This window comes from Carassius gibelio, chromosome B21, assembly GCF_023724105.1.
Source record: "Carassius gibelio isolate Cgi1373 ecotype wild population from Czech Republic chromosome B21, carGib1.2-hapl.c, whole genome shotgun sequence".
Taxonomy (NCBI): domain Eukaryota; kingdom Metazoa; phylum Chordata; class Actinopteri; order Cypriniformes; family Cyprinidae; genus Carassius; species Carassius gibelio.
Genome location: NC_068416.1, coordinates 7,561,109 through 7,849,466, shown reverse-complemented (window position 1 = coordinate 7,849,466; position 288,358 = coordinate 7,561,109). Strand labels below are relative to the sequence as shown.

General features: G+C 37.0%; 4 protein-coding genes across 7 annotated transcripts; 3 read left to right on the top strand and 1 right to left on the bottom strand.

Moving 5' to 3' along the window:
- Nucleotides 1–18,853: 18,853 nt before the first annotated feature.
- Nucleotides 18,854–30,820, top strand: yipf5 (Yip1 domain family, member 5). Its single transcript, XM_052587788.1, has 6 exons — nucleotides 18,854–19,000; nucleotides 19,574–19,693; nucleotides 20,679–20,854; nucleotides 27,596–27,741; nucleotides 27,866–28,047; nucleotides 29,555–30,820. The coding sequence occupies exons 2-6, from the start codon at nucleotides 19,584–19,586 to the stop codon at nucleotides 29,715–29,717; spliced, it is 777 nt and encodes a 258-aa protein (XP_052443748.1). The 5' UTR covers nucleotides 18,854–19,000; nucleotides 19,574–19,583; the 3' UTR covers nucleotides 29,718–30,820.
- Nucleotides 30,821–74,476: 43,656 nt separating this feature from the next.
- Nucleotides 74,477–150,572, top strand: LOC127985711 (glucocorticoid receptor). Of its 2 annotated transcripts, XM_052587779.1 has the most exons (10): nucleotides 74,516–75,352; nucleotides 76,362–77,407; nucleotides 122,844–123,010; nucleotides 131,869–131,895; nucleotides 134,790–134,906; nucleotides 137,916–138,194; nucleotides 140,555–140,699; nucleotides 142,593–142,723; nucleotides 146,408–146,565; nucleotides 147,848–150,572. In XM_052587779.1, exons 2-10 carry the CDS (start codon nucleotides 76,371–76,373, stop codon nucleotides 147,998–148,000), a joined length of 2,214 nt encoding a protein of 737 aa, XP_052443739.1. In that variant the 5' UTR covers nucleotides 74,516–75,352; nucleotides 76,362–76,370; the 3' UTR covers nucleotides 148,001–150,572. The 2 variants fall into 2 exon arrangements, with proteins under 2 accessions (XP_052443740.1, XP_052443739.1); XM_052587780.1 differs by lacking the exon at nucleotides 131,869–131,895 and having other exon boundaries at nucleotides 74,477–75,352.
- A 218-nt stretch (nucleotides 150,573–150,790) lies between these two features.
- LOC127985709 (rho GTPase-activating protein 26) lies at nucleotides 150,791–254,679 on the bottom strand. Of its 3 annotated transcripts, none has more exons than XM_052587776.1 (24): nucleotides 254,526–254,679; nucleotides 203,331–203,426; nucleotides 201,318–201,379; nucleotides 200,034–200,105; nucleotides 198,876–198,977; nucleotides 197,920–198,030; nucleotides 197,664–197,768; nucleotides 196,636–196,765; nucleotides 193,203–193,303; nucleotides 190,138–190,232; nucleotides 185,120–185,198; nucleotides 184,027–184,063; nucleotides 183,793–183,858; nucleotides 183,626–183,700; nucleotides 181,446–181,530; nucleotides 180,213–180,271; nucleotides 177,511–177,616; nucleotides 175,774–175,933; nucleotides 171,030–171,180; nucleotides 169,122–169,281; nucleotides 155,913–155,948; nucleotides 155,293–155,403; nucleotides 153,880–153,971; nucleotides 150,791–151,735 (listed from the first exon to the last, which is right to left on the bottom strand). In XM_052587776.1, the coding sequence occupies exons 1-24, from the start codon at nucleotides 254,677–254,679 to the stop codon at nucleotides 151,647–151,649; spliced, it is 2,334 nt and encodes a 777-aa protein (XP_052443736.1). In that variant the 3' UTR covers nucleotides 150,791–151,646. The 3 variants fall into 3 exon arrangements, with proteins under 3 accessions (XP_052443736.1, XP_052443737.1, XP_052443738.1); XM_052587777.1 differs by having other exon boundaries at nucleotides 169,122–169,278; XM_052587778.1 differs by lacking the exon at nucleotides 155,293–155,403.
- Nucleotides 254,680–258,225: 3,546 nt separating this feature from the next.
- fgf1b (fibroblast growth factor 1b) lies at nucleotides 258,226–260,689 on the top strand. Its single transcript, XM_052587790.1, has 4 exons — nucleotides 258,226–258,434; nucleotides 259,528–259,820; nucleotides 260,052–260,155; nucleotides 260,380–260,689. Exons 2-4 carry the CDS (start codon nucleotides 259,652–259,654, stop codon nucleotides 260,581–260,583), a joined length of 477 nt encoding a protein of 158 aa, XP_052443750.1. The 5' UTR covers nucleotides 258,226–258,434; nucleotides 259,528–259,651; the 3' UTR covers nucleotides 260,584–260,689.
- The last annotated feature ends 27,669 nt before the right edge of the window (nucleotides 260,690–288,358 follow it).

The following is a 288,358-nucleotide window of genomic DNA, read 5'->3' as shown; positions in this document are numbered from 1 at the left end:
ATCTCTGCTGGTAACAAAGCTGTCTTGGTTACCAGTGACTTCCACTGTATGAACAAAAAAATACTGAGATGTTTCTCAAATTATCTTCTTTTATGTTCCATAGTTTATGTAAGGCCATTGTAGCCTAAATGTGAATGTGTAATACATTTTATTTTGAATCAAATAAAATATTTTAAAAAAGCTAAAAATGTGAAATGTCTACGCAATACTTTCTCATTTAACATGAAAATAGCTTTAAATAATCTTTTGTGGCTAGTCAAATTTATTTAGAAAAACATTGTATAATTAATTAGATTAAAAAAATTATCATCGACTGGCAGTCCTAATTTATTTATTTGCATATCTGTCAGTTATATATTTGAAAATTTGTATCTTATTTATTTATTAAAAATGTATTTTAATCGTCTTACCATTTGAAAGTAAAGGTTATATCAGTAAATGAAACACTTTCAAGAGCTTTGTTTTTTCCAGATGTCTTTTGTCCACAGAAATGCATTGATCAGTGCTTAATCCAAATTTCTTTTCCCACTTTGCACACGTGATTAATTGATCATCAAATTTGTACTTGATTGTTTTTAATCATCAGTAATTATTTGTTTTATTGATTAGTTGTTGCAGCCCTATACTTGAAATCACGTGTAGATTGGAAAGCTACAGTTATTACATGCATGAGCCAACATAAAGAAAAGATGTTGCATAAAGTCTGCAATCTAGAGCTGCGTGATATTTTCAGAACATAGCTGAAAATGCTTTCCTCTTTGTTTGTGAGTTGCCCTTTTGATTCACTATAATAAAAGCTATTTGTTTTAATGCTGAAAATCCGAAATGGAAAAGTGTGTTGTTTTAGCAGCACTCAGAATAACAGAAAAACGACATCATTACAGGATGCTAATTTGTTCCCTTTTTAAATATCAAGCACAAAAAAAAGAAGAAGAAATCTAAAGGAGAGGTGGTCTGTTCTATGTCTTGAGGGAATTGGTTGTTTGAACTCTCAATCACTCCTTATTCACTGACCTGCACTCAGGAGGGTCAGGGCCACACAAACAACATCTTTTAAGAAACATGAACAGTGCAGTGTTATATTGTCATGTCAAACAAGTACAGAGAGACTATGATTTGCATAATGATATCTTTTGTCTCAGTAGTAAAACAAATTAAAATCTCTGATGGGGATTTAAAGACTGTGCTGTCTTGTGATAATTATTATCTTCTATTTTTTTTGTTATATTTGATTTCATATTCATCACAAAGAAATATTGAGGAAAATGTGTGCATTGCTATTTTATTATATTTCTGTGAGATTTAAACAAAACTTGCTCTCTTTAATTTTCTCTGTATGTGCATCAAGAGGATTGTGCGAGAGTGCGACTATGTTATGCAATATTATACATATTTTACGATATCTTACTGAAGAAGACAGGACAGAGAAAATGAAATGTAAGCAAAGGGAATCTTCAGTTAAGTGCTGATCAGATACAGTTTAAGTCTTGTTAAATCTTATAGCAATTTGCTTTTGTGCTCTAAGGTTTTATTGGCACTGCCCAACAACTGTTGAAAGCATGTATGCACACCGTCTCACACACACACACACACACACAGCTAAACTAGGTCTGCCAGATTCTCAAGAGACAGGCTGCTGCCTCACTGAACATTAAGAGCACTAGCTAGTTTGCCCCAGCTCATAAACCACCGTCTAACGGAGGGTAAAACATTTGGCTTCAGTCTCTCTCTCTCTCTCAGCATCTATTTTATGGTGCATAAATGTGGTAATTATTTATTTATTTATTCATTCAGTCAGTGGATATACAGCATGTAGTTCATAGAGGATTAGTTATCTCAAAAATTTAAATTTGTTGAAACTTTACACATCCTCAGGCTATCCAAGATGTATGGATTGATTTTTTTTTTTCAACAGAAAAGAGTTGAAAAAATATAGCATGCCATCACTTGCTCACCAACAGCTGATGAAAACCCACAATAATCTACTGATAATCCATACGACAGTCCATTAATTAACAGCTTCTGAAGTGACAATCTGAGCGTTTGTGAGAAACAAACCCATCATTGAAGCATTTTAACTTTAAACCTTTGTTTGTCACCAAAATGTAACTCCATAATGCATAATAAATAGATAAATAAAATGTTAAAAAATCCATCCCGTCCTCTCACAACAAAATCCATGTGAGAATCTTTAAAAGAAATGATGAATCCTTCAGAGAAAAATAACAGCATGTAGATTTGGAATGACATGAAGTTTCTGTCTTTATTTCCTAACCTAACCATGCTTTTAATATCAATTTAACAAACATTCCCTCCAAATCAGCACAGGAAATCTTAAAACAACTGAAAGATAAATATGAGCTTATCTGTAATACAAGATTATAGGTTCCTGTGGCATGAAAGCACAAGAGCAGGTGCGAGAGAGAACGTACAATACATCTATTTGTTATTATTATTATCATTATTATTGTTGTTGTAAAGGAATGCTCAGATTATGTGCTTATTTAATGCAATTTCAATAGTATAGCATTTGAGACAACATCAAATGCACTGAGTTCAACAGCCACTAAATTTGTATTACATACAATATAACTTTCTTCAAATCTGAGAAATAACCTTTGGATGTTCATTGTGTTTTGTCCGAATGATGTTAAGCTTAATTTGTAGGTGGTTCCCTTGGATGAAATGTTGCTAAGCAACAGCTTGGCCTGGGAGAGGGGCGGCACCATGTTCCCACTAAGCACCAGAGGGATTTCCAGTAATCAGCATGACTCAAGTTTTTATCTTCCTCCATGTGCTTAGTGTTTTTTTTTCTTCTTCTTCTTCAGCAGTCAAGGTTAAAGTTTTATTTATTTATTTTCTTCAACTCAAAGGAAAGTTTTATTATTTACAGATTCTGTCACCACTTACTTACCCTGATGCCGTTTCAAACCCCCCTCTATAGGAAACTGACATTACATTTAGCAGACGCTTAAGCAACTTTCAGTGCATTCAGAATATATATATATATCAGTATGCGTGTTCCCTGGGAACTGAACCCACAACATTTTAGGCTGCTAATACAAGACTCTACCACTGAGCAAAGGTAAGGTAAATCCACTCAATGAAATCAGTGAATGCGCTTCAAAAAATGTTTGCGTTCTGCAGAAGAAAGAAAGTAACAGAGCTTTGGAACAACATGACAGAGAGTAAATGATGACAGAATTCTATGTTAAGGTCTGGTCAAATTGGCAAACGTTTACAGGACAATAAAGATCCATTGTCAATAATCATCACACTGACAGTTACAAATTACATTACATGAATCATGTAAATTATATTATACATCATACCTATTTCAAGCTTTAGAGGTTCTTCCAATGAGCTGATGAGTTGAATTAGTGAGACATAAATCAAGGGTACAGGTAAAGAGTTTTCCATTAAAATAGCAAGCAAAAGTAAAAACAATGTCATATATTTTGTTCCATGGTCCGTGAAATTGTGTTGCCTGTCAATGGCATCATACCCCCCCCCCCATCCCTCCATCCACACTAAGTTTCTTGTCTGCATTGAAATGTCAGAAAACACTATTTTACTATTAATAACTGTGGAAACGCGTTCTCACAGTCGTTTTATCTCTGTTTAATCCGAAGCAATCTCACAGCAATTTGAAACGATTTTACATTTTGCTTTATTACTTTTTTTTTATAGGTGTCAATGGAAGAAAAGCTTCATTTTGCTAAATAAAAAGCTTTTGTGAGGAAATAGCTTATCATCTAATGTATCAACAGCCTTCAAAATGTTTTACACTAAACAATACTTTTATTGGGAACTATATGTAGATTTTACCTTGAAATTACAATAATTAAGAGAAGGCGGAGTAGGGAATGTTGTGCAGGTAAAGTAGGAGGACCCATTTACAGAATACTACCAACAAATCAGTCACATTACTTTTTAATAATAGATGTAATATTGTTCATTGTCTAAAAATACAGATGTTTTCTTTTGGTTTAAGGTTTCACCTGAAATTAGAGTTATGACTATTATGACTGCCACCTTGTGTTAATGTAATGCATTATAATGAATAAAGGACAGGAATGATTTCAAATATTGTTGTAACAGACGAGCGTAACAATGGAGTGGGGATCCAAACACAGGTTTTATTTCTTAGAGCGTGGTCAGAACAGACAGGGTCAAACACCAGCAAACACAACAGTAGAGGCAAAGCAAGACATAATCCAAAAACAGGCAGAAGGTCAGGGCAGGCAGCAAACCATCATACAACATGAGCAATCAGTGCATGGTCAAAATTCAGGCATGGAGAACAGGGAAGAATGCTCAGAAATGTCTGCAAAAGCTAAACCAGACTTTTGATGAGGTAAAGCTGGCCGCACACTAGATAATTTTAAGGCCAATTTGCAGCTTGACGCAAGTTTGTCCTTTTTTGTCCAAAAATATTCTATTGTGTGGTGTTATGTGGAGCGTCACTGAACTCAAAACTCTGGATTGGGCTGCCTCTGACGTGATACAGATAGCCAATGAGAGCGAGCAAGCGGTCACCTACCAGATGTTGTGGGCTTCTAGCTGAAACAGGCAGCCACAAACATACCATGAATGCAGAGAACATCACCCATAGTCTTTGTTTTCCACTGTGAAACAGAACACACACCAGGAGGGCCAGCTGACAATGTGTATTGTCCTCTATTTGCTTTTCTTCTCTAGTCATGTTTGATCTCGCGAGTGTCTGTGAGATCACGTGTAACTGTGAAATCATCAAGTGTGTGGTCTCGTGGTCTGTTCAAATCTGGTTGAACTGTTTTCTTGTCTGTGGTCTCCCATTTTTTAAAAATCAGTTCAGATTTGAAAATTGTCTGGTGTGCAGCCAGCTTAAGGAGATACAGGTGCATGCAATCGTTGATAAGTCCAAACAAAAGCAGCATCCGAAAGCCTAGGCAGCTGACTTGCTGCCTCGCTGCCGTATGGGGCAATGACTTTGCAGGGAGTGTTTTTGCACAAAGGTACCTTATGAAAGTGATTTCGGACAGACTTCTGAGGCAGCGTAACGGTTTTATGATCTACAACAAAATAAAATTAATTTTGGTGATAACTAAACGAATATTTCATTACTATTATACTGATTTCTCACTAGAAATAACATGAAAAGTGCAAAGTTAGTTAGAAATATACATTTACACACAAAGTTTAGAGCTGTCGGCCACAGTAAAAGGATTATGGGGAATGTAGTCTGTGAGAGACAACAGTCTGGGGTGGATTGCCCTCTAGTGGAACTCCGGCTGGTGATTTTAACATTGTATTAGATTGGATGTTGTTTCATGAATTGAAATGGGGTGGTGGTGCAGTGGATAAGACACATGCCTTTGGTGTGAGAGACCTGGGTTCGAATCGACTGTGAGACACCAATGTGTCCCTGAGCAAGACACTTAACCCCTAGTTGCTCCAGAGGCGTGCGACCTTTGACATATATATATATATATATATATATATATATATATATATATAACAATTGTAAGTTGCTTTTGATAAAAGTGTCAGCTAAATGAATAAATAAATATTTTCTAGGGCTTCCAAGTTTCAATAAATATACTTGAAATGCAATGACTTGTGGCTGCTGCATATGATTATGGGATAACACTTTTTACTATTGTTTTGTTTTGTTTAAATAAACAGAATAAACCCTAAATTGTGCCTTAATGTCACTGCATTGAAGAGTAAGTGACTAGCAATTCAAAGCTTCATGCTAGCATACTTCTAAACTTAAAACTAAAATTTTAATATGAATCACATCATAACACCACCTCATAAAGAAGTTACATTTTCACATGGGATCAGGTCGGTTTAAGACATCTAAGAGAAAGAGATATCAAAGATCCACAGAAAATAAACTTTGCATGAAATGCATATTGGAAAAGACAATGAAAACTCAATGATAAATGAACTGCTAAACATAGAGTGATGCATTGCAGCTTATTTTTCCCTTTAATAAATGTGTATTGGTTATTTTAAACACTGATCGATTCAAATCATTAAAACTGAAATGCCACTTTGCTTGCACCTTTGGCTTATTGTGGTATCATATCCTCAGTATCTCATTAGGCCCAGGCATAGTTTGCCATTCCTGGCTTCTTCTATTTTTGGAGTCTTGGAGGGAATTGCATGATTCACTCTCTGGATCTTAAACTAACTTTTGTCAAGCTGCAGGTCTCCAGCAAGGAGCAGCTGATGATGAATTATTTGTTCGAGGAGGGTTTTAAGGAGGCCTGGTTGCCGCATGGGGTTAGACTATAATTGAGACAGAGCCTCAACCACGGAGGGACTCTGCTGCTGCTAGCTGTGATTCCATTAGACGCTGCCTTGCCCCTTTGCTACCCTGTCCTCGCGTTGCGCTGTTTTTCCCGTCACACTTCTCAACCCTGAAAGGCACAGCTGACGCGCAATTTTCAGCGTAACAACAGATCTTGCTGCATGGCTTTTACTGTCGAACTTGAAGGGGTGTTGATGTGTTATGCCCTCGGCTACTGGATTTTTGGCATCTGGTTTAATGTGGGAGATAATTGCTTAGGGTAGCAAGGGAGCATGCTCAGATGCATGCACTAACAAACACATACCATACGCACACAGTCGAACAGCTTCCGCATGGAGACTAATGACTTATTTATTGCCTTTAACCCACACATCAAAAAGGTTTAAAATATAAATGAAGACGAAGCAAAATATTCAAGTCTTCATTTCCTCTGTTCAATGCTTAAACTTATAAGCATTTCCAAAATACAGACCTTAAAGGAAATGCGTGTTTGCAACAAACATGCACTATCTCCAAAGGTATCTGATACATTCATTCAGAGCATGGAATCAGAGTGAAGGGTGTGCGTGTGTGCATGTCTTTTTACTTGCTGAAAAAAAGCAGGTTGTTGTAATCTGCACGTACAGCCAGGCAATAACGCAGGATTAAAGCACAACACACTCGCAGAAGGTAATTATGCCAGAATGGCGGTTCACTGACCTAGATTTGTGTGCACACTGATGCTTTTCAATTTTCTTTCATTAAACGAGTAGTTCACCCAAAAATAAACATTCTGTCATCATTTCCTCACTCTTGTGTCTTTCCAAACCCATATGAATTTCTTCTGTGCATGGAACAAAAAGGAGATGTTTTGATGAACATTCACACTGCTCTTTTCCATATAGTCAAAGTGGATGAAGACCAATGTCTGTCCAGCTCTAGAAAGCGCCATAAAAGCAATATAAACGTTACCTTTCGTAGTAGCTTTTTCTTCTTCTTCATATTATGGAATTCAAATGGCAAGCAACTGTTTAGCCTGACTACGTCAGACTTCCTACTTCCGCTCAATTTCATTTTGCTTCTGTACTCAGTCTGATACAGAGTCAGAGCTTTCTGTTTGCCACCGGTCTGGAAACAGCCGGGCCAATCAACTAACAGAGGGCGGGCTGAGAGCCGTGACGTAGATGCGTAGATTAAAGGGGGGGTGAAATGCTCGTTTTCACTCAATATCCTGTTAAACTTGAGTACATATAGAGTAGTACTGCATCCTTCATAAATCCAAAAAGTCTTTAGTTTTATTATATTCATAAGAGAAAGATAGTCTGTACCGATTTTTCCCGGAAAAACACGACCGGCTGGAGGCGTGACGTGTGGGCGGGGCTAAAGAATCACGAGCGCCAGTAAGGTTTTGCTTTGAGAGCATGTGGAAACTGTGATATTACCGTGAGAGAAAACCCATCATCCAAAACAAACATTGGCTTCCATTAGATTCAGCCATTTATTTATGATCCAGAATCAGATCCCGAGGCTGAAACTGAACGAGAGCAGCAGCAGCAACGACTCGCTCCGAGCGGGGCTCAAACCCGGGTCTCTGGCATGGGAGGCGGACGCACTAACAAGGAGGCAGAGATATTTGAAGCAGTTTTACTCACCGCCTGCGGTTCCAACACACGATCGTGACCCTTTTTCGTTGGGATTGCATTATCCTTAAGAAATAAACGATACGCAAATCCGTCGTCAAACTGGGCCTTGTTTGTAAAACAAGCATCTTCGAAATGCAGGGAACAAACAAAAACACTTGCACAACTGCGTTGATGCTCTATTAAAAAAAAATAAACTCTATCCACTGGTCCCTTAATGCTGTTTTTTTGGGGGTTTTTGGTAATCTGTGCAGGGTTGTCTTGCCCTGGCAACGAAAAACACACTTCTTTTGTGACTTTTCGCGACGCTCTCGCTCTGATCAGTGAATCGCTTTGATCAGTGAAATGTCTGTGCTGCTCAGCCTCGCTATACAGGAGCGCGCGCTCTTCCGGGAGAAGTGCCTTAGGACCCAAATAAGGAAATTCCGCTCCATCTAACGTCACACAGAGCCATACTCGAAAAAAACTTTCCGAAACTTGTGACAAACCGGAAGGAGTATTTTGGGAACAAAAATACTCCTTCAAACGTACAACTTAATTTTTGAAACTTTGTCCATGTTTAGCATGGGAATCCAACTCTTTAACAGTGTAAAAAAACTCAGTATGCATGAAATAGCATTTCACCCCCCCTTTAACTTTGCATAAACTGCAAAAGTCGTTTACAGCCATGTTCACTCCGGTATTTCGCTCGCATCATCATGTGTTTACAACAGGTTTACAGTGGAAGTTCAGTCATAGATTTGAGTTCGATGCATGATGTCTGTGCTTCGATGCGGCTTTACAGGCGCATAACATACGTCATAACTAAACGTATCTGATTGGCTACGGGTAACCAATGATTTTAAATTTCAGACAAGCGCCCCCTAGCGAGAGAGAAAACACTTCTCTATTGTGCCATTCCAGACTCTGTCTACGAAGCAAAGTGAAGTAGCAGAGTCTGGTATTACCAGGCTAATAACTGTTACCCATGTTCTTCAAAATAAACGATGACAGAGTTTCCATTTTGGGTGAACTATCCCTTTAATGCCAGAACCATAACATGATAAGTGCTCTGTGAGCCAATTTCTCCCGTGCTTGATTAAGTTCATGTCATCCAGATCTGTCTTGTATTTACCCTCAATACCCCATGTATTTAAGTCCCAGTATGTGCTTTCTGTTTTTGTCTGGTCTACTAACGCCATGGCCATGTCTCAGTTATTCCTAGTGTGGATTACCCTTTGTTTTAGTTTTATTAAAGCCTTAAAGTTTTTCTCATCCCCATCACTGTCATTCTCTCCAACACAGTGTGTGACATTTGGGCACAAAGTTGCTCTTTGAGAATACTCCAAATGTATTAAAATTAGAGTTTTTAGTTGACATTTTCTGGTCACCAAGATCATCACTGCAAGAACAATGGCAGGAGATATATCAGCACCTTGTGGTGTGTCAGTGTGCACATTGTTTATTATTGTTCTTGTGGAATTTTTGAACCTCAGAATTACATTTTCTGCAGTGCTGTTAGTGCCTTTGACTTCTCTGCCTCCACTTTCTGAATATTTACTCTACATCCCACATGCTCCTGGCTTCCGCGTGCAGAGTGTGATGAAAGAATCAGGAGAATCTGAGAAGGGGCTCACAGAGTCATGTTCAAACAACCCCCTGGCTTTTGTTTATTGAGCTATATCTTGTTACATTTTGATTTCCTGCTGCTAACACAGTGTCCAAAGCAGTTTCCAGCAACTTACATGGAGCCAGTGTGCAGCAATAGACAATCACTGTGTACCAAAACATGTTAAAAATCTTACGAATTAAAGCAATATCACGCGATAAATTTGTGTGTCATCATTTGATCGTAGGTATTTAAAGTTGTGCTGCTAAAGCAAACAATACTGTGAAAGACAATAACTGTATGTAAATAGGTAAGAAAAAAAGGGCGCCAAAGAAACTCTTTTTGTTGAACAACTTTTTACATCGTGGATTCAGTAATTTTAGGTGTTAAGTGACAAGGAAGCTGCATGATTTCATGTTATTACTTTAAAGAAAGAGTTGAAATTTCAAGATGTAGATGATTTTGTAGAAATTTAGCATTTAGCATTACTTCTCTTGCTCACCAATGGATGTTATGCAGTGAATGGGTGCCATCATAATGAGAGTCAAACAGCTGCTAAAAACATCACAATAATCCACAAGTAATCCACACCCCACCAGTCTACCAATTAATCAGAAAATCCATCAAAACCATCACTTCTGGCCAAAATAGGATTGCATAATTCATAAAAATGCTTCTTCCTGTGGAAAAAGTAAATCTGCTGTTGTCTTCTCACATCTGTTTTTTTTTTTCTAGGACTGTTTGCTTGTAAACAGTGCTTGAGCTGCACATTTCTCTCCTGATTTAGACAAGATGAAGCAATATCAATCTATCTATCCTGATCTTTCTGTCTGACAGTATTTGTCTATTCTTCTGATTAACTGTATGGCTTGTAAATCTTTTATTTTATTTTTATTTTATATTTATTTTAAACTCTTAAATGAACCTTTGCCTATCCAACGTCAAAGTTTTTCTTGACTGAATTTATCTAGCTGTATATTATATTGGTCAGAAATCAGTTGTTTATGAATGCAGGTCTAAATGTAGAAGTGCTGATTTCACTGTTATTTCTCTGTTTTATGCTTTCTTTTCTTTTTAGTACATGCTTTCTCCCCCTGGAGTTACTTAAGATGTGTTTAGGGGCATAATGTGACTGTGGGTTTCCGTAATGACTCCCACCATAACTATGATAGGACTTTTGTGTTACCAGTCTCGACCACAACATTATCACTTTTTTCCACCTGCACCATTACTCTGCTTTATGTCTGTTATGTGAACTTTCTAGTGGGTCGAGCCTTTCCTAATCTCTCCCTGTATATTAAAACAATCAGTCCTCACATATAACCTCTATTATTCCTGCACAATAATAATAATGATTTCCCAGCGGAGATTTATTTTTAGTTCCTCTTGACACAAAAACATCCGTGTCTGCTTTGTGTAACTGCCATCACATTTTATGCTGGAGCAGATGATTAATGATTCATACATGCAACACGCTTTAGACCAGGAGCACATTCATATTTTGACAGACTAATGAGAAGTCAGGGCAGACTGGAGGTTTTTTTATTTATTTTACATATTTACGTTATGTGTGAAGTTTCCCAAATAATTATCACTAAGTTCAAGTAAGTTATTATTAACTTCACATGTGTGTGAAGCTTCATGCATATATTACTTTTTATTTATTTTCTTTAATACATGTATTCATTTATTAAAGGTACATAGCAACACTGAAACACAATTTTCAACAAATACCAACAAAATAAGGAAAAAAGTAAAATAATACATTTACTGAGTTAAACATGATTGTTTGTATACATTATTGATAAAACTGAATGGTATATATATATATATATATATATATATATAATTTAAATAGTATTTTTGTTTCTCATAATGTTCACTACCAGACAAATGTTAATAAATAAATAAATAGAATAAAATAAAAAAATCATGGACCTGCATTACTTAATATATTAGTGTCAGTACATTGCTAATGTTTTAACTAATGTTTGTTATTATTATTATTATTATTATTAAAATTACTACTATTAATAGTAGTGCTATAATATATAAACCCCATTCCAAAAAATGTTGGGAGACTGTACAAATTGTAAATGGAAATGGAATAATTTACAAATCTCATAAACTGATATTTTATTCAAAATAGAATATAGATAACATATCATTTGTTGAAAGTGAGACATTTTGAAATGTCATGCAAAATATTGGCTCAATTTGGATTTCATGAGAGCTAAACATTACAAAAACGTTGGGACAGGTAGCAACAAGAGGCCGGAAAAGTTAAATGTACATATAATGAACAGCGGAGGACCAATTTGCAACTTATTAGGTCAATTGGCAACAAGATTGTGTATAAAAAGAGCCTCTCAGATTGTCAGTTTCTCTCAGAAGTCAAGATGGGCAGAGGATCACTAATTCCCTCAATGTTGCAGCAAAAAATAGTGGAGCAATATCAGAAAGGAGTTTCTCAGACACAAATGACAAAGAGTTTGAATTTATCAACATCTACTGTGCATAATATCATCCAAAGATTCAGAGGAAATGCATAAACTCAGAGTATGTTCCTGGTTAAGACTTGAGACATTCTCAACAGAGCGACAAATCGACGACTCACTATGGAAACCGACGCTAAGAAAAAGCGTGCCATGCTGTTTCTTTCTTCTTCTTTTATTCTGTGGTCGTTTAATGCTTAGTGCATATCGCCACCTAAATGATGGTTGTGCAATATTTATAATTTTTTTCTCCGTTTAATCTTCAATCATTGAGAATATGAATTATATTGTTTGTTTGATGCAAATCTTATAGTAAGACATATCAGTTATGTATTTTGATTTTGAATTTAGACATTATTAAAAAAATGCCGATCCATGTGTGAGATGATAATATAAAATGTAAAAAAATAAATATATATATATAATATAATAAATTAAACATTACCTTTTCATAGTGTTTTATAATTTATACAGAACACTGTTATATATTCAAATAAACTAAATAATAACCACATTAGAATAATATATTACCTCATTTATTACTTATATTAGCACTTCATCATTAACATATCATACACATATATTAGGCTATATTACATATTGTAATATTATATAATGATGTGCACTACTCTGTCATGCCCACTGAAGACTCGTCAGCAGATCATATGTGTGCTGCTTACGCTGAAGTGAACTGACAGTGGAACATTACCTGCTCCAGAGCAGAGGTTATCTTCAGAGAGCAAGTTACTATGATTACTTACATACCCTGAAAGTAACCTATTTTAAAACCAAAAACGTACTCGGTTACTAACGTAACCTCGGTTCCCTGAAATACGGGAACGAGTACTGCGTCGAAGACGCATATGGGAAAAACCCCCTTTTTCTCCTGAACTGAAGCCTTATTCAATCACGCAGTGAAACTGCACAGCCATTGGATCGTGCAGTGCTATTAAAACAAACCAATGGCTTGGCAGCGGTGCTGCACGAACCTATGGCAGCGAAGCCCGCCAAAGCCCGCCAATATGGGCGGGGAATCTGGCTATATATTGGCCGCTTCGCCACAGGAATTCAGGTTACTTCGACTGAAGCGACGACTGAGTTGTGCAGCCTTTTTAGCATGGCAAGGAACGCAGTACTCGTTCCCGTATTTCAGGGAACCGAGGTTACGTTAGTAACCGAGTACGTTCCCTTTCAATACTTCACTCGTACTGCGTCGAAGACGCATATGGGAACCCAGTTCAATCACGCCATGCTAAGAAGGGAGGACGACCAACGCAATCAAACTTGATTTGTTAAACCAAGATATGATAATAGCGACTAGGGGCAGAATAAGCTCAATGAGGTTACGTCTGGCCTAGCCTGATCATCCCGTGTTCGTATCACCTCAGTAGCCAAGGGACCGAGTGCATACGAGTAGAGTTTGAGCCTTGGGCAAGAATGGCCAAGAGCATGCAAATGAGGAACAAGAAGGTGACCTTCACACAGAAAGTACCCTAGCATGAAGCGCTGGGACGTCTAGATTGTAAAATCTAGCAAATGTGGACGGCGAGCTCCAGCCAGCCGCCTCACAAATTTCTGCGATAGTCACACCATTAGACCATGCCCAAGACAAAGACACTGCTCTCGTCGAATGGGCTCTTACTCCAATTGGGCTTTGCAGGCCCAAAGAAGAGTAGGCTAGCTGGATTGCATCCACAATCCACCTTGAAAGTCTTTGCTTAGAGACCGGTAACCCTCTGGTGCGGTTTCCAAAGCATATGAAGAGCTGTTCTGATCGTCTTATTGGTGCAGAACGCTCTATGTAGACTTTTAGAGCCCTCACTGGGCAAAGTAGATTCAGCCCTGGATCCTCCTCTGTGTTTTGTAACGCAGAGAGGGTGACCACTTGTGCTCTAAAAGGTGTGGAGAGCACCTTTGGCACATAGCCATGCCTCGGTTTCAGGACGACCCTCGAGTCGTTAGGCCCGAATTCTAGGCAATTAGGGCTCATCGAAAGTGCTTGCAAATCACCCACACGCTTAACAGACGCTAGTGCCAATAGCAGAGCGGTCTTTAGCGACAGGGCTTTAAGGCCTATGGACTGTAGCGGTTCAAAGGGGGCCCCCTTCAGGGCTCTCAGCACCGTGGGCAGGTCCCAAGAAGGGACGGTGGGAGGGCAAGGCGGATGAAGCCGTCTGGCACCTCTCATAAATCGGACGACTAAGTCGTTTCTGCCCACCGACTGGCCTGCTATAAGGGCGTGTGATGCCGCTATAGTTGCTACATAGACCTTGAGCGTGGAGGGGGATCGTCCCTTCTCCAAGAGCTCTTGCAAAAATGACAGTATCACTGATACGTCACAAGAGGTCGGGCTCTCACCATGGTCTGAACACCATGTGGAGAACACAGACCATTTGGAGGCATAGAGGCGTCGTGTAGACGGAGCTCTAGCCTGTGAAATTGTGTCTAGCACACGCTCAGGGAGTCCCGCGGGCTCCCGTCGAGCGACCAAATGTGCAGAGACCACTTCAAGCAGAACCCTGCATCTCTGGTCCCTGAACCGCCTGATTACTTGGGGAATCAGAGGGACCGGAGGAAAAGCATAAAGAAGACGGTTGGGCCAGTCCTGGGACAACGCGTCCTTGATCTTGGAAAAATATATTGGGCAATGAGAGTTGTCTTTTGAGGCAAAGAGGTCTATTTCCGCTCTGCCAAAGACCTCCCATATCTTCTGAACCGTCTGCGGGTGGAGTCTCCACTCTTCTGAGGAGACTCCGCTTCCCTTGTTCAGCTTGCCCGGAAGATGCACTGCTCTCAGGGACCCCAAATTGCTTTGGGTCCATTCCAGCAGTCGCGACGTCAGTCTGAAGAGACGCGTCGACGACAGCCCACCTTGGTGATTTATATAAGAGACCACCGTCATGCTGTCCGATCTGACCAGCACGTGGTGGCTCTTTAGGTCTGACAGGAAGCTCTGGCAGGCTCGTTGAACTGCAATCATCTCGAGGCAGTTGATGTGAAGCCTGCTCTCCTCTTTCGACCATTGGCCGAAAGCGGGTTTCCCTTCGCACAGCGCGCCCCAACCCTTGTTGGACGCGTCTGTGGAGATCACTTTCCTTCTGCAAACCATACCAAGTGGAGCACCCCGTTCCATCCATTGCATGTCCCTCCAAGGGGTCAGGGCCGAAATACAGTCCTGACTCACCTTGATATTCAAGCGTCCGTGACGCCATGCATGAGGTGGAACACGTGGTTTCAGCCAATATTGGAGGGGGCGCATACGAAGCAGCCCGAGCTCCAGCACCGGCGATGCCGCCGCCATAAGACCCAGCAGCTTCTGGAATGTCTTTAGGGGTCGAGAAGCACCTATTTTGAAAGAGGCCGCAAGTCGCTGTAGAGCCGCAGCGCGCTCCTTCACCATTGTTGCCCTCATCGTCACTGAGTCTAACACTGTTCCCAGAAACGATATCCGCCGGCTGGGGGACAGTGAGCTCTTGACAAAGTTCACCCTGAGCCCCAGGCATTCCAGATGGCTGAGGAGCACAGTTCTGTAACCCAATGCCTCCCCCTCTGACTGAGCTAGAACTAGCCAGTCGTCGAGGTAATTGAGAATGCGGATGCCCTTCTGCCTGAGAGGGGAGAGAGCCGCATCCATGCACTTTGTGAACGTGCGAGGCGCCAGAGACAGCCCAAAGGGGAGGACCTTGTATTGGTAAGCCACGCCCTCGAAGGCAAATCTCAAGAACGGCCTGTGACGGGGGGCTATCTGGATGTGAAAGTAAGCGTCTTTCAGATCCAGCGAAAAGAACCAATCCCCTGAGCGTATTTGTGAGAGGATTTGTTTCAATGTGATCATTCTGAAGCGCCGTCTCATGAGGGCACGGTTCAGATGTCTTAAATCGAGGATGGGGCGCAGCCCACCATCCTTCTTGGGAACCAGGAAGTAACGGCTGTAAAACCCTGAGTCGCGGTGTGCTGGGGGAACGATTTCTATAGCTCCCTTCACCAGCAGATTTTTCACTTCGGCACGAAGAACGTGAGCGTTCTCGTTGTGCACTGAAGTGGTGACCGCCCCGCGAAAGCGTGGTGGCCGTCGTGCGAACTGAAGGGAATAGCCGTGTTTTATTACTCCCATGACCCAATCTGATACCCCGGGAATGGCTTGCCATTGTGAGGCCCGGATGGACAGAGGTTGTATTAACTCGAGTGATTGACCGCCGTGGGGGGACATAGCACTCGTGAGTGTTGTGTGAGGAGAACTGCTCTTTTTGTGAAGGAGTGTGTTTTTTTTTTTATTTTTTGCACTATAACAGCGCTTTGCTGTCTGGGCGCTAACAAGGGCCCATTGTTTGCAGCAGGAACAACTTCGTCGACATCTGGAGATGGACGGCAGAACACACGGGGCAGTTTGGGGGGTGGTCCGGCTGTGGCGAGACTTAGCCCCCTCCTCTTTCTTTCCTGTCGATCAGGATGACGGTGGCGGCGCAGGGTCCAGCACTATCTTGGGCCGGGGTCCCATGCGCTTGGGATACTGATACCGTCTGGTGGCCGAGCGAGAACGGTGTCGAGGCTCGGGTTTCACCGGCTGGGCTGCGGTGGTAGCAGCTGGCGCTTGCTTAGGAGGCTGACGAATCGGCACCTGTCTGGGGCGACTGGCAGCAGATGAAGCGCGCTTCGGCAGGAAGTGTCGCATTGCCTGGGACGACTTCTGCGCCTCTGTGAAACGCTCGGCGAATCCCTCTATCGCCGGGCCAAAGAGGCCGCTGGGGGAGATCGGTGCGTCTAGGAACTGGGCTCTGTCAGCATCCTTGATCTCCGTAAGGTTGAGCCATAAGTGGCGCTCCAAGACGACCAGGTTAGCCATCGAGCGCCCAATGGCCTGGGCGGTGCTCTTGGTAGCACGCAGCGCCAAGTCTGTTGCACTTCTCAGCTCCCTGAGTGTGGCGACATCTGGGCCAGACTCGTCGGTGGCGGCGAGAAGTTTGGCCTGGAAGACTTGAAGCACCGCCATAGAGTGGAGCGCCGCGGCTGCTTGCCCTGCCGATGAGTAGGCACGCCCGGCGAGCGCCGACGTCGTACGGCAGGGTTTGGACGGATGGTTGGCCTTGGCTTTCCATCCAATAGCTGCTGGCGGGCAGAGATGCACGGCCACAGACTCGTCCAGCGGCGGCAGCCGTTCGTATCCTCTTTCATCAGCGCCGTCAATTGAGGTGAGGGCGGATGAAGATGAAGTACGCAGGCGCGCTGAGTAGGGGGCGCGCCACGATTTAGTGAGCTCGTCGTGGACCTCCGGGAAGAACGGAGCAGTTCGCTGACGAGGGGCTTGCTGGCGCCCCGGCAGAAACCATTCATCCAGACGGCTACGGGCTGGTTCCTCTGGAGGAGACCAATCCAGACCCAGCTCATCCACTGCCCTGGAGAGAACGCGGATAAGCTCGGCGTCCATCCCGAGTTTCGAGCGGTTTGGTTCAGATGACATCGAGGGGGCGGGGTCCGGCGAGCCCGACAGCTCCTCAGCATCTGAAGCGGCTAGAGACATGCTGTCCTCTAGCAGTTCCTCCTCAGTCCCTCCAAACAAAACCAGATCACTCGCGGCAGCAGAGGGACACTGGTCTGGCTGTACAAAGAGGACTGGGGAATCCCCTCTGGGCGGAGAAAACGAGGCACGCGGGGGCTGAGCCGGCGTGAGCTCGCTTTCATCCTGCTGCTTTAATCCTCTGCCCCGCCTTTTCTTCCTCGCCGGCTCGCGGGAGGAAGAAAAAGGGAGGGCGCGAGGAGCGAGATCGCTCTCTGAAAAGAAAGCGATTCGCGAGCGCAGAGAGGCGATATTCATGTTCTCGCAATGAGAACATGAATTCCCCGCGAGTGCTGTGTCAGCGTGGGGTTTCCCCAAGCACGCGACACACTCGCTGTGCCCGTCATCAGCGTGCAGAGGGGCTCTGCACGAGCTGCAATGACGAGACGGCATTTGCAACAACGCCGTAGAAAAAGGCTCTTTTAGAGAAATTTGCTCTTTCAATATATCTCACCGGATGGCCGCAGGGAAGCGATGAATCTGCGGTGGGGACCGGCAGTCGCGTTCCAGTGCGAGGCGTGTCAACGGCGAGCAGTTCAGCGGAGATCAGCGAAGCGATGTGACGTCGTCGCTGAAGGAGAAATAATCTGAATTCCTGTGGCGAAGCGGCCAATATATAGCCAGATTCCCCGCCCATATTGGCGGGCTTTGGCGGGCTTCGCTGCCATAGGTTCGTGCAGCACCGCTGCCAAGCCATTGGTTTGTTTTAATAGCACTGCACGATCCAATGGCTGTGCAGTTTCACTGCGTGATTGAATAAGGCTTCAGTTCAGGAGAAAAAGGGGGTTTTTCCCATATGCGTCTTCGACGCAGTACGAGTGAAGTATTGAAAGGGAACTGAGATTATCCATTTGCTTATCCTCAAACATAACCGGGTATGTCACATAACCTGCTATATTGAACTATATTGGCTTAAGAATTGAGGAATTACTCATTCTAATTATTATATTAGCAATACTGTTAAATGCATTCACGAAAAGCATTTTGAATAGATCTGGCTTTAGAACAAATGAACACGTTATTTCCCCCCACAATTGTTCTCCGTATTGTTTTATAATTATACGATTTGATACTATTATTTTTAATATAGGCCTAGCCTATTAAAACAATCAAACTCTAAAACCAACTTAGAGTAGAATCACAGGAACATAGTTCTTGAAATTTCTGGAATTAGGCTGCACAATAAAACATGCTTAAATATTTTAAGCAGAAATTACAGCAGAAAGACACTAGTTTATATACTGTGGTGTGGTGTTGGACAAAATGGTTGAGAATATAATAAACTGTATGTAGTGAGCGCATCCTCCCGTAGAGGACGCACGTCAGTTTTCTGCAGCCTAAACTAGCGGAGTGACGTCATCCTCCCCATGACCCGGAAGTTCTGCTGCTGTTTCTTTCTTGACACGTAGCTAGCGGCGTTGGCGGAGTCCTGGGCGATTAACGGTGTGAGTAAATCTTCAGAATCGATTTTATTAGATGTTCATATTTGAGCTGTGTCGTGTATTTGAAGATGTGTGTACGGCAGTGCTTGAATGATGCTGACAGTGACGGAATGCGTCGTTGCAGTGTTTTAGTGGAGCTGTGCAAACTGAACACAAACAAAACAAACATTACTGCTAAAACCACTTCAAACATGTGTGACTTCTGCAAATATGGCAAAGACAAAATGAGTGCGGCGTTGCTTTTAGCTAACATACAACTTTATCTTTAATATATAACGCTAGTGTTCCTTATCATGTTTCTTTGTACATACACTGTTGTAATATCTTTGTTTTAATATGGCAGTATTATTGTACATTGATGCAGTGCCATAGCAGGTCCCTTTTTGTACATGTAAGCCTCCAGTGTCATGGTCTCTTTACCATGGTACACTTTTGTCTAAATAACATAGCTGGCTTTAATATCTCCAGCAGATTTTCACTCATTGGTCACTTGGCTTTCATACTGTTATACGAGTCAGTTTTAGTAATATTGAATGTCCACTGCTGACTGATTTCTCTGCTGAATGTCTTCCAGGCTGCTTGCAATGTCAGGGTTTGACAACTTCAACACAGACTTTTATCAGTCTAGTTACAGTGTGGATGATCAGAACCAAGGAGGACATGGATACAGCAACACAGATGACCCGTACAGCAAGTAGGCCTGAGCCTTGCACAAACACCTAATGTTATTAATACATGGCACTAAGACAGTTTTATATGTATAGCATTTTTCACAATGCATGTTGTTTCAGAGCTTCTTTACAGACAAGCCATGATGTTAAAGTTTATAATATCTTATTATCTTCATGCATTCATAAGTATATAAGCTGGAAATACTTGTCCATCTTTATACAGAGCTGTGCAACAATATAGATTCATTTTGTGACTATATAAACAATCACTCAGCCAGCCATGATTTGCTATAAAGTACAGTACATATTGCTTTTTACATGAGTGTACTCTAATGATGTTCTGTATATCCATCTTTAAATATATTTTGGGCTGATAATATATTATACAGCATTCTAGAAGGTAATCAGCAGAGCATATAATGCATGCAAATTTATGTTATTCACAAAGTAATGGTGTTCTCATTAGGGCTGTGCAAAAAATCGAAAACGATTTTCAGGCGCATCTTGTCAGTAAAGGCACTCCTGTGATTAGTAGTACATCTCCAACGCGTGCGTTCAGATCAGGATTGTCAATTACTTCTCAAAACTAGCCCAAGTCTGCGGTTGTTTTTCATGTCCGCGGGTTGAATCGACCCCAATACCAGTAACTTGATGTTTAGCCACTAAAATGTGAATTTTACCAAAGCAAACCTGCCAAAAAATTTGTATTTTAACCCCGGGACACAATTTTTTATCGAGGAACCACCTGGAAACGCGATTAGGCTAGTTTTGAGAAGCTAGTGGGCAGGATTCGTTTTGAAAACCTGGCAACCCTGATCTGGAGATGTACCTCTAATTACAGGAGCGCCTTTCCTGACGAGAAGCGCATGAAAATCGCATTCGATTTTTTGCACAGCCCTAGTTCTCATTTCACATTTGTAGTAAATTGACAAGACTTATTTGGGTCTTTAGATTTTGTAATCATGTCTGTCATCTAAACATGACTCTATCTATTGTTGCATCTGATAGACCGTATGGACAGTACGACTACTCGCAGCCAATGGGCTACTCGGCGGCTCCGGGAATGATACCGCCCCAGCAGCCGTACACAGGGCAGATCTTCCAGCCCACGCCAGCCTTTACGCCAGCCTCCACCCAGTCCATGTACAGTAGCAGCTTTGAGGATGAGCCCCCGTTGCTGGAGGGTAAGTGAGAGACTAAGCTTGAAGGCGTCGAGTCCCCTTTATTCATATAGTGCTTTATACAGTTATGTGCCTTGTGTGTGCTGATACGGTGACCTGTCTGCCATTCTTTAAAAAAAAAAAAGTTACAGAACTTGTATCTTTACATTCTTAAATTTAATGCAGGCTTTAGATTGGTTAATATTAGCTGTCAATCACTCAGTCACCGCTTTCAGGTGTCAGGTGACAGGGAGCTAACTACGGGGAATGCAAAGGGCTGAAGAAGAGAGAAAATGAAAAATAGGGATGCACAATCGTGATTTTTTCATGGCCGATACCGATTTTTTTTACAAGCAACCTGGCCGATTATGATACTGATTTCCGATTTATTATTTTTTTAATCTTTAAGCAAAAAGAAAGAAAAATGCGCATAAACAAGATGTTTATTTGGTATTTAATAGGCCAAACTGGCTTTTGGCTATTGAAAACAATAACCATACCAATCTGAAATAAACAGCAGTAACTGGACAATAAGGAGCCTACATTCAGTACAAACCTAGATGGTACAGACATCAGCCTTAAGCTTTTGTTGTTGAATTGGGTTGAAACTACAGAGAACTGGCCTTAAATTTAAAGATGAACTGTGACCATGTGAAATTAAAGGCAATAACTGCATAGTTCTACAATCAACACGCATTCAATAAGATGTTTATTAATCAGCATTCAGTATTTTAGTTTTTAAATTTGGTTTTAAATTTAAAAAAAGGTCTTTACCAGTGAGACCAAATAAAAGTATGCTATATAAATATTATTCCAAAATGTTAAAATCAAATAATGTTGGTGCGAATAAAACAATATTCAAAAGGCAATGTATTTCTGTATTTTTTTTTTTTTTTTCCATTGCCCATATGAGCAAGGTTTGGTGCAAAAGGAAAATGAAATTATAACTTACATTTGCCATATCTGTAGTCTTAATATGTAAATTGCATACTAATTTTAACGCTTTATAAATTGCAAAATTAAAATGACACTGTATAACCCAAATTGATTTGATATGTGCAACATGCCCAAGCACACATTGTAGCAAAATGATAATTTAAATGCTATTTTTCCTAAATGCATTTAGAGTAACAATTAGGACATTTTAGATTGGATTTTCATCATGACGCCGTGGGATGTTTGTAGCAAATTTCAGTGTGGCATTGAAAATGCATTCTGAACTGACCACGCCCACCCTCCATCAATCATTGCTTCTAGACGGGGATTGGTGGAAGCGTGTTATGTTTGGAAACATGCCGAATGGAGATCTGGGGCCTGTACCATGAAGCTGGATTAGGTGGCTAGCCAGCTATGTTTCAGATTAGTTTCCGCCAACCCTGGGTTTTAGGTACTATGAAAGTAGCTCGGCTTTAATCGGTATTCGTTGCCATGGTATCTTACGCTGCACGGCTAATCTGCTCCGGGGCAGGTTATGTTCTGGGTTAGAGATCTCAAACTGAAGGTGAACCATTCAGATATGAGAGAAGTGACACATGTCGACACAAAGTCACTCCAGTTTATCTTGCTCCAAATTAAAGGTCACTTATGCTTAAAAAAAAAAAAAAATAGAAGTCTGGCTTTAATGATAATAACGGAGTCATTTTATGATTTATATAATTATTGTGATTCATATTATTATTTATCTCGTACACACAAGCAATTTTAGTTTAACAGTTATTATAAATTATTTTAAATAAATATTAATGTATACAGATCATGTAATATAAATAAGCTGTAGTATCAAAAGATTGAACTATTTTAAAAATTACAAATTATCTTTATAGTCTCTATCACTATATATTTTCAGATGTATAAACTAAGTTAACAAGTTCCACTTGTGACTACACTGATGGAGCAAGATCATTTATTTTATTAGTCCTCCTTCATTTTTCATATGACATTTACATTTGTCATATTCTTCAATCTCTTAACCTTTAGCAAAACCTTTAAACTTTAGTTTTGAATCTTGCTGGATCTCTCGTGAGAAGTAAATCAAACTTGCTATGTATTCCAAGGCTCGTGATTGGCTGTTCGCCAGTGATGTCACACATTCATGTGCACGCGCTCCACAAACTCAGCCTGAATTGGATCGGATCGGATCAAAGCCTGAATTGACAAAGAAAGTTGATGAACAGCATCATGGTACCAACAAAGCCGGATTGGAGAGGTTTGGTTTTGTCAACTCAAAACTAATCCTGTAACTCTGAATTTGTTCAGCTACCATCATGGTACAGGCCCCTGATAAGAACATTGAATTCACTGGCAGATGAAGTGGAGTGTAAACAGAGAAATATAAGACGTTTACTTTCTACTAAAATCAAACAATCAAACCGAACGTTTTGAGCTTTTCTTACACTGCTGGTTACCTACATGATGATCAGATGTGATGTCAGCTTCCTGAAATTAGCTGGTTTTTAAATATTTAAGGGGCCAAGCTGCTGTGTAAAGACTATAAAATGCACATTGCAAACATTAAAATAAAGAGATTTTATACCTAATTTTATTAAAATTAAATTCTGCTTAAAGCAAACAGTGAACAGTTGATTCCGTTTAGTTGAATAATCTGTGAAGTAGCTCATCCAGCTCAGTTCAGCTCTCATCCAAAAGTGTCTGTACAATTAAGTCAATAATATTGCCAAATATTAATTTGGCATGAAATTGATTTTTTATTTGTTTTTACTTTTTACAAAATGAAAAAAAAAAAAAAAAAAATCTAAATGTTTTATTATAAATGATCCCAATCCATCCATGCACTTTTGAAAAAAAATATTAAAATGTAAACTTTTTTTTTCTTCTTTACAAATTAGCGCTGTCGATCAGTTTAAAACATTTAATTGCGATTTAATCGCACATTTTTATCTGTTCTAAATGTACCTTTAAATTAATATTTTAAAACTCTAATCAACATGGGCATGTACAAATATGGACGCTTTATGCATATGTATGTTTATTATTAGTGAAACCACAGTTAATGCATGAAGACTAGACATGTTTCAAAGGTCATAGATGTTTTTCTTGTTCATTTCTATTAGATGCATGAAAAAAAAACATAAATAGCAGTTTCCCATTACTTCTCTTTCTTTGCACTGAGCAATTAATTTACACAAGTCTGTTTACATTATTTGCAGGACAGGGCAGCTCACTTCTGAACATGCAAAATGCACATTTATTATTTATTATTACATTTGTTTGCTTCTCTGTGCTCACATACTGTAATTTGATGAAGCCAAATTCTCAAATTTTAATTTTCATTCTTATGTTACTGTTTTTTTTGTCAGACAACCAAAATTATATGAAATAGTGACTGAAACGCGACCCGTTAAGACAACATAAGCAACATACTATCTGGTTTAACTAAAAGCTCTGCTCCTCTCAGCCGCTTGCAGAACAGAGCAGACACAAAACCTCATGTGGCAGTACTGGCGAGTCTCAGGAACTATTGGGTTTGTCTAATTATGTGTTATGTAGTCTCGCGTAGTCATGGCAGCTTTCATTGGTCAAGTCCCGGCCATGAGACCGTTTGACTGACATGTCAAACAACCGATCAAATTTAGTTTAGTTTCAGGGCGTGGAAATGTCACCACAATAACAATCCAGTGTAAAACGCTGATGTATTTTAAAGATTCTATGCCGTGAAATTTAAATATTTCACATACTTTTTAAACTCCAGTGTTTAGTTGATCCTGATAAGCACTTGTTGTCACAGTTGTAAACACTATGGCTTTCTTCTTTCTTTGGGGGGGTTTGGCACCACGGCATCTTTGTTTCTAAAAACACACACGTTTCCTGGAAATCTGATGACGACTTCAACACTCCTGAAGTGTTTCCACTTTTTTTGTCCCATTTGCAATAGACGTTTAGCCAACGGTCCGTGGGCATGATGTCTGAGGCTGAGACTGTTATGTATTGTTTCTAGGCACTTTTTGAAAAAGTAATTGAATCTAGTGACTACATCGCTCAGTTTTCATCACTGTTAGCATCTACATTTCTCCACCCATGGGCTAAGCAATGGGTCAAACAGAAAATGCGCACTGTTAATCACGCATTAATAAAATTAGTGATGTTAAATTTGACACTCAGCCCTATAAATAATGTATAAAATAATTTTCGGAGATTTCCTTCTCTTAGTCAGACTGTTGTGATTCCCAGGGGTGAATTTATTTGTGTTTACCGAGAAATCAATAATGCATTGTCTTTTAAATCCCAAAGCCAAAACTTTGAGAATGACTCATTGCTTTAAATATTAAAAGTGACACTCGGGGCTGTGTTCACTACAAACCACATCTGTGTCCTTGCATACTAAAGTTAAGTAGTCCTTGTGAAACTGCCTTGCCCTAGTTCTTTAGAGCTGTGCTTAAAATGGACCAGCAGTCATCAGTCAGAGAGACACAGAGAAAGCCACTTAACCGATTACTGCTGGCCGCTGTTGTCATCCAGTATCGAACGAGCATTTATCATGCTGTGCATTAGACTTCAACTTCAATTCTGCCCTATTATTCCAATCTTCTGCCTTATAAGTGGTGCTCACACTGTTATCACTATTAACATCACTTATTATCATAAAATGTAGTGAAGCATGTAGTGGGAAAAGAATAAAACAAAAACTCATATATATTTTTATTAGATGTGAGACGATTTGTTTCAGATAAACCGATTACCATGCACAATTCACAAATAAATAAAATGAGAGTCACAGATATATGTTTGGAGTTTAAAAAAGTAATTAAATTAGCAAATAAATAAAATGAGTTTTGCAAGCGTCACACACTGCTCTGGCTGGCTTTATTTTGTACATCGCTGTATGCATTTGCAAATTGCTTCTGTTAAAATATTAAAAGAAGCTGACTCACGCCCTGAAGCCTTCTTTACAAGAACTGAACCTCTTTCCTTGAAGTTCTTGATGATCCTATAAATTGTTGATTTAGGTGCAATCTTAGTAGCCACAATATCCTTGCCTGTGAAGCCATTTTTATGCAACGCAATGATGGCTGCATGCGTTTCTTTGCAGGTCACCATGGTTAACAATGGAAGAACAATGATTTCAAGCATCACCCTCCTACTACTGCTAACCACTGATCTATAATATAGAAGCGGCTTCACTGTCTGTTGGCAGCTTAGAACGCGATGAGCGATCCATAACAGAAATATAAAGTGGTGTTTATCTAGCATTTTCAGAGTTGTAGCATTTTTGGGGCACTGATGCCGATATCAATATTAGGGAGTAATAAAGGCTGATATCAATATATCGGCCAATATTCTTTGTGTAGCTACAGAATATTATTGTACAGTACCAGTCAAAAGTTTGGACACTTTCCCATTTGTGTGTCCAAACATTTGACTTGAACTATATATAGAATGCTGTATATACATAAACAGAATATATACACAAACACATTTCTTGCAACGATCAGTCAAATTTGGCGATCAAACACTTATAATGACGTGACATAGATATGTAATTGAGGCAGGGCATTTAACAATTTAACAAACTTTATTATCCGAAATGAGTCTGACATCAATGCACTGAACCGTAAAGTTGAAGTTTATTTAACTTTAATTAAATTCCATTCAACTTTATTCCAATTAAGTTTTTTACTTCGGGACCGTTATTAACGGATTTATGGATTTGTCTTCACACACAGACGAAACTTACTAGAGAAGTATAAACTGTGACATAATATACGTCTGTAAATACAATACAATACAAATTCACATCAAGCGCACTTTAATGCCCTTTGAAATGTAACGTGTACATTCTCTTGGCACTGGTATCATGGCAGAATTTCATGTAAAGTCAGTCCACTTCGAAGGGCACTTAGAGTCGAATAAGACAACAGTTGAATACTGCAGCCTGAACAAGAGACCGCCTTACTGAAGTGAAAGAGTGGTGTCACTATCTCCCGAAAGCGATGGCGGATCTCCACCAAATTTTGGGGTTCCCTTCAGCTTGAGGAGCCCCCTCGTATGCCACCGTCTGCTGGGATCGGTCGGCACCGGACCGTAAATTTAACTCCCAAAACAGCTTTAAAGCATTTCATCCAGTTCGCCAGAAGGAGCACAATGGAGCGTGCTCTGTTGGACAAACTTAAGTAATTACATCATTTCAAGCATTGTATCTGCATTATGTTATGTAAAAAAAATATATATATATCTGCGGCATATACTCTGATACCGATATGTCAGTGACAGGCTCATATCAGCTCATAAAATTGGCAAAACGGTATATCGGTCAGGCCCAATAGTAATATTAATAATATAATACTGCTTACTTGGCTTAATGTACTTTAAAATACTCTACTTTTTTTTCTGGATCTGTATTCCATTATTTAACCAATTCAGATGACCAAGCAAATTTATTCAGGTCAGGACTTGTAATTGTTTGGTGTAGGAACAGTGCAGTGTTATCTGACTGGCTTGAATAAATGGTGAGTGGAAACTGTGGTCTATGTGGGTCCTATATAAATTAACACCGTGCCACTCTTCACTCCGACATGTGCAACGTACCACATTAAATCAACCTTTGGCGATTTAAATAATGACCGTAAGCCATATTGCAGTTTGAGATTTATTTGCGATTGAAGCTCAGTTTATTTTAATTTTACATTTAATGTGTGGCTGTCCATCAGCTCATAAACCCCATTTGGGAAGTCCTGCACCGTGTTTAGTTGTGCAGGGCATCCACTACTTATTCTTCAGAAAAAGTGACAATGTATTTTCCATTTCCAGAGCTGGGGATCAATTTTGACCACATCTGGCAGAAGACTCTGACTGTGCTGCACCCGCTGAAGGCAGCAGATGGCAGTATAATGAACGAAACTGACCTGGCTGGGCCCATGGTTTTCTGTCTGGCCTTTGGGGCAACGTTACTCTTGGTAAGACATGTCTGTTTTGTCACGGATCAACTTTTCCATAGATTTTAAATTCTAGTTGAATGGTAAATGATAGAACACGGACAGTTAAATGGGTTAAACAGATGTTTTTCTCTCTCGTTTTTAGACTGGGAAGATCCAGTTCGGTTACGTGTATGGTATCAGTGCCATCGGGTGCCTCGGCATGTACTGCCTGCTCAACCTCATGAGCATGACGGGGGTCTCGTTCGGCTGTGTGGCTAGTGTCCTCGGTTACTGCCTGCTGCCCATGATCATCCTGTCCAGTTTCGGGGTCCTCTTTTCCTTGCAGTAAGTCAACAGTTACAACCTAATTCTTTTAATTAATACATTTAATATTTAAATACCTAATCTTTCTGTTAAAGATCACCATAACATCAAATTCAGATAGAATGTGTAAAACTAGTTATTTGTTGTTGTTTTTAAATATTCAGTCCTTCCAGAAAAACGCGATTATGCGATCGCCTGATTTAATGCATAATCAGCCAAAGGCCCTAATCAGCAAACCCTGCGGTGAAACCAGGGTGAAACTTGAAACACGCAAATCATTCTTATTTGCCAACAAATATAAGCGCAAAAAAAAAAAAAAACGAAAGAACTTGCGAAAACTGCGGTTTGATGAAATAGAGAAAAAAAGGTGATTTCCTCAACACCCCCTTCTCACTAGACTACTAACACTGTTGTTGTTTCATTCAGAAGTTGATGCAACTTTACAGTTGTAAGATTGCACTTTTTTGTTACAGAACAGTACAAAAAACTTACAGTTGTAATTATATTAGTAGTATGTAAAATAATTTGCGTTGCAGTAAGAGATTGCAACTTAAATATTCTGTGATTTAGTATGCTCGCTTATCATAGGAAGTAATACGAAATTACTCTTTACATTAAGGTAGTAGCCTAGTGAGAAAAAGGTGTTGGGGGAATCACCTTTTTTTCTCTTTTTCATCAAACCGCAGAATCAAGGATTTTTGCCCGCAACAATCACAAAAAAAATCTGTGTTTTTCTGGAGGGACTGAATATTGTTTTTATATGTAAAAATATGATAGTATAACTAATTTACAACTACACTACTAATCACAAGTTTGGAATAATTCTGATTTATTTTGAATGGTTTTGAAAGAAGTATCTTTCAATATCTAATCATTTAATCAAAGATACAGCAAAAACAGTAATATTGTAAGATTTTATTAACAAAGAAAGGAACAGTTTTCACTTTTATTATGTTTTAAAATGTAATGTATTCCTGTGATGGCAAAGCTGAATTTTCAGCAGCAATTAGAAATCACTCCAGTATGTTGTTTTGGTGCCCAGTTATCATAGATTAATATTGGTGCACAGTTATTAATAATATTTCTTATTGTTGATGTTGAATCCGTAATATTGATTATCATCAATGTTCCTCTTTTCAATATTATCAATGGTTGTGTTTCTTTGCTGAATAAAAGGTGTCTTTTTTACTCATACAGCTAACTTCTGTATTTTACTGAATGGCTTCATTAAAAATATTAAGAAGCTAAAACTGTTTTCAGCATTTTAGAATGATTTAAATATTATTGAAATATTACTGTTTTATAGTTTTTTTTGCTTAAATGCAGCCTTGAGTACTTCTTTCAGAAACATTCAAAGTCTTAATTCCATACTTTTGACTGGTGGTGTGTTTTAATGCATAAAATGTATTTAATATGAGTTAATAATCCTATAATATATATGAATATATATTGCAGTTCCATCATTTTAAAGCTTGAGCTAGTTGATCAAATACACCTTGCTAAACCAGTGTTTCCCGGTGTCTTTCAGGGGCATGTTGGGTATCATTTTAACAGCTGCCATCATTGGTTGGTGCAGTTTTTCGGCATCTAAGATCTTCATCTCTGCTCTGGCCATGGAGGGGCAGCAGCTGCTGGTGGCGTACCCCTGCGCCCTGCTGTACGGAGTCTTCGCCCTCATCTCTGTTTTTTGAACTCTCAACCTCTTTTAATGGACAAAATGACACAACAATACACAACACGCACTCGTGTCCTTTTATTTGAGAACTGCTTTTGTGACCGCCACCACACCACACTCCCTCTTGCTGAGTGTTTCCAGTGTTTATCATGTTCTGAGAGAATGTGCCATTAATTTATCCTGCTATCTTTTTTTTCTATTTTTACCTGCCCACCTACTCTGAGAAATGCTTTTGCTTACATAATGCAGGTTAAAACTCGTTCTTGTTGTTTAATGCGTTCACCGCATTCTATTGTTCTTTTCCGAAATAGTATTCTCTAGCAGAGCCAGAAAATGAAGTGTGTTTATTGAAGAGAAGAATGTGTAATCATTGCAAAAAGTACACCTCTCCTACACAACATCTTTAAAGCTTTTGTGTTCCAAGCATCTCACTCCAGAACGTTCTTTGCAAAGTTCGCTAGAAAGAGTTTTTCTGTACATTCCTGAATTGCTGTTGATTTGTTCGGTCTGTATTCATTCATACACTTGGGGTCAGTAAGAGTGCCTACATGTTCACACTATTCCCATCATGTACTAGGCGAATTAAATGAAATGATACAAAACTCACACTTTTGTGCATCTTTTGCAAGCCGCTTTAGAGTATTTTAGACCAAACGAAAAATGCTTTCATTTATTCACTCACTCTCATTTAGTTTCAAACCTGTATAACCTCTAACGTTAATGAAAAAGCGATTAAAAGTTATACGTCATGACTGAATTTTTTTTTTTAATTTTATTTCTGATATTTTAGGTTTCACACATGTATCCTGAAATGCATGAGGCAGAGCCAAGCTTTATTTAAAACCGTTCTAAAAACAGTAAACTTTCCAGAATAAATCTTTCTGACCTGTGTGGACTGTATGTATGGGCTTTTTGTTCATTTAAGGAGCCATGACTGTCCTCTCAGATAGATGGGCATATTTATATACAATGTAACTGTTTTGTATATCCAGAAGAGTGCAAAAGTTTATATCAATGCTGTCTTGTGGAAAATCTGTGACCAACTGATCGGGTGTTACACTTGTGCTGTTTCACAGACTGTTTGAATTCAATAAAAATGCAAGTTTTGTTTCAAAATTATGTAGATGTACACTCATCATCCTTTATGTAAGAAGACGTTGTATAAATATGGATATTGCGCGATAGAGTCTATTTACACTAAGAGAAAAGAGAATATTTTCTTAGCGATACATGCTATTTACACTAAGTCCAAATAGCTGGAAGGAAATTCCAGCTGATGTCACAGACGTCTTCCTGCCAGTCTGACGAATCGTTTCCTCTTGAAACAAGCATAGGTCTCTGCAGGAAAGTAATGGGAGTTACCAGATCAGGGTGTTTCTACACCATGATACCTGATTGGTTGAAGTTTAGGGGTGGGGTTCGGTAAGGGGGGTCATTTAGATTGCATGGTTTAGAAACACCCAGCAGTTTGAAAACACCAACAAGGTGATAAACGCCCACTTTTGCTCTGGAGAGACCGAAGTCTCTCTTGAAAAACCAGCTCAGTCCATCTGTTAGACAGCTGGTGGCAGTGTTGAGTCGTTCTTCTGTATTTTGGCAGGGTATCACAGCTTAAATCGATTCTATCGCCAGCCGAGGTTGCACAAGGTAAGCCCATCTAGTTCGAGAGGAAAATATATCTCAAAGGCAGATACTGCAGTGACATGTAGGAATGTTTTCAGTTTTGTTTTTATCCAAATCAACAGATTTTTTATTTTATTTTTCTGCGGGGCACAATAGTGATACACAACTTTCAGTGAGCAGTCCAGATTTATAAACCGCCCCACCTCTGTGAATATCCACAGTGAGATGCAGAAAAACCTCACAGACGAGCCTTTAGTCATTCAGCTTTGACGTGATCCAGTCTCTTAATCAAGATATGTGCCAAATGCTAGTATTATCTGTTCAGCATTCATAAGAGAAATCAGGGATCTTGACGTCTGTCAATCATAATGATAATCACCGATTTTGAAAGAAAGTGAAAGTATGATACTCTTGGTGCTCTGCATTTAACCCATCAAAGAGCACACACACACACACACACACACACACACACAGCAGTAAGAAGTGAACACACACCCGGAGCAGTGTTTAATCATGTCTAAATATGAATTCAAATGCAAAACTTAAAAAGAAGGTTTGAGCTGCAATAGTCTTTTGAGAAATCGATACATGAAAGCCATACAGGTACCTAGAACATGGCATTCCAAATTATTATTATTATTTTTTGGCCACAAAATGACTCAAATTTGCCTCATTGCATTGACATTTAAAACGATTTATTCTATTTTAATCTTATTAAACCCAACACAAATTACAATATAAGTGATAGAAATATTAGAAAATGTATATATTTTAAGTGGTCATTAATAGACCATAATTATTGCACAAATAGTATTTAGTACCAAAAGATTTCCTAAAAAATATTAAATAAATATTAATGAACTAAATAAAAAAAAAAAAAAATAGGGTATATGGTCACATTATACCTAAGTAAGGAATTCCTGAAAGGTTAAATAGCTACAAGAAAAATATATTAAAGTTTCCAGCTCCATCACACCAGAATAAAATTATATAGTAAATGTCATCGAAGAAACAATCAGTGCATGATAATATGCTGTAATGTTTCCCAAAAGTTGCTGCAAAGAGCTGTGTAGTGAAGCTGTTGTTGTCTCTCCTATTATTGACAGCGCTGGTTTGTGTGGAACCATTGATATTGAACCACGTGACCGGGTGGCAGCGACAACGGTGAGATCAAAGAGGCATGTCGCGCTACTCTGTTTTTCAATGGCTCTGGCTTTAACACATGCGCAACACATGCGCCGCATTAAATGCTCCAAAACTGCATTTGTTGTTTGAATTTCGTCACAAAATAACCTGACACTTTGCTTCATATCACAAAAAAAGTTCCAATTTGGCGTGGACTGACTCTAAAATCGTGTGTCTCAAGCCAAATGTGTTCGAGTTGACAACCCTTTTAACAGTCATCCATGGCTACTTCTCATGACCGATTAGCATACTAGCTTGTTTAAAGCTACTTAATCCTACTTTCTAGTAATGCTAACTCCGTAATATAACGAAGAGTTTGACTACTTATTTAACAGTTTTAAATTTAAAGTCATTAATGTTTTACTTAAGTTAAAGGATGGTTTGTTACATTAGGCCTGAGAGTATGTGTATGTCATGTCAGCACACATGCAAGCTAACAACAAGCTAACGTTTAAAAAGGCGTTGTTGTGCTACATTTAGACTTACATATTCCAGTGAAATGCCTTTTTATAGCGTGTGGTTTAATTAACTACACAAGAAAATTAAATTTCTGTAATCTGTCAGTTGTTTTTCCTTGATACTAATGAAATAAAATGTGAGCCAGTAGAGGCTTCCTACTGTTATTATCATGCTTCTGAGAAGAAGACCTTGAACATAAACTCCTTTGAGGATCTCAATAATCTCTATTACTGCACTCAAATTTATACTTTTATTTAGATCACCATATCCCCAGTCTTTGGCATGAAAAAGTTTGAAAACACTGATTTAAGCAATTATCATTTTCTCTGAATAGATATTGGTTATGTGACTTGTTTTAGAAAAAGATATGTCTTGCTTTGTGCCTTTCATCAAGGCAGATGTTATGTATGTGTGAAAAGCGAACCAAAAATAATGAACTCAATGAGCACGATTAGCATGTGAGCGTGCACAGGCAGAGATTGTGTTTGGCGGGAAATGCAGCTATTGGTATTCAGTGTTGCAAGGCATTATGAATCTGTGAGTGAATATTCAATATTCATGAATATTCAAGGCATCAGTGTTACTTGAGCATTAAGTGTGACTTCCTAATGCATCCGCTCTTCATTAAGTTAATTATCACACTTGATGCATGGACTCCAAGTCGATTCAGAACTCGATGAGCTGCCGCTTTAGTGAGATTGCCATCCATTGTGTTCATGTCAGCCAACTAAGGTGTTATGTGAATAATAAAGATGATTCCTAATATGAAAATAAACCAGATAGATGTTAGAGTCAAATGACATATAAGTGTTTCCATGATAAAGAAAAAAAAACTCTTTTGAATAGTTTCTAGAGAATGTAGACTACTCTTTGTATTAAAGTTTCATGGTTTTTCATGGTTTTGAAAACTACTTATGGATTATTGTGATGTTTTTGTCAGCTGTTTGGACTCTCATTCCAACGGCACCTATTCACTGCAGGGAATCCATTACTTAGAAAGGATGCAATGCAGAACTTCCCCATGTAGAAACAAACTCATCAACATCTCTGATGGCCTGGGGGTGAGTACATTTTTTGTAAATGTTCATTTTTAGGTGAATTATTCCTTTAACCAGTGTTAGCAAATTGAACCTTGCTTTTGTCATTTATTCACGCCCTGTCATCATTGAGCTATAAGCAAGGCACTTAACCAACCAATGTTGCTGCAGAGGAACTTTCTTTGCAGTGAATATGCTGTAATTGGCCTTGCATGACAGCCACTTGTTAATTATCGAATAACAAATAACTGGAAATTTGAATTGGCGTCAGGGGCTACACCCCATAAGGAATTTTAGAGGCCCTAACCTATTACCCGTCTCTTTTTTTCTTTTCTTTATGCAAACACATTAAAGGATCATATCAATTTAGCTAAATTATGGCTAATTTGATTGAAAAATACGATAAGCTTTAAATGTTTTAATATGGTGATTTTTCCTGCCTGTTTATTTATACATTGTTAGAAGGGTGTAACATTTTAATGTGTTTTTCAATCCGTTTACCAGTTCAGCGTGTTTGATTTCGGTTGAATTATGCTTTCATTAGGATTTAACCAAATATTCCATTTAAAATCAAAGGGGGGCCAAATGTAAGAAGCTAAGAAAGTTTTACATCCATTGAAAAACTAAACTAATGTTGTTCAGCCACTAACCATAATATTGAGAAGTTAAGCAGGCATGGAGAAAATTAAAAAGTTTATGCTTTTAAGAGCACTTAAAAAGCACATTTGTGACTAGTAAAGCATTAGCCATAATATAGTAAAATATTAGAGATAAATATGTTGCTTGTATTTTTTTATTTTGTCTGAATAAACGGGTACTTTTGAATGGTTCTCAGTGGTGAAAGTCATTGTCTTCAGGCAGATGGTGTAATTATGACATCAGCAGGGTCTAATGGGGTAATAGTAACCAGCAAAACTTACCTCCTGGCAGTGCCTCGCTATTTCTATTTCTAATTTAACAATTTCTTGGAAATCCTTGAATATGATGCAAGTCGGGAAGCAAATAAGAGATTTCCAGACTTGTAAAAGTTTTTTTTCTTTTTTTTTTTTCTTTACCTCAAATTAAATCATTTGTTCAGTGCAGCATTGGTGATTTCAACATGAAATTAAAAGTACTTCATGTGTTTTATTACGCTATGAATAGATGCGAGTGTACACATCTTAAATACTAATTAAAACAATAAAAAATAAATCCATCTTTACCAACTGTCGACAAGGATTGATCTAAACTTGCCTTGTCATAAAGTCAAATTATTAGCTTTTTTGCGAGACTTGTTGACTTGTCAAGATGCTCTGCAAGAGTCCTTACTATGATATTATTCCTTGTTTTATATTTTTCATGTTAATTGTATCATTTTATTTCTTGCTCAGCATGACCCTTTTTTGCAAATATTAACATGTAGTGTTTTTTCTTGTATTAAACATTAATAAAAGTCTTTTAGAATTAAAGAGCTTTTTTCTCTCCATCATGATATAAGGACAGTTGTATCAGGCTGGCATATTTCTGTATGACCCTCAGAAAATATTACAATTAAAGAACACTATGTGCAGATTCAACAGATTGTCAGATTTTCATTATATGAATGAAAACATCATAATTGACCCAGAATAATTTAATTGTGCATTGCTTTTCCCCATGTCATACTGATTGAGAGAACATGCAATATTTGTATGTTTGTAAAGGCGGGCATACACGGTGCGATTTTTGCTGTCGTACGAGTTCGCATGCGATTTTTTTCAATCGTGTGGAAATCGCGTATTCTCGTATGGTCGCGGCTCATATCATTTGCGATGAATTACCAGCCGAGCAGAGTGGCTTACGAGCACTTCCCGACCTCCCGATCATTTTTAAACATGTCTAAAAAGTTCGTGAGCTATCGGTTTGAATTCGTGCCATTTGTGCGGTTGAACGAGCCGATTTGTTGATTTATCTGAAGTTGACCAATCACGAACTACGAAAACCACAGAAGAAGAAAGACGAAGACGGCAGCTGAAGTCTGTCAGCAACAGCGAGCGCTGTATGATGTTTCTAGCAACGTATTCCAATGCCTTCTCTCTCTCTCCCTCTCTCTCTCACACACGCATATGTAGTTTACAGGGACTCTCCATAAACGTAACGGTATTCTATACTGTATATCCCCATACACTACCTCTATCCATCATGGAAAATGCATGTTTAAATTTTCTACTAAACACCGTATAGTATTTTTTAAAGCCATTTGGTTTACGAGGGCACAGTAATTGTCCTTATAAACCATGTTTACATTTTAATACCCATTTCAGATATTTATAAACCATATACAAGAACACACACACAGGGTAACCAAATGTCCCGGTTTCCTATTGCTGAAAAATAACCTGTACGTGTAGGAAACAGTCACGGCTCGTATCAATATTTTATATGCAGTTATGAGAGAGGGAGAGCAGTTATATTAGGTGCGTTCAACTTGAAGCAGCGCTACACAGAATGATCACCTGTATGGCATCAAAGTACCGCGAGAGCGATTTGAATGCATTGGATATGGGTGCTCTCTTATCGCTCTCGCGGTACTTTAATGTCATACAGTGATCCTTCTGTGCGTGCAGCAGTGCTTCAAGTCGAACGCGTCTATCAACTTCGTGCGATTGCTTCTGGAATTCGCAGGTTGTAAAATCATGTCGTATATCATCTCGTCCGTACGATTTTCAGATAAACTCACTCGTGCCGTGTGCGTGGACATACGATCTTCCGACCATCCGAATTCGCACCGTGTACGCCCTCCCTAAGACCACTGAAGGCAAAAAGTTGATAAAAAGTCATTAATCGCCATGACACTTGTCCTTCTGGTCTCATTTATTTCACTGGAGCTGTTAAAAACTACTGTGGCATTACGGAATATGCACTCCTTTCCTTATTTCTGACTCTTAAATACAAAAATGATAGGGGTATACAAAATAAAATAGAGGTAGAGATTATAGAAGTACAAAACATTCTAAGAGCACACAATGAAATGTTACAGGACAGCCCCAAGAATGGTTAACTTCCAGGCTGATGTTCTTACTCCACTACTAAACCAAGAAGAGGAGATGCAACCATAGACTTGTTTTTGGAAGAAGATTTGGTTAGCTGTTTGGTCACTTTATGCAATTTGGGTGAACTGTTCCTTTAACTGAGTGAATGGGGCATGATAGATATTGATTATATAAAAATTGAAAAAGTTCAAAGTCAGATAAATGATAAAGTTTTAGCAGATGTGAGAGTTATACCAGGGGCATGTGCTAGTGTAATGATGAGACAGAGAGGTTCGGATCCATGTGCAGAACTTTTAATGAGAATGGTCAGACAGGCAATGATCAGCAATGGCGTCAGGTATATAGGGATAACCAGAATCGAAAACAGGAATAAGCAGATGTCGGGGGCAGGCAGCAGAGAATCAGAGTCGGTATAAACAATCCAAAGGTCAGGTACAGAGAGATCAAACACAAGGAAACCGCTCGGAAATGACAGACACAGCAAATCAAGACTTCGCAGAGAGTGAGAGTGAGTGTGCTGCTTATATGTGTGTGTAAATGAGGTGCAGGTGTGGCAAGGAGATTGACTGAGGGATGATGTGCAGGTGTGGCAGGGTGATTGTGATGCAGAGACTCATGGGAAATGTAGTTAGGGTGTGGTGCAACAGATAAGAGGTGCTACACTGTTAAATGTCGCTGTAGATTTAGCAGCACATTACTGTAAAAACCTACAGTACAATACTTCATTTTTATATTACAGTAAAATACTGTAATTTGCATTGCATTCTGAGTAATATTGTTTGAGCGGGAACATTTTACAGAATATTTTAGTGTTGCTGTAACCTAACTGTAACTTGGCTGTAATATGCCAGGCAATAATAGAGAATTGCTGTAAACAGCGCGTCACCTGACAGACGACATCACAACACAACTGCTGCAGCTCACTTACAGATGTTTGAACGTCTCTCTCTGTGGAAATCTGGAAGTTTGGTAAGTTAATTTTAAACTTTATAATTAGGTTTAAGGAGTACATAGCTTTTAGTGTGAAATGAAAGTGGAAGTTTAACCGTTAGAGAGTTAACTTTAGATGTCTAACATTACTTGCTGTTTCCCGCTTGTCCCGTCATTTTCATCTAACGTTAACTCTGTGAATTATAACTGATTTATTTCGACCAAACCAGACCTAGTGATTGTTGAAACAATAAAAAGACAAATCAAGATGGTTAATGTGAGTTTTATTTTGTTTATGTCGAATTTGAATGTAGTGTGTTTTACGATGGTCTGTGAGGTAAAATTACTATATTTGCTTATGGAGTCTGGTAGGATTAATAACTAATATGTCTCTGTAGGGATCCTTTCCATAATGTTCGATCCGAGCCTGTCACCAAGAAATTATAGTATTATAATAGACACTGTGCTCCAACTGCTAAAAAGATTTGCAGTCTGTTACTGTTTCCCAGATGATGTGCTGCAGCGCGTCGCGGTCTATTTGAATAAGTCGTTTAGAAACAAAAAAAATAATCTAAAAAAGGCTTAAAAAATACGTTATTTTCATCTGCAACGTAAATATGTGATTTGGGCTTTAGGGATTTCATTTAATTTAGGCGGGAGACCCAGTTCTGTAGCATTTCGATTGCAATGACATATAATGATTAATTAAAAATATGAATAAAGGTATAAATTGCCTTTATCGAAGTTAATAATGATCTATTAGTCAACAAAGACCCATGCATGCCAAAAAAAAAGTGTAAAAAAATGTAAAAAAAAATGTTTACTATATGTTAGATGTAACGTTACTGTTGGAATGAATGAAATACAGTGATGTGTTAACTTATACATCCACGGCAAGTAACGCATAATTGAATAAAATGTATTTTGATTTCTTACAGCTCTACAGTGTGGGCCACTTATTTTTGCAGCCTGAGAATGAGTTTTCTGTAAGTATTAGCCATTTTAATACAATGTTTAAAAGGGTTACTTCACCCAAAAATGAAAATTCCTTCATTAATTACTCACCCTCACGTTTCTCCAAACCCCTAAGACCTTGGTTCATCTTCTACACAGATTGAGATATTTTTGATCCAAGAGGTATATGACTCGTCCATAGACAGCAATAGTTTTCATGGAATTTTACAAAATAAATACATTTATTGATTGATTTATTTAATTATTTGATTAATCAAATGAATTATTTAATAATTAATTATTTCATAATAAACTGGTACATTAAAATAGTTTTATTGAATTCATTATTTAATTATTTCATTTTGCATACAAGGAAATTTTTTTGTACAATGACAATATTTTAAATATTTTTTATTAAGATAGGAAATAATAAATAAGCAGTGGAAAAGTATTTTAAGAGAGAAAAATATCACTGACAATATTTGACAAGTTGTACTCCTTATACTCATGTTTTATGTATAGTAGCTACTTCATATTCTGTACTTTGATTCATGTTGTTTTAATATGTTTAGGTCACGGCAACCCAGGCAGACATTGAGGCACAGCAGGTGATACCAGACACACCCAGGCTCATTATGCTTGGTAAGTATGTGGTTTTTCACTACAATTTATTATTTATGTACACACACACACAGACACACACACACACGTTTGTTTTTGTGAAAAGTGGGGACATCCCATAGGCGTAATGGTTTTTATAATGTAGAAACTGTATATTCTATCGCCCTTCACCAACCCTACCCCTAAACCTAACCAGGAAACCAGGAAACTTTGTGCATTTTTACTTTCTCAAAAAAACTAATGCTATAAACATATAGCATTACACTAGCGAGCATAAAAATTTGGCTCGCAATGGCATTTCAAAAGGTCGCAGTTTAGTTCCCTGTGTAAACAACTTAACTGTTATGAAAACGTCCTCGAAACTGTGCGAATTTCTGCAAACTCATCTTTGTTCTCTTTTCTGTGTAACTGCTGCTGCGTTTGTTTAGCTGTTGCGTTTGCATTTGCCGCGGCTTTTTAAAATGGCTCGGCTGCTTCTGCATAGATCAACCTACCCTCAAAGATTCGCTCCGATTGGATCTCTTCTCCATTCGTCCCTTCCATATATTTTAGTTTCATTTTTAATCGTTGACTAAAGTGTCAGTTATATTTCGTCACGTTTTTTGTCATCATATCTGACTTTTTATTTAGTTTTTATTTAGTTTTCGTCCGTGAAAAAGGTTAGTTGACGAATATTTTTCGTCATAGTCTTCGTCAACGAAATTAACACTGGTGCAAACTTAAAGGGATAGTTGACCCAAAAATGGAAATTCTGTCATTGTTTACACACCCTCAAGTTGTTCCAAACCTGTATGAATTTCATCCTTTTGTTGGAAACAAAAGAAGATATTTTAAAGAATACTGGTAACCAGACAGCTGACGGCACCCACTGACTTCTATAGTTTTTTTTTTCCTAGTATAGCAATCAAAGGCTACCATCAACTGTCTGGTTACCAACATTCTTGAAAATATCATCTTTTGTGTTCAACAGAAGGAATAAATTCATACAGGTTTGGAACAACATGAGGGTGAGTAAATGATGACAGAATGTTTATTTTTGTGTCAGCTATCCCTTTAAAAGCCATTAATACCTGTGAATTGCTGATGCACTGAACATTCAATGGTTTTAAATGAAATGGTTGTAATAGTTTAATTGATTGAATAAAATAATTTTTGACAAGAACATTGTTTGGGTTGTCTTTTGATTTGCACAAGTATTCTGAAGTATAATTATAATATTACTTCCTATATATTTATATACTGTAATAACTACATATTATAATTATAATATTAACATTATTAGTAATTATTTTGAAAATTATAGTAATATTTAGCAGTAATGAATCAATATAGATATTGCAGTACAATACCGTATTAATTACAGCAGAAGCAGACTAAAATTAGAAAATGTTGTAAAAATACAGTAAAATACTGTTTTGTACAATTACAGTACTGGCCTTGTGTACTGTAAATTGAATTACAGTATAATTACTGTAAATCATAATACAGTAACTTGCTGGCAACCTTGCTGCCAGTAATGTACTGGAAAAATACAAGAAAATAGTTAACAGTGTAGAGTCCGGGTGACATCTGGTGGTTAATGTGGAATTGTCCTGATTGGAGTGCCCTCTACAAAAGTTCATGGGCACTCCATGTAATGATCGTGACAGCTAGCTTGTGAAAGGCTAATTCTAACCCCACAACAAAACCATATAGATAATTACCTACAGACCTGATTTCTGCGTGAGTTGCAGATCAACCGCCCCTACATTAATCATAGCATCATTATCATTAAATGCTTGCTCTGACAACTCAAAAGAGGCATTTCTCAAGAACCTGCTTTAAATCCTTTATTGTCTCATGCCATATTTAATTTCACTTTTGTCATTTCAGTGAAAAACAACTCATGCTCTGCTTCTTTAGTCAAGTTTGCCTCTATTATACTTTTTACAGACTCATGACTGACACATTAAAAATCGGTTATTAATTCCACTTAGCTATAAACAGGTCAGTTTTAGTAACTTTAGGCCAACCTGCTCAGCAGGACTCTCTTCCAACTATTGCTCCACCTCGACAGTGAAATGAGAAAACTATAGTCAGTATAGACAGTAGCACACGCTATAGCGCCCCCTGAGGCAGTGCTGGGAATGCATTGTGCATGGGGCCGTTAGCAATAACAACTATGAGCTTCATTTCTTTTCACAGAAGGATTTTGGCATCATCCTGGTGTTTTACATTTCAGAAGCATTGAAAGGCAAACTTCAGTATACCCTAAATTATGAATCTACACATTCAAAGTTGACAAATTATTTATACCCAGTTACACTGAAAGCATGAATAAATGATGAGCATTATCTGTGTGGAATGTATATTTTATAGAAATATAAAAGCATAATTGTGTTTAAGTATGTGCTTTGATACTTGCCTTATGACAGAATATTAAAATGTTGCTTAATGGTTAGCAAATATACATTTGACTTGCAATAAAAATGCTGTCTCTTCCCAGTAAAATTAAGAAATTCTAAATGATGTTCATTTAAAAATTCAACTCTTCAAAACAGTACATAATGACTCTTTTAGTGAGATAATGTGTGGATCCCCCATCCCCAAAAAAGCAAATAGATAAAATCAATATAATACAATTTTTATGAATGAAAAGCAATGCAACAAACTCATACCCTGATGCAGACATACATAGAATAAAAAAAAAATAAAGGATTATTCTTTCACATAACATTAATGAAAATTAGACTGATTTGGAAGTAGCATGTTCTATAGGTTTTTTCTTTTTTTCTGAACCAATGTGGAAGTAATTGGTGCTCTGTTGGCATGGGGGAATGTGGTATGGGAGCAGTATAGTACACAGAGCACTCATCTATGTAACGCGCTATGACAGGGCCTTGAACTCTCCATGCTACATTATTTAATGAGTGGCCCTCTGTCACACATGATTGCCCCTGGCTGCCCAGGCGAGGAGACTATCCTGTATGATGCAGGGCCAACACAATCCCTGCTGAGAAAGAAAGAGAAGAGAAAAATGTATGAATGCAGAGGGATCCCTTATGCATGTAAGCTCATTGTTTTGTCAAGCTTAAATCCAGATTTTAGTGTTTCACCAAAATGCTTGATGCACATGTATATGAGCATTGCACCTGCTGACTAAAGTATAATTATGGCATCGTATAAGCAAACTTACCCTTTATCAGAATTATTCATGCATTATGTTTGTAAGCAACTTTTGAATTACAATCATTACATGATTTGAATTGGATTGGTAACATCCCAGTATAGCCGCTGTCATCTTGCACCAATGATGTCATTTGGAGCTTGAGTCTGGGCAATAGTTATTCATTTGGAGCCCAAGTCTGTGCATTAGCAAAGACTATGGAAATAAAAATATGTTTCACTCCTAATCTTATGAATGTGAGAAATTGCTACGTGCAATATGGCGGAATAGTCTAAATGAAATGAAATGAAACAGCCAATAGCTGATTGGTAAAGTCATTGCATCACTGCAGCGGGCGTTAGAAACTCCAGTTCCCATAGAAACATGAGGCTAGACCAACCAATGCACATGCACAGTCATAAGCGCTTTAAAAAAATTGTTTTTAATGCTTTTTGAGAAAAGAAAACAACATTCATGGGACAATTCATTTCAGATTTTATTGCTGATTAGAAATATGTAATTTAATTGCAACTTCAGAGAAGTTTTTGAGATTTAAAGATTCCCCCATTCATTTTGATTGGACTTGGTCTTGTTTGAGCTGCCTGGAGGCATTGCAAATATGGCTGCCGAGTGAACAGACTCATGCCAAAACTATCAAAGCCCCGCCAAAACTCCCACAGTTCAAGCATATCACAATGTTACTTTAAATGTTTAACCTAGATGTTGTGTGGAGAGTTGAAGCTGAAGCACGCTCTGCAGGACATGGAGGCCACGTTGCGATCATTTGTATCATATTTTTTTTCTAACAGTGGAAACAACTTAATACGCAGTAATTTTGCTCATAAAGGTAAGAGTAATACCTCATTCTAAACTGTAAATATCAAAGACACGTGCTTTTATCAAATAAAGAAGAACACTTTCTGCCATCTGGGGTTTGAACAGGAGCAGTTCACTGGAGAACATTAACTGTCAAATTACTATCATGCATCACATGATTTAATCCGTGTTGCATTACCCCCAGTTCTATGGCCCGTGCCAGAGAAGAAAAACCTGTTTGTGTCTCTGACAGATGGAGTAGAAGAGCTACAGTATTTAAAACACACCACCGTGTTTCTGTCCATCTGCTATTTGTGGCATAAGTGCCATGCAAGAGTTAAACATCTCAATTGTTTCTCCTAAAAAGTATTGATATTAAGTCATGCGACTTCCCAGAAAATGATTAGAATGGATGTTCATGTTTTTGTTTCTTTTTTCATCATACATTTTCATCTTCTTTCTTTTTATGTATACAGGTATTTCCACATTACTATCCTGTTGGTTTCACATCTGTCTTTCCGAGATAGAGCAGAATTTTTACCAGAAGTGTTCTCCATTTTTGTGAATTGCATTTTGTCAATATGGTGGAACACTTCTGTAATAACTTAAACCCAAGAGATAATTTTCCATATTTTTATTTCCAGGCCTAATTTTTGGACAACATTCACCCCTACTTACGGGTTGCAATCTTTAATGAAGGTTTAATGCACCCTACCCCCTTGTTTTCACATCTGTTAATATTGGTTATCTTGCTGCCATGGTCTTAACATGTGTCCAGCCATGTTAACAGCACTGTTTAAATAAGAGAAAATTGTTGATATGAACATGGCATTGTGAACAGCTGTGTCTGTGGATAAGGGAACATCGGCCACAGTGCATTCTAATAGTTAATTAAAATGGCCTCTTCCTAATAGTCTATAATGACAGCATCAAATTGCCTCAACGAATAAAAACAAATTCTATTAGGAGACCAAGAACAAAGGTAATGAAATGCCTGCATATTATACATAAAATACACAGTTAATATGGTTCATGATTGTCAAATTCAAGTGTTGCATAAGTCTCCGTAAAGCCTCTATAAATGCAGTTAAATCCTTATTTAATTCTTAAAAGCATACATTGTAAGCTCTAGAATTTTTGCAATTAATATTTAAAAATACTTATACCAACTGTGCCATTCACGTGAGTTTCGATAACTATTTACTATTAATCATATAATCTGTGTAGCATTTGGACCAATCTGACACACAACTATATGTTATATTTAACAAATCCTTCAGATCATTGTGTATATTACTGCTTTTCTTGTATATTGTCTGATGAATTTGACTGTTTTATGCATGCTTATGATAGATCACTAGTTAATATCACCTCACTTATACCATGTTTGGTCTCTATCAAATAGTTTTCTGATTATCTAAACAAGAGTGTATATTATATGTTGATACCTATGCAACATATTAGTGTTCTAAGAATCTTTACTACAGTAGTTTGTATATCAGCTTCTGATCCAGTTACATTAGCATACTGCCATGCTCTCAGAACAAGCGACGTAAAACTCCCCAGTATTTCCAACCTCCCGCTTGGAATTTCATCCTTTCTCATTGGACTAGTCCATCCTGAGAGGCCTGAACCGTCTCAGACTTAAAAAGGCTCAGCCAACAGTTCCGTTCATGTTTCTTTTCTTCTTCTGCTATGTCTTCTGTGTCCGTGTGGAGAGCCTGAGCTGGTGCAGGCGTGCGCAGTGGGTCCCAACACATCGCTCAGGCAGTCTGCAGTTCTGTTAGATCCGGTGGATAAGGATGGAAAGAAAATGAGAATGTGAGCGAGAATCCTTCTAAGGACACCCTAAGTTCATGCCTTTACTTTCCATTCATCAAGATCCTCTGACTTAGAATAGGTCCTTCTCATCACCTAACTTCAGCCAACCCACTGGAGCTCCAAAATGCATCAGGACTCTTTTTCAAACTGACGAGACGTGCAAATATCAAACTTAGTCTCATGAAGTGATACATTAAGTATCATTTGCACCTTTAACAGAGGTGTGTTTGATCTGAGGAAATGATGTTTCCTTTAGGCTGTAGATCTGCTGAATATCAAATTTTACCATAGCTTCATGTTTTGTTTTGTTTTTCTCTTCGCTTCAGCTTTAACCCTTTTTCCTTTGCCCACTGTGTGTGTGTGTATGTTAGACTAGTTTACGTGTTTATGTAGTTAATAAAGTCTTACTTGTATCACACTTGAGGTTGTTCATTGTTTGCTCATAACTGGAGTCCCTAATCATGCAGATTTTTGCTACAAGCTCTGAGTAATACAGTAAGAAAGTTATTTTAACCAGGAAATTAACATTCTTAGAATTGACAGACAGTTGACACTGAGATGTCTAGTAAATACTTTCAGCAGATCTTCTAAATATTTATAATTATAACTACGGTATTTATGATTAATTATTCATATTCCCTTTTTGAGCTGATTCGCTACATTTGTTTTGTGCAGTAATTTAATTTAAATGTTATGTTTTGACCTAACGGCCTTTGTAGATGCATATAAATATTTAATTACATCTTAAATTCCATTTATTCTTCATAAATATTTTCTAAATATATACTGTATGTGTATGTCTTTATATATACATAATAAATATACACATTACACACACACACACACACACACACACACACACACACACATTATGTAAACAAAAACTTTTTATTTTGGATGCGATTAATCATGATTAACTGTTGCCCAGCATTAATACACACACACACACACACACACACACACACACACATAGGGACATCAACTTTACATTTTCATGGCCTTAAACGTGAAGTGAAACAAAACAATCTGTGATTGGTTGCCTCGTGGACGGTCCTTGGCCAATGAAAGCTGTTATGGAGGCCAGACCTCCTGACATCAGTGTAAAGGTCACCTATCTTCACTCTCAGCATGACCGCATCTTTCCATATCGTCATTTGTCAGGTTCTGACTTTGTTTACTAGAAATAACTACTGCTGTCAGCCATTATGGTTGACACACATGTCAGAGGTAAAAAATTATATAATTAAAACCATAGGTCTGACTCTAGCTTCACAGTCCGTCAGACGGCAGAATATTTGGTCATAAATTCTCATACTAAATGATTTATGCTTTATTACAATTAAAAGTAATTAAATTCAAGGATTAAATTTTTGTAATATTATTTAATAGGATTCCTTGCAGAATACAATATAATTTAAAGGTTAAGACAATTTGCCATATTTTTTTTATTATTTTTCTTCATAATATCAATTCCGCTCCAATTATGTTGTGCATTATAAACAAATAAAATCTTGGTATTCTCAAATTTTTTTTGCTTTGGGTGCATTCAGCTTTATTCTTCTGTATATTTCAGTTTAATTTGCACAGACTGTAAGGACTGTGTTGAGTGAACCGAAACTTGCATGGCATATTTGGATCATGGTGGTTTTACAGAAAAAGCTGTCACATATTGTGTTATATTGGGTAGAAATGCAAGATCTTATGCACTGAAGCTGCCAGAAAACCTCATACAAATACTTAGTATGTTTCACAAGAGAGAATGGTCATGGTCAGAATATGCATTGTGGTTTAAAAATAAATACCAGGCATTTCTAGTCTAAAACAATAACTGGTCAAAAATATACAAATACACTAAATATATCCTTTTCTGTTTTGCTTTATGTCTACAAGCTGACCTGGATTCCATGAAATAAAAATGCATTCTCATCTATGTGTTCATCAGCTGGTCACTGGGGTTCCTTATGGATCAGTTCTTGGACCCCTCCTCTTCTCTTTATACACTACATAACTGGGACCCATCATACAGGCACATGGCTTCTCCTACCATTGCTATGCTGATGATATACAGCTCTATATCTCGTTTCAACCAGATGATCCAACAGTAGCTGCATGGATTTAAGGATGCCTGGCAAACATCTAGGCATGGATGAAAGAATATCACCTACAGTTCAACCTGGTAAAGACTGAGCTTCTTGTCTTCCCCGCCACTCCAAATCTACAACATGATTTCACCATCCAGCTAGTTTCTTGAACAATTACCCCAGTGTGGGCAGTACTTGATGTCTTGGTGTAATCTTTTATGACAAGCTGACCTTCAAAGACCACTTTGCAAAGACTGCTCGATTTTGCAGGTTTGGATTGCACAACATCAGAAAGATCTGGCCTTTTCAAATGGAGCATGCTGCACAACTTCTTGTCCAGGACCTTGTCATTTCTAGGCTAGACAAATGCAATGCTCTTCTGGCTGGACTTCCATCAAGCACAATCAAACTTCTAAAAATTATTCAGAATGCAGCAGCATGACTAGTCTTCAACAAGCCCAAAAGAGTCTATGTTACAACTCTCTTTATCCCCTTGCACTGGCTTCCAGTTGCGGCTCGCATCAAGTTCAAGACATTGATGCTTGCAAATAGAACAGTCACGGGCTCAGCACCCACCTACTTCCATTCACTATTATGAATTTACATTCCTTCCCAGAGTCTGACATCCACTAGTGAGCAAAGCCTCATCGTAGTATCAAAGAGAAGCTCAAAATCACTTTCTTAAACATTTTCGTCCACCGTTCCTGGCTGGTGGAATGATTTTCCCAGTCATATCTAGAATGCCAGTTCCCTGACAATTTTCAAGCAACAGCTAAAAACTCATCTCTTTTGACACTATTTGACTTCATCCCAAATGAATGAAAAAAAAAGGTCTTCTCTTCATTTATTCCTTTGCATTCTAGCATGTACTTATTTGAATAATGCCTGAAACTTGGTATTACGAGCACTTCCTGTGTCTGTTTGCCTCTTTAAGTTGAATCACTTGATGTATTCCCCGATTGTAAGTTACTTTGGATAAAAGCATCTGCAGAATTAATAAATAAAAAATGTAAATGTGTAGAGACCTCTGTATGCCTAAAAAAAACAAAAGCTGGCAAACAGCAAATATATATAATACATTTGGATAATAAAATATTGATCCTCCCAGTCTATACAAATTTTGTCTACAGAAATGCTTTCTTGAAAATAAATTCTAAAATGAAATTATTAATACAACTTCCCTAGCTGTGACCTTAAAAAGTATATTTGTATATGAAAAAAAAGAAAATATGTCAACATACAAAGTAGGAAACAAAATATTCATTAATTTATTTCAAAAAGCAGATTCCAGTCTTCCAATTCCACTGAAAGCAGTCCATTCACCAGTCTTTTAGATGAAAAAAAAGATGAATGAATATATAAATCAATAAAGGATGAATGAGACTTGTGGCAGACAAGCACATTAAACTAAATAAGGATGTCTGCGTGAAAGAGTAAAAATTACCATGGCAATATCAAAGGATGTCATTCTGGCTAAGAATTTTATGTCAAAAAAACATTATTTAGAAGTAATAGGCTATTTTCTGTCTTGTTTTTAAACCCCCTCATCAGAACTCATTGTTGAATAGGTGTAGCTGATTGTAGACCCTGAAGTAAATACCCAGTGCTGTGTTTAGCTAATAGTTGTGCATGTATGACAGTATACATTCTTCATACTTGGACACTGCTGTGATTTAGGTCAAAAACGGATAAATACTCAGTACATATCAAACAATCTGTAAGAAGAGACAAAGTGTGTGATTTATGCATGGTTTACATTTTAATTTCTCCCAACATTTTCTATTCATTTTTAGTTTGATACACACACATTTTATATATTGTAACACTTGCTTTTAACAACACCTTTAATGCTACATATAGAAATTAAGGGACCAGAGACCTTCACTTTTCAATGAGCCATGTGTATTACACCACAAATCACCATACAGTCAGTAATACTACAATGTGCATAGTTATTCATTTGGAAGGGAGACATTGAATAGTCCATACAATCATAGTGGCGTCTTTTGCTACCACAAAGCAAGATGAAACAGTATTAAGTGCATTGTTGATGAGGACACATCTGCCTGAAACCATACGGACTGTAGCTTGTAAAATGTACAATAGATGGCAAAGATGTTGTTGGCAAATTAAAGACAATTAATCCACTTTATGATCAAGGTCATAGTTTCAATTGAGCTCCCTCCATATGCCTGCACGTTGAACCCTATTTGAGTAAAAGAACATCAGGTTCCTCAAACCAGGGCCAAAAATACAAGAAAGCATTGTTGAGAAAGTTTCGCCATGAGGTTAACACATCCTTCCTCCCCCATACTTGTTCTCTTATCCTTTTTATGTCACCAGGTATCTCAGTGGCTAGAGTGCCCCAAGTGACAGTATTAAATATTGCATGTATAGAAAGCTAATGGGACCAATGTAACTGTAAATCTGTTATAATATATTTAGAAATATGACAACAGTCACATATGCCACAGAGAGATTGCACTGTCTCAGTGTTTGGGAATATCCACACAATATTTAAACACATAATCACATGATATCAGATATAAAACTAAAAAGATACAAAACAGAAGAATATGAAGGAGTGATGGTTGATAGCCATGCATTTTGTCTTGTTGCAGATCTATAACTCCACCCCCTAAACTTTTCCTGGCCCTGTGTTGTGCTCTATAATTGGCCGTAGGTCCTCACCAATGTCATTTTGAGTCAAAACACAATTCACACCACAGCTGCTTCTCTCGCACACACTATGGAGCAATATGAATGAGCACCAGTGGCAAAGCCACCTAAAATAGATGCAGAATTATTTTTTATAGTCTCAAAAAATGTTTACTCAACTTTGGGCTATTGTTGTTTACTTAGAAACAAAATATGTATTTTTAAATTAACCCTTAACGCGTAAATTGCAAATATTTTAACTGACCCCTTGTTTCCATGGCGACGCATCATGATTGTCACGTGACACACCGCGGCCACTAACAGATGTATCGGTATTCGTTTTATTTCGTTTTTCATTTTTTATTAAAATATATACACAAACTTGCTTACCATGTCAACTATCTGATATTCCGATTCTTCGTTTAAAAACCTTTATAAATTATCTTGACCTATAACGAGATAAGTGCTGCAGTTAAGAGTCCTGTCATCCGGATTTAACATACAGCACTTAAATTCCCCATTTTCTCCCGAAATACATGAAAGTAAGTGGCTGTTGAACTGGACGAAGAATAGAGTAAACTTTATTGTTCTGCTATGTGTGTCTGATATATGAATAAAACACGTCAGCAAATTACATTTGATTAGATAGTTTTTGCTGCTTCCATAGACATCAGTGCGTATTTTACAAACTACCAATGTATTTTTTACTAGTGATTATGTATATTTAAATGTATGAAACCTAAAATAAACATTATGTGGTTGAAAACACTGCATATTAATAGTGATATATGACAAGCGCTGAGCGCGTCCGTCTCCGGCTCAGTGCCAGCCAACGCGCGAAAGCAGTTTGAATCCTTTCTTTTACGGTCTATGTTTGAATCTGGCAGTTCTGTGACGCCACTGAACATTCTAAATCATACTCTCAGGGGCACAGAAATAAGAATCCAATATGTGGTGCAATAATGCTAAAAATGTTAAAATGTAATTTCATTTTAAATTATTTTTGTTAAAATATATCTGCCGACATTTGGACTGCCAACCAATCAGCAAACAGCAGCTGACTGTGACCCCAGCAGTCTGTGATATAAACAGATCATTTTTGATTGCACATCGCTAGCTAGCAATATGTCGCAGAGCTCCTTTCTTAATTTTATTTTTTTTTTTAGCAAAAAACCTTGGCTTGATGGACATCCGGACACAATGCCTTAACGTTACACTTGATGAGGATGTTTCTCCCTCCCAGGGCCCAACATCAACAGTCAGTGTTGCCAGATTGGAAATGTCCAAGTATCGTACCAGAAGTTTTAAAATTATCGTATTTGGAAGAAAATTATTACATTTAACAATTAACTACATGTTGACACGACCTGCAAATTACCACTAGGAGTATGTTTGAATGGAAGCAGTGCGACAAAAATACTATCCCATAATTTTGCACAGTAATCTGACAATAAATGTGGCACACCCAGATTTTCATATGCACACCCAAAATGTATTTTCTGGCTACGCTACTGTTGAGCACGTATTTCCTCCAATTTCCAATTTTGATTTCAACTTTCCGCAAAACTGGCGGCGATTTAATATCAGGGCTAAATCGTGTAATGTGTGCTTGGCATAAGGTTTCTCAGTCCAGATACAGCTCTGGCCCTGTTAAGGCTCCAGAGAGTGCATTTTCTAAATTTCCTTGGCTGATAATAAGCACAGTCATAATAATTGGTGGTTAGGCATTGGGTCTATCCACCAATTAACCACTAAGACTGGGTTTGACGTTAAACGTAGAAAGGTGAAAGAGTTATTGCAGAGGGAGCAAAATAATTTAGTAGTAATTCTATTCTAATTGATTTAGTCCTTTCTTTCTGTTACATGTTCTTACAACATTTCAGCCGAATATAATACCATGCATTTCACATGACTGAGCAGTTTGTGTATCAGTTACAACTGGAAAATAAATTAAATTAAGTAGATTTAATAAAATTTAATAAAATTCAAAGAACTTGTAGTCCATAGATGTTGCCATAATAAAAAGTACATTATGGATGTTACAGTTTTTTTTTTTTTTTTTTTTTTTGTATAGTCAAATAGCAACCATTTTAAAATGCTTTGTATGTCTACTGCATAGAAAGCACAAATTGTATTAAAATCCATCAGTGGTGCTTAACCCCTTTAAAGTACATTATAAATATTTAAAATAGCATGTATCTAATTTTAACACACATACTCTAATTATCCCAAAGTTTATTCTTACAATGTGTTGTCATTAAATGTTTATATTTTTAATTGTTTTATTTATATATTATTTATTTTCTATTAATTCATTATTATTCTACTTATTATTCTACTTAGTGAATCAAACATTTAAAGAGCACTTTCAAATTACATTTTGATATGTTTTAGCTCACCTCAAGGGCATCCAAAATGTAGGTGTCTTTGTTTCTGCAGTAGTTCCCATTTTGATATTTTTAGGTCAAACCATTCTTGTCTGTGACTCATATAATGGAGGTCTATAGTCACCTCCTCAAAGAGCATGCACAGAGGAGTCCAAATTAAACAGTTCCCCATCGTAAGTACACATTGATGAGCTAAGACACGAAACGAGAGGTTTGTGTAAGAAAACGAACAGTATTTATATAGTATTTACCTCCTGTACACAACCACATCCAACTGATCTGAGGGCGCGCGTGCTTCCTGTTGTGTGACGTGTGCACGTTCTGGCTTAGTCTGCGCAAGCACGGAAAGCGCCGGAGGTGAATTCCCGCGCGTGTATGTCACTCATTGTTTACACTTACTGTCTATGGTTTACACAGAGATTTCGGAAGTGTTACCTTTCACTGTGAAGATCTAAACATATTTAGACGTACAGGAAATTGCAATGGAAGATGATTTCAATATATCAACAGACAATGTTGCATTTTTTTCACAACCATATTTATTTGAACCAGAATACACAGATCAAGTATTCAGAGCGATGGAGGAAGCATCCACTGCAGCAACACGTCTTCAAGCCTCATAGAGACAGAGGTCTTTTCAAAATTGGCTGTGTTTTAGTAGCAAGTGTTGTGAGATGCCAACAGAAGTGGAGAGCATATGTTGTCACGAATGGAACATAGCAATGCCACGACTACAACCACGAGGACATTGACAGTATCGCATCACACACCTGCCTGACTGAAGATCCTGAGTTTTCTCTGCTGTTGAGTCGCAGCGTTTTGCACGTTGTGTTTTGTTTGCCAGGTATAAACTGGAGGTGACGTCCAAAGCCAGAGGAACCCAATGGCACGCTGTGAATAGAGTGGGTAATGTGTTGTGTTTAATATAATCGCAACGGTAATAGGGTGCATTATAAACAAATTAATTAATTACAGTTACTGCATTATATTTCAGACTGCGCAGATTGGTGGCGTATCGTGTGGTAAACAATGAGTGACGTTCATGCATGAGAGATTACTTCCGGCATTTTCCGCGCTTGCACAGACTAAGCCAGAGCGTGCACATGTCACCTCAGGAAGCACGCGCGCCCTCAGATCAGTTGGACGTGGTTGTGTACAGGAGGTAAATACTATATAAATACTGTTCGTTTTATTACACAAACTGCTCATTTCGTGTCTTAGGTCATCAATGTGTACTTACGATGCGGAATTGTTTAATTTGGACTCCTCTGTGCATGCTCTTTGAGGTGGTGACCTTAGACCTCCATTATATGAGTCACAGACAAGAATGGTTTGACCTAAAAATATCAAAACGGAAACTACTGCAGAAACAAAGACACCTACATCTTGGATGTCCTTGAGGTGAGCTAAAACATACCAACATTTAATTTGAAAGTGAACTATCTTTTTAAATAAAAGGTTATTTTCATGATGTAAAAAACAGAAACTGCTCTTTGTTAATAGTTGGAGCAGAACTCCTGTCGGACAACATCTCCAGGACGCTACACTCCATATGACTATTAAGCCAATTCTCAAATAACTGCTAAGATGGCTTTTGTTCTACCTACTTAAATGACAGAAGTACTTGCACTGTCCAATCTATTAAGACTGTGTCTGTTCCCCGAATAGTGAGGTCAAAATATAAATTGAATGCAGGATCTAGAAAAAATCTGTTCGTGATTAAACCAGAAAAATAAATGAATAAAAACTATTTTTTAAGTTTGGGCTCATAAAAATTAGCTCATTCACACCCAAAGCAGTTATTGTAAATGAAATGTTCACAGATAATAGTTTTGATGTACTCTGCTTGACTGAAACCTGGCTAAAACCAAATTATTATATTGGTCTAAATGAGTCTACTTCACCAAACTGCTGTTACAAGCATGAGCCCTGTCAGACTGGTCGTGGAGGAGGTGTTGCAACAATATATAGGGATATTCTCAATGTCACCCAGAAAACAGGATACAGGTTTAAATCATTCAAAATACTAATGCTTAATGTGACACTGTGAGATATACAAAATAAATCTATTGTATCTCTTGCTCTGGCTACTGATCATAGACCACCGGGGTTATAAAGAATTCCACCTATTGGTTACCATTAATAATGTGTTAATTGTCAGAGATTTTAATATTCACATTTCTAATACAAATTATGTATTAGGGCTTGCGTTTATTAACCTAATAAACTCTTTTTGGAGTCAAGCAAAATGTCACCGGGCCCACTCATCGTTTTAATCATACACTAGATTTAATTATATCATATGGAAACGATCTTACTGATATAGATATTGTATCTCAAAGTGATGATGTTACAGACCATTTCCTTGTATCGTGCATGCTGCGTATTATTTATATTAACTACATGGCTGTGTGTTATCATCTGGGCAGAACTATTGTTCCAGCCACCAAAGACAGATTCACAAATAACCTGCCTGATTTATCTCAATTTCTCTGTGTACCTATAAACACATGATAAAATGACTAGCGACATGGGCACTATCTTCTCTAATACATTAGAAGCTGTTGCCCCCATCAAATTAAAAATCGGTAGAGAAAATGTACTGTGTCATGGTACAACAGTAAACCCCACTCAAGAAAAGAAAGAAACTCGTAGTCTTGAGCGCAAATGGAGAAAAACTAACTTGGAGGTTTTTAGAACTGTGTGGAAAAACAGTAAATCCAGCTATAGATAGGCTCTAAAAACTGCCAGGGCCAAGCATATCCACAAACTCATTAACAAATAACCAGACATCACCCGATCTAAATATTCCCTCACAGTTTAATTGTAAAGACTGTATTAATTTGTTCTTTATTAATCAGAAATACAATAACAAATATAGTTTCTACAGCGTCTAATACTTTAGCTTCATTCATCGCACCCAAAGATAAACTGCAGGACAGGAAGAGCTAAATAAACTTTTCACTTCATCTAAACCAACATGTTTATTAGATCCAGTACCCACTCAATTACCGAAAGAGTTGTTACCTGTAGCAGAAGAACCACTTCTAATATTATTAACTCGTCGTTATATTTAGGTCACGTCAAAACCATTCAAGCTGGCGGTGATTAGACCTCTTATTAAGAAACCACAACTAGATCCTAGTAAACTGGCAAATAACAGACCCATTGAAAATCTTCCATTTATGTCTAAAATATTAGAAAAAGTTGTGTCTGCTCAACTGTGCTCCTCCCTGCAAAATAAATAAATAAATATCTCTATGAAGAATTTCAGCTTCTTGTCTCAGACCAAGACTGCATCTCATTACTAGTTTTACTTGTTCTTAGTGCTGCGTTCAGCACTATACTGTAGATCATGACATACTTAAAGATCGATTACAAAACTATACAGATATTCAAGGGCAGGCTCTAAGATGGTTTAGATCCTACCTGTTACATCACTACCACTTTGTTTATTTAAATAGGAAGTCATCTCATTTATCACCAGTAAAATATGCAGTGCCATATGTTGCCCCTTCGAAATATTATTAAAAATGGAAATAGTTTCCACTGTCATGCTAACGATACTCGACTATATCTCTCAATGACACCAGTTTAAACTTTTAAATGATCTAAGCTAACAGAGTGTTTTAAAAATGTAAAAGATTGGAAGACCGATAATTTTCTCCTATTAAATTTGGATATTACAGAGATATTATTTATTGGAACAAAACAAAAACAGTACACAGAATCTGGTAGATTACCATTTGCAACTACAGTTGCAATCAAAATTATTCAACCCCCTTGACCTGCAAGACATTTTGTTGTGGAGAACGACATTTTATTAATTCAGTTCAACAAAGGCATCAGTAAAGTATTAGAGAAAGTTTGTTAATACACTTTTGAGTGATTCTGAGAATGGAACATTGATGAATCATGATGAAATTCAAATTGGCTCTAAACATTCATGTTCAAAATTATTCAACCCCCCTTTTGCAGAATCTTTTATTCTTTAAAATCACCAATAAACGCTGTCTGTAAGTGCTTAGATGCTTCTGTCACCTCTCTAATAGAGTCTTGGACCATTCCTTGCCTGAAAGAGCTTCCAGATCAGTGATAGTCTTTGGTTTTCACATTGCCACTGCTTTCTTCAAATTCAACCAGATATTTGAAATGAGAATTAAGCCTGGAGACTGAACAGGTCACTCAAGAACATTCTATGACTGATCCCTGAACCAAGCAGAAGTAGATTTGGATGTGTACTTTGGGATGACTATCCTGCAGGAAAGTCCATTGATCATCAGCTTCAGTCTTTGCACCAAAGGCATCACAATTCTTGTCAAAATGGCCTGATACTTCAAAGAATCCATGATGTCCTTCATACAGTCATGATTTCCACTTCCTTCCACAGTAAAGAAACCCCATAACAGCACTGATCCACCACCAAGTTTGACGATGGATATGGTGTTCTTCTGCTTATGAGCTTTGCCTTTTTTTGCAGCAGACATACCGCTGATCCATGGGTCCAAAAAGTTCCAGTTTGGTCACATCACTCCATATAACATTCCTCCAGAGCTCCACAGGTCCACACAAATGAATTGTATCAAGTTCAAGTTGTCCTTTGTTCTTCTTGATCAAGAGTGATATTCTACAAGATGTCTCAACATAAAGGCCATACTTGTCTAGTGTTCTTCTTACACACTGCATTGAAATGGTTTTCCTCCTTTCATCGGGCCATCTTGCAAGTCTTTGGCTGTACATTGCAGATTTTTCTTAGTTGCTGTGATTAAACATTTTATGATATTGTGCTTTTTCTTCCACAACCTCATTGGAGATTTTCTGGTAAAACGCACTTTAAGCTAAGAAATAAGGCTGAGAGCTGTGTCTCTAGGAACTTTCAATGTCTTGGAAATCATCATATAGCTTTAGCCTTTCTAAAGTAATACAGTATTTCTTCTCTTTTGCTTTTGTGAGATCTCTGTTGACATTTTTGCTACTCAACTTCAATACATGCATGAGCCAAACTGTATGTGTAACAGCTCAAGCTAATTCTGTTTTTAATAGAGTTTCTAAAGGCTTAATTGTGTTTTGAGTCTGTTTTATTCCCCACCATGCAAATAAGTGGTTTAAAAACAGCAATGTTGAATAGGGGTTGAATAATTATGACATAGCAGTATTATTAAAAAATTTTATAACTCAAAAGTATTACATTACATATTAACAATATCACTTTTAATATGCCAGTGAACTGTTATAGATGCACGTTTTATTATATCCTGGATCTTCAGAAAAGCTTGTATTTGTAAAGTAATGCAGTCTCTGAGGGGTTGAGTAATTTTGATTGCAACTGTAGATAGATGTGCTGTTACTTCCTCTACAGTCAAAAATCTGGATGTTATATGAGACAGCAACTAGTCTTTTGAAAATCATATTTCCATTGTTACAAAAACAGCATTCTAGCATCATAGAAACATTGCCAAGCTACGAAACATGTTATCTGTTTCTGATGCACAAAAGCTAGTACATGCATTCATGACCTCTAGACTGGACTATTGTAACACACTTCTAGGTGGTTGTCCTGCTTCTTCAATAAACAAGCTACAGGTAGTCCAAAATGCAGCAGCTAGAGTCCTTACCAGGTCAAGAAAATATGATCATATTACCCCTATTTTACAGTCTCTGCACTGGCTACAAATTAAGTTCCATATCAGTTACAAAATATTATCACTTACCTATAATGCCCTTAATGGTTTAGCTCCTGTGTACCTAACTAATCTTCTACCATGCTACAATCCATCATGCTCCTTAAGGTCACAAATCTCTGGACTTTTAGTAGTACCTATCTTTGCAAAGTCCACTTAAGGAGGTAGAGCTTTTTCGCATTTGGCTCCCAAACTCTGGAATAGCCTTCCTGATAATGTTCGGGGTTCAGACACACTCTCTGTTTGAATCTAGATTAAAAACACACCTTTTTGGCCAAGCATTCAAATAATGCATCTCATAATCTTGAACTGCAGTTATATCTGATCAAATGCAAATTATTATTCTTAAGCTTGGGTTAAACAAATTAAATTTACTTGGATGGAAGAGCAGCTATGCTAATTAGTCTCTATTTGTTTCTCTGTTTTTGCCATATGTAGGATTTACAAAAGCTTCAGTCTGGATCCGGAACACCTGAGAAGAGATCATGCAAATCCCTCAGACGACCTTAAATGATTCCAGCGTTGAAAAAACATACAGAACTACCAAATTTTGCTATAAGTTTGATTGCATCATATAATAATTGTTGATAATAGTGTTCATAATCTGTTTGATTACGTTTTTGATAGATTTTTCTGTACATTTTTGCAATGTGTACATAAAATCACAGTCACCACTGATAAGCTATCACTAAATATTGTAGAAACTAAATTTTCTGTAAAGTTGAATTGCAACGATTTGTATCGGAAAAAACGATATACAGATAAACTTTAATTTAATTTAATTCGAGCAGATCTAACTATAACAAAAAGCATACAGAGATTGGTCTCTGCTGCTGTTAAAATTAAGGCAGAGAGTTCATGACAGAACAGTCAAAGAGTTCACAGACAGATTCTGTGGCCGGGTCGAGACAGGCCACAAGTTAATGGACATCCTCTGTGGTCGATTCTGGACAGGACGAGAGTTCAGGGGCAGCCCTTTTGGATGTGATAGGACAAGCTGAAAGTTCAATGACAGTTTCCTTGACTGTGACAGGACAAAATAAGGGTTCAGAAATGACCTTCCTAGCTGTAAAGGGACAAGCAAAGAGCTCAGAAACTGCCTCCTTGGACATGACAGGATAATCAGAGAGCTCGGGTTCGGCCTTATTGGCCATAGCATGGAAAACAGAGAGTTCAGGAAAGGCATCACTGGTAAGGACTGACTGAGAGTTCATGATTGGCTTCTAGGGCGAGATGGGTAGGATAGGGGATTCACTGATGGTCTCAATGACCTCGTCAGGTCAGACAAAGTGTTCATAATTGGACAGCCCTGATTTGAGAGGAGTTGATGCAAACACCCCCACCACCTCTGGAGGTCCTGCAATGGATGCTTCCACTTCTGGAGGTTCTGCAGTGGATGCAGTCATCTCTAGAGGTTCTGCAGCAGTAGCAACAGGAGCTTCAAAAGACACCAACACTTCGGAGATGGCACTAGAGGCATCAGGCAACAGAGTTCGAAAATAGTGTATGTTAGGATAGTGAATCGGCACTGGTTTCACGATTCAATTAGATTAGATTTCAATTCGATATCATAATGCACTATGATTAAATCAAATTTATTTTGTGCATTTTTATAAAATGCATTGTATGTATTGTACTGTAGAGGTATGTATTATGACGTAACAGATCTATTTTGACATATCAGATGTTCTGTCCAGTTCTGAAAACATAACTGACTGTGTTTACATAAATTTCATAAAAGCATTCGGAGATATAACTGCATTTAAACGCAGCTGCGAGCTTCAGGACAGCAAACACAAAGCGTTGTGATAGTCTGTCAGTATGTGAGTTTCGTTTTCATTTTTAAAATCCTCGTGACAAGCACGTATGCAAATGACGTCAGTAGGCTATAATAGTGCTGGGCGGTTTGACCAAAAATGTATACCACATTTCATTTTTTTTTTTATTATTATGCCGGTTTTCCGGTTTATGGCGGGTTTTTTTTTTCCATGCATAATCAGGTGTACAACGCATTTTCTGCTGGTTGATATTCCAAGACGTGCTTGCGGCTAAGGTTTTGGAGCAAATTGCTCGTGTTGCTGCCTTTGGCAATAATTTTAGCCTGACAGCACTTGCATAAAATGAATGTTTGGTCAACTTCAGATTTTTGGAAACCAATAAACCTCCAAACAACACAACACAATGGACCAACACCAGCAGATGACATGACACCTCAATCAACACTGACTGTGGAAACATTACACTGGACCTCAAGCAACGTGGATTGTGTGTCTTTCCTCTCTTCCTGCAGACTCTGGGACCCTGATTTCCAAAGGAAATGCAAAATTGACTTTCATCAGAGAACATACCTTTGGACAACTCAGCAGCAGTCCAGTCCTTTTCGTCTTTAGCCCAGGCAAGATGCTTCAGACGCTATTGTCCAATAGTGGCTTGACACAAGGAATGCAACAGCTGAAACCCATCTTTTGCATACGTCTTTGTGCAGTGGTTCTTGAAGCACTGACTCCAGCTGCAGTCCACTCTTTGTGAATCTCCCTCACATTTTTGCATGGGTTTTGTTTCACAATCCTCTCCATGGTGCGGTTATCCCTATTGCTTGTGCACTTTTTCTACCCTTCGCCTCTCTACTAATGTGCTTGGACACAGAGCTATGTGAACAGCCAGCCTCTTTTGCAATGACCTTTTGTGTCTTGCCCTCCTTGTGCAAGGTGTCAATGGTCATCTTTTGGACAACTGTCAAGTCAGCAGTCTTCCCCATGATTGTGTAACCTACAGAACTAGACTGAGAGACCATTTAAAGGCTTTGCAGGAGTTTTGAGTTAATTAGCTGATTAGAGTGTGACACCAGGTGTCTTCAATATTGAACCTTTTCACAATATTCAAATTTTCTGAGATACTGAATTTAGGATTTTCCTTAGCTGTCAGGTATAATCATCAAAATTAAAAGAAATTAACATTTGAAATATATCAGTTTGTGTGTAATGAATGAATATAATATACAAGTTTCACTTTTTGAATGGAATTAATGAAATAAATCAACTTTTTGATGATATTCTAATTAAATGACCAGCACCTGTTTTTTTCTGTGTACATGAATTATTTTGGTTATGTATGTGTGAATTATGTCTTTTGCGTGAATTATTATTGAGACCATTCTGGCTCCATAGTAACACAAACTTTTGCCATCAAAAGAAGGATGCCAAATGATAATCCAAAAGGAGAATATTTTAATGATCAGAAGGGTGACGAACAAACACATACACAACTTAACTATACTTTACGCTATGTTACTTCAAGAACCGACAAACATGAACTAAAGAGACCAGGTTTATAAAGGTAAGGGAAGTAACCAGGAGAACAGAAACAGGTGGGGAGTAATCAATTAACTAAACAAGAAAAGGAAAATGACCAAATAAGGAAAACTCAAAAGGAACAGGATGATAGGAGTCCATGACTGTGACAGTAAAAGGATGTGCTTATTTTTTTTTTTTTTTTTTTTTTTTTTTTTTTACGATGGGGATAGATTTTATTTTGTTATAAGTTTGTCATCATTTATTCATATTTCCTGACATTGGCTATGACTGTAATAGTTGATAAAGTAGTAATAGTAGTAGTAGTATTTATTTATGTATTTATTAATTATTATTCTCATAAGCCAGGACTTGTATTTTTCAGTATTGTAACATTAGCCAGTTTCATTCACACAGGAATGTTTTTGTATGACAGCTTACCAGATTCTTACACATTCTTGCAAAACTCCAGATATTCTTAAGACAGAAGTTAATTTTGTGAATTTTTGTAAATTTTAGTATTTTGAAATTGACTTGTATGAATGTATGAACAACTGTGTGTCACCACTGTTCTCTGGCTTCATGGAGAGGCGTCAGGGCTCTTTTAGACCTTCCACCAGAGCCTCAGTTAGTGGGGATTGTGTGCTCCCGAAGTTTAGAACATCTTTTGGACAGTCTAGCTTCTCCTTCAGAGGGGCTACGCTATGGAACTCTCTTCCCACTGGATTCAAATTGCAGAACAATATTAACATCTTCACCAGAGAGCTCAAACAGTGGCTTAAATTGGGCCAAAGTTGTTCCCATGTGTAAATTGTGCCGTGTTTTGTTTAAAAATTGTGTTTTTTTCTGTTGTAAAAGCCCCTATGGACAGGTGTTGAAAATTAGCACATGTGCTATAACACTTTAAACAATGCATCTGGTTTGTCCAATGTTATTGCTATGTCCATATGAAACAAATAAATAAATAAATAAATTTTCAAACTCAAGAGCAAAAACTAAGCCAGGAGGCACTTGCAAGGCACTGTATATGCTGTAAATTTGTTGTTGACATTACATTTTAGCAGCAGCAGTAGCTCTCTGCATTGAAACGTCTTTTATGATCTTTATTTAAAAGTACATTAAATATTTTCACTAATACATTTAATAAATGTTAAATATACAAATTAACTTAAATGGTTTGTTTCACTGTTGGATTTTTTAAGTGAACTGCAAAGAAAATGTGATTGGCCTAATGCCTCAAGCTTATGACAGAAATGTTATGCCCCTTCCCATATTTGGAAACACACAGCATCTCCATGACATGTCGACATAGATATGTGGGGGCATGTTTGAATGAGGCGATTTAGGAAGGTGTGAATGAGTCTTAAATTTTAGAAAGAATATATCTTTGGGTTTGAGACTAGTCTTTGCAACTTTAAGGATCTTATATGCACGAACAGCTTGTAACACTGCAAAGATAAAGGAAAATTTAAAATTGCATCATATTACGCCTTTAACTTCGCATATTTAGTAATTCCTGACAGTAGCCTATTATTTTAACGCCAAAAAAACAGTTGGCACTGGTGTAAGTTGTTAGTTAATCTGACCCTTGATGTCCAATATAAAATATACATCCTGATGCCAAAAATTTTACTAATGGCTTCAAATACACATTTTCTCTTAAGTGTTTTAACCACATTTGTTCTGCAGTCCTGAGTTATTTTGTTCATGTATTGATTTGCTCATCAAAGTGTGTTGTTTAACACCACTACTGTGCTTGCAAAATAGGTTTGTTGAGCCGAGTTCAGACTGCACGATTTTCAAAGTAGTTGGGTCACTGTTCTTTTCACACTGCATGACTATTTTGGCCAGCATTTAGTCACTGCTGTGTTCACACTGCACGATGGATCGGTGACAGAAGGTTTCACACTGCATGACTTTACAATAGGAAGAATCACAGACAACTCTGTCTGGCACAAAAACTACTTTTCACAACCAAACACACACGAGCGTGACAAGGAAACAACGCCATATCACGCATTCAAGACCGGAGTTCTCACGTGAGACTGGGATTATTATTCATTGATTTGCAGCGTAAACAAGAAAAAGAAAAGAAGCCATTCTTGCTGATATTATTGTCTATAACTCCTCCCCAAACTCCCCGCTGCTCTGTATATCTTGCTCTCTCATTGGCTGTCAGTATTCACAGATGTAGTTTTCAGTCAGAACACTTTTCACACAGCATGATTTTGAATTGCCAACAGCTCCAGATATGTAGCATGCCAAATATCTCAGGAGTGTCGTTGACTCGTCTGCAATTCTCTCAGATCGCGTCTTTGCTCATTCACACTGCGTGACTGTCACTCGCGTGAACAAGCACCGATTTGCCTGTGATTTCAGGCATTTGTCTGCAATTTCTCAAAATCTGTCGGTGAGCCAAAAACTGGGCTAAAATCGTGCAGTCTGAACACGGCTTGAGTCAACCTGTTCATTTATCTGAAGAACTAAACACTGCCCAGGGGCTTTGCATCATCACTCTACATGCATGAACACATCCATTTTAATTGGACGATTACAAAGTAAAAACACGGCCAAGTATGTCTTGGTGTAGTGTTAATCTTGCTAAGCAATCTGTCTGAGATCCTTTCAACTGGTCTACTCTCTCACAGGTACTCTCGCTTGAGTTTTTCTTGTCAAAATACAGCAACACTGCAGATGACAGGACATGCAGCATGTTGCATTTAATGACAGGTTCTCAACAGAGGCTAGTAACTACCCAGGCGGGTAGCTTGATTATTTGGGTCGTTGGAGTGCTTGGCATTCTTTGGAAACGCTTCCCTGTCAAGTAGATCATATTCATACTTAACAGCTGCCGCTGGAGAGAGCCTGCTAGATGAGCCAAAGCAAAAAGCCCCACATGGTTCCAAATAGTGATGCATTTTTAACACCCTCTATCTGGTGTTTTTATAAGGCAGTGGTGGAAAGCAAACAACTGTGGGCCTACATCTCCTTCAGGGCTCTGGAAAAAATAGCAACCACCTCATTATTATAAAAGCTGAGAAAACAATTGCACTAGAGCTTCATGAGCAAGTCTGCAATGCACGGTGGTCAGAATGACTGTGAGGTTAAGGAAATCATGGCTCATTCGCTAAAATAAGACAGACTTGTTGCTCCAGTGAAATGAGCAAAGGAGAGCTTTTAAAGCAAGCATTTTGAACATTTGAAGAGATTCCGACATCCAAAACATTGGCCAATGGTGTGTCTAAATTAAGCTGACAAGATATCAAAAATGAACGCAGAGATATTTTTAGTTCAGCAGTCAGAAAACATATCAAGTGCACCATAGTTGTGACCCATGTTTTAATGAATTTATAGTCCCCTCATTTTAGTACATCATGGTAATGTTGTACTAATCATTTTGCTTGTCATCATAATTAATTAGTTGTTCCCTCATTTTGATTTAATTAAAATAAGGGAATGAAGGAGTTAACAAACAGTGGAATTTAATCTTTGTTTATATCCGCGATTTTACGAAAACAAAGGAATTAATTAATAAATCAATAAAACTTTACTACTAATAGCTGCTACTACTAAAAGCTGATGCTCGCATATAATTCAAGGCATAATGTTTGCCTAAAACCACCACTGGCCCTGCACCCCTTTTTCTAAATTCATTACTTCAGGCTTATGTACCTTCTATAGAAGCTTGCATTCTGCAAGTGAACGGTGCATTATTTTGCCACCCCAAAGAAGCACAAAATCACTTTCACTGACTTTTACATTAACTATTCGCTCCTGGTGGAATGACCTGCCCTCCTCAATCCAATCCGAATGCGAATGTCTGTGATTGCCCGCGATATTTTATTTCACAACGCGTTTCCTTGTGTGTTTTGGCCAATGTGAATTACCGTAGATGCTCTTACCGCACGCATGTTTGATATATTTGCTTCCCGGCAAAAAAAAAAAAAAAAAATACAAATAATAAAATCAAGAGCCAGATCACATACACTGTTAATATTACTGGCTATTGTAATATCAGCATAAGGTAAGATTAATCACGTTCAATTATGCACTCAATTACATAATGTTTTAATTACAGATGTACCTTTATAAATATTAAACATTGGTTTAACCTAATACAAAAAAAAAAGGAAAAAAGGAAAACAAGTTTAACTAAAGAAACCACACACGTGGTTTTGCTATACTAGCCATTTAGTATAGTATTTATTGTTTAATAATACTAATGGTAATCAATCCGAATGACTATTTGCAATGCAAGCATACAGAGCGCGTGATCTCTGTGACACCCAGATGCTTAAAACAGACCCTCCCATCTGTAGTAAACATGGAGATGCTAGTCTTGTTCGAGTTGGTACATGAAAATCACAGACGTCAGGTGGTAAGAATCGAAACTCAAACGTAGTGTAGAAAACTAGTCCCGTCCGGGAATAGGGTTTTTGTTGTGTTTTCCCTCCCCATGATCCATGATCCATGATCCAGTTTCTCCCTTGTCTAATTAGTCATTCTGTTCACCTGTGTTCCTCTCAATTCCCTCGTTAGCCTGTGTATGCCCAGTCTGTTCAGTCTGTGTTGGTTGGGTCTACCAGTTGTGTACTTGTGGCTTCCTTCCCTTCCAAGTGTGGAGTTACCCTTTGTGTTGGATCTAAGAAATTAGTTTATCCATGGCTCCATTGTTCCTTCCGGCAGCGTATCGTGACAGAAGACCAGACCAAAACCGTTAATTCAGCGCATTTTCCCCTCCGCTTGTTTTCCGTCTTCCATTCAGTGTTTTTGTGTAGATCGTGTTTTCATCCCCATGGATTCCCTTACCGCAAAGTTCACCTCCCTTGCCCTCAAAGACCTTTCCCTATTGGAGTATGTGCTTGAGCTCAGCCAGCTCACCAATTTAAAGCCATTCAACAATGCTATACTGAACTCACTGTTCTGGATCAGGGCACATTACTACTATCCCATCGTATTGGCAGACACGTCTGGACTGAGTTGGAGGGAAGCTATTATCTGGAGTCTGGAGAGCGTCTATTCCCTATTCCCTATCCAGAGCATAACCAGACCCAGAGCCCAGTCCACCATATTCCCAACTGGGCAACTCCGAAGAAGGGAGGGATCCATCCAGCTCAGAGAAAGTTCCTGTTCCCATGTCTATCCCACAGAAGGCTCCTGTTGCCACGTCCAGCCCTGAGAGGGCTCCTGATCCCAAGTTAAGCCCTGAGGCTCACAAATGCCTGCCCACTCACCCTCTCCTGCATCCTCCAGCACTGTCGTCTGGCAGCCATCAATATGGTGCGAGCTCTGCATGTTTGCCATCCTCCATCAATCCACTGGGATCCCTCATCCCTCTGGCTCCACCTTGATCATCCTGACCATCCTGTGCCTGGCTTCTTCTGTTTCCTCCTAGGGAGGGGGGAGTAATGTCATGCCCCTGGACTATCTTTGTTGTGTTTTCCCTCGCCATGTGCTCCATGATCCAGTTTCTCCCCTGTCCTAGTCATTCTGTTTACCTGTGTTCCTTCCAATTACCTCATTATCAAGCCCCAATCTCTTCAATTTGTGTTGGTCGGGTCTCCCAGTTGTGTACATGTGTCCAGTAGCATACCGTGAGGTTTCAGTCAGGGCCTTCAGTAAGCAACTGTAAACTACATACCCTTACACATCTCTGTAACAGTTAATGCATCCATATGCATATAATTTGCATATAATGCCACTCACAGGCTCTCAACGACAAAGAGTCAACAACTTCAACAGTAGACTAGATGGGGGTGGATTAAATTCAGAGTCAATTTCCCTACATGGATCAGTAAAAGTAATCCACCAATACATGATTCACTATGAACATTCACGTCACTCTAAAATGACGACGCGCCCACAGCAGCAGAACTCTACAAATAATGGACATCCATTCACCATGCCACAGTATTATCAACCACACGTACACCTCCATAACAATGTGCATGATTCAATACTCGTCAAATATTAAAGCGCTCACCTGTCACTTGTAAACAAAGTCAGTGCGTCTGTCATTCCATGTATCTTTACTCGTATAAAAAAAATAAACATGGCTCGGTGCTAGCTGTTAGCCACTCATAGATGCAATCTTTGAAATGGCGCACAAAACCGCTGTTGGCAAATTCAGTTTAAGTAGTTTATTGTTCAGTTATTCCTCTTTTCTTTGCAAAAGAGCACCTTGAAAAGGCAGATCAGCAACAAGATCTGGTGTAGAGGGACTGGTGACAGCGGCTTGGAAATTCCCAACTAAACACTGGGTGCAGTGTTGCCAGTGTTGCCGCGGGTTGTTTTTCATTTCTGTTTGTTGAAGTGACCTCAGTGACAAGAAGTTTAGCCCCTGTTAACTCGTTAACTCATTAAACTACACATGTTCAGTTGTCAAAAACCACCAAATGTGGTTTTGTAGCGAAAATATGATGTGTGTGTATATATATATATATATATATATATATATATATATATATATATATATATACACACACACACACTGACACACACATGCACACACTTACATTTGTTTTTGTGAAAAGTGGGTTCATCCCACAGGCGTAATGGTTTTTATACTGTACAAACTTTATATTCTATGGCTCTACATCTAACCCTAACAGGAAACTTTGTGCATTTTTACTTTCTCAAACTCTGAATGATTAATACGCATTTAGAAAAATGGGTACATGGGTTATGTCATTACATGTCACATGTCATTATACAGAGATGTGTCCTGAAATGTCACAAATGTGAATTTTACCAGAAGAACCCTATCAAAAATGTGTATTTAACTCCTGGAGCACAATTTTTAATGGTGGACACCTCGAAACGCGGTTGGGTGGGTTTTGTCTAGAAAACCTGGCAACCCTAGCTGGGGGAAGCAATGGCCCTGTTATTACAGTCTATGTGCTGGCCGCGGACTTTTTTTTTTTTTTTATGTAGGATATTCCAGTTCAACCTTAACGAAACTAATCATATGCCATTTTGTGGAAATTACACAAATGAAAATGATCCCTAAATAATAATAATAAAATAAAATAAATAAAACATTTTTTTTACACAATTTTATTTTTTATAGGGTAAGCAGAGAAGGCCCTGCTGGCCCAACATGGCGTATGTCTTCCTAGCCTTCCAAGTGTGGATTTACTGTGTGTTGGATTTAATAAATGTTTCGTTTATCCATGGTTCCTTCATTCCTTCCGGCAGTGTATCATGACAGTATGTTAGTGTAAATGTCAGCAGAATCATATATTCCTGAAGGATTGAAGGTTGTTGGGTAAAAGAAGAGCATATTGTCTGCTATTTTACTCCAACCGTTACTACTGACCAGATGCTTCTGGAAATATTTAGTTTAGAATTTTGGTTACACTTTATTTTGATAGTCCACTTTAGACATTCTACTGACTATAAGTAACTTTGTAGCTACTTGTCAACTACATATCAACTAAATCTCAGAAATCTGGAACTAAATGTCTACTAGCACTCAGAGTAGACTGTTAGGGTAGGTTTAGGGTTAGTGTTAGGGGTAGGTTTAGGCTTAGTATAAGTTGACAGTTAGTTGACAAAGAAAGTGTTAGAAGATATTAAGCAGACAGTCTGCTAATACTCTACTAACTGCTAGTTGACATGTAGTTGCAAAGTTACTTACTGCTAGTAGAATGTCTAAAGTGGACTATCAAAATAAAGTGTTACCAGAATTTTTTTTAATTTAGAGTTAGACTTCTGCAACCGGCCCCAGATGCAGTGGTTCAAATAGCCAAAACCTTTATCACTTATCGACTTCAACTGCCACCTAATTATAAAATTGAAGTCTAGTTAGTTTGGTGATCCCCCTCTGCCTCTGCTTGAGAATAGCCCAATGAAGGCAATGCAGGACATCCTGGGATTTTCATAGGGACCTCAAAAACTGAGGGGGGTGTATGGCACAGAAGAGAGATCTTGGGTGGCTTGAGACAACATACTGGACCCAACCCTACTTTCATTCCGCGTTGCAACAGGTTTAGTCTGTCTAGTGTCTACACAGGACATCTGAACTCTGTGTCAGTACCTCATAGACCGGAAGGGGAATTTATCATATCGTGTCAAGCTGCTTCCAGTGTAGCATCCCTGATTTTATATATATAATAGATTACACGCATGCAGTTTAAGTCCCCATTAATCACCATTTTGGTAATTCTACGACTTAACTGACCACGACACTGCATGCACATAGTTTGGGCACAGGATCGCTTGCTTAACTTGCACCTGGCGCTAAAGTGAAGTGGAGTGCATGTCTGAAACTTTTCCCTGTTCTCAGTTATTCTGCAACTGAATAAATTCACTTCTTGTCATGAGAAAAAGTGACAGAAGCAGCAGTTGTGAGTGGGGTGGCCAACCCTAGCCCCGCCCCTACGTTAAATATTTTAGCGGTTGTTGGTCCATGACCACCTTGGTGGTAAAAATCAGCCACTGTCACAGCCCTTTTGTCCATGGTGTTAGATGTCACTCCACCAGAAATTCCCTGTACATCCACTTTCCTTGCAGTCTCACTCTAACTGTTCTAACAAAGAACTACCACTGACCTCTACTGCAGGGTACTCACCTGAGGCTCTTGTCCTTACAGACATTTTAACACCTCATTCAGGCTGTCATTCCATCATGTTTTAAGACTGCTATTATAATACCATTGCCCAAAAAATCCACAATAACATGCCTCAACGATTATCGTCCGGCTTCGAGAGGCTTGTGAAGGACCACATCATTTCAAGACTCCCTCCTAAGTTTGATCCTTTCCAGTTTGCTTACCGACCCAACCGCTCGACAGAGGACACTATATCCTCTGTACTCCATCTGAGCCTGGCCCATCTGCAGGAGAAGAACACTCACAGGTGAATGCTATTTGTGGATTTTAGTTCAGCATTCAATACGATTATCCTCCAGTATTTGGTAAGCAAACTGGGACCTTTGGGCCTCGGTACCCCTTTTGTAACTTGCTACTGGACTTTTTAACAGATAGACCTCAGTTTGTGAGGGTTGGACATCACACCCTCCAGTACCATCTCTCTGACCACTGGCTCCCCCCAGGGCTGCATCCTGAGCCCATTACTATTTACCATGATGACCCATGACTGCCGTGCCAGGTTCAGTACAAACCATGTTGTAAAGTATGCGGATGACAGTGGTGGGCCTCATTCAGGATGATGACGAACAGGCTTACAGGGAGGAGGTGAGACAGCTTGTGGACTGGTGCAATAGTAAGTAGTAAATAGTATCAAGTTTTGGGGGATGGAGATCACAGATAGTTTGACATGGTCTGTTAATTCAGCCTCTCTAGTGAAGAGACCACATCAGCGTCTTTTTTGTCTGCGTCAGATGAGAAGAGCACACCTTCCTTCTCCCATTCTCAGTACTGTCTCCAAAGGCATTATAGAGAGCATACTGACCAGCTAGCTGCATCTCTGTATGGTTTGGGGACTGTAAAGCCTCTGACTGCAGGTCCGTGCGGAGAGCGGTGAGGACAGCGGAAAAGATTATTGGCTCTTCACTGCTTTCCATCCAAGACCTTGCGCACAAACGCTGTCTGACTCGTGCTCAAAACATTACAAAAGACCCCACACATCCTCATTACAGACCGTTTATGCTGCTGCCCTCTGGAAAAAGTTTTCGCAGCATTCGGTGCAGAACAACAAGGTTTTTTTCCACAAGCTATTAGACTTAACTTGAAAATAACCTTTTAACCATTTTATTTCACTGAATCTTTTTTTAGTGAGTCTTATGTGTGCTAGATGTGTACATTGAAAAAAAAACCTGTATTTTTTACGATGTGCAATAATTGTACTATATACTGCTGCCTAATAAGTGCAATAATTTTATTTTAGATGCTGCTGTCATTCATTTTAGGGTTATATTCATTTAAATGAACACTGCTGCAATTTTTATTATATCTTTTATTATATTATATTATTTTTTCTGATTTAATGGTATGTGTTTAGTTTAGTGCAGTATTGATGAGACAGTGGAATGGAATTACAGTCATATGTGCACTCTGTATGTACAGTTGAATGACAATAAAAGCTACTTACCTTACTTTATATGGATGATTACACTTTGTCTTCCTTCCATTGTGGATTATTTCAGACATCATCGTCTTCCTTCCATTGTGGATTACTCACCATTTGCTACCATTATCCCAGGCACCATATGGCTATAATCTACTTTCCGGTGTGTGTGTTTTTTTTTTGATACAGCTTGTATCCCCCTCCCCCAATACATTTGATTTTTCTAAGAAATGATTATAAAAAGGCAATGTATGGCAAGCAGTTTAAAGTTTTCCATGATGACACTTTAGTATAGGGACCAATTCTCACTATTAACTGTATTAACTATAAATCATGCCTATTATTAACATTTTGGCTGTTTATTAGTGATTATAAAGCACATATTCTCAAATCAAACTTTATCTACTGAAATCGAACTTTATTTATAAAACACTTTAAAACGACCGAAGTAGACCAAAGTGCTGTACAAAATAAAACACAGCAACACAACTCATACAACCTAAAATACAATGTGAAATAGATTAAAAACAAAAATCTATGAAACACAGCCAAACCATAAAACAATCAAATAAACTTGTCAACTAAAAAAAATGTCAATTCCTGGTGTTAAAGGGTTAAAAAAGGGTTTTTAAAAGAGATTTAAAATGAGTGATCCACGTGGCCACTTTTAGCGGCTGAGGCAGATGATTCCACAATTTCGATTCGAGTTTACGATTAGTTTTTTGGGCACATGTAGGAGTAGCTGATCAGCTGACCTAAGAGAACGAGTAGGTGTGTAAAGATGTAATAGCTCAGAGATGTAAAGTGGGGCAAGACCATTTAGTGATTTAAAAACAAATAAAAGAATTTTAAAATTAATCCTGAACTGTAGGCAGTCAGTGAAGCAAGGCTAAAATTGGGGAAATGTGCTCATATTTACGCGTTCCTGTTAAAAGACATGCTGCCGCGTTTTGTACCATTTGGAGACGAGCTAGACGAGAAGATCCACTAACCCCCACATACAGTGCATTACAGTAATTCAGCAAGCTGGTAATAAAGGCATGAATTACTGTCTCAAATTGTTGTCTTTGTAAAAAAAAGGCTTTATATTGGCCAGCAGCCTCATATTCTGCATGACCATATATTCTACATGCCTAATTTTACCAAATACCAATTACTAACTATTAATAAGCAGTAAATTCGGAGTTTATTGAGGCAAAAGTCTAATGGTTTGTTAATAGTGAGAACTGGACCTTATATAAAGTGTGACCTTTTCCTTCTAAGAATTTCATTGTTTTAATTAAGTTTTTAAAATTCATTTATTATGATATCACCTTCACATTTTTACTTTATGCTTGAGATAAAGTTATATGTGTGAAGGTGTGTAAAAAAAAAAAAATATTGTTTTGGGTGAACTATTCCTTAGACATCTGGAAAATATCTTTCTTTCTACAGTTCACCATCAATCCTCTGAAGACCAGTTTACAATTACTGAATTGATGCCTGCCCAAACCTAACAAATCTGCCAAATTTTTAAAGTGGCTGTGTGTTTTTTAATCTTGACCCATGACTGCAGTTAGAGGCTGGAGGCTCTGTGTTCCCTGTTGCTACTTTACAGACTCAAAGAACAGTGTGATTTCTTCTGGTTGGCCCCTGGAGATGGTTTGTATGCTTTTTCTCTCCACTGGCATAATTAAACATCCACATGCCCACGCCACACCTGTCACCCCATAATGAACTTGTTTGGATGGTGGAGTGAGTCTGCCTCGTCTCCTCACCCCTAACAGTTTAGAACCCCATCCCATCTTCTCTACCTCAGACTCTGCCATCTTTACCCCAGCATTACACCTCTCACATCTCTCAGTGCTGGCAGATGTCAGGAAAGAGATGTACACGTTGAAAGTGGGCTGCTTACATAGCAAATGAATAAATAAAACATGGCATTCTATGGTAACCTGTACCTCCGGCTCAGCAGAAGATACAGTAAATATATGAAATAATAGGAGGACATATTATTAAAGTGACATACGATGAAGTAAATGAAACATAATGAATAAATCTACATGTTGGGAAAGTAATTCTAGCTTACTAACTGATTTGTCTGCAGTAGCCTATGTATTCTGGATATTTTTGGAATATTAACACACTGTTCTTACTCTTGCTGCAATATATTTTAGGAATTTTATGCACAATATGCTACACTGTATTCATTAAAAACACACAGCACAGAAAACTGTTATATATCACAATGCAATGCTCCCGACTTGACCCTCCATTTCCTGTGACATGGGAAGTAGTTAGCTTATTGACAATAAAATGGAGAAAATGCTTTTATTTTAATTTTGTTGTTGACATCAAAGGCTATGCATCAGTGATTCGTACAAAAATTATACACAAATTTATCTGCCACTTAATAATATGTCTGATAGGCTATTTTATAAAAAAAAAAATGTTAAGTGGGCTTAGTAGGCTAGTAAATAACTCTGCTTCTGTAAAATTGATTAATTTATTTCAGTTCATCAGTTTCATGTTATTTTGCATTGTCCAGTATTTCATTTTTAGGACACATAGTAGCTTATGTTAAACAATTTTGGGTGGCTGTCACAAGATGTTTTGAACCACTAATGTTTGTTAGCAACTTTTATTTGCTAAAACCGAAATATAGCCTACATCAGCAATCTGGATACTTTAGGCTACATAAGCTGTAGATTGGTAAATTGTATCTGTATTTATACACAAATTATAGCTATTTCTAACTTTCATAGTCTCACATGAATTAACCGTTTATTATAATAGACTTAAATGCAATATATTCAGTATCCTATGCACCGTGTTAACAGTTTTAAAAGCTAATGTAAATACGAATATTGAAATTAAACAGACTTTACTCAAAGTCTATCATTTTTAATTGATCTTTATTAAGCAGATGGGGGCTAACTAGGCCTACATGGTGCAATACTTGACAGATGTTACTCGTTTTATCCGAAACTAGAGACAATAATAACCATTTTCTTTCTCCACTGGCTTCTATTAAGGTTTATTCATGTGAAGGTGCCCTTTGCCCTCCTTATTTACAGACTGAACTGCGCCATTCTGAATGCATTTTTCTTACAGCCTTCAGCCTTCAGTCGTGTTTCCCCCGCACATATCTGCCTAGAGATACTTACAGTGTTTCTTCAGGCGCATGCAAAAGTTGCGTTATGATGTAAGAAAGTTGCAGCGGTCACGCAGCTCGCGCGACTGCTAATGTGCATTAGCTAGCGTGCTCGTCGCAAACAAGCCGTCTTACTCTAAAGTACAAAAGCGGGTTTTATTCGCTGTTGACAGTCTGTATACGATGTCGTCGATTTGAAGTGACACCGAGGGAATGGCACAAGCGATCATACACACGAAGTGACCGTTTTTGTATCGACCGCATCCGTCGGATTCGGCGGTATCTGTAGGTTCGGTGACACTTTTGACATTAGCGTCACTGTCAGCTCGTTTGTCGATTTCGCGCGGGTTTTATTCTTCTTTTCTTGTGTTTTGCATTCGCATGGCTGAGGGGTAACTTGCACTGGAGGTTTTTGTTTCTGTTGGAGGGGCGTTTACCGTGTTGAAGCTAGCAGAAGCTTTTTGACGGGTAGATCACAGGCTGTCGGGAGTTTGACAAGCAGCTTGCGCTTATGTAATGCTGGCGATTCCCCGCTTGACCTCAAAAGACGAATAAACAGCGCGTATTCAGAGTGCGGCGAAGTTTATTTCATGACACGACTCGTGTGCGTCGTCGTTACGGCGCATTTTTTTCCTGAGTTGTTTTTGCGCGTGTCGAAGCTGCAGCGCGTCTTTGTAAAATCTATTGACCATGCGGGAAGTTCAACAAAAAACTATTGCGGACACCATCTAAACGTTTAAACAGCTTGGACTTGAATAGAAATGGATTTCTCGTCATAAATCTTTTTAAAGGTAAGTCTGCCTCGTGTACTTGGAGTCATTTAATGTCCATGCGTTGTGAATGCAAAGTGCATTTTTGCAATTGCATGCCATCTGCACGTTTTTCTTGTTTTAACGAGTAGCCTATAAACCTTGCAGTTTCTAATTGTTAACCCACATAGCTGCTGCTGTAGCTTTACATTAGGTTTTAAAGCTTCTGCTGCCTTAAAATGTTTGCGTCATTTGGACACTCCATGCATTTTAAGGTTTAAACCATGTCCTTAGACTTGTTTTCGATTCTCTTTGAGACATTTAGTTTATATTCACTTTCCGTTTGACATTTTTGTTGGTTTAACAAGCTTTAATGCACATTAAGCGGTTTGTCAGACTAAAGTTCATTGTGGACGCAGTCGCTGATCTAAACCGACAGGTGGCAGCACTGGGGTCCACCGACTAATCTAATGCATTTGGAGGATTTGTTTGAGTTCTACGCGCCTCAAGCCTTCATTATCTGAGCAAACAATGAAGCTGATCAAGCTCCATTTTGTGCGATAAATATGAATGCGTTGCAGTAGTTTTGATAAAGTTAGCTAGATAATTTATTAGTTCGTAATGCAGATTGTCGATTCAAATAATTTTAAATGAGAAAAAAAAAAACTTGTGCACAGTTAGCTGGAAAGTCTTAGAAATCTGCCAAAGCCATTCATTATATCACCCCGAGAGAGCTTTTGTGTGGGCATCTGGACAAAAATGTAGTTCAATATATTATTTAATTCCATTAGCAGCTGAGAGGAACTCCTGGTGGATGTTCTGTCCAGATAAACAACATTCACAGTCTGAATCTTTAATATTTTCACTAGTAAATAATGTTGGAGGCCTTGGTGCAAAACGTTATTTTTCAAAAAAAAAAAAAAAAAAAAAGGTTTACATCTGTCTTATTCAAACATAAGTGCAATGTCAATATTTTTACTACGTTTATGTTAAACAAAATGTAATTTCTTATCTAAATTTTATATCATACATGTTTCTGTCTATACAACAGGTTTGAGATATGGATCGTGGACTAAAACGCAGCAGTAACAATGCTGAGAATCTAACTTTTGGGGATTGTATTGAGAGAGGCCTTTTGCCTGATATCGGTGTCAATGCGTCCGCTTTAAATACATCAAAAGATTTCTCGAATGGACTGAGAGGTAGTGACGCTCAAAGAAACCCCTCTATGGCAGATCCATCCTTAATGGGATGTAACATGCAAGAACCAGATGTTAAGGCATTCAAACCTTTCAGAATGCAGCACCAGCAAAAGGTAAAAGAGCCTCTCAACATTGGGGAGAACTTTTTGCTCTTGGACGAGAGCATTGCGGACTTAAATCGTGGTTCTGGCATCCAGGCCCCTGACGCTTTTACAATGAAAATGGAGGAGCTTTCCCCCATGGAGAAAGATAGGCTGGACTTTCCACCCTATGACTATCCAGATAAGGAAGCGGATGGTAATGAGAGAGTGACTGGAGACAACACCATTGATATCCTAAAGGATCTGGACTTTCCTGACTCCCTGTCTGACCTGAATGAGTTCTACGTTAATGATGAGGCTGCCTTTCTGTCCTCATTGGCAGTGGATGATGGCTTGCTGGGAGAGAGCCACTTGCTAAAGGATACCAGCCCTGTTGTCACTGGCAACAGTGCAGCCTGTGCGAATGTGAACGGCATGGGGAAACGGCAGCAGATGGCGGATGCCAGTGTCAACATGCCGATTATAAAGACAGAGAAAGACCCAGACTTTATCCAACTGTGTACACCGGGTGTCATCAAACAGGAGAATGAGAGGCGGAGCTACTGTCAGATGTCTGGGATGGGTGGGCCTCACGGTGGGCCCGCCGCTTTGGGAGATATGGGTGGACAGGAATACCACTACGGAGCCAACAGCGCCTCAGCTGTGAGTTTACCAGATCAGAAACCTCTTTTTGGTCTGTTTCCTCCCCTGCCTACTTTAAGTGATGGCTGGGTTCGAGGAAATGGATATGGAGATCCGTCTGGGATGCAGAGAGCCAATGAGACAATACTTCCGTCCACCTATCCGTACAGCAGGTAGGAATGACTTTCAAAGGCTGTTGAATGAGCAGCTTTATTTATATGATGATGATGGTAAACAGCGGATAATTTGTCGTTTTCCGACAGAACGTCTAAGAATTTTAAAATCGTGATTTCCTGGCCCGAAACAGGAAAGGAAATGAATGCAATCTTTTCTGAAGTAAATATACATTTTGTAATTTTTCTGAGCTGTATATGTTTCATCATCTGGTGAGATTGTGTGAAAATGTGGCTATTATTGGAAATCTTTCCCCGTAAAGGGCATATCGGCAAAATGCAATTGTGTAAAACGTTACAACTCAAGGGGTTTTAGAAGTTTTAAAACAATGACTTGCAGGCTTGAAAAGATAAAATGATATAATTTTAAACATGTTTGAAGGTTTTATAATGAATGCACATTTTGTAGTTATTCTCGGCTCTAAAATATTTCACAGGATGGAATTTTTGTGAGTGTAAACTCCGTCTTCAATCCAGTCAAGTGTCAGTCGGGAAATCCTGATGACAGTGTGGAGTGGATTCTGTATTCTAGACACATTTGCTCCGTAGCATAAAAAAAAAAAAAAAACTGACCACGAAACTTCTCATAACTACATGAAATTTGATGAAGCTGTTGTTTGCAGCTTTAATTAGTTTTAACAGAGTGTGTGCTGGTCCTCTTCTTCTCCCAGTGCCTGTCCAAAGCAAACACATGGGCCTGATGGAGCTCCCTTCGGCCCAGAACGACAAACATGTGCTCCTCTCAGAGTCTGGTTTCAGGAGACTCTAAACATCAATGTTTCTGTTGCTGATGTGATATTGTTTTTCGGTGAGTGTGGAAAGGACTAGAAGCTTTGAGTCATTATGGCACAAAATTCCCTGAGTACTGGAAATAATATAAAGTGTGTCCATGGTCTTGACTTTTGATCAGTATTACTTTGCTACTTGGGTTTGGGCTTTCTGATGAAATTTAGTGTTTTATGGCCAAACTTCTAGACTGAGATATGGATTGATATGCTCTGGGAGACACTGAAAGATACAGACTTTCAGTGACCTGGCAGTTACGCTTTTGTTCATGCTTCTGATTTGAATGTGTCTTGGTAAAGAGTGAAATTGTGACACTTGTTATTTGATAATGTTTTGTTGTTATTTTTCTATCCAACTTGATCCGCCATGCCAGGCTCATTTGCACAAGAGAAACCTTTAAACCTTTTCCCGATGGCTGAATGTTAATCTGGCAGTCTACTTAGAAAGCCAAGTTAGAGATATTTAGGTCAGCATGTTTCTCCAGCTAAACACACTTGGACAGTTTAGTGTTAGTTACCTGAAATTTCACCTGTTATTCTTTACACTGTTTACATGGCAGCACTGTATTAATATTTCTTAAACATTGTGGTTATAATTTTTTACACCTCGTACACTGTAGTCAGTTCAGGTTAACCTGTCAGACTACAGTCAGGCTGTGTTATATATGGCATTTTTTCTTGTTTTTCATGGTCTTTCTTCTTATGAGCACATATTAATTTATAGTTAGAAAGTTTCCCTGACACACACTGATAATATGCATTCAAAATTAGTGTTGTAGTCGTAGTTGCTGATGGCCTTGAGGGCAGTGCTGCGACACATACAGTGCCATTGCCCTACAGGCGTCCCAAGTTCAAATCCTGGACCTTTCCTGAATCCCGATCCCATCCCCTCTCTCTCACACTTCGTTTCCTGTCAGATATGATCTGTCCTAACACAATAAAGGAAAAAAAGGCCAAAAATAAATCTTACATAAAAAAAAAAAAATTGTTGTCTAAAGTAGGCTACTGACTTTGGTACCAGTCGGTACTGAAATTTAAAAACATGTAATGATACCAGCATTTCCTGCTAGTATTTTGAGTGCTGTTGAGCGGATTCTCAAACGCCTCCAAATAACCGTAGTGTTCACGCACTCAACAGATATCTCTCTGTGATTAGTTACAATAATCATCGCTTCACACTCTTCACCAAACACTTACACAGATACACACTGGAGCATTTGAAAGTGGCATCTATCAGCGGTATAATATGGGTAACACTTTATTTTAAGGTGTCCTTATTACACAGGTTACATAATATTATAATAGCAATAAATTTACGCATTATTACATGCAAGTAACCCTTAGGCAAACCCTAATCATAACCCTATCCTCATAGTAAGTATATGTAGTTAATTATTATTACTCAGTACCTAAATGTATATTTACACTGTATCAAAGACACCTGAAAATATAGTGTAACCTATATGCTCATAGACGAATCTTCTGATAGACATGGCTTTCTCTTTGAAGAGCGTGAAGCGACGATCATTGTAGCCAATCACAGACATATCTGTTGAGCGCTTGAACAATATGGCCAATCAGAGGTGAATCCACTCAACAGTTATTAAAATGCTTGGGGGGAAATGCTGGTATGGTTATATGTATTACATTTCAGTACCAATGTGTTATTTCATTTACAATATATTTAGAGATAAAACATGCCAACTAATATGTATAAAGTAAGCCATACTATTATTTTAATGCATTGTAAGCTCTAATTATTAATAATCATAAAAAAAAAAAAAACACCAGGACACTTTTTGATTTAATGAACTTTATTAAGTTAAGAGTCCTAATTTGTAGGTCCTGTTAAAATGTATGATATCTTTTTGTCCAGTTTGCTTCAAAGGATATACCAGTCGTGCAAGCACAGGAATGTGACCTCCTGCAGAATCCTGATCATAAATCAAACATTCCATAAATTCTCATTCACACGTAACAGGTCAGATAAGAAACGTGTAGTAGTGATGTGTGTGTTTGTGTGTGTGTGTGTGTCAACTTAACAATAATAGTTTTTCACAAAAATTCTTCTGTTTATTTTTCAGTATATGTATGTACAGAACTTGAAGGCCTGCATTGCTTGTGCACCCTCCCCCACCCCCCATTTTGATACAACAAGCAATGTTAGTGCTAGATAAATCATCAGTACTTTTAGTTTTTACTTTGATTTCTGGATCACTGAAGAAGGAATTGGTGACAGTTTTCATGTTTACATAACAGTCTATTGAAGAGTTTTTTTTCTCATACTGATATGACTTGATATAAACTTCAACTGGCTTGAAAGCTTTCGTGCACTTTTTGTGATCAGTCAGTTGTTGTTTTTTTTCAATACGCTGTGCATATGAACTGTTTTGTTTAGAATTGTTTAAAATGTGCACTTTTCTGAATAGACTCTCATGCAATGTCAATGCTTTGAATACACAATTTATTTTAAGTCTAGCACTCTCTATTCTTATTCTATTCTTAAAATAACTTGCCCCTTTTAGACTTGCATTCTGTTCATTTACGGCATGTTAGTAAAAAATATATTTTATATACTATAAAATATATATATACATATTTTTAAAAGATAATTCTTTTTTCTATTCTGTTTTCTTTTAATTTAATAATACAAATTTAATATAATAAAAAAAAAACTTGCTATGAGTACTACGTTAAGCTAAATGAGATTTGTTATAGCACTTGCGTATCATTGGTCTTTTGTTGATTTTGATTGCTTCCATTGTTCCCATTTGTAAGGCACTTTGGATAAAAGCCTATGCTAATTGACTAAGTGTAAATTTAAGGTCATACTTTATTTTAGGATCCAATTCTTGCTATTAACAAACCATTCTATGGCTTTTACCTCAATAAACTCCTAATTTGACACTTATTAATAGTTAGGTAGTGTTTAAATTCAGGTATTGGGAAGGATTAGGTTTGTAGAATATGGTCATGCAGAATATGGGCTTTGTATGTATTAATGAACAGCCAGTATGTTATTAATAGGCATGCTGATAAGCAACTACACTTAAATCAAACACAGAATTAAATTGGGTAACACTTATTTATATTTGCTGATAGTGTTTTCTTATGGGTTTATGAGACAAATCAGTTGCATTTTCTGCTAAATTTAAATATAATTACAAAAAAAAATCAGTCATATTTAAAGCTGTGGTCTGTAACTTTTTTGTGTTCAGAATTTACAAAAAAGTGTTTTTGGCTTGTCCTGAATCACTATGGTACACCCATAATAAGTGTTTATATTCAGACTATTTTAGACTCGTTCAGGTAGGTACCAGTTCCTGCGTGATTCACATATCATCATAGACATAAACAGAGAGCAGTAGCTCCAGCTACAATGTTCTCCCGCAAGACACACGCAGATCTGTTTATTAACCACTAAAGCGGCAAAGGTTGCGGACTGCAGCTTTAAATACAACATTTTTATTTAGTTTACCAACCCTTTTGACATGCCTAGTTATCTTGGGTTAATTTATTAAACGGCTTAGAATTTAACAAAAGTCTCTAATAATAGTACTCCAAAAACAGTAATATTAATATTTATTTAAACATCTCAGTATTAGAAGTTAATGTAGCAGATCTTTAATGTGCACAATGTATTACAGGTAGAAAACAAGTCAAATTTTGAAAAATAAGTGCCAGTGAGTAATGTTTGACTTAGACTTAGATTTGTTGACTCAAGCAGTTCCTTAAATCACACCTTTGATATTTTTCTTTTAATGCTAATGTCCCATTTCTCAGGCTTGTTTCTACTTCTCTTGTGATTTAAGAATCAATGGATTTTCCAGTTTTCCAGTTGCATCGGTATGTAAGTGGCATTTTACTATTATTTTTTTTTTAGAAGTTATGTAAATACTGACATTTACTTGTTTTTTTTTTGTGACTTTTTAAAAGTAGTGCATTCTGTTTTTATGTTGCTAGGTAACCACCAAATCATCTGTCCTGTCAGTCTAATCAAAGGATTATAGCTTGAGCACTCTAAAATCGTAGTTTTTCCTTGTTAAGGCTGGTTCACACGGCAGGATAATTGGGCCGATTTTAGCCCCGATTCAGCCCTTCCGACAATCTTAGGATGCTCCGATTATCGTAAAATAATCTGAACAAATATTCCTGCCGTGTGTGGTGTGTTAAGACTAATCTCCTCTGCTCGGAAGAATGTCGGGACCGCTCCGATCTCAAATCGGGGATATCCAACATGTTGGATTTATTTTGCCCGATTTCTTCTCGTGTGTGGTGTCCCCCGAGGACATACAATCACGCAGCCTGTGGACTGTGGCGTGTAGCCAATCAGAAAGCGAGGTGACGAGGCAGTGATAGTACCGGGAAACAAAATCAAAACAGCCGGCGTATATAATATAACAAATACAAATAAAGTCGATGGGCATAACTACATCCACAACTGCAGTCCACCAGAGTACATGGAAACTAATATATGAACGTTTATTTCAACGGTTATTAATCTGTGTAGTACGTAACAACATTTCTATGAGATAAAACAACAACTTATCTCCATATCATGATATAGCAAGTATAGTCCATGCTCGCGTCGTCTCCACCTCTTTGACCATCGCCTTTTCTTATTTTTCTTATGTTTTTTTCCCCGTTAAAAACAAAGCACAAACTATGGCCACTGCATCCTCTTTGTCCGCCATGATTGTTTACTCTAAAGTCACGTTTGATCTCGAGGGATTTTGCGAGATTTCCCGTCTGACCTGGGAATGCTCGGGAGTCAAATCGGTTCGTGTGTGATGTGTTGATATTGCCGTGTGGCTGCACACCACACACGGAGCGACCAAAACTGTTAGACCCGTGATTTTTTATCGCCGTGTGTGGGGTCTCTCAGGTTTGGAAAATCTGCCGACAATTTTAAAATCGTCCCGTGTGAACCAGGCCTTACGTAAACTGTCATATTCGCAGAAACATTAAAAATACAGCTCCGGGGTAAATCGTGACAGACACCAAATGTTCTCCTCCATCATTGCAGTCTGCAGACTTTCTAAGCAATGGTAAACTTTCGTCAACATAACAGAACTCCCACCTCTCCATTTAATTTGATTGTACAATAAAAAAACAAAATGCAAATTATGTTGGGCGCTTTTCCACTCAGAGGTTTTTTTTCCATTAAAAACAATATTTATTTTAAATGTTAAGTCTATAAAAAAAAAAAAAAAAACGTATTTAAAACTAAACCTCATGGTAGGATCAAATACCTCTCATTCGGCATGAATCGTTTCCATGAGTGATAAGTTACACGTGGTGTGACATCTGATTGCTAAATTATTATTTTTTTATGTAAAGAAAGTTTTGTATTTATATAGTTTCTGAATATTTAATTAAAACGGCATCCTTCAAATATGCAAAAAATCGGTTTGGAAAAACACCACAGCATGGTAATGCTTACATTATCTGGGAAAACCTACATATTGTACAATAGAGATGTTAAATTAAGTCACCAAATATCTTTTGTAGTATGTTTTTGTTGGCTCCATTAGTTTTATGCTGAAGAGGTTGCGATGTCAATTTTGCAGTGTTTGGAATAACGGCGTTTAAAAGAACGGCGTTAGGTAACAACGTTATTTTTTCAGTAACTGTGTAATCTAACTAATTACTTTTCCCGTCGTTACAACGCCGTTAATGTTACTGAACGTTAAATGTGGTGCGTTACTATGCATTGATTTAATAAACTATGCAATCCGAACGCACCCCTGGCTCACACAGCGAGTGAGGAGGTGGGTTAATAACAAGATAAGCGATTATGATTGGCTAAGGCAGAGTCATGTGTTTCATGGTAGCCAATCAGAGCCAGTGTTTTTACACACATGCCGGCACACGCGGCAGCTCCAACGCGGCGCCAAACACACACACACACACGCAACATCTACACAGAGATTCGCAGCAACAGCAGAAATGGCGAGTCAGGAGCAATCCGATGAAAAGTTGGCATTTTCAAGGTGGAGATATAAGCACTACTTCAAATTCATTGTGGTCAAAGGCAAGAACATGCATGTAATGTGTGACACTATCTACAAAGCTAGTGGCCAAAAACACTTTTCTTACAAAGATAATACTTGAAGTGCAGGATAAAACTCTTGCTGTCTGTTGACGTGCATAAATATCGAAAGTTATGTACGAACACCTGTCTGTTTTTTTTTTGTTTTTTTTACAGTAACGCAAATAGTTACTTTCCCTGGTAACGAGTTACTTTTATTATAGAGTAATTCAGTTACTAACTTTTTGGAACAAGTAGTGAGTAGCTATAACTAATTACTTTTTTAAAGTAACGTTCCCAACAGTGCAAGTTTGCAATGCTAGAACATATATTTGGTGTGCGCGTGGTGCTAAAATGCCAGAGTGAACACTTGGATTTCTTGTATCAGTGGAGGGATGTGATTTCCGTCAGAGAAGAGCAAGACATCATTCAAAACCATCTGTTTTTATTTGTTTTTACCTCCAAAATAACAGTTAATCATTGTACTTTTGTAAAATAAAGAAATCATTCAAATTGATTTGCTGAAATCAAAACCTGGCAGTTCTTAAAAGCTGAAAAATTCTAAATGAACTTGTTGTGACAGGAAAATATAATGACGAATATTATTTACATGTAGCACGTGAATTCTGCATGGTATGTTAGACTCTCTCACTCTGTTTCTTTCTGTGTGTGAGACAAAGTGACAGCGAGTTGTGCATCTTCACACTAGAGTTTACAATACGTATGTATTTGTACGTACAAATAAAAGTATGGTGCGCATCCATTGAGAGGAATTGAAAAATAGCACAGATCACTTGATGGAAGGTAAAACTCTGAAAAGCACAGTCAGAGTGTTTGGCGAGTCAGAATATATCTGTGATAAACTTGTACTCAGCCTCCAACTCACACACTGGTAAAATTTGAGAATTTATTAAGCATTGGTTAATATTAAACATTTCTCAGAGTGAAGATTTAGTCACATATGCGAGTGATTTACTCGTATTGTAGAGGGTTGAATAAAATCTACACATAATAATGACGTGTGCAGCTTGTTTCTGCTGTTTATTGAGTGCCAGTTGTAAGTGTTGGGCTCTGTTAAATGTAATCATGTGACACAACAAAGCCCCTGCTGATTGGTTTAATTTCACTTCTAGAGGGTATGGTCGCACTCTAGAACCCTCCAGTCCAGTGCCACATAGCCAGTGTGTTCAATGTGCTGATATTTGATAGTTCCAAAAGTTTTATTATAAATATGTAAGCCTCTAGTTTCATTTGCTTTATTCATGGCTTATATTTATAGAATCTTTTGTAGTGTATTTTGAATCTGCCTTTTTAGATATTCTGTTTTTTTATGCATGCCACTTGATCATTTTGTAAATATAATGTGAAATTAGTTTTCATTATTTTCTGTCTCTCATTTCATTATTTATCACAGCTCAAAGGATTATAATGATACAATCTACTAGTTTAATCCACTTTATGCAATAGAATGACATAAGAGGTTTTCATGTGTGGAAAGCAGATGTCTCAAAAAAAAAAAAAAATTCTGATTGAAAATAAGACTTGTTTCAGCCATAGTGTAGAATGCTTGAGTCAGGCGGTTGAATACAATTTTATAATTGGCGTTTCTTATTAAGTTTCATGGTTGAACTAATCATAACATGCCATTTTTGGTATTATTTTGCCCCGCAAGTGAAAGTAAAGAACTGTTTATTTAATGGTTATTTTTAAGCAATATCCTCTGTTGACAGTAGTGCTTTGTTTGTTGATTATTATTAATTATTTTGAAAAAAAAAATGTTGGCCTTTTTTTTTATTGCTGTTGCATAGAAACTGTATGGAGAGAATGAAAATTGGATTTTTCAAGCCATATTCAAGCTTGCAGGTCTGCATGAGCACCACAATTCAATTCAATTCAAGTTTATTTGTATAGCGCTCTTTACGATACCAATCATTGCAAAGTAACTGTACAGAAAATTAAGTTTCGAAGATGTTTAGTAGTAGCTTAGCTTTAGTAAAAACGTCGGAAACGGGTAGCATGTTTTGTTGTAGCTTGGCAATGTTTCTAAGATGGTAGGATTCTGTTTTTGTAACAAGGGAAATATGATTTTCAAACTTAAGATTTGAAATGGGTATGTAATTTGCCAGCTCACTAGGATCTAGTTGTGGTTTCTTAATTAGAGGCTTAATAACCGCCAGCTTGAATGGTTTTGGGACGTGATCTAAAGGTAATGAAAAGTTAATAATATTGAGGTAACAACTCTTTCAGTAAAATAGTGGGTACAGCATCTAACAGGCATGTTAGGCCTGTACTGTAGCCTAACTGTTCAGGGATTTTTTTATTTTTTGTTTATTCTATATTCATTACCCATAAATTTCCACCTCTGACACATTTTACAGCCTGAAAAAAGTAGGGATGCACCGATGATGATTTTTCATGGCCGATTCCGACACCGATTTTTTACAAGCAAACTGGCCGATTCCAATACCGATTTCTGATTTTTTGAAAATCTTTTAAGCAACAAACAAGAAAGAAGGAAAGTGGGCATAAACAAGATATTTGGTATTTAGTAGGCCAAACTTGCTTTTGGCTATTGAAAACAATAACCGTAACCATCTGAAATTAACAGCAGTAACTGGACAATAAGGAGCCTACATTCAGTACAACCATAGATGGTACACACATCAGCATTTAGCTTTTGTTGTTGAATTGGGTTGAAACTACATTGAACTGGCCTTAAATTAAAAGATTAACTGTAACCATGTGAAATTAAAGGCAACAACTGCATAGTTCTACAATCCAAACAACACAATCAACACACATTCAATAAGATGTTTCTTAATCAGCATTCAGTATTTTAGTTTTTAAATTTGGTTAAAAAAAAAAAAAAAAAAAAAAAAAAAAAGGTCTTTACCAGTGATACTAAATAAAGGTATGCTATATAAATAAATTTACCAAAATGTTAAAATCAAATAATGTTGGTGCGAATTAGGGCTGTCACTTTTAGTTCGAAAATCGATTGCACAATCGATCGGACCAACCAAAAAAAGTTTCGAAAATGAAAATAGGGAATCGATTTTAACCAAATTTGTACACTATTAATTTTAAAACAATAAAAAAATAGATGCAGAAAAAGAAAATAAATAATTCAGAAAGTGCAGTATGCCCAGCAAAATACCAGCAATTTTAGACCTCTTATGATGCGTTAACATCAAGCGAGAATGATTTCAATGTTAAGTCAATGTAAAGACGCGTTTACGTGCGTCTGGAGGTCTCGCGGCGCGGTAGACGCGAATTCACCTCATTCGCGCATCGAGTTACAGGAGATTCTGAGTTATGAAAAGGACCGTTGCAAGCTGACAGTGACCGGCTTTTGTGATGGAAAATTGGCAGTGTCCCTGAGACATCAGTGCGGTCGGAGCGCGTCTTCTCAACAACTGGACCGTGTCGGTTACGTTCAATAAAAAAACACACATGGCCTGTTCTCAAGTCCATTTAAAGTTTCATTTTTTTGAACAGTTGTTTCAAATGGATTGAATCATTATTTAAAGTAACCTTGGAGATTTTTGAATTGCCTAAATCATAAATGCAGCCGTGTTTAAGCATGCAGTGTTGTTTTTCTTTTATGGCAGCCGTCCCCTCTGCATATATATAGCCTATTTTTCGAGAATGTTGCACTCCTGTTGCTGTTTGTTATTCTGCCAAAAACTTCATGCCAATAAATAAGAAATATTGCTGACTTGTGTGTTTTCAGCACTCTCTTTACGTTCGTCCGTTATTTGAAAAAGGAAACGTCTTTTTTTTTCTTTTTTTTAGACATGGAAAAACGATTTTACAATCGATTCAATGAACACTTAAAAATCGAAAAAGATTTTTTCACAAAAGTGACAGCCCTAGTGTGAATAAAACAAAGATGCAAAGTGTTTCATTCATCCAATTAAAAAAAAAAAAGGTTAATGATTCACATCTATATATTTTACTTGAGCCAATGAAAAATACATTTATTTTAACTTAGTCTCAAGTAAAAAAAATATAGATACCCTAAATTTTTTTAATTGGATGAATGAAACACTTTTTTTCAGTGTGCTGCAGCAGGTGATTTTTCAAATCAAATTAAGTCTGTAATTTTAAGTTAAAATAAAAATAATCATCCTAATGCAGAACTGACGTTTATTTCTGGCTTTTCGAATGTGTATTCAAGTTCTACTTAAAAAAAAAAAAAAAAACACGTGAGAAGTTGAGAAGAACATCTCTTCACGGTCAACACTTGTTCAGGGTTCGGACAGGTGCAGTATATGCTCGCGCTGCTTCAGTGAGCAGAAAAGGGACTCTTATTTGTGCACCAGTTCACCAACGGCTGTTCGCTTCCTGCTATCTGTGCCTTAGACATGAAACTCTGCATTTCCAGTACTGATCAGCTGCCTGTGTCTTGCGCACAGATTTCGAAATACTCTTCCACACAAATGACATAGCGAACGATTACAATGTAGTCTGTGCACGCGAAAAATCGGCCAACAAAAGACCTAGAAAAAAGTACACAGTAAATTCTGGTGCTTAAAAGAAACAAATAAATGATATAGGGCCTATATCAATAAATTATTATTTATTTTTTTACATATAATGATACATGTTCAATAGAGGTTGACCAATATTGATTTTTTGACAGCCGATGCCAATATCTTGGAAAGCAGGCGGGCCGATACATAAAACCATGATCATGCTGTATACAAATTCACACTTCATAAGATCTCACAGCTGGATTCGACTAAGTTTGCAATGTTAGTGAAATGAAATGTTCATCAGTCATTCAAAATTTTGTTTACACTGTATTAATGAGTATTTGCTTAATGCTGACAGCAAACGAGAAAGTATTATAATGTTTGCCTTTCTATTACTAATAATATAAAAGCAATCAATCTTATACTTTTTGTATACATTAATTCCTTTTTTTAACCATTCTATCTGATTATTAGACTGACTTCTATTCATATTAGACAGATCTGTTAACGATGACAGCGAACAAGAGGGAGATTGAATGTGAACAGTCAAAATAAAAGTCACGCCTCAAACACATTGGCCAAGCAGAAAAACCTATTGGCCGATGCTGATATTTGAAAAATGCCAAATATCAGTCTATATATCGGTCGACCAGTAATGCTCAACATATTATTCTAATTTATACAGAGTTGAATAGCCTATTGTTTTAAAATATTGTTGTGAGTCTAATTTCTGTCAGCTGTTCTTGATCTGACACTGGGTGTCTGTCCTAATCATTTTTAATCTGGCATTGATTCTTAGATTCTTAGGAATTACTGGCCATCTGGATAAAATAGCTAAAAAAAATTAGTGAAAAAAATAAAGGTTTAAAGGAAGAAACATTAGTTTCAGTATTTATGTCATAATGATGCATGTCCTGTTTGAAGCTAAATAGTGCTGCAAATTTGAACACTCCCTTGTGGTAATATGGGTTAAAATGCAACAGATGTGGGGTAAAGGTTTTCTGCAAAGTGTACTGCTAGGAATGGATTGTTTGATGCACAGCACTTTTCGGAGAAGACTATTGTACAGTAGTACATGCCATAGGTAAATAGTACAGTTTTCGGAAGAGTGGAATGTGGGTCACATTGGTGCCACCAACAAACACGCATCTGTTTTGACTGCCTGTCTCACTTTATGCAATGCAGTATTTATTCAGTAAGAACACGGACATCAGTGATGCCATGTGTACTGTTTGCACGTAAACTTATGCAATTGCAATTGTGTAGTCTTTGAGCCATCTAAAACAATTCGAACAAAGGCCTTTACACCCAAATTATAATGAAGTTAAACGGGACTGTGTCTGTGGAGCTAAAAAAAAAAAAAATTGCCAAAGGAATTCATAAAAGTAGTGCATACACTACAGTACATTCTAGTGTTGTCAAAAGACCTGGTACTAAAAATACATAACTTATTAATATTAAGTTAAATTGTGTTTTGTTGGTATAATAATAATAATAATAATAAAATAAAATCTGTGTGAAGTAGATATTTTTTTTTTATTTTTTTGTAATAGATTTTTTTATTAAAAAGCAGGATAAAACAAGTAAAAGCACATTTTGGCAATTTCATTAATGCAATGGTGAAAAAAAAGCCAAAATTGGCCGACATGGGGGAAAAAAAAAAAAAAAAAACATGTTCAGTATTTGGCCTTCAGCCCATATTAGTTTTTATCAGTGTAACATATTGCTTTATAAAAAATATACATTTATATAAAAAAAAAAAATAAGAAAAAAATACTGTCTATTGATACAAAATATTACAATTTTTTATAAAAGTCTGACCTTTGAAACTTTTTAAAATTGTTTTAAAACAAGGGCCTATTTAATTTTTATCGTATGCAAAAAATAGCCAGGATTGAAGAAGAGTGCAAATGGTGAATTCTCATTTTGTGGGTGAACTGTTAATTTAAGACCTCTGTTTTTGCTTCGCTCATCAAGAGGGAGTCCTTGGCCTGATTTCCTGGCTCCAGCAGAAGCATCTGCCCTCCCCTCAATATCACTGTAGGAGGAGTCGAGCTGTACTTTAAGTGGGCCTGGAGCCAGCTGGACTAATGTTGCAACTTTGCCCTCAAGCTTGGTGAACTCTTCCCCGCTCACTAAAGTTTTGAGTTTTCTAGGAGCTTGAGTTAGATTTGCTTTTGGGTGCTTATAGTCTGATTACAGTCTGCAGAAGGCAGTACCTGAGTCCTCTGGAAATCTCATCGGCTCCTAAGCACTTTTCGCTGCAAATTCATTATGTATTTTTTCAGCTGTTAATACATTGGATTGTGGGTGATTGCTATATACACAAAAGCTGAATTTGTTTTACCAGATTTAAACTCAATCTAAAGATTAGTGCTTAGACAGATGTTCACTGCTCTTAGTAAGGAAATGTACACCAGGATGTGGCTGGACTAGAAAAAAAAAAAAATTGCAGAGAAAAGGAATAGTATTATTTGGACTGGATTACCTCACAAAGATCAAACTCTTAAGGCCGGGTTCACACCGCAAGTTTCAGCAGAGCAGAAGCAGCGCGTTAGCAGCAGGTAGGCAGAGCAGAAGCAGCGCGCGCCTATTTTGCTTTCACACCGGCAGCGGAGGCAGCGCGCAACTGAACAGCAGATTTTGGTCAGAGTGCTCTATAATGGGTACGTTCGCATTGCTTTATTTCCCATTTAAAATACATTTAAATAAAAAGACTAGGCAAGAAGCTTTTTTAATTAATAATTTAATTGTTACTTTTGTTGGATCTTTGTTTTGCTGTCTTTGTTTTCCGTGCAGTACGTGTTGTTGATAGAAGAAAGGCCATCGCGCTATATTTGTTATTAAGGAGACTAAAAAGACCCAGACTTTGGGTTCATCCCATTAACCGACATAGGAGAGAACATGGTACATATTACCATCTTGTCACTGGGTTTGTTTGCAATCAAATTTACCAAAAAACACCCTGAAAACCAATTTAATAAACGGTTTTAAATTATGTGTATTGTAAATGGTTCACAGCCTTGACTTCCTGCTCATCTTGAAATCAGCATTTACTTGTTTATTATATATGCATGTATCACCTGCTTTTGTTATTTGTGTGCTTATGTGTAATTTAGAAATTGTAAACAAATGGTTCCAATTGAATCAGTTTTGAATTAAATATTGAGTTGTTTGCTCGTGTGCCAGCGAAAGCGTCAAAAACACTATAAAATTAATTACCATCTGCAATAAGAGCCGCTGCAACTTCATCCCATGCTTTTTCCTTCTGCAAGTCTTTATAAAGTACATTGTGTGGATCATAAAGAACTTGATATTTCTCAACTTCCACAATGAGACGAGTGTCGTCCATTATTGTCTTTCCAGGTGCACTCTGAAGACCACCGCCTGTGACACCACGTGCTGTTGTTTATGATTGTTAGCACGACCTCCGTTCTTCTGCCAATACATAGGCCTAGTTAAAAGAATAGGACAACTATTAATAATAAATAAATCTCCAAGGCTAAGCTAGCAATATAAATTATTTAAAGTTGTTTTTGTATTTCGGCAAAAAAGTCTATTTTTGGATAGAACTGTAAGTACTTTAACAGATTTTGTAAAAAAATATATATATATAAAAAATAAAATTATAATAAAAAATAGAAAAATATGTGGTTTTAAATATCATACATTTTTTATGTAATTTGCTAAGAACACAGTAGACATCATTAATGCAAATTTTGGGCAAATTTTCGTTTAAGTACATGTGTATTTTGGCCATGATCATGATCATTTTGGCCATTAGGGGTGCTCCGATCACGATCGGCCGATCGTTATGCGCATCTCGTCAGTAAAGCCGGTTCTCTAATCAGCGGTTAATTCCATCAGGTGCGTGATTTCACATAGAGCAGCTGTTACTACACAGAGCCATTGTTGATAGAGAAGATGCGCAAATCCACTTCATTTTCAGCGTTTTTTGGCCCATCTTCTCAGTTAACAACGGCTCTGTGTAGTAACAGCTGCTCTATGTGAAATCACGCACCTGATGGAATTTAACGCTGATTAGAGAACCGGCTTTACTGACGAGATGCGCATTAACGATCGGCCGATCGTGATCGGAGCACCCCTATTGGCCATGGTCACTTTACCTTCTATACATATTTTTTTATATTAATTTCCTTTTCGTAACATACTCTAGTTCTTTAACAAGAACTAGAGTATGTTACGAAAAGGAAATTAATATAAAAAAATATGTATAGAAGATAAAGTGACCATGGCCAAAATGATCATGATCATGGCCAAAATACACATGTACTTAAACGAAAATTTGCCCAAAATTTGCATTAATGATATCTACTGTGTTCTTAGCAAATTACATAAAAAATGTATGATATTTAAACCCACCTATTTTTCTATTTTTTCTTATAATTTTATTTTTAATATATATATTTTTTTTTTACAAAATCTGTTAAAGTACTTACAGTTCTATCCAAAAATAGATTTTTTTATACAAAAACAACTTTAAATAATTTATATTGCTAGCTTAGCCTTGGAGATTTATTTATTATTAGTAGTTGTCCTATTCTTTTAACTAGGCCTATGTATTGGCAGAAGAACGGATGTCGTGCTAACAATCATAAACAACAGCACGTGGTGTCACAGGCGGTGGTCTTCAGAGTGCACCTGGAAAGACAATAATGGACGACATTCGTCTCATTGTGGAAGTTGAGAAATATCAAGTTCTTTATGATCCACACAATGTACTTTATAAAGACTTGCAGGAGAAGGAAAAAGCATGGGATGAAGTTGCAGCGGCTCTTATTGCAGATGGTAATTAATTTTATAGTGTTTTTGACGCTTTCGCTGGCACACGAGCAAACAACTCAATATTTGATTCAAAATTGATTCAATTGGAACCATTTATTTACAATTTCTAAATTACACATAAGCACACAAATAACAAAAGCAGGTGATACATGCATATATAATAAACAAGTAAATGCTGATTTCAAGATGAGCAGGAAGTCAAGGCTGTGAACCATTTACAATACACATAATTTAAAACCGTTTATTAAATTGGTTTTCAGGGTGTTTTTTGGTAAATTTGATTGCAAACAAACCCAGTGACAAGATGGTAATATGCACCATGTTCTCTCATACGTCGGTTAATGGGATGAACCCAAAGTCTGGGTCTTTTTAGTCTCCTTAATAACAAATATAGCGCGATGGCCTTTCTTCTATCAACAACACGTACTGCACGGAAAACAAAGACAGCAAAACAAAGATCCAACAAAAGTAACAATTAAATTATTAATTAAAAAAGCTTCTTGCCTAGTCTTTTTATTTAAATGTATTTTAAATGGGAAATAAAGCAATGCGAACGTACCCATTATAGAGCACTCTGACCAAAATCTGCTGTTCAGTTGCGCGCTGCCTCCGCTGCCGGTGTGAAAGCAAAATAGGCGCGCGCTGCTTCTGCTCTGCCTACCTGCTGCTAACGCGCTGCTTCTGCTCTGCTGAAACTTGCGGTGTGAACCCGGCCTAAGAGGTTAACTTGACAAAAGAATCTTTATAAAATGGTTCAGTAAACCATACAAATGTACAGTAATAATACAAAATGTTTCCTTATATAATATCATTCTAACAGACTTGATATTTGAGGCATAGCATACTAAGCTCACGTTTTATAAAAATTTAGTTCTTCATTAATATTTATTGAAGCATATGTCACTATATAGATTGCAGTTTGGCTGATGGTCAGTAGGGCTGTCATGGTGGCAGATTTTTTAACACCACAGCGGTAATCGTACAACTACAATCAGTGTCGTGGTGTTATAATTAATTATATAGCCTTTATATAATTTCTATATAAGTAAATATATACATAAATTATATAATTATTTTTTACTTAAATTATATATAGATATATATATAAATTATATATTATATGTGATTCTGGTCATAAAGGTACATTTCTTGAAATTAATACAGTAACTCCAAGCTGAATAGATGAGTTTCCATTGATGTATTGTTTGTTAGGATAGGACAATATTTGGCAGAGATACATCTGTTTGAATATCTGGAATCCGAATAGTGCAAAAAATTTAAATACTGTGAAAATCACCTTTAAACTTTCCCAAATTAAGTTCTTAGCAGAGCATATTACTAATCAAAAATTAGGTTTTGATTTATTTATGGTAGGAAATGTACAAAATATCTTCATGGAACATGACCTTTACTTAATATCTTAATGATTTTTGGCATAAAAGAAAAATCGATACTTTTGACCCATACGATGTTTTTTTGTTTATTGCTAAAAATAAACCGCAGCGACTTAAGACTGGCTTTGTGGTCCAGGATCAAATATTATTAATAACTAACTACTAATGTTGACATTGAATGGTTTAAGGGAGGACCTCACTGGTGTTACATTGTCCTCATTTGTAGGTCGCTTTGGATGAAAGCTAATTATATGATGGGATGCACTAGTCACTTTGTGCAGCATTGGTCTGCTCACTACCTCATTCGGCATGGAACTGACATCATTCCACTACCTCATCAGTCAGTTAAATAAAATAACTGCTCTTGATCCCTTTGTCAATTGTCAGTTTAATCAGACTTAATAATCCCTTTTGAAAAGGGATTGTTTTGCACTAAAAAAATTTTATCTGCACTGTTGTTCACTTCATTGATTTGCACTATATCTGTCATTTGCATTGCGCTGCTTTATTTAACTTTATTTTTAATTTAATTATATGCCTTTTTATATTCCCTTATAGTATAGTTGTATTTACATTTTATAATTGATCTAAATTTTTTTAGGCTTTAATGTTAATGTTATCTGTATGCACCGGGGTCTGAGAGTAACGCAATTTCTATTCTCTTTATGTATGTGTACATGTGGAAATTGACAATAAAGCAGACTTGAACTTGACTTGAACTTGAACTTTAACTTGAAAGCTGCTAAATGACTAAGTAAATGTTATGTTTCCAGCTGCACTGCATGCTTTCAGATGGTGTGCTTGTTGCACAAAAGCCGACATATGGCTATATCCAAATGTATTTGTTCACCTCTCTTGTTTGCCTCAAATCATACATTTTCACAGATATGTGATTTGGTTTCCCAACTAGGTAGATTGTTCAAAATTAAATACATTTTCTGAATTCAGAATAAACTAGATTTTGCCGGGCTCAAACCCACTTTGTCTACACTGGACGCGAAAGTGGTCGTGACAATTAAAATCAATTGAAATTTCTGTCAGTACGTCATAAATGGAGTGAGGCATCAGTTTACTGTCGGGGGTTTGCCATGCCGCGCCACTCTTGTCCAGTGTAGACATAGAATAAAGAAAACGCTGTGTATGGCATTTGAGGTAATTTGTTAATTAAAATAGCCTTAAAGTTGAAATACTTTTTTTTTACAGCTACATGCTATATGCTATAAATACCAAATTCTATTGCAACTGTTACTTTCATTACACTTATACAATAAAAATACAGTATAAAAAACGTCTCCTGGTTATACCTTCAGTGTGACCATACTCTGAATCACATGTGTAATCAGTCCAATAGATGGCGAGATGACACAGAAACCAGGAAGCTTAAAAGCATGTGTGGTGTAAATAGCAGCAGCTTCTAGTAGAATGAAGGAAGCACTCGCATCTCGTTACCTCGGGGAACCGTGGTTACATGCATAAGCTTGAGGTGTTCCACTTCAGGAACTTGAGCTACTTCGAATGCTTTGGGAATGAGTATGCCTATACTGACAGAATTACAAATCCCTGCCTAATGTGGAAGAACACAACTAAGGCAAGAGAATAGAGGAGTGGGGAGTGGCACGAATAACGAGTTCATAGAATCTCATAAAGGTGAGCGGCGTGAACCAGCCCCCGGTGTTGCAGATGTCCTGAATGGAAAAACCTGAGAAGAAGGCCTTGGAGACCAACACACTTTGGGTGGAGTGAGCCTTGAGGGCTTGTAGGCTATGCAGATAGCATCCACGATCCACCGACTGAGGGTCTGTTTAGAGACAGGAAGACCCTTCTTAAGGGTACCATTGCTCATTAGCAGTTAGTCCACCTTGTCCACAGGGCAACTCTATGAACATATACAATTTAGCTCCTGTTGGTCAAGCTCCCGAAAAGGGATGAGCACAGAAGGCCAGCAGTACGATGGGAAGTTCTGACAGTAATCTCCCATGGAGAGCCGTCGAGAAGGGAAATCAGGTCCAAGAACCATACTCAATACAGCCTGAACGGGGCGATTAGCAGCAGACAGACCATGTCCCGGCGCACTCTCTCTACAGAACTCCCGGGAGCCGAGCAATCTAGGGAAAAGCATACAAACGAAGCCTCGGCCATGTATGTACCATGGCATCCAGTCCGAGAGGAGCTGGATGAGTCAGAGAGAAAGAGTGGCGACAGTGCAATTTCTTCTGTGTCAAACAGATCCACCTGAGCCTGTCCACACACCCTCCAAATCAGACCCACCACATCTGGGTCGAGTCGCCATTCCTCGGGCCTCGACCCCTGCCTTGACAGGATGTCTGCTCCCTGATTAAGATACCCAGGGATGTGTACTGTGTGTACACTGACTGTGGGCTGGGCGGCCACTCATGACCATTCTCCATCCAGTGAGAGGGACACATCCATCGTTAGCATTACGCTATGACAAGGAGCTTCCAGCACTGGGCCCAGTGACAAGAACCAATCTTGCGATCATGTGAAGAAGGGAAAACCCCTCGGTCCTGAGCCACTACTGTAGGGGTCTCATGTACAGCAGGCCAAAAAATATCACATTGGACGCAGCTGCCATCAGACCCAGAAGTGTTTGAAAACGCTTGACAGTGAGGGATTAGCCTTCTCTCACTCTCATGACTGCCGTAAGGATATGGGAGACAGATGTGCCTGCATCGGTGTCGAATCCCACACCATGCCTAGATAAGTGGAAGTCTCGATTGATCTAAAAAATACATACTTCCATGTCTCCGGATGCTGTTCTGGCTCCACACCGACTCCAGGGCATCCACATTGTGTGAATCGGCCTTAAGGGAAATACACTGGTATTGCAGTACCGTATTTTCCGGACTATAAGTTGCACTCTTGTTCATAGTTTGGCTGGTCCTGTGAAAAAATTTATTTGACATGAACCGAGAGAAATAAACCAAGAGAAAACATTACCGTCTACAGTCGCGAGAGGGCGCTCTATGCTTCCAGAGATGCTGCTCAGTGATCCTGTAGCCTACACTAAGCAGCATAGAGCACCCTATCGAGGCTGTAGACTGCGACGTATATGTTTTTTTCCTCGTCATGACATATTTTTGGACTGATGTGACTTATACTTGAAAAATATGGTATATTAAAATTTATATCATAAAAAAAATAAACAGGTATTCTGTATGAACTGGTATACCATCCAGCACTAACTATTTGGAACCATAAAGAATTTGTGCAGATTTGTACACATAAGAATGTCTTTGAATTATAATTAAATATCAAAGTGGAAATAATTTTTAGGAAAGCACTCTTAACCTTGTTACATTAAAAAAAAAAAAAATAATAAAAAAAAAATATATATATATAAAGAATGCACTGGGGGAAAAAATAAGATAATGAAATGTGCATTGAAAAAAGTAATCTAAATGGCAACATATGAAACCACAACAATAATAATATGTTTATCTTTACCAAAATACATTTCCCCAATTTCACATCTTGGATTTGATCTTCCAAGGCATACTGTGAGCTCTTTTGGTGTTTGTATACAGTACTGTATATATTTACTAGATAATACTGCAATGTTACTAAAGCTGAGGCAATAAGCTAATCTGCCGACTCAATGCTTTCCTGATACTTGTGTGCCGATTCAGTATACAGTAGTCAACATTTGAAGTGGATCAAAAAAGTTCATTAAAGTTGTCCTAATACAAGAAAGCATTTTGGTTTTAGATTTTAGGACAACTTTGATGAAAGGTTTTGATCTCCTTGAAATGTTGACTAGTTTATACTGTGATAATTGAGTATTGCAATTATATAACACTTGTGATTCGATATTACAATTTATTGTAATTTTTGTTTGCTGATTAAAGACTAGAAAACGGAAAATACTTGATCATACCCTTAAAGAGACTGTATATGAGGAGTCCTTTAAACAATCAATGCACAATCAATGCATAACATCTTTCTGCTTTTTGAGTGTGCAGTTAAAAACTAACCTCAGAATCGATTCGAGAGAGAATCATACTTCATTCCATAAATCTCAAGAATTGATCCACGAATCGCGATGCATCAATTTATTGTCCCAGCCCTAACACCTATACATTTTGCCTTCTGTTGGAATAAAAGCTGTAACATCTCCCCAACACCTTTTGGGAAAATTCTAATAATTAAATATAAATCGATTCTGAGGTAAACCAATAAATGTTGTAATTGTTTTAAAAATAATTATGATCATTGAATCATTTTTTTTACCTCAACCCCTAATTGTTACTGATATTTAATAATTGCTTGGATAATTTACAGAGCCTGATTCTTTCAATACATATTTGGTAGAACAAAAAGCGAGTGGAAAATGACTGAAATTGTAACTACAGTGGGCTTGGCTAAGCATTGGCAGACATTGTTTTTCTTCATTTAATTTTTTATGTTCTTCATTTTCTCTTTAGTAGGGATTTGATAAGCAATTGGAACATTTTGTACAGTCTTAATAGAAATGTTAGACACCAATCTAAACAGTCTGACCAATTTTTTTTTTTATATAATGGTTAGGGACACTCCATATGAAGTGAAATGGCAGAATTATTGGATGCATAAAGAAAAAGCTGTTAGTAGGGCAGGCTCCACTGCAGGCTGTTATACCTCTTATTGCTTTTTAATGTACAACCATTTAAAGTAAAAGCTCTCAGGGACTGTAATGTACATTTGATATGTTTTGATGTATTTTTGATATCTTAATTCAGAGCTCGCTTGTCCTTGCACGTAGTACACAGGCAGCCACTTAAAAAGGTTAAAAACATCTGTTAATAAGCAACTAACTAAATCGGTCTCCATCACACAGAATGTTATTTTTCTTTCTCTCCACCAATCTGTCTTTCAGGCCTCTGCTTATTTGGTGTTTTTTGTCACGTTCTGTTCTGTTCTGTTAAAGGTGAATTTCAGGACTTTTGCACTGCTTTAGTTATTTTAGTTTTTGTCATGTACTTGACATCTGAATGCAAAGAGTGAGATTCAGTCCCTAATTACACAGTTTTTTGACTGCTGAATGAGAGTTGTTTTCTCTGCAAAATTAGTTTCGCTCTATTTGCATCAAAAGTAGAAACTAAATTGCACCTGCACTGTAAATACCACATCTTTGACTGAACAGAAAAGTAATTTGAAATATTTTTTTCTTTGTTAAAATATACACATATACATGCAAACACACAATTGAATAGCTGAATTAGCTGGACACAGCTGTAGACTTACAGGTGTAGGAGCCCCAGTTATTGATTTTAATGCAGGTCTTCACTGGTGCATCAGTTGCCATGGTGAACCTCAGGGTCTTGTGAACGTTCATGTTTACCTCTAAAAGCTTCCTGTCTGTTCTCGGCTTTTATGTGGTCATCACTTTAGCTGGTGTGAAACTCCCGTGAATGCCACACTACCACCTCAATCTGTTTCACACCATGATACGTATCGACCGGACGTGGGACTGTTCTTTTTCATAATGGAGTCACTGCAGTTTATTTATCTTGTTTTTGATGCACAATTGATTTTTCTACTCATATTTCAGACTGGGTTTTTAAACCACACAGACATGCTGTATTCAGATGGCAAGACAGTGAACTAAAATTCACATTATCATTAGTGTAGGTTTGCGATTCTTGGTTTTAATCTTTTCATGTAAAATTGCTTTTCCTTGGGTTGGTTTATTTATCTACAGTTCCAACTTTTCTTAGAGTCCTCAAATTTATTCCATCTGACATTGGCTTGACAAACAATGAGAGGAAAAAAAACATTAGCTGAAATTAGTGTTGTCACGGTACCAAAATTTCAGTATTCGGTACCGATACCAGTGAAAATCCACGGTTCTTGGTAACAATTTCAGTACCAAAGCAAAACACAATATGCTAATAAAAAAAACACTTTTTATCACTAAAAAAACCATGCCATTCTTTATACTTATTTAAAATTGGGATTAAAGTTTTTTTTTTTTTTACAATTAAGTTACAAAAAAAGTTTTTTTTTTTTTTACAATTAAGTAATACAATTATACAAAAAACAGTAAACAAGTTTCACCCAAATTTTATTTGTCTTTTAATTAATGAAATTTGAACACATTCTTGTTTTTGATAAATAAAGGATTTGCTATTAAAATTAAAACATGGAAGAAATATTGTGTGATTTATTTATTTAAAAAGTTTTATTAATTTTTTCAACAGTAGTAGCAGTATAACATAAGTTCTACTAAATAACAGTAATATTTCTAGCACAATGCCTTCTTGTAAAAATGAACTTATTTTGACGGGTTGCTGTGAATACCTTTAAACTGACATTGGTTTTACTCAAATGAAATGGTAAAATGCTTGTGAAGTGACTCAGAACAGTTCTGGTGATCTTGTTTATGTATTTATGTCCTCATTGAGACGGCAGATGCTGAAATTACTGTAAATGTCACGCGCTTCAGTCTATGCAACCCTCTACGGACACCTCTGCAATTGAATCACCATTGCCATTAAATATTTTAGTTTACTCGCCAGATTGATATATAATTAGAACTTTAGTAATTAGAAGTAAACTTGATAACCATGTTTAAATGCATATTAGTCAATTTAACTGAACATTTTAACTGGAATGGTGGTGGTGCTTTTTTTTTGTAATTCAGTGATTCTGTAAAAAAAAAAAAAAAAAAAAAGGAGGTGAGAAAACTAACAAGAATACTGTTAAGATAATACTGATACAAAATTCTAATAAGAAGAACTATAAAAAAACACTAAAGATTACTAAGGATTAATTAGCTGCTGGATTCATGAATATTAATCAGGTTTTGTGCATTCGCTCGAAATGATTTGCTGAAACCAAAACGAAAGATAAGATGAGATTGCCATTTGCGCATTACCTCCACACACTAACATTATCGGAAAACCCAGCTATTCTTAAAAGCTGAAGAATTCCATAGATATGCCACTATTTTGATAGGAAAATACAACCAAGAATAGTTTAAATGTAGTGCGTGAATTCTCTCTCTTGGTCTCTGCGTGTGTGTGAGAGAAAGCGACAGCGATATGTGAGTCTTCACACTAGAGGTACATTAAATACAGGTGCGCTGTGCATCCATTGAAATGAACTGGATCACACAGATTGCCTGACTGAGAGTGAAACTTTAAAGTGCTCAGTCAGAGAGTGTTCGGCGAGTGAACATATAATATAGCCTCCAATTCACACAATTGCGAGTAAAATCTGAGAATTTATTAGCCATTGGCTAATATTAGACATCATTTAGTCGCCAGAAGGAAGATTTAGTAGCATATGCGAGTGGTGTACTCGCAATGTAGAGGGTTGCTATGAAGTAAACAAAGTAAACAAACACGTCTCTGCCATTCATTCATTCACATAGAGACACGCTGAACATGCAGGATTCAGATTTCAACCAACTTTTGCGGCTTAACATTTAAAAATACTGGTCCATATGGAGATTTGATTTGATTAATTTATGCTAACTTTGACAAATTCTTTGACTGTCCATATTAAAATGTAAGTTTCATTTTCATGACTGGATTTTGAGATTCCGTCCGTGTCTTCTACTTCGCGGCAATCATATCGCTGTATGCATCAAGAACCGGTTTTGAACGGGACCTCGGTACCACCGGTACATAAAGAAACCTGGTACTGTCACATTTTAATTTTTTTAGTACCGAATTGGTACCGAAGTACCGGTTCTTTTGACAACACTAGCTGAAATTGTGAAATAAAAATTTAGCTGAATTTTGTATTGATTAAATGAATGAATACCGTTAAATGAAAGATAAACTTTCCACACATAGCAGTCTTAAGGCAAGATCCACAGAGTTCTTGTATCTCATATGTACAAATGATTTGTAAATTCTGTCAGTAGCTTTCCGTCATGCTTATTTAAATTTTTTCTTCCACGTCTACAGAGCCCTCAGTGAGAAAAAAAAAAACCACACACGTTTGTCATTGTTATCTAAGGCTCTTTCCACCTCTTCACTGATTCTTAGAAACAATTGCAGAGAGATCAGTTAATCGAGTTTTCCTCAGCTGGACGCTTTACCCAGCAGTCTGCAAAACTCAGTCGCCCCATATATCAGAAATCATAAATAATTCAGTTGGAACGAGGCTGCTGTGAATGTACCACACAAGACCGCAAACCAGACAACATATAATTTACAAACATGCAGATTGCACTCAGTTTTGAAGTTTCTCACCTGCTTCATCTGTGTTTTTGAGGTTTTATAAGATAAGAGATTTGAATTCCGAATGTGCAAACAATTTTTTTGATAGGTCAGTTGAACTGACTCTTCATTCCCCACATATACATATCAATATTATGACATGACTACTACATCCTGTTAAATGTGATGCAATGACAAACAATATTACATTACATCTTCTGAAACCCAGTTGCGTGCAAGCTGGAAAGTACTGCACTATTCTGAAGCGTTTCAACCATGAAAGAGTTTATTTCATATTGCTTCCTCGTCCTGTTCATGCTTTCATTGATCTTTTTTTTTTTTTTTAATCTGAAAACAAGGCTACAAACACAAAAATGATATGAATAGCGTTAAGCATAGTGTGATCGTTGATTTAACTTTTAAATCCCTTTCTCTAACTCCTGCTTGCAAAGAATGTGATGAAAGACATTCAGTGAATTAAGTGATGGTACTGCCTATAATACTGTCATAACACATAGAGATTTCTGCCATTTATATTGTTTTATTTTATTGTATTTTATATTACTTTTTAGCTGGATTAAAACCTGGATTAAAGGCCCCGGTATACTTCAAACTAATTTTTTTTCATTCTTCGTTTGGAGGAAAAAATAAGTTTGAAAAGGCTTAGCAACAGTATACTGTTTAAATGTCTCATAGTCTGAAAACTTTAACATGATGTGGTTTATTTTTTTAGTGTTCATGTATATTTTATGCAGTTTCATGATTTGCTTTTGTAAAAAAACAAAGGTTTATAATAGTAATAATAATAATAATAATAATAATAATACATTTTATTTGAAGCGCCATTCACAAAACTCAAGGTCACTTTTACAACAAGTATGAAATAATAAAAAAAACTTTGACCGATAAGGAGGGGCAAGGTTATGGTTAGCCTTGAATGCAAAAAGAAACAGATCCTGTAAAACTGGAGTAATGTGGTGAAAGAAGGGGGTATTGGTGATGATGTAAGTGGCAGAATTCTGGACCAATTGAAGCTAATGGGTGGATTTGTGAGGGAGGCCTTAGAGAAGAGAATTACAGTAATCAATACGGGAAGTGATCAGACTATGAATAAGGATAGAGGTGGAACGGGAAGTGAGAAAGGGACGAAGACGATTAATGTAATGAAGATAAAAATAAGCAGACCGTGTTATATTATTAATATGTGGTTGAAATGATAATAAACTGTCGAGGATGACATCCAAACTCTTAACCTGAGGGGAGGGGGAAACCAAGGAGTCATCGATTATGAGGGAAAAACTTTAGAAAGTGTAGATTCGGTGCAAACAAGAAGGATTTCTGTTTTGTCACAATTAAGTTTTAAGAAGTTTAAAGTGAACCAAGATTGTATTTCAGATAAACCGTTGATAAGAGTGGAGAGGGGAAGTGTGGAATTGGGTCTGCTGGAAAGGTAGAGTTGGGTGTCATCCTCTATGGAAATGGATATTGAATTTTTGAAAAATATTACCAAGTGGAAGGAGATAAATAATGAACAGGACAGAGCCCTGGGGAACACCTGTGGTGACTGTAGAGGATTGAGATCTGAAAGTTTTGAGCTGAATAAATTGAGTGTGGCCTGAAAGATATGAGTGAAACCAGCAGAGAGGGGTGTGACTGATGCCAATGGCAGATAATCTGTTGAGAAAGTCGGCAGCCATAAGGAGATCATTGGTGATTTTAATAAGAGCAGTTTCTGTACTATGGCGGTGACAGAAGCCAGATTGGAATTGTTTGTAGAGGTTATTTAGAGATAGATGTGAGTGAAGTTGAGTGGCAACTATTTTTATGAGAATTTTGGAAATGAAGGAAAGATTAGAGATGGGGCGGAGGTTATTATAATTGTTGGGATCTAGACAGATATTTTTTTAAATTGGGGTGACCACTGCAGTTTTGAAATGTAAAGAAACTATTCCAGTAGTGAGTGAAGAGTGGATGATAGCAGATATAAGGGACAGTAGAGAGGAGAAGCAGGATTTGACTAAAACTTTGGGGAGGGGATCGAGCTGGCATGTGGAGGGCTTGGATTTCTGAATAAGGTCTGAGATAGCTGAAGCATCTGGTAGTTGAAAGCCGGAGAAAGGAAAAGAGTGTATGGGTGGTTGAGAGTGAGAGAGTGGTGAAGAAACAGAGTTTAGGTGCTGGTGGATATTGTGAATTTTCTTCTTGAAGAACAGAACTAGGAAATTACAATTATCAGCAGAGTACAGGTAGGGGCTGAAGAAGTTTGTTGGATGGATAGTGAGAACAGAGCTTTGGAATTTCCTTCATTCAAACTGAATAAACCAGAGGGAAAGGTTGATTTAGTTTGAAGGATTGAATCCTTGTAAAGCAATAAGTGGGATTTGTACATTTCTTTATGAATAATGATCCCTGATTTACAATAGTCACTCAAGTTGCCAACCTTTGAATTTCAGCTCCAGGGTATACCAAGGGGCAGATTTACAGAATGTGACTGACCGAGTTTTTTTAAGGATATTGCTTTAACCATTATTATGCCGAGAAAAAAAAAGTAATCTGGGGTGGAGACATTGTCCGGGATCAAAATATTAACAGAGTAGGAAATGAGAGTATCAATATTAATGACCTTAATATTCTGAAATGAGATGAGACAGGGTGGCTTGGTTATAGAAAGACAGAGTGTGGCAGTAAATAAAAGAAGATGATGATCTGACAGAGTAGCAATAATAAACCGTAGCAATGATCATGGGAATAGGTCCATGCAGTTTACACACTGAAACCTTGAATTAGCTGGAAGTAGGCACAGACAATATGGCAGGACTTTCCACTTCTCAAGGTAAATTATCGTGAGACCTCCAACCGCAACCAGAGCCACAGTGTTGTCAGATGTAAACACACCCAGGTGGAGTAGAATCCTTAAGCTGTGAAAAGTTGCAGGGCTGTTGCTAAGTTTCTGTTAAACACACAAAGTCAAACTTACGGATGTTAAGGAGATTATGGATGAGATGACCCTTGCTCGTAAGTGAGCGAATGTTAAGTAGACTGAATTTGACGGAGATGGAGTTGTGTGCAGGACAAATATTAGCGAATCTAGCTAGATTGGGTAGCACACTATGGTCAATAGTCCATCGGGTGGTGCTTGGGGGGTGACGAAATGTAGACCACAACAAGCTGATTGCCTTGGAGGTGTCGTGGAGGGAGTTATGGCGAGACCCGCAATGGATATATCCCAAGTGAGGTAGGAGAGCAATGTCCAGGTGGAGGTGAATCGCTGCCATCGGCAGAGTATTGTGCAGGTAGCAGCGGAGTCGGAGGAGCTTGGCAGCCTTGTATTGTAGTAGGCCTGCCACGGGTTGATGGACAAATGCCAGGAAAGTCCAAGCAAGTGCAGACCAGAGATGAAGGTTGTTGTCCCACATCATAGGCTGCGGCGGTCAGATGAAGTGGCGAAGCCGGGTGGTGGAACAGGCAGGTGAGTTACAGAAGACTAGCGTAGGCTAGTGTACACCCAAACATAGACGGCTGAGATGGTGGTAAACCAAATAGATGGATAAAATCTTGCTTAAGAGCAACTGCACAGTCATTAGGGTCATAGACCCTTAAAACACATAGAATGTTACAAGTTACTGGTAAGTAGCGGCTGCAAGCGTGCCAGCGTCCACTCACACAGGAATTTAATATATGGTCATTTGGTATTTCATTTATTGTATACCCTTTAAATTTGCTTATTGAAAGAACAACAGCAGCAGCAGTGTGTTGTAGTGCTGTGCGATATGGGGGAAAAATCTATTGTGATTTTTTTTTTTTTTTTTTTTTTTTGACAGATATTGCGGTTGCGATTTGATTTGCGATTTTTACATTTGCAAAGTCAAGCTTCAGCTTAATATTGTCAATAATGTGCAGCACAGTATGATTACACGGTATGATTATCATTACCCTGCTGAAAAAAAATGTAATAAAATAAATAAATAAATTCTTATAGTTTCCATGAAACCATTACAAAATTAGGAATCCAATAGGAATTACTATTGATCTATCCAATACAATATATTATTGAAACTGACTGCGTGAGTGCGGCGAGTGTGAACGGCTCGTCCGTGAAACGAGATTCGCGCCACGTAGGGAAGAGAGGGGCGAGTATGAGAAGCATTCAGAGACACAGGCTGTGTGTGCGGTCTTCTGAATGGGGAATAGCGAACATGCTATAAGCAATGCTCTTGATATGCATTGTGACGCTCTTGTAAATTATATTTTTTGTTCGTTGTCTGTCTTTTCAAAGCTAAAGTTAAATAACGTTTTTTTTTTTGCCTATTGACCTGACCCTGTAGACGCCATAATCCCACTCTGTCTCTCTCCTGCTTTTCGTTTTTTTCCCGTTTACACAGCTTTTTAGAGCAGAGCTGATTGGGGAGAATGGAGGTGTGCGCACTCTATTGGTTAGGAAGACTGAAGGCTGACAGTCATGCATATGCTGGAACAGAGTAATATCACATCCATATCACAGGCTTTTGCGATTAGCAAATCGCAACGTCTCAAACTGCGATTTCGATTTGATTTCGATTAATCGCACAGCCCTAGTATGTTATAACATATATTTGAAACACATGTGCTATTGCTACATATCTTTATTCTTTCCTTTCATTCTTTTCATAGCTTTGGAAAACTTGTCTCAGATGTTTCTCTGTGTCACTTTTTGCATAACTTCGGGTCATCGACACCAAGATTTGTTTCAATTTCTTTCCAGGAATTAAATACTTTCTCTAAATCTTACAAATCTATCAGCGAGCGATAGGGATGGGCATTCGATTAAATTTTCTTAGTCGATCGTCGGGAGAATTAACGATCGACTATCGATTAATCATTAATATTTTTATAATATAATTAATTATTTAATTTTTATAATAAAAAAATGCAATGAATACAAAAATACAGCGTGTTTTTCCTCGGTGAGACCTTTATTACAAGATCAACTTGTGGCAGACAGTTAAACTACGTTCAGGCCAACCGAACATATATCCGCGTGCATATGCAGTGCTCTAAAGCAGCGGAACCTGCAGCTGCTAGCAGGCGTTCTTAACCCTTTCGAGTCGATTAACGCATATATGCGTTTTGAGTCTGAATAAAGTGCTTCATTCTTTTTTCTGAGGAAATCCATTTCTCAAATCATCAACCACATCACATCTTTTTGGGGTGAATTATGTCTTAGTCCTCTCATCGCGAAGCAAACAGTAAAAAAAAAAAAAAAAAACTTGAAGAACAGTCTCGCTGCCTTTTCTTCTGTGTGGGCGTATTCAAGCCGCACGCTTCAGTTTGAATCTGAATAGCGCGTTCAGCGCGGGGGCGTGGTCACATTAAATATAATGAAGGAAGATATGAAAAACAGACATTGCGTTGTTTTCATATGGATTACTTTATCTCAGAATATTTGTTTTTCGGAAGCACTTGTTTAGTTTAAAAGTAGACATTCCAGGCTGTCTATAGATATCTCTCTCATGTCTCTTCGTTGAGTATTCACGGAGTTACAGTTCATTTTAATGAAATGTTTGTACATGACGATCAGCGGAGACAAAGACTGTAGACAGCGCACCTTGTTTGTTATCTTTATTTTATAAGTGCACAAAGGTTTTTTGTTATTATGTCTGTATCCAAAAAAAACTAGACCCTTTACAGATTCGATTGTATTGCTCTCGATTGTATTGATGTATTGCTCTTATCTGTACGATTTAGGTACATCATTTGAGTCGTGGCCGTGTTGTACTTAAACACGGCATCGCAATGTTTGCAGTTAACTAGTTCGCTTTTTAAATCAAAATGGTCCCACGCCACACTTCGCCGTGACATCTTCATGATTATTCTTTGAAATCAAAACGGAAGATCACAGATAACCGAGTAGGGTGTCAAATATTGCCCCATGGTGGTAAAATATTTAATTGCTGCCACACAGTGAAATTCATTTAATTGCTTGAAGACTCGCACTACGCAACGCAACCTGCATTAGATTAAAAAAAATGCTTTAGATTAATCGATAACAAATTAACATGATCGAGGAAAATCTTAACGATCAATTATCGATCGTCGATTAATCATGCCCATCCCTAGCGAGCGATCTTACAGGTACAGGTTTATTTGTGCCAGCTCAGCTATTTGACACTCCATTTTATTCATGTTGCAAGTGACTAGGCCGAAGATATGGTTCTCTTGCCTGACCTTTGTTGAATGAGAAACAAACCAGGGGAAAAAAAATGCACGTCAAAGAAGTTTCAGAGCACACCCACCGACTGTAACCAGCATGGGGCAATGAAACCTCAAAGGTGTTTAGGAGCTGCTGTTTCAAACTGCTGAAACAAACTCAAAATGAACTTTGTTTTGGCCAGATTTTGTACAAAATTACGTCATATCAGTTCATTCTTAAATTTCATTTGAATCTTTAAGAAATGAAATGCAGCTGTTCTGCTTTATCTTTATATTTTCATTGGCAAAATTGAGCAAAACAGCATTGTGTCTAAAATAACAGTATTAACCTATTTAATGAACTGTTGTATAAGGCCAGTATCACATTTGCACTTGTGTGATATTGCACTTACTGCTCGTGATATTGCTTAAATACCGTATTTTCCGGACTATAAGTCACACTTTTTTTCATAGGTTGGCTGGTCCTGCATATTATAGTCAGGTGCGACTTATTTATCAAAATTAATTTGACATGAACCAAGAGAAATTAACTAAGAGACATGAACCAAGAGAAAACATTACCGTCTCCAGCCGTGAGAGGGCGCTCTATGCTGCTCAGTGCTCCTGTAATCTACACTGAAAACATAGAGCGACCTCTCGCGGCTTTAGACGGTAATGTTTTCTCTTGGTTCTTGGTTCTAAATAAATGTGACTTATAGTCCAGTGCGACTTATATATGTTGTTTTCCTCATCATGATGTATTTTTGGACTGATGCGACTTATACTCATGTGCGACTTGATAAAAATACGGTATATGTAAATGAGACAAAAACTGAAACAGGCATTTTTGCACCATATCTTGAATATTAGGTACATTCTAACTACGTTCTCTAGGCTCCATCACAGGTGTGTATATATACCGACTGGACTGGGTGTGTGAGAGGAGGGGCGTTGGACGAGTCAGGGCTGTATGTATGTATGTATAGTCAGGTCCATGTTTTTTTGGACATTGACAAAATGTTTATAATTTCGGCTCTATATGCCACCAAAATAGAATTAAAATGAAACTATCAATTTGAAATTAAAGTGAAATTGAAGTGCTGACTTTAAGCTTTAATTCAAGGGTTTGAATAAAAATATAACATAAAATGCTTAGGAATTACAAAAATTGTATACACCGGCTCAAATGTAATCGGACAAATAAATATAAATATTAATAAAATGTTAATTGTTTATTTTTTAATGAGAATTCTTTGTCTTTGACTGCCTTAGGTCTGGAACTCATGGACACCACTAGAGTCTGGGTTTCCTCCTATGTGATTTGTGTCTTTCTGCCTTTAGTTTAGTCAACAGCAAGTGAAAATCATGCTGTTGTGTTTGATGCATGTTTTGGGTCATCATCCATTGGTAATATCAAGCACCGCCCAATCAAGTTTGCTCCACTTGACTGAATCTGGGCAGACAGTATGGGCCCTATTTTAAAGATCTAAATGCAAAGTGTAAAGCACATGGCGCAGGTACACTCAGGGCGTGTCCAAATCCACTTTTGCTATTTTAACGATGGAAAAATGGTTCGTGCACCGGGGCACGTTTTTGGAATGGATTATCCCTATTCTCTTAATGAGTGATGGACTTAACGTTCAATACACCAATCAGAGTGTCATCTCCCATTCCCATTAAGAGCGAGATGCGTTTGCGCCATAGCAGATCACTATTTACCCGGTGGCACTGGAAGCCATGCACACTCACGCCATCACACTGCTCCATGTTTCAAAGATAATGTTGTTTGCTTTGGATCATGAGCTGTTTCAAGCCTTCTCCATACTTTTTTCTTCCAGTCATTCTGGTACAGGTTGATCTTAATTTCAGCTGTCCAAAGAATGCTTTTCCAAAAGTGCTCTGGCTTAATTTTTTGGCTGAGTCTAAGTGTATTGAACACTCTGTATTTGCTTTCGTTGAGTTTTATCTTGATTGTCGACTTTGACAGTGACACGTCTGCCTCCTCAAGAGTGTTCTTCTCTTGGCTGGATGTTGTGAAAGGGTTTTTCTTTACAATGGAAAGGATAATCTGATCATCCACCACTTTTGTCCTCCATAAATCTCCATGCCTTTTTATGTTTTTATGCAGTGCATTCTTTTTTTCTCATATTGTGCCAAACTATTGATTTGGCCACTCCTAATGTTCCTGCTATCTCTCTGATGGATTTGTTTAGATTTTTAAGCTTAACACTTGTTTCACTTTAATGGTGAGATCCTTTGACTGAATGATGTGGATTCAGAGTAACAGTTTCCAGATAAAAATGGCACCCTTAGAATCAACTCCAGACCTTTTACCTTTGTAATTGATGTAGAAAAAATGAAGGAATAGACCACAACAAAATATGAAAAAGCCATATTAACTGTTGGGACTTTTTTTTTTTTTTGGTTGTAACCAATGTCATCCATATTCATTTTAAACTAAATTTCATCTCTCATTAGCCATTAGCTAACACATTTTTGGATTTTAGCCATTAGCTTATACATTTTTGAACTTTTGAACTTTTTGGAGGAAAATATAGTTGAGAAACAAAATTAATCACAAATGGCTATATTCCCCTACACCAGATTACATTGAACTGTAACAGTGTACATTTACAGTAACTGTTCTTATTTTAGGAGAAGTGTGACTTATTTTTTCTTTCCTTTTGGTTTTCATTTGAGCATCTGTACCTCATGGGTGAGATGGTGGGTGGATGCGAAGCATGCCATGCACACATGAAGAAAGGTGCAGCTTGTAGTTTTAGTGGCATCCTCCATTGAGGTGACCTCTTTTCCATTTCCTCTCAGCACTGACCTCACCTGTCACTTGAAGATCAAAGGAAGACTCAAAATTCAGAAAGGCATTTTTATGTTTATTAGCCTGTTGAAAACCACATGTTGGTTTGTAAATGGTTTCAGCCTCAATCAGGGCAGCTGAGAACATAGACTTCCTGCGTTTTACTGCCCTTCTTGAGGGTAGGAAGAGGTGGGCTGCTTGGGATTGCTGATGCTCGGGTTGTTTTTACAGATGGCCAATGCTAACCAAAAAAAAAAAAAGTCAAGAAAATACTCTGCAAATTGTGGTAAAAAAAAAAAAAGATAAGCAAAGCATGCTGAGTAGATTGAGCATGCGGCGGCGCATGTGTGAACTTAGATAATATCCCCTTCTCACGAACATCACTTGAAAGTTTGGTTGGATATGTCAAAAACAATTAAAGAGATACTTCACCCAAAAATTAAAATCATGTCAATAATGACTCACCCTCATGTCATTCCAAACCAGTAAGACATCAATTCATCTTCGGAACACAGTTTAAGATATTTTAGATTTAGTCCGAGAGCTTTCTGTCCCTCCATTGAAACTATGTGTACGGTATAATGTCCATGTCCTATACTGTCAAAGTAGTTTATTTGACATCAGAGGGTCAGTTAGAATTTGTTGAAGCATCGAAAATACATTTTGGTCCAAAAATAACAAAAAAGACGACTTTATTCAGCATTGTTTTCTCTTCTGGGTCTGTTGTGAGCGGGTTCAAGTGTAGTGATATCTGGTTCGCGAACTAATCATTCGATTTAACTGGTTCTTCTGGAACCAGTTCACCAAATTGAACTCAATCATTTGAAATGGTTCGCATCTCCAATAAGCATTAATCCACAAATGACTTAAGCGGTGAACTTTTTTAACATGGCTGACACTCCCTCTGGTTTCATGACGCAAAGAAGGAGCGTGGAATGATGGGACTTGTTGTCTTGTACCCAACCACGCTTTATTTTTGTCAGGTAGGGCTTACAGTAGTGTGCAAGTGTGCACACTAACTGAAGTCCTTAGTTTAAAATAACTTTAATATTTAAAGTGGCAAGTCCTAAAATTGCATGCAGCACCTGCCTGATTATCTTGAGATAGTTCAACGTAGTTGATTTCAATTTTTGCATTTCCCAAAAACATAGTTCCAAGAACAGTATAGTGTAGTTGTGTGGTTGGAAATGTGGAAATGAGCTCCCGAAATGTGATTAGAAGTATGATTTCTTAGTATGGCATGTGGACTGACATCATGCTTTTAAGCAACCAAGCTAACATGCAGTACATTTTGTATCTTGCTTTCCATTTAGTGCACATGTGCCTAAAAAAGTGGAGTATGACATACAGTAGGTGAGAATTTGCAATGAATCAGTCATCACATTTAAACTTGCCTTTAGCCATAGCAACTTACAGATGAGGACAATGGAAGTGATCAGAATCAACAAAAGAGCAATAATAAGCAAGTGATATGACAAGTCTTAGTTAGCCTAACACAGTAGATAATATAATAGATAATAGATAAAAAGAAAACCAACTGAATAGAAAAATAATAGAGAAATGTAGTGTTAGAGGTCTTTTTATAGAAAATAAACCGTTAGAAAACAGAGTGCAAGTCTTAAAGGGTCATGGTTTTTTATAATAAAATAAAGCTGACAGCAGCATCTCAAAGAACTTTGGAGAAAACCTATGACTGACTGAACCCCATTTATTCTGGAGTAGTTTCATCAGTTGGAGAGAAAAAGATAACTAAATTTGTTCATGCATTTTCGAAATTGCTTACTTTTCTGTAATTGTTTTTTTTTCCACACAAATTACACAAATTTTTCTCTTTGCAGTTTGCTGTTCGGATCAGAATTTAGCTTGAATTGTTTACTTCATCTCACATGACTGTTCTCTCCACAGTTTTCCTTTTTTGTTTACATAACCTAGATTGAAATCGCTGAATATTGATTCGATCTTTAGCAAGGATCTGAAGGGCACCACAGAGCATTTACTTTCTTCATTTTTCTAAGCAAGAAACCAACAGCTAAGGAAATCTCCAAAATGTGTTGGAATAAAAGCACACAGAAGTCTGAGTCTGGCTAGTTTAATCTATTAGATGTGTACAAACAATGTGTTCCCATTAGCTTCGCTGCAGTTGTAATGTTCTAAATGAAGGCTAATCACATAAAATGGACAAGGAAATGGCAGTGTCCACAGAATACTTAACCATTCGTCTGCTTTAACAGTGAGGATGTGTCAGGTGTTAATTGAATTGGCTTCTCTGCACCCAATCCATGAATTCCTTTATTGCTGCCCTGTGGTAGAGAAAAGCAGCATCATTTGAACATTCACCCTGCTTTTCTGCAAGCTGGAACCTTTAGAAGTGTCACCACAACCTATAAAAACGTCCTTGAAAATGTCACAGCTTGAATTTTTATTGGAAATGTGAGGAAACGCTTTTGTTTGGGTGTTCTGCCTCACTAGGATTCAGCCTTGAAGTTTCAGAAAGGTGTTATGGAGGTAAAATTTTGACGTCTGAGTCACGACTCTCTGTCGGCTGGCCCACCTCGCTGCCTTTGGCCTGCCTCATGCAGTACTGCAGATATTTGTCTCTGTGTCAAGACTGTAAAATGGAAGCCGAAGCCATTTTGCAAAGAAGCCAATGCTGTCTCTGCCTTTTGTTTATTTCTTACTGTGTTCATTCATTTTATCGTTCTGACGTGATTCTACAGACGTGCTAAAAGATTGATGACTTACGTGGAACTGTGGACTTTCAGTTGCAGTGCAATGATAGGCTGCTGATGACTTAAGCACAGAGCGCTGCTGTATTTAACATGCTACTTTGCAATAGAGTAAGTTTTTGCTGTTTTGTAACATGCAAAGCATAAGTATTTTAACCTACCAATGACAAGAATTTTCAGATAAATTAATTGAGCATAAATTTTGGCACAATATTTTCAATGAAAATGCATGTTTGTTGTTGTTTTTTTTTTTTTTTTTTGAATATATATTTTACATGTAAAGATTCAAATACAGCACTGAGCAATGGCAACATGAACTAACCTTCATTAAAAGAAATCTGGCGTACAGATAGACAACCTTGATAAATGCTTTTGACAATTTTCAGTTAAAGTAGGGTAGGGGATTTCGGGAAAGGCTAGCAACAACAAGCTAGCTTTGAAAGCATAAGATCCCACCCTCCCTGTAAATCACTCTCCAAAGCCACGCTTCCTCGAAAACACATGAACGCGCACAGGCAGACCAGAGGCTAACCAGTGACCAGTTGAGAGATGCCGTTGGTGGAGGATTGAATGCAACACTGTCAGATTCCCTTGTGTCTCATTACAGTACAAATTGCAAAATATTACAGAAATAATGCCTTCCATTCTTGCTAGGTCTTACTTTGAAAAGCCCAGTGTGAATGGAGCATACCTGAATGTATGTGGCGTCATACAGTATATTGATATCTGCATGTATATGATAATACGATATTTCTTCAAAAGCAGATCGTGGAGACATTTTTCCTGTCCACGATCAAAAAACATATCACACATCCCTAAGCCTATATCAGTTATACAGTGCTATTGTGGCTGCTGTGTCACATAACAAGCATGACAAGACCACCGCCACCCCCCACCCCCCACTCATGCCCCCTCAAAAATCATGAGTGCATGACGTCCCTGGAAGGACACCACGTTGGTGAATGTCATTGCTTAAAGAGATTAATGCATCCAGAGAGTGCCTAAAATAGTTTAGCAAGTGCAAGGTCAGATGGTACTCAGTGATGAGTCCAAATTATATTCCTGAACATAAAGACTGTGAAGAAAACAGAAGGCTCATTCTTCAGCGTTCCAAACACAAATTGGATGCACAAAAGGGACACTGTGGGTTCTGTCACGCCCTGTGCATTTAAATTCTCCTTCAAGGGATGTTGAGGTTTAATAGATGGATTTATTAAACTTTACAAAACAGATAGAGAGTCACTGAAGGTAATGCACAATCATTTTAGGTCACACGCTTCAGTAATGAATGACAAATTGTTTCATATTTAGCTGCAATAGCAGCATGCAAACTCCGTGTTCTGTCGGCTTCATCTCTGGAAATGAGTGGTAATGAGAAACATGGCAAGTTTGGCCAATCACACTCTATTGACTAAAGAGAATGAACATAAACTTGCAAACATCAACATGAGTGGAAGTAGACGTTCTTTTCTCTTGAGAGTTTTGTATTGGCTACTATTAATTAGAATTTGTTCAGCTAGCTACAGTATTAAAGCATGCCATATTGTTACCATACCCAGCATTCTTGTAGCTCAGACAGTAGAGCATGGTGCTTGCAATGGCAAGGGGTTCAAGGTCATGTATACCTTGAATGCAATGCAAGTTGCTTTGGATAAAAGCATCTGCCAAATGCATGTGAATGCACTGTAAATATAGATTATCAGACAAAATTAGAGTTATTAATGTATTGTATCAGTCAATACTGGATTTATAGCCTATCAAACAGTATATTTGTATACTGTTTGATATACTGTATACAGTATATATTGTATACAGTATATTGTATATTTATTTGTGCATGCTATTGTCTAGTGTTTTTAGATATAAAATACATTTGCCATTATGAACACTAACTTTTAAAGTTAGTCTTTAAAAACACAAATAATTTAATTATACAACTAATTGTAATGTTTAGCAGATCTCTAAATTAATATGACATTTTTCATATTGTACATTAAGGCTGTCAAAATAGCAGAAAAACTAAATTAGAATTTTTTTATTATATTCAAATTTAAAATGAATATAATAATTCTTCACCCCCAATTTCAGTTGGGGGTGAAGAAAAGCTTTTGGCTTCTCTCCTGAGGCCACAAGAGGGGCATCGAGCAAAATATTACTAATGCACGTTTATTCAAAGCATTAGAATACATGACTGTGAAACAAACAAACAAAAAACTGAATATTTAAAATAATGTTTATTACCAATTATAATAAATTAAGTTGCTTAACTGTAAACAAAACAGTGTCGTGTATGCATGCATTGTTAAAATAAAAAGGGAGCGGAAAGCCAGTCACACAGAATACATTTTTTCATTTAAAAGCATGGTATGGGGAACAAGACGCGAGTCCAACGGTGTCCCTCTAGAAAATGTGCGAAATATGCGTTCTGTGCGAGCGGCTTGGTTTCAGTTTGATGTAAACAAGATCTTCTCCACGTTGATGTTCTCTCTCTTTTTTTTTTTTTTTTTTTTTACTGGATAGGCCAACATAAACCTTATAATGCAATGACAATTACATCGTCATCGTCATCGCATCTCGTGCGCCACTGATAAAGTAAAGGTCAAGTTTACTTTGGTAGTCCGTGCACATTATGTCATTTTTGTCATCCGCGTGACACTATTTATGACACTATATGATCCTTTACCAAAAGAAAAAAGGGGGGTACATAAGAGTGCAAAGGGTGTTATTTCTGATGCGTGTATTTGACTTTCCTGGGATTGATGAATCGGATAATCCCATGATTTGTGCGACCTCCTTTCAATTTTTCATGTTTAGCGGGATTGGGTGAGCTCAAGCTTTGTAAGTGCAGCTGTAATGGCAGTTTAGATGTTATATAAGCACCTCAGAGCTGTAGTGAAAGTGAAGTGAGGAAGAGAGGGCAGGGCTCTGCAGCTGAAGGAAACCGCCTCCGATACACTCTTTCAGTGACACCCGTGAGAACTCTTTTCTCTCAAAGGGCCAAAGAACTTAAGTCTTCTCCTCAGGGGAAGTCAAACGTTAGGCCCTTCCCTTTATCAGTCCAACACGTGTGATATGTATGTGACATTGGTTAGACTCCAACTTTTTCTTTCATAATTTACTTTGATGCATTTGACAAAATGACACACTGTTGAAATGCATATACTATTGCATTCAAACGAGTGAGAATGATGTCCACCAGAAAAAATTCGCAAAAACTGTAAGCATTTTTGTTGCATCTTTTAAAGGCCGAAAACTTAAGTGGTTTCTTTAGTGCATGATGACCAATCCAAAAGAATCAAGTTAATGTACATGTAAGCGTTCATAAAATATGTTCGACATGGATCCTAATATGACCAATCTTGTGATTTTTGGACAGACTAAAGAAAGCACAAAGAAAAGAAAAAGCACACCTCAGACCAGCGCGCGAATGAAACATTTAAAAGCACATGCAAATCAGTTAGCACAGACCTGGGTTATGATCGTTTAACCTGCTGAGGTCATTGAATTGCATTCTCATTATGTGGAGCTGTGTGTGCTCGCACTAAGAAGATCTCAGATTCTCAAAGGACTGTTGTTCAGGCCAAGAGTAAAAGGAAATATTTCAAGAAGAGGACAGACAGACAGCCACACACACCACCTGTTGGATGGAGCTCAAATTGACATTCCAAAAATTCTGTGTGGAAAAATCAACAAACCCTGCAGACACGTCCCCGGTTTGGCAGTGTCTGATTATGATTCTCAGTATTAGAGTCATTTCTAGATTGTTGCATAGTGCAATATCACCATGCACGAACCAGGAAAAATATGTTACACAATGTGGACTATGACAGATCTGTTGCAAACATGTCACTTATAAATGATGTACTAACAAGGCTTGTCACGATAGTCTAATCACAGACCTGCTCAAGTATCTCAACACCATTCAATCAGCTTGTTTCTTAGACTGAATGGAATATAATGTGCTGTTAAATTAATTCTTTACAGTTTACTCAGAATATTAATCTTAATAAAATGTACATGCATACAGTTAAGTAAGAAAATAACATTTTATATCATGCTCACTGCGTTTATAATACTAATAATAATACTAATAATAATAATCTAGTGAATTGTATCACTTTTCATTTGAAAATTTCTCTTTTTATTTGAAACTTGATGGATGCAAACCAAAAGATATGATTTTCTAATAATACGTCTAGAATCAGTGCAAACTATGCTGTTTGTCTTGTGCAGTTTTATTAACCATTGCAGACCTTGTTTGTTTGTTTGTTATTTTAAGTTACTGCTGGCATAACTTTGTTGAAAATATGAGCAAATAATATTATTTCTGTACATAAAGTGGCAGCTATGCTAGTGCTGTTTTCATAATACTGCTGTATCTTTTGAAAATGGCTCTTCCTCTGGTTAGTTTAACTATTTTTGACTATTTAAGTCTTATTAGAATTTAATATTTTTGTTTTCACCAGCTTGGAAATGTACACTATGTATTTCTAAAAATGCACTTTGTATAGGTCAGTACCTAACCATTTGCATCACAGGATTGTCCTGATCATTGCCAGGAAAGAGTTCTAGCGACTCTATGAACACTAATTGAATACTGCTGGTTTATGAAAACAGATGCTTTCACAATATTCCCAAAAACCTTGAACACAGTCTTTGTATTGATAAGCATTTGTAAGTCACAGGGAGAAACAAATGTTTAAATGACACAATTTCTCATCTTACTGCTTGTTTTACCTGAATTGCAGTCACAGAGTAAGTGATTTCGGCTGACATCATTGTCGGTTTATAACCGGTGTCATCTTTCTAGTGACCCTTCTAGTCGAACCACAGACCTAACTTTAGGTCAGACTTGTTGGCCTTGAGAATACAAGCATTCTTAAAAGCTAAATGTGGGGCCTGGTGTCAGAGTATTCGGAAACCTGAAACCCATTATTGCAATCTGTGTAGTTCTTTACATTGGTGGGAAGGTATTACTCATTTGTAACTGCGTATGTCTTCGCTTTGAATAACTTATCAATCAGCTGACAAATGACTTAATGTGTTCATGCAGATGGGAGCTAAATATAGCAGTGTGTGGCATGTTGGCTAACCTGCAATACAGTTATGGTTGGGTCAGGGATTTGTAATACCAAAAGCAGATCATCAAAGGGGTTAACCAGCACAAATGAAGCTGGATCGGGAGAGTGAAATCACTGCAACAGTTGTTGATGACCAGTGGCTTCATGGCACTATGCCACCAATGATTATTAGCTGTTCTGAGCATCTCCTGCCAGCTAATTGGTAGTGTTAACCTCAGATAGCATTATGTTGAACACTAAAGGCTGGGTGAATCTACATGCATTTTTAAGCCTAAAGAGAGTTTAAAGTCCCCCTATGGTGAAATATTGTACATTTTTAACCTTGATTACATGTCTGTCTGGTGTTTTTTAAATGCATTACCACAAACGACTGTGTTAATTCATCAGTCAACATCACTGTTGAGCATTTTCTCATTAACACTGTGGTGTACCAAAGACAGCCTCAAAAATATGTTTTGAAACAAACTGCTTGTCAAAGACATGCAACCATTTCTGTCAACCTGTGAGACGAGACACTTTACCCACTGCTTTTTTAAAGATCATTATTTTGTGTATTTGGTGTAATAGATTGTTGATATGCTTTAATGTTCAAAAACACATTAAAAAAAAAAACGATATATTATTGTAGGTCCTCTATGCCCTGTCTCTTTCAAACCTATTTATTTTTATTATTTTTTTTTTTTTACAAAGTCCCTCCTTCTGACAATTGCAGTCTGCTCTGATTGGCCAACTGACCCATTGCATTGTGATTGGCCGAACACCACAAGCACTCGTTGGAGATATACAGAATGCACAAAACTCCACATTTGAACAGTCAATAGCAAATGCTTAAACTAATAACAAAACATACAGAAGCTGATTTGGAAGTGCCAGATTATCATAGCAAAGTCAGAATTACCTCCTCTCCTAGGTCCATGAAACAGTCGTCCTTAAAATGTGTTGCTGTTCTGTTGTAAGTAATGATTACTTAAAGATTCCTTAATGCATCTACTTTTGGACAAAAAATTAGCTTTTGCTTTCACCTAGATACACACAGCATCTCCCTGACATGACTGCTTCAGCACTAACTGTGGTTACAGAGTCTTAACTTTAAAGTTAAGAATATACTCAAAGAATATATTCTTAATAAAGATAAAGAATATTTCTTTGGATTTGAGACTTAATTCTTTGCAACTTTACAGATCTTCATTATGTACCAAGAGTTTGCAGAGAAATGAAAAACTTAAAATGAAGTATATAATTCATATAACATGGAAATCAGTGTCAGCTAAACAAAATCAGTCAGACATACCTACTTTTCTTTTCCATCAAAACACTAAGGGCCAGATTTGCTAAACAGCTAAGTGAAAAGTTCTGCATGTGATCTACTGACAAACAATAAAGAACACATACACATCTAGTGTATGTCCATAATGACCAATACAATCTACCAAGAGCAGCAGAAAGTAGCACAGGGATCTAAACAACCATGATAATCAAGTGCATGCAATCTCCAGCAACTCAGATCTAGATTTAGGACTTGAACCATGCTCCTGTGGACCCACTGTCCTGCAAATTATGTTGCCAACTTGTTTCAGTACACATGACCTGTGTTTTTTCAAGGGATCCTGAATCCTTTGATAAGGGTTGTAGCTAAATTTGGCAGGACAGTAGGGCAGCAGCAGGGTGTTATATAATGTTGCATTTACTAGTAAATTGACTACCACAAACCTTGGTGAATCACTTTGCATGATTGATTTTTTTGATGGGTTTTTTATTTTATATTATTTTTTTGATTGTCAAAATGACCCCCTTTCACACTGATCCACAAAAACAACAAAAATACACTGTATTATTCATGCCAAGTCAGTAGTTGGAGAGTCACCTTTCATGATTGATTTAAATACGTCTGAAATGCATCTGAAAGAGAAACTTTACGCAACAAAAATGTATTAAAAATGGAAAGTATTTGTATTTCTTGGTTCTTTTTTTTTCACAACTATTCAGAGCTATTATAGAACTAACAGAAAGATTTAAAGGCACTTAAATGCCCTGTCACTCAAACGATATATGTCTTGAAGAGGTTTGGATGGAAAAGAGGGAGCCTTAAGAGGAGTCTCACCCAAAGAGAGATAGCAAGCCAGCGTCTCTACAATAAGGGACATTTTCTCATAACCGTTCTCATACATCTGGAGGGTTATGGTGAGAAAGATAACGCTCATCGAGGTGACACTTTCTTGGCCCGCTTCCAAGGCAAGTCAAGTCTTGCTGTGGGACGTTTCATAACCTCAAGCAGCTCAACGTATGCAGGGCAGGAGGAAAGAGAGGACTCACTTTCAGCTTCTTCGTCCTCATCTGACATCTGCTGCTCATCCAGCAGGGAAAGACCCTTTTTTAACTCATCCCCATGAGTTTATTTTACTGTGTCGCAGTGGTGGGTCCTAATCGCGGTGAGCTGATGGTTGTCCCTTTTTCCTCGAGAAGAGAGACAAAGGAGAGCAGAGCTTCTTCATCGGAAAACGCTCACAATGCACGCAGATTTCCCCCTCGAGGACATTGCACACATGCTCTTCACCAAAACGAAAGATGCAAAGATCATGTGTGTCCTCAGGTGTCAAATAACGAGAACACAGATCCACACACTTCTTAAACACCTTACTGGTGCTCCCCATAGTAAAGAAGAAAAATCATTCTTACTATAATGCGCGCGTCAAAAACAGTCCTAAAGACAAAAAGAGGATGGCGTGGTCTGTAATGATGACGTATGTAGTCGGCCAATGTTATTGTCATGTTTAGATGTATGCTTCGAACACTGGTCATGCTGAAGGCTTTCCCAATAGCGACCGCTAGAGGACACAGTTCGATGTTCCCTCGATGTTCCCTGGTGTTTCTATCTAAACTCCAGAATTTTATAAGTAGCCTATATATGTCAGTGTTTGGACAGAAGTTATCTATACTGTTTTCATTTGAAATGTCTAAAACCTCTTTTTGTTTTTGTGTTCTAGCTCTTTGGCCAGGCCTGAAGGGAGCAGCTCCAGTCCATCAGGATCAGTCAAGCCCGGTGGAAACACCCATAAGATATGCCTGGTGTGCTCTGATGAGGCCTCTGGATGTCATTATGGGGTGCTCACCTGTGGCAGCTGCAAGGTTTTCTTCAAAAGAGCCGTGGAGGGTGAGCCTGCAGGACACACACATACTCCTTCATGCTCCTGTTTTGACAGTAGGGCAGACTCAGTGGAAAGCACTCGGCTGATAAATGCTTTGAATCTCATTTTATTAAGCAGTGAACAACAAAGGAATCACATTTACTGTCAAGGTTGTCTTTGATGGCAGATAAAATGCTGGGATATAGCTACCTAGCTTTACTTTAGGCCATGTCTGTTAGGTCACATTAAAAGTGTGATCTATTTTTGCAACATCTCTTTAAATTTACAGATAAGCGCTTACTATGTTCTATAAATTTTATATACTATGTATGCCTCAACCTCCTATTTCAACAGGAAATATATCAAAGAGGCAGGAAAACTAATAAAGGGGGGGTGAAATGCTATTTCATGCACACTGAGTTTTTTTACACTGTAAAAGAGTTGGATTCCCATGCTAAACATGGACAAAGTTTCAAAAATTAAGTTGTACGTTTGAAGGAGTATTTTTGTTCCCAAAATACTCCTTCCGGTTTGTCACAAGTTTCGGAAAGTTTTTTTCGAGTATGGCTCTGTGTGACGTTAGATGGAGCGGAATTTCCTTATATGGGTCCTGAGGGCGCGTCTGCCGGAAGAGCGCGTGCTCCCGTATAGCGAGGCTGAGCAGCACAGACATTTCACTGATCAGAGCGATTCACTGATCAGAGAGAGAGCGTTGTGAAAAGTCACAAAAGAAGTGTGTTTTTGGTTGCCAGGGCAAGACAACCCTGCACAGATTACCAAAAAAAAAAAAACTGCATTAAGGGACCAGTGGATGGAGTTTATTTTTACAGAGCATCAACGGAGTTGTGCAAGTGTTTTTGTTTGTTCCCTGCATTTCGAAGATGCTTGTTTTACAAACAAGGCCCAGTTTGACGACGGATTTGCGTATCGTTTATTTCTTAAGGAGCAATTGCAGGCGGTGAGTAAAACTGCTTAAAATATCTCTGCCTCCTTGTTAGTGCGTCCCCTCCCATGCCGGAGATCCGGGTTCGAGCCCCGCTCGGAGCGAGTCGTTGCTGCTGCTGCTCTCGTTCAGTTTCAGCCTCGGGATCTGATTCTGGATCATAAATAAACAGCTGAATCTGACTGTAAGCCATGGTTTGTTTTGGATGATGTTTTTTCCCTCACGGTAATGTCAAAGTTTCCACATGCTCTCAACGCAAAAGCCTACTGGCGCTCGTGATTCTTTAGCTCCGCCCACACGCCACGCCTCCAGCCGGTCGTGTTTTTCCGGGAAAAATCGGTACAGACTATCTTTCTCTTATGAATATAATAAAACTAAAGACTTTTTGGAGTTATGAAGGATGCAGTACTACTCTATAGGTACTCAAGATTAACAGGAGATTGAGTGAAAACGAGCATTTCACTCCCCCTTTAATAGTAATTGTATGGTAGCAAATGAGTTTTGGAGAAAAATGCTGAAAAAAAAACCCTTTCATGCAGCATTTCATAACAGAAATGTACACTGAAGAGTTTCAAATGAATAATTCAGATAGCCAATAATTGTAAAATTTCTATATTTAATCATATTTACATTATATATTGTTGTAATTATATATATATGTGTGTGTGTGTGTTCACAAAACACTGTTACAGAAAAGCAAGCAGGTGAGCATGATTTGGCATGGCAGCCAATACAAATAATAACCGTTCCTTACCTAAATTCTGCGTTTGTACCAGATCGGTTGCAGAATCATGTGCTTCTGAAATTATTATCTTTTTGTGTATAGTGTAGTAGTTGGCTTTCTCTGTGTCATACGTGGCTGCTTGTCAAGCATGACGTTTTATTTAAATTCTGAATAAAACATTGTAGGCTTTAGAGCATGCAAATTCTGCTTCCTTTAAATTTATTAAAAACTCATCGTCACTCATTCATCACGATCTAAAAAAGTTCAAAAGTAAAAATAAATTAAATAAAAATACAATGAACCAGGGATGGAAATTAACTTTTTTGTCCACCGGCCACTATGGACACCAGCCACTTTCTTGTTTTTAACCTACAATGTGTAACTGCATGTGAAAATTAATACTACAAGATCTACACTACTTAAGCAGTTTATTTAATCTCAAGTCTCAATGAAATACTGACATTTTCTCTTTCAGTGATGCTCAAAAATGGTGCCTATCTAGGCGGCTTACTAGGTTTTGAAACAGCCGACTCTTGCTGAAGTAGCTCATTCTCTCAACTCCATAGCCCAACTGGATGATACACTGCACTCAACTTTTTTTAATGCACAGAAACATTTTTATAACATTCTAAACCGTTTTTGTATGCATTAATAATGTTGTATTTAATTCCAAAGGAAAGGATTCACCAGTATTTGTATGTGTAAGTGTATTTTTATTTATTTTTTTATTTTTTGGTGGTTGAGGGAACACGTGGGGAAAAGTCCCCTGTTCAACACTGTATCACTGAAAAAAATCTTGGCTTGCAAACTTTTACGCCGTCGACAAACACAGCGTTTTTAATACATCATTTTTATGAGTCTCGTCGCACAAGAGCTGTCAAACATGTTTAGTGATACAATGTTGTTTCTACATAACAACTTACAACCCTGAATCGCCATTGGCTAGTAATTATTTTAGTTTACTTGCCAGTCAGTCAAGCTTTATAATAATCAAGTATCATTTAAGAATATAACTTTAGTAATTAGAAGTAAACTTGATAACCATGTTGGAATGCTTATTAGTCGTTTTAACTGAACATTTTAACTGGACTGGTGGTGGTGCTTTTTTGGTCATCCACTGTTTCAAAAAATGTACAAAAATACTGATAAGATAATAATAATACGATTCCTAATAATACAAACTATAAAACTCACTAAGGATTACTAAGGATTAATGAGCTGCTGGATTCATGAATATTAATCAGGTTTTGTGTGTGCGCTCGAACTGATTTGCTGAAATCAAAACATGGACGATAATAGGTGAGCGCCAGCCAATGAGATTGCCGTTCGCGCATTAACCCCACCCACTACCGGAAAACCCAGCTGTTCTTAAAAGCTGAAGTCTTCCATAGGAACGCCGTTATTTTTAAAGGAAAATTCAACAAATAACATTGTTTAAATGTAGCACGTCAGTCCCTCTCTCTCTCTCTCTCTCTCTCTCTCTCTCTCTCTCTCTTTCTCTATGTGAGTGTGAGAGAAAGCGACGGCGATTTGTGTGCCTTAACACTAGAGCTTACGGTACATTATACAGATGCGTTGTGGATCCACTGAGGGAAAAAAAAAACACAAATTGTCTGATGAGTGTTTGTGAGTGAAAATATCTGTGCTAAAGTTAGCCTCCAGCTAACACACTGGTGAGTAAAATCAGATCATTTATTAGCCATTGGCTAATATTAGCCATCATTTAGCAGCCAGAAGGAAGATTTAGTCGCATATGAAAGTGATTTACTCGTAATGTAGAGGGTTGACTTTCTAGCCACAGTGCTAACTTCTGAGAAAATACTTGAAGACTGGAAATAAAATGCAAATTTCAATCCCTGCAATGAACGTGACTACACAATGAAACTTTTAAATATCTTTGTTAGAAAAAAGTTACGAGCATGATAGAACCCAGCACTGGACAAAAAACGGTGACTGGATTTTGTGGATTCCAACTTAAATACCATTGGCCTTTGCATTTAAGAAGTCAACAAACATGTCTGTGATTGGCTATATAGGGCTTAAGTCACAAATCACTGACCTAGAAAATAGAGCAGAATCTGAAATATTTTTGATAAGTTTTTTTCCAAGAAGAACAGCTTTGTTTAAATTATATTTTGAATATGATTTTTGAATAACTATCATTATATATTTTTTATATCAAATATATATTTTTTGTGATCTACTCGATCAATCACAGTTTTTTGAAACCTTAGCAGACAGATGATTAGTTTTGCCTTAATTATTCACAGAGAAAAATACATTGTCAGAGTGTGGTTTCCTGCAGAGGTGTGACTTTGAGATTAGAAATTTCATAATGTTTGGAGCACAGAATATGTTTAGAAAAAGAGCACGCAGCAGTACAGCTCATGTGCTTGGCTTCTCGACAGAATGCCCTCCTGTTTTAACACATGCTCCATCTGAATACTGAAATCAAGTCCACCTGCATAATATTGCTACATTATCCACTCCTTTGGCATTAGTTCTCTGTTGAGCAAAACATTGGCATTCAAAAAGTAAAAATCTAATTCATTTTCGCCACAGTAGTAAGATTATATATAAATCTTTCAGAACATACTATATGTGCTCTGAGGTTAAAGAGATGCTGTTTCTGTAGAAGCCACGTACACAATTCAGAGTCAGAGCAATTGCATTAATAGGAAGCCATGGACTATTACAAAAGTCCTGATGAAGAAATACTGATTCATAACAAATTAGAATAACTGTGATTCTAAGTCAGTAGTTCCCTTTCAGTCGGTCAAGCTCTACGTTGCGTCAGAAAGAGACTCACGAATGGGGTCTCGCGTGAGTGGTAACCTTCGAGTGGTAACAAAACGAGCCAATCATACACAGTTAACCTTGGTCTGTGGGATTTGCATCACGAGCTCCGCCCTGCTGTGTGGGCATCACAAGGCAGGCTTGAGTCCTCGGGAGATGAGGATTTGGCTCCCTCGGGAGTGCCAGGTTGCCTCCCTCGGGAGTGCCAGGGTTGCCTAAATCTGATCCCAAGCTGAAAGCCATTCCCAGGCAGCTAAGAGCATCGGGCTTGAGTGGAATCCTCCACCCTGTCCCGAGTGCTCGAGGCTGGAAGATTGGTTCTTGGGGACTGCTCGTGCGGACCGCCAACACCCCCTGCTCGTACCTTTCTTTCTGGAGGTGCACCAGAAAGTAACCAGTTCATGGAAGGCACCTTTAACTGCCCAAAACCGTTCTGGTGCTTCCTCCACCTTCACTGTCCTCGATGGCAGAGCGTCCAAGGGGTATGCTGGGATTCCCCCAGTGGAGCATTCTGTTGCGATGCAACTGTGTCCTCAGAGCAACTCCGCATGGCGTGGTGGTCCCAAGCTTCCCTCCAAGGCCTGTAGGTTCTCATCCACAGAACTGTAGGTCAAGGCCGCTTCTACTCTCCACACCATGGCCACCCTTCAGGTCTACCAGGCCAAGGTGCTCAAAGAACTGCATGGGGGCAGTGCCGACTCAGGGGTTTTGCAGGAGGCACACACTGCTACTGACCTTGCTCTCGAGGCGACGAAGGTTACTGCACGCTCCTTGGGTCAGGTGACATACGGCTAAACCTGGCAGAGATGAGGGAGCAGGGCCGGGGGAGAATCCTTTTGTTCTCGAGACCGCTTCAGCACTGGCTTCACGACCGAGTCCTGAGACGGGCATGGCAACTGCCTCTGAACTTTCACCCCATGGTTGGACCTCTCGTTTCTACCTGCCGCTCCCCTAGAACCTGGGCAGGACCCCGACTTCAGTAGCATGTCATTTGCCTTGAGTTGCTAGCAGTACAGCTTTCTCTGCACCGCTTTAGGGTCCTGCTGAAGGACAAGCACGTTCTGGTCCGTATGCACAACACTGCGACCGTAGTGTACATCAACCGTCAGGGTGGTCTACGCTCCCGCCGCATGTCGCAACTCGCTCGCCATCTCCTCTTGTGGAGTCAGAAGCATCTGAGGTCGCTTCATACCATTCGCATCCCGGGCAGGTTCAGTCATGCAGCTGACAATCTCCACCCCCAGTCGTTCAGCTGATTTGGGAATGCTTCAAAGATGCTCAGGTAGACCTCTTTGCCACTGCAACTGAAAATTACCACTGCTAGTTATTTTACCGAGGGCACTTGATGCTCTGACGCACAGCTGGCCGATGGGCCTGCTTAAGTATGCGTTTCCCCCAGTGAGCCATCTTGCACAGACATTGTGCAATATCAGGGAGGACGAGGAGCAGGTCCTCATGGTTGCGCCTTTTTGGCCCTGCCGGACTTGGTTCCCCGAACTTGTACTCCTCATGACAGCCCCTCCTTGGCCAATTCCTCTGAGAAAAGACCTTCTTTCTCAGAGACGGGGCACCCTCTGGCACCCACGCCCCGGTATTTGGAACCTACATATGTGGGTTCTGGATGGGTCACGGAAGGTTTAGGTACCTTGCCACATCAGGTGGTAGCTACCATCACTTCAGCCAGAGCCTTGTCTACCAGACATGTCTATGCTTTGAAGTGGAACCTCTGTGTCACTTGGTGTTCTTCACATCGTGAAGAGCCCTGGAGATGCCAGATCGGGTTAGTGATTTCCTTTCTTCAGGAAGGGTTGGAATGAAGACTGTCTCCTTCCACACTGAAGGTCTATGTGGCGGCCATTTCGGCTCACCATGACCCTGTTGATGGTAAGTGTCTTGGGGAGCATGATCTGGTCATCAGGTTCCTGAGAGGGGCCAGGAGGCTCAATCTGCCTCGCCCTCATCAAATTCTCTCTTGGGACCTCGCAATGGTTCTATCAGCACTGCAGAGGGCTCCCTTCGAACTAGGGCTGCACAATATTGGGAAAAAATGACATTCTGATATTTTATTTTTCTGCGATATATATTGCGATATAAAATCTAATAAAATTTTTTCTTACAAACAAAAATGGGATGAGCACACTTACATTCTCATTTTAAATGATTTAAACATCGAAACCATTGTGTCAATTGATTAATATGCACTCTCTCTCTCTCTTGCGCGCACGCTCTCTCTGCCCTGTCAAAACTTTAATTCTATGATGGTTAAGCTGTGCAATTAATCCGCGAATCACATTCGTCAAGGGCCGGGGAGCAGCTGGCCCCTACAGTTAATGAATAATGGATCAACTACGACAACCTACATCGCACATCCTGCGATGTGACTATTGTGGATTTGTACATCGCGATATCGATGCTTAAACAAAACATCATGCAGCCCTATTTTGAACGCTTGCTCTCAATTAAAGCTAAAGTTATTATCATTGAAGACTGCGCTCCTGATGGCTTTGGCTCTGGTTAAGAGGGTATTTTAGCGTGCCTGGAATTTGGGCTGGGCTGGAATACCACCTCTTGGTTGATACGTGCCTTTGTAAGTCCTCCTATGAGCAGGCAGCCTGCTAGCATACGTCCAGCTGGAATATGCTACCCAGTGCATTCTGTGTCAGATATAGGCCCTCACTCGTGCTGGCCTTACGACAAGGTGCTATCACTCACACAGGTCACTGGAAGACAGCCATGTGGCATTTTGTAAGAGACCCATTCGTCAGTCTCTTTCTGATGTAATGTAGAATGTGACCGACTGAAAGGAAACGTCTAGGCTACATATGTAACCCTCGTTCCCTGAAGGAGGGAATGGAGACGTTATGTCTCTTTGCCACATCGCTGTTCCACAGAACGGTCAGGTCACTGGGCTTGGCTCCTCAGCAAAGACTTGAATGCGAGTTGCTTGCGGTGCTCCTTATATACCCTCACAGCGGGTGGAGCTTGTGATGCAAATCCCGCAGACCAAGGTACATTGTGTACCATTGGCTCGTTTTGTTACCACTCAAAGGGGATTGGCCTCTCAGGCGAGACCCCATTCGTCAGTCTCTTTCTGACGTAACGTCTCCGTTCCCTCCTTCAGGGAACGAGGGTTACATACGTAACCTAGACGTTTCATATTATACTCTCATTTGATTGTTTTAATCAAAGCAGTGCTTTATGGGATGCATAGTTAATTGCTTCATAAAAGAAGTAAAGTCTTGTCTTTTTTTCTTCAAATCAAAGTTTATGGTGATGTGATTCATTTTGGAGCTGATTGATTGATTCAGTCATTCAAGTCTTTTAACTTCAGATCAGTCTTTTAAATGAAGTTGAATACTTCAGAAGCAAGGCTGCTAAAAGTGGACTGCTGCACTTTAGGGTGCCAAGAAAATGTGTTAAATAACAATCCTGATTTAATAAAAATGTAGCTTTATGTTGGTATAGATTTGTAATAGTTAAAATGTCTGTCTATGTCAGAATTTAAGTTACATTAGTTATATGCTCATGATCAATAAGTAATTTGCATAATGATTTGCATTATCTCTATTTAAGATCGGTTTTATAAAAAGTTAAATAAAAAGGTACAGTAGTACAGTGTTAAAAGTGACTCAATAAAGTGACACCTAATCAAAAGTTGTCTTGTCTTTGTAAATCTTTTTAACCAACAAGAATTTGGTAAATATTGGCTAAAATTGAAAAATCATTTGTGTTATATTTCTGATGTTAAACATCTGATATGATTTGTTGCATTGCACATTATTTTAGCGTTTAATTTGGAGAGACTTGTTAGCCTGGTTAGAGCCTGGTTAGGGCACTGTTTAAAGCTCAGAGCGAGGACTTTTAAAACGGCTGTTTTTGTGGTAAAGAAGCTTTGAATTTCAGGGGAAAATGTCTCCTTTATGCAAAAATAACAGATATGAATGTGTCTTGTAATAGAGGATTTGGTCACACTTTAGTTTGGGGACCAGTTCTTATGATTAACTATCAACTACGAATTTGCCTCAGTCAATTCCTAATTTGCTGTTCATTAATAGTTAGTATGGTAGTTGTTAATTCAGGTGTGCGGTTGAATTATGGAATCTATAATATGGTTATGCAAACTAAGGCATTAATGTATTCTTTGTAAGTAATAATAAACAGCCAATATGTTAGTGATATGCATGATAATAGGCAACTTGTTAATAGTTGAGAGTTTGCCCCTAAATTAAAGTGTTATCAAGGACTTTTTATATCTTAAAATTCAAAGTTGCAACCAAATGGATGAAATGAATAGCTTCTGCCAACCAGCTTCACATTTTGTGTCAGCATTAACAGAGCTGTGTTTTAGCACTTGAAACATTTATATCTGTTATTTTTGTTTTTCTTCCCTGATTTCTTCGGTTGCTCTGGCAATGGCGAAGGATGGAGAGCACGACAAAACACAGATGGTAAATAAATTCACCTTCAATAATGCTTTTGCTTCCAGTTTTATTCGCCCCACAATGCACTTGAGTTAAAATGCTTTTTTCTCTTTAGAAATAATTCACAGCAGTAACACAGATTCCATAAAGTTCAATTATAAAAGCAGGATCATAAATTATCAACGTATCATAGCCACAATAATTTCTGCTAAAATGTGAAATAATTGACAGGTCGATGTATTACATTATAACAATAGCCTATAACTAACCATATGTCTTTTTCAGAGCGTTTTGTTTATTTATTTATTTATTTATTACCATATAAACCCAATTGCAACAGCACTTCTTCTTTCCTCTGAACTAGTAAATAGTCACTTTAGTTTGGGGACCAATTCTCTAACTAACTAATCACTATGACTTTTGCCTCAATAAACATCTAATTTGCTGCTTATTAATAATAGTAAGGTAGTTGTTAAGTTAAGGTATGGGGTGGATTAAGAGATCTTAAATATGGTCATGCAGAATAATTTAATATCCAGTGATATTGTCGACTTGATTGCACAGAAATGATTTAAGCTGAACTGAGCTGGATGATGACATCACTGAATTCGATGATAAACTGCCTTTAACTGAAAAATTAGTTTACTATTGTCATTTTGCATTATTGACACATTATTTTCCTATTTAATACTGTAAAGTACATTGACACAATCTGTATTGTTAGAAGCACTATATAAATAAAGGTGACTTTATAAGTACTATTAAACAGCCAATATGTTAGTAATATGCATACTAAAAACAACTAGCTAATAGCTAGAACTGGTCCCTAAGCTAAAGTGCTTCCAATCATTTATATACACTCATCTAAATGATTATTAGGAATTCCTGTTCAATTTCTCATTAATGCAATTATCTAATCACAATGTCTGTGCAAGATGGCTCACTGGGGGAAACGCATACTTGAACAGGCCCATCGGCCAAACACAGTATTAGTATGGTGTTCCTAATAATCCTTTAGGTGAGTGTATATGTAGGATATTTTGTCACTCATGGAGTCATTTTTCACTCAAAGTTGATTTCTGACCCTCTCCACAAGCATGTTAACTGCATTAATTATTAGTCACTACTAGTTTGCATTCTGATAATCATCATAGTTGCACTTTGCTTGATTTTGCTTGTGCCACAGTTAGTTCCTCTGAGTTGCTGTATGAATGCATTGGCATTGATGGCTTTTGATGATGCGTCTTTACCATGACTAATGGGAAGACACATGAGTCACCGTGTGTCAAGCCAGCTTAACATGTTTGAGCATGACATTATTATATTGTTAAAAGCTCTAATGTAAAGAAATGACTTAGAATGCTGGTCTGCAGGATGAAGCTAAGGATAAATAGTCTTTTGAACTTCTCCTCGACTTTGCTTCACCACAGAAAGATCAATTTAGGCAAATTGGCAGACAGAAATGGATTTCAAAGCTCTGTTTTTAAGGGATCCCGCTATTTTAGCGATTGAATATAAAGTAAAATAAAGTCAGGTTAGTTGATGTATAAACCAATTACAGTACACTGTCAAAGCAGCATCAGACAGGAAGTCCGATTGACAGTATTCTCATATAAAGTATAAGATCACGCTGTTCTCACAGCAAGTAATTTTTCTGATATTGCAAGGTGGTGATAGCCAGAGCAAAAGTTTAATTTAACCATCTGAAATTTTCTTCAGCTTCTCTGTGTACGTTTGATGTAAATGCAATTGTCATTTCCTGAATGCAGTTTCACATTATCAGTTTTTGTTTCTGGGAATATTAGTTGCGTTAGTAAAGTACATTTATTATTATTATTATTATTATTGTCATAATTATTATTATTATTATTATTATTTAATGAAATATAAAATAACAATTAGAGAAGATTCTGTATAGCTTTTTTTATAAGATGGTCAAACAAAAACCTCCTGGCAGTGTTTTTGGTTACTGAAAAACAGAACAAAGAAAATCTGCTTTTTTTTTTGGCTATCAGAAGCAAAATGAACAATTCTGCAAGTTGAGTCTCTACAGACTGTTGGATGTCATGTTCTCCACACCAAATGGAGAAATCCTCAAAGGTCTTTAGCTGAGCGGTCAGGAGTTGACTGGTTGAGGTGGCGTTTGATTATTCATCGGATTTGGCTTATCATTCTGTACAAATTCCAAACATTTCTGGCTTGGAAGGGCTTCAAAGCTCTTTGAAGTTTTGGATTCTCTTGACTTGACTTAGTTCACCCAAAAATAAAATTATTACATAAAACACACACACACACACACACACACACAAATATATATATATATATATATATATATATATATATATATATATATATATATATATATATATATATATATATATATATATTTATTTATTTATTTATTTTTTTTTTTTATAAAACGTCTACTTTCAAGTAAACCAATGATGAAACATGATGAGTCAGTGTCGCTTACTTCATCTCTTAGACTGAAAACAAAAAATCACTAGTTTATCAGTGAATTATTAAAATGTTTATGCAGCCTCCTTAATCTTTTTCCCTGACACATTCATAATCATTACTTCTGCCTGTGTGCCGTGACAAGCTTTATGTGTGTGCTTAAGCACTCATTAGGCAATGTAGGCAATTAAAGGTGCATTATTGTGATTTAAATGATTTATTAATAACCCTGTAATTAGTCGACTAATGCTTCTAATGAACGACTACTTGTCAACCAGAAAAATCTTTAATCGAGGGCAACCCTACAGTTAAATAACAAAGTATTATATTGATTCAGTCGTCACTTTACCGCTGCAATTGCATCTCTGGGTTTTTGGGGCTGTGATGCTGTACCCCAAGACATCAGACGTGCTTATAGTTATGTTTGACCACAAAGCTGTAAGTAATACCTGTATTTCTTCCAGGGCAGCACAACTATCTCTGCGCAGGAAGGAACGATTGCATCATTGACAAGATAAGAAGGAAAAACTGCCCGGCATGCCGCTTTCGCAAGTGTCTTCAGGCCGGCATGAACTTGGAAGGTGAGGATGCTCTGATAGATTGATAAGCGGTTTGCTTGAGTGCTTTATGTGACCTTTATATGCCACTGCACAGGGTCGCAAACCAGTGAGCAATTAAGAATGACAATCGAGAGGAATTGGACCTTTTCAAAAATAATATTAATATATCTTACCATCATTTCCTTCCACTTTTTTTTGTTCCCAGTAGATTCAAATTGAATAGCTTTGAAGGAAAGAACCATTCACACAAACCAAACCAAATGTCATTAAATAATTTATAGTTTTGTAATTGATCAAACAACCAGGTTCCAGTATTTTTTTTATGAATGTGGATTATTGGTCCTTCAAATCACTTTGCTTTTTCTTTGTGCTGTATGAATATTTAAGCTGTAAACTAAAGCTGGGGATCTAACAGAGAGGCTTTTAGTTGCCATAGAAACATTTATGGCAGAAAATGTTAAAAGTGGGACAGAATGACATTGGGTTTGATGGTAAGCTCTCAATCAGCAGAACGGCTGAGTGATTTTACGAGAGAAAACCTTCAAGAGGCATTCACACGTCAGAACTCATGACGTACATGTCTCTGTAAGCTCCATTTGTACTGTATCTGTGCTGAAATTCAAAAGATTCATACAAGAAAGGACACTGGAATATTCCTTTATTTTTGAGCAAGAATATACCTTCTACACAGCATGCTGAAATTTCTGCCTCAAGATAATTTGACAATCATAATCATATTGAGGACGTAATAGCCCTACTTAGTACTTGAATTCATTGTAAATGACTAGACAGGAGTTCTAATCCTATGGACTTTACTTCAGGTGAGATCATTGCCTTTAAAATCCACCTGTTTCCTGAGTAACCAAAGAGAGGTGCCATGATGGATCAACTTCCGTTTGGTTGCTCTCATGTTACAATCTCCATAGAAATCCATGTTAAAACAGGGTAAAAAAGATAGACTGAATTGACACTTTTCCAATTTGACTAAATATAAAAATACGTGTCATGTTAAAGGGATACTCCTCCCCAAAAAATAAAATTGTGACATTAATCACTTACCCCCTTGTTGTTTCAAACATGTAGAAGCTTTATTCGTCTTCAGAACACAATTTAAGATATTATGGATGAAAACCAGGAGGCTTGTCCAGGACTGTCCCATAGAGTGCCAAGTAAATTACACTGTCTAGGTGCAGAAAAGTATAAAAAGCATAGTCGGAATATCCCATCAGTGGCTCAACCTTAATGTTATGAAGTGACGAATACTTTTTGTATTGTAAATAAAACAAAAATAACAACTTTATTCAACAATTCGTCTCCTCTGCGTCTCTCCACATCACCCTAGCGCCATTTTGGAGAAAATGAGCTGACACAGGCTGCGTATGCTTTTTGTTTTCTTCACATACAAAAAGTATTCTCGTCGCTTCGTAATGTTAAGGTTGAACCACTGATGGCAGATGGACTATTCTGACAATGCTTTTGATACTTTTCTGCACCTTGACAGTGTAATTTACTTGGTACTCTATTAAATAAAATTTTCACTTTTAAGCGGTGCTGTTGTTGGCTGCCAGAGTAAACTATTACGTAACTTACCAGCAAATCTGTCCATGTCCCGCACTGTATGCATTGTAATATAATAATTAATAATATAAAGTGTGCTTGTATCATTGCTTGGACAAAATCCTGCAAACTTATTTAGGATATAAGCCCTCATCTGCTTTCAATGCAGCTAGCATGTCACTTCATTTCATCTATGCACTCATTAAACTATGACAGGTGACATAATTATGAAATTATGGCGTCATGTGCTTTTTAAAACTATTTTCATATGTTTAACGGCTCTGAAAATATGTTAGAATTGACCAGGAATACCAGAGACCGGAAATGTGAAGCACCGTTCCAGTAAAACAAGGCACAGGTGTGGCTAAATAAATAAACTAGTGAGTAAACATGGTAACCAAAAAGAAGTGGAAACAAGGAATAATAAAACAGGAACAATATGGTACAAAATAAAAGTTCAAGAAACAGAACATAACCATAACAATATGGTCTTACTATAAAATTATAAACATTTACCATGGAAATGATGTTTAAAAACCTTGAAAAAAGGTGCCGTACAGAATAGTTGACCATTTAGCAGGCGAGGCGTATAAATGCTGGTTACTTGCAGAGGAACTTACTTGTTAGGAACTGATGACATTTGACAATGTTTTGCAGATATTTAATTTGTTTAGCAAAAAGATTATCTCTGGGCCATGTTTAAATCCTTTAAATTGTCTGAGCTGCTGAAAAACATTCCAAAAAAAGTAAACTCTTCTCTTTTTATTTCTTTTAGCAACTCAGCTCAAAAGGTTGCAATTTTTTATAATAATTATTGATTTAGCTCATTAATTTTGGCTACTAGCTGTCAACCATAATAACTCAAATTATTAATAGCTCAAATTATAGATCATAAGGCAAAACAACAGTTTTTTTTAACTGATAAATCATCTGTACTGCAACTTTTTTTATAAAAAGATGTGTACAATGTGAAGAAATAAACAATATATTTTAAATACCTCAGGATTGTCTCATAAATTACTTAATTTGTAAAGAGTTTTTTATAAATAAATATTTTTTTTGATAACTCTCAATATGTTATTGCTTTACTTTCAAACCTTCTCTCTGCTCCTCTTTGTAATTGTCAGCAGTTTTATGCAGTCCTAGTCACTAAAAGTGGCACTGATGTGTATGCTACATAATAAAGAAATAAAAAATAGCTAAATAAATCAGTAGATCATCTGTATCATCAAATGTGTCATATTGCCCTTCTATTAAACTGCTGTGTTAAAGCAGATTTGAAACAATGAGAAGCTATGAGGATTAATTTTCCAAATATTTTATCAAGATTCAAAATATAAAAGTGTATTTAGTAACCAATTTAGTCATTCAAGAATTAAGTACCTATTCACCGAAATGCCTTGTTTTCAACATTTAGATGAAATTACTATTCATTTGAATTATAAATAATCAAATTTCTCCCCTTCATCTTAGCTCGGAAAAAGAAGAAACTGATGCGATTACAGGGTCATTCGTCCTCCAGTGAGCAGGCCCCGGCTCTGCCTGATGAGCGCATGTCTTCACTGGTGCCTAAAGCCATGCCCCAGCTGGTGCCCACCATGCTGTCCCTGCTCAAAGCCATTGAGCCTGAGATCATTTACGCGGGCTACGACAGCACCATCCCAGACACCTCCACCCGCCTCATGACGACTCTTAACCGTCTGGGAGGCCGCCAGGTCGTTTCTGCCGTCAAGTGGGCCAAAGCTCTTCCCGGTGAGTCTTCAATATTAGCTGATATACAGTTAATCATTGCACAACCTTTTCTTTTGTTTTTAATCATTATTTTCAAGTTTATTCCTGTAACACTGTGTCCTAAACGGCTGGAATAATATACAAACTATATGACAATAGATAATCTCAGGTGATCATATGCTTTAATCAAAGTTAAATGTGAGTCAGTCTAATGTGAGTTGGAATATCATTTTGTGTGACCTTATAGCCATACTGAAAGCAGCAATAGATTGTTTACCTCAGATCTTGAAAATAATTTAAAGTTATATGTTAAAACTGTGAACTCAATGTGAACCAACAAGTGTATTCCTGAACAAAGATGGTATCAGTCACTCAGTATGTACATTTCCTTATGTTTAAAAGGTTTATTATACATGAATTAGATCATAAACTTGTCTATTTTGTTGCAAGTGCAGTGCACTTCCAGAGAGAGCCTGGCCACACACGTTTTAGATTGACTGTGATATTTGATTGAATCTGTCTATATATACAGTACAGACCAAAAGTTTGGACACACCTTCTCATTCAAAGAGTTTTCTTTATTTTCATGACTATGAAAATTATAGATTCACACTGAAGGCATCACAACTATGAATTAGCACGTGGAATTATATACTACATAAAAAAGTGTGAAACAACTGAAAATATGTCATATTGTAGGTTCTTCAAAGTAGCCACCTTTTGCTTTGATTACTGCTTTGCACACTCTTGGCTTCTCTTGATGAGCTTCAAGAGGTAGTCACCTGAAATGGTCTTCCAACAGTCTTGAAGGAGTTCCCCGAGAGATGCTTAGCACTTGTTGGCCCTTTTGCCTTCTGTCTGCGGTCCAGCTCACCCCTAAACCATCTGGATTGAGTTCAGGTCCGGTGACTGTAGAGGCCAGGTCATCTGGCGCAGCACCCCATCACTCTCCTTCTTGCTCAAATAGCCCTTGATGCCTTCAGTGTGACTCTACAATTTTCATAGTCATCAAAATAAAGAAAACTCTTTGAACGAGAAGGTGTGTCCAAACTTTTGGTCTGTACTGTATATTATTCATTATTATTTACTCATTTTAGAGTTTTACATTTGGAAAAGCTGTGCTTCCTGCATAAACCTGACCCTGTTGGTTGGCAGTAGCTTGCTTGCCCTTCACAGTTACCTTGTTAAATTTCTTAATTCAAGTTATATACATATTTTTATTTGTGTTATTTATAATAAGTGAAGTTTACTGTTAAGTGCACTGATGTCAGACTCATTTCGAATAATAAAGTTTATTGTTAAATTGTTAAATGCCCTTCCTCCACTACATAGGCATGTGTTTGTAACATCATTATGAGTGTTTGTTCACCACATTTGAGTTATCATTGCAAAAAAAAGTGTTTATGTATATATATCCTACTTATGTAAGCTATATACTGTATTCTATATACAGTACCAGTCAAAAGTTTGGACGTGAATGGGAAGTCTGTCCAAACTTTTGACTATACTGTACTATAATATAGCCTACACATAAAGAATATCGGCCAATATATCGATATCGGTCTTTTTTACTCCCTAATATTGGTATTGCCCCCCCCCCCCCAAATAAAACATATTTGGGGCTGTAATCATTACAAAGATAAAAGGTGTCTGTGATTAGAGATTTTGTTGTATGGATTATTTCACAGTATGCAAACATATCTTCATAATACTTGTGGAAAAGTATTACGTAAGAGCCACATGCTTTAGCAAACTCATTTCTCTTTAAAAATACAACATTATACTGTAACCATTTTAGCTTTCTGTAGCTTTCTGACAGCAAGTAATCACTTTCAGAGATTTGAGTTGAGATTTGCCATTTGGCAGATTTGGAATATGAAAGAAAGAAAAAAGAGCTTTTGACTGTGATGCATGTATCTGATCCTAGTGATGAATTAATTAATTCAATTTAATCTGACATTTTATGTAACTGTGGTTTTATGAACGATTTACACAAATTTGTTCTGCTCCAGTTTTATGAGCAAAGCTCGGTGTGTCTGGAAGGTTTAGAAATCAGGAAAGATGATTATACATGAGCCAAAGAGTTGGTTTTGATTTTAGTGACTTCAAAATCAGAACAGAGATGTCATTATAAAGCTGCATCAGAGGGTTTTTAAGCAACAACAATCATATATTATTATCTTACAGACTGAAACTAAATCTCAAAATCCAACTTTAATTAAAACCATTTTACATTTTGGAGCAAACCCCAAAATTATGGTTCTTTAGTGATTTTTTTGCATTGCTTTGTTTTAGCAAAAATTGTTCTTCATGTTTTGAACTATGTTGCTTTTGTAGGACTCTTGTAATGGTGTTTAAATGTTAATGTCTGTCACATTAAGGCTTCAGAAACCTGCACCTGGATGACCAGATGACGCTCCTGCAGTGCTCCTGGCTCTTCCTCATGTCCTTCGGCTTGGGCTGGAGATCCTACCAGCAGTGTAACGGAGGCATGCTGTGTTTCGCTCCAGACCTCGTCATCAACGAGTGAGTCTACCTTTACTAACCACAAATGGAATGTATTGGCTTTCGGTGACAGATTATGTGGTTTTTAAGCTGTCTAGTCATAGTAAAATGTCACGTAAACTAAAAGGAAGTCGGTGTCAGTGTTGGTGTCTTTTATTTTACATTGTGTTAATGTTCATTTACATGTAGTGTGATAACATTATAAAATGTTCTTTAAATGCATTTTAGATGCAAAAGGCTTTATATGCAGTTTTATGTGAGAAATTACCACTTCTGGATGATTGAAATGTAAATACTACATTAATTTTGACTGCAGTATAGACTTTGCATTTATCAGTTTGGAAATTGCAAACTACAACCACATACTCTTTTCTCTCAATATATCATCCATCATCAATAAATGTTAAACTAAAATGTAAAATGTGACATGGCAAAGTGCCTTTATAAATTTGCATTTCTAATTTTAATTCGATAAGTTGCTATAATGAATTGTGTTGCACATTTGCTTGAGCAAATCATCATCAATAAATACAGTTAAAACAGGATAATGATGTGGGCATGTTGCTGTAAGTCCAAGTCAGCAATAACTTTGTCAGATGATAAAAGTTTCTTCTTTTGGCCATGATATATGTTCTCTCTCGCTCTCTCTCTCTCTTTGGTGCTGTGAAATGCTTGCAGAATAAGGGGCCGTTCACATATCGCGTCTTTTGTGTGCTCATCTTCGTTATTTCCAATGTAGGCGCGCGGTATGCACCCTCATAATGGAAGCGACGTGGTCACGCTCGTTTTTTCCAGTCGCGTCCGCACCGCATCGAGTTAAAAACATCTCAACTTTTCAGAGAGCCGCAAGCGCACCGCAAGGTCATGTGACAAGAACTAACCAATCAGCTTCATCCTTTCCCATAACAACGATGAAAGCTCAGCCAAGATGAAGGAACAGCTGACCATAGTTGTATATGGATTGCCATTTTTAAATAAATTTAGTATCAGAGCTATTGCAAGCTATTTTTAGAGCTCCATTTATCCTTTGCTGAAATTTCCGCGTCTTCATGGAGAGAGCATATCATGGTTGCTTAGCAACGGCAGACGCCTCAGGGGCGCAACTGCCCGAGCTCTTTGGAAAGGAGGAGTAAGCGGCGTGCCTAGCGTTTTCCATGCGTTTTTAGGCGCGATATCTGATATCTAATGCTGTGTTCACACCAAACGCGAATAGAGCATTAAATTTGCGTCTACCGCGTCTAGTTTGCTGCTTGAACATTTTGAATGCATTCGCGTGTCTAGAGCGAAATCCGCTTCTTGTGGGAGGGGCAAGTGCTAGCGGTTGTTTGTTTGCAAGATGGCTGATGTTGATCGAGCACTCGGGTCTTTTCCACTTTTTCCTGCACACGTCCTCTGAATAAACGCATTAACTTGTTAGCGAAAAGTAGCTCTAGCCTATATTAGGGGTAAAATAGTTGTTAAAAAACAGCGGGAATGCCGCGGGTTGATAAACGTGTACGTGACTCAAAAGTTAAATGTGTACTTACATTTCACTCCTCCAAGCGAGGCCCTTTTTATTCCTGAAATATGAACTTAAAAGCTCATAAAGCTCCGGTTGACTGCTCACTGACAACATCAGTCGTTCCTCCATGTTGAATGAGTGACTCCTGAGCAGGCTCCTGACTGTTTAACGTGGCGCGAATTGACAGCAAAGTTAAAATTTTTCAACTCAGGCGGCAGACGCAAATTCGCATCAAACACATAAATGCACAAAAGCACAATTCTCGTCTTCTGCGCCGCGCTAAACGCCTCATTCCTCCAGACACGCGTAAACGCGCCTTTGCATTGACTTAACATTGAAATAATTCGCGCCAGATGCTCTATTCGCGTTTGGTGTGAACACAGCATAAGAATGTTTCTGTGTGTGTGTTCAAGGGAGAGGATGAAACTTCCCTACATGAGTGACCAGTGTAACCAGATGCTGAAGATCGCCAATGAGCTGGTCAAGCTGCAGGTGTCCTACGACGAGTATCTCTGCATGAAAGTGCTCCTGCTCCTCAGCACAGGTATCAGCAGTCAGCACAATTCATAAGCATGTTGCATACAGGAAGTGTACATGTACAGTGACATCATAAAGCATGTTTTTTAAAAGACGACATCACAAACAATTCACCAAATGAAAACAATAAATAAAAATAATGGTGACACTCTATGTTAAGGACCAACTCTCACTATTAACTAGTGGCTTATTAGCATGCATTGATGCCTTATTCTGCATGACCATATTTTGGATTTCTAAATCCAAGCCCATACTTAAACCACCATACTGTTAATAAGCAGCAACTTAGGAGTTTATTGAGGCAAAAAGTGTAGGTAATAGTGAGAATTTGAACTTTAAAATAAAGTGTTACCAAATAAGCATTTCTTAATTTTTTTATTTTATTTTTGGGGCCACTGCCCTATGCTGACTTTACACAGTATATTTTTTACTGGCATATTAGGTATACTCACTATGATGCTTGTTGGTGAATTACCTTGGATAAACCCCAGAGATCGAGTTCCAACAGGCTGAATCATAAAAAACACTTTTATTTTTATTTTCTTTAAATCCCAGAATAATAGAAAAAGGAAACCCTAGGATGCACTTTTTCTCTGGTTTTACTAAAACTTCTTTTTTTTCTTCTTAAATACACATTTTTTCTCGCTGTTCCCAAATTGGAACATACCATTTTTTTTTTTTTTATAAAAACACTTGACTTTGATTATTATAATATTTAGAAACGAGTTTAAGCAAAAAAAAATAATACAATTAATAATACAATTAAAAAGAGAACGAATAAACCAAAGCATTTGCACCAACATTAACAGTGAAACCAGTGATGGTAGACAATTCCAAGTCTTTCCATTAAAGTACTATTTTTAAACATAGTTGGCAGTGTATAATATGTAAACAATTGGTAAACAGCCTGACAAACGGGCATGCTTACCAATAAGCCACAGCATTTTCACTTCAGATCTCTCTGTGTTGAAATCCTGCGGTCTCATCTGATAAGAGATCTGGATATAATTGGACCGAGACTATCAACCTCTGCGGCGCTTTGCATAGGTTAATTCGAGTCTTTGTCTGGGCTGAAATCCAGCATCCCTGGGCCTCAAATCCCTGGCTGATACACCACTGATCTGAACGCCTCAGGGCCAACAGCCATTACGTGAAACACATTCACATTTACTTCAGGTTTGCATACTTTCCTTTGATTTGGATGTGAGCTGATGAGACTGTCGCAGGGGTGGCATGCCCACACAGGGCCTCGTGCCTTTGGGGCACTCACAGTTGGTCTAGACCGATTTTTTTAATAACCTGTTTTCATGAAGTGGTTTTATGTTGTGTCTCAGCACAAAGGCATTAGAGAGTTTTCTTTAAGAGATTTAAGTACATTTTTGAGAATCGTTAATTCCTGTTAGATTCCTGTTAAAAATAAATCAATAAAAACAACAACAATAATAATAAAAAACCTAAATTAAAAATTAAGTTTTTTTTTTTTATGATTTTGAAAGATGTCTCTTATGATTGCAAAGGCTGCATTCATTTCATCAAAAATTCGGTTAAAACTTACAAAAAAAAATATATTTTTTTAAATTCTCAGAATTGCGTGATATGAACTTGCAATTTTGAAAAAAAAAAACAAAGTCAGAATGTGAAGATACAAACTCGCAATTGTGAGTAAAAAGTATTGTGAGTTTTTATCTCACAATTCTGACTTTATATCTTGCAAATTCTGACTTTATAACTCGCAATTGCAGTAAATTTCAGCTTGCAAACGTGGTGTGACGTAGCTTCTCATTCTCTATGAGATTTATTCATCATACAGTGTAGATAGACGGAAGTCAGTGATGATGTTCTTTGGTAATGTAACTGCTTTTTGAGTGACTGAGGAAATGTAAGAATTATAATTAGTAACGTACAATGTTTTTATTAAATTGTTATCATGTTAAATACAGATAGTTTTTTGTTTTCAAATTCAAAGTTGTGAATTTAACTTGTGTTCAAAATTGGAATATTGCAGAAAACATCTGCAAACAAGCACCGTTTCCATCCAACTATTCAAAGAGAACAAAATAGTCACTTCCTGAATACACTGGCACTTTATATCAGTAAGAAAAGTAGGAGAAGCTACTGAAAATACTAATTTTCTTATTTAATAAATTACTTGCACCTCAGAACAAGCAGACGAAACACAATTAATGCGGTTAATGCTTTTGGAGGTGGATGCTGCTGTTCAGGAACGCAGTCGTTTAACAGTTCTGGGAGGCAGTTATACTACAGAAATACTTTGATGACAGACTTTGCTCAGGCATTCACAAATGACCATATAACATTTCAGATGCTGTGGAACAAGACTGGTCCACTGGTTAGTCTGGATTCGCCATCCCATAGTTCAAAGTCACTTGACTTTTTCATGCGCTTGGAGCAATTTATTCGTAAAATGCATTTCCATCTCACATTATTCACATTAACCCTTTTTTTGCACAAGTCAAAAACTACCTCAAAAAAAAACATTTTTGCGAATTAAGGCATTTTTTTTTTTTTTTTTAATTCTGTGTTTCCATCAATCGATTCTGATGTGCATAAAAGCAGGGGGATGGAAACCAAGCTAATGTGTAGTTAATAGATTACACTAACATTAGGCTGCTTTTATTTCTATTTATCAAAGAATTCTGATGGATTGGTCATGATTTCCAACAGAATTGTAAACTGTACAAACTGTTTTAACATTGATAATAAGATATTAATAACTGAGTATCAGTTACAGCTGATAATAACTGAGCACCAAATCAGCATATTTGAATGATTTCCAGAGTATCATGTGCCACTGAAGACTGGAATAATAACTGCTGAAAACTGAGCTTTAAATTACATTTTAAAATGCATTAAAATGTCTTGAAGACGGTAGACTGCTTTCAAAAAAACATTAAAAATCATAACTACTCCAAATCTATTCTTTGACCGTTAGTGTATAAAACATTTATTTCTCCTCTATCCAATGAAAGATGTGATTTGTGTTGTTTTTGTTCGTTTATTCTCACTTGAGCACATGAATCAGAGAATGCTGCAAAATCAAGGATAATGGTGTGTCACAAAAACATTGAGGAAAAATGTGAAAAGATAAAACACTCTTATGACCATCCACTTGTCCAATGGTGGTTTTCCAAAACATGCTTTTTGTATTCCAACGTTTTTCTTATGTTGGATTTACTGTGATTACAACAAACTGTTAACTTGAATATCTCTACATTTTCACATTCAGAATTATTTGTCACTATGACGATGCTTACAAAGGCAAAATTTATCCATGTGCTCAGTCTTGTTGATGACAACAAGATACTTAATTGACCTCCTTATGCTTTTGCAAAGCGGTTAAGGTGGAAGAAAGCGCATCAGCGAGTAAAACGTCCAATAGAAATACCTCCAGGGGTTCTGCTTAACTGTTGAAACCACTTCTGTTTCGACGTCACATCAGATCTTTCATAAAGAGTTTTTCTAATTAGAACAATCTGACATCAGGTGATCTGTGAAATGCTATGTCAGAGCTTTCTCCAGTGTGAAAGCCCTTTTAGTATTTGCATGTGGCATTTGTTTAAGTCTACTTCTTTAATGAAATACAGAATTTGTTTCTCCTTGGAATATTTTCTGGATTAAAAGGCAATAATGTAAAGTAAACGTCTCATCCTGACCCCATCTGTTTCCACAGTACCAAAGGACGGTCTTAAAAGTCAAGCTGTGTTTGATGAAATCCGCATGTCGTACATCAAGGAGCTGGGCAAAGCCATTGTTAAACGCGAGGAGAACTCCAGCCAGAACTGGCAGAGGTTCTACCAGCTCACCAAGCTTTTGGACTCAATGCAGGAGGTAAGCTGGCATCTCTTACCATCAGCAAACACAAACTAGACACGTTACTGGCAGATGGTTTTATTGCATCTATAAGAGAGAACATGCCAGGCCAGAAACGTACGTAAGCATTCGGTCAGAACGTTGGATACATTGTGCATTGTGTTAAGGCAGAATGCCCAGTCCTCAGTTCCAAGCCTAGCTAACACATCTGACTGTAATTAGTAAGTGTTCCTGAAAATCTTAATTAGCTGCTTCAGATGTGTTTGATTAGGGTTGGAGTTCCAGGAACAGGATTGGGCACCCCTGCGTTAAGGAATACGTTCAAGTGTATTGTCATTGCAGTGAGAAACAGTGCTGGCTAGTAACGGATTACATGTAATATGGATTATGTCATCAGATTCCAAAATTAATTTCATTTTAAAGTATTTGGAATCAGATTACAGTTACTTTTTCATAGATTAGATATAGATAACTTAATATTTACACAATGGCAGTACAGTGTTAATAATGTATCTAATAATGTATCGATTCTGCGTAATTCTTATATTTTCTCTCAAATTTTCCTTTCTAAAAAAATCGTACCGCTTATACACATTTGGAAAATCTTCTAGTTTTATGGAACTGCACACACCAGCTACTAGTCAGGTGACTATAATTACACAGAAAATGGATAGGCCACTTTGACATTTGGTAATTCAATTCATTATTAGGTTTTCATCACCTCATGAACCCCAGTTTGGGAAACCTTGGTCTATTGCAATGTTTAATGCAGTTTTTATTGTTTCATTTAACAAAGAATGGAAGATACTATTTACAAAGTAACTCAAAACTAATCAAAAGATACTCAGACTACTTTACATAGTTTGTGAAATCCAACACATTGCATTACTAACTACAATTTTCATTATTTCATTTGTTACCCGTAATGGGCTACAATGTCTATGTAATGTATCCAGCACTGGTAATTAGTTCATAGGGATTCTAAGACTTTTAAAAGTATAAATGCAGAGAGAGAGAGAGCGTTTTGCCTTTTGTTAGGCAGAATTGTTAAATAAAGAGAGTAAGCCAAAGAAGTTTGTGCACTGGGTTCTTAGTGATGTCAGAATAAAGGTCCCGTTTTTATTACGTTACCAGCCAAACAGAAAATGTATTGCCCAATGCCAATAATTAAAAATACAGAATATCTGCAGATATATCAGCCATGGTATTATATCAGTCGACCACTCCTATGAATGTACAGGCATTAGTTTGCATTGTTGGGCTCATGTAGTGTACGTTGAAATGCTACTTTTATCCACAGATGGTGGAGGAGCTTCTCAACTTCTGTTTCTACACATTTGTGAATAAATCTCTGAGCGTGGAGTTTCCTGAGATGTTGGCGGAGATCATCAGCCATCAGCTACCAAAATTTAAAGACGGGAGTGTCAAGCCTCTTCTGTTCCATCAGAAATGACTGCCTTAGATCATAACAATGCCTTAACACCACCCTTTTCTTACCAGCTCTAATCCAACCTGCCCATTTTCCCCAAACATCCTGAATGAACTGAGGGATACAGTCGCTTCTGCTTGATTCTCGGAGGGAAGAGGGGACGTTTGCTCTTCTGAAATGTACGTGGAGCAGGACAAAGTTGTGTACTTGGAGCAGACAGAAAGTGACTTTGAGAATTGAGAAGATTTTTTAGTGATATTTTCTCTATTATTTTGCATGTACACTGCTGAAATGTTTACAAAGGTATATCAAAAAAGGAAAATGTGCCTTTTTTGCGCTTTGCGAATCAGTTTTGAACATTTCTCAGGCTAACGCAATGACTTGGCGTACAGAATTTCTGTTGATGATTCACATTCATCTGCCCTTGTCTAAACCTGCCGTGATGGTTCACTGTAGGTGGCAGCTCAACGCTCCCAAGAGGTGCTCCAAATTCTGAAGCTGCTGATGAAACATTAGACCATATAATGTATTTTTAAAGTCTCATCGAATCTCCAAATCGTCAAACAATTTTGCATGAATATTCCACAATATAATTCAATTCAAATCAAGATCTGTTCCATGACTGACAGCAAAATACTACACGATGGCAAGTCACGAAATCAATGAATTTGTCAGATTTCCATCCATTCTGGTCACACTGAGATAAGCGTATCCCAGCATTCCCCTCCTGTCAACTGCAGTGTGTTCATGTCATTTGGTGAATGTTTGCGCGTGTCTAAAGTTGCACATCCACCAGCATCTCAGACTTTTTTACTTTCTGTCATCCTGTTTTTAGTTAAAAAAAATTTTTTTGGAATTCTCTCTGCATTTTCTAAATCTAGTAACCCATATGAGGCCCACAAGTTTTGACCCACTTTTCTAGTCTGTGTCTTTGATGTGCCCCTGTGGTGCCAAGCCACAAACGAACTCCTTTGTTGTAACTTCAGAACAAAAGGAACATTTGTGGTTCTCTTGCTCGGGCATGTGTTTGCTCATTGTTACGTGTCAACTGACATTGGTGTGTGCGCTTCAGGGTTTTTGCACCAGCTACACTTGATTACCAGCGTAAAGGAATGATTCATCCAAAAAAGAAAATTCTGTTGTTTTATCACAACGTTCCAAACTTATATGTAGTGATTTTTATGTCTGAAAAGTGCTTTGTGAAGATTCTTCACAACGTTGTATTTTGTGTTCCAAAAGACGGGTAAAAAAAAAAAAACTAACAAAGCCAGTTGGTTTTGGAATGACACACGGGTGAGTAAATAATGACAGAATTTTCATTTCTATAATACTTCTACTATTATAGATATATATATATAATACTTTTGCACCCAGGAATCCTCCACATTTCCGGAATTACTAGTGTTTGTGTACATAACACAATTGAACATTCACCTTACAGAATGAATATTCATACTCAGATGATTAAGCTATTAATTTTTCCATGCACCATATCAAACAACTCACGGCGATCAGAGGGTTAGAGGTTCATTTTCAGCAGTGTCTCGTGCTTCTGGAGAGTCACAGAGACGCTGTTTGTTTGATGCTCATTTCCATCGGCTGATGTGAAATTTAAATGTCACAGTGCATATCCCAGGCTTCCCCAAATATTTTAATTTTTTACAAATCCCTGGCTAGGTTTGTGAGTTTTCTGTTTGTTTCACAGTAGGCCTTGCAAAGGGAGTTTTTGAGCCATAAAACATAAGTTGTATAAATTCTGAAGTATGCTGAAATGTCTAAAAGAAATTGTTTGGTAATCACTGATAATTTTTAAAAGAAACTAAAACTAAAATATAAATACACAGATTATCTTTGATATACACATAATTTTACAAGAAAATAATTTTAATACATAAAGTTGTATTATCTTTTTTTGTCAAGATGATCTGTATTGCAGATGCACTTTTGAGAAAAAGTGTCATGTTGTATGTAAATGTAAATTCTACAAATCTCTAGGGAATATAGGAGTAATCACTGTTTTACAGAAGGACAGGTTCAAGTTGTGCCAGAGATGCAAGTGTGTTTTGTATAGTGCAACAGAGTGACCAAAGCAATGCAGATTTTAACAAATAAATATCAATATTTAAAGCAGTTATATTTTACAGTAGCTCTTACTACCCAACTCTAGGCTCTTTTTACTTTATTTTATCCTTTTCTATTTCTTTTATAAAGATTTAGGCTCTGGTCTCATGTATAATGCTGTAAAATTAACTAGTAAAAATATAAATAAAGCTGTGTGTAATGTATCAAAGCCTGAGAATTTGCACTACCCTAATACTGGCCTGACATATAGTATATTTTGTAAAAAAATTCATGCAGATACTATCTTTGAAGATTAAGGGCAAATCATATTTCACTTGTATATGGCTTTCATTAAAGTGTGTTTTGTTTTATTTGCATTTCAGTTATATGTAAAATAATCCAATGCAAATGATATACAATGTCTATTTGTTTGAAACAATAGTTTTGTATGACTTCTGTATTACACCTCTCCTGTAGTCAATGTCGATCTTTACACATATTTGATTAAATGTTGGACAACATTTGTTCAGAAGAAGGGTAGTGTCTTTATTTTACTGAGAAATCATTGTGGTCATTTGCAAATTTTTTTTTTTTTTTCATTGTATCTTGATGTTGACACAAATCTACACTCTGATAAACTTGTTTATTGCCTATATAAAATAGTTCATCTGTACCAAACAAACCAGGTCCAAATTTACTTGAAAGCAGTTTTGTTTAAAAAAAAAAGAAGAAAAAAGAAAAGACGTTTAAATGGAAATTTGATGATGTTATTTTTATTTGATAGAAAAAAAAATCTAAACAACTGAACCATGTTTTCATTTATTTGACATCCTAAAGAATATTAAGGCTCAGAAAAAAAAAAAAATTAAAAGATCAATTGGGCTATCAAAAATTAAGTTAGTACGCTACAATAAAAATATATATAATTCACATTTTACAAAAAAATTATACCTCATCAATTATCACTTATTTACAATGTTAATACACCCCAAACGAACACAAATCTCATCCGAGATAATGCTTAAATAAGAGTGGTTTACATATGATGTTAATTCACATTAAGAGATAATTTAAACATTTCCACATACTAAAAAAAGGAGAAAATTCAGATTTTTTTTTTTTTTAAATGCTTCCTGATATACAAAAGAGTGCATAATGAACAGTTATCTTTTAGTAGTTCTCTACCAAACAGATGCAAGGACCTGAAGGATAAAAAAGACATTCAAAGAGCCTCAGACTGCATAGAAACATCACACATTTTACATCATGGAGAACCAGGAAGTGCTCACATAGAAGCATTATTTATATATAGTATATAGTAATAAAAACAAATCCATAATTCATAATAAACCCCTAAAATACAATTGCTTGACTGTGGCTGAGTCAAGTCCTAGAGCTTGTTTTCTTTCCCTTTTACCTTGCGTTGAACTTTGTGTTAAACAGTGGCAATGCATTGTGGGATGCGTGGATCAATTACACGCTAGGGGAACGCCACAGCTGCCAAAAAAACCACACTATAACGATCAGGAAGACTAACTCGGCTCTTCTGACTAACTGAAGTTCAGTTATTTTCAAAAGCGGGCTCTGTGCCACTTTCATTGACTCCCAGCTACATAAACTCCACGTAGTTCTCCGGAATTAACCCCGTCTTCCCGTCCAAGGTGCCCTCCAGCCAGCCTGGTTCTCTTGACGGATGAACTAAGAGACAAAGATGCAAACTGAAGATCATTTTGGATGCCACTGACAACTTTATCCCCTGTGTACTCTATTTCTACAGTGCAAAAAGGAATAAGGACTGTTCCAGATCCAAGTTAGACTCTGTGCAGCATCACCCACCAAAAATAACAACCTGATTTCATGGCAATTCAACAAATTTTACGAGATGGCTCATTTTGTATTTATTTAATGTGTTCCCCAATTTCTATGAATGGCCTTCCCCTAAGTCTAAACCTAACAGTCACTGGAGTCTAGACAAATCGTACGATTGAGGTCGTACACATTCGTATGAATTAGCCACCTCGTAAAATACATGCGAATTGGTTGTGAGATGGCGCTGAAAATAATCAAGTTTACTGTATCTCTCAAAAAAGGCCTAACAAATAATCTTTCAAAGCATTTTTAAGCCTCTATTTAATAGGGCTGGGTATTGACACAGAATTTACGATTCGATTTAGATTCACAAGCTTGTGATTCAATTCGATATCAGTTATTTTGGATGCATCAGGTACAGTACATGGCAAATTTTCTTAAGGAAAAAAAACAATGCTATAAAATATACAAGAGAGTTAGTTGGTGATGCATTACATGAACGTTAAAATGAACCAATTTGTATACAACCAAGTTTCTATAATAATATTATTATACTAACTTTACAAATAGATGTTTCCTCCAATTAATTTTTTGAAATATAAACCTTTAAATGATGGCTGTCATTAAAACGTGAGGGATTTATTTAAACATAAACTGAATACTGAAGAATGGTAAATATTGTAATGAATATCATATGGTGCATATATTTAGCAAAATGCTCCTCAGTAGAGAACATTTTTGTAGCTGACTAATGAATTTATGCTCATCAAATATGTGATGTTATGTGATGCATTGTTTATAATGAGATCTTTCCGAAGTTGTACTCTCTTTAAAACAATGTTTATTTTGTGCTGTAACTGGTAGTAAAGTGGAGGAGATGATCAGTTCTCTTGAACTGAGGCGCTACATTCATCTGCTTATTACACAGCTGCTGCCAAAAAAGTAATTTTATTAGACACGAAACCTTAATCAGCGGCAGTGGAGGGATACATTAAGCATATAATTACTAATGGTCAAAATAACGCGCAGTACCCGGATGAGCCTGTGTTATTAGCTTTACCGGTTGTTATTGGGAATTATTACACAGCTCTGTGGAATACTTGATCCTGATTGGTCAATTGTGCCATTCAGTGGTATGTTATTCCCAGATAACAACCACCAATTTGAATAACACACCGTTCATCCCGGTACTACTTGTATGCTTTACGAGTCACTCCGCTATCGTTGACTGTCTGGTGCCTACTTGTGACTGAAAACACTTCATCACCGCGTGTTACAATGGAAGACTTCAACATATATGGTACAAAACAAGTATTTTTAGTTGTGTAAAAAGCGGGATAATGTACATCTCCACTTTGCGTCGGGGTCCTGATTACTGTCTGTGTTTATTCTGAGATAACATCTGGCTGGATGTACATTATCCCTCACATAACACACTTCAGAATGACGTGATTGACCAATCAGAATCATGCATTGCAGAGAGCGGTGTAATAATCCACATTAAACATCGGCAAAATGGTATTTTATTGTTTAAATTGTGTAATAAAATGGACAGAGTTTGAAATCTGAGACTTTGTTTCACATCAGAATTAAAGCGGCACCTCTGTTTCATTCATGAACTGAAAGCAGGATAGACTAATCGATTCCTGGGATTTGAGAATCGAAATAGTTTCGTAAAAATGAGAATCGATTAAAATAGAGATCAATATATATATATATATATATATATATATATATATATATATATATATATATATATATATATAATTATTTTTTGTTTTTTCTATACCCAGCCCTATTTACTGTTGCAGTAGAGCGGCTGTGAACACGCCTGAGGTTTCATTAAACAATAATCTGATCTACTGCTCAGCGATGTCAAGCTCTGATACCTGAGAGGCAAAAGGTGGAACAAAGCAGAGATATCGGTTTTCTCAACTTATGCCAATGCTAAAGCTTCTAACCTGCTTAGCTAAGATATATGCAATTCACCCACTGAGGGCTAAAAATGCAGAACCCCCTTGCTGGGGACTTACCATTCTCGAATATGGTGCCTGCGATAAAGGACAGCTCAGAGTCATGTTCAGCCTTGCAGGCATATAGTGCACGTGCCTTTCGTAGCGGAGGACTGGAGATGACACAAATATATATAAACAATAAACTTTTAAAACTTTTAAATAAGTGCATCATTTTTACCGTATTTTTCGGACTATAAGTCGCACCTAATTATAAGTCGCATCAGACCAAAAATATGTCATGACGAGGAAAAAAAACATATATAAGTCACACTGGACTATAAGTCGCATTTATTTAGAACCAAGCACCAAGAGAAAACATTACCGTCTCCAGCCGTGAGAGGGCGCTCTATGTTTTCAGTGTAGACTACAGGAGCACTGAGCAGCATAGAGCGCCCTCTCACGGCTGGAGACGGTAATGTTTACTCTTGGTTCATTTCTCTCTGTTCATTTCTCTCGCTTCATGTCAAATTAATTTTGATAAATAAGTCGCACCTGACTATAAGTTGCAGGACCAGCCAAACTATGAAAAAAAAGTGTGACTTATAGTCCGGAAAATACGGTAGATTAATTCATGTATTTTTTATCAATATCAGAAAAATACCCACATGACAGTAATTCAAAGATAAAGTGCAACCAAAATTTGATTGGTGTACATACATTTATTCTGATCATGAAACAGTAAATACATAATCATAAAAAGGGGCATTTAAGAGAGGTAAGGGGCCACTTAGGGCCCCGGGAAATCAGGGGGCTCCCTCTTATACTGGCAAAACGTATTTGCAGCGATGAGCAATGTACAGTAGCCAATCACAGACATATATGTTAATTTCTGAAATGTAATGACCAGAAGTGTTTAAGTTGGAATCCACTCACTGTTTAAAATGTGCTGAAATGAAGCTTCTGAGTTTCTGAAACCCTACCGTATATTTAATGGGTTAAGTTTTTGTTTGTAAAAAGCTTACAATTTATTAAATGGATAAGTGCAAGCATTGTTTTGATAATGTCTTGTTTTGTGATCCATAAAAAAATAAGCTAGCCTAACATGGCTTTAGAACAGCATCAGGTTCACTAATTAGTGGCTGCAAAGGGATCAATAAACTATAAACTATGAGAGCGAGCGAGCAAAACAAAGGTTTGGTGTAAAAGAGCGCATAGATAGTGTTAGGGCCCAATACAGTACCTGGAATTTGTTTAGGACCCCCAACAGGTCCGCCCCTGAACATACATACAGTTTATGCAATGACAGAAATGAAACTTCCCATAAACCATATTATTACCCACAGTGCATCAGAGCGATGAAGTTAGTTGATGTATATGCTCAGATGTGAGGAGGGAAGGTGTGAATGTGCAAAGCTGAAGCTTATCACCGAACGATTAGAAGACTGCACTGCTATAGATAGCTGCCTAAGCAGGCCAGAGCAGGACACACACCTGACGGGGGACGATTCGCTGGAGGTGCTGGAGGCCAGCTGGGGGCTGGAGGGGGCAGAGAACATCGGCCATGAGGGGGAGCGCGGTGAGGTGGGACTGGGTGAAGCCGGGCTGCGACAAACACACACACACACACACACACGCAGGCACGCACTATGTGATTCCAGCACCAACATTTATGTTACAGCAGCTGCTGTGCTGCAGCTTACACAAGAGACTTCAAGAGGGAGTTGTATCATCAGTTTAAAGAAATAATAAAGACATAAATGCAGTAACACATGCTTGAGAGTTTTGTGCTAACAGGGAAAGTTCAGCCAAACATGACCATTCTGTCATCATTTACACAACTCGTGTCTTTCATGTCCTGTGTGAACACAGAAAGAGATGTTTTGACGGGTGTTCATGTCAAGCTCCTGAAATGAGCCATTGGTCACTGAACATGCTGCATGTGAAATACTGTAAAAAAGCATCTCCTTTTGTCTTAAACCGGAGAATGAACGTCAGACACTGGTTTAGTGAGTAAACGGTGACTGAATTGTCATATTTAGCCGAACTGAGTTAAACATGCTGAGGAAAATCATTAGTCATCATTTGTTAAACTGAAAACTGGACAAACTTACCTTGTCGACATGCTGCTGCGAACTTTTGGATTTTGACTGTAATAACAGAAACAGTATTAACAGGTTAAACTATTATAACTATATTTAACTATATTTCCTAAATATGCAATATATATATATATATATATATATATATATATATATATATATATATATATATATATATATATATATATATATTCATAATAATAATAGTAGTGCTGTCAAACGATTGATCGTGATTAATGTGATGTAAACTAAAACCTCAGATGAACAACATCACATGGCATAATGCACCATGTTGTTATTTATTTAACAAAAATAAAACCAAGATGTAAGACCCATGTGTGACAAGATTAGTACACCCTATAATTCAACTCCCTGTAGATCCACTTTTAGCATCAATAACTTTTAATAATAATGTCCTGTATGACTTTATCAGTCAATCAGATTGTTCTGCAGTAATTTTGGCCCACTCTTCTTTACCATGATGCTCTAGTTGAGGTTTGTTTTGTGCAAAGCTCTCACCACAGTATTTGAGTCAGGATGAGCTCTGGACTTTGATTTATTTCATCACCTTGAATCTTTTCTTTTCCAGCCGTTCTGTCGTAGGTTTGTTGGGGTGCTTGGGATCATTGTCCTGTTGCATCACCCAGTTTTGGCAAAACTTGAACGGATGACCTCACAGCTGACTCTGGAAAACTTTGGTGTACAGAGGAGTTCACGGTCGCCTCAACGATCCTGTAGCTCCAAAACCAGCTCAAAATCATCAGCCCTCCACCAGCATGAGTGACTTTTGCTATGAGATGTTTGTGCTGATATGTTCTTAAAGGTTTTCACCAAGCGTGGCAGTGTGCATTACACCCAAACATCTCCACTTGGTCTTTTCTGTTAAAAGGACATTGTTCTAGACATCTTATTTTTTGTTCAGATGTAACTTTGCAAACCTAAACCATACTGCCATGTTTTTTTTTGTTTTTGTTTTTTCTGGCAAGCCTTCCGAACATGCCATACTTGTCCCATGTGCTTCTAATTGCACTGTCATGAACTTCATAATTAAACATGTTAACTGAGGCCTGTGGAGCCTGCGGTGAAGTTCTTGGGTTGACTGATCTTAGGGTGAATTTCCACTCCTGGGAGGATTGGTTTCTGTTTTGAATGTCTTCCACTTGTGAATAAACTTCCTCACAGTGGAATGATGTACTTGGTTTGGGGAAGTCGTGGCCTAATGGTTAGAGATTCAGTCTCATAATCCAAAGGTTGTGTGTTTGAGTCTCGGCTGGCAGGAGGGGAGTGAATGTACAGTGCTCTCTCCACCTACAATACCTCGACGAAAGTGCCCTTGAGCAAGGCACCGAACCCCCAACTGCTCCCCGGCCCCCGCAGCATAAATGGCTGCCATATTACTCTTCCCAGATTGATGGCAGCAACTCCTTGCTTCTCTAAGATCATTGCTGATGCCTTTCTTCACACTACTCCAGACTAGTTAACTGCCAAAATGTCTTCTTTTTTTTAGAGGCTCTCAGACTTGCTGATGATCAGTTAATCAAAGTAATTTGGTTAACATCGCCTGACCATAACTCACCCTCTTCATTCCTATGTTAACATTAAGGGGGTCCTAACTTTGTCACACGCGGTCTTTCCATTTTGGCATTTAAACATTTAAAGTGGATCAAAACTTTTCATCAAAGTTGTCCTAAAACCTAAAACTGAAATGCGTTCTCGTCTTAAATTTTTTGATCCACTTCGAATGTTGACTACTGTATGAATATATGTGTGTGTGTGTGAGTGTGTGTGTATACACCTGAAACTCTTGCACTTTCTTAATGTCAAGGAGCATAAATTATTTCAGGTTGTTTCAGAATTCTGACCGCCAACATTGGCTCAACCAATGGCATAAATTTGGAGTATGACTTTCTGTTTGTCCAACCACTTGAAGATGGAAAACCCAGAAACCGTCCTTATTTTTGCAGTTCCGTTCGGTGACAGAAATAACACACATCACCATTGAGCTTAATGAAACAATGCTGCTGCTGTTCCTGTGTGTAAACGTAAGTGAGACATATGAGGAAGTGAATATCATCACAATCAGTATTGTATTTGCACAGAAGCAAATAAAGCTGCTTATTGGACACTGTGGAATTTGTAGCCAAGCATCCGTCACACACAAACACACTCCTCACTAACCTGCTCAGCATCTATTCACAGTAGATAGTGGGGTTGTCATGGGAACAGCATGACCTCAAGTGGTGAGTTAACTTTAATAATCTAACAGTCCAAACATCATTAGTGTTAAAGGAGTCTCACTTAGTGCTGCATACACACATACAGTACAAGCACTGTCCTTCTGTATTCACTGTTTATAAAATGGGAATTTACAGTCATCATTACTCAATAAAAGCACTCTAGAAATGATCAAACATGACACCAAATATTTGTTTATCTAGATACTTAACATCACCAGAAACTATATATTCCAGCAGAAAGATAAAACCTAATGATTTGGGTAATAAAATAATTTTAACTAAAATATGTTTATATTGTGTTGGCAAGGGGATCTCATTCCGAATATTTATTCTGAACATGTGACACTAAAATAAATTTGTGTGGATCCATTTTTAGTAACCATTAACTATTTGTATTGATTTCTTTGTGGCAAAATCATAGCAGAATGTGTATTTAGTTTATATTTTGTTATAAATAGAAAGCTAAAAAGAACAGAATTCATTTATAATATATATTTGGTAACATTAGGAATATATTACTGTCACTGATCAATTTAATGTGTTACTGATGAATAAAAATATTAATCTGTTAAAATAAAATAAAATAAAAACCCTAAACTTTTGGTCATTTCATGGTTTCCACAAAAATATTAAGCATCATAAAAAACATAATAATCAACATTAATAATAAAGTTTTTTTGAGCACTAAATCAACATATCAGAATGATTTGTTTATGAAAAATTATAAAGATGAATGATCATGTGACACTAAAAACTGGAGTAATGGCTGCTAATAATTCAGTGTTTCCATCAAAGGAAGAAATTACATTTTAAAATATATTCAAACAGAAAACAGTTATTTTAAATAGCAATAACATTTCACAAGACCATGGTAATTAATGTACTTCTGACCAAATAACTGCCTTCTCTTCAGAACTTTCATTGACACAAATCTGGGAGCAGATCGGACAGGGAGTATAATATTATGATGAAACTTGCTAGAATCTGACACCAAGCCTGTCTGTACTAGATGCTCAATGCCCCCTACTGGCCAAAGCTTCATAAAAATGGACCAAAACTTGTTATATAACTTTGGAATTATTTTGCCAAAATCTTCATGCCTATTACTATGGCCATTGGTTTTTTCAATATTCAGTTTACAGATTTGCTTATATATATAAGGCCATTTCTCCAAGGTGTTCCCATGTCTATTGTGGCAAAAGATGCAGCCCACAACCCTTAAAGACAGTTTAGAAAATGAACGAATGGAGACATATATTACCTTTATGTGTTTGACGTTTACTTTCCATAATATGTATTATTACAATTTCCTATGGCTTTCATATGAGTGTGGATGTTTGCATACACTTTCCCTTTGCATTCAGCTACTTTAATTTCTAGTAAAGGAACCACTTTTATTTTGTGAGAGTCAACATAATTCAACTGATCACATGTTTTCTCAAGCAGTTCATCAATCTCCAGGTCTTCATTGATTTACAACCTGCTGGGTCCTCAGGGGTATCTGAGATGGGTATATCAGCACTGCCACACTTAATATATACATCTATATATAGACGACAGCATTCATCTCAGTCCTGAGGCTTTGAGCCGCCGATCCTCACAGCTGATTTACAACCGAACACACACACACAGAGAGAGAGAGTGCAGTGCTCTGTCTATTAATCTCATAATATCATAAGACGTTTAACTGGATTAACCTTCACTGACTACAAAACAAATAGGTGTTGCTGGGATTGCTAAAACAGGATTTTCTGCTTAATCCACAAACATATTTAGATATTAACTAACTACTATCATGCCATATTTAAATAAACTGCTGGATTTTAATTTGTTTAATGTTTCTGCATTTGAAGGCGGTCAGTAGTTTTTTGTTTGTTTGCTTTTTAACAATAACCTAAAGTTGGTTAGTTTAGTTCTGCTCCTCTCTACATTTATGTTATCATATATATAAAAAAAAGACTGCAGCAGTAATTATGTTTTGTTACATGATTAATGTACAAATGCTATTAATAATCAGAGAAAGCTGTCATTACATAAATTATATATTTATACAAAGTATAGTGGTTTCTATATAAAATAACACAAAAAAGTTACGTATTGCAGTAACAAACAAGAAGGTGCAACTTTTATATGCTCAGTCACAGATCCTTTCATGTTTCCAAGTCCTTTCAAGTTCATTTTTTTGATTTGGATGTGACCAGACATGATGTTGTCTGAGTGGGTGATTTATTTGCTATTCAATACATTTCCATCAGCTTGACCCACTTTGGCTGAAAGCATGACGGTAGGCATTATATCATTGAGAGGGTAATCAGCAAATAATAGCATTCACGTTCATTATCAGCTTGGATTTGCGCAGCTTCGTGTAGTAACAGCTGCTCTATGTGAAATCACGCACCTGATGGTATTTACCGCTGATTAGATCACCAGCTTTACTGACTAGATGCGGATTAATCATCAGCCGATATATATCGTGCACCCCTAAGAGAAAGATTTAAATGACTACAAAATGAAAAAAAAAAAGGCATGTCCACTGATGAGATGGTGAGTCAGAATAACTAACTTCTTTCCGACACTGACTCATGAAAAAAGTTAATTAATTATTAATTCAAATATCTCCGTACTATTTTCCCCCAACATATAGTAATTTTTACAGCAAGCTTTAGCCTATTTAGCGTGCTCGTCTCACGTTGCTGTGTGCCATGGTCACAAAAACTCATAATTTGCATATGTTTTTAAGCGTTGTGGTTTAAAAACAAGTGATTTAAGCCATTGAAATGCAAATAACAGCACTATATGTGCGAGCTGTCTGTTTTTGAACTTGATTTCTGCAATTGGGTCGGATCGAGGTCAGATTTGCACCTTAAATGAACTGTACCAGAGTTCGTTTGGAAGCAGACCGAGGCCACCTCTTTAGCTGGGTCTCGGTACAGTTGTTTGGCCTGCACCAAAGTGCGGTCACTGTATTCACACCTGCCAAAAAGGTCCGCATCAAGAGGGGAAACAAACTTGAGTTTGAGCATATGTTAACAAATACAACTTTTGATTTCAATTATATATCTATTAGTAGCCTAAATATTGAAATTAACACTAACAATGCTGTAGAAGTGCAGTTTATTAGTAGTAAATGTTAACTAATGTAGGTAACTACAGTTTAATAAATGGAACATTATTGTAAAGTGCTACAGATTTATTCACTGATTCTCGTGAGTCCATTGTTGGACAGATCAGTTGTTTTAACCAATCATTGAAGCGAATCAGTTCAAATGTGTCATTAATTTGCGAAACGTGTCATTAAAAGACTATGGCACACATTGTGTGACTATCCCGGGCAGGTTAGGAAATCGCACAAGATTTGTGTCAACAGTGAAAACATTTAATTACTGGATAGTTTTTTTTTGTTTATTGAATGTATAATTTATGTCAGCTGAATTTACGGAACGCTTTTCAGAGAAGATAAGGCAACGTTTTTTTTTGTTTTGTTGTTGCACAATTGTGACACCCTGCAGTAATTCAGGAGAATAAAAATATCCAAATGCCCCATGTGAAACTTCGGTCTTCTGACCTTTTACAATCATGTCAACTGAGTGTGATTGACATGCGCAAGGGAGAGAGAGCAAGACAGCGCTTGCTCGTGTTGTTTGAACTTTAAGACGGTGAGATTCCTCGCGCAGCGCCAGCGCGGCCCTCTGCTCTTATTGAGGGGGCAGGCTGGTGACAAGGCGCTGTGTTGCGCTTTCAAAATAAAAGCATGCGATATTTCAAAATCTAATATTTTTCTCCTCCGTTGTATAATTTTTTGGGGGGACAAATGCGACTGTCTCCGAAATTGGGGGTTCCTACACCCTTGATTTAAATCACACTAAGGATATTGTTGTTTGAAACAGCAATATACTTAGTGTGATTTTCAAATTGGAATTAAGTCTGCGTGTCTTGCGTGTTTTGAAGCGCAGGCACGCATGAGTTGTAATAACAGTGAAGGTCTCCGAGCAATGTCATTAAAAGGTTCAATCGGTCCGCATTATTAAAGAGAAAAAACTTGCTCACTTCAATACATTATATTTCACGTGTACAGGGTGAGCAGGGCACAAACACGGCATTAAATGTAACACTATACAAGATTTAAACATTTCCACATAACAAAATGTATGTTTTTGTTTATTTAAAACAAGACACGTCTGTTTATTATTTATTTTTTTATCTATTTCAAAATTATTTTAATCTCCAAACTGTTTTAGATAGTTCTGCTTTGCTTTGTATGCTTTTCTAAAAAAAAAAAAAAAAGTGTTGGATTGTGCTCCGTTCTCGCCGACATACACGGAAGGATCATGAATGCATTTTCTGCGACAAAACACAGCAGCGCAGATTACAGTTCACTGGAGTGAGCCGGTTTCACGTCTTTATGGACATTTAATATTTTAATGGCTGTAAACTAAAATTAAAACTTAAATATTAGTAGTGAAATTTTTCAGGTTATTTTTCTTAAATACTTAATTTCTGTCATCAAACTTTTTAGTAAGATTAGGCTTAAAGTAGTCAACCGTTTTGTTTTGTTTTGTTTTTCGCACTCAAATATTTTGGTGGGTCGTGAAATAGATTACACTTGTCAAGGTGGGTCGTGGAATGGAAAAGTTTGGGAACCCCTGGTCCAGAAGACGCTCATCAACACCCTCCATAAAAGGAGGGTAAACCACAGAAGCTCAATGCTGGAAGGGCTGGCAGTTCACAGAGTGCTGTATCAAAATATATTCATAGAAAGTTGAGTGGAAAGGAAGGTGCAAAATCAACAGGGATGACCACCGCCTTGGGAAGATTGTCAGAAAAAGCAGATTCAAGAACTTGGGAGAGCTTTACAAGGAGTGGACTGAAGCCAGAGTCAGTAATCAAGAGTTACCACACTCAGATGTCTTCAGGAAAAGAGCTACAGATGTCACATTCCTAGAACCAAGGCACTCCTGAACCAGAAAAACGTCAGAAGCATCTCACCTGGGGTAAGGAGAAAAACAACTGGACTGAGCTCAGTAGTCCAAAGTCCATTTTCAGATGAAAGTAAATTTAGCATTTCATTTGGAAATCAAGGTGTGGAGTCTGGAGGAAGACTGGAGAGGCACAGAATGCAAAGTCCAGTGTGAAGTTTCAGAAGTCAGTGATGATTTGGGGAGCTGTAACATCTGCTCGTGTTGGTCCTTTGTGTTTTATCATGTCCAGAGTCAATGCAGCCATCTACCAGGAGATTTTGGTGGACTTTATGCTTCCATCTGCTGACAAGCTTTATGGAGATGTTGATTTCATTTAGCAGCAGGTCTTTAACTAGGGATGCATCGATCCGATACTCAGGATCTGTATTGGATTCGATACTGGCATTTTCTTCAGATCGGTATCGGTCAGATGAGAATGATCCAAATCCGATATTGTGCATATACTATTGTGTGTTATTGTTGAGCCCCACAAAAACATTATAAAGCACCAAACATTTTTGTGCACTATATTTCAAGTGTTCTGAAGCTGTTCCATACTTCAATGTGAGGTGCAGATTAATATTTAAGTCATTAAATTCAAGTTCACCTAAACTCTTCATTCCACTGCGGCTTCCACTGCGGCTGTCTGTCATCCTCCATTCATTCATCAAACTGCGTATTGCGTTCGGTTACTACAGTCAAAACCATGAAACTCTCTTCAAGAGCTCACAATAAATGAGTTTTAAAACGGTTTAAAGAAAAGGCTCAATAAATGAACACACACATTTAATACACTACGTAAATTTAAATTTTTTAATTTTTTTGAGATACTGAATTATACATTTTCCTAAGCTGTAAGTCGTAACCAACAGAATTAAAACAAAAGACTCTTGAAATATTTCAGTTTGTGTGCAATGAATTTAGAATATAAGAATATATTTTTTTCTTAATTAAATTACAAAAAATAAAGAACTTTTCCATGATATTCAAATTTTTTGAGATGCATCTATATTAGCATTGATTAACTGAATACCCAGAATTCACATATTAGATCGATAAAATCTAAATTTTACATGTTTATTAATTATGCATTCACATTTGATACTCTGTTCTCTGTTAAAAGGTCTTCTGTGCATTTCTGCAACATTCAAAACTGGGAAATCCTGGAGTTTGGCTGCTTGCTCTTTTATTTGCATCGTTTACAAAAAGAGTGGGATGTTAACTGACAAACAGAGAGAGAAAGAGAGAGAAAAAGAAAGAGAGAGAGAAAGAGAGAGAAGTGTTGGCAAATGCCAGAAAGCCAAGCAACATGGGCGGACACAACAAGCCTAAAATAAGAAACTTGACTCATCAAAATATAGATCAAAAACAGATCCATTTCAGGAACTGGATTAATTTCATAAACATAAACCTGCAGGAAACATTAAGGGTCCTATAATACACCCGACACAATGCTACACAAGGTGCCGCGCAAGTGTGTTTGCTAGTTTCAGTCCGACGGCATTCACATTTTCCCGTCCAGCGCCACGTCATTTAATTAGAAAATGCATTTGCATTCATTTGTGCGCCCATGGGCGTGCTGGTCTAAAAAAGAGGCGTGCTCAGATGCTTTGCTGGCGCATTGCTATTTTAAGGAGCTGAAAATAGACTGCGCCATAGACAAACTCAAACCTGGTCTAAAGACTGGTGCCATGACTTTTGTTTGTTATTTAAAGAGTGTGTTAGTACAGGCATGTCCACAACGTGCGTACAAGCTGTTTATTAAACACAGGGATGCACAGCTGCACACAAAACATGCCAAATATAAACAAATAAAGGATTGCAATGCATATGCATTATTATTAGACATGCATAATAATTTTTGTAGGCTAATTTTATATATATTTTATATATATATATATATATATATATGTGTGTGTGTATGTGCCTATATGTCATAATGGATAGTCATCTCATGTATCAGAATAAGGTTATCTCCGTTTCATCTCGGAGACGCGTTCTGTCTTTGCGCTTGCCAAATTCCGCCGTGTAAATAGCAAATCCGTCATGGCACGGGTGTAACTGGCTCTTAAAGGGAATGGAAGATGATACTCTGATTGGTTTATTGCACGTTACGGCCAAAAAATACCCATTACTCATTAAGAGAATAGGGACAACCCGTTTAGACCATGCGCCCGGGCACACCAACCGTTTATCCATCGTTAAAATAGCAAAAGTGGATTTGGACATTTGGATTTGGAGTGCACCTGTGCAGTGTGCAGATTGTTAAAATAGGGCCCTAAAAAGGAGAAAGGTGAAATACACATAATTATAAATCTCCATTCTGGAAATGAGAATAAAAATGCAAATTGTAACTGCTCATATGAGTGACTTTATTGGGAAGAAAAAGAAATGCCAAAGTTGCTTATAATAAACAGACATGGCAACACTGCAAGACTGCCTGCTACTTCAGGCGAGTTAGAGCAGAGCATGTCTTGACTTGCCCTGAGGCTGATTAATGACTAATGATGTACAGAGAGGGAAATATTTCTATGACAGTATTCCACAAAAATACTTGGAGGCCAGAATCACTAGAGACTTGATTTTTTCGTAATTATCTTGGTATCGTTGTGAGTGTATTTCACAGGAAACCTTCAACGTTTTACACAACATGATTTGTTTATGTGAAACATACTGGGAGGGTGAGATTGGGAAAAGGCAGAGGACGGAATCATGGGGAACAGCAGTTTAAATGAAGAGTAAATATGTTGGCAGGAAATTGAGAGAATCTGAAGGCTGTGCTGGATTTCATAATTTCCGTTCACATAATAAAACCTCAAAGCAAGCAAAGGCTGTCGCCAATGTAAGGTAGTGAAAATGAAATGCAGATTGTATCAAAACGTTGTTCAGTCTCTGATAAAACAACCTGCCCTTCTGACCCTGAAACAAAAGCTAAAACTAAAAACTGTGCATGATTAAGATCTCCAAACAGTAGATTTTGCCTATTTTAAAGCAAACAGGAAAAAAAAGCAAACAACAAACAAAATCGTTATTCTATTTCACATAAATGAAAAAAGATCAAATATAATTTAGAAGCAAAGGTTTGGTTCTCGTGTCCTTGTTCTTGCTAAGGCAGAGGTTTTCAAACTGGGGTCCATGACCCAAAGCCAGGGGGTCTGCATGTTTTTTAATCTTCTTAAACATGCTGTGATTTACATTCCAAAGTGACATATAATGCATTTAATGTCAAATAGCCTAAGCATTTTGGACACTTAAAGCCATCTATAAATATATTTCTAATGTATGTGTGACAAGGCAATACCACTGAGATGTTCAGGAAGAGGTTCACTGAGAGCAAGACTGCAAGTGCAATTTGTTTCTGTTCTTTATCTTACAAAAGTACGTTTCACTGATAATATGAAGGTATACAAATAAGAATTGACCGTTTTGAATTATGTCTTACTCTTGACAAATGGATAAAAGTACAGATGATAATCCAAGTGTTTGTGTCTGCGACTACCACACGGTAGCATTGAAAATTACTGTGCCTTGGTCAGAGTTGGGCAAGTTACTCTAAAAAAGTAATTCAAATACTTACATTTAAATCAATAGTTTAATAAAATGCACTTTTTGCATACATGTATGTTTTTACACTGTACTTATATTTAAAAAAATACTTGCATGTAAATACATTGGTGACTAATTCCTGTAATTACATTTATATTGTAATTACACTGTTGAACCATCCCTTACACATAAACCCACTCTTAAACCTACTCATGCCACCAAACCTCTACATAGTAGTTAAGGCCACCTAATATAATGTGTGACCATTGTTTTCTTTTTACATTAGTTCTCTTTGCTTTTGTTCAACAGATGAAAAACTATTTATTTGTTTTAGATATTTTTTTTTTCTATTTTGCGGGAGTCCAGTGAATAATTTTTTTTCTCACATTTCCCACACCTTGTACACACACACACACAAGTGTCTGCCCACCCACACCAGCACTCGTCCATCTTGTCCCGCGCTGCACTCTGTAGCGTCGGGTCTCACAGAAGTGCATGTCTCTAATCCACTGCCACTGGACTCAACAGTGTGTGTGCTACATCCTTTTTACAATCTAGATTATAAAACACTGCATTCTGTCAGCAATGTGACATATAGAGACCTTGGCTTGTAACTATACTCTAATTACTATTTTTAAAATTTTAAAGCGTTAAATTACTTTGTTACTAAAAAAGTAATGAAATTACAGTAACGTGTTACTAAGTAATGCGTTACTGCCCAACACTGGTCTTGGTATGCCCAACCCCCCTCTCTTATTTCCTTATTAATTGAAAAATAACCTTGGGGTAAAACTACTTGCATATTTATTATTATTTTCGAAACATGAGAACTGTATAAAGCTAAGTAAACCATTTTTGTTAAAAACTTGTTTATATAGATAATAATAATAGAATGAGGAGTTTGAATCCAGTGTCACAATATTTGAGATATATATATTTTAAAAAAAATTACTGCACACATACATAATTTTACTTGGTATGTAAGGTCTAACCATACAAAAACTGCTCAAATATGTATTTGTAGTCTTTGCTGATATATAAATATTTGCATCATCTGCATACATTTAACATTCAGGCAAACCATTAATATAAAATGTAAAAAGAAGTGGTCCCAACATTGAACCCTGGGGGATAAGTAAATACTTTAATAAGATGACTTTATAAAGCAGCATTTATTTTAGCATATTGTTCTCATATTGTCAAATTCTGTTCTGAAGATATGGCTCAAAGCTCTCTTTCAGTGTAATTGTATTTATTTTTTTCCTATTGCAAGAAACATTAAGTCCTCTTGTACTGAAAAGTAATGACAAACCTCACCCCAATATGCCACATAAATTTAAGGTACCATTTGTGTCAGTAGCACATACGGTGTAGGATAAGTAACAAGTTGCGGGTAAAAAATTTTTTAATTCTTAACATTAGAGCTTTTAGTCTAAAGTAACAGAAATGTACACCTTATCAAACACCACTAATACAATATAAAACTTTTTCGAAAAGTTTAAACTGGCCTCAGTGCAGTCAGCAAAGTAGAATTTTTGAGAAAATTGCCAGCATTCACATTTCGAATAGGTTTCCAAAAACTTTGTCCTTGTCATTCTGAGTGAAGTAAACATCTGCTATGTCTGTGCTTATGCTATAGTGAAGCAGCATTAAAAAACTTCCCACATTCTCATCCCATGTACACCGCTAAGAGACATCAAAATGGACCCAAAATTTTAAAATCCATTAACCCATGGCCCACCAGAGATGGTGAAATGTTTACAACAAACCGTGTGTCCTGTTAGATAACCAACAGTGGAAAAAGCCTGTAGGAGATTGGAAAGGTTACAGGGAAAAGCATTATTGCAAGTCTTGTGAGAGAGCATGTTTGTATTTGTGCATGTGTTTGCTTTGAAGGTAATGTATCAAAGAAAACAGGATTTTGCTTGCTCTCTTTAGAAATAAAACATGATCTGTTAAGTTTTATCTATTACTGTGAGTAGACATGCTCTAACGTTGAACCAACAACAAAGCAGTTATTGCATGTGCTTAGACAATGCGAGCTATGATGCCAGACGTCAATTATATTAGAACGTCTTTAATTGCATTACAGGTCAGAGAGGTCAAACTAAAAATAGATTATAACAAGCATAATAAGCATCCCTAACTAAAGGTAGAATCACAAGTACTGTTGCCCCCACAAAACCCAGTAATCCCAATACGAATCTGTGCAATCTGGACTTTTTAAGTGAGGGCCAAAAAATTCAGGTTTCACTGTGTTTAGGTATTTCACACAGAACAGAACCTGCTTGGTCTGATTATTGGAAAATCTGGAAAAGTCTTTTAAGTTTCTGAACACTCTCTCTACCTTCAGTTGGCTGAACAAACTCATGGCATTGGTTTGGCCAATGTTGTTGTGTTGGGCTAGATGGGACACTTAAAGTAAATAGGAGACAATATTTTAACATACTTTAGCTTTAAAGAAAGTACTGTGCACTTACAGTGAATTAGGCCGACTCTGCTTGGACAGCTGAAGCCCATCTTGTTCTCCATCTCCAGTGGGCAGGTTGTTGAATCGAGTCCAGTTGAGTGTGCTGTTGCAATTTACTGATGGCAAGTCAGCATTGGAGTTTACAACCACACTGTTCCTTTTCTCTGCTGCTGATGGAAAAGCAGAAATGTTGCTATCCTAGTGTAGAGTACATAGTATGCTAATGTAATTACTCCAGCCTGTGGCTGAAACAGAGCTTGGTGGGATCTAGAAGTTTGCATTATTTTGAATGGGGTTTGTATTTTACAATAAACAATTCAAGTTATACTGCTAGTGATTTTTGTCTTTGGACAATAACTGAATGGCATCTAATGCTTGGGACTAGTTCACTCCTTCACTCCTTGCATCCCCAGAGGATGTTGACAGCTAAATGTTTTACAGTAAATGCAGACAGGGTGGCGTGTCTGGTCAAAGGTGTGCCAACTTTAAACCTGAAACTATTTAAATAATTAATTCCATTGTTATTTTTAGCACAACATTTATATACCAGGAACTGAATTTCCTACTTCAGAAGACTTTAAGCAATGTAGTTTAGCAATGTAATTCAATGTAAGTAAACAAACAGCTGGTAGACACCAAAAAGAGACCAGGATTTCCTTTTGCTTTACATAAAGTATTTTCATAAAAAAAAAATAATAATAATAATATATATATATATATATATATATATATATATATATATATATATATATATATATATATATATATATATATATATATGTATATAATTCAATATAAGTTGAATCTAATTAAGCACGATGTGCCAAATACTTTAATTGCAAATTAATCACACATACATTTTTTTTTCATTATTGTCTGAAATGAGGGAAACACTGAACAGACATTATAAGAAAGTACCCTCAGAAATAAATATTTATATTTAATATTGCATAAATAATGGGCTGATAAGAGTGCGATCCTCCAACCACTTTACCGTTAGTATCATGTATCACTCCACTTGCTGAATTTCTCACAAAATCCTCTATTATTTAAAAATAGTATGGTTTCATGTCACGGAATGTAGTTTTGAGATATTTTAGGTGAGAATGTACTTGTTTACATTTCAAATATGTGTTTTTTAATAAAGATAATGTCTATTTTTTAATTAGCTTTTCTGAGATGTGAGCTCCAGGGTGTCAGCGGCCAATCAGTGCTCATTAAACCGTGAGAGCAGCCTCACCTCGGCCAGATATTCTGGAATTTGCCGCTGGCTCTAATGTCTCTATAATGGTTAAACATGAAATATAATTAATTTGGGGTAAATTTCATTGGAAGTCTTTGGTCCCAATAATCTATTATTTGTTCCAGAGCAAACAGTTTTGGCTGAGGGCAAAATCCCATCATGTTATATTTTATGTAACTTCAGTGCTGTATATAACGCTGCCTTTATACACACGATTTAGCCTAATATTTTTTCCTGCATGTCATGTGCGGGGCTCCGTAGGAAGTAGTTCTGCACAAAAGAGAGTTTTTAAAGACACTCCGTAGTTGTTTATTCTGTATTATATACTCTTGCCATTTGACTGTTGTTTAAACTCAATATCACCATCATAGACACGATATATGGCTGTATATCGGCACACTGTGATTACCTACGACCGAATTACAACCGTACCAATATACAGCCATATCTAAAGTCTGATATTGCTCATATCATATATATATATATATATATATATATATATATATATATATATATATAGATAGATAGATATATTTATATAGATATATTTATATTGTTTGTTTTAATATTTTGTTGTTTAACCAAAAAGGAAGCATCAATTTAGCACAATCTTTACTCAAAATTATAATTTTACATTTATTTGTAACTTTATAAAGAGAGAACTTGCTTGTGTACCTTTGTCTTTCTCTGAAAATGAGGGGGTGTGGAAAAGCGTGAGGGGTCTCTCACTGCAGGACGGGGCCTTGCTGTCTGTACTTCTCCGCCTGGGAAGGTTGAGCTGGGAGTTGGCCTGGCCTCCTCCAGACACTGGCATGTCTTTGAAAATCTGCAGAGCCGAATGGAAATTCAAATCAGCATGAAAATGTCAAAGTGTCACAATGATGGGATGTGTCTCCACAAAAAATAGAACAGACTGAAATGCTGCTACTGATGTTGGGAGGATTTGACCCCGCAGATGTGTGTAGTCATAAAATGACAATTATAGATATTTTTTCTTTACTGAAAAAGCTATTCTTTTTTGCAAACAAAAATACTGTATGACAGTTATCAATCTGCTTCCAGTGTGTGTCAGTTTCCAAAAGATAGAAAAAAGGTCCCTTTGACTCATTCACTCCATTTCAAGTCTGAAGTCATACGTTAGCTATGTGTGGCGAACAGACTGACTTTAGAGTTCTGCACTCAATTCCTCCCCTTCACCAAACAACTCAAATCTCATTTGCACATATGAATATTCAAGCATGAATCACAGTCAGTTTAATATTAAATATTATGCTACTGATAAATTAATTGGTTCTCATGTTTCCTGCAGCATAGCATGTTTAAATATGCCCAGTAAAAACTGTGTTGCAATTCAACTCTAAATTTACTATACTGTAACTCTGGTTCCTATTCAAATTTACCCAATCAGATTTTGACACCCTGGGCTGCCAGTTGGCGGGAAAATAACAGTGTATTGTAGCCATGGAAAACAGCAAACAAACTAGGTCCTCTATCTGGCAACCCGTGTGAGCATCAAGACTCTCCATTTAGAATTTGGACTTCAGTTCCAATTTCAACCACTGGTTGCTATAATTATATAGTAAATCATTTCTATTCATCATTTTTATTTCAAGTATGTTATTCAGTGTTTTATGGGACTGTAGTACTTTCATTAATGGAAATTGCTGAATAACTTTTGTGATTTTATGAACTAGAGCTGCCCTCAACCTTGCTTCAGCTGTAACTTTGCCTTTTTTCTATGACTTAGCGACAAATAAAGTTTTAGTCGACAAAGCCGTTTCTGGTCGACTAATGATAAGTCAACTATTGGGGGCAGCCCTAGTATTAACACATTGAACATATGCTAAACTGTTATTTTTAGCAGCTTGCATTATCTTTTTATCTGAATATTATTTGTTGTCAGTTTTGTCTTCCTCATTAGGTGTTCACGTTTGTGAATGACTACATAATGGCTTATAACAAAGAATTCTGAATTGCAAAACTGTCACAAGATATGTGTAACACTTGAATATGGGTAAGAGAGCAAGTGAATAACATTTTAAACGAAAAGCTGAGAAAATCACATTTTTGTGAAAGACTTCCTCCGGATCAGATTCAGAACAATGATCAAAACATATGCTCACACCAGGCAATCTTAACCCCCAAAGCCTGGTTCGTTTAACTAGTGTGATCGTTCCATTTAGCAGTCCTTGACTCGGTTGGAAGAGGTGGGTCAGAGCGTGGTTCAGTTATATACAGATCAGAGTGTGAGCGCAGATCTTCTGACATGTGGTGCATGATTGTATGAATATTTCTGAGCGGCAAAAGTGATAGATGTGTAAAGCAATATATTGTGAGAGGGCCGAGGGTTACTACGTCCCATACGAATCAAAATGCTAAACCACAATGTTAACAAAACAATGCAATCCACTGCACTGTGCAAATGCTTCTATGCTTTCTTCACGTGCTATCGGGAAACTTCGTTATGAAAAATAATTTATAGTGGTCACAAGTCTTTATGAAAAGCTGTATGCTAACAGCCTATTATGTGTTTGTGAATGAAAAGATTTTGTAGGATCGGTTTTTGTTACAGTCAGTCTACGCTTTGTTCCCTGCTGTACTGTACATAAATGTGTGTATTTGTTGAGAGATATGGTATTCAGTAGGTGGCCAACAAAAATGCTTATTACCACCATCGCAGGGCAAGTCAGTTACATCTTAAAGTCATTAACAAAACTACCGCCAGGTGGAGCGCAGAGTTTACAAACTGACTGGAATTGTATTTTGTTTTGTAAACGGACATCAAATAATGAAATAAAATATAACAATTTATAATTTATAATTTATAATATAACATTTATAACCTAAAATCATTAGAAAATTTATAAATTTAATTTTTTTAGAAAGTTAATTTCAAAACGTGAGATAGTCATATAGGATGCTGCCTAATATATATAAAAAAAATTACACAAAGGATCTTACTGCATGTTATGGTTATCAAACAGTCATTCTGAAAACCATTAAAACTACACAATTTCCTCATGACTCCTTATGTTGTATTAACCCTTAGGGGACTAAGCCCTTTTTGGTCCGTTTTCTCTATTTTTACATTTCGGCTTATAAACCATATGTAATGAGGATGGACCACAATGTATTTGGTATCAATGGATTCAGAAGACCCTAAGCTACCATAAGCATGCATGCAATATGTCTATAAAGGAAGTATGAGTGAAAAATTGTACAATAAACTAGAGAATTTCAAAGACGAAAATGAGATTTTTGTAATTTATTACTGAAAATCCTACCTCACACAACAATAGTTAAAAGTTTTTGACCCAAAAATATATTTTTCAAACTCTTTGCTTGACAGAAATGGGTTAATGTTCAATCAAATGTGTAAAGATCAATTAAATAATTAACTTTATTTACAAACAGTCCTAGGCGTTTTTTATTTATTTTTGGGACTAAGCCCTTTTTGGTCTGTTTTCTCTATTTTTATATTTGGGCTTATAAATCATATGTAAAGGAGATGAAACACCCTGTGTTTGGTATCTATGGATTCAGAAGACCCTAAGCTACCATAAGCATGCATGCAATATGTTTATAGAAAAGGAAGTATGAGTGAAAAGTTTTACAATAAACTAGAGAATTTCAAAAACGAAAATTAGATTTTTGTCATTTATTACTGAAAAACACACAATATAGAACAGTTTTTGAACAAAGAAAATATATTTTTTTCAAACTCTTTGCTTGACAGAAGTGTGTTATTGTTTAATCAAATGTGTAAAGAACAATTAAATAATTAACTTTTTTAAAAAACAGTCCTAGGCATGCCAGTGAGCAAAGCAAGGCCTCTCCAGGCCTTTCCAGTAATTGTTCCAGAGCTTGTTCTGCCGTAAATCTTTTACTGCTTGCCATTTTGATAAAACAATTCTGTAATAATGCTGTATCTCTCTCGAATTTATCTCTTTGTGCTCGCTAACACTCCGATCACTTTCTGCTTTCTCCACGTGATGCTGATTCTCCGATCGCTCGAATTTAGCTTTTTGTGCTCGCTAATACTCCGATCGCTCTCTGTAACACTCCGATCGCGTTCTGCTTTCTCCACCCTGATGCTGATTCTCTGAACGCTTATTGATTACATGTCTTTTACTTTAGTCCAGCCAGCTTTTACAAGGCTACAGCAGAGCTACAGAGTCCTCTGAATCGCTAGAAGACATAACCTTCCTCTGATTGGGTTAGAAAAAGACTCCTCCCAGCGGCAATTTTTCCATTGGCTGTTGCGTGTTGAATCTGCCTAGCACAATCGTTTTCATTGGCCTGTTTACGCAGTGGTATTGCGCAATAAGGGAAGTGTTTAATATACAAACTGGACACCGCTGTTTTCAGCGGAATCTGAGGAAGATGGCAAAAAAACCCGCATCTCTCTAGCATTAATAGTTTTTGAGATAACTACACATTTGTAAAAGTATGCCATTTTGGGCGGTACCGCCTAATCCGTCCCCAGAGGGTTAAGGGGGTTTCATTTCGATCTGCAAGCTAATGACAGTTTCTGAACGAAAAATCCTGACCCTGGCTATTGGTCCACTGTACAAACATACACATCTATGTATGTTCTAACACGTTCATGAGACTTAATTTTTGTCGCCATTTACTCTAACACACAACATAACATTTTTTTTGAAAAAAATAAGTGGTGACAAATCAAAAATAATAGGTTAAAACCGCGACATGAAAAACTAGAAATCGTGCAAAAAAATTGGCTCATAGGCTTGGCATTTATCCTGCTTGAATTCGTTCTAAGAAACGCACATAACTTTATAAGTAGGCCTACTAAATTTTCATCTGTGTATAATCAATATTTTAACTATAGTGTTTTTCTATAATTTTTCCCGACTGCAGTCATCAAATGTAACACATCGGTGAGGCAAAGCTGATGGCTATTTGCGAAAATGTGCTTTTAATGCGTATGTTTGATAACTTGTGGTTAAAGCACCACTAAGCGGTCAAAAGCGGCAAAAAAATACACTTTACAGACGCTGCAGCGTCGCTCGTGGTGGTAAAAAGCACACTCTGGTTGGCCACCTACTGTAGATAGCCACCCATGCTTTTGAGCTGAAGCTGAAAGATTCATTACAGGTTAACCTCATTCACAGTGGAACGTATGTGTGTGCCGTGTCTTTACGGGGATGGGACATAGGAAGGTTAATTGTACAAGACATAGTGACAGTTTTGATCCTAAAACCCACCCACTTCACCCCTTCAGCAAGGAGCAAGTGACCCTATGTCATGTGGTGGGGGGCTTAGCTAAAGAAATCAGCCTTGAGTCGATTTGCATGTTGCCCCCTTTAACAGAAGAATTACATCCTTTATTTACACCTAGGTCTGAACTACACAGCTTGTGCACCCTTGGTCAGCTAGCAGTCGTTCATAGACATACCCGTTCGTGGTTCTCGATCAGGATTTCTACCACAATGTTCTGGAACTTGATGTCCATGATTGCAGCCACAGTCTCTTCCTGAGGCCTCAGAAGCGTGGGGCCGAACACTACTCCGAGGTTAGCAACCGTCATCAAATTCTGCTGGTGGTGACTGGCCACTCTGATGAGAGAGCAAGACATATGAAGTCATTTACTTCTGATTGTAGTGTAGTGCTTTTCTGTATCGTTAGCTTTATTTAAACAAAAATAGGACTGTAATAACTAATCAATAAAATCAACAAAAAATTATGGAAATGTTCTTTGTTAAATTTGCTGTAAAATATTATGCATTCTTAGGTTCCACTTTGTATTAGGTGCCCTTAGCTACTACAGTATGTACTTACATTTAATTTAAATCAGTTAATACAATGCACTTATTGTACATACTTCTTTACATCATACTTATATATTTAAATACTTGCATGTAATTACATATGCAATTAATTTATATAATTACATTTAAAAATACACTGTTGACCCATACCTTTCACCTTAACCCCCTCTTAAATCACCCCAAACCACTAAACCTGTCCCTGACCTTACCCATATCACAACTCTGTGTTTTGCATTGTTATAAAGATCTCATTGATTTACATTACAAGATATTAGAATTTCATCTTACTTTATGGGCATATAAATATCACCAAACAATTCTCCAATATCATGGGCCATAAAACGTGATATATCCCCAAAAAAGATTGTCAAAAGTTTCATTAACAGTATATAAAAACAGGTCAAAACAACAGATTTTAAACTAAAGCCTAGCGTCTAATTAAAGAAATGACAAGGCATTTGCCTTATACGCCCCACTTCAACTTTCTCATAAGGAAATATGTCAACACAGTAAATATCATTCTGTTCATCAAGTGATTTCATGTGGACTTTAACGGTGTGGCTTTTTAAGGTTTTGAACTGGTCAGATATTAAACTACTCTTGCAGTTACACATTTATTAGTACATTTTATATTATTTCATTAGGTAATATGAAAATTGATTTTTATACAGCTTGTGGCAAATTAACCTCTAATCCACATCAAACAGCTGTAATGTTTGTGAATTTGATGAGCAAGCTAAACAGTCCTTCTGTAAATTATAATTCAGTGTCAACAGAACTAAAGGTAAAATCTTTACAACAATGAATTATTCTAATCAGCATACCGTCAATATTAAACGATTCCCTTTGAACTGTATTTCACTGCTACTGACATATAAAAACTACTCATTCCTCACTACAAAATAATTTCCAAACTTGTCCTGAGGGCATATAGCAAGTGAGGCATTAAATCCGCATGCAAAGTGGTTATTAAACTTCTACTTCCTGTAATTCTTTTGGATTATGAATCTGATCTTTTGCATCAAGCTGCTTTGCGTAAAGCATTTTCACTCTGGAGTTTTTCCTAAAACTCCACAATACTCCTCGATCTGCCGTTGTCACTGAGGAATGGCTCCACAGAGCTCGGCCGTCAGGGTGTCAAATTAAACTCGCACAAAAGAAAATGGAGCTGGGAACGAGAGATGGGGTAAAGGACAGATGAAGGGAAACAATCCGTGCTTTTCAGCTGGGCAAACACAAAGGGGAAGTTAAGGCCTTTATTACCATCAGCAGGGTTGTGGTTTTTACAGTGGAAATCCTCTTAGGATTTTGGCTTTGCTGGATTTGTAACACAGTAAAAAGGGGCCGTCAACACCAAAACTTACTTGGCCAAGTGTTTCATAAGAAGCTCCAGCATCTGGCGGTTCTTCTCCGGGAGACGGTGCACTATGGAGTGGATCTCTGCCACCCTCGCCTCGGGATTGTCTAGTTCTAGGAAGACAGAGAAAGAGGAAGTGAGAGAATAAGCGGCTGCAAAGGAAAAGCACATTTCCTTTTGCTCTGCATGAACTGTAGGCGTTTTGCTGCTGTGTTTGACTCAAGTGCAATCGCAGCAGGAAAGGGAGTCCAGTCTCACTGTGTACGTTTTTAATTCCCAAAAGACACATTTCAGAAATGTTGCATCTATTGCAGATGTTGTGAAAACAGAAGAAAAGATCCAATTCCTGATTCTGTGAGGTCACTTCCTGACACAGTCTGGACCCAAACAGACACATTATTCCAATTAAACTGACATTAATGCTCATGTGTTGATGTGTTTGTGTCTGCCTTGTTGTAAAAGCACAGTGCCACCTCGTGTAAGTGACGGCTACAACAGTTTCCAGTATCACTGCGCCTGCTGCATCCTCAGTACAGCAGCAAAGTTCCTTGATTATTACGCCGGAATAAAAATATAGTTCCTAGCCATATCGGCATGGAAAATCTCAACTTTTTATTTCCGTTGGTCTTAGTACATGATATAATTACAGAGGAGTCGAGTTTTAAATAGAAATGACCAAATTGTTTCAAAATTTGTCCTGAGTAAGATGCTAACGGTCTAATCAGATTCATTGATCTATGCTAAGCTAAAGCTAAAGTGCCACCGCCAGACCCAAAGATCGGCTGGATTCGAAAATGGTAAAACTCCACTGTTTAACTCTAGGTGAGTTGGAAAATGAGCTAATTTTCTAAAATAGTGGAGTGTTCCTTTAAGGGCAAAGCTAAGCCGCCAGATGTGGGCTCTTAAAGGTCACTGAAATATCAGAGCGATCTATCCGGCTGCCATGATGTCCTAATAATCCCCAGTAACAAGAGTACAGCGAAAAAAGAGAGGTATAAATGAAGATGTTTAGACATGACAAGACACAAAAAAATAAATTTAATGAAATACAATAAAAAAATTGCACTGCAAAAAAACATATTTTCTTGTTTTCTGGAGTAAACATTCAAACATTTTTAAATCTAGATTAAACTTAACATTTTAACTTAACAACACAGCAGCATTTAACATTTACTTAAGAAGCAGAATTACTTTTTGCTTTATTTATAAAGATAGTTATATAAATATTTTATCTTCTTTTCCAAAAATTTTACTTTTTTTTCTTTGCTTAAAACAAGAAGAACATTTCTGCCAATGGGTCAAGAAACATACCCTCGATTTGCTCTTGAAGTAAGATTTTTTTCTAACCCTATTGACATATATTATTACTATTTTTAGCCTGCATCTAGCACATAAAAAACAAAAAAGCTAAGCAGGAAAATAATTTTTTCATTGTGAACATAATTATATTTTTTGTAGCCTCAACTTCATTGGAAGCACCACAACCCAAATTTAAACACACAATGCTGCAACAGCACAACAAATGTTTTAGTGGTTTTTTTTTGTTAACATGGTATAAAATATTTTTAAAGTGTGTGTGTGTGTGTGTGTGTGTGCTTATGTATACACAATATCTTCAACAAAATAATATATTGTCTTATTATCTTATACACAAAATATAGAATTAAGAAAACGATCTGTTGATAACAGTACAAAGTGTTCAAATATTGATCTGCAAAACCCTGTTTAAAAAAGACAGCACATAATCAGACCGTATTTGGTCATGTTGAACAGAAACTGAACCTTTCACACATTTTCACTTTTTTGATTTTCTCTTCTTCTCCAGTTACATATGCATTCACATCGTCTCTCTCTCTCTCCTCTCTCTCTCTCTCTCTCTATCCTCTCTCTCTCTCTCATGGGCAAACTCCAGATGGCACCTTGCTCTATCACATAAATGGCTCACATAGACAGGAATGAACAAGGGGAGGGGTGGAAAAAAAGAGAGAAAATGAAAGGCAGAAAGGGAGGGGTGGAGCAAAAAATAAGTTCATATGAGGACAAGGGCCTAATGTCACCCTTAAAAAAAAACACAGAGACAAAAACAGAGACAAAAAAAGGAATGATGGTAGAAAGCAAAATGAGATCAGATGAAGATAGCATGAGATAGAATGCAAAAAGAGCATCTACATGATCAGTCTTGTTTGCATGAACAAATGTATCTAAACATCCTTAACGCAAAATTTACAAAATTACATTATTGCTTTCAGAGAATATTTATTTTAGTATTTTATATCTGTAATTTTTTTTTTACCTAATTAGTTAAAAAAGTTTAAATATTTTTAATAATTTATTAAATAATTTTAAGAATTCAATATCGTAAATAATTTTTGCAAACAGTACACATCTAAAAAAATATAATTACGTTTGTGCTTAAATCTAAATTGTGAAATTTCTAATTGAGCTCAGTTTTTTGCAGTGTGAAAATCTAATTTTATGGTACAAAAGACGATCTGGAAAAGAAACAACATCCCTTGGTGTCTTAGACAGAAGCCGCCACACTGTAAATCCATTTTCTTTGCTCTACACCCCAGTTTCCTGTTTCTGACCGCGTCCTATTAGCTTGAACACTCCCACTGTGCACTGTGTCCTATCAAATGGTCTAACTATAGTCAAATAGTTTCAAATAGTCAAAATAGATCAGGAGGAGAAATAAGGCCAGACACTCACTGGCTGCTTTGATGAAGCTCCTCTGGTACTGGTATGTCATGAGAGGGGCCGGCAGCATCCTGACAGCACAGAAGAAGAGCAGAGATTAGCCACGAGAGAAAACTGAAGAAATCATGACATCCAGAAAATATTTGGATGCATGAGGATCAGATGTCTTCTTTTAACATTTTAAAGTTGTATACTGTATGTGTTCCGAGAGGTTTTATTTTTAGCCTGCATACTAATTTGTAGATTATTATTAGCAGTGTTGTTGAATTACATGAAGAATCAGACTATGTGTTAGACTATATTTTCCCACAAAAACGTAAGTGGTAGCTAGCATGTTGTAGGTGGTCACCACATGGGGTCTCCATTATGAAAAATAAGTGTACTTATTAATTTTTATTGAATGTGCACTTGTAGTGTACTTCAAATCTTAAAAGTATATTTAAAAAAAAACAGGCAGCAGCTATTTGCACAGTGTTGAGTGTTAATAGTGATAGAGTGCAAATAGCAATAGATGCGATTACACTAAGTGAAAATAGGTTTGTTTTGCGATATGCTATTTACACTAAGAGCAAATAGTCTCTGCCAACAAGTCAGTACATTTAACAGTGAACTCTAAGCATATATCAAACACTTGAGTAATAATGAAATTACACTCAATTTATGGAGTCTTAACTTCATAACTACTTATACTGGTAAATAAACTTTAGTCACATTAAATATTTCTCATTCTTCAAATGCCCAGCATAAGCCTACTAGCTTAGCATACTGCTAGCTTGTTAACCTAGTTTATTAAATCTATCATTTACACCTTTGATCATTTGTTAAGATCATGCAAATAATAAAAAAGTGATGCAATAAACAGTATATTTAATATATTTCTTGTAAATCATATTTAATAAAAGCAGCTGCTGTACCATAGAGAGAACAGACAGATGACAGCTTACAAGCCACAATTAATGTCTGTCCTACAATTGTGACTGGACTCATTTGCACAAGGGGACTCGGTTGTTCAGTATGCAAGTGTTTATTTTCTGGGTTCTTACACTATGTAGTTGCCAGAGTGTTTTTGCATGGCATACTTAAGTGAACAGCCCTGAGTATACGCAATTGTAGGACTGATGCCTTAGCGGTCAGGCTAACTTTTGAGACCGCAGGAGCCAGTTAAATTAAGACAGCTAACACACTCTCTGTGTACTATAGCCTGGCTGTTGTCATGTGGTCATGTGTGAAGGGGCAGGTTGGTACCTGAGGTAATGCTTTATTGCACTGGTGATGGTCTTGATCTCCCATTCTGTGCTGTCCAGCTCCACATCTGCACAGGTTTTGGGGTCTAGATGAGGGTATGATGGTTAGACAGCAGATTTAGTTTGCAGGTGACCTCTGTTGAACCTTAGGAATTACCCACTCAGCACACTGCCAGTATGTGCAAGCAAACTATGCATATGTGCGCTGGCAACAGCCAATCAGCATCAGAATCGCAAAACATTTCCTAAAGCAAAACTGTCAGAGTACATCATAATGACTCTGAGGCAGGCAGTTAAATACTGGTGATCTGGTGAGTAACACAACAACGTCAATAAAATCTATTCATTCTGCTTCCACCGCAGGGTGTGACAGCATTCCTGTCCCTTTCTGCATGTGAAGAGATCTGCGTTTTTACTCAAGCCGCTGAGAATAATTGTTCCTTGCAAGGTGAAGCTTTAAACACAAATATAATACTTCAAATAAGTCTGTATGATATTAGTTGAGGCAGATGTGCTTTAAAAGTGCAGTAAAAATATTGTAATATGGTAGGGCATGCATGAATTTTGGCATAGTGACCAAAAGCAAGCTCAATTCATTGTAATCAACATATCTGTCTGTACGAGAGCAATGCATCATAAAATAACTAGGTCTGTCACGTAATAATCGATATACTGCATGGGAGTAGTGCGACAAACCAAGACACGTTCCATTATAAATCAACAAAGCTGTCTACAGTGATAATTAATGTGACAACTAGAGTGCCCACATTACAATTAACAAAGCTGTCTAAAAAATGCTAGTGATCACTGTGACAACTAGTTACCAGGGTCAATGACAAATAAGAATATCCATGACTAAGAAAAGGAAAACATATTAAAAATCTGGTTTAAAAACTATTTTTAACACGTGTCAATTTCTTAGAAATGTACTCTATTCTATAAATGCTGGCTTTATGTGGTTTTGAAGAACCTTTATATTATTTGCATTTTTTTTATGACGTATGGAGTAGGAAACATGCATGAATAGCCTTATTTAAGTTTAAAAATAATTATTTTTATGGAAATAATGAACTTTAAAAGAATCTAATTAAGTGTGAAATTGAATGTAATGCTTTATAACACAACTCCATGCTATTTGCAATTAAAGGGATAGTTCACCCAAAAATTCTGTCACTCACTCCCATGAATTTCCAAACCAGTAAGGCTATTTTTGATGAAATCTGAAACCTTTCTGACCCTGCATAGACAACAACCCAGCTGACACGTTCAAAATCCAGAAAGGTACCAAGAACATTGATAAAATAGTCCATGTGACATCAGTGGTTTAACCGTAATGTTGTGAAACTATGAGAATACTTTTTGTGCCCCAAGAAAACAAAAATAACACTTTATTCAACAATTTCTGAAAATGCTTTATAGTATAAATTTATATAAAATGCAGTTATACTTGAATATGAATTAAAATTCAATGCAATTTCTACTCAAACTTGTATGTCATGTATTTAAAACGTATTTGTAATTACCATTTGTAATGACGAAGTTTATGTACAATTTAGTACATGATGTATTTAGTAGTTTTAAAATATTTACTTTGAATGTAATATTAAGTTTATAATTAAAAGTACTTGTAAAGCATGACAAAATATTATTAGAACTTAATTATTTAAAATGTATTTCTTTGGACATTATTACAAAGTGTACTTTTTATGACTTTATGTCCCTATAAAAAAAAAAAAAAAAAAAGAAAAAAAAAAATGCTCAACATGGAAAGTATTCAAACCAATGTATGGTTGCATTTTGCATTTTCTTGAAATAATAAATTATTAGATTGCGACAAAAAAATATACCTCGTATGCCATTGACCCACCTTCCATTTCATTTATAATAAGCCAAAGTGTAGGAGTGCATTCTATTGCATTTCAATAAAGCTTTCGGTATCCAAAAAGAACATAGTACTGGTACAGTGCATTACGATGTTTCTATAAATTCAGAAGAAATGTGAAAAAAGTGTACATATTTTGACTTAGCCATATGATCGCTCTCAGGACAGACACTGTGTTACTCAAAACCATTTTAAGGCTGAGAAATTGTATATTAATTGTATTATAAATTATTTTTCATGTTAATCTCCTGGTTTCATTCAAACAAAATGACCACCAGCAGCGGAGTGCTGATTCTCACCCATGGCCAGGCTGAGTAGTTTCTGCACTCTGGAGCTGACACCGACGATCCTGTATAGCCCCTGTTCATCAATACCTGTTAGAGAAAACCATAGACTGTCACACTTACTCGTGTACTGGTCACCATCTGACCTCTACTTCTGAACAGAACAACAACAAGAGCTGTACCTCGGGTTTCAATGGCATAGATGAATTTTTTGACAATGTTGAAGCCGATGACATCCAATTGAGCCACTTAAATAGAAAGTTCATTAGGAGAGGAAAAAAAAAACATCAATGCAACTTCATGGTGAAACAAACAGTAATAAACAACATGAAAGCAGCATGATAAGTGTGATTCAACAGAAGTATGTTTAGTTTTTAAACAATATTTATTTTAAGGACCGAAATGGCATTACTTACGAGCTTCATTCTGGCTGTCACGATTCAAGGTGTATACCTGAAAGAGGACACATTTTGGTCAAGTTCTGTAAATGGCTGTTAACAGAACAGCTACATTTCTACGGTACCAGCTGAGAAGCCATCACAGCACACAATACCACTGCCTCATCGGCACTATTTTACATGCATAATCTGTTCGCTAAATGCTTTCGTCACATTAAAAGAGTCATTTAGCATGCTAAGACATCATGGTTATGTAACAAAACCTAGTGAGCCTTTGGTGAGAAGGCATTATGCACTACGACAACCTCAGTGAAAAAAAAAATCTAAGATGGAGGAGTGACTCAAATGTGGATTATGAATATATAATATAATTCTATATCTATCTATAATCATGACAAGCCTCTGAAAATTGTAAGCGTGTTTCTATGTGTGTAAGATATGCTGCTGCTGCATGAACAGGCATATAGAAATCTAGTAGCAGATCTAGACAGGTGGAGCTGAGGGAGGTGGAGGTTTTCAGAAGAACTGCACCATTAGAGTTTTATGACTGAACTAGATATTTAATTCAAAGCCAATTAGTGTTGATAAAAAAAGAATCAAATAAATAGAAAGTTTAGTATTTAACAAGATATTTGTGTGCTCAATGAATTATCTCATGCTAAATAGGGTCTAGCAGCATTCTAACAGCAAACTCTATTGAAATCAGTTTGTTAAGCGTCCTGTGTATTTTTGTGATAAGCACTATTCGAGCTGATGCCTAAAGAATGTTTAATCAGTAACTGATAATGTCCCATTTAATTAGCATGCTGTCCTTAAAGGTAACAACCTATGTAGGTAGTACTCTAGTGGGGCAGCTCACTAGATTATAGAACAGGACCTAGATCATCCTACAATACATTATAGATTACTCTCAACTACATTTGAATTCAGATTAAATAAAGAAGCCTGAATATGCATATTTATTTGACACGGTAAGTTTCAAGAATATACATTCAAAATTAGACTGCACTTTACCTGATGCACAGCAGTGAAAAAGTATGTGAAATGTTCTTAAGATTAACCCTATCATATTTAAGAGCGAGACAAATGTCTGATGTCTCAGATAAAGTACCGGTTCTCTTCCGTCCATGGCTTCCATCCAGAGTCTGCGGTCTTCCTCTGACAGCGCCTGCATGGTGATCACGCCAGGCCTGAAACATGCACACATCCACACGCAAGCATGTTAGGAGAAGTTTTCTTAAAAATGTACAGAGGCACACTTGTGAAAAATTATTGTACGTAACTATATTCAACATTCACTTGTTGTGTACTTTAAATCTTAAAACTATAGTTAAAAAAAAAAAAACTGTACTTGCAGATATTACAATAATAAGTAAATAAAATGACGCTTGCACTGAAGGTGCACTTAAAGAGTACATTTTTATTTGTTTTAATATTTCTTTACACACTTAAATACATAAAAAAACTAATATTGTCAAATTAAAATACATTTTATAATATTTTGTTATGTTTTAAAGAAGTAAACTTATTTGGATGTATTGAACATTTAATCACAGCTAAAGTTCTTAATTATAATTTAAACTAAACTACAGTAAAAAAAAAAATTATGCCTATGGGATGTCCCCACTTTTCACAAAAACAAACGTGTGTGTGTGTGTTCACTGCTGTGTGTGTGCACTTTGGATGGGTTAAGAATAGAGTATGAATTCCTGTATGTCACGTCACTTTCACTGTCAACACTATGCAAACACCTTCCCATATGTTTGCAATTAAAAAAAGGACATCATATACTCAGCATTGCATACACAAAACAACATCATCCCCCACACCAGCAGTGGACTACCTCATTGTAAATCCATTAGGGTTTTCTTTTTTTAAAGTCAATTAAACAGACCTAGTTCTATTACCATAACTCTGCCTGACCTGGCATGGCCTAACCTTAATGCAGTGTGAGTGTGTGCTTCTGATTTACTGATAGAGCTGCCATACTCAAATATTAAGAGGTTTTCCAACACAGGGCACAGTAAACTGTCTCTCGTTAAAGCAGAAAAAGGGTTTGGACTGATAAAAGATGGACTGTCTGTACTTTAATTTAGCAAATCATAAAATATGTCCCATTCGTTCAAATAATGCCATCAACATCTGGTATTGGTTACCATAGTAATGATTTAAGTGTTCACACAACTATAAAAGAGTATTTTATGAGAGTTGATGTTGGTGTGGAAAGAGAAGTTAACCCGGACACATCTATAGACACTTCATAGCATTACCCCATTCTTAATGACTATTTTTGTCATTGTTCTTTTTAAAAGTATCAGCATAAATATTTTCAAGTAAAAACACTATATATAATATTGATTTTAATCATGATTTTTACACACATGCTATTATTACCTTGTTTATCTAAAAGTGCACTTTTCTTTGTTTTAAATCTAGTCAAAAAGCCATGTGTTGACTGTGAAACAGTACACATTAATTATATGCATTTATTGTGTAATTACTACATTTCCGTGTCAATCCATGTTCATTTTTAACTTGAAACATTCACTGTTTCTTTAATTCAGTGTGTGCACTGCAGCACAGCAGAAATAGACTCCTTGTGGAAATTATCGCTGCATGACTCCTACATATGCATTGGTCCTGGAGTATGGCATTATTTTAATGACAAATGTCTAGAGCGCATTATTGTAGCGTGAAAGCACATTTCTATAATGGGTGAGCACAAATCTCTTTGCTCGCACGCGGATTTCCTTTGCTCTCCCACAAAATCAGAAGTGCGGGTGATCAGATACACGCTGCTCTCGCCCGATGAGTGTGCACACTTAAAACATGTCTCTCCTCTCGCTCAAACTGTGTCCTTTGCACATCTCTCTATGCTCGTGCCAGATATTAATTATTTTCGCACCTTTCTGTTTCTAACCTTTTCTGTTCACTTCTTCCGCATCTTTTACTACGTGCAGTGTGAACACTCTGATCTGTTAACATGGGAGCAGAAGAAATACACATCACAGACAGAATGTGTGAACCTGGAGTTACATTTGTATGCCTGTCCAATCTGTTCTGTTCTCGAACTTCATTTAGGCGCACTGCATTCTGATTGGTTCGGATACCATACTGCGGGAAGTCGAGGCTGCAAAAAATCATTCTATAAAGCAATTTAGAAATCGTTCACTCTAAAATTGTGATTTTAAGACGATTTTAATAAAACACACATTGCTACTGTGAAGGCCATTTGAGTAAAGTGAACTCATTGTCATGTTCAAGAAACCAGTCTGAGATGATTTGAGCTTTGTGACATGGTGCATTATCCTGCTGGAAGTAGCCATCAGAAGATGGGTACACTTTAGTCTTAAAGGGATGGACATGGTCAGCAACAACGCGATGAAATGCAGAAACCAAACCGAAAGAATTCATAACATTTTATTACGATAGTGTTCTCATTGCGCTAAAACACGGGGCGAACAAAGATTGTGTTACATTATTCTACAATAGCTAATAATCTCATTATAATATGACAGACTTGCCCTGCACGCTTTGCAGTTCCCTGTATTTTCCTTTTCGAAGTGTTTCCAATGATATTTCAAGCAATTAAAAACCATCATGTGTACAGTGTGCATCTGAAGTGTCTCTGCAGGATATAATGCATTATTTATCGGCTGTAAGATATACGGCAAATTCTCTCATCGGATCGATCGCGATAAAAAAAAAAAAAAAAAACATTTTAATATATTATAAAATGTAATGTCATTCCTGTGATGCAAGGCAGAATTTTCTTCAAACCTACTCCAGTTTTCGATGTCACATGATCTTTTAGAACTCAAGAATCATTTCTGATTATTATCAATGTTGAAAGCAATTTTGCTGCACTTTATTTTTCAGGATTTTTTGATAAATATAACATTTATGAACAGCATTTATTTGCATTTATCAAATATATTAATTGAATTTGTTAATGCATTTATTAAATAGAAATCATTGTAAATGTCTTCACTCACTTTTTGCAGAGGTGGACAGAGTACCAAGCTTCATTACTTGAGTAAAAGTACAGATACCCCTTGCTAAATTTTACTCAAGTACAAGTAAAAGTACTACAGTCAGATTTCTACTAAAGTAAAAGTACTGAAGTACTTGGTTTCAAAAGAACTTGAGTACAAGAGTACACTTTCTAAAAATTGCATTACTACTGCCACAGTGTTTACATTTATGTACAGAAATGTCCTGCATGGAGTTATGAAAAATTGTAATACCTTGGAGAACGTAAAAGGAATTGAAAGTATTATCATTTTCATCTTTTTACTGTTGCTTTATTTGACATTTCTCACTTGCCCACAAGGCAATAGCACAATGGCAACGCTCTGACAAACCTCCTCGTTGTGACGAGTTTTAACTGATTTTTTGCACCCACATTTGAACCTGAATGTGTTAAACACACCGCATACTCTAGAACATCAAAGCAAATGCTCAGCTTACATTAATGTGTAATATTTGTTTGGATGGCGAATATATTTTTTTAAACGTTGGCGTCATCAGCCCACGTTTCGACCCTAGTCATCCACCGATTCGTCACGTAACAACAACAAAAACATTAACAAACAATTAACGATTTACGTTTAACAATTAACATTAATGAACGATTGTCTTTTTATTAACTAACATTAACACAGATTAATAAATGTATTGCTCCATGTTTGTTTGTGTATCACGCGCAAGGTTTATGAGCAAATCCCTGTCTTATTCTCCGTTTTAAGTGTATCTGTGTGGCAGAATTACAGCGCCACATGCTGGTCTGGCATGTTTACTACATCATTTTGTAGTTTCATGTGGATGCAGTCATGCGGATATTCCTTGAGACAAGAAAAAAAAAAGGATTGGGGTAAACTCCGTGTGGATGGGGCCGAAGAAGTAACGGGTACTTACGGTTATGGATAGAAATGTAGCGGAGTAAAGGTGACAATATTTGCCTCTCAAATGTACTTGAGTAAAGTCATGAGTACTCCCAAAAATGATACTCGAGTAAAGTACAGATCCCTCAAAATTGTACTTAAGTACTGTACTCAAGTAAATGTATTCCGTTACTGTCCGGCTCTGACTTTTTGTCACTTTCATGCACGATGAATACAATTATTAATTTCTCTCTCTTTTTTAAATCTTATACAAATGTTTGAGGTGCATCATTGTTTCCACAAAAATATTAAGCAGCAAACTGTTTTTTACATAGATAATAATGAGAAATGTTTATTGAGCAGCAAATCAGCATATTAGCATGATTTCTGAAGGATTATGTGACACTGAAACTTCTTTATAAACAACAGATTTATAACCATTTCTAATGACGAATGTTGTGTTCCCAAATGCAAAATAAAGTGGCTCAAACCAAGCACAGCACTAACAGTGAATCACAACTAAAACAGTACTGTAACAGCAGACATGTAGCATGTAGTAACTGTCACCTATTATATAATTGTGTTGTGAATTTTATGACAGCACTACCAATCTCAAACTAACCAACCTACCCCCACCCACCAAAAATATATATATATATACTGTATTTATCTATGCAAATCACATGGGTCGTCCCTCAGAGGTAGGAAAATACGGAAATCCGTAATCACATTCCTGAGAAATCTTTCTAATATGGTGCTTAATCATTATCAAACATTGCTTTCGCTTAGTTGTTAATATTGGCTCTTATTATAAACCTTAAATAGAGTGTTTGTTTAAAAAAATAATTTCCTTCACTTTTTATTACAGAAATCTTTGACAAAAATAAAGTACAAAAGAACAGCATTTATTTAAAATGGAAACCTTTTGCAATATTACAATTGTCTTTAATTTCAATTTAAAATAAATGCATCAGGGCTTACAGCATCTTTTTTTTTTACGTATGTATGAAATTGGTTCCCTTCCCCTGCCTACAACCCATAAGATGGCCACTTTATTTCTCTCTTCCTAGTTACTGCAACAGTTATGACAGGTTGAGGCTATCTACAGTGCACTCTCTTCATGCCAGGAAGAACTAGTCCAAAATCTCCACCCTCTTTCCTGTGCAGCAGCCAGGAAGTGTGTCTCCCACTGGATGTTACGTGGACCAAAGCGCCACCTGGTGGCAGGTATGCTCAGTCAACTTACCGGTCCACGGCTTCAATGTCAAAACAGAACCTCTTCTCGATGGAGTCTGTTTTCCTTCTGGTGCAAGATTTCAGCGTAAAGCTTTCTTCATCTACCTGAAAAGAAAAACATGGTTTACTATAGGCCCAAATTTTGTCAGCACATTTCACTTATTCTGCATTTATGTGGGCCTGGACGGCCAACAGGAAAATGTGACCAGATGTTCTATATTTACCAACTACACTGTCATCACATAAATGATTATAAATGAATGATAGTGTTAAGTTACTCCCTTGCAAACCGTGGCCAAGGAATGGGTGTTCAAATGCGGCCAGCTATTTTTAATCCAAAACTTCACAGCTCCTTTACCGACTAGCAACACATAACACACATACCTCTGGAGTTCCTACCAGAGTGCTGTCGTTCTCTCCTTCAGTGATCACCTCACTTACAGTCTAATTGTTTCTATGATGTCTTTCTGCTAAGGGACATCTGTCTAGTTTTTCTTTCTCTTTTCACATTGGAGAAAAGGCGACAGTGTAATGCTAGAGCATCGACAAGATACTAAACAAACGGAGTATGCTTACAGAATGCAATGTCTGGACAGGTGAAACAAGGATCCCTGTTAGGACGTCTAGTCTACAATAAGTCTGCAAGACTGCATATATATATGCAATAAACTCACCATTTGGGACAAGGTCATATTTTCAGTGATAAAAGCATCCAAACCCTTAACCTGAAGTACTACAATTTGGTGCAAAACACATCCCACACTGTTTGTGCTACAAACATGACTTATCAATCACAACAGTAATAGCACACCTCTTCTCAACGAGCCACACAATTTGATAAGACTAAAGCCCTGTTCACACCAAGAACGATAACTATAAAGATAACGATGTTAGCGTCCACACCAGCGAACGATATCGTCTGTTTATTCTAAGTTTATATGCTACTGCCACTTTAAATTCTAGAGCTCATTATAGCAGGATGGATTCTGATTGGCTGATTGAATCATTCTGAAAATGATTCCAACCAAATTGTTTCTCTGTGACTTTATCGTTATAGTTGTAGTGTGGACTCTGCTATTCTTTAATATTGAGGATGATTTTTAGAACTATATCTGTATCGTTATCTTTATAGTTATCATGCTTGGTGTGAACGGGCCTTAAAGGGATCCCCGGGTATTTAGACATGTATAGCTTAATATAACATAAATTATGTCTCTTATTGAAATATGTAGTAGAGAACCCATGATAGTTTTTAAACTATGGGAGGCGCCATTATTTTACGTGCACAGTATATGTGCGTTGATGACGTCAAATAGTTGCACTCGGTGAGCTCCTGGCACTTTTTACCGCGACAAAACTCGATACGATACCACAATGTGTGGCTCTGGGTTGTAATTTTCAGTCGGAGGGCAACAAGAGAAGCAATATAAGACTTCACTGATTCCCTAGCTATAAGAAGAGGAGAAAAGAATGGGAAGATTCATGTGGATGAATAAAATTTCCTAAAGACCTGCTTTTTCTCTCTCCACTTTAGCCCTGAAGCCTTTGAGTGTTTTAGTAGACCTCAGATACTGAAACAGCTTAAAACGGCTGAGACAAGAAGCGCTATGCCACCCTGTTAGGATGTAAACGTGCCGATGCTAATCGTGATGCTGCGGCCGCTGGATGAGTTTCTCAGTGCGGATTTCCTTCAAGATCTGGGGCATTTGGTTTAAGCCTATAACAGCTGAAAAAAATCCCTTAGACTTACATTATGTCATGTACGCAAGTTTATTGAGGTACATGTCATAGATAATAGCTCATACTGAGAACTGGTCCTCAAGCTAAAGTGTAACCCAATGTTATTCCCTTCACCTGTCAGTGGTTCTAATGTCGTGGCTGATCAGTTTATATAGCTCACTTATGATAATATCATGCCAAATATGTTGAAGATTGGTGGACAGGCAGTCAATGTGTTATCTAACAACAGTGTGGTTAAAAATATGAGTTTGTAATTCCTGCTCGTAATCCCTCCAGCCGATTTGCCTGCTAAGCCTCCATTAGAAGTCTGTTTACTGTAAGCATGATCATTTGAACTATCTGAAGGATGAGCTGAAATGACCTGTCCCAGATGCAAAACATAAACACTGGGTTAGAAGAGTAAATTAAAAATGTGCAAACGTATATGATGTATAGAATGTTAATTGCTAATGTTTATTAAAAAACAGGATTCTAATTCTAATGTAAATGTTGATGAATTTGATGAATGAAATGTATTTTTAAGCACTAAATATAACGTGTAAATATATATGGGGTGCACATATGTTTTTCAGTCTGTTCTCATGAGAGCACCTGGAGATTTGATTTGGTGCTCACAATGCACATAGTGTGACCAATTAAATATAATTATCAAATAAATTATAATTAATAATAATAATAATAATAGTTTTACTGAACTTGAGTTTTTTTATATAAATAAAATAATAAATAAAGTGTGATAATACTGTTAAATTTAAAGTGAGTATTAAATAAAAATAAATTATTTCATAATACTCTTTAGCAGCTGCTGAGTGAAGCGCGTCAGCCAATGAAGCGTCACAGTTTTGCATTTTGCAGTGAAACCATTCAAATTCCCAAACTATTTTTATGTCTGAAATGTACCCACATTAAATTAAATGGATTTCGTTTCAACAGAATGTGCATTTCCTCGTAAATATGTCAGCAATAGAATAAACCATGCAAATCATGAAACAATATGACTCTGTATTCATGTTTTCTGTTTGCTTCTCTCTTGCGATTGGCAGGTTTGTGTCTAGCAGTAGGGGTCTGGTCAGAATGTAATCACGCCGCATGCAGTCCCTGGTGCGAGAGTCGTGCTATTGACCTTGTGTGTGTGGCTGTGGAGAACGGGACGGGACGGGCACAGAGCCAGGTGCTGACACTGGTGCCAGCTCAACGATGCCAAGATCAGAGTCTCGTCAATGCCAGCATGAGGAACAAACACGTGGCCTGTGCCAAAGGTTACACAAACTGCTGAATGAAAGGGTGCGAGAGGGACTGTCTGTGATAGAGAAAGAGAAAAAAAGAACTACTTACATTTTTGGCCCCAGACTTCTGATCAAACAGCATCATGGTCATGCGTTTGGGCTCTCGGTGATAGATGCAGTAGTACTTCACCCACGTGTACACGAAGGAACCTGATTTGGTAAAAAATCAGGGAGCCATTTAAGAAAAAGACAGATAACAATATATAAATCAAATAATTCAGTGTTCATGTGCCTCCAGGAACTATTTTTTTTGCGTGTGATAGAAAATGAATGATATGGTAAACTCTTTAAAGGCTTTGGTTATGTAAAACTTTGAAGCATTTATGGAAAAGAAAAGAGAAGAGTGAAGTGAAATTCAATACTGTGCAAGAGCTTGACAGTTGCTGCCCATTTATTCACCACCATTGAGATAATAATTCATTACATTTTTAATAGGGAAGAGCTCAAAGCTATGAAATACCAACACAGATTCATTGCAAAAACATGCCTTTACATGTACTTAAAAAAGAAAAAGAAATAAAAGACAGTAAAACACCAAACACTTCTATTATTTTTCACACACATTTTGATTATAGGGCCAAAAATCTAATTTTCATTTGCAATTTCTTTGCATAACACTTTGCTATCATCACCTTAAAATACATTTACCATAGTGCATGATTTGTAAACCAATTTTTTTTTCTAATGGACATCACACATTCAGCTCTCTGTGTATGAATTGTCTGCTGTAGTAAACTTGCTCATTAGCTCACCTGGTACACCAGTGCACTTGCAGTGCATAGCACGCAGGTATCAGTCTCATGAAACATGGTTCGATAATAAATAGAGATGTTCCGATACCCTTTTTCTCTTCCCGATACCGATTCCGATACCTGGGCTCAGGGTATCGGCCGATACCGAGTACTGATCCGATACCTGGGTGTATATCTGTATATACAGCTGTATATACTACTAGCCCTGTGTAAATTGCTAGAATTTTTTTATGGTGTGCTTCAGACAGATCCCTCAATAAAACATGAACAAATACATGGTGAACTACTGTATTTATTACAGTATTTTTATTATCTAACATGAATTTGACAGTATTATTTATTTTCTTATGCAAAAAAGAACTTCAAATGCAGCCAAAAATCTAACACCGCAAACTAAAAAAGGTATTTAAGTTTTACAATATAACTGTATAAAAAAACTGCAACAAATAAGTCTAGGAATATAAAAAAAGATCTATTAATCAGATAATCAGATAAAGTAAAAAACAAGTAAAAAACAAGCAACCATCTAGGCATAATTATTATTATTATAGAGATGTATTATTATTACTGTAGGCTACAACAGTAGCTTTATATATAGTCAATTTACTCATGTAAACCAAACATTTATTTTAATGGGCTGCCATGAAGATCTTTGAGTGTCTGTGTTTATGATATGACAGTATTCTCAAATGAAACGGTAAATTCTCATGAAGTGACGGTTTATGCGTTCGTGTCCTCATGACACACAGCAGAGACTACAAAACAGCGAGCTCTCGCGCATCTGTGCCAGTCACCCACAGAGATGTAGATTTTGCGGGAGTAATATTTAAATAGTATTTTGCAGTTTAATATTCACAGACACTAGTATATATTCGGCTACTGTCTGGAGCCCTGCGTTTTGACTTACACGGAAGCGACTGAACGCAGTTGCCGGTACTGAATATACTCGAGAGTCTGTAACTACCGGTACTACAGAGACATACTGCTAACCACTGATCTATAATATAGTAGCGGCTTCACTGTCTTTTGGCAGTTTAGAATGTGATGAGTGATCCAGTCATATATAGATAAGGGCTGCTAACGCGTTTTCATTTCTTCTTCGCTGCTCTAAACAGGGGTTGCTTGTGGCAACACAGCACAACTTCCTGTGTTTTCAATGCATTTTGAGCAGCGAAGAAGAACCGTGCAGCGGTTAGGCAAAGCTAGCAGTCATAACTAGGTCTTTTTTAAGAAAATGGTATCGGATCGGTATATGGGTTCATGTACTCGCCGATGCCGATGCCAGAATTTGTTGTGGTATCGGAGATATTTCCGATACTAGTATCGGAATCGGAACAACTCTAATAATAAAGCTCAAAACAATGTAAAAACATGGTAAAATGAGAAAAAAGAAAGCTTTCTTTCTTTAACACCAATGTTTTTGTTCAGGGTAGGATTTAGTGAAGAGAGCATGTTATTTTGAAAGGCAATAGAGAATTAACCTTTCTGCGCTGCAGGCTGGAAATTGTATTTATGAACTTCTATGATGCACGCGTGAACCACTGTGATTAAATTAAAGTTTGGAGAAAACTGAACATGCTTTCTTTTCACAGACACAAGACAATATACTTATCCCATGAAGCACTGTGGATAGTAAAGCAATTAAATCATATAAAAATAACACCAGCATAGGGATATAAGATCACTGACTTAGAGTCAGTAATAAGTATAAAATACATTACATTTCAGGTGTATTGCTAAATATTTAGCTGTGTACAAATATCGTTTGAGAACGCAAATGATGTTGAACGAAGTCAATCTCATTGCTTCATGGTAGTGGGGCTACTAAGCTGTTTTGCCACAATTTTTGTGTCAATGTGAACAGAGACTTCTCTGAATGTTGGCTTGCCATTTAGGATTGTGGGCACACACACACATTTTAGACAAGCAAAGAAAACGGAAGTAATTTTTCATGATGACAGTTAAACTTAGCTCACACACATTCACAAATTATTTTTGTTACATATACACAAATCATCACATACCCTTTACATTGGCCACAAGCCAGGGTGATCAGTTAGTTGTCTCTTATGCCCCATTTACACTGCATGGTTCAAGTGACCCAAATCAGATTTTTTCCTCTCATGTGGCACAGATCAGATATGACCGGTGAACGTGTAAGCAGGAAAAAAACGCATGGATCCCGATGTTCTCAGATCGGATTCAGGCCTCATTCATATGTGGTAATAAATCGGATATGAATCCATGTAAGCAGACAAATCGGATATTCCTCAGTAAATGCGAGTCGTACATCATTAAAAAAATGACATCAGCTCAGGTGGACACCACCAACTAAGATCACATGACTTATTATAGGCGTGAAATTCGCCCAGGCTGCAACAAGGGCTCCTGTTTTTTTCTCCGCCATACGAGACCAATGTTTTGCTGATTTGTATGTTGACTTTTCAAAATATTGTGGAAAGCAAAACACTGTATTATTTTATTTGCATCTGCATCCATTGTATTTCGTGCTGTTTTACTTCCTTTTCCGGGTCAGAACGTCTACGTTTGGTAGTTTCAGCAGTGTATAGTGTAAATGCAAAAATCGGATACGGGACACTTTTAAAAGATGATGTAAGCGCGTCGTCAAAAAAATCGGATATAGTCAGAAAATCGGATTTGGGCATCAAGACCTGCAGTGTAAATGCAGCCTTAGAAATCTAAGAAAAGCTCTGAACTTTTTCAACTTACGTTTCTCTTGCACAAACAGGTATCCCTCCATTGTGTTCGCACTGATGCTCTTATGTTCGTCCGGGTTTTCTTTCATCTTCTTCATCAAGCATTCCACCTCTGAGCGAGTGCTCTCGAACCGGTTCCGTGTCTGAAGTACAACACAGACAATTTAAGGAAAAGGAGATTGTTTAAAAAGATATAAAGATTCAAGAATGCTAGTGAAAACCTGCCACTGTAATACAAAAACAAAAAAATTCTGCAATGCAAAATACATTAAACTACTGCACCCCTTAAATATAACATTGACCAGGCTCATTGTGAAGTGGCTACTTTAATGGCAGTTGTTATTTACAAACGTACTGCACCTGTCAGGTACTGGGTTTGAGCAAACTCCAGTAACCTCCTGTAGTGATTTGGCTTTGAAAGATTAATCCTATACTGAAAGATTGGACTTCACTCCAAACAAGATATGACAATTTACTTGCAATTTACTTAAAGGTGCAGTATGCATTATTGACAGCTAGTGGCTGAAATGGGTACTGCAGTGCCCTCGTCCTCAGACTCCACACTCACACAGGTTGTCAGATCGGCATGCACAGGAACAAGTGCAATTCACAATGCAAGGTGTTGAGCCTTATGATTTACGTGTGTTTTAATATGCTTCTTGTCAGAGAGCTTTTTGGGTGGATGTCGATGATTTTTAGGTCGGGTAGAGTCTGTGATCTCAGACCCAGTTTGTTAGCTTGCTTCTATGGCTGCAGTATGCTGTGTTTTACCCCAAGTGTGACAGAATACTATTGGGTTAACTGACAGTGGGCAGAATCACACAGACCAGAAACAGACATTCTGACACGGAACACACATTTCAAAGCAGAACCGTAGCATTGTTATTCAAAGAAACAGGTATGTGAACTTAGCATGTTTCCTAAATACCTGCAAATGTATTACTTTTATGCTTTAGTACAGTACAGTCAAAAATTACACACAGACTACTAATTCTGCTCTCCTAATTTGTGACATCAGCATCTATGAGGGTCTGCACTCACATTTTGAATGCTGATTGTGAGGTCTGTCTTGAAATGGTTGAAGTCTTTGGCCAGTTCGTACCCATGATGATAATATGTAAACAGACCCTGTAGAAAAGCCAGCAACTACACACAAAAAAGAGCCATCAATGTAATAATATAATAATATAATATGATATATGATATGATATATAATATAATATAATATAATATAATATAATATAATATAATATAATATAATATAATATAATATAATATAATTTTTATAAAGTTTTACCGGCTCCACAAACTCAAACATCTTCCTCTCCTGAACTTCCTGCACTTTGAAGACATACTCCAGCGAGACCTCATAGAAATGCTGCCTTACAATGTCCACCTGGTTATCCGCCTGGGTAGATTTGATAAAATTAAAAATTAAAAAAGACAAACATACAAATACACATAAAATCAAACCGGGGGTTGTAGCTTTAAGGGCAGTTTACACGACAAAATTTTCAGCCAAAAACTGGAAACTTTTGATGCGTTTTATCTGTTCTCCGTTTACACAACAACAGCGTTTGAAAACGGGTTTCAAAGTGCAAGTTTTTGAAAACACAACCGTTATCTTTTCAGTGTAAACACCAAAAAAGAGAATTTTTGAAAACAGTGACCTCACAGGTGTGTGTAGTACTTGTTAGGTCTGTAGACATTGATTTCAAAGGCAAGTGCGAACAAACACACACAACAATGGAGGAGTACATGTTACTGTTGATGATGCTCAAGAGTTTGCTAACGCTTCTTCAGCAAAGTCTGGATTTACTTCATCAATATTACAACCAACAGCAGAGACACAACATTTACAACATACAATCATCACTTCTCTACAGGAGCTGTTTACTAATAAGGTGACAGCGCCAACTACTGGTCTGGCATACATAATACAGCATTTTTGGCTGTTTTCGCAGATATGTGTAAATGCAAATCATTTTTTAAAACTTGTTGTGCATACGTGAAACTTTTTTAAAAACGTAAGGGAAAACTTTTCAGTTTTTGACTACATCATTGTCGTGTAAACGTCATAGCCTTAGTTCATGTCTACAATGGCAAACCAAATGCTTTCGCTATTACAATGAAGTCAAGCCTTTCAATATATCGGTCCCCAGTTTAGTTTCATAGGAATCCAAACACAACGATTGATGATCTTTAAGTGAAACCACATGCAAAAAGTAAAACAGCATTAATAGCAGAACATACTTCATGAAGGTGCGCTTCCTTTTTCTTTGCAGATAGACTGAGGTGTTTCTCCAACACTGTGCAGTACTTCTCTGTCTCTTTGTCATATTTCTTTTTGGCCTCCTATGGGATAAAAATGCAAACTCTGACTCAAACTGAAATGACAAAAGCTGAACAAATAAACAAGTTGAAATGTTATATGTAGAGATTTGCATGTATGTATGTATGTATACATTCACATTCATTACTGGAAATGCAGCACTTAACATTTTAAAGCAGTTACAGTGGGTAGTTTCACACATATAAAATGAAACTTTATCAAGTAGCGTGTTTGGGTTGGATGCTGAAGCTCTCATAATATTACCATATATGCTTGTGAGTACATTCGGCAGAAAAAAAACAAAAAAAACAATATACTGTAAGTAATTACGAAATGTGTGCTAAAATCATAAGTTCATCCAATTGCTTTTAATATAAATGTAAACTTTAACACGTTTTACTTTAATTGCAAATAACATGCAATTAAGTGTCCAAAAACGTTACATTCAGTTCCACACTTACTGTAAGTACATTCTTTTAAAGTACACTATTTGTGTATTAAGTACTTTTAAGTGATGTGTACTTTATAAAGTGTACTTTACAATGGCTTATTGTTTGCTTTTCTGCTTTAATTTTCTTAAGGGCCTTGGCCCCTGAACTCCCGACACCTGTAAGTGTCCACATGCACATCCACAATAATGGACAAAAGCCACTGGGTGTGTGAGTCGAATTTGTGATTAGGGAAGCAAACGCCTGCAAGCGGCATGCATGAGCTGTAAAGTTGGCAATAAATCTGAACTATTGTTTAAAAAAAAAAAAAAAAAAACTGAATGTGAATTTGAGGCATGCACAAATCTCTGCTACATGTCAAATTAAACAGATTTATTGCATCTGTTTGTAAGTGTTTACACATCCTTACCAACAGATGGCAGTGCTGTTCAAACAAGTTACAGCAGTTTCTTAGAAGCACTCTGATCTGTGATATCTTGGCCCGCATTTAATCTGCAGGTTTTGACTATGTAACATAATCATTAGTGATAAAAACGCCTTCGAATTAGATACTTCTTGATAACTGCAAACAATAAGCCTCTCTCTGCTATGAATACCATGACATAAAGCGATGTGAACTTCTCCTCGCACCTTTGCAGCTCCAATCTGCTCCTTCCTGAAACGCTCCAGAGGCGAGATCAGCACATCATTGGCATTTTCAATCTGAGGAGAGACAAGTCACAGAGTTCTTTGTACCATTCATCATCATCGTTTCTCTCCATTTATTATCATTGTTTGTCCCCATTCTTTGCCATACATTTGAGAACTTCTTACTCTTATTTAAACGGATTAATATTTATATCTCTTAAAGTTAACGTTAAATATATATTTAGATATATTGAAAAATCCCCCAGCCCTAGTACTGCTTCATGTTAAATCATTAAGACTTTATACTGTAGACATAACAGTATGATTATTCATTTGCTCAATTAGTTGTCTGTGCATCACACATATGACCACACAGATTGCTCTGGTAATTGTGGAAATTGCAATCCAAACCAAAAGATTATTCATAAAAGTTGCTTCACATGTTTAACACTTGAATAAAAAAAAAGAAGCATTAGTAATGAAATAGAAGCATGACTGGATTGGCCATGTTTAAAGATGTTGAACATATAGACAACTATTTTGGTGTGACCACACATTAGCAAAGTGCAACTTTGCTTGGCAACCATAAACCAGACGTGTCAAAGCGAAATCACACATATGAGCTACAAAGCTTGTTACAGTTCAGAGTAGGTGATAGTTTTCTGCTTCGTGTCAGATTATGTCAATAGCACTCTTAGTTTTGTTTAGTTTATTTAGTCCTCTTATTTTTATTTATTTCATTTTGAACTATATATTAACATTTTATGTAAAATATCTGATCCAGAACAATACTAAAAAATAACATGCATTTTGTATGATCCCTCTTATCCCTCAGATTCTGCAAGGTGTACGTAAAATTTTGACAACAAATATAAAGTTCTGTCATGAAACTCTAGATGATGCAGTCTGATAGGTCTAACTTAATCTGAGGTAATGACATCATTATTCACCAGCCAAAGCTGATTGGTTCTTTTTGTATCAGCAGCCAATGAGCTCGCAGCTCAACATTCAAATACTCAGCTAGTGCTTGCTATGACAGTTGCGCTTTAGAAACCCTCCACCTTCCCCAGCTCCACCTGTATAGATCTGCTACTAAGTAATTTAGTGCATGTTACTGTATATTAAGGGTTATTCGTACTAAGCTAAATCTCATGACACAACTCTATACCATCAAACTGAAACTCAGGAAATTAAAGGGAGTCAGTTTCATTTTTAGTGAACTATTAGTTATAACCATAGTGATAATGAAACTGATGATGATGAATATGAAAAAAAAAACCTGCTGACCATTCGTGTCCTCTCATCTTCCAGGTTCTGTAAGACTCCAGCAAACTCCTGTAGTGATTTGGCTTTGAAAGAAAATAAATAATACTGGTGATCACACACAGCATCTTGACCACATTACATTAATTTACATCTTCAAGCAGTGAAGTCACACATTTGTCAGTTTATAATTCACCACAGACAGCCTGAGAATTAAAGTAAGAAATGGTTATTCAAAAGTCAAAACCCAGCCAAGAGCAACACCTTCCAAACCACAATTCAGCTAAATTGTGCAATCAGGTTTATGTTTAACATACAGAAGTCTGTGTGACAACCTTTAGAAGGTGACAGCACAGAGCTAGCTTGTTTAGTGCTCTTACAAAAAAAAAAAAAAAAATTTTTTTTTTTTTTACTTAAGCATCCTTTTAAAAAGAGCACGTAATCCAAAAGTTATATACTTTAAAATAATACACTAATATGTGGACTGAGTGTAATGTTTTCAGACACTCAATTGCATGTTATCTAATCAATAAGTATTATACTTTAAATATTGTATATAGTAAATGCAATTAGTTGAACTTAAGACTTAAGCTTTTTGACCCATTTAAGAAGGACTAAAGTAAATCTTTATATGCAATCGTACAGTTCTGTTAATTATAGTATACTGACAAGCATTAATGGTAAACTTAACTATACTTTAATGTAATTTATGTAAATTGCAATTACACATTTGTATATTAAAGTTGTATTTGATATTACAACTCTAACCCCCGGTTCCACAGACCAGGTTTAAGCTAGTCCCAGACTTAAATGCTGAAAATATCTTGCTCTGATATATCATAAAATATGTCAGTGTCATTGATCTGTGTCAAGATGCACACCTGTAATATTTTCTTCTATGTCGTTTTTGTAAAAGTTGCTTAAATATCTTAATTTAACTAAGGCCTAGTCCTGGCTTAAGCTTGTGAAACTGGGCCTAAACCTACTACAGTTAAAAATATAATTAAGTACTTTGCATGTGCTAAATTATGCAAATCAACACATTAAAACAAGTGTACTTTAAAACATGATTTAAAATGTACTTTAAAGTAAAAAAAAAAACAGATTTTGACAATTACAATGTGTCTTTTTTTTTAAGTCTGTGTTAAGAAACAGTCATGACACTTTACTGTTTTATTTCTTTAATTTTGTTTTATCTGCAAGTGCAGTGCTTTTAAATATACTTTTAAGACTTCAAGATGACTACACGTGCACTTTTTTAGCTTTGTATTAGGTTGCTGCTATGCAAAGTCCAATAATATTAAGGCCATTATATCCAACATACTCTATGTGCAAAAGTAATGATGATTCCACTGCTTAGCCCAAGAATTTCTATCATAACTAAAGTAGCAAACTCATCAAGATACACAACCTCAGACATACAGCGGATGCATTACTAAGAAAACCTCCAGATGTAATACAGTTTTCATGTGCGAAAAGCTGCAAGGCTGCAACCGAAGATGAGATCAGAATAAAGGCAAGTCAATACATGTTTCTTCTTCAGATTCAGCCAAGCAGCATTTCAGCAAGTTTCCATGTAAGGTGCCAGGACTTACAGAAAGCCACAAACATTCCCACAGGTTCCAACACTTAAGCCTTTGATGCCACACCACCAAGAGGAATTATGGCAAATACAAAGAAGTTAAGCTGAAGCCTTGGTTTAATTGTGACATAGTAGGGCTGAATGAAACATTAGTTGGGGATGGCGCTCAGTAAAACCTGTCTTTTTCAGTTAAAAGCTTGTAATGAATACATTGTGCAAGACCTGGAGTGGGATCAGATGGCCATGGATCGATTAGTACTCAACCGATACACTTCAGAGAAACAATGAAGAAAATGCTTTAAAGTTGAGTTCAAATGCTTTCTACGAATGTCATTTGTATGACAGCATACATTGAAAAACGCTTTGGGTTTAAAACTGTAGTATAATCTTTTTGTTTCTTGCATAATACACTAAGGAACAACAAACATTGAAAAGAAACAATGCTATGATCTTACCAATGCATATCTCATCATCTGTTTCTGCATCACCAATGCACTGGAATTTAAACTCGTTCAGCGACTCCGCAAACTTTCTCTTCGCAGTGGACAAATCTGTAAAAGATGTGATGAGATGTGTTAAAATTTCTCTGACGAGAATAGCGCAAGGTGACAAAACCACAATGTTTTAAGCCAGGAAGTGAGGGAAACGTTGTGGTGTCTGGATCTTTCAAGACATGTGACAAAGTAAGTAAGAGTTCAGTCAGGGAATGAGAAAAAGAGAACGCGAGGGGGAAAATGTCCAAAAAAGAAGGTTAAGAAGAGACCGAATGAGTCCCTAAAAATAAACACAGTTTGTCACGGAATGAGAATTTAGCTGCTCAGATCAGATTAGAAATTGAAGGCAGACCCCTTGGTTTTAGATTGTCATAACTTTGGAAAAAATCTTCTGAATAACAAAGAAACTTGCATTGAAATTGCATATACTGTACTATAATAAGAATTCATCATATTTGGAAATTGCAAACCAGTTCTATAGATTCTATATCTATATATCTATATCTATATCTATATCTATACAATTCATATGATTGTTTAATTATTAAGATCAACTGAATTAAAAGACAGATAAACTGAATGGAAAGAGATTTAATTGAATAGGTTGAAAGTAATAACATCATGAAATTACTGTGATTAAAAAAAAACAAATCACTTTAGTTTAGGGACCAATTCTCACTTTTAACTGGTTGCTTATTAGTATGCATTACCAGCATATTGTCTGTTATTAGTACTTATAAAGCAAGCACATATCATTGTCTTATTCTGAGCATATTTACAGTAGATCCCTTGTCCCACCCCATACCTAAACTTACCTTACCATCTATTAATAAGCAGCAAATAGTTTATTGAGTTTATTGAGGCAAACATCATAATTAATAGTTAGTTAATAGTCAGAACTGGTCCCAAAACTAAAGTGTGACCAAAAATGTATATAGATGCAACACACATTTGATGCTTTGAAATTTTGTGTATTGTACTAAGAATTAAAAAAATGCAGAAATGCTTGAAAAAACTTTATCTGACTTGTACTTACCTGTACTACTACTACTACTAATAATAATAATAATAATAAAAATGTAAAATTCCAAGACTTCTGTTAAGGGATTTGGCACAGCAGCTCTTTTTAAAAGTATCGCTCACAGCGATATGAAGCAAACATTCTGTGTGTTATTGTCAAAGTGTCAAAAGCACACTTTGGGCAAACTGTGGCAAACTCTCTCCAATACAAATGACACAGGTGATACAATTGATAATCAAGTCAAGGGCAAGTTCGCCAGTAACAAATACATTATTCTTTTTTCAGGACATAAATTTACTTCTTGTGAAACATACTGACCCAGTTCTTCATGGAAAGAAATATGATTCTGTTTGGCAATAGGTTGCTTTGGCTTACCAAGCTTGCATGTTGCAAAATATTTTACTACACATGAACAAAACTGTAAAATAGTTACAGGGTTAGGGTTAACATGCAACAATCTCTACTAACAAAATTCACTCCAATTACCAGTTAATTTATTGCAGAAAAATACAACAGACATCTCATGGCTATGTTCAATAGCATATTAGTTTTTGCTTTGGTATCAATTATCATTTAATTTTACTAGTATTGGGATTAACTGTTAATATCTGGGTAAAGTGACAACCCTACTTCCCAACAAGCAGGCTATTAATTTGTTATCTACGGTCACAGTTATTTTAGCAGTTATTATATTTAAAGGGGTCATTCAATGCACTTTAAAATGTTCCTTTCTATTTGGAGTGTTATAAACTCTTGGTGAATAAAGAAGATCTGTAAAGTTGCAAAGACTATAGTTTAAGATCCAAAGAGATATTCTTTATCAGTGGTTAAGTTGTATTTACAACACTGTTCCTGAACAGTTCAAGATGTGTGCAGCACATTTTGCAGAGGACAAGGACTGTTTCCTGTGAGAGTAGCCTACAATGCTGGTGTCTGTTTCTAAGTTGGGCAATTCCAACTTTGCAAGGACAGTCTGGCGCTTCTGACACACAGTCTGTAAGTACGTTCTCATATGTAAAGGATTTGCCACTGAAGATTTAAACACTAGTTCTGAGGAATGTAGAGTAGAGCTTGTTGTCTGTCGTTTCTCCGATGGTTTTATGTTTACACAGCACGATACGCAATGCATAAAAAGACAGTATAAGTCATTATAATCAGTAATTAAGTCCCCACTGGATGCAACAAATGCCTCGCTTCTAATAGGTTTTATTGTTTCTGTCTCTGCGGTCACATTGCTTTCAAGTTACATTAATGCTTGCTTCTGCACTGCATACACATACTGTATATGCACTACAAACGTGTGAACCTGTATAATGTATAACAAATCTATTTCAACACCTGAGGCGCCGCTACAATTAATGAGCTCTATGAACAATGCATGGCAAAAAAGAAAAAAAAAGTCCCTGGACACGTGATTTATTTATTTATATATTTTTTGCCGTAAGTCTATACATTTCGTTACACCTTTACTATAGTGATTATTTTGACTTAAGTCTGTTCTAGAGATGTTACAACTTTTTGATAAAGTTCTAATTGGTTTTCTTTTGGAAATATGTTTCAAATTAATCCTGATTGTATTTATGTCTGTAAAGCATATCTGTGTGTGTCACAATCGCAAAATTGATCAAAGAAATCGCAATGTTTTTTGGGTTTTTTGGTCCATATCGCACAGCCCTAGTTCATTCAATAAATACAGTTAACCATCTACCTTCTGAGTACTAAGTTATTAACTCAACAATAGCGGGGTCAGTTAATTTTTTTTGCAGTGGGCCACGCAAACATATGTGTTTGGTTGTGTGGACCGCGAGTTGAAAAAGGTTGGGACCCACTGCTCTAGTGTCTGATTTGAACTTATACTGCTTATTCAGCTTATACTGTTTCAGCTATTAAAATAGTTCAGTTTTGTATGTAATAGCAAAGTGATTATATTTAGTTTTGTTAATTTAGATTAATTAATTAATTTAGAAAAATGTTTGGAGTATTTTTTGGTTGTTAAATATACGTTTTAGTTTTTTTTGTAATGACTAAGCGGCCAGCATCAGACAGTGAGCCTATGTTTGATCAATTTAGCCTTCTCAAATCATCACAACTTGTCTAAAATAAAATCTATAAATATAAAACAGTTCAAGCATATAACAATGTTTAAACATTAGACCCAGATAAATGTGCATTTTATCCAATAGTTTGTGTGGAGAGGCTTCAGGATATGGAGATCTTGCATATTTTTCAGTGGATACGCCATCATTTTTGCTCATAGATGTAAGAGTAATACATCATTCGTAACTGCAAAGGGTCTACTTTAATTAGTGTGCACTCACAATATAAAATAAAACATTGTGCTTTTATAAAATAAAGAACATGATGTGCTTTCTGTTGTCTCTTCTTTAACAGGAGTACTAAAACGAACCGAAACTCAGTGAAAACACGCCTCACAGACATGATAAATATATCTATAGAAAGCTGTAAATGACTACTTATTAAAAAAAAATCGAAAACAAGACCTCTTTCATAATCAAAATCCTTAAAAATGCACATCTCTCTAAAGGCGCGTCTAATTAGGGGAGATGGCGAGTCAGGATCAGCAACTTCATCTTTGCGACACAGACTCAAAAAACACTAGTTTATTAGTAAATCATTCTAATATCTCCTTACTATTTCCCCGTCACATTTATGGCAATTACTTTTGCCAGTGCTTTGCGGCAAGGCAAGCTTAAGCCTATTGCATGTATATTGACCATACTGCTGCAGGCAGGACAAAAAACACTGTCGACTCGCTCTTGACAGTCACAGTAGCTTGGTCTCGTGCTGTTTCCACCATTACGGAAATTAATTTTTAATTGATGGATGTCTAAAATGCTGTATAAAAGTAAGGAGAAGTCTAAAACAGGCGGGAGGCCCAGCCCGTGTCTGAACTATGATGTAAGAAATTTTCCCAAAGCCCTGCTCGAGGGGCGTAAAAAAGGAAGGGCCCATAGGGCTTGGGCTGAAATGCAGTGCTCTAGTGTCTGTTGTTGAACCACAGAGAGACTTTCAGAGTCCCAGAGACTTCCCCCTCGAATGGCTTGTAGCACCGGTGCGACCTCTGATTTTTTTAGTTGCTCCATTAAGAAATGAGGTCGCACTCTAGAGCCCTGATTACTGTTATTACACTTGTATACAAAACTTTGTATTATGCTTGTTATAGAGTGCGTGGCGTCACATGTACTACCGATGGTGGCAGTAGACAACCGCGGTGGTAACCGACCATCGTTGTCACGGTGAATGTCACAGCCCTAACAGTATGTGGAAAATAATGTGTTTTCTGAACCTTAAACGGCATAAACACATTGCATTTCACCAAATACACAAAATACTGTTCTTTTTAGCAACATCATATGACCCCTTTAATTAGTGACCAGGGCTAAAAATAAGCAGCTTCTGTTGACATCCACATGCGCTATAAGAACACAGAGTTCGCCAAAATTTTTCTCTTCCAGTGTCCTTTGCTTCCTGCCTTGCACCCAGCAAACAGTGGTTCTGTCCAAGGAAGGAATGCGCACATAAAGTTGTATATGCATGCACAAACACTCAAAAATACAAGCCAACAGGAAATCAAATAAAAAGATGCAGCATTTTTCTTTCCAAAGGCTCCAGTGGAATGCTGCTGACGTGCCATTATGTGACGTATGAGCTTTAGTTACCATGTTCCTTGTCTGCAAAGAGGCTTTTCTAAGCTAAAATAACCATTGTGATGTCATAAACAGTCAATTTAATTTTCTGATACTATCAGAGACCTCTCTATAATGTAATGTTTGCCGTTGATGTAATTTGTTGAAGTGAGAAAATGGAAATGCTTGAAGTATGAGATCTGCTCTTGTTTGGAAAGTTTCCTGTCCTGGGATGAGACGGAGCACTGCTGGTGTGGAACGGATATCAGCTGCTGTCTGCAGGGAGATCACATTTGTTTCTATGAAGGAGGATCAGCCCTCCCAAATCCTTCATCATCATGCTCATCAACTTTTTCAGATGTTCCTAAACACGTGCTTTTTTTGGCAGTGGTTTGAAATCATTAGAATGAGATAGTCAAGTCAAGTCACCTTTATGTATATAGCGCTTTAAACTGTTTATTAGGAACAATCAAAGCTGACTTTCAAAGCTGAAATTAGCTTTGCATCATTACTCCAGTCACACAATCCTTCAGAAATCCTTTAAACAATCTGATTTTCTACAAAAAAAAAAGTATTGTTATTATTATTATCATCATCATTATTATTATTAATGTTGAAAAGAGCTGAGAATATTCTTTTCAGGTTTTTTTTTTGGGGGGGGGATAAAGAACAGCATTGTTTGTTACATCTGTTACATTTACATTTATTTTTTACATGTATATTATTTACATCAAGCTTTTGAATGGTATAGTAGTGTATATTGTTATTGAGACTTACTCATGTTTATGATCTCTGCTGAATAAAGCACTTCATTCTTTTTTTCTGAGGTAATCCACATCACATATTTTTGGGGTGAATTATGTCTTATTCCTCTCATCTCGAAGCAAACAGTAAAATAAAAAGAACTTGAACAGTCTGGCTGCGTTGTCTTCTGTTGTGTGGCATATTCAATCCGTGCGCTTCAGTGAAACATTAGAATCTGAATAGAGCGTTCAGCGTTGGGTTGTGGTCGCATTAGAAGATAATGAAGGGAGACGTGAAAAACAGACATCATGTTGTTTTCATACGGATTACTTTATCACAGAATATTTGTTTTTGGCAGCGCTTGTTTAGTTTAAAAGTACACATGTCAGGCTTTCTATAGATATCTCTCTCATGTCTCTTCGTTGAGTATTCACTGAGTTACAGTTCATTTTAATGACACGTTTCTAAATGAAGATCAGCGCAGACAAAGGCTGCGGACAGAACACCTTGTTTGTTATCTTTATTTTATAAGTGCACAGTTTTGTTGTTATTATGTCTGTATCCAAAAAAGTAGACCTTTACAGATTCGATTGATGTATTGCTCTTATCTGTACGATCAAAACTGAAAGTGTAATTTAAGTTCTTTTGGGGGTTATCAGGAAGGATGCCTCATAACGCGTATACTCATGAATCGACTCCAGAGGGTTAACCCTCTGAGGTCTAAGGGTATTTTTGAGGCCTGGAGAAGTTTTGTCATGCCCTGACATTTGTGCTTTTTTCAATTTCTTATAAACATCTAAATGGCTAAAGTCTAATCTCACTGTAATCAGCACAAACTGGGCTATAATAATAATATGTGAGGAGCATGTATGTACATGATTGTGTTTTTGAGAAGAAAAAAGGTTATGTGCGGTTAGTGAAAAACTAAAAATGTTAAATCTAGGTCCGGGACTAACGCGTTAATTGAGATTAATTAATTACACAAAAAATAACGCGTTAATTAAGATTAATTAATTAAAGAGAAAAAATTTCCAGCATTTTAAATAACTTATTTTTGCACCGTGGAACGTTTGTCACTGGATGAGTTTCGGCGGACCGATTATACTGGAGCACCAACTAGCGTTCGCATATCACCGCAGCACATCGAGCCTCAAGTATCACCTCAACGCAAAACATATAGCAGCTAGCGTGGACTTTACACTTTATGTTGAACTATGTATTATTTTGTTGGTGCAACTGGCAGTTTATGTTGAACTCTTTATTGCTTTGGCCAAGGTTATTGAGAGTTGGACTTAGTATGTTATGGCCTCTGAAGCAACAGAGAGAGGTTTTCTAATAGTCATGGTTTCCAATGTTCTGAATGTAATTGACAGTATTGTGTTTTACTTAAAAAACACTTTACAGAAGGTTCCAGCACCAATAAGCTACCTGAATTTCTGAAATGTACTATTTCTAAATTGTTTCTAAATATGCTATTGATACACATCATGGCAAAAATTGCACTGGTCTGCTAGACTTGGTTGAACAAAAATAAACAATATTTTGTTGCTTAAAGCTGCGGTAGGGAACTTTTGATGCTCTAGCGGTTAATAAACACAACTGCTTGCGTCTTGCGGAAGAACATCGTAGCCGGAACTACTTCTCTCTGTTTATGTCTATAAAGAATCACAAAGGTACTGGGTTACTCCGCTACGGTACCCCCGAAGCAATCTAAAATAGTCCGAATATAAACACTTATTATAGGTGCACCCTAGTGATTCAGGACAAGCTAAAAACACGGTTTGGAAAATTGATTCATGGTGTACTCGCTTATTATATACATTTTTCTACATTTTGAACACAAACAAAGTTACGGACCGTAGCTCTGATTGGTTGTTTTTTACCGGGAGCGATGGAGTTTCTGCAAATGGCAATAGGACCACTGGGAGGAGCCAGAGGAGCTTGATTTTTTTCACAGATTATCTTTCTCATATTCTATGGTCAGGACAATGACAGGTTTAATAAATATGTAAAAAATATTTTTTTTACAAAAGTTCCCTACAGCACCTTTAAGCTTATGTATTCAGTCATTATTCAATGGTATACTATAAATCCATGTGAAAAAAAATTATTCTCACCTAGGGCTGCACGTTCTCAAGTTTTTCATTAACCGTTAACCGAGGCCCTTAGCGGTTAATACTCGGTTAACCATAGTGTGCCATAGTAACCATAACCATAGTAATTTCCGGACATTGGCCGAAAAAAAAAAGGAATGTCCGACAAAATTTAATCTCTCCGGTCAAATTGTCCTATTAAAACTGCCTAATAATGCCGCCCATTAACACAATCTGAATTTGAGAATAAGCCTAAAATGTATAAGGCAAAAGGTAACAAGCAGAGTCCGCGGCCGCCTCGCTAAGGCTATGACTATGACTATGTTTGACACGTACAATATTTGAAAATCGATAATTATTTATTTATTTATTTAAATTACATTCATATCTGAATTTATGTCAACCTATAGACTTTCAAATATCAAAATGTCATGAATTAATATGTATTTGTGTACAAAATGACATATAAACATATTTTCCTATTATACTTTGCCTGGAAACGCTTCCAACAAGGCGTCGGTTCTATTTCTAGCATACACGCGTCGAGCCGCGCCTGAGCCGCGCGTCTCACGCAGGCAGTCGGCAAGCTCTAACCTGTTAACATGGGAACCGAATTAAAAACAGACACGCCACGCATCCAGTGTGTCCTGACCGGCCTAATGATGCCCGGGTGTTGGCTGTTGAGATAACAACAACGAGGTTGTACTTGAAGTATATCTAAGCACTGTATTGCAATACTTGCATTTTGCCCCGTCACTCGTATTAGCCCGCTTCATATTAGAAAAATGACTTCTTCTTGTGGACATTACAAATGTCTGGGAGCGCTCTGGCGGTCTCTGGTGGTGCAAAAATGTATTACAACTAAATTCAATGCACGCCATTGACGTCACTTAACCGAGCAAAATGTTTCACTCGGTTACACAATTTTTAACGGTTAATCGGTTAACCATGGACACCCCTATTCTCACCTTTCTCAGGTCAAATATTTATATGCGATTAAAATGTGATTAATTTCGATTAATTAATTGATTACAAAGCCTCTAATTAATTAGATCAATTTTTTTAATCGAGTCCCGGCCCTAGTTAAATCTCTTGAATAATGCAATAAAGCACATACAGAACATTGGTTCACAGGACTTTTGAGAACTGGAGCTTGCAGCCTACAATTTTTCTTTCTAAATTATGTGAAAATCATCTTGTTTACTCACTCAGAGAAAACAATATATTAATAAAAATTTTCTAAGACACTTTTTGTTTTAAAAGTCATGTGAGTGGGCGTCACCTATCCTGAATATCATTGTGATTTACACCTGAGAAGACAAAGGCCTGGATAATGAGCTGCATAATGAGCTTTCAGTCGAGTTTGTGACTGAGAGGGAAGAGTTACAAGAATGTGAGGACAAAATAAATGTATATAATTTTATGTTTGTAGTTTGTTTAGAATATATTTATTTATCCCACAAAATAATTTAATATTCACTTGCGAGTGCAGTTAAACAAAAAGGATTGCGTCAAAGTAACTGAACAACAATAATAAAGTGTCAATAATGCAAAATGACAGTTAAAGGCAATTCATAATTGAATTCAGTTATGTCATCTTTGTTCAGTTAAATAGTGTCTGTGCATTTATTTGCAATCAAGTCAATGATATCGCTGTAGATGAAGTGACCCCAACTAAGCAAGCCAGAGGCGTCAGCGGCAAGGAACCAAAACTCCATCGGTGACAGAATGGAGAAAAAAACATTGGGAGAAACCAGGCTCAGTTGGGGGGCAAATACAGTTTCATCTTAACATTTTTCTCTTGTTTCTTAACGTGTGCAATGCAACAGTCTGCAGTGTAACCTGGAAGTGTTTTGGAATGCTAACAGAAAGATTTCATGAACAGATTCATGGCTGAGGTCCAGGTGCACATTACTCAGCTTCAGCCAAGTGCAGGAGTGTAATTTGTTACTAAAGACAATTACGTCAGACACTTAGCAGTCACTTTGTACAAACCACTGACTGTTAAACATATGCTGTATGGCTGTTACGCATTTACAACTATGTGCCAAAACCTGCATCATAAACCTAAAAATCACTGTCTGAAGAGATCTGTTCAAGTTTTTACTGCAAATTCGGGTAAAAACAAAAATGATGGGCGACTGCTAAATTCACACTGTATCCTTTGCCGAAACTGTGAAATTGACTGCAAATGAAAAATGGAAATTGAATTAGAATAAAATGGAATGGAATTTTAAAGAAAAATGCTTTATTGGTTTATTTAAAAAGTACAATTTCTTTACAAAAAAAAAGTATATGTTGTTGAATATCCTCACAAGCATTTATGGTAAACTAAAATATACAACAACGTCATATCTTTTAACTTATATACCATCCATCTTCTTCCACTTTACATGGGGCCGAGTCACAGGGGCAGCAGTCCCGCTCCCTAAACACTTCCTCCAGCTCTTCCGGGGGGATACCGAAGCGTTCCCAGGTCAGCCAAGAGACAAAGTCCCTCCAGTGTGTTCCTGGTCTTCCCGGGGGCTCCTCCCAGTGGGATGCGCCCGGAAAACCTCCTCAGGAAGGCATCCATGAGGCATCCTGAACAGATGCGTGAGCCACCTCAGCTGGTTCCTCTCGATGTGGAGGAGCAGTGGCTCTACTCTGAGCTCTTCCCAAGTGTCTGAGCTCCTCACCCTATCTCTAAAGGAGCCCCACTAGGACTGTGACGGTTGCCACCGGCGGTAGTGCATGTGACGTCACAAACTCTATAGCAAACATATTACAAAGTTTTGTATACAAGTGTAATAACTGTAATAGTTGCTAAATCTAAGTCTATGGTTATTAACAAATTAACTCAAACACAGTGTTTCCTTTAGATTGGCAGATTTGAGCGCAGGAAAATACAGTTTATGCATTCAGCAAATTAATTTAGTGTTTTTTATTTAGGCTACTTTCTTGTTTAACTGCATTATTTCTTTGATATTTATTTTAGTATTTTGCAGGCGGCATTCACTGACAGAAATTCCCAAATAAACACGAACTGGCAAGTTAAAAAGGATGTGTTAGATGAGTGAGACAGTGCTGGGCTGATTTCATAGACGTGTATATAATATATATCAAATATAGTACATGCATGCAAAAGTTTTAGTCAGCTTTAATCACCTTTCTGGTAATTCCATGAATTAAGTGACCACGACACTGCTTGCACATAGTTTATTTCGCAGTTTGGTAGAGGAGCGTGGTCTGTTGTTTGGAGGTTTTTGGTTTCCAAAAATCTGACGTCGACCAAACATCCATTTTATGCAAGTGCTGTCGGGCTAAATTTATCGCTAAAGGCGGCAACACGAGCAATTTGCTCCACCACCGCAAGCACGTCTTGGAATATCGATCAGCAGAAAATGCATTGTACACCTGATTATGCATGAAAAAAAAAAAGTATAATTTTGAAAAAAAAAAACGTGATATACATTTTTGGTCAAACCGCCCAGCACTATGATTAAGATAGTAGTACATTTAAAATATATTAACTAAATGTATTAACTAACACCTTACAATGAATAACTATGCAAATAAGTATTTTTTATAGCATGACAAATGTTTACTGTAAAATGTACTTTTAAAATTGTCACTTGCTAATTTTGTCTTGCTAATGCTAATTTTAACAAACATATGCAAGTACCATTTTTTATGTACGTTTAGGCTTTGAGATACACTACAAGTGTGCATTCTTTTATTTATTTATTGTTATTTTTACAAGTTATGTGGCACACGCAAAAGGACCATATTTGATTTTGATTTTTCAGTGCAAATTATCAGTGAATAATGTCACATCGGCTGCTCTATGATATTTCTTTTTTTTTTTTTTGACAATTAGGAACTTTTTTACTTTCATTATTTTGCTGTGCACAGCAATTTGGTAAATGATGACAATTTTTTTAAATATATTAATTCAGAAAAGTTCTTAATATAGAGCAGAACAGATGATAAAAGCCTTTGTGATGGAAAGCAGTGAAGACCTGGAAGACATCTCTCCAGATGGTCCAAACTGCAGAGCTTCCATTACACACAGCACTTTACCAGCAGGGAGCTGCCCTGGGCCACACAGCGAGAGCTAGTCAGAAGCCAAAGTCTACTCAGCAAAACAGCACCACATCACTGCTAGACACACACATTATAATGTCCTGTGAGACATTTTGCTTGGAACTCTAGTAGGTAAAAATCAATGAAGAAGTAATTAGAAGAGGATGCAGATATGCATTCAAGTTCATTTATTCATAACAAAACGAACACTTTTTGACATATGGACCATAACAGGGTCATCAAAGACCAAACATGTTGCACATGCGAATGGGAATTCACATAAACTACGGAGAAATAAACATTAAGTCATACTGGTAATGATGTCATTGCAATAGATCACACTGTTAAGGCAGGGCGCAGAGGCAATTTCTATTGCAAAATCTACAAAACAGACTACACAGGATGAAGAGAGACTGGCATGAACCAATGCATTTCCTTTGTTTAATTTTCCATCAATAATTGTTCGGTAACTATGTAATTTGACAGATACTCTGATAAATACCATCAAGAAATCACTTACATTTGTACATTGGTATACATAGTGTATGTTTCTAGGGATGCATCGATCTAATACTCAGGATCGGTATCGGCTCCGATACGGACATTTTCTGCGGATCGGGTATTGGTAAGACGAGACCGATCCAAATCCGATATTGTGCGTATACTATTCTGTGTTATTGTTGAGTCCCACAAAAACATTATAAAGCACCAAAACGTTAAACTCTTCTTTCCGCTGTGGCTGTCTGTCATCCTCCATTCAGCAATCAAACTGTGTGTCGTCTTCGGTTACTACAGTCAGAACGATAAAACCCTCTTCAAGAGCGCACAGTAACTGAGCATTAAAACTGTTCAAAGAAAAGGCTCAAAAAAACTAACACAATTTCTCATAATTATGACTATTTCTCAGAATTGTAAGCATATATCTCAAAATTCAGACTATGTAATTCACAATTGCAAATTTATATAATGTAGTTCTGACTTTATAACTGTCAAATGCAGGTGTATATCACTCAATACTGAGAAAAAAAGTCAGAATTGCAAGAAAGAAGTCAGAATTGGGAGATGAAAAGTTACAATTAACTTCTTATTCAGTGACAAAAACTGGCTTCCACAGTAAAGCAGTGTGTACTTTAACAAAGATTATATGGTTTTAGCTTTTAAACTTTTTACATTTTTAGTAAAACAAGGCCAATTATGCATTTTTAAGATCAACAACTTTGTTGATTACACAGTACACCAACATGAAGGAGACAGACGAGCAGTCGCTCACAGAACGAAACCCTGCAGTTTCACTCTACATCCTCTAATTGACCTCTGTGGAACTGACGCTTGGGTCGGTTTCAGAGCACTACAATTTCTGCTCATTTAGTTTAGTCAGCAAGACGAAAGCTGCAACCGGCCAGGATTTGTGCGGTGGCTGCGCTGATGGTGCTTGCAGGTGAAGAACAGTTACAGCAGTGTTAGCAACTCAATGAGAATGAAATGACTTGTTTAACCTTCCAGAAATGGCTGCTGGAATACATTTTGTTTCGTTTGCAGCTCTCGAAGCATGAAAATGCCAGTGAAATAGTGTTTTGTCTGCTGTCATAGCATGCACACAGGAAGCAGATTTGATGGAGCAACGATGGACCATGAAAGTGGATTTCCGAACACAGATACACAAGTCCTTCAGAGTGGAGGATAGTGATATGCCACAGGAAAAGGAAATGAAAAATAGGGTAGGAAGTGAGTTATAACCGGATACTTATCCCTGCAATGTCAGCAACTACTACATGATTCAATGCAACTTAATGACTAAAGGCACTGTTCCACTAGCTGACTCAAACCAACACAATCTGGGTCAAGGATGTCACACCAATAAACATTTGACATCACTGAAATGAAGTTACACTAGAAATGTTGAAGCACAAACAGTGAGGTGTTTGGCTCATTAGAAGTCGTAAAGTGCAAAATGATATTGCATTGTTTCTTACTTCATGAAACTTTCAAAGTAAAATGTTCGGAAATTAAATGTCTAGTGAGAGGTGCTAAACGGATAACACATTATCGCAACTTGTGTTTAACAGGACTGTTCCAGAGAGTTCCCCATTGGATGTGCAATGCTGAATCAGGTGAGCTACAGAGCAAGTTTACTATATCAGAAAAGCCATACATAAAAGCCATACCTTCAAAATGAAGGACCTATGCATGTTAAAGTGTCAGAACATAATATTGTGCAAGAAACGTTTTTCCAATGTCATTTGCACAGAAAAGCCAAAATTAGTCAAATATGCCATTTTTTTCTGCATGCATAAATTTGCATAATAGCCACATCCACCAAACACTGAATGGGCTGCAGCATTAATAATCCATGGCATTCAAATAACAGTGTAATCAGGACAGAGCACTTTGTGGAGATTATTGTTGTTTAGATGGCATTAATCTGAGCCATTAGCATATGCATATGATCAAAAATTTCAAACATCAAGTCAGAATTATACATAAGGATACAATTAGCAAAGCATGAGCCAGTAGCCCTGTAGCAAACACTGCCCCTGGATTGTCTTTGGTCATGTTGGTTCTGTGTCATACTTTTGCCCTCTTTATTTACTTTCTGTGGACCGATGTACTGTAAATATACTGTCTGCACATGTGATTGACATGACATTTGCTGTTGAGGTAATACATATATTTTCTAAAACAACATTTAAATTGCTAATCAAAGGTATTGCTGTCTGGAAAAACACAAGTATGATACTGGTTTTATACAATAATTTAATAAACAAAAATTGATATTAAGTAACTTGCATTACACAAGCTATTTTGTTAAAGCAGAATAAAGCATTGTATGTTGAACTACATACAGACTGTGTGCTTAATTGTATTGAATGCAAACTTGTCTTGTTCTTCAACTGTTAAAAGCAGTTTAAAAAAATGCACTTGCAAATAATTCAAAATGAATAAAAGGCCACTTTAAAGTACTTAAAGGGTATATTTTTATTATGAATATATATATTTTAACACATTTTAAACACTTTGACTCATGTAAAATTAATATCTTAATATAATATAATGAATATATATACATACTTATATATATATAAAGTTCAGTATAATGTTTATTTAAAATCTATTTCACTATTTTATTTAATTGTTTAACATGGACAAAAAAAAATCTTTTCCTGTAGGCGTCAGTCCTAAATTAAAAATTGAACCAGTATTTCTTGAACACTCTTTTATTTCCTGCTCATGACACTAATTGAGATAATATTACTGCATCAGGCAGTTTGGGATGCTCAAACTAACAAAGCACCGCAAAGTTTACACTTTGTGAAATCAACAAATGAATGGCTTACTTAGGTGTCTCTGGATATTAAAATGTGACAAAAAAGTAAAAGTAAAATATACAGAATTGCACAGATTGTGTTAAATGCCACTTCAATACTATTAGACAAGTAACGCTTCCTGATTCCACACTAAAGTTTCATCACATGTATTGAGTCAATACGACTGAACTTCAGTTTGCATGCAAGCAGTTCTTCAGTTAAAAATGATGCTGATGTACAGCAGCTGCTTCCTGAAGGCAAATAGAGTAAACCAGCACAGAAACAGAAAGAAGAAACATCAGATATCACAGTGTGCACAATAAAAGAGACTTTAACCTCAACCCTCTCTAAACAATATCTGTTAATTACTTACACTTGTGTAAACAGTCTCACCGAGTGAAAAACGGGGAGAAAAAAAGGAACAAAGATCAAAATTAATGTTAACATATCAAGAAAAACAGGATTTTCTTGCTCTTCTAAAAGAACTTCATCTTCTATGTAATGTTCCCAACTCCAAACTTAATCCTCGGTCCAAAATGACCGTTTATTGAAACTTAGTTGCAAAAGTCTTCATTTTATGACATCACAGCCATGCACATTAATAAATCAAGAGCTATTCAGCCCTCCCTGATGAACTGCACTATATGGTACATTCAAATAAGTATAACAAAGACCATTTACATACATTCTTAAAGGTACAGTAAACGACACAATATGGAAAAATCCTAATAGGATAAGGAAAATGTGTGAAGTTTTAAGGCCACATTTTGCAACTGTTGTCATCGTGTTTTGTATATTCAAAGTGTGATAAGTACACACACAGACAACCTCACATGTTTTGATTGTGCTGGAAAGGTAAACAGGAGGGAACTCGGGACATGGATCTGTTTGTGATGTACTGTACAAAAGAGAGCAGTCCAACATGTGCTGGATACACACCCTTTGTCTCAGCTAAAGCTGCTTTTCATTCAACCAGCAAGTGTCAGCATGAAACACAGCGAGCAGAAAAAAAAAAAAAAAAAAAGCAAAACGTATTGGTGAGTGGCACTGGATGCTTTAGTATGTCATTAAGCATTGCCATGACTGTCATGCAGTTTCACACAAAGACCTGCCTTAACGATTAAGTGTGTGATGTTTATTATTTGTTTATCTTAGCCTAACATGCAAAGAAATCTATAAAAAAAAAAAAAAGTAAGGTGATTTCCCAAAAAATGCATTTGGGGTGGGTCGATCTGTGCAACCAATAACATAAAAAAGAGTGTTTATTAAAGAGTGAAAATATGTTTACAAATTTAATTTTTAATTTTTGGGGACATTAAACATTAAACAAATAACTGGACTATAGAGGACTCCGGGGCTTACTTAAGTACTTATATTTCTAGGTAATATATATGTTTATATTTGTATGTCTTTAAAATTTGTTTATATACACACACACACAAATTTGTTTATATACACACACATAAATATAAAAATTTAACCGTCAAAATTAATTCTAATAATATAAATATTAAACTTTGTCCCACGGGTTGGCAAACATTAAAAAAATTGAAAAAAAGTATATCTTATTTGGGTTTCCAGTCATTTCTAAGGCCTATCCGAAGCCTAATTCCAAGACGGCAGAGAGAAGGATGAATTAATGTCCAGTATCTGGCAGCAAAGCCATTTAAGAGCCATTAAAAGGACATTTCTTAGTGTGAAGACACAAAAACAAATAAATAAGGAGTTTGGTTTCAATGGCTTTTCATCTTTCAAGCCTTCCCCTATCTTTCCCATTCTTTGGCCTGTCCCATATCTATTTTCTACCCTCTCTATCCTGCTCTCAATGCAGTGTTCGGCCACATAGCTCCCGTCTCCTAGCAACTGTGACAAAGAGGTTCCTAACAAAGTCAGAAAGTTTTCTTTCTTCCTTGTTCCCCCCTCAGAAGGAATCCTACATTAGGAGATTCTGGCTTTAGGTTTAGCAGATGCTGACACAGCAACCCGAGAGGAAAAAGAGGTTTGGAGGTCATACTAAAAAAAAAGAAAATGAAATCACTCCTGAGTTCTATACGGAAGCGCAATACGACCCCCATAGTTTCCGGCTCTATTGATTTCAGCCATTTTTTTAAACGCTGCTGCAACAATGTAACTAAATGATTGTCTGCAACAGGAAAGGGCTCAACACTGCATGAGCAACAGAATAAAATATTCATGCATGCATGGTTTACCCAAAGCAACTTTATATAAAACTTTTAGTTTAACCCCTGTGAAAAAGAAATGTGCTTAATTGTATACAGTGAATGAAGTGTTCTTGTAATCTAAAAATTATATTTTTAAATAAGTGTACTTGCAGATAATATAATATTAATTACATTTAAGGCCACTTATTGCAAGTGTACTTAAAAGACACTTTCAAAACACACTTAGGTACCCTTAAAATAATTTAAAATTAACTATTTATCTTTTGTTGAGGAATCAAGTGTCCAAAAACATTACATTCAGTTTGCACTTTATTGTATTTTTTATGTGTTTTTAATTGAAAACACTTTAGCTGGTTAAGACTTGTCATATATAAATAAATATGACACTAAAACTGCCAGTAGGTGGCGGTAAGTGATTTCTGGTAGCCAATGTTGACATTTGAAATTATCAAAACAAACATCCCCCTACCCCAAAAGAACCTTGCCCTATTATGAAAGCACTGCCGCACATATACGTGCGCAACCAATGCAACGATTAGTTCTGTAAAACAAAGCAAAACCAATGATACACAATGTCAACACTAGACGCGAGTGGCGCGGCAAAATAAAATGGAACTCATTATAATCAGAGATGCTGTCTACACCATAGATATATATACTGTACATATCTACGGTCTACTCTAGAGGTCGACCGATGTTGAATCTGTTTTGCCGATTAATCGACACCTATAGTTGATTGCTGGAACAATCAGTTATCGGCACAAATCCACTTATCTATGCCTCACCAGGGCCGTAGGAATGGCTTTTACATTGGGGGGGACACATATCGGAAACCTGACAAATCCGTTAATGATTGTTTTTAATATGCTGTATTTTGGTATCTTGGTTAATAAAAATACAGCTGTTCATTGTTTGTTCATGTTACTTCACAGTTATCAAATACAACTTTTGATTTCAATAATATAGACAATTAGTAGCCTAAATATTGAAATGAACACTTACAAAGCTGTAGAAGTGCAGTTTATTAATAGTAAATGTTAAGTAATGTAGTTAACTAGAGTTTAACCTGCACCAGAACGCCCGTGTCTTCAAAGCCTCTCACCCTCGCACGTGTCAGTGATTATGAATAGATTAAATGAAACAGGACAAATTTAATCTTGACAAACTATGTATCATTATAAAGATCTAAGCCTCAAGCATCGACGACAGATCGCTGTTTTTCAATGGAAAGCTTATAAAGACTGTATTTGCTACATTTGTGTAAACAGTACACATTAAAAAAATAAGCAATGAAAACTCTGTACATACCAGATCCATCATAATAACGAGTCATTAACATCCACAGCTGTAAATTCCGGTTAAGTTAGGAAGGCAAGGGTCCACTGAACGACATCTCATGAAGCAAGTTTAGTCCAACGAAGCAATAACGTTGTAATATGGATCATAATTCCTTTGTTTACATTTCATTTCTTCAGCGACAGAATTGTTTGCATCCGTTATGGAATAACTCACGGTCGGAAACTGCGTCTTGGTAGTAAAAACATGACATGGTTTTGCAGCGTACAGTGTCACAAACAGAATGAAGCGATCCACCGGAAAAAAGAATGAATGAAAAATAGGCGGAAGATAGTTTATTTGAATTTGGCGTTCCCTCCTGGGAGCATGTGACGCGCTCTGACGCAGCTGTCAGCTGATGGAGGCGATCGCATATTATTTTTAAACAGTTTTTATATATGTGAGAGTGTGTTTTATGTTGAATGTGAATGTATCTGCATGATTACCATCTGTTTGAGTGCAAATCAGCCCAAATCAGCTCGCTATTACTGTATGATCACGGCTATCAAAGTGAACGCGTCTTTATGAATAGAGAGAGTGAATTATTTACTTTGGCACATTTGTGTTATTACCATCTGTATAAGTGGTCATCAGCACATCAGCACTTATTTGCATCGTAATTCATTGTAAAAGATGCATTTTTAGCAATCTTAGGAAGTTCTGTAATTGGCAAACAAAGTTAATTTTTTTTTTATTTTTTATTATTATTCTTATTTTTCTTACTCAAATTATTGTATTTTTGTAGTACCATCAGAGATGCAGGCTTCTGAACTGAGCGCTGATAACTTGGGTTGTCCTTGTCCTCTTTAGTCCGGATGACATGACATTTTCCAAAAAGAACTTCAAATTTTGATTTGTCTGACCACAGAACAGTTTTCCACTTTGCCACAGTCCATTTTAAATGAGCCTTGGCTCAGAGAAAACACCTGTGCTTCTCGATCATGTTTAGATATGGCTTCTTTTTTTACCTACAGTATAGAGTTTTAGCCGGCAACGGCGAATGGCACAGTGGATTGTGTTCACCGACAATGTTTCCTGGAAGTATTCCTGAGCCCTTGTTGTGATTTCCATTACAGTATCATTCCTGTATGTGATGCAGTGCTGTCTAAGGGCCCAAAGATCAAGGGCATCCTGTATGGTTTTCTGGCCTTGACCCTTACGCACAGAGATTGCTCCAGATTCTCTGAATCTTTGGATGATATTATGCACTGTAGATGATGATAACTTCAAACTCTTTGCAGTATTTTTCGCTGCAGCATTGGGGGAATTGGTGATCCTCTGCCCACCTTGACTTCTGAAAGACACTGCCACTCTGAGAGGCTCTTTTAATACCCAATCATGTTGCCAAATTACCTAATAAGTTGCAAATTGGTCCTCCGCTGTTCCTTATATGTACATTGAACTTTTCCAGCCTCTCATTGCTACCTGTCCCAACTTTTTTGGAATGTGTAGCTCTCATGAAATCCAAAATGAGCCAATATTAGGCGTAACATTTCAAAATGTCTCACTTTCAACATTTGATGTTATCTATATTCTATAGTGAATAAAATGTAAGTTTATCAGATTTGTAAATTATTCCAATCCTTTTTTACTCACTATTTGTTCAGTGTCCCAACTTTTTTGGAATTGAGTTTGTAACTCTAAATATTCACTTATTATTTTGAACTGTTGTATAAAATTACAATGTAATCACATCCATGCATTAATATTTAGGAAAACAGCACTCTTGCTTGTGTGTTAATACTTAACTAACAATAAAAAACAATGTCAAGATTCCCAAGATGTGTTTTTGTTTTTTGCAAAGTCAGTGACATATTGGATAACATCAGCTTGGATATCGTTAAAACAGCAATATATATAGGCTATAATAAATATCGCACACCCATAATATGTACTTATATTACACTTTTTCCTCAACAAACTTCATGATTTTAGGTATCAATAATGTCCAATGTACAAACTGCTGGATAAGTTACACATGAAAGCTTAATTATAGGGTCAGGTGTAGTGCAAAGCTATAGTTGGTAATACTGCTACAGTGCTGTTAAAGTGCTATTCACATACACAGCAGTAAAATAGCATTTTTGTCACATGATACCAATTGAGTCACTAGATTATTGTGTTTATGGGGAATTTCAAGTTATCTTGTGGAAATATAATATCACAGAACATTGAAACAGTCTTAAGAATGAGGGCATGAAATTAACTTATGCTTTTGTGATGCATGTGTATCTCTTTAGGAAAATAGGACACAGTTGCATTGTAACAGATTCACCATCAACAGAAAATTCAGGTTGACAAGACTGGAAAAATAGTCTGTTCTCTGATGTTTTCCTATAAGGCTGACTATCAAAAGTAGGTTTCATATATTAAATGAATTAAACAGTGTCATAAATAATCAGTAATGTAGATGGATAAGACTGTAGAACAACACTCCAATTCAAGCTGCTGGTTTTCCCATGAGTTTAAAAGTGCTAAAAGAAGCAATGTACCATAATCTTTGACACATGATATAGATTATGCTACTGCAGGCATATAATCTCATCATATGTTGCAAACTAATTTTGCTGTAACCTCATTATAGTAAAGGACAGTACATCTGGCCCAGCTGGATTATAAAAGAATCATTGTGGACAATTACAAACAAGTCAATTAATCCAACAAAATGATTGGGTGTAATTAGCATTCCTGCACCTGGCTCACAGCTCTAGCTGTATGACACTTGACCCGAAAGAACCGTATCCGTTATTCCGGTTGACAGGTTATGGAGGTGACTCTATGACCTCTTTCCATCAGCTCTCATTATGAATGCGACAGGTCTTGGGAAAAAAGCATAACATAAATGTGCATGCAGTACTTTCAGTCAGTAGATAGCTTTACATGTCAACTAGGGCTGCACGTTTTCAAGTTTTTCATTAACCGTTAACCGAGGCCCTTAGCGGTTAATACTCGGTTAACCATAGTGTGCGCCAGGGTTTCCGTTGTCCGGTAATTTCCGGACATTGGCCGAAAAAAAAAAAAGAAATGTCCGACAAAATTTAATCTCTCTGGTCAAATTGTCCTATTAAAACTGCCTAATAATCTCGCCCACTAACACAATCTGAATTTGAGAATAAGCCTAAAATGTATAAAGCAAATATACACCGACCTTTGGCTATCTTATAAAGGAACAGGCTCTAGTAATAGTTATGTAACTTTCCGTGTTTAGGCGAAGGTAACAAGCAGGCTCCGCGGCCGCCTCGCTAAGGCTATAGCACTAATCGGACGGGACTAGTTTTCTAAACTACGTTTGAGTTTCGATTCTTACCACCTGACGTCTGTGATTTTCATGTACCAATTCGGACGGGACTAGTATCTCCGTGTTTATTACAGAGGTGGGAGGGTCTGATTTGTGCATCTGGGCGTCACAGAGATCACGCGCTGTGTATGCGTGCATTGCATTCATTCAAAATGATTGCCATTAGTATTATTACACAATAAATACTAAATGGCTAGTATAGCAAACCTTGTTAATGTATGGTTCTTTTTAGTTTAACTTGTTTTCCTTTTTTTTTTTTATGTAACTGAGTACATAAATGAACGTGAGTAATCTTACCTGATGCTGATATTACAATAGCCGGTATTAACTGTTTACGCGATCTTGCTTTTGATTTTATTATTTGTATTTTTTATTATTATTATTTATTTGCCGCTAAGCAAATATATCAAACATCCGCGCGGTAAGAGCATCTACGGTAATTCACGTTGGCCAAAACACACAAGGAACCGCGTTGTGAAATAAAATATCACCGGCAATCACAGACATTCGCATTCGGACGGGATTAGCTTTCTCAGAGGATCACTGAGTTTGCTGAAAAACGGTAGGTAATTTGCTCTGGAATTATCACAGAGGTTGTGTGAGAAAACACAGACGTGGCAGATTCGGACGGGATTAAAATCACTAAGTAAGTCTGTGAAACGCAGATTTCTCTAACGACCCCCTGTAAAACTAGTCCCGTCCGAATAGGGCTTATGACTATGTTTGACAGGTACAATATTTGAAAATCGATAAAAAAAATTTTTTTAATTACATTTATATCTGAATTTATGTCAACCTATAGACTTTCAAATATCAAAATGTCATGAATTAATATGTATTTCTGTACAAAATGACAAACATATTTTCCTATTATATTTTGCCTGGAAACGCTTCCAACAAGGCGTCGGTTCTATTTCTAGCATGCACGCGTCGAGCCGCGCATGAGCCACGCGACTCACGCAGGCAGTCGGCAATCTCTAACCTGTTAACATGGGAGCCGAATAAAAAACAGACACGCCACGCAGCTGAGATGCTTTCGCTCATCGCCACGCATCCAGTGTGTCGCCGGCCTAATGATGCCCGGGTGTTGGCTGTTGATATTACAACAACGAGGTTGTACTTGAAGTATATCTAAGCACTGTATTGCGATACTTGCATTTTGCCCCGTCACTGTCAATTTTAAAGTGCTCCAACGCTGTACTTTTTTTTGCCCGCTTCATATTAGAAAAATGACTTCTTCTTGTGGACATTACAAATGTCTGGGAGCGCTCTGGCGGTCTCTGGCGGTGCAAAAATGTATTACAACTAAATTCAATGCACGCCATTGACGTCACTTAACCGAGCAAAATGTTTCACTCGGTTACGCAATTTTTAACGGTTAATCGGTTAATCGGTTAACCATGGACACCCCTAATGTCAACAATGAACGCATTGTGGATATGTCCAAGTAAACTTCGCAAACAGAAGCGGTTGTATAGAGTGTGAATATTCAGAGATTTGTCCAAACCTTTTTGAAAGCATAGGAGCACATACTTCAGTGAAATATTTTAATAAATAGAACTTAGAAAATAAAACTTCTGAAGTATCACTTCAGCAGTGAGTCATTCTTTAAGATTGCACCATAAATCTTTTGATGTGACTGGACCTAAAAAGGTCCCACTAACCTCAGTTTCAGGCTGTTTTTTTTTATTTTTAACATCAAACCCTTCCTTATGTAAGCCAGTTCACACCACTGAAATAAAAAAGGGGGAACTGCAACTCACAATTGTGACTTTTTCAGAAAGGTCAGAATTCCGGGATATAAATAAGAAAATATAAAGAGGTTTTTCAACAATTGTGAGTAAAAACTGTTTTTTGTGAGCATTTTTTTAAATCTCACAATTCTGACTACATAATTCACAACTACAACAATTTTGAGAGAAAAAAAAATGCAAGTTTCTATCTGGTAATTAACTTCATTAAGTAAATTTGTAATTGCGAGAAAAAAGTCAGAATTATGGGAAAAAGTTGCAATTAGGGGTGTGCCATATGATACCGTCCACGATAATACCAGTATAAATTTGTCCATGATATAAAAATGTCGCTAAATAAAGTCACTATTGAAACTATAATTAGTTCTAGTTTTTAACACATTTAATGAATATGACAGGATTACCATTTAATTTCACTGGAGTTTGAAGGCCACAGCTTATTGTGAAAACCACTATATAACAGAACTTTATTGAACCTTTAGATAAAACATTAAAAATAAGTATGCATGTGTTTGATACTCCAAGCTTTTATGGTTTATGGATACAATATATGAGAATACAGAACTCATACTCGATGAGAAGAGAAAAAAAAGAAATAAACACTTTTATTCAGAGACCCACATATAGGCAAAAGTATTTGGTACAGTTGCCAAATATGGCCAAACGTACAAGGATGAAAATGTTAGAGCTTGTAATTTAAATAACTGAGATCTTTATAACAGCATAGACCTGAAAGTGAAACATTTTAATATAATACTTAAAGGCCTTTTACATGCCAAAAAATTACTAATTAAAACTACCAAGAAGCTGATTGTGTAGGTTTTGCATGATGTTGATAATTAAGAGGCCTTAGAAATTTGATATGGACACATTTATGATACAATAGGCTTTATATGTTTATTATTTTCCAGATAATATATTAATAATTTGCTTTAGTAAAATGCGTTATAACAATGTAAATTATTTAATATGGGAAATAACATTTAACTAAGAAATTTTAAGAAAATAGGGTCATTTTCATTTCATGTTGACAAACATTTAACGCAAGTAATTGTCTGGCTTGTCTCTTTTAAGTAATACAGCCGCAAATTAGCCTCTAAAGAGATAATGGTACAAAATTCAAAGAAATCTGGATCAATATGCACTTTGATCCCCAAGCAGAAATTAAAATGATTCATGAACTCACTGTGCCAACATACTGAACATGTGCTGTGTGTGATGTTTGCGGGAGAAAGGGAGGGCAAAAACCAACAGCACACCCGAGATGAATGCATGCTGCAGAGGCATTGGGATCTCTGCTAGGAAGAGGATTCTAGGTCAGCAGGGAAATCCCATTATTACGGCTAGCCGTGACGGATAACTTTAACCCTACATGCATGTGCTTTTTCCTCTTACTTGTGTTTGTTTGCTTTTGTGCTGTTCCGACACTTGCAGCAAGTGTTTAATAATGTTTGCCAGCACATATGTGTGACAGCATAAGCTGATTTTTCCTCGATCAGAAGAACATGAAAACACCTGCCAGTCTTGGTGCCGCCCAAGGGACGTGCTGAATGGGGTTGATTTCTAGTTAGTAAACAGGCGGCGGGTGATCACTGTTATCTGGAAGAGGCAGAAGGCCTGGGGGAGGGTACCCGTTCCTAACAGACTCCCCAAAGGAAAACCCACAACCCACTTGAAGGGTTGCATGAAACCAAAACATCTGTCCATTTGAGAAGAATGCACTGAAATGCTTTGAGTGAAGGCCTGAAATTCAGTCCTGAGGAAGCTTCTTTGAAACAGTTGCCAAGCTGTACAGCTTCAGTTCAGACATTTCAAAAATAGGAAGTTGCAAGTAACTTGTAGGCTAACACTTTTTCCAAGCATTCATAAACTTTCTAGAAAATCATAGAATTAGTCTTATATTGTAATAAAGGCCTTCAGTATTCTGACTTAAGCCAGTAAAAAATGCTAACAACACCTTGGTAACTGCAAAGCAGCAGTTTTAAAATGATAAAATTAAAATCTAGTTTTAATGAAATATGTATCTATGTATAGGACTAAAACTGAAAATCGCCCAAATTTGAGAAAAATCTGCCACTGAAAATGTTTCTAAAAAATATGTTTCAAATAATGTCTCAGAGCAAAACACAGCAGTCTTTTGTTCCGGAATGTATGTTTTCGTACAAATCAATGATTCAATTATCCATTTATAAAGTTCCTTTCTAAATGAATTAACCATTTTGAACAAATCATTTGAATGAATGAGTCATTAAATCAGTCATTAATCACTCATTAAGGGACTTGCCGCCAGCTACTGGCAGTTTTAGTGTCATATTTATTTATAAGCCATATGCCAGCAGATGGAATTTATGTATTTAGTTTATTTTTTATTTAAGGAGTGCTTCAATATTACCAATACCAATAATATCAATATTCTGGCTGATATCATATTGTTTCCTTTGTTTCTTTGTACTTTATTTCCTATCATCTTAGTGAGAGTTTGGGTTACTCTGAGAGTTTAATTATAAAGTATATTTGAACTATAGACTATGTAGTCTGGGTTATGTTAGACTATGAAATAGCGGTTCTCAATTCCAGTCCTTTCGACCTTTTGCTCTGCACATTTTGTATGTCTCTCTTTGTTAACACACCTTATTCAGATAATCAGCTCGTTAGAAGTGAGATCCGTGCATGAACGGTGCCCATTGACATGATCCCTACACAGTAGGTGCATTCTGATTGACAGGGTCCCTACGCAGTGTTCACTAATCCCTACTCCCTAAGCACAGGATGGTGGACTTCACTGACAATAATAGCGAATTTGGAGCACCCTGGAATGTCATCAAAGAATGGCGATGATGGGGTCGCGCAGATAGATGTTCTCCTTATTCCCTATCCCGTATGTACATGTCACAATAGTCGATAAATCAATTAATCGCACAATAAAAAAATTGAGCTCGATAATATTTTTGGCCGCAATAATTTTTTCTATTTTAATATAAATAATGTAGCATTTCATGATGTGATGTGGGGTTAGTCCAGAGCACAGCCTATGGACAGCCCATGGAGAAAACACCCTCTCCGATGGCACAGATGTCACGGGAATAAAGAGATAACATCTCGCTAGAGTGGCCAGCTTTGAGGAGCACCTTTCATTTCCTTGTGGATATTTGCGTCGCAAGTGATACAGCATTGTACTTGCATATCTATTGTACTTTATTTTAATACCACGTAACATATTTTGTGAATAACTTCGTTGCCATTTCTGTCGAAATGGGCCTACTATTTTTCACTCGCTTTATTTGGCTTGCTTAGCTAAAGTTAATTCACACACACACGTCATTTTTCTCCTTCTTTCCAAAGCGCTCAGGCAGTTGCCCTCTTGAGGCATCTGTCGTTGCTAAGCATCCATCCGCTGCGATCTCCGTTACAACAAGGAAATTTCAGTAATGGATTTCCACCAAAAAATTTCCACCTGTGTTTCTTCCATTATGAGCACGTGCCACATTTGAAATAACGAACTTGAGCACAAAAAAAGACGTGATATGTTAACGGGCCGTTCATCGAGCTCCTTCATCAGTCAAAATGTTTACTTTCGGGTTAACAGTTAAACAGTCAATATGAGCATTTCTAACTGGCATATGCACATAATATAACATACAAAATTAATTAATTTTAAGCCACGCAAAGTTAACATGTTTATATTTATTGCTCTGAAACTGCCATAAAATAAAAGTTTATTGATCTTTGAAAAGGTGTACCTGCGTTATAATGCCATTTAACATTATATTAGTTGAAACTGGTCTTAGAACGACAATATTATCATTTATTGCGATAATTAATTGGACAATTTATCGTCGAGCAAATTTTGTTATCGTTACAGGCCTATATGTAGTGCCCTTCGAACTGAACATGTTCACTCCATTCGGAATGGAATCTCACTTAAAGCTGCCGTAGGGAACTTTTGACGCTCTAGCGGTTAATAAACTTAACTGCTTGCGTCTTGCGGAAGAACATCGTAGCCGGAACTACTTCTCTCTGTTTATGTCTATGAAGAATCACAAAGGTACTGGGTTACTCCACCGCGGTACCCCCGAAGCAATCTAAAATAGTCAGAATATAAACACTTATTATAGGTGTACCCTAGTGATTCAGGACAAGCTAAAAACACGGTTTGGAAAATGGATTCATGGTGTACTCGCTTATTATGTTAATTTTTCTACATTTTGAACACAAACAAAGTTACGGACCGCAGCTCTGATTGGTTGTTTTTTACCGGGAGCGCATGACTTTCTGCAAATGTCAATAGGACCACTGGGAGGAGCCAGAGGAGATTATCTGTCTCATATTCTACTGTCAGGACATAATGACAGGTTTAACAAATATGTAAAAAATATTATTTTACAAAAGTTCCCTACTGCAGCTTTAAAATGGCGGAATACCCTGTGAAGTCCACTTCGCAGTCCACTTACGGTCAAATGGAACGCACTAGTGTTCTTAGCTCCCTACTCACTGAGCAGGGGAAATCTGTTGAAGTTTACCTCACTTCAGAACATCCATTCACGGATTTGTGCTGCACAACGTTTTCACACATGGACATCATGTGACATCATATACTTCTGTAAATAAATACAATTAAAATTCACGTCTCGCACACTACATTGCACTTTGAATTGAACATATACGTTCGCTTCAAACTGGAATCATGGCGGAATATCCTGTAATGTCCACTTCGCAGGGCACTTCAAATAGAACACTTCAAATAGAACAAACATCTGAAATGATAAGAGAAACATACAAAATGTAAAGGGGGCGCGAGGACTGGAATTGAGAACCGCTGCTATAGACTGAATTAATAATTTTACTTATTTAACGCGCAGTTCTAAACTTTTTCTTGCAATTCAGATTTTTTTTCACAATTGATAGTTTTATTTTGCATTGCTGACTTCTTTTCTCAGAATTGCAAGATATAAACTCACAATTTACGAGTTATAAAGTTCAAATCTGAGGAAAAACTATTTTCGTACAATTCTCAATTCTCAGCTGCAAGTCAGAAATGCGATATAAACCTAATTCTGAGAAAAAAGTATTTTATACAGTGACGGAAACAAACCTCCATACTAATTTGATTTAATACTTTTGGTCTAGGGCTGTGCGATTAATCGAAATCTAAATAAAATCGCGATTTGAGTGTGCGTGATTTCTAAATCGCTTTATAGCACGATTTTCCGCGGCCCTGACCTCCCGCAGTATGTTATCTGAACCAATCATGATGCAGTGTATCTAAGTGGAACGCGAGAACAGAGCAGACTGGGCATATGCCTAACTCCAGGTTCACACACTCTGTCTGTGATGCGTAGCCTTTTTGTTTGTCGAGCCATGTTAATGGATCAGAACGTTCACACTGCACGTGGTAAAAAGATGAGAACAGAAAAGGTTATAAATAGAAAGGTGCGTAAATATTTAATATCTTGCGCATGAGCACAGAGAGAGTTATGAGTGCACAGGACACAGGATGATTGAGAGGAGACACGTTGTAAGGCAGCATATATCTGAGCCTTATACAGTCTATGATCTGAGCACGCGCATCTGGTTTTGTTAACAGAGCAAAGGAAATCTGTGTGCGAGTCAGTGATGCGCAGGTTGATCCAAAATGAGCAGGTGCCCAAGGTTACGAGTCATCCAAAAATATTTCCAAAGGCGGCAAAGAATGCATGGGGAGCAACGTCGCTGTTTTTGGTAAAACATTATTTTGACGACTTCATTAAGTTTTGTTTTATAGAAAACAATTTTTTAAAGATTTTCGTTTTGTATAAATTGTATCTTAATTTTGATCAATGTTTTATCAATCAGTTGCTCGTATTTAATAAATAAGAAGCAAATTTATAGCCTAGCAGACAATGTAATGAGGCGCCTGCACGATCACTTGCATTGCATGTGAACTAAACTCAGCGTGTGCCTCAGATTTGAGAAATATAGGCTATATATTACAGAAAGCTTGAAATGTCTTCTTTTAAACGAAAATATTCAAACCAAAATAAATGGGCTACTCTCTGATGATGTAATCCATATGAAATGTGCATTTCTCTCTGGCATTCATGGCGAGTCTGCATCGTCAACATCAGTTTATTAGTACTAAACAATTAAATGACTCCTTGCATATTTTGGAACCAGCAGGCCATTCTGGGTTGAGCGAGACCCCACGGAATGAGCGAACGGATCGGGATATTCAGAAATGCGCTCTCAGCTCACGAGGTCTGATCGGAATAAACCTGAGCCTCAATGTCTGCTGCTGACCTTGCAACGGTTTTGAACACGGTTTTATTTTCTTTTTTCTTTTTTTTTTTCCATATGTCTAGACATTTTGTTTGACATCTTTACTTAGTGATTATTTTGACTTATATCTGTTCTAGAGACATTTGATAAAGCTCTCATTGGTTTTCTTTTGGAAATATGTTTAAAATTGATACTGAATGCATTTATGACTGTAAAGCATGTCTATGGCAAAATCGTGATTAAAATCGAAATCGCAAAATTTATAAAAAAATCGTGATAAGTTTTTTTTGTCCATATCGCACAGCCCTACTTTGGTCATTCATGTTGTACTGGTACCACAACCGTGACAAAATAAAGCATTAAAAAAGAAAAGAATCAAGAAAGTTTAGAAATCAAAATATAATAATGTAGATTACATTATAATAAATTATTATTAAGTTAAGTGCAGCATCCTGCTTCAGCAATACTTTACTAAAACAAACAGCTGGTTGTTGCGCCACAATATTATTCTCACGCTACTGAACAAATAGCAACATTTATACCATTGCTACTGCAACACCACTGAAACTATTGGAGGTTATTTCTTCCCTTTTCTGAGACACAAACACCACTGAGATCACCGAAATAACCTGAAGTTCCCCATTTATAATTCTATGCATGCTTACAGCAGTTTCGAAGTGCTCAGTTCAGAGGTAAACGGGCTGTATTCTTTCGTTGCTGTGCTGTTTTTGGCACTCTAGGGTTCCAGGCACAGGAATAATAGGCCGGAAGAACAAATTCACAAGCTTCAGTACGTCCACTGGCTTCAGAGCCTGCCGCTGTCACATCAAGAAATAACTGGTCGCTCACTTTCAAAACTCTTTTTTTTGAGCAGTGCTCATTTTAACTTTTAAAATCCTCTGCTCTAAGGAAATGTGATACAGCAGCACTACTTTGGATAACCTGACAATTCCTGACACAATGAAAGAAGACAAGCTTTAGTAGGTCAGCTGCTGTCTTCACGCCTCAATGGAGTCCCACATTGCTTTGGAAAGCATCTCTCTATATTAGAATATTGTTTTAATACATTTACCATCATCTATGCTCGCCTAAAGTCTTAAAAACCCTAACGATTAGGTTTAATATTTAGCAAATTTGTAATTATTTAAAATATACAATTTTACAGTACAATATAATGTTTATATATGTAGGACAACACCTACATAAGTTAAAAATGCATACATAAATAAAAAAATGTCTTTATTCATTATCTTTTTTTTCTTTTTTTTTTTACTTTTAATAACTTTTAGTTAAACTAATTTATATTTATTTTTATGCGCTCATTTATTTTTACATTTATTCAATTTGTGGACCTTAGTTTGTTTTTCGCTTCTGCACATTTGAATGTATTTAAAGTGTATATATTGAAAAAGAAAATGTCAACTTCAAACTTAAAAACATTTTTTCTTAGCATAAAAAAATAATGAATCAACCTAAATCCATTAATTTATCCTAAAACAATAAACACTTCTTTCCAAACCCATGCTTTTGGCTGAGCCAGTATTGCAGTGTATATGTCTGTTTCAACCTTTGTGCATCGCAACAAAAATTCACAGTGAAATTATATAAGGCAAAATTCATATGATCCCATGAAGTTTATGAGGCAATAACACTGGGAGACTGACATTTGTTTGACTGCCTCGTCTCAAGAAAATTTATATCAGCACATTCTTCAAATTTGTGAATTTTTATACAACGCTTTGGCTTTGAATGTCTTTGGGTTTATTTATACTGTGAACTAACTGAGCTGAAGCATTTGAGAATGCATCTTGTAAACTGTTTGATGAGGTTAGGCATCATGAAGCTCACTCAATACTGAGCTTAGAAAAGCTCTTACAGGCTGCTGAGGTTTTGGATCAGCGCACAGGTGCTAATCACCAAATCACTCTGTGCTGATCTGCAAATCGCTCCCAGATTTGACCCACGGCTCACTCGTTCTTTCTAAAGCAAGCACTTGGCTTGAATTGTGAAAGTCTCTCTGCCCAACAGTTTTCCTCGAACCCCATGAGAGACTAGAGGGGGTTGTGAGGAGATTAAAACACTGTCAGCAGGGGTTATTTTTGGAGCGGTACGGGAGGGAAATGGCCCAGGAGCTTGCCTGCACTCTCCCTCTCATTGCCAGTGTGTTGTGGTTTGTTTGAGTTGGCATATAATGTGGCAGCAGCAGCTCGGGGCCTCCCTGCTCACAGTTCAGAGCCGTTGGCCTATCATAACACGCTCACACCGCGCTGGGCTTGCCTGCCTCCTCCAGAGACCACCAAGATAATGCAGACCTTATCGTGTGGGGGTGGCACCCATCTGTCATCTACGGCTTCAGATTAGAGTGACGTAGATGAGGGGCATTACAGCAAAAATGTCAGGATGACATTAGCTGTCTTGACACAATAATGAAAGGAAAAGCCTCATTAAAAATGCAATTCTTAAAACTAGCAAAACTAGCATACACTATATATATATATAGTGTTGTCAAAAATATTGATATTTTGATAAATATCGATAACAAAATATCTGAACAGTACCAATACTAATTTCTCTAAGTATCGATACACCGATACTAGCCGAGCTGTCACGTTCACTTCTCTCCAAAGGTGCATTGACAAACACCACATGTGACCGCAGTGCCTGTCTCGTCTCATTCGCGCTGATTAAATCGCAAAAGTGAATAGAAAGATGGCGAGTGTGGCACCCCCACGACCAGCTTTGGTTGATAAAGAACAATGGACGCGCAGTGAACCATTGTTTGACCTACCGTGAGCTAGTCTGAAGGCGCACTACTCGCTGACGCTTTCTCTCACACGCGCAAAGTTAGAGAGAGAGAGAGAGAGAGAGAGAGAGAGAGAGAGAGAGAGAGAGAGAGAGAGAGAGAGAGCTGTTATATGTATCTTTAAAAAAAAATAATAATATTGTGGCAGTTTTTTTCTCTGTGGTCTAAAATAGTATCAAATATCGATATTTTTCAAGGTATTGTATCGAAGTTTGAAATTCCAGTATCGTGACAACACTAATATATATATACATATATATAACTGCTAAATATTTTATCACCGTATATGTTATTATCACAATATTGAAATTTATTTTAATAATACAGTATAACAGGTCAGGGGAAAATTGTGCGTTCATGCATCTCCATCTCGCCTCTTCCCCGAAATCACCATATGTATGAGGCTTACAACGGCTAGTTTTACTATGCATAACCTCATCTGCATACCAGAAGACACAGAAGAGCATACGCAGAACCACTGATAGCAGACGGACTATTCTGACGGTATCTTTCATACTTTACTGGACCTTGACAGTGTAATTTACTTGGCAGTCAATGGGAGAGTCACAAGCCTCCATGTTTTCGTCCAAAATATATAAAATTGTGTTCCGAAGATGAACAAAGCTTTTATGGGTTTGGAACGACATGGGGATAAGTGATTAATTATAAAATTTTCAATTTGGGGTGGAGTATCCTTTTAACTTAAATTTACTGTACAGTAAAAACATGTATTAGGTCATTTCATTAACTGGTATAATGTTAATATACCAACCTACAGTACTAAAATTAGTTTTGTACCTGTATGATGCCTTTATAATATACGATGACCAACCACTAAAAAAACATATTTGGTAAAGAGAAAGCCACATGATGAATCAAAGCTCATCACACATAGCTTTTTCACAAGATGAGGTAAATACAGAGGGTGGCCTATGTTGAATCTTTATCCTAATCCTGTACAATACAAGCATTCTTTTAGTTTGCACAGTTCTGACAGCTGCACTGAAAGTAAAAGTAAAAGTGAAAGGACGTGTGACCAGGTATGGAAACCCATACTCAGACTGTGTGCTCTGCATTTAACCCATCCAGTGCACACAAACTAGGGCTGTACAATTAATCATATTTCTAATCACGATTACAATTATGGATGTCACAATTACGTAATAGTTCAAAGTGGCAATAAATCATTCTAAGACCACTTATGTTATTCTGCATGCTTAAGGTGCATTTTTTTTCTTTCTACATGTTAGCTTAAAGGCCATTTTGCAGGGTTAATTTTTTAACGAATTTGTGAAATTTGCTTGTTGGTAATACACATTTAAACTGTTATCGATTGTATTTTATGTTGTTGGGTATCACAAAACGGAATATAATACGAAAAAGTAGGTACTATCTTACAGCGGTCTCCTTTCCCTCACAATTCATTGCATCACGTCATGTTGGGGAGAGAATTTACGAAACTCCGCCTTGAGAGCATTGAGAGTGACTAGAGAGACAAGTAGTAGACGAGAGTATTCAGATAGCGCAGATTATAGATTAATACATAGATATATATAGATAGATAGACTAGATATATAGATAGATAGACAGACAGACAGACAGACAGATATCGACCAACAGCGACCGAAACGCACTCACTTTCCTACAGCACAAGCTTTTCAGCGCAGTTTCCATGGGACAGCACCACCCACACAAGCACCTGCCAAACACAGCGACAGACACATGGCAACGTTTGCAACAACATTTTCACCGGAGGAAGAGATAAACGCTTAGAAACGCCCATATAGCTAGCATGATGCCTTCTATTTCTAGATGACAAACAAAGACAAAGTATACCAGTTCTACGACACTATGACAAAGGTTACCGGTACTTATCTGAACAAACGTCATTATCACTGCCACTAGATATAAAGAAAATGTAGATTTTTCACTCGGTGCTATTCAATGACAAATTTAAAAAAGAAAAAAACTCAATGGTAAAAAATATATGTGTCATTGTTGTGCACTGCTGCTCGTAGACTAGCTCCAGTGCTCATTGCTGCGATGCTAAATTATAGCAACTCACCACTCGTTCTCCTCGGACCATGCATTTAATTCGCTTTTTGACGGACATCAGTTCTTGGCAATTCCTCATTTGCCCTCTCACGTCTGGCAGGTTCAAAATTACACAGCTGCTGGCCATCATAAATGTTGGCTCTTGCCACCTCTTCCTCATCCCAGTCAGTCGCTATATATCTGATGCTGCATTCCAGGCAAGTTTTTGAGCTCGTAATCACTATTTCATACCACGACTAACAACTTTGTACTGTTCCAGGCAAGTTACGCCAAACTTTCTGAGCGCAAGGAATTGTAGCTAGATCATTTATTTTATTGCAACGTTACATTGACCCAAATAGTTTTTTCAACGTGTACTACTTGCATAAACACTGCGTCCTTAGGCATTATTATTCGTAAGGGCTGTCATTGTTGTTTCGCGTGCTGTGTGAACTGGGAACTCGGAGTACATTGATCTAGTTAGGTTCACGGGTGGGAAGTCACGGGTTTGACTGCCGTTCCAGTGCACTTTCACGGGCTTAAGGTTGGAAAAACACAGGTTACGGGTTGTCTGGAAAGCAGCATCATACTAGGCTGAGGCTACGTTTCCCCCACTTCTCCCCAACGTGACGTCATCACGGAGTTGCGTAAAAAAAACTTTAATACCAAAAACATAAAAAACTGGTCTTTAACCCCTTTGCGTGCAAACATCGCTGACGGCCCCAGTTTATTATTGTTTCACTTTCACAGCACATTAAACATCACTGTCTTACTTCATCTGGACAAACTGTGCATCAATGGAAATTTTAAAGACTCAAGCTTCGATATTTGACCAATATTTTGATAAAACATTGTTGCAGTGACAGATATTTAGTGATTTATGTCAGGAGTGCAAAATAATAAATCCGTATTATGCCACATTTTGAATAGAAATTCACAACTCACTCATATTCAGTCACGTCAAGAGCGGTTTATTTGTGTTCACATAGACTCACTGAACAGCGTCAATAAGGATTTACAGACCAAAGATGCATATCTGCGGAGATATATGGATATATTTACTGATGTTTACTTCATATTTCTTCAGACAGAATCGTCATTTCTATTCATTTTCCACGGATTTACGCGATCAGATGATAAACAGCCTCTCCCAGCGATCTGTGTGTGCGTGCAGTAGTCACAGCTCGTGCGGTGTGTGACTCAGACTCTGATTGGGTCTTTCAAACGTCAATCTTAGAGTTTCATATCTGGACACCGCCCCATCGTGTCACATGCTTCCTGCACACTTCCTGGTAGTTATCTGGCCAAAACAACACTGAAACACCTCTGTACACACAAAATATCCGAGTAATAAACCCGCGATTACGATAGTAAAGCTTGGTATGAGAATTTCTTGAGATCTGGGGCGTTTTTATAAAAAAAATCGAAAATGTACATCGGAAATGCTAACTTGTGCAGCGATGAAAAAGGCTACAAATAACATATTTTTACAACAGTAAACGACCAAATTCCACCCCTGATCGCTAAAGGAAGTTATTATAAACACTCGATCGGGGTTTAAAGTGAGTTTTGAGTTAAAGTGTACTAATAATTTCATATATTGTCAGATGTAGCTTGATGCTAACGTTAGCACCAATGCTACTAATAGCAGGTGCTTTTCTTCTTCATAATGCATTTTTGTCTCAATAATTCACGTAAGGTCGTAAGAAAATGTTTTGTTGTATTTTTATAGTAAGACTTTTGATAAATAAGGGCTAAATGCAAAGAGAGACTGAAGTGAGATCGCTGCTTTGTTGCTTTGTAAAGCCTGAAAAACCACAATCAAGGCTAATAAAGGTGGAATAAAAACAAAAGAATAATGATAAAAGAATAATGCGGATAATGTGTCATACCTGGCGGAGGTGTGAAAGACTCGTTTGGTGAGAACAATACAATCATGAAACGGGCAGTTTTCACAGCCAAACACACATATAAAACACACATCAGTGTTTACATGTGAGATCTTACAGAGATGACAAGGGCCATAAATCAATCTGATTAGCCTTCTCTAAAAACACACATGACATGGCCTTAGAAAATATTTCATAAAATTCACAGTTTTAGAGATTCGATTATGACATTTTTTATGAAGTCTTGGAAGACTTGTGGCCTTAGCTACACTGTGTTTTCAAACTCATTTCCTACATCAACATTTTTTTAAATACATTTAAAACATATGTTTTTAATATTTTTATTTTTGTTTTTATGTTTGAGCTTATATATCTCTATTATCATAACAGTCTGAGTGATTCTGATTCCTGAACAGTAAACTTTAAAGTGTCAGCTTTGTGAACAAAGGTTGATTATGTATCTAGTCAGAAAGAATCATGAGCAGAAACCTTTTTATTTTGGGTATGTAATTTCGGTCTCCATGCCAAAAAAGGGGGGTTACTAGTAAGGAGTTAAGACCATTTTTGAGACATTTTAAAAATTATATACATATCTTGAGTGATTTATGTACCCATTAATCGAAAGTGGTGGTTAACCTGCAACATGCCTTTAAGGGTTTTTCCCTTTATTTTAATTTTAGTTTTAGTATAACATTATGACGAGAGGGTTTCAGATTGTTTATTTTCATATAAAATTACAGCATGCGGTTGCATCGAACAATGGTATAAACATCATTGTCCATGTAAATTGTGATAATTACAATTTCAAGGGAATGATCGACAATTATGATTTTTGTCATAATCAGGCAGCCTAACACATACAAGTGGGTAGCCACATTTCTGCAGTGCCCGGGGAGCAGTTGGGGGTTCAGTGCCTTGATTAAGGGTCTCACCTGATATTTAGGGTGGAAGAGAGCGCTGGACATTCACTCCCCCACCTACAATCCCTGCCGGACCTGAGACTCTAACCTACAACCTTTGGGTTACAAGTCCAACTCTCTATCCATTAGGCCATGACTGCCCCTCAGCCCTTATGACCGCTTTTGTTAAAACTGATGGCACAGCTAGTAAAAGTCTGTGACAGAAGATAAGAGTGACAGACCATATGCAGCCCAGTCAGTGATCCTGGTTAATTATTCATCATTTCCCTCACAGAATGACCTGCAGAGTGAATTCCTTTTCACACTGCCTCAGTCCAGCAAATGATCACATCCCTCACTATATAAAAAAGGATTCATTTTTTCCTGAGACAAAAAGAATGCTAAAGCAAGCTTACGAAGGCTCCAAAGCAGGAGCTAATTTATTCTAATAAAATATTAGGTCTAATAAATATTATAATGCTGTCCTCACCTAAACATTTGTTTCAAATGTAAATGGGAACTTGAGCCAAGTTTCAACTAGGACACGAAAGCACCATACTGTAAATGTATTATTACATTGATACAAACGATTTGTGTTCTAGTTACAGTTTCCTGAGCTAGGGTAGTTAAGATTTTCAGTGGACAAGAGCTTCATTTTAGGTCTGTTAGTTTACTCAGTAAATTCTACAACAATTCTAAGAAAATAAAATAAATAAAAAAGCACTTGATAAGTCAATTTTATTTCTTTTATGGTGTTAAATCTATTTAACTATATGAAAAAAGTACACTTTAGCATACTTTTATGTACTTACTACAGAAATAATATAATTTAAAAGAACTTCATTGTGAAATGAATAATGAATAATTTTTGGACACTTAATTTCATGTTATTTACAATTCTATTAAAATGTATTATAGATTTTAATTGTATTAAATGCAATTAGTTATGCTTAAGATTGCTTTTCAACACTTAAATTGGCCTTAGGTAAATTTTGTATGTCATTTTATAATTCTATTGTCTTTTAAATATGATTCAAGGGTACTGTTCCATGTAATTGCATTTTCTGGTAAGATATATTTACATTTATTTTAATTTTAAAATTATTACAATGCATAATTACAAATTTCTAATGATAAAGTTGCAATTTAATGCATAACAAAATATTATAGATTTACTTTAAGTAGTTAAAAACCAATAATTAGTATCAATGGTATTTTGGAGTAGCGTATTTTTAAGACCATTGTGAAAAAGTAAAGAAACAAGTGGACACAAAGGAACTTTAGGCATCTGTAATATCTGTCTCCATAATTCATTATAGAGCCTGCAAAAGGCAAAAATTAAGAAGTTAAAGAGTTTTTGAAACTCTTTTAGAGGGAACTGAAAACTTTCAAGCATCTATTAAAAGTTGAGGAGAACAAACCACTTGAAAATAGTCCTCCTATTTCCCCTCAATACTTCAGATATTACAGCCAGTTAATCCTGGCAATTTTCTAAAACATTCTGCTGTCCCTAATTAATCATGTTGAAAACTTTATAAAACAATTCTTCCAGGAGCTTTTCCAATGAAGTTTAGCGGTTGAGCCCGCAATCTTGGACAACTTTTGCTTCAAAGTAAAGCCGCAACATCAACCATTCATTTGACAGGTTAATGAGAAGAACTTGATCGTCCATCGCACGCTGGCAGGACATTTCAAGTCCCTGCCTCATCTCTAAGGGGCAATGAGTATCTGGACTTTAACGGTTCTGTCCGGCACAGCCAGACCCTGTGAACACTGGCCCATTGTCTTAATTCGCTCCTCTTGGGGACCCACTGCTTCCACACACAGCGAGTCAGGACACGGGAGAGCGGCCTCTGGCCACAATGCTCAGCATTCACAAAGAGACAGAGAGAGTTAAATAACCCAAGGGGACTTTACCCAAAGCCTACACATTTAACGGCTTTGGAAAAGAGGAATTCGGGACAGTGATTCTGGTGGATTCTGGGACTGATGAGTAAAAAGAAGAGTATATATTATCATAACGTTCATCTCTAAATGCATCAATCTAAGTTTCTTAGAATCCTGAGAGATGTGTTCCAAAATTCCAAAGTGTTTACGGCAATTTCTGGGATTGTCAGATGGAACAAAAGCCTGTGTTCTTAGCAATACTCTGTATTGTCTCATGCTTGAACGCCCACTTCCCTTTTGTTCCTGTGCCGTCAACAGGCCAAAGAGAGGTTTTTACTGTATAACAGACAGGGAAGGGGCTGGCTGTGGAGCATTCAGACAATATTTGGCACAATGAGGGGGAAAAATCATTAATAACATCTGCCTGACCCTCCTACGTCTTGTCAAAAAACACCTGCGTTTTGCTTTCCTCTCCAGTTGAGACAGCAACCGCTGGAAAATGCTGTACATGACACCTACAGCAAGTCTCAGCAGTCAGCAGCATGCTAATTAAACCCAAATATGGCAGGTTGCAATTAGAGCTACGAGCAAAATGCATACGTGCTTGGGCCACTTTTAAGTAGACATTTAACCATTTGTTACATTCCACAGAGCCTGTGATATAATGACACCATACTATTAGTTACCATTGTTACTCATCGCCAGACAAGTCTGAGTTCATGGAATGGAATTATACAGTATGCGCCGTTTGAGGCTCAAACCTGGGTATGAATTTCCATTGTGTTGCTGCATTGTTCACTGATGGAAGTTTATTTTCAATATTCTTTAACAGAACCTATGATTATATAGTTTGGTTTTTGATGTAAACTTGCTCAGTGGGTCACCTGGCACAGAACTGCACTTGTGATTATGAGTCCCATGAAACACCAGTCACAATAAAAAAGCTCAAAGGTTTGTAGATGCAAATTAAAATGGCATGGTCGTTTAAAAAAAAGGTTTTGGTTTGTTTTCCTGAAGGAGAAAGACTATAAATTCTGTAACTTTTAGGAGTATTTGACCTTCAGACTAAATGGCTTAAGTTAAAATAACAGATAAAGATTAAATCACAAAAATTATTCAACTGCAAAGAGATCTAGGCTCAAAAATTAAGCCATATACATGTGTTTGTTTGTCTGTAAAAGCCTAACTCCAGAAACTAAAGACTGTGCTCAAACTAACTTTCCCTTAGTCCTTCAAATATGCAAACACAACAAGAATTTGAGCATGACGCTTCAGTTTTAAGGTCAAAAAGTGGGACGTAATATGTAAGTAGCTAAACATTTAATAATTGAGAACCGTGTTATGATTACAATTTTGAACATGCCCAGAATGGGATACAAACATCTAAACTTGAGCCTTTTTTTAGCATATTATGCATAATAATAAATGTATGTACTGTATTGTGAATTAATTGAATTAACTTTATTAAACTTTTCTGAAGCATTGCATTATATTATACTGCAATGTAATCAAATGCATTTATTTGAAACTTCAAATTAAATGTCTATATTTCAATCAAAATAAATTGTAGAATAACATTATTATCCTACATGGTATTAAATTGTTGATATAAAAACTGCCTTAATTTTAAATATTATACTTAACTTTTTATTTATACAATTTTTATTTAACCATTGATTGTTAAATAAATTTGATTAATTCATTGATTATTAAAAGACAATTTATTTAAAAAAAATAACTTTGGTGCATTACTAATTGTCAAAGGTCTAGTATGACTAGAATTTAAGAGGGTTTTTAGTTTTTTCTTACAGGAATCTCATATATAAAGGCTTCAAAAGTTTCTTTTGGCTCTTTTATTCCTTTAAACTCGCTGAACTGCAGAATAATTTCCTGTGCAGGTAACTAAATGCATTTCACAAGCAGTTGGACAGCAGTGAGGACACAGTCATGAAGCAATCCAAGACAGCATCTCCTGTGTCCTCTCTCTGCCCTCCAACTCATTAAATTTTATGGTACAGCAGGAGAATGTTCAAATAAGATCAATTTAATGTATAACAGAACTTAAACTGTGGCACACGCACACAAAATTTCACACAGGCTGAGCTAGTTTCCAAACCCCGCATGGCTCCTCAACCCCCGACTGCTGTGGCCCGCTAATTAAAAAGTCCTGGCAAAGCTCTCCAAAGAAACAAGCAGAAACAACACAGGTCAACAGAGGTCATGTTCAAGCAAAGGTTCAACTAAGTCCACAGACCAGGTTCAAATAAACCTGGAGCTCCTGCATCAGTTTACCTTTGTGTGGGTTTTGTTTCAACATTAAAGGATAAGTTCATCCCAAACAAAAAAATCAAAAGAAGACATTTTGAAGAAGCTGCTCTTAGTTCTGTTCATAATTGAGATCATAAGAAGAGTTGACCTACATTCATGGAGAATTTATTGTCAATCTTTTTTTGGGGGGTTGACACCGAATAGTGGATGAGCCGATGCTTCGGTTCGAGGAGCCTGATTCGACTACCAATGTCACAGTCGAATATTCACGGGGTGTTATTGATTATGCCATTCTGACTATATGGGGGAGCTCAAATGTCTGACTTGACTCGATGTATTTTGCCCCGCCCCCAAACATATGATTCGACTATCAGTCGAATATCAGCAAGAATTGAAAATTACGATTTGACTGTGAAAAGCATTTGTCAGGGACACCCCTACTTTTTTTTATATATATATATTTGTGTGAACAATTCCTTTCTGTTAGACAGAAAAATTGGTCACACTTTATTTTAGGGTCCAATTCTCACAATTAACTAACCATTGACTATGACTTTTGCCTCAATTATCTCCTTATTTGCTGCTTATTAATAGTTTATAAGGTAGTTGTTAAGTTTAGGGGTATTGGGTAGGATTATGGATGTCATGCATAATATGTTCTTTATAAGCACTAATAAACAGCCAATACGTTAATAATAGACATGCTAATAAGCAACTAGTTATTAGTGTGAATTGGACCCTATACTAAAGTGTTACCGAAAAATGTAAATGTAAGGACATGGGACTTCCACTTGAGGCTGACAAACATGAAAAAATTGGTAGCTTAATTTGTAGCATTGAAAGATTGTGACATATGCTATGAATTCATGAAGGATGTTTTGGTTAAAGAGGACACTTAACTAAACAGGAAGTCTTAACTAGTGAGAATGTCTATGCGAGACAAATCCATCAAAACAGTGGAATGATCGCTCTTTATGAGCGTTCCTGAAATACAGCCCATTAGCTAAAGGCTTCATACTCCACATTATACAAGAAAAAACAGATTATCCCGGAGCAGACGGCCTAAAACCACAAACAAGACAACACATTGCCTCCTCAACACAAATTCATGCCTCTTGACACTTCAAAGGAGCTTTGGGCAGAATGTTTCCGTTGTCTTTTTGCAACAGCAAAAGATAAATGTAAGCTGAATTTGGCATCCCGGCCTAAAGTTTTAAGAATGCTCCCCTTTCAATACATGTTAAGCTCTATCAATAGCATATTGACGGCTGATATTATTTTGTTAATCTATAACGTTGTGTACAACAAATAATTCTGTCAACAGAACTTGACTCATATTGAACCCGAAACATTCCAATGAATGAAGCAAGTGAGCGATGTTTCCTTTTTCCTGCCTGGAAAAGGGATGTTGAAAACTGTGGGACTGTACATCTTTTTCCAGATGTATGCAGACAACTTCATGATCACCTAAAATGAACCCAACAAGGTGATGATGATAACCCTTTAACTTTAAATAGTCTTTTTATTATACACATGAAACCAACACAAGCACATAACAATTAAACTACTTTTTAATTTATTTATTCATTCATTTTTATTATTTTTTTTTTCCCGCTGAGGATGCACAATATCTAATTCTGGCAAGTGACAAGCCAATAATAATAATGTTTAATTGCTGTGGCCAAATAAGTGGCTAATATTAAGACCGTATGGTAGTTTTTTCTAAACTAATAAAAAGAAGAAGACTCATCACGATCATGCTGCGTAGAACGTGCACAACAGGATGCGCTCAGGAGAGTTCTGACAGTTCAGACATTGCGTGAATCAGAGGTAAAAAACGATATAAATACTGTTCATTCTCTTGCACAGACTGATCGTTTTGTGTCTTTACACATCAATGTTTCGTCACGAGCCGCAGGGTTTAATTTGGTTTTATTTGTGTGTGTTATTTTTTATGTTTTATTGTATATTTTGGCAGTGATTCCCAGCCACTTACACTTGACTGATAGACTGCAATGATCTGAGTTAAAAACCTCAGTTTGTGTTCTACTGAAGAAACAAAGTCACCTACATCTTGGATACCCTGGGGGTAAGCAGATAAACTATCTCTTTAAGGTTTTTAAAGATTAACTTTAGTGTTAGATGTGATATACAAAAAAAAAAAAAATAGATGAAATGTGCTTGTGTATACAATCAACCATCTAATATTGGCTAATATATACAGTAACATTTCTGAAGAAAATATGGGTGACACTCATCTGCCAGAAAAACCTTGAAACTGATTATAAATGGAAGTAGTGGAAGATTTTTGTTCTGTATTGTGATAAACATTCAAGTGTAAAAGATTATCAAAAATGGAAGAGAAAAAAAAAAGTCAGTCAGACCGCCAAGGAATTTGATAAAGAATTTAAAAACACCTCTCAAAAAAAGCATGGAATGAGTGGTATGAGTTACAAAAAAAGCTTAGGGGTTTGTTCAAATGTCTAACCCTAAATATGAGCTATAGTAATAGTGATAATTCAACTCATATTGCATAATATATTACTCAAATAATAATATTTTTGGTAACTGGTTATGTATTCCAAGTACCTTTCTAGAATTCATTTTAAGGAACATTCCAACCATACATTATTAATGCATCCATAATCCATCACTTACAGTAAGTAATGGAGAGTCTTGTTTGATTGTAATCCTGTGTGTAAGAGCACACTTAATGCACTTATAATCTCATAGTGTATCTGAGTTTCTTTTTTAAAGAGGATATGTAATCCTTCTAACGATAATCCTGCTTCACTCATGCACAATGTGACAGACTGGAGTCTTAAAGAGAAGCCACATCAGATATCATAGGTTGCCTCCAGACACAGAGGGCTGAGATTATAGAGCGACAATAATTATAATGCAGAGGCTGCCCTAATTTCCCTTCCAACCCACTCCTCATGCTAAAACACACACGCTGTTTCTTTGTTGTCCTCTCATGCGTGAATCTGTGGATGTGCCCTGATCCCTGCAGGGAAGCACTACTGGATGTATCTTCTCTCCATTCACAGCTGTGCAGTTTGAAAACAGCCTCATCTTTTGGGAGGTAACCTCTTATCTTTCCCTTTATACCCTGAGAAACTACCAGAAAAGTACATTAAAATAGGAACAACACAAAGTTCTTCAACATGGAAAACAATTGAAACTTCCCCAGATAATTGTTTCATATGGGGCTCTGGTGCTTTGCAGGGCAGACTTTTCATTTTACAACTTGTTAATTTGTTTCTACAATTTATTAATTTGTGGCCACTGTCCATGTTTCACTAATTTAGTTCCTTAAATAACCCATGATTTAATTAAAATGAGGGAACAAATTAATTAATTGAATGAATTCTTAATTCATGGCCATGAAATCTTTCATTTCCCTTCCTGTATGTTTGCCACAATAAAAGATGCGAAAACAGTGATAAAAAGTAAATGACAATAAAATAAACCTGCAAATTTACAGGGTTAGATGGTGAGGATTTAGGAAAAGAAACAATGCCTTAAATATTATTGAATTTATAGAAATTCGTAACCACCCGGCAAAACTAAGCTGCGTAAATGAAGGCTGAGATCGAATGGCATCCAAAAGCATGTTGCAACATAACATTTTCCAGCTAAACAATTATTCCTCTAATAAACAAAGCTTTTATACCACACTTGTCATAATCAGAGCTTATCATTTCTAAATAAATAATTCCTGGATTCAAAACAACAATTAAAAGGCACTGTGCTAGTGGTCGACCCATATACCGCTAAGGCCGATATATCGGTCGATATTTGGCATTTTTCAAATATCAACATTGGCCGATACTTTTTTCTGCTTGGCCGATGTCGAATCCAGCTCTGATATCTTGTGAAGTGTGCATTTTTATCCAGCATTTTCACGTGTTCTCTGTGTTATGGACAGTACATGTGAATTGAATGCTTTAAACTTTAAACTCCTGATTTCAAATTATGCTGCACTTTATGCATTTGCCCACTGACATTTTCATATCATTTTCACTGTGTGCTGTTTGTAAAATGAGGGTTATTGTGGTTTTATTTTCTAAAATATGATTCCCAGTGCACAGAAACTTCCCAGAATACTGAGTGCCCTGTTGGTTACAGTGTTTACTTTTTTATTATATTATAATTGTATTAAATATTTATTTTAAAATACTGTCATCATAAGTATATGTGTCTTTTACACATTTATTTTTTAATCCATTGTCAAATGATTTAAAATTTCTTAAATATGAATAATAATAATAATAATTAAAATTATATCGGCTTTATATCAGCTGCTTTCCAAGATATCGGCTTCGGCTGTCAAAGAGCATAAAATCTTGTTTTTTATTGTGAGTCTGCAAAAATAAAAGTAAACACTTTTTGGTATTATATCTTACACCAGAAATTGAGGTTTCAGTTGTTGCAAGTGCCTCACACGCACACACACCACATATTCTAGCAATTCAAAATTCAAAAGTAACTGTAATCTGATTATGAGAAATTAAAATCATAACAATATGATTACAGGTATTGCATTTTTTTTATCTGATAGCTGATACCTACATAACTAAATTAGAGCCCGACCGATATATCGGCCGGCCGATATTATCGGCCGATATGAGCTTATTGCATTTAAATCAGCATCGGCGTTTATAACGGCTGATGAAACATGAGAAACAGAGTCTCATGCTTCACTCATGTTATGAATGAAGCATGAGAGCATGAGATAATCATTATTGAGACACTGTTTTCCAAATGAATGTTGTTCAGTGCATTGACGCAATGTATTTTGTTTAAAGCACTATATAAATAAAGGTGATTGATTGATTGATTATGAGTGTTGCATAGTTTGCCCACCAGAGGGAGCTCCGCAGTTGCAGAGAGTCTGCAACTCCACTATAGAAGAAAGCGATCAGCCAAGCCACGGAGATGTACTGTTTTGACGGTGAGTCTGTGGTTCGTCATGTGAGATGATTTAGTTCATACACTCTATATAAAAACGGTGTGGTAGTTCTAGCTAACGGTCCTATCATTATAAATTCTAAATATTCGGTAACATCACTTACAACCGCTAATGCATTGCTATATTAGATTAGCCACAAAGCTAATGCCATGTTTATCAGTGGAAGAGCGCGTACGTTAATAAGAGGTCAAACTATAACGTTAGCATTTATCTTATTCTAAATATATAACTGCAGTGTTTCCCACATAATGACTGCGTAAGGGGTTGTTCACATATCGTGCCTAAAAACGCTTGGAAAACGCTAGGCGCGCCGCTTTTTCCTTCTTTCCAAAGCGCTCGGGCAGAAGCGCTCCTGAGGCGTCTGCCTTTGCTAAGCAACAATGACGTGCTCTCTCCATGAAGATGTGGAAATTTCAGCAAAGGATAAATGGCTAAAAATCGCTCGCAGTAGCTCTGCTCCTACATTTATTTCAAAATGGCAATCCATATACAGCTATGAACAGCTGTTCCTTCATCTTGGCTGAGTTTTCAACGTTGTTACGGGAAAGGATGAAGCTGATTGGTTAGTTCTTGTTACATGACCCACGGTGCGCTTGCGGCATTCTGAAAAGTTGAGATGTTTTTAACTCGATGCGGTGTGGACGCGCCTGGAAAAAACAGAAACGGTAGGCTAACTTTACGTTCGCCAGCGCATGACGATGTTTTGATTCAGACTGCACAAAGAGAAGAGAAGAAGATATACGGGTCCATTGTGAATGTGTCTGTGAGAGCAAATATAGTGTAGTTACAGTAACTACAGTAGAGCATCAGAAATGATTAAACCAGAGGTGACATGTAAATAAATGTGAGCTGAACACGCGCTTTTTACTTTTCCTTTTTTCTTTTTTACAGATTGTTTCAAAGCAGCTTTACAGACTTAACAGGAAAATGTTGTAATAATATGGTTAAATATAAGTAGGTAATAGGTCATACCTATTGCTTGACAAAAAAAAAAAAAAAAAAAAAAATATATATATATATATATATATATATATATATATATATATATATATATAATTTTTGCCTATATGTAGGAGATCCCTGTTTATTATAATTCTAATTTTAATGATACATGGTGATATTATTAATACACATGCTTATTCTTTCTCTGTCTCTCTTTCTGCCCTACAGATGGCTGAAAAAGGTGAATGCTGTAGCAGCAAAGTGTGGGACTACTTCTGCAAATACTTTAACTTTAGTATTATAATTTATTTACAATACACACACAGACTGTTAAAACCAGCTTCAAGTGGAAGAAAGTAAAAGTGTTAAATGTTTAAAACCAGACTGTTTTTTGATCATTAAAAAATATATACTTTTGATGTGCAATTGTTTAAACATACTAAGGCTTTTTTTTTAAACATAAATCCCTTCTGGAAAATGGTTTTTACAGCCCACATACAGATATTTTGCTATTGAATGTTGTGTAAGTGCAGTTTATAGGAAATGGGTCTAATATCCAGTTTATTTTCTTAATCAAAATATCGGCTTATAAATCGGCTCTTTTCAAATTAATATCGGCATCGGCCCCCAAAAATCCATATCGGTCGGGCTCTAAACTAAATGTACATTTTTACCCTTCAAACAATCAACCAATCATATTAGCTAACACATTAATCTCAAAATCGCCAACTGGCACAGTGAATTTATACTGATCTATTGCTAAAGCAATTCATACAGAAATTATAATTAAATATATGCATATTTTTTTACCATCCAAAACTGAAGCCAGCATTCTCTTGCCATAGTAACCTCTTCAGACCAATGTGACCTCTGTTCACAAGCATCAATCTAATAAGTTGAAAATGTGTTTTCTGACTTGTACCCAAACTTGTGTCCACTGAAACACTGTGTGAACATTGTTGTAACAATGAGTTTGAAAACTCTACTCCTTCAAACTTCTGTAATTCGCACCCTGACCTGCCAACAATCCATATTCACCATCAACCACAATGTCACTTTAGCCACTCCAACAAACATGAGAAGGATTTCCACATTTTCATGCAAAAAAGTGTGTGACAGTGATGAACAAGTCTGATGTTTCATCACATCTTCAAAACGTAGTGCAGCTCTGGGCTCATCGATCAAGCGCAGCTGACCTCCAGAGACGACCAGCCCGCTCAGGACAGATGGAGAAACAAGGAAATTACAAATGAGTCATTGGTGGAATGAAGTAAAACAAACCCATACACACGTTTACTTAAGTAAAAAAGAGGAAGAATAGACTGATAGGGAATTTCAACATTGTGACATAGAGAGCACTGCGCAACAAAGTTACGAAGAGTGTGATTTGCTTGCACTTTGGAGGTAGCAACAAAAAAGTCTAGTGAATATACTCCAATTCAACATTTTACAAGCCATAGTCATTCAGTAGAAATGTGACCGCAGTGACACTGCTACATATTAACTTTAATATACAAGCCTTCATAATTGCATTTAAATCACATAGTCACATTGAACCTGAGCCATAACCAGAGACCAGGATATTCTTGTGATTTTGTGCAGCCACCTCCTAAACATACCTTAGCAGCTGCATAACAAGGCCCAAGCTAGGGTTGTGCTGATAGACCATAACGATAGTCAGAGATACCACCTGTGACGATGGCAAGATGGTTATTGTTTTTATTATTATATCAAGATAGTTATACTATGTAATATAAGGGCTTACATGTTCTTTTATTATGTTTTTACAGCGTTTGGCATTATAAACCATACACACGTGATTCTGTTGAGTTTATGAATGCAATGGCCAATCAGAGGCGTTTAGATGTGTCATCGCTGAAACTGCGGCGTTTAGTTGTTCTGTTGTGTCCATGCTCTATGACTGAATTCAGCTCTGGTGCAAATTCACTTATCATAAACAAGAAAGTGCAGATGTATGTGCGATATAAGAGATTTAATCATCATACACAGAGTAAACGGCTTCACTGATTATAACAGGAGTGCTTTTTTAATTACATAAACTTGCACTAGACTGAGCTTGTGATGGTGTTCTTTGGTAACGTAAATGTGCTTTGCTAATTTTCTGTAGTTGTTTGAATAGCTGAGATAATAAAAACCTTATAATTAGTACCTTCCATTATTTCTGTTAAATTGTTATTAAGCTTAGGCTGTAACATTAGGTGGATTTTCGCCTTACTCTGAAGTCGGTTCTCTTTTTAGCAATGAAACTAAGTAGATTAATAATCAAATAAATTAGCACGACAATATCATATATCGGCAATCTCACAGGTTGATGAGAATGATATGACAATTGAGCATATCGGCCAACACTGAGCCCCCATTTACATCTCTCTATCTCTGTGGCATCAAGTTTTGGCCACGCACAACACACTTTTTGTTTTAAAGTGGGTTGTGCGTGGCCAAACCCTGGTGCCACAGAGATAGAGGGATGTAAATGGGCGCTCAGTGTTGTAAAATTCAACATACTTATAGTAAACCTGGCAAGTAACAATACCTTAACAATTACAGACACCATATGTATAAAAATGACATGCTTAGTCCTTCCTTGTGCCATTATTTGGGTGTTGCCAGTCATGAGTCACTGTAAAAACATTTTCTTATTTCCTAAGAACATCCTCAATTCACCATACAAGAGCTATATATACAGTAGATAGAGTTCACAGGGTTATTAAATGTGATTTCAGGTCTCCGATTGTGGGAAGAAGATGTATGTTGGTGCAAAATAACAAGTTAGTGTGGTTATTGTTTATGAAGCAGGTTACTCTTACTCGTGATAGGTCAAACATCACATACTGCAAGCCACTGAGTGAACCAGTTATTAGTCAAAAATTAGCAATGAAGAAACAGGACAGAGTAAACCTAACAAGCTAACATGTCATATTGTCAAACCTTGAAAGCAAACATATCTCTCTTTTCCCATCCTTAATTATGACTTGCGCAGACAAATGCTGTTAAAGCTGACGATTTCAGAACTAGAAACCACATCAAAGACGAGGCTTTACATCACAAACCCAGAGGAATATAAAGCTGTCGATCTTGGGAGCTGGGACACACCTCGGTACTGTTCTCCAAACCTTACCACAAGAACAGGTCTCTAGGCTCAACACAGGTCAGTCTGGTTCTGCTGGGGTCACTGTTTGTTTTTAAAGGTAATGGGGAGTGGAGTGGAAAATTGAGCCGGGGTGTGTATCTGTGGGTCACTGTGACAGTGTCATGCACTTGTGAAATGTTAGTCGCAGTTAATGTGAAGAAGTCTATCTGATCGCCAGAACACCTGTGTAAACCTGAAGAGAGTAATGACTTCCTACATCCACTAAAACAACCGTGCTGTTTTATGGTACTTGCAGAATAGCTCTGGAACAAGATATCTGAGAACATTTAGTGTGCTATTTCATGATACAATGATATTCAGACGTTTTCAAGTGTGACTTAAGAGTCCAAATACTTTTGGGGGCCACTAGATGTAAACTATTCATGTTTATAACATGCTTAAAAGTGACAAATTATTCACTTGTAAGTAGCTTCACGAATCTTAAGCTCTCTACTCTGTCTTGAGTGTCTAGTAACACTCACTGACTCTTTAAGGACTATGTATTAATCAGAAGCTGTGTTTATTAATCTGTAACAATGTGTTTATTACATAAGACAGCGAAACAAAGTGCATGCCCCCCCACATTCGTAAGCAAATCCAACATATCTTACTTTTCAGGGCTTGAATTAAAGCTTTCCCGTCCTTAATCAGCTCCTTGATGAACTTATTGGTCTTCTCCAGTTCCAGCTCGTGGGACTTGAGCCTCTCTCGGAACTGAGGGCTGTCCACATAGCAGTCGCTGAACTCTAACGCAGGCAATCCCATCCTTAACTGACTCCAGCTCCACAGCCCAGGACAACAGCGGAACGCAATGCAGATGCAAGTTAAATGCAACTTTAACTAATCATAAAAGGCATTGAAGTAGAAACTACATAGCTGTGGTCGGAAACGGATGCGTTCTAACAAAGGAAAAATCACAAGTGCATCTTGTCCACAACGCCACTGCGCAAAACAATGAAATATTTTGCCGCGATCTGTCAATCAAGGGAATCTACAGAAGAGCCGCGCGCTTCTCATGACGACGTCACAATGTTTCGCTGCAGGGTGATGATGCTTGGGCGTTTTTAAACGCGTCTGTACCAACCTACCATGAAGCGGATAATCCTGTGATTGACATATCGTTCAGCCAATAGCGTTGCGGGATTCCGAAGCTGCCTTTGCGACAGTATAAGAATCTGATTGGTTAGTTTGTCAAGAGAGATGATGTCAAAGCAATGCAGGGATTTCACGTAAACTCAGATTATACAGTTGTTGTTTTATTTCTGCTTTTTCGTTTTTATTGTCTACCACTTTTATGTTGATGGTTGTATTATTCTATGTGTACCACTGTTGATTTCTTGAGCATTAAGATATGCTAGATCCAAAAAGGGAATGTTTATTCTTACTGTGATTTCATATAATTTCCCTGTTGTCCATAAGGAACTTCTTACAGTGGTAAAACCAAATGGTATTGTCCACTTCATGAAATGTAATTTAGCCTGTCATTTGAAGTGAGCAGAATTTGATTGAAGTTTAGAGTATTTACGACCCAAAATGTAGTAATAAAATGATAAGAAATGAGTTTCAGTTCAGAAAAATAATTACTCTGAGTGTATTTATTTGATGGCTCTTACCTTATAAATGTTGTGTTCCCAACAAAATAAAAGCATTACATTTACATTTTTGCATAATGTATACCCCATAAGGAGCTAACATCAAAAGTTGTTCATGCTCATTTGAATTGTAGTTTCTATCATTTCAGTATTGAGTCTATTGATCATCTTTTTTTCAAATTCCCCCTAGTTAAAGAATTTTGGTCTGACTTCACAAAATTATACATTCCTTGCTTCAAATTTCTGTTTAGACATTAATTGAACTATGTGTGATATATTCTGTTATTTTTCTCATTGTAAACATAACATATAATAATATAGAAAAAAATATTTATTTTATTGGCAAAATATTAAATTCATTATATTCATGTAACATTCCCAACATTACCCAAAATTACATAATTTCCTTTGTGACTTTAACTACCTAATTATAAAACTAAAAAAAAATCATCACCAAAAAAGTGTCAAATTTGTCAAACTGTATAATGACCTGCTGAATGTTACATAATTTGATTTACTACTTCTGTACTTCTACTTTAATGTTTTTATTTCCTTTGTTATCTTCCTATATTATATCTTTATTCATACTGTCATACAATGTTGTATTTAATTGTTGAAGTTTATTCTTGTTTATACTTGCTATAGTTCATAGCTCAATTCATACTTTTCACCCACTGTATAAACTGTGTATTACTATCCTATCTATCTATCTATCTATCTATCTATCTATCTATCTATCTATCTATCTATCTATCTATCTATCTATCTATCTATCTATCTAGAGTGCCACCAAAATGTAACCAAAACCAACAAAAATGCACCATAAATTTGAAATATAAAAGCAAAAATGCATATAGGCTATTTTCAGAGTATAAAACTAACCCTAGTCATGGGTTTATGACTCTGCAGAAACAGTTTAGGTGACCATAAAAGTTAGCATAAAAAAGGTTTATTCCTGTCCATGGCATAGACCACTCAGTTTCACTAGGACAGTTGAGAAATAGTTTGTTTCACTTTTGCTGCAAATATATTTCAGAGTCTTGTTCAAACCTGTCTGTATCTCTTGAAGCCATTTCAAGCAACACTGATAATGAAAAACGGATATTTATAACATCAGCTGAAACAAGAACAAATGCCATATTGCCATTGCGGTTGAGGAAGTTCACTTTGGTGTTGCTATAGTTGCAGAGAAACAGAAAGACACAATTGCATTAATAATTAAATGCAGAAATGACACAAAACACGGACAGTGCAACAAAGAAATTTGAACATGGATTTTTTTTGAGACATACATGACATTTGTTGTCCTGTGGGTCTTGATTGCCATCTTCTATAATGCCTAACCCAGAGAAGAGCAATGCAGATGTACTGCAGTCTACAAGACATGTGAATATAATGGTTAAGAAAGAAACATGTTGAATCTTGTGTTGCACAGTTTCTACTCCCAAATGCCTATGGCTGATAAATTCTTATGTACACCTGCCCGAAGGCGTGAGAACCTCAGTGTCATAAGAACTGCCTCGTATCAATTTCATGACTTGGTCCTGCACAACCATCTGCTTCTCTGACATGGAGTATACTGCCACCGTGTGTTCCAGAAGGGACATTAATTAAATGAATTAAAGCATGCAGAAGTATAAAGCAATCATGAAAATTCTACTGGAAATATTTGCTCCTGTATTTTACATTTACATTTATGGTCCTTTTTTTGAGCAGTTTTGATCAGTTTTATCATTTTTAAGCTATGAATGATTGCTTCAATTAGTTATCACAACTTACATTTCAACATTAGAATAAGTAATAATATGTTGCTTCACCTCAAGAAAGTAAGCGTTCATGCTTGATTAAAAATTTAGTTTTAAGTTATATCAACAAAAAAAAAAATTTTGAAGTGCAGATGTGCAGTCATGAAAATGTAATGTATTTTTTCATGCTCAAAATCACACATTGTAAACTAAACTCAAACACTACTTTTCAAAATACAATAACACATTAACACAATACACCGTCTACCAAAACACTGCAAATATATCTCAAAATCAAATCAGCACAGTGTCATACAAAACCCTATATTGTATTGTATTGATCATAGACTGTGTTTTGCAGTTTTTATTTATTAATTAATTTTTTGAAGCCTCTCTACTTTTTTTTGGGGGGGGGGGACAAAATGCGTGCATTTTGTTTCTTTAACTGCAGACATGCAATTAAAAACTAATAATAATATTAATAACAACAATAATAATTAAATCGCCCGTCTCAGACTAGCTTTATAGAATGTATGCTTTATGAAAAAAGAAGACTGAGACAGAATTACTGAAGTAAAGGCTTTATTTGCTTTATTTTAGTATTGTTTGCTGCCTGTAAACTGTTAGTCCTGGTTTTCAGAGGTGCATGTGCAATAATTGCTTACGGCTCATGGAATAAGCATGAAAAATATTGTTTAAACCCTTTCCAGTAGTCATCTGTAAAGCTTATTTGGACTATACAAAGTTATCTTAAAATACAGAACACAAACGGATATATAAATAGTCATTTGTTCGTATGTTTAGTAATGACACATTTATACTATTACTGTATGTCAGAGGTTCAGGCAAACTACTCAGACCTAAATAGAGCATGTCCTGAAATGAACACAGTTGACTCTCTGGACAGGATGAGGTCACATATCTTCTAACAGATCTGACCACATCTAGCGGAGTGACAGGAACTGAGCAAATGCCTCAGTGAAAAGACACGGTGAAGAGTTCAGGTCAGCTGATGACCAGATGATGTTATACAAGCAGATTTTCCCAGCACGTCACACACGCTTGTCTGAATGTGTCCAGTAACACCAGTCATCCATCCAGGAGTACCTCCAAAGTCGAAAAGCTCAAAGCTACTGTACAGTGAGCCTGCATTTCTCTTTGCAGCTCTGAAACAAAGTCACAGGTAAGTCTCAAGCGTTGTTCATTAGCACTCTGCTGAGGGCCGTCATTCTCACCGGCTGCTTTGCTCGCCGTTCTCCACAACCTGTCTGGCACTAAGGCTCTATTTTCAATAAATACAATGTATTTGTGCAGTGGCTGCTTGGAAAATTCCTGCACTGTTTGTTTTTTCTTACTCCCGAACACGTCTCTGATAGCTTTCCAAACCACTTCAGACGTGCTGTCTGGCTGAGGCCTGTTGAGGTGAACGAAGACGAAACTAGTGACGACTACCTTTTTGGCTTATTTTAGATTACATTTTCAGATGGCATTAAGAGGCTTTTGCATCTGAACTCTTCATATATATACATATTTACATACATAAATGGGTAGTAACTTATTACATGTTATCTGGATCACGAAATTAATTAGACAATGCATGAAACAAAGGGATTTCCACATGTTTTTCTCAGCCAAAGCACTCTGACGTGATATTTAAGTGAAATATCTCTGAGGAAGTTAATATTAAATTAATTTAAAAGCAGATTTGCAAGTTTACAGTTCAGTATTGAGGGTTTGAATAACAGATTTTCAATTTTTATGTTTGACTAGCTTTGTATCAACTCACAACTCTCCTGCAGTTCTTACATTAAGCCCAGTTTGGGAAACCCTGGTATTGGGTAATGCATAATACATTTTATGATTTAGGTATAAAAAAATGGAATGTGGGTATATATATATATTTATTTATACACACATATACATACATACATACATACATATATATATATATATATATATATATATATATATATATATATATATATATATATATATATATATATATATATGGTATGCCTACTGGTAAGTTTAAAACAAGTTAGATGAAAAAGTAATCTAAAAAGTAGTCAGAATACATTATCTAAAATCAGTAACCTAGATTACACTATGTATATATAGGCCTATAAAGAACAGAACAATATAATTATAGATATCTTTTTTTTTTCTTTCCAAAATCAATATTGCAAATTAGTAGTATACTTCTTTTGGACCAAAATGATAAGGACTATAATTATGTTTTTTAAAAAGCATAACCTTTCTGACCTGTTTATAATAAGACGCTGTGAAGGAGGCTGATGACGCATAGCTGTTATAAGTGGAAGTCGAGCTCGGAAGACGCATCCATTTCAGTCACGGGGGTGTTGATGTGTACAGCGCGTCTCAGAGCAGCACTTCTGCGCCATGAACGAGCGGGATATCACCGCTTTCACACTTCTACCGACGACCACCGAGCAGAAAGAGCCCAAACACAACTCTCTGCAAAAACTTTACTGCAGGAATGGAGGATACCATCTCCGGATCCAACCTAACGGGACTGTGGACGCGAGTCGACAAGAGAACGACGTTTACAGTAAGTATGCAGTATACAGAATTGTATCTATTTATTTAGTTGTTATTTTTCCAAGCATACTTGATAGAAATGAGACATAAAATATGTTCTAATATGTAAAAATGTTAACTAAGGTATCTGGAATAATGATAATAGCTTACTACTACTAATATACAGTGTAAAAAACGTAGGCTAATTAATTTGTAACATAAAAAAACCTGTAATCTTACTGTAAAACTTATTGTATGACAGCTCTTTTAAAGGTAAAAGCAGTGAAAGCAGGATTAGTGGCCATTAGGGGTCATGAGACTGGACTATACCTGGCAATGGACAAATATGGAAAACTTTACGGCACTGTAAGTTTTTTAACTAGTTTTATATAAAAATTAATGTAATTTTGAACACAAAGATGCATTAACCTATATGACCATTTAATGCACTTAATTAAATATTTCATATATCCATATGCACATATTTACACCTCCATCGATTTGAGTTTTTAAATCTAGAGTATGATGTCTAAACTTGTTGAAATCCTGAAGTCTGATTCATTAAAGTGACGGTTCTTTACGTGTGTCAGGTCATGTTGAACGATGAGTGTTACTTCATTGAGAAGATGGAGGAGAACCACTACAACACATACCGCTCACAGAGGTATCAGGAGAGCGGAGACTGGTACGTGGGCATCAGAAAGAATGGATGGGCGAAAAACGGCTCTAAAACACACAAGGGCCAAAATGCAATCTACTTCCTGCCAATTCCAGTGGATGGCAGCATACAGTAACCTGTGTGTTGATCAGAGGCCCTTAAATCTCTCTAAAAAACCTGTAAACTCTGAATGCAAAGACAATGCTTAATTAGCCATTATATATATATATATATATATATATATATATATATATATATATATATATATATATATATATATATATATATATATATGTGTGTGTGTGTGTGTGTGTGTGTGTGTGTGTGTGTGTCTTTTGTCAGTTAATCTGAATGTGAAGGAAGATTTTTTTTTCTTAAAGATTGCTATTGTTTTGAACAAATACAATTATTATGATATAGCTTGATTCTTTTCCTCTGTAAATATGCTGCATATAAAGGCTACTGAATGAGTACACATATACTGTATATTTAGGCTGTACGTAAGCACTGAAATATATCTCAAATAGCCTAGCTTCGCTGTGAAAATACTGTGAAAAGTACTTTTAGTAGTGCAAAAAGAAACCATTTTAACCATTTACCATCAAATAAAAGCCAATAAAACTGATGACGCTGTTGCAAACACATTGGAATCATATGAGTTTAATGTTTAGAATGATTGTGAATCCAAAATATATCCTCAACAGCTGTGAAGTCACATATTTCTAATCCTTAAAGTACACAATTAAAACATATTCTTTCAATATGCATATATATATATATATGTATATATTCAACTCAGACCTGTTGATGGTGTTTTTTGAAGAGTTTTTGGCAAGCACTGTGTACCACAGTTATTATAATAACAGCAGAGTTTTTGGACTTTTGTTCTGTTTTTCTGCTCTGTGCATCCCACCTGACTGTGCTTTTGGACTGTATAAAGCAGTAATTAGACTAGAGCGTGTGTTTAGCAGCAGTAGGAGGATATAAAATACGCCAAGGGAAACAAAAGAGCTTTTCTTTGGCCCGGTGTAATGTTGAACACAATATTGAGTTAAACAATTAAACAAGATCTACCTAATGAGCTCTTTGAGACTGATAAACCTCCAGTATTGTTTCTGACATGATTATCAGTCATGCTAGGTACCATGTTATCAAACAGTGTTATTTTAGCATGATTGTTCATTGCTATCATTTGTTTTTAGAAGTATTTTAATAAATTTGTATTCATTTTAATATGTGTGTCATTTTTACCCCCCCCCCCCCCATATTTCTCTTTAGCTTTAGCTTAGTTTTATTTCATACAACCTGTACATTTAACTATGTGATGTTAATATGAGACACAATCTCAAACGGGCGTCTTGCCCCATATCTTGAATTTTAAGGATATTCTCTAGGATCCATCATGCAGTAAGTTCTTCCCCTGCCTCATATTAGTCATCAGTCAACTGTATGAAATGGCAGATGATCCACATACAGTAAGTCTGGGGCAGGGCAAGTGCATCAAATGAGTTAATAATTTTAACACATTATTTCCCCCCATAATTAATTAATCTAATTAATGCATTAAATTACCAGCCCTTATATAAATATATGATTATTATTTTAAGGTTAGCTTTTACATCTCTGATGGAAAAAAAAAAGTTTAATACAACAGAAATAAGTCACTGTTTTTTAGATTTTGGAGTTATGTTTTTGGCTTGGCATCTGATAAACCAGGAAAAAAGTCAGTTCTGGTAAAAGACACTATTTTGTTTCACTTTTTTTTTGTTTTTGATAAAATCTATTTAAAATCGAATGTAAAAATTCATCAGGAAAATTGTTGGACACAGATTGCACTTTCCCCAGCAGATGGCGGTAATGTATTTAATGAGCCACTTTTCAGTTGACTTGGGCAGAAAATGGCAGTCCTCCACACATTTCTGAGTAACCTCAGAATATATTACTGAAACTTTCTTGTAAGAGTTTGACTGTAAATTATTTCCAGGTTGCAAACTGATATTTACTATAGACAAAAGAATGCAGATAATGGGCTGTCTTGCTTACGTAAAGGTACTGAACTTTATGGAGCGACAGCTGAAACAAATGGCTAACTGCAGCAGTAATGCTAGGAAATGAGACCCCCTTCTGTAAACAGTTAAAAGCTGAAGAATGAAATAAGAAAGTCCAAGAACTGTTTTAATAGAGCAAATCTGTGAGCTTTAAAAGACAAACACACACACATTATCAAACAAACAGATGTAAGATTGCATATCCACCCACACAAGCACAGGGGAGATCTCTCTCTCTCTCTCACACACACACACACACACACACACTCACAGCCCTGCACCCTGGCCTCCAGCCTTTGGGGCCACGGTTGGAGCAGGAAGGGAGCCATTCACTGTAAACTGAACAAGCAACAGCTTCCTCTGGGACTCCCCCAGTGCAACTGCAGCCAAGATACCAGCATTATAAAGCACTTTGACAGACCCCTGTCAAAGCGGAAGACAAATCCTCCAAAAATTGTACAAACACTCCTTCATTACCTCAAGTACACACACACACAACCCCCCTGCCCCTGCACCGTGCCTCCGGAGACTAGTCTTCAAACTCTCATCTAGAAGCGGAGCGTGTTCCATTCCATCCAGGACGGAAAGAGAGGGATGCATGCCGGTCAGCTGATTCCAGTGTAATTAAAGACTGCTTTCCATCTGCTGAAGCACTTTGCAACGTCCCGAGCGGCTGCAAAAGCTATGAGGCTGAAGGGGGGAGGATATGAAGAGGATGGAGGAAGAAAGAAGAGGGTGGGGGGTGTTGGGTGGAATGGAGAATTCTTTACGGTGCGCCTTGCATGCTTGCGGTAGGGCCTCGGGGAACAGCTTATTAAGATCCAGGCCTTCTAGTGTTCAAAACTGCAGATCTGGGCTGTGTGAACACTTTCTCCAGGAACCCTTTTGCTCTTTAAGCGTTCGTTTGTAACACTGTTGCAGGGGTGTCATCTGAGGGACGATTGGGGAACCTTGTCCCAGGGTCACTAAGGTCGTCTATAGAGTGCTGCAGTGATAATGTACACTGAACAAAATTACAAACGCAACACTATTGTATTTGCACCCATTTTTCATGAGATGTGATGTGCAACAATCGTGCTGTCTAATCAGCATCCTGATATGCCACACCTGTGAGGTGCATGGATTATCTCGGCAAAGGAGAAGTGCTAGCTAACACAGATTTAGACAGATTTGTGAGCTATATTTGAGAGAAATAGGCCTTTTGTGTACATAGAAAAAGCATTAGATCTTCAGTCTACTACTTCTAGTATTAGAAGTTCAGTTCATGAAAAATGGGGGCAAAAACAAAAGTTCAGTGTATTTTTGAAGGCCAGCTTCGAATTCGGCATCATCCTGATTGCCTCAAAAAATAAAATAAAAAAATAAAAAAATAATTAATGATAATAATTTTACATTAGCTTTTGGATATGAATATATGTGAAATATATGTTGTAAACAGTGAAGCTCAATGAAATTAATTTTTGAAACAGAAAATATATTTAGTTTCAACCCTCATCTACAGTACCAAAATGTATTTCAGGGGCAAGAAAATACATTTCCAATTTTACTGTAGCATCCATTTGTGTTAAATGTGGATGGAATAGCCAAGAGATCAAAACTACATTACTAATAATCTAATCATGCTTATTTTATAAGAATAATCCTAATATTATATTGTTTCATAAGCTTATTTTATCATTTAATTTTATTTAAAAATGTTTATATGTACATATGTGTTATAGACATGGTTTTATTTAAATGTGAGATACTTTTTGGTGAGATTATGTTTTATTTTAAATATATTTATATTTTTTAAATATAGTTTTAATCATATTTAAGCAAATATATATTTGATACATATTTTAGCAAATATATCTGTGGTATTGAAAATTAAAGATATAATTTTTAAACAATAAACTATTTATTTATTTTATTTTTTATTCATTTATTAATCCTTGTTCATTATGACAATTTTCAACAACAACGAAAAATAACAACTATGATTTTTTTAACCCTAAATATAATCGGAAGAAGTAAAAAGCTTAACATAGGCTATAAACGAAATCAATCAGGGTCACATGACTTCAATGTCACTAATACGCTTTAACTCTTTCAGTCTTTATTTAAAACATCTTCCCTAAAAGATTTTCAAGAATTTAAACTCAATCAGGATATAAAAGTGTAATAGTGAGTAGATGATGTTACTTGTTGGGCATGGTGATGTTTAATGTCTCATTTGGCAACTAATTAGCAACTGCCTTTAAGTAAAAACCACTACAGTGGTGGTTTTACTGATGTATTTTATGTCATAGAATAAAATGTGAAATATTTCGAGCTTGTGTTAACCACAGACCTTACTTCAGGTATTAACCAGAAACCCCAAACTTCATGGCGTTGGAACCAGAAGTGCTAAAACTCATTTCCAGGTTCTCCAGGCTTTGTGAAGCACTCAATGAACTCATCAATATTTGGTCCCAGAATTTTTCACTCAGCCATGTATGGTTATGTAGTGAGATTCATTCACCACAGTGCAATAATTCATGTGCAGTAATCCCAATGCAACATTGTCCTGGGAGGCTGCCAGGTTATTGCGTCAATGTCTTGACTCTCTCTCTCTCTCTTTTTTGTCCTATGTATTTATAAAATCCACAAAATCATGTTGTGTAACCAACATGCAGAAACATGAAGGAGTCAAAAAGATAAAACATGAAAATAGTGCCACTGAGGACAGAAGACCCTCATGACCCTCATGTGTGTAAAAGTCAACACATCTCTCAAAATATCAGATCATTTGAGCTTTTTATGACACGACAAGGTCAATTCATGTTGTAAAATGTAGTGCACTTACACACTGCCATTCAAAAGATATTTTGTTTTTTAAAGAAGTATTTTAGGCTCAATTACTTATTTGATAAAAAAAAATATAAATACATTCATATTGTAAAAAACTTTTGTTATTTAAAATAACAGTTTTCTATTTTAATATACTTTAAGATATAATTTATTTCAGTGATGCGAAAAAGATTTTTTCAGCATGATTACTCCAGTCTTTATGATCGTTCAAAAAATCATTCTAATATGCTGATTTATCATCACTGTTGGAAAGAGTTGTGCTGCTTATAAACTAAAAAACCAAATCACCTCAATGGAAAAAAAAATTATAATCAATACAGCTCCTGCCAGATTTGAGGAATGTTGGCCCAAACTATAAAGTAAGATGCAATAGATTTATATTTTGAGCCGAATAGTGATTTAAAAAGCTTGTGACCTACACTGCAATATTTCAAAACTAAAATTTCAAAAATGACACTGAGAATGTGCATTTCACTAAAAGAAGACAAGATGACATGGAAATGAACTGACTTGGCCAAGTCTTTGGGGAACAGGCTTCAGTCATCTGTGCTTAGTAACTCACGCATTCAGTGTGTTGTTCACCTTTTCCACTTCCTGTGAGAGGCTGTGAGATATCAGCCAGATTTCCATAACAACCAGAAGCCCAGCTCACACACACCACATTCTCGTTTGTCACACCTCCCATTCTTAGGCACATAACTGGCCGATTCATCGGCGGAAAGAGCTAAAAATAGACTCTCATCCTCCGAACTATCTAAAGATGAGCGCGGCGTTACGATAACAAATACATGGCAGCTGTACTCTCCCTTTGTGCGTCACACTAACACAAGCGAGGCTATCTGCAGGATGCGTTCTCCATATTCCCAGGATGTGTATTACATCTCCATCCAGGGCACAGGAAGTCCACCTCCTGTCTTTCATACTTCCTGATTATAAACCCTCTTGGCAGGAGAGTGTGAATGGAATATTACACTCTTTTATCCCTGTCCCATTTCTTTGATGAGCTGTTATACATCCTCAGGAAAGAGAATATTGACACTAGCTTCAATAATTAAGTGGCCGTCAGAGACTGTTCTCATCTAAAACTGCCCTCTTATGTGCTGAAGAGCTTTATTTTTGGCATGAAACTGGATCATATAGCGCATGTTATGATAATAATAAAAAAATTGTGTCTTGTTTTCTGCACAGAAGCCCAGTCTTGGGGTTTGAGAAAATTGTCTTAAAATATGTCAAGGAATAACATAACTGGGTTCTCCGAAAAATCTAATTTAACTGTCTTTCTTCTGTGGAGCACAAAAGAAGATATATTTAGAGGAATGTTTGCACGCTCTATTCCACACAATGAAAGTGAATGGTGCGGTTTGTTCTAAAGTCTACTGAAGACATGCGATGTGAGGAAACTTGAACCCGGCAGGCACAGGATGTTAATGTAATGTCAGGTCCACGTTGCATTTTGGTTGAGAATGACCGGGTGGCGTCAGTATTTGATTCCAATTTGACAATTTGATTTAGTTACACAAGCTAAAAACAACAATTATCAATATCAGCTGATGTCAGTATTGGACATCAAATTAACACTGACAAAGTTGAATTGACCTTGAATATTTTTCAACTGACATCACAATCAAAATTGAAACAAATATGACATAAATATGACATAAGGGTTCACTCAAAATTCTGCAGAACACGACAACAACATCAAAAACTAAATCAGGCTTCATATTGATTTCTTTCTTTTTATATATATCTTCTTTTGGGTTCACAGAAGAAGAAGAAAAAGTGAATAGTTATAAGACACTTATTCTTCATCATATCTTTAGTTCCTGACTTTCAGTAATTCTGAACAAACATATTTCATACTTAGAAGACTTTGGGTGTGTAATGTCATTGCTGTTTTCATGTTCATTAATATTTTTCATGAAATACAGAGAATTTTTGTCAGCCAAATCCCTTTGACATAAAATAAATGCATTACCCAAAATAAGTAACCTAGATTACTACAGTTTTAATCATTTAATCTGTAGTCAGTAATGGGCTATAGTTTGTAAGTAATCTACCTGACACTGATCGGTACACCAGATTTGACATCAATGATTTCCAACTTTTTATTTAACTGTGTTTCTCACAAAAAAATAGATGTATTATTCTAAAAAGAAATATATATCACATGACTTGTATGGATGCTTTTATGATCATTTTAATGTGGCGATGCACGATATTATCGGTCTGATATCGGAATTGGTCAATAATGGCTTTAAATATAAATATCGGCATGGCCTAATATAAAAAAAAAAATATGTCGATGTCTTGCCGATAAGAGGAATACATCAACTCACATGTGCTCAGGGTGTGCTAGTGATTACGTAGATCAGGTCAGCAGTCTGGCTCATTCTTGAAGCAACGTTTTGTCTGAATAATAATGATTCGATTGACTGTTTTTAATCTGTGAAAGCAGTACAGATTGACGCGTTCGGTTTATGATAGAGTCAACAGCAGCACATGCAGCGGCATCCTCCCCCAGGTCCTAACGCCTATTCTGTAAAGAGTTTTAATCTGTAGGGGGCGCTGTTGGACTACTTCTAATTAAATTAAAAGTAAAATAACCTACATAAATAACATATAGACTATAAACCCAACAAATAAAAATGAAACATGACACTTGTAAATTAAATAAATTTATATATAATTTGTTATTTTTCAAACAAATCATTAGGATTAAAAAAGGTTAAATTCAGTGTTAAAAAAACCTTCATTAATGTTTATTTACTTCTAACAAATAAGTTATAATTTCCGCACAGGAGAGACTTGGTGTTGTTTCCAAACAAAAGGAAATATATCGGTATCGGTATCGGTGAAAATGATTTGAAAAATATCGGCATACCAGATTGGCTAAAATCCAATATCGGCATCCCTTTTTTATAGTGCTTTTCTGTCATTTGTGACAAAAATAATACCAATTTGTAACTAGATATGTCAACAATGCCAATTTTCATTCCTGTGTGAGCTATGCGTTTTATGTTCTCATGGAAAAGATCTCCATTTAGAAGGCAGTGTGTAACATGCGCACCTCCTTTTTCCAAATAAAAGCACATCCGAGGACCGTCATCTCTAAAAAAATGTGGCCTCTGAATGTCTGATGGTTTAACGTCCATCATCACTTCCTTTTTCCTTTTCCAGCCATTCTCTACATAGAATCCCATTGGAATTAAAATAGCCACTGTCTAACCGAACAACAAACAAAAACCACTGAGTCGTGGCCCTATTTATGGTAAATGCCTCACATACCAAGTATAACCCAGCCATCTCCTTCCATTTATGATGTCAGTGCTGCAGGCTACACACACACACACACACACACACACACACACACACACACACACACACACACACTTATTTATGTATACACACCCATTCTTTTTTGTCTTTCATTCTTTGCCTCTTTTTTGAGTTGCATCCTCTCTTGTGAAAGAGCAGGAGAGCTGCTGTAATTATTCCCTTATTCACAGGAATGTCCAAACAAATAGCCTTTTTGAAGCGAGCCATTGTCTCAATGTGGGAGTGGATCAGGCCGGGCACAGGAGGTACGGAGCAGCTTCCTGTGGACGGGATGTCTCGAGTGAAGCCACGCAAACACTCCCCCGACCCTAAAAGTCCCTGTTGACCAAAGTCCTAATTTTAGGACAGATGATCAGGCGCTTCCTGGGAGGATATAAATGTAGATTTGTGAGACATTACGCAGAAGAGTCAAGCATCCTTTCAGAGAATCCTAAATGCAGCAGGACCTTTTCAGAATATATTATACAAACACATTATACAAACATATTTGGACTGTATAGCCCCCTGCTTCAGCATAGTCTACTTTTTTCTTTTTTATCCATTATCAAACATCAAAAGGTTTTCCTTCCAAGTCACAGTTGCCTATTATATTATTTATAAGTTAAAAAGAAGTGCGCTTAAGTGTATTGAACTTTTAGTTTACTTCAAACCTTTTAAGTATATTAAAAAACTGTACTTGCAAAGTATATAAAATTAATGAAATGAAAGAACACTTAAGTGTACTTAATGATTTAACAGTATATGCTGTAATAATGTCAAATTCACGGTTTTACTTTTAAATCACGATGTTTTAATAATTTTTATCATGCTTCAAAGAAGTACACTAATTTTGTTTTCTGACATACTAAAGCACACATAAAATACTTGATGATTAATTTTATTACACATTATCCATATTTGGATACAATAATAGTAATTTCGAAGTTACATTTAAACGTACTTAAGTCCTACTTAAGTTGGTCAAAAGACACTCTTTAGTTGAACTACTAGCAATGAATAAAAATGTATGATAATTTAATTGTAACAAAAATATTTAATTATAAATATATTGGCATTAAGTGTTTGAAAACATTAAATTAAATTTGAACTTAAGTATATTTTACTGTTATAATACATTCTCTTTTTACAAGTATGCTATAATGTACTACTCTTATGAACAGTTTTTCAAAAATGTTCACGGTTAAGTTTGATTTGTTTAGACAGATCACTCATGCACTGAACCATATGCAGGAATTTCTCACACCAAAGTAGTAAAGGAATATTTTTTTTTAATGGACTTTTTCAGCATTATTGCAAACACTTGTCATTAAGGAACACTGAATAATTTTGCTGTTACAAATAAAATGTCAATACCAACTAACCTCACATTAAAATGAAAATACATAGAGCACTAATCTCAGATCAAAAATGACATATTACGAAAGTGACTTAAAATCTGTAATCATTTAAAAAAGTCTGCACAGAAGAAAAAAAAACACAATGCTGTATAAAGAGGATTTTTTTTACCTGGCATCTATTGTACCGAAAAAAAAACCTTGTCTTTTATCAATTCTCAGATTTATAAAAAAGAAGCCACCATTCTGATGACTGATTGAAACACCCTACTAAATTTCAGTTGTGTCCTACAATAGAACAGAACTTCCAGCTTTCCTGTAGAAGCACTACAGAAAATGCTAGGCCTGTTTATGTAAGTGCATCAGTCATCTGTGTATTTACAGTAATGGGTTGGTCAGGAAGCCTGCAGGTGTTGTTGGCATTGCATTGAGAGTTCATTTCTGGTAGGACAGGCTGCTGGAGTGTAATAAAGGTGCCTTAGAGCTGCAGTGGGTGTGGTAAGAGGTGGTTAGAGGGGATTTTCAAGCTTACTGGCCGTAGTCCTCAGGAGAGACGTGTCGCTTCCTGTCTGGAAGAGTCTGAGAGCTCTGGACACAGATCTGTGTGAGAGATGAGCTGTTTGTCTAACTGTGCGCTGTAGTCTTCCTTTTTACTCTTCCGTGACTGCTGTTTTTACAGTGCTCAGAATACAGCTCATTTATTCATTCGTCTTCTCTAGAATGATTAATGCAGCTTTAACTCCATCCAATTTGTTTTGTTGATAAGGTTATAGATTATTGTATTTTTTTGAAAGCATTATACATTAGCTATCTAACCAACAGTTTTTGAATCAAAGTAATCTTTCTGTTAACATGCTTTGATACAGCACTCTGTGAACAGCCAGCTTCTTTGGCAATGAATGTTTGTGGCTTCCCCTCCTTGTGAAGGGTGATTGTCTTCTGGACAACTGTCAGATCAGTCTTCCCCATGATTGTGTAGCCTAGTGAACCAAACTGAGAGAACATTTTGAATTCTCAGGAAACCTTTGCAGGTGTTTTGAGTTGATTAGCTGATTGGCATGTCATCATATTCTAATTGGTTGAGATGGGTTTTTTTTTTTTTATGTGAGCAAAAATCATCACAATTAAAAAAAACAAAGACTTGAACTACGTCGTCTGTGTGCAGTGAATTTATTTAATACACGAGTTTCACAATTTGAGTTGAATTACTGAAATAAATAAATTTTCCCATGAACTTCTAATCTATTGAGATGCTCCTGTATATATTTCACTTATACTTATTTCCAAACACAACATATAAACAATTGATCACAATAAACAATTTATTTAACAAAAATTACAAGCACTTAATTTATATTTTCATTTTTTATTCTTTATAATTTTCTATATTAATTCAGCTCAACTGCATTTTATTTATCAGATTTATTCATGTTTGTTACATTTTTCTTTTAAGTTTGAGTCCTATCCAAAATCTAAGACATTGTTGTAAGATTTGCATACTGAATTTTATTTATAATTTAATTTTATAGAAAAAAAAAAAAAAAAAAAAAAAAAAATATATATATATATATATATATATATATATATATATATATATATATATATATATATATATACATATATATATATATATATATATATATATATATACATATACATATATATATATATATTTTTTTTTCATAGTAGATCTTAAAACTAGTACTGTTCTCAGGTAAGTGTAAGTTTGTAAAGTTTCACTGTCATTCTTTAGCTTTTTGTGAGTTTTTTTTTTTTTTTTTGCATACATTGCTGTAACCTATATAAAGAAATGCAAACGACAGTTTAAAACCAGAACAGTGAAGACTTAACGTTTGCTTTGTCCTTGTGCTAGCTTCTGTCAGACTCCATAGCAAGAGAAGGACATGAGATTCAGTAGCAGAGAAGGATTTCTAATCAGAAGTCCCTTTGGAGCCGGTGAAAGGAGCAGTTCCATGGTAGACTAGAGAAGAACAGCAGTCTTTGGGGCCCTGCCGGTGGAGGCCAGCTCACACATCACTGCTCGCCTGCTTCTTTGTCTGCATGTGGAATTAAAAGGATGTGGGTGAAAGTTTGTGAGGTTTCTGTCCATTCACTCCTTAAATCTCACACACGACTGATTCGAGATCTTCAAAAGAGAGAAACATTGAGCACTGAACGACTGACATTCTGCTGGTTTTACATTGTGAGCAACTTTACTTGTTCCTTTTTTTTCATGGTGTAAATTACAAGACGGACCACATCCTGATCTTTTTAAACCTATATAGCAAACCTCCAAGTCAGTAATCTCTTACAGGAAAGAGATACTTGGCAAAGGACAGCTTGCTGACAGATACATGTAGATTCACGTTTCCGTACCATAAATGGGGAAATATCAGTTTACATTCTTAAAAGGGCTTAGGTTTTCATTTGACAATGACAAAAGGAATTGTTTTCTGTTATATGCCTCCTTTTATGACAAGAACCAGAGAATTGTGTTAGTAGAATGAAAAGAATGTGTACAAGACAACTAGGCTATTCAGAGCAGGTAATGCAGGTGTTGGGCTCAAAATAAACATGAAATGTTATTCCAAAACACATTTTACTTCCGTATTGGGATGTATTTACAAATGAAACAGGATATTCAAAAAAAAAAAAAAAAGGGTGGGAAAGTAGGTGTAAGATACCAAAGTTTGCAAGTGAGGTGAATTAGAGGCCTTTGATTAAAAGCATAATATAATATTTTATTGAAATGAAACGACAGGTAAAGAAAGGTTAGTAATAATCAAAAGCAACAATATTCATATTCATAAAGTAAATGTATTGTAGGACTGCTTTATTTATTTGTTTGATTGGTCGCTTAGTTAGACAATGACATGCACAATATCAAGATATGGACTAAAAATGAAGTCAAGTTGTAATATCAGAATTGTGTAAGTCATGATAAGCAAAATCACTCCATAAACATTCAAAAAAAAAATCTTGCATCTTGAGATGAGCAGGATGTATGAGCACCATTCAAATGTTCTGCAAAGCTTTGAAATGGAGCTAGACACGGCATTCACAGAGTTGCGTGTGTGTGTTCAGAGCACTTGCGCTCTGGCGAGGTTTCCCCTCCGTGCCCCTTAGCACAGCGTATACAGTTACTCACATCCCCAGGAAGCGGAGGTATGACATCACCCTTATCAGCCACTAATGCTCAGCCTCTCCAAGAGCAGGGGGAGCGCAGGAAGACAGGAGAGGCTGTGAGATGGATTACAAGGAAGGAAGAGGAAGGCTTGAGATTTTGTTTTCTTTACATTACAAAGGTGTTTTACATTAGCGAAGACACGCAGTGGATCACAAGCAATGTGATCCTTCAAACAGCTGAAATTTGTTCGATCATATTCATATTAAATGCTGAATCTATTAAGAACTTAATCAGGGCCAGATGTACTGATAAAGCATTTTTAATGCACTGTTAGTCGCTTTGGATAAATGGACCATTAGAATATATATTTATATCATGACAGCTCTCTGAATGATTTGCATGGTAAAATGCATGACAATGTTAATGTGCTTGGTCTTGCTGGAATAGATCTGGTACACTGCTGCTATGGCAGAGCGAATAAGGAGACTTGCTATTGCACATACATGACACATGCTGCTGTGAGCAAGTAACTGCTATAGTAAATATTGCTGCTGCACATATAACAGATATGGATAATCCCCTTAGGGGCATACATGACCACCCCATAGTAGATCTATACAGGTGGAGCTGGGGAAGGTGGGGGGTTTCTGAAGTGCACTGCCACTGCTACAGCAAGCACTAGCTGAGTATTTGAATGTTGCAAAAAAAAAGTATATATATATATATATATATATATATATATATATATATATATATATATATAATAATCAGTATCAGGTTGGACTCCCCTTTTGACTTCAAAACTGCCCTAATTCTTTATGGCTTAAGCCCCTTTCACACTGCAATTCCGGAAAAAACATGGGTAATGTGTCCCGGCAATTGTTCTGGGTCACTATACAGGTCCTTCTCAAAAAATTAGCATATTGTGATAAAAGTTCATTATTTTCCATAATGTAATGATAAAAATTAAACTTTCATATATTTTAGATTCATTGCACACCAACTGAAATATTTCAGGTCTTTTATTGTTTTAATACTGATGATTTTGGCATACAGCTCATGAAAACCCAAAATTCCTATCTCAAAAAATTTGCATATTTCATCCGACCAATAAAAGAAAAGTGTTTTTAAAACAAAAAAAAGTCAACCTTCAAATAATTATGTTCAGTTATGCACTCAATACTTGGTCGCGCATTTCCCAGAATATGCGCGTACATACACACACAACCCATAAAGGTCCTGTAATGACACGTGACATCAGGATGTGATGTGTAATGTATGAGTCGAAAGAACTAGGCACGTTAACTTCGACTTAAGCTGGCGAATGATCTCAGGTTCAGCGCAGAAAGTGAGGAACTGACTGATCTCTGTTTCATTAGAGTTTGATCTGCGTTGATCTGCCTTTGAAACACCTAGTAAAAGAGTCGCACGATAACGTGCATCATCACTATGACACACACTTTACGGAATTAGCTCTGGCTTTTGTTCACACAGAGCTCGTTCCGGGACTGAACCTGCAATTTTACAAGGTCCCCAACTCGGGATCGATCCCGGAATCTAACCTGGGACGTGTTCGTGTTTACACAGAAGGCAATCCGGCAATTATCCGGGACCAACGCACAGTGTAAAAGGGGCTATAGATTCAACAAGGTGCTGGAAACATTCCTCAGAGATTTTGGTTCATATTGACATGATGGCATCATGCAGTTGCTGCAGATTTGTCGGCTGCACATCCATGATACAAATCTCTCATTACACCACATTCCTTCTGAACGTCGCAGCAGAAATCAAGACTCATCAGAATGTTTTTCAAACCTTCTATTGTATAATTTTGGTGAGCCTGTGTGAATTGTAGCCTCTGTTTCCTGTTCTTAACTGACAGGAGCAGCACCCGGTGTGGTCTTCTGCTGCTGTAGCCCATCTTCTTCAGTGTTTGACATGTTGTGCATTCAGAAATGGTATTATGCATACCTTGGTTGTAACGAGTGGTTATTTGAGTTACTGTTGCCTTTCTATCATCTCTAACCAGTCTGTCCATTCTCCTCTGACCTCTGACATCAGCAATGCATTTTTGTCCACACAACTGCCGCTCACTGGATATTTTCAATTTTTCCTGCGAATTCTCTGTAAACCCTAGAGATGGATGTGTGAAAAATACATTCTGATGCTCGATTTGAACTTCAGCAAGTCATCTTCACCACATCTAGATGCCTAAATGCATTGAGTTGCTGCCATGTGATTGACTGATTAGCAATTTGTGTTACCAAGCAATTGAACGGGTGCACCTAATAAAGTGGCTGGTGAGTGTGTGTGTGTGTGTGTGTGTGTGTGTGTGTATATATATATATATATATATATATATATATATATATATATATATATATATATATATATATATATATATATATATATATATACATATATATCATAAACTGTGTGCATCTTCAAGGCTCTAATTGATGGGGGGGCATCCTCCGGGTGAAAAAAATTACAAACTTGGTAAAACCACCATCTCACCTTACCATCCTCTTTTGATTAATAATGTGTATATTGTAAAACTAGTCATGTAAATGAAATGTGACAATTCTCTACTTATGATAATAATAGTTCACAAACTAAATAGTGGTGCTTGGCTAATCAGAACTCTGTACTGTAACAAGCTGTCTCAAGCAGAAGCAAGTTTTCATAATTCTTTGCGCAAAATTATTCAAGTGCAACTTTTAAAGTTCTTTAAAAAGAATACAACAGAAAATATTTTCCTTGATTATAATTCAAAGACATTCCCCGACATTATGTTATTGTGCTGTATGTGTGACTGTGAGGGATGGAGAGACGATAGGAGAGCTTACATTATTGAGAATACACTGAGAATGCCCTTATAATTCAAGCAATGAAACACTTTTTTTTTTTTATATATATATTCATTTGCTCAAGCAATGTACTTTCCTGAATATCAGCACATGTACACGAGCACAAATGTGCTATTAATTGTATACAACAGTGCATAGTAACACGGTGTTTCATTCCTTCAATGAATCAGATTTTGAACGAATCGAGTGAGCCAGTGATTCAACAGTCCATTCACATGGACTCTTTCGTTTAGTTTCTAATTGAATCAGCCGTTTTGAATGAATCATCCTTGGTGAGCATAAGAGACTTGTTCAATTCAATTCAAGTTTATTTGTTTAGCGGTTTTTACTATACAAATCATTGTTAAGCAACTTTACAATAAATTTAGTTTCTACAATATTTAGTATTAGCTTATCAGTGGTGTGTCAGTTTATATGCATATAGCAGAATCTTTTGGGAAAATTAATTAAATATGTAGTCAGACAATGAACACTATTAACAACAATTATTATATGATGCAATCCCACTTGTAACCTAGCCACTGTGCAAAATAAAAACCTTGGATTGTTTTGGTTATTTTCAATGAGTTTGTGGATATGCTCGATCCTGGCCTGTCTATAGCTTGATATACTGTTTTTCCACGCAATTCTAAAAACTTCCACATAGTTTTTTCTCCATTTGCCTTCAAGACTATGAATTTCTTTCTTGAGAGAGTGAGTATTACTGTTATACCATGGCACAGTATGTTTTTCTCTAACCTTTTTCAATTTGATGGCTGATGGTTTTTGATGATCTAATGTATTAGAGAAGATGGTGCCATGTTGCCGGTCATTTTGTCTACCTCATGTGTATTTTTGGGTACACAGAGCAGTTGAGATAAATTAGGCAGGTTATTTGCGAATCTGTCTTTGGTGGCTGGAACAATAGTTCCGCCCAGATGGTAACGCTGAGAATACAATACAAGGAAATGATCATTAACATCATCACTTTGAGGAATGATATCTATATCAGTAAGATCGATTCCATGCAAAATAATTAAATCTAGTGTATGATTAAAACAGTTAAAACTTGTTCTAAAATTAATTACAAATATGAATTACTCAGATGATTTACTGGTAATGTATATAATCCTAATGGTCCAAAAACAGGCTTAATTGTTTTATAAAGTAACTTTCTTTCTTTCTTTCTTTCTTTCTTTAATTTGTTGTGACCTAGACACATTTTCGTGAGGCTGACCCTACAAGTCCATATCTGTACTAAGTTAACGACATGATGTGGAACATTGAAAAAACTACTTCATTGTGATCTATTGGTATAAATCATTGAGGTTGAACTCAGATGTACTCATTACACAATAAAAACAACCCACCGCACCATAAGTACCACCAGATTTGGATAATAGCACAGCTACAATAACAACTTCCCCCTGTACAGCTATGAGTAATCATTAAAAATTATGTGCTTTTCGAAAACAACCAGCTCTATTGCATAGTTCACCTAAGCATGACCTACACAAGCTGATTACACAATATTGCAAACTCGCAGATTCTGACTTCGTGCCAATTCAAAATTGGCCGGGTGCCTTCATGTCAGCGTATCTGACAGCACATGTAAAAACTGAGCAGATATCCTCTTGAAATGTCTGTAGGGAAAGCATTGAAGTTGCGAAAGAGAAGACCGAGGATCTGGTTCACACGTGTGCTAAATTACCATACGTCCAGCAGAAGCTCTGTATTATATGTTTTCCAATTGAGAGCTTCAGGTGGACTGTGAGTCTTGTCTCCAGCCTAGGCCCACAACAAACATCCAGAGAGGGCTACAACTTAATTTACTCTCCAAGTTACTCACTGTTACTTTATGGTAAATGAGGAAATAACAGGAGGAGAATGGAAGAGAGAGCATGAAAACCAGCCTGTGTGCTGTAATCAAAGAAGGAGAGAAGAAGAGAGCCAAGGAAATGAGAGAAGTAGACAGTTGTGCTGATTTAAAGACTAACATTGCCCAATTCAGTGTTTCTCAATCATTTTTGCCTTAAAATAAACTGTATATTTAATACGGTCAGTCCCTCCAGAAAAACGCGGATTTTTTTGGCGATTGTTGCGGGCAAAAATCCTTGCTTTTGCTGCACGTTTTCTTAAAAAATGCGATGGAATATGCAGGATATTTTTGCAGTTTTATGCAATGAAATTGCGTGAACTTGCAAAAACTGCGGTTTGATGAAAAAGAGAAAAAAAGGTGATTCCCCCAACACCTTTTTCTCACTAGGCTACTACCTTAATGTAAAGAGTAATTTTGTATTACTTCCTATGATAAGCGAGCATACTAAATCACAGAATATTTAAGTTGCAATCTCTTACTGCAACGCAAATTATTTTACATACTACTAATATAATTACAACTGTAAGTTTTTGATACTGTTCTGTAACAAAAAAGTGCAATCTTACAACTGTAAAGTTGCATAAACTTCTGAATGAAACTACAACAGTGTTAATAGTCTAGTGAAAAGGGGGTGTTGAGGGAATCACTTTTTTTTCTCTATTTCATCAAACCGCAGTTTTCGCAAGTTCTTGCAATATAATTTGGCTCCACTGTCATGTAACAAATCGGGAATCTGCTTTGCGCGTTCTTTTGCGCTTTATTTTTTTGGCAAATAAGAATGATTTGCACACTTCAAGTTTTACCCTGGTTTTACCGCAGGGTTTGCAGATGATATATTAAAGTCACGTAATTACGTCACTTCATAAGGTTCCCATGGCAATAGGGGGAAAATGGCGCTTTACATGTGTGAAGTAAATGCAACATTTTTCAACTTTCTGCTAATATATCTGTGAGTTTTTTGCAACAAAATACAGGGATTATGAAATCATGCTAGCCCCTCATATTTTGCTTTCTGATATCGGCAATTTATGTGGCAAAAGAGCGGCGTATTTGAAAAAATATAAATATGCGGCCTTTGGCTGATTATGCATTAATTCAGGCGATCGCATAATCACGTAATTATATTAATTTTCAAGTAATTAGTAAAGTAACACATTACTTTTAAATTTACAAGAAAAGATCTGAAGGAAGATCCCTTTTGGAGTGAAAGGCCTTACAGTTCACCAAAATTTAACTTCTGGGATTTTTGTTATTAAAAATAAATAAGAAAGCCTAGCTCAGGTGATGAAAAGTAACGCAATGTACTTTTTATGGAGTAACACAACTACTTTCAACAACACTACTACAACAACACTACTTTCCCAACATTGCAGTTATGCTCTGTTTCATGGACTTTTAGTTTGCATTACTTAGTTTTTGTGTAAGTGAAAAGTGCTGCAAATAGATCCTGTTCTCCTTATTTTGCCTGACCTGCCATGACAGTGGTGACCTGGATATATGCCAGTTATAGAGCCAGTGCAAACTGTCTTTTGCCGTTAAAATAGTACTGTCAGGTTTTATTAAAGATGTGCAGTGAATAATTTTAGTGCTGAAAAGGTGTGGACACAGTTAGTTTTGAGCATGACCTTATTGAATATGCATTTCTAGGAGTTTCCCTGCAAAATTAATGGGAGGAGGATATTCAAATTAATCACGCAATGCATTGCTTGCAAAATTACTGGTATTTTTAATACCCCTCAAAAAGCAAGTCTTAAACTATTTTGTGCTTGAAATGGCTGTTGATAGGAGGAGGCACCATAGAGATGAGAGACTGTGTGGGAGAAGGGAGAGGATTTTTTTTTCCATTTGGAATGCAAGAACACAAAAACATAATTTGCCAAGCCATGTTATTTTTAATTTGCTTCAGGAAATAAAAGATGACTTGGAACACCTAACAAGGAGTCATGCAATACCAATACCAGGTCTATCAAAACTTCTTGCAACTTCTAGCATTTTTTGGCCTCTGGTTCGCTAACAATGTACTATGGCTTCTTTATGTCTTTATTCAAAAGACACCATCTGCTCTTTACGTAACTTGCACACAACCTTTGCTCCACATTGTGCATGTGCATAGACCAAAATATAACATGCCTGTACATTTATAGTAAAACCTTTATAGTGTTATTTGGGGGTAAGAAACAATGATACAATGTGATACCACTCATGTACGTTTTGTTGCTGATTTAAAATATGTTCCTGAAATATAAGTTTGGCAAATTGTTTTAGATTTTGGTATTTCTCAATTAGATAGGATCTGTACTTGCATGACTGAAAGTCAATGAGTTCCCAAGATCGCTGCCTGGTGAACGGTCATGCTTAGAAAGAAAAATAGGCCTGTTTGAGGTGAAAAGAATGGCAATTACTTCAATTAAATATAATACAGCACTGTACTAGCACAGAGAGTGTCTGATTCTGGTGGTTTGAGTGTGGTTAGTAAATAAGATACAGGTTTTGGGTTGAAATACCACAAAAGTGGCACAACTCTTAGGTGAAGTCATCCATGAGTGTTTGGGTTTTAAATGTCTCTTAAATTTTGGTAGTTTTACATTCTGTGCAGTCACTATCTCAGTACAAAACACAAACCGAGTATAACTATCCTTGTTGCAAGTTAATCTTTATTGAATGTAGTCTGAGTGGTTTTTCTTTGTCTTCATGCTCATGGTTTTCCAAGAGTGAAGACATCACACAATGCATATGTTGAAACATCATTTTGCTGTTTAACACTGTAAAGCTTCTTTGACACAGTTTATATTGTATAAAGCTCTAAATAAACAAAGGTGACTTGACAATGAAAAATGAATTAGTGCTATAATATTGTAGAGTTTATTTGATCACACCTAATTTCTGATAAGCTGATAAGGCTATTTATTCCTCTGTTCCTATTATGCATGATTAAATGTTTGAATATATGATGGAAGGAAAACTATACATTGTTTTTTCCTCCCACTTGATATATTTCCATTATGAGTTTTGCATTGAAATATATTTTTTCTTCGCAACACATATTTGTTTTAAGCTAGGGTCACAGAGAGCAGAGGAAAACAATGCTGAATACAGCTAATCGTATAATCATACTTTCTGGGAATAGTAGAATAAATAGACTTCTAAAAAGAAATCCCTGCACGTCCAATCAGACTCTACAGTATTACAGTGTGAAATAATTGTCACTGGCTAGAAGCTATAAATGAATGTTGGAAAGACCAGATGGTGATTTTGCAAAATGGCGAACCATTATTGGCACAGACGTAATTATGTTTCACGCAAAGAAGTATCAACTCCGCAAATACCTACATTTAGTAACAAAAAAAAAAAAAGCAAAATGTTGAAATTAAAGTAAGAGGAAGCTGTTTCCAAATTCTGGTTCTTCAAGGCTATGTTGGTGTAAAAGTGCAAACTAGCAAAGATGTTAAAGATTAGGCCTACTCTCCTCTAAAATGTGGATAGTGGAAAACAGTAACCGTACCCACTCAAAGAGCTTTCATAGGCTTTTCAAAAGAGTCAAGTGTTTTTAGATATATTAGCATGACCTTAGAGAACAAGTCTTGTCAGCTAGTTTTGCCTGCGAGGGACACACTGAGAATTGCTTGACTGCTAAATGCATACCATGACTTCGAAACTCTCTGAAAAGTTGTCTGTGGTTGCTTTGAACTAAATCCCTAACTTCCCCCTCCCTAAGGGCTCCTCTCCGTCTGAATGAACAACCCTGCATCCATGTTCCGCCTTTGAGGCTTCATTCACGTCCTGATGGTCAGCAACACTCTCTTTGAAACACAGGAAGTCCAACCAATAGGCCTGCTGTTCATCACCAGTACGCAACAACAAAACCAGGATAGGGGGCACAGAATCTGCCCTGCCACCGAAAGTGCCTCGTGATCATCTAAATGGGGTGGTTAGGGTGGAGAGGGGGGGTGGGAGTCGATCCATTATTTGAACTCAGCCCTGGCTCTTATGTGAGCAGCTCACTGTTTGAATGGGAGCGATCAGCCAACCATAACAGACCATAATGCATTTTCTGCCTGATCCACAAGTCTAGAAGTGTGCCTCCGGTCCCCGGCACCGCTTCACATCAGCAAAGCGGCGGTCAGCGTTCACCATGGTGGAATAAAACTGCTACTCTTCTGCTGACATCACAATGCATCCATCACTGTCAAATTTGTATCCTAGACCATTTGACTAAATGCAACTAAATCCTTGTTGACTGTAAATGTAAATGACATGCTGTACGTAAGGAATTGCATACCACAATATTGTAATCTGACACCATGACTAACCATGCTTTTTATAATGAAAACAATATGTAAACTGGAACTATATGTGATATGTGTTTGTGAGAGGCTCTTTTACATAAAGACGTCGCTATCGGTCTTATGTTTTAAGAGTTATTTTTAAGTGCCTACAGCCCTTTCCTCTTATTCTCCTACAGGATTAGTATCCATCTTTTTGGGAAGGGGGAAATTAAGTTGCTGGATCGTTTTACAAGCCGTAGGGTAAGAAGGAAAGGAGCCAGACAAATTACTAAATGAGTCAAGTAGGGGGGCACCCAATTTCAGTTACCCTAGTTAGAACCATTCAGCCCAGGTAAGAGCGAGAAGGCCTGTGCCCGGCCCTCCAGTGCTAAAGAAAAGAAACCATGGAACAGGCAGCTCCATCAGTTATTTTCTTTGGCTCGACTACACCAAACAGACTGAAATCAAGCACACCTTAAAACAAAGCATTTACATTTACATGATTCCATTAGTGCTGGTGTGCACATTAATGGAAAGTCCGGACTGTCCCACACATTTATAATTTCTAATCAACATGAAATGCAACATCTTCATAAACCATACATAATCCGAATTAAACCAATTAATCAACGAGAAAAACGTTACCCATTAGGAATGGATTGTCTCATGAAAAATGGAGATTGGACAGAGGGCCAAATAGTTAGAATGATATGTGACATCAGCTGAGAAGGAAGGCCATTTAAGAGGTGGAGCAATATTTATATTTATTGAGAAGTTATGAAGACTAGCTTAAAAAAGAAAAATGGAGTAATAATGAACAAAGCACATTAAGAACAGGAAGTGCAAAGAGGAGGTTAATAAGGTCCATTTCGACTTCACATTGACTTTAACAAATGAAATGATGGATGTCACATATCAAAAGTTTAAACACTGTGATTTTATTTCCTGACAAGACCTCATCCATCAATGCGTGACAGTCATACTTGCTCTTTCTTTTAGAAATGACCTTGTGTCAGGTTTAAGAAAAATGACCCTCTTTCTTCGTCTTCTTCAGCAATTAATTTGCAGCTAAGAAAATCATTGTGCTGGAGTCTTGGAGGGACTCCTAAGCAGGAATGCTGCTCTTGAAAAGTAGTTATGACTTAATGAGAATTCCACTTGCAGCAGGAAGGAAGGGCTCAGAATGCGTGTCCCTCAGCGAATTGAACGAATGTTAATCATGATCCCTTCGGCACACGAAAAGCTCGAGCTTGGGCTGCTGAAGAAACAGAAGGAAAGAGAGAAATTGCTACAGAGTTAAAGGATTCATTTTGTCAGGGTATTTTTCACAGTTTCTTTGTAACTGCATCAGTGCAGAGATGTCCAGTGTTCAGGAGGTTACTTGGAAGCGAAAGTAGAAAGAAATAGCAAATTACATTGCAGCTATAGTTATTATTCCTTTGACGATCTGAATTGTGTGATGGCACAAATTCAACATCTGAATCAATCAATTTACGCTGAAACATGTTGAACATTGCTACTAGTAAACTACCCTTGAAAACAGCGGAAATACTTCTATGCTAATGTTAAAGTTAGTAGCATGTCTTTTAGCCATGTCCCAAAACTTGAGATGTCTTTTGTCTTGTAGACCAAATCAGTTGAGTTGTGTGATATTTCAGCAGATTTTTTTCCCATCGCTGTCATTTCCGGATAGCTTGAGTCCAGTATGCACTGCAAATAAACAGATGGACTGAATTTTCTGGGCCTGTTTTGATTAAGGGTTACATGCGTTCTCCAGACTTGCATGTGTGCTCTGACTTGCAGCCAGTCTGAACCAGTCTTTCTTTCTCTCTTTTTTGCCTGTGTGTGAAGGACACCTGGGCCCATATTGTTAAAGATTTCTAAGAATCCTCTCAGAGAGCTCCTAATTTAGCTTAAGAATTTCTACGTAGGAGTCGTATCTTAAAAGTGATTCAGGACCAGTCTGAGAGTAACTCTGAGTGAGGAAAAGACAAAAAAATGTATCTTAGTGAAAAGGCGGGGTTGACCCCATTATTAGCTATGACACAGTCTTTTGAAGACTGTGATTGGTTGGTTGTCCAAGAAGCAAATAAAATAGTTTATTTTTATTTTTACGCTTGTAAGACTAGGGTCTATTATAATCCCTCACATTGAAATTAAAGGTGTATTTTTTCCCATTTTATCATACTCTCTTTCTCACGCACACACATTATATATGTATATTATATTCTTTATTTTTTATTTACCATGCTGTCATACTTAACGTATTTTATAGGAAATGAACAGCGACACATTAAGGTTCTGAAAGTGCTGTAATTGTTTGTGTGATCACTTTGCTTACAGAAGGTTGTGACAGACCCAAATCATCACTTCTGCATCGTTGCATTTTTCCAGTTGCCAGATATGTTCATCTAGTTAACATAGTGATTATTTCAATTTCTGGCACTATGGCATTTCTGCCCGGTGTCGGAGATGTTATCTTATCTCTAATAAGATCGGTAACAAACATAATCCCTGCACCATCTAATGTGTAGTGTCTTACACTGTCATGCATTGTGCAACACATCTCTTCTCACTCTTCATTTATCGTCCATTTTCTCCACTGTTAAAGTAACTCTTAAGCCTCGCCCGTCCTTCTAACAATGTTGGACCTTAAGAACTCTTTTAAAGGGTTAAGATGCTTTCTGAAATATTTTTCTTTACTAGGATCTTTTCATTAATTTTAAGAGGAAAACAGCCACATTTCTAATAATTTTCTTATAATTTTATTACTAGGAGAAACTCTTAGCACTAAGAATTTTCACGAATACGTGCCCAGGCCTCCAGAGATTCTATCCCAGAGGAAATAATGCTTTCTGTCCCTTTTTGTTTCATATTATTTATGTTTGACAGAGCTCTTTGAGACAAATGGCTGCCATATGGAGAAAAGAAAAAATTGTGGTGCTTTTCCACTACAAGGGCTGGCCAGTCCAGGGCTACCCTGGGGAATTATTCCATGGATAAAACATAGAGAAAAGCCATCTATATAGCAAGAACTGATGATTTGGGACATTTGGATTGAATTTGAATTTATTGCTATTTTGCACCGGTACATTATACTTCAGCTACATTGGAATTATTGTGTGTTTCTCAGAGTCAGAGTTATAGTAAAATAATACAAAAGGTTCATACTTAAGTAGTATTACACATTATAAGGTAGTACTTAAAATACATAATATTGCACATTGTGGTAATATTTGACATTTTAAGGGAATAATAGGAGACAACTTTGCGACAGTCTAGAAATTCCCTAATGTTAAAATAGCTTAACATGCAAGCTGTATATTTTCCTAGATATTTATATGCACTGCAATCAGCTTCCTGATATGCTAGCATCTGCAGTTAGATATTAGTTTGGTGTTTAATGAGCAAAGTTTGGAAAATCTAGTATGTATTTAAGAACATGTCTTTGAGAACATGTGCATGCAAATTTCTCTAGATTACACATCACCAGATTCATATCACTGGGACATAACATTCTTGTTGGAATTTCCACAATGCATCTTAGTTTTCCCTCACTCACTCGTTCCGAAATAAAAATGTCTTCCATGTCTTGCCCCAAAGGGAGCAGCTGGGATAACTAATCCCCTCTGGGGCACCTGATTACCCCCCCCAACCAACCCTCCCAAAATCTCCCTTCCTTCCTCTCTTCCTTCCTCCATCTCTGTTCTAATGGCACCCTTGTTCATGCTGGACAAAACTGGCCCTTTGTGGCTGCTCTCGAAGCAACATTAAAAACAGGAATAGGGAAATTGTAAACAGGAGGCTTCTAGCCAACAGGCCAAGGCACACATCAAGCCTCAGAAGCCTACTTCAGTATAAAGCAGAGAAACAGACCCTTGTTGCTGAAGGGATTAAAAGGGCTGGGGGATTTCAGGAAAACTGCAGAGGCACAAAGCCAGTGGGAAGGGAGGGCTTGGTAAGGAGATACCTGCATTATATATCTACAAGCGGAAATCATACCTTTATTTATACAATGGCACGGGTGACTTGATATGGTATAGGTGCAGAGCAAATGGAATGACACTCACTGAAGCCAAACTTCAGGATGGCCAATCTGTCAGCTGGATAGTGGATCAGCCCACAGTGCTCGGCGCTGCTCAGCCAATATAAACTCAGGCTGCTTTGTAATCAGTGAGGCCGCACACACATGCTCATAGTTTGCATTTGATTGGAGTCGATTCTTTGCTTCACTGTTAATGTTTGTTTGGTGAGTTAACCAGGCTTGGTTGAGGGAGACTGATCTTAACTCTTGGTCACCAAACAGATATCCAAGGTGAATGTTTCGTCCACTACTGTTGCTCCACAGGCACGCTGAAATGTTTCTCTATAAATAGTGGCATACATAGCAGAACAATGGATTTACCACTGAGCATCAGATATACGCAGATTTGGGTCATTGCAAGTTTACCCCAGTTCTCGGGTTTCCACTGGTAAACTTGTCCATCTAATGTACTTGTTGTCTGCGTGAGAGTCACACTGACATGTGCTCTACAATGATTCAACATGACTCATCAAAAATTTATCCTGCGACTGCGGAAGGCACGTTGACAAACTTGACACATGGTTCTCTTGATGACACATCATTCCTCACCACTGCATGATAGCAAAAAATCTGGGCTGATTCACTTCATTCCAGCGAAACGCGATTAGGGTTTAGTCAGAAACTGCATTCAGAATGAATTACAAGATGCAGTTCTGCATCAAAACTGCATACTTTTTGAAAGCTCACATTACATTGTGCATAACACAATAAATTGAGATCGAACTGAGCCTTTACATGCCTTAGCATCAGAGACACATTTGATGTTAACTGTATGCGCATAAATAAAGATTTTTACCACAAGTGCCATCCATTTTTAATTAAAGAGCTCTCTCTGTTTCTGAAAAGAGAGGCACAAATTGAGGGTTGGAGGCAAAATCATTTGTCCCAACTGTGAGCTGCATTCTTATCTGTACCGACCAGGCTAAACTCCACAGCCACTGACTGCTTTGCCTTCAAAAGACATGCCATTTGCTGTTGAAGATACTGTGAATAAGTCATATGTTTATGAAATTGAAATATATTTAGTACGACGGCAAGGTGGTGTGTACAGGAGAATGATAACCTAATGTTTAAGATTTACTGCCTAGGAGAACACAGAGTATGTCAGGTTGGGGAGGCCTTTCATGAGCAATATTGAATCCCCTTTGAGGCCCTTGCTAGCCAACACCCCCCCGCCCCTCCCCGCCCCTCATCTCTTTGCCTCTCCGTATGATTCTGAACTTTCCATCGACTTGTGCTCACTGTGTGTGCTTTGAACTTCTAGCCGCTCTTTGAAGGAAACTCATAAAAAAAAAAACTTTTATTTGGGCCCGGTTGCTTTGATGGGTTTGTCACTTTGTACAATGCACTATTCCATCCTGGGGAGACAGTCTTGTGTGTCTGACAAGCTAGACAGGTTGTTGGGTTTGGACCGAGCAGCCCAGGGCTCAGAGGTAGCACCTAAAAATTAGCAAACCTGGTCTACTGCACACATTTAGGCATTTCACATTTTAACAGACTTGACACCCCTGTCTTAATGTGCTTACTGTAGTTCACTTTGATTATCATTTCTTGCTTTAAATTTGTATTCTTTCTAGTTATGGTCGATGTCTTGCTTCAAGGTCAATAACTGACAGTCTCAACAAGAAATCCTTGTGCTTGCTTTTTTTTGTGGGAGAATGTAGCACTTTGTACCACTTTGTTAGGAAGACATAAAGAGCAGCACTTAAGACAGTGGGACACCAGATAACCCGTGTTTGAACAATGCCTTCAAATTAATCCAGGAGAACAGTTTTACATGTACAAGTAACTGCTTTCAGTGGCCTGATCCACAGGGCTACTGCAAAGCAACGTTTAGACCCCTCCTTTCAAATTTATACTTGCTTTTCACCAGGACCAAGCAATTATAGCCTGGATCAAGGCGAAAGGAAGTGAGGAGAGTCCCGAGCCAGTTGGGCACAAAGGCAGTGTGAAGTAAAGTCGAGTGATGCATGGGAACCAACACTGAGAGATCTTTCCGGATAGGTTACCGAGCCCAGGAGCACAAAGGTGCCTCGTTGAGGTTGGCACTAGGCCAGCGTCGGAGCACTGCTGTCCCAGGTGTCGAGTGTCAGGGCGCCATTCAGCCCAGGAAGTGTCCCGTGTCGCCCTGTCCCCACGCCCATCAAAGGGGCTGCT

Coding starts and splice junctions, on each gene's coding strand:
- yipf5 (XM_052587788.1), top strand. CDS start 19,584: ATGTCAGGGTTTGACAACTTCAACACAGACTTTTATCAGTCTAGTTAC. Junction 19,694..20,678: donor ACAGATGACCCGTACAGCAA/GTAGGCCTGAGC, acceptor TGCATCTGATAG/ACCGTATGGACAGTACGACT. Junction 27,742..27,865: donor TTGGGGCAACGTTACTCTTG/GTAAGACATGTC, acceptor TCTCGTTTTTAG/ACTGGGAAGATCCAGTTCGG.
- LOC127985711 (XM_052587779.1), top strand. CDS start 76,371: ATGGATCGTGGACTAAAACGCAGCAGTAACAATGCTGAGAATCTAACT. Junction 123,011..131,868: donor CTTCAAAAGAGCCGTGGAGG/GTGAGCCTGCAG, acceptor GCAATGGCGAAG/GATGGAGAGCACGACAAAAC. Junction 134,907..137,915: donor GGCCGGCATGAACTTGGAAG/GTGAGGATGCTC, acceptor CCTTCATCTTAG/CTCGGAAAAAGAAGAAACTG.
- LOC127985709 (XM_052587776.1), bottom strand. CDS start 254,679: ATGGGATTGCCTGCGTTAGAGTTCAGCGACTGCTATGTGGACAGCCCT. Junction 183,701..183,792: donor CTATGCCATTGAAACCCGAG/GTACAGCTCTTG, acceptor TTTCTCTAACAG/GTATTGATGAACAGGGGCTA. Junction 177,617..180,212: donor GAGCTTCATCAAAGCAGCCA/GTGAGTGTCTGG, acceptor CTGTCTTCCTAG/AACTAGACAATCCCGAGGCG.
- fgf1b (XM_052587790.1), top strand. CDS start 259,652: ATGAACGAGCGGGATATCACCGCTTTCACACTTCTACCGACGACCACC. Junction 259,821..260,051: donor ACAAGAGAACGACGTTTACA/GTAAGTATGCAG, acceptor ATTGTATGACAG/CTCTTTTAAAGGTAAAAGCA. Junction 260,156..260,379: donor ATGGAAAACTTTACGGCACT/GTAAGTTTTTTA, acceptor TACGTGTGTCAG/GTCATGTTGAACGATGAGTG.